The sequence below is a fragment of the Somniosus microcephalus genome, chromosome 7 (assembly GCF_052327205.1).
Source record: "Somniosus microcephalus isolate GS21.2 chromosome 7, FLI_Smic_1.0, whole genome shotgun sequence".
Taxonomy (NCBI): domain Eukaryota; kingdom Metazoa; phylum Chordata; class Chondrichthyes; order Squaliformes; family Somniosidae; genus Somniosus; species Somniosus microcephalus.
Window position 1 is genome coordinate 67,040,717 of NC_140993.1, and position 288,358 is coordinate 67,329,074.

Here is a 288,358-nt window from a genome sequence, read left to right on the forward strand (position 1 = left end):
CAGGTGTGTTCATGGCAGGTCCACGCCCCAGGGACAGAACCCACAGATTCTCTGATGAAGCATTACCGGCATTGGTTTTCGCTGTGGAGAGACAGAGCGCGGAGCTCTACCCGGTAAGTGGCAGGAGGCCCTCGCCACAAGTCTTCCGCACCATCTAGAGTGAGGTAGCGCAGCATATCTCGGGCAGCACTGTGGTCCCAAGGACCCACACAAAGTGCAGGAAGTAATTTAATGACCTCACTCAGGTGGTCAGGGTGAGTGAAAGCTTCAACAAATGCTACATACCACCATCTGTACTACAACCTTCACACACTGCCCAAAGCACCCACCACAATCTCTACCTAGCAACATCCACATCTCACACCTTGCACACAATGACAGCTATTAACTATGGCAGGCACATCACCCAAACACACTGCTCCACATTCACTCACACACTTTCTCTTGCAGGCCAAGGTGGCGTACAACAGGAGGGAGCAGGAGCGCACAGGTGGGGAACAAGCCAACACCCAACCACGGTCTGCGCTGGAGAATCGAGTGCTGCAAATCATTGGGCACCAGGTGGTGGGCGCCGTGGCCACTGGCAATATTGAGCCCCTTGGGGACAACAACTGTATGTTCATCCCTACTCCTTCTCACAACCCACTTCCTTCTCACCCCACAAGCATTTCGCACTTTCCAGCTAATCATGCTGTATGCATGCATTTCTCCCTCCCTTCCTGCCTCCCTCCCCTTCAACTTAACCTGACTCATGCCTTTATGCATTCAGATAATCAGCAAGCACATGAGCAGCCTGTCCTTGAGGACACGGTAGAGAGAGAGGTGGGAGAAGAGGAGGAAGAACACACCGTGTCACTGCATGTCTCACCCGCAGATACCAGCTCCAATACTGGCACTATGCATTTTTTAGAAACTTGTATAGTAGCGGGATCTGCACAGGGTGAGCCCCTGGGGATGAGTGGCCTGCAGCAAGGCCAGGGGGCAAGGGTAGCTCGGGGGCCAGCTCCCTAGAGTGCAAGTTTGTGCGCGAGTTCTATTGCACAGGACTCAGATGAGGACCTCGATGGGGAGTCCTTTAGAAGAAGGGTGATGGGCACACACACGGAGATGATAGGTGCAATGGCAAGGGTGCCCGAGAGCCTGTCGGCAATGGTAAGGAGCGTGGAGGAGTCCGCCTCCAAAATTGCATAAGGCTCTGTGCACACCAATGAGCCCATCATTTCCAGTCTGTAAAGAATGGTAGCCTCCCAGAGAGACCGTGGCGACCCAGACCTGATGCCGCGTGTGATGGGTGATCTGGCAGCTTCCATTGCAGCACAGGCGGAAGCGACGCAACGTCTTAGTGCTGTAATGTAGTCTATGCTTGGTGGCATCCAATCTCAGACTGCTCTCATGCAGTCACAGCTTGATGCCATGCAAGCTCTCAGTACTGCCATCGTGGGTGGGTCCACCACCGTTGACCGGGGCTTTCATGGTGTCGCAGCAGGCCAGCAATCTGTGCTCCAACAGATTGCTAGGGATTGCTGAGCTGCTGCCCTGGGGGAGTGGCAGTGGGTCGGGAGAGCAGGAACCTGCTGTTCTCTCTCAGGATGACAGCATTCTTGCTCCCACCACTGCCACTCCGCCATTGCCCTTGTCGCTGCCTGTCATCCAGCCAGCCCAGACCGCTGCCGCCCATGCTGAGATGGTGCAGTCTACAGCGTTGCACACTCACTGACGTCACGATCTACCTTGTGTTGACGTTCCCGGCGATACCTCTTACTGGCAATGCTACAGGGGGCCAGATTTGGCGTGTGGTGCTGGATTCGCCTCTCCCCGGCGATACTGATCGAGCACGCCATTGGCGCCATCTACTGACGCTAACAGGAGGCGATAAGGGGACAAATTTAGAACTGATGTCAAGAGGCTCTTCACGTATGGATGGGACTTCTGGATAGAAGGGTGAGCTAAGATGAGTGTAATGAAAGAAAGTCTTGCATTTATATAGCACCTTTCACAACCTCAAGATGTTTCAAAGCACATTACTACTAATTTAGTACTTTTGAAGTGTAGTCCCTGTTCTATGTAGGAAATGCAGCAACCAATTTGCGCACAGCAAGGTTCCACAAACAGCAATGCGATAATGACCAGGTAATCTGCTTAAGTGATGTTGGTTGAGGGATAAATATTGGCCAGGACTTTAGTGAGAACTTTCCTGCTCCTCTCGAATAATGCCATAGGATCTTTTACATCCATCTGAAAGGGCAGACTGGGACTCGGTTTAATGTCTCATCCGAAAGTCTCTTCCTTGTCTCAACATTTCTACAGACAGAATATGCTAAGGACCATCACATTCCATGAACATACAGTGAGCTACACAGAGGGTGAGCACTATGCAGCAACCTCATGCTTTTCCAGTGAATGAAAGACAGCCTGTTAATAGACCAAACCATGCCTCTCTCACTCTCTGTAAAGTGTTTTAGGATGTCCTGAGGTTGTGAAAGGCACTATAGAAATGCAATTTTTTCTTTCTGTCTTTCTCCTCCTCTTCACAACCAGGTACAGAATATCATTGATAAAGGTCTATAACCAAGGCTCCTACTTCATCCTCTTAATTCCATGGAGTAGTGCATGCCATGGAGGTGTGTGGGGATAACTGGATAGGGAGAACAACTGAAAACTGAAGCAAAATCTAAAACATCTAGAAACAAAGTATTCAGGAAAAGAAGTGGAATCATATCTGGGCAAGTGTTGGAAACAACTACTCAAAACACAAAAAACAACAAACATAATGTACTATACCCCCTCCAGAATTGTTTCTATGATGATTAGATCATCTCATGAATTTTGGAGCTAAACGAAGGAAAGAAGCTCATTAATTCATTTGCTGTGCGAGTGACTCATTTAGCTCCCCGTTTGCTAAATGTCTCTTACGAAATAAACAGCATCACTACTCTTGAGCTCCCACACCATCATGGGATTTATTTACTCAATACACCTCTAGTGACCTTGCGGTTGAAATCATATTGCATTATCAGTAATGAGTGTGTTAAAGTGCAATTATCACATTCCCCTCCCTTCACCAGTTTAACAAGAGATTTAAAATTAATTAGTTGAAGCGGCAGGCAGAGGGGAATTTTACACTAACGTGTTAACGTGTTCATTGTTAAAATTATGTAGTTTCATTTCAACCCGTTCACTTTTTAATTCATTCTCCAGGTTTGGAGGACAGCATCAAAGAAGAGTGAAGACATTACACAGATGCGTTTGACATAGTGCAAGAAAGAAGGTTAAGAATGGATTGAAAAGTGTAAGGATGGGTATAGATGGCAATGATCAAATCTGGTATTAAACATGTTGGTCTTGAGCTGCTGGGGACTACAGTCATGTCCTTGTCAAAATAAGTTCTGAGTGCATAAAGTGGGATGTGGGGTTGGATGGGCTCTTTGACGCCTTGTTTGATTTTCCCATGGGGAAAGGGGCAGGGAAAAACTATTGAAACATTCCTCAAGAGATTAAATGGGCAGAGTCCTTGATAGCGTGAAATACTTATGTGTAAAATAGTGCAGGCACCACACTTCAGAAAGGATGTCAAGGCCTTGGAGAGAGTGCAGAGGAGATCCACCAGAATATTAGGGATGACTGACTTCAGTTATGTGGGAAGTCTCTAAACTGTTTCTCTAAACTGCGATTGTTCTCCTTAGAACAGAAAAAGTTAAGGGGAGATTTAATAGAGGTGTTGAAAATGATGAGGAGTTTTGATAAATAGGGAGAAACAATTTCTACTGGCAGGAGGGTCAGTAACCAGAGGACTCTGATTCACAATAATTTGCAAAAGAATGGCAGAGGAGATAAGGAGTCATTTTTTTTACGCAGCGAGTTGTTATGATCTGGAATGCACTGCCTGAAAGGGGGGTGGAAACAGATCCAACAGTAACTTTCAAAAGGGAATTGAATATATACTTGATAAGGAAAAATCTGCAGGACTATGTGGAAAGAGCGGGGTGAGTGGGACTAATTGGATAGCTCTTTCAATGAGCTGGCACAGGTATGATGGGGCGAATGGCCTCCTCTGTGCTGTAAGATTATATGATTCTACATCTGTACCTGGGGTGTTTCGCCGATCTTCCGCCGAAGCTACGGTGGCCGATGAGGAGAACTCCTGAGGAAATTCTCAGTGTTGGAGACAAGTCTATGAACAATAATCTTGGACATCTTGACTGGGCTTTACTGTAACATTCTCCCCCACAGCGCCCCCCCCCCCCCCCGCCCACCCAATCGATTCAGGTGTCTGAACCTTTCAGGATGCCAATGGTCTGCTCTACCAAGACCCGAGTAACTGAAAGCTCCACGTTATGTCGCTCTTCTGATCTTGGCTTTGGGTTTCTCAATGGGGTAAGCAGCCATCCATCTGGTTGTACTGGCATTTCAAATGATGATGCAACTATGGATTGGTGTAAAGTAAATGAGTGGTGGCAACTACCAGGGTAGTGGTCATCATTCTGTACATACGGTCACAGTGCAACTGCACATTCATGGAATGGAGCCCCTTTCTGTTCAGGGAGGAAGCATGCATCATAGTGCCCTGCACTATCAGGAGACACAGTCGGACAGTCAAAGTGCTGGGAAGTCTCATGTTGCTGGTTGCTTTCCATGGGGAAATTGAGAGGTGTGGACAAACAAGGCATCTATGACTTACATTTTACAACTGTGCAGTTTGAGAGATTTGGCAGATATCTCCCACTGTTCCTCGGAAGGACCCAGCAGCATAAAAGTTCATGGCAGCGCTTTCCTTGAGAGCCACAGTGTACTAACCCCAGGATGTGCGGCAGCAAATCGCCAAGGCTTCTTCAGCAGCACCTCCCAAACCCGCAACCTCCACCACCTAGATGGTCTCGCTGTATGAGAACACCATCACCGTGTAGGGGTGGCAGGTTCCTGGCCCGAATGACATTAGCGAACCAGTCTGGTTCATAGGTGAGCCTTAATGGTGACTCTCAAGCGAGGAGGCAAACAGTAGTGTCCAATCCTATCCCACCCCCACAGACACACAGGCTTTCCAGCCAGAGTCACCAGATGACAATAAGGAGCGGGGACCATGGCTGGTTTCATTCTCCCCTCCCCCGGGGTGCAGAGGCTCAATTGCAGTGTCTCTCTTGCTTTCCCAACTGAGAGCAGCTAACTCAGCAGAGGCTGGGCAAATTGGTTTAATTAACTGAGAGTATCAGAGGTCTACAGCATTCCTTCTTCATGAGCTCATTTAATCACATAAGCTGCAGTGGAACAGCAGAACCTTTCTGAAAACCCTGTTGGCCATTTAAAAAAAAAGTGTTTTCAGAATTTTACACTGGTTTACTTTTTGGAGCAGTTCTTGTATATTGGGGAAGGGCGTGACAGTCATCCCTTGATCCTGTCCTGATTTGACATCTGTACAAACAGACTTGCCAGCAGGAGTTGCTGGATAGTGATCAGGAGTGCAAACTGTAGCTGGTTTTGTTCCCCTCTTTAACCCTGGGGCAGTGAAACCAATTGCAGCATCCCACTCGTTGCCAAGGCTGAGAGCAGCTAAATCAGACAGAAAGAATGACGACTTGCATTTATACAACACCTTTCCCGAGCTCAGGATGTCCCAAAGCACTTTACAGCCAATGAGGTACTTTTGAAGCGTAGTCACTGTTAAAATGTAGGAAACGCAACAGCCAATTTGTGCACAGACAGCAATGAAATAAAGGGCCTGATCATCTGTTTTAGGTGTTGGTTGAGGGATAAATGTTGGCTAGGACACCGGCAGAACTCCCCTGCTCTTCTTCAAAATAGTGTCATGGGATCTACTGCATCCACCTGAGAGGACAGACAGGGCCTTCATTTAACATCTCATCAGAAAGACACCTCTGACAGTGCAGCACTGATGTGTCAGCCTAGATTTTGTATTTAAGTCTCTGTAGTGGGACTTGAATCCACAACCTTCTGACTCAGAGGCAAGGTTGCTACCACTGAACCATGGCTAACAGCATAGGATTGGGGTCTGCTATTCCTGTCCTCTTCTTCTTAGGCAGTCCCTCGGAACCAAGGATGACTTGCTTCCACATTAAAAATGAGTTCTCAGGTGACTGATGAGTCCAATGCAGGACCTACAGCCTCTGTCACAGGTGGAGCAGACGGTGGTTGAAGGGGCGGGTGGGTGGGGTGCTTGGGTTGACGTGCGCTCCTTGCGCTGCCTGCGCTTGGCTTCCGCTTGCTCCCGACGAAGAGACTCGAGGTGTTTGGCGCCTTCCCGGACGCTTCTCCTCCACTTTGTGCGGTCTTGGGCCAGGGATTCCCAGGTGTCAGTGGGGATGTTACACTTTTTCAAGGAGGCTTTGAGGATTCCTGTTCTATATGGTACATCACCACACTTTAAGAGAGCACTTTTAGCCAGTGGGAGTGTCAGTAGGTTCATAGTCCCCTCAACATCCAGTTCCCAGAGCAATACTTCCAGTGTTTATATACTTCAGACCAGCAGTGCAAGACGAAGGCCCACCACCACCTTCTCAAGGGTAACTAGGGATGGATACTAAATGCCAGCCTTGCCAGCGAAGCCCACATCCTGAGAATGAATTATATAAAAAAAAGCAACAATAATAAACATAGAAGTTGGTTGTCAGTTTTCTTTTAATTTACACTCTGTCTGCAAACCAAACATTAATCAAAATGGAGCAGTTTTCAGTGTGTTAGCTGCAGTCCATATTATAATTCACCCTGCAGTCAGACAGGACAATCTGGAGCAAGTACAGAGATGGAAGTTCAGCCGATTTGTCGGGGAAAAAAACCTTACCTTTGTATAGTGCCTCATTACATCCAAATACTTCACATGCAAATGACTTACAATCAGTGTTGTTACATAGGCAAGTGCAGCAGCCATTTTGCACATGCAAAGATTCCACAAACAATCACAACAACTAGCACCTTTAAAGTAGCAAAATATCCCAAGTTGCTTCACTTAATTAGACAGAAAAATTGACACCGAGACAAAGAAGGAGACATTAGGGCTCGTGATCAAAAGCTTGGTCAAAGAGGTAGGTTTTAAGGACTATCTTAAAGGAGGAGAGAGGCGGAGAGGTTTAGGGAGAGCTTAGGTCCTAGATGGCTGAAGGCACGGCCACCAATGGTGGGGCGCAGGGAGTGGGAGACGCACAAGAGGCCAAAGTTGGAGGAATGCAGAGTTCTCGTAGGATTGTAGGGGTGAAGGAGGTTAAAGAGATACAAACAGCCGTGAGATGAATGACCAGTTCACCTATTTAATTTGGTGCCAGTTGAGGGAGGAATGTTGGCCAGGACACTGGGAGAACTCCCTCAAATAAGGGACTGAAATGAACATGATCTCCAGATCTCTCGCTGGGCCTCCAGCGGTAGACGAGGTGGAAACCCTGGAAAAATGCTGGAAGTGGCGATTTTCGCCATTTTTCTGGAAGGGGGATTCCAAATAAGTTATGGTGGGAGATTGGGACGCCTTCGTGGGAATTCTTCTAGCCCATGATTTTTAACGTCTACCCGAACCAGTGGAACAAGCGGACGATAACTGTTAAATATAGGAACTGTTAAATGTAAGCCACTTAGCCCCTCGAGCCTGTTCTGCCATTCAATGAGATCATGGCTGATCTGTGACCTAACTCCATATAGCCATCTTTGGCCCATATCCCTTTAGTTTACAAAAATCTATCAATCTCAGATTTAAAATTAACAATTGATCTAGCATCAATTGCCATTTGTGGAAGAGAGTTCCAAACTTCTACCACCCTTTGTGTGTAGAAGTGTTTCCTAATTTCACTCCTGAAAGGTCTGGCTCTAATTTTTAGACTAGACTAATTTTTAACGTATCATCTGAAGAACAGCCAATCTGACAGTGAAGTACTCCTTCAGTATTACCCTGTGGTGTTGACCTAGATCAGGTGCTCAACCCTTGGAGTGGAGCTTGAACCCACAAACCCCCTGATTTAGAGATGAGAGTGGTACCATCTGAGTCAAGCTACGCAAAGTTCTGATCGAATTACCATCTTTCAGCTAGCATTGACATTGCAAAGTACAGATGTATTCTATGTTTATTTTAATTAACTCGTTTATTATAAATCTTCCATTAAAATAATAGACAATTGCCCCTGAATGTGTAAAACTTTCGTATACCGATATTTAATCTGTGCTGAGTTAGGTGATCTAAACTACGGATGCTATAGGAGCTCTGCAATCTGACTCAGCCATTCTGAGCCAGCGAGTGGAAACATCCGCCAGCATTCCCACATCCTATTTGTAAACAGTGACACCTGTTGGAAAATAGGTGCTCGTGAATGTGACTGAAGGCATGATCAAGCTGATGGATTAAATAAACCCTGTAATATACACAGAGTCAGCTTTTCTTCATAATATACACAAGGTCTGCTATTCCCTGTAATATATACAGGGTCTGCTATTCTCTATAATATATACAGGGTCTGTTATTCTCTATAATATATACAGGGTCTGTTATTCCCTATAATTTACACAAGGTCTACTATTCTCTATAATATATACAGGGTCTGTTATTCTTCTATAATATATACAGGGTCTGTTGTTCTCTATAATATATACAGGGTCTGTTATTCTCTATATTATATACAGGGTCTGTTATTCTCTATAATATATACAGGGTCTGCTATTCTTCTATAATATATACAGGGTCTGTTGTTCTCTATAATATATACAGGGTCTGTTATTCTCTATAATATATACAGGGTCTGTTATTCTCTATAATATATACAGGGCCTGTTATTCTCTATAATATATACAGGGTCTGTTGTTCTCTATAATATATACAGGGTCTGTTATTCTCTATAATATATACAGGGTCTGTTATTCTCTATAATATATACAGGGCCTGTTATTCTCTATAATATATACAGGGTCTGTTGTTCTCTATAATATATACAGGGTCTGTTATTCTCTATAATATATACAGGGTCTGTTATTCTCTATAATATATACAGGGTCTGTTGTTCTCTATAATATATACAGGGTCTGCTAGTCCCTATAATATATACAGGTTCTGTTGATCTCTATAATATATACAGGGTCTGCTATTCCCTATAATATATACAGGGTCTGTTGATCTCTATAATATATACAGGGTCTGTTATTCTCTATAATATATACAGGGTCTGTTGTTCTCTATAATATATACAGGGTCTGCTAGTCCCTATAATATATACAGGTTCTGTTGATCTCTATAATATATACAGGGTCTGCTATTCCCTATAATATATACAGGGTCTGTTGATCTCTATAATATATACAGTGTCTGTTATTCTCTATAATATATATAGGGTCTGTTATTCTCTATAATATATACAGGGTCTGTTATTCTCTATAATATATACAGTGTCTGTTATTCTCTATAATATATATAGGGTCTATTATTCTCTATAATACATGACAGTTGTGACGTTACTGGCACAAACGGTGCAAATGAAACATTCATGCCTTTGAGTGAAAGCAGCCAGTAACTGAAACATAGGAACAGGAGTAGGCCATTCAGCCCCTCGAGCCTGTTCAGCCATTCAATTAGATCGCAGCTGATCTACACCTCAACTCCATTTACCTACCTTTGCTCCATATCTCCTGATACCCTTATTTAACAAAAAATTATCGACCTCAGTCTTGAAAGCTCCAATTGACCCAGCATCGACCGCCCTTTAAGGGAGAGAGTTCCAGAATTCCATTGACGTTTGTGTGAAAAAGTGCTTCCTGATTTCCCTCCTAAATGTCCGAGTTCTAATTTTAAGGTTATGCTCCTTTGTTCTGGATTTCCTCACCAGAGGAAATAGCTTCTCTGTATCTACCTTAAGACCTTCTGACTCAGAGGTGAAAGTGTTCCGAGTGAGCCAAGCTGACACTTATCTGGAAGGTGTTAATGTGCTGAAAAGCTTGTCAGCTCACAGCTGCTGCTGACTTTAACTGACTTCAGGCCACGGACTGACTCTGTTGAGTGCGGCGGGACCATAGAACAGGACTAATTGGGGAGAATGTTATCCTTGGAGCAGGATTATACATCGAGGGATGTTTTTCCTGGACGCTGCAATCGACATATTGAGTGTGAATGGGAAGTGATGTGCTTGATGGGAATGTTATGGTTAGGTCAGGTTGTACGTGGGGTTAAACGGACACTTGAAGTCATTCTCTGAGCGCATTGCAGGTGTCCTGCCTCTCAACTTATCAGCGTCACGGGTCAAGCAGCGAGCTCTCTTGCTTCCATCCAACCTTTTCTTTGTCAACCATGGCTCAGTCGTTAGTACTTTCACCTCTGAGTCGAAAGGTTCAGTTTCCACTTGAGCACACAATTTAGACTGACACTCCAGTACAAGTACCAAGCCCTGCCCTTTTGGGGTTGCGGTCTTTTGGATGAAGCATTAAACTGAGGTCCCATCTGCCCTCTCAGGCAGACGTATAAAACCTCGTGGCACTATTTCAAAGAAGGGCGGGGGTGTCCTGGCCAATATTTATCCCTCAACCAACATCACTAAAAACAGATTATCTGGTCATTGTCACATTACTGTTTCTGGGAGCTTGCGCTGGTGTGTTTCCTACATTACAATAATAACCTCACTTCAAAAGTACATCATTGTTGTAACGCGCTTTGGGACGTCCTGAGGTCAGGAAAGGTGCTATATAAATGCAAGCCTTTCTTCTTTCATCCGTTTAAAGTCAGAGCCTTCGTTGCCAGGATCCTCTAGAATGGGGTCTCTCCAGCGGAGTTCCTGTCAGGAGAGAGACTAAATCAAGATACCCTGTTAATAAGGGAGTCTATATGAAGACCCCTACGAAAAGAACAACTCTCAAATTAGGACCTTATTATAAGGAAAGTCTCTTGGATCGAGGTGGTCTCATCAAGGCCCTCTATTAAAAAAGGCATTTTCACCATCAGAGCTTTATCCATTGAGAGAGTCTCAGCATCACAATTCTTTCTAAAGAGAAATCAGGACTTTTCTTCCACAGATCCTGATGCAGAACTGAGCAAAACAGATGAGGAAAGCCCTGGGTTTGATCCCCAGTCTGTGCTAAGTTAGCTGAGGTCAGCCAGGGCACTGGTGGGGACACAACAACTGGCTTAGGGATTGGGAAATCAGCCAGGGTTTTATTCATGGCCACTATCCAATGACCCCCAAATGGGAAGCCAGGGTGAGAACAGGACTGATGCCTGCTTCAATGACCCTTGTAAACTCGTCTGATGACACTCACTGCCTCAACTCATGAATAAAAGAAGGCAACTCAGATTTGGTGCCCCTTGGTCATGCAACCCCATTACAACATGGGGCAGTGTTTAGGGTAGGGTGGGAGAGAATTCGAGGCAGGGGTTTATCCATTGAGAGAGTCTCAGCATCACAATTCCTTCTAAAGAGTAACAGTAGGCTTTTCTGAGCTTTCCAGCCTCACTAAACCAAATGCCAACAAGCTCAGATCTATTGCTCTATTGTCAATTTTCTTTCTCTCTGCCTGGATACAGTAAATGTTCCGATTGTCTCAGTGGATTCTGGGAATCCAACTTTGACCCTTCCAGGCGATCCAGGGTAGAGTGACTATTACAAACACGTGCTTTAAGTCTCACAAACCACCTGGGATGCTCGCTAACGGGTTCTGTCAACAGTTTTGCCCCAAGCGAGTGAGCAGCAACAGAATGGGCCCATTCTGCCTGACCGTCCAGTTCTTTGCACCTGTTCTCCCCGACCAGCTAATGGGTGCTTTTCTGTGTGACGCTGCTGCCACCTAGTGGCAGAGGTTGATGTTTCAGGAGACCTCAGCAAGAACATTCACTGCCAGGATCTGTACAGTGGGTAGCACAAGGTTAATATCCTCCTCTAGTCTGACCAGGCCGAGGTGGAATCAAGAGTATTGGACGTCGACTGGCTTTTGACATATTATGACTGACACCCCTGCCCTCTTTAATTTCATTCCTAGATACCTCTGCTTTATTACCATCTTTCCTGCTTGCCAAAGCCTTCTAGAAACCTTTCTATTTGAATTCAATACACCTTCCCATGTTTAAGAACTCTTTACAGAAAGGGAGATGGGAAATTTAATCAGGGCAAAGAGATAGGCCCCAGTTTTAACTGCAGGCCAGTTTCAAACTCACCTGCTGCTCTCGACATGAGGCCCAGGACTATTTTAACTCCCAGGCCTCATTTAAATCCTGCTGGTTGACCTCCCATCCACTTGTAAATTCCCTGCCAAGGCTTCTTCTCCTGAGCACCTCAATATATTTTAATGCTTGTAAACTTGTATTGCTACAGTTATGAAACTTCCCCCCCACCCTTCTGCCAGGTCAGACCACACCAAACAACTGCCTTGAATATGTGCAAGTCCTATTACTTATGCCTATCATGATGACTGCAGCATTCATTGGCCCGCTCTCTCCTGCCACCCTTTAGGGTCCTGGCCACTTCCCACATTTCTTCCTGCTTTGTTGCTGATGTGGCCCGACTTGACCCAGTACCTCCTGCCTCCACTGCCTATTCTTCACCGCCGTGGCTAAACCACAAGACCGCTGTCCGTTCCTAGCTCTGCTGCCACCAGACCCATCACCTCCCGCTGCCGAACCGTCAAACTTTTAGCGCCCCGTGGGACCACTCTGAGGCCTAACGCTGCCTGGCCTGCGGCATTCCACCCTTGCTGGCTAATCTTTGCTGCCAGAGATTCCCCGATCAGCAGCCGTACCTTCGGCGGAAACCCCGGACATGCTGTGTGAAAAGTGTTGGTGCTGAAGTTACGGTTGCTGATCATGAGAACCCCTCTCCTGAGGAAATTGCCAGCCAACATCTTTAGACACAACAAGGGATCATTTTATTATATTTGTAATTTGCACCAGATGGTAACTTTCCCCTTCTGAGACGCCCTACAACCTACCCACCCATTGGCAAACCTTTGTGGCTTCAACTGCATCCAGAGTTGGCTACAAGCTAAAATTTCCATCTGCAATATGCCCCAGGCAAACAACATCCACAACATGGGGTCAGCTACCAAATGTACACTGACGCCACCCTATCTCTCTCGACGACTCCACTGCCTCTGTGTTGTCAGACCTGACATCCAGTCTTAGCTGAGCTGCAAATTCCTCCAGTTAAACATTGGGAAGACTGAAGGCATCATCTTCAGCCCCCATCACGGGGGCACGGTGGCATAGTGGTTAGCACTGTTGCCTCACAGCGCCAGGGACCCGGGTTCAAATCTGGCCTCGGGCGACTGTCTGTGTGGAGTTTGCACATTCTCCCCGTGTTTGCGTGGGTTTTCTCCGGGTGCTCCGGTTTCCTCCCACAGTCCAAAGATGTGCGGGTTAGGTTGATTTGGCTATGATAAATTGACCCTTAGTGTGTTAGGGGATTAAATACGTGGGGTTACGGGGTTAGGGTGGGAAATGTGTCGGTGCAGGCTCGATGGGCCGAAATGGCCTCTATCTGCATTGTGGGGATTCTGTGATTCTGTGATCCTGTGATCACCAACTCTGTACTCTTTCCACTGATTCCATTCCACTGCCTAGCCACGGTCCCAGACCAAACCAGACTGTTCTGAACCTCAGTGTTCTGTTTCAACCTCAGCTGAGCTTCTGGCCTCCTAATGTCTCCGTCACAAAGACCGCCTACTTCTGCCCTCTCAGGTGGACGTAATAGATCCCATGACACTATTCGAAGAAGATCAGGGGAGTTCTCTCCGGTGTCCGAGCCAATATTTATCCCTCAACCAACATCACTAAAAAACAGATTATCCAGTCATTATCTCATTGCTGTTTGTGGGAGCTTGCTGTGTAAAAATTGGCTGCTGTGTTTCCCTACATCACAACAGTGACTGCACTTCAAAAGTACTTCATTGGCTGTAAAACACTTTGGGATGGCCTGATCTCATGAAAGGTTCTTTAAAAAGAAATTTAAGATTGGATTCGAATCCTTTATAGCTTCAAATTTAAAATGTTCATCCTTGTGTTTAATTCCGTCCAAGGCCTTGTGTTTGGTACTTTATAAAAATATGAGTGGGTGTGGAGAGTTGGCTGCAGGATTTGGGTAATATATTTTAATATTATGTAATTCTATGTAATATTCCTCTGTCCTGCCTGTCACTGAGTCCCAGCTGGGAGTTGTCCTCAGTGACCTTGATGTGACCCCAGAGTGCTGTGTCACATCAGATCTGAGGCGTGGTTTGGAAGCTGTCACCTGTCTTGCGTTTTATTTAATAGCAGGGAAAAAAAAGCAGCCACACCTTGTGGGTGAGTCAGAAGAATGATGTCATTTCCTCAAAAGTAGCCTGGGGAAGTGATATAATTCTAATCAGGGCAGTACTTGGGGCTTATAAATAAAAGCTGTACGCACGTGTGTGAGTGTGTGTGTGTGCATGAGTGTGAGTATGTTTGGGTGAGCGTGTGTGCGCATGCATGAATATATTTGTGCGCTTGTGAGTGGGCATATGTGTGCGTGAGTGTGTTTGCGCGTATGCATGCATGCATGTGTGCGTGTGAATGTGCGTATGCATGCGTGTGTGCGTGTCAGGGTACGTGAGTGCGTGTGTGCATATGCATGCATGTGAGTGCGTGTCAGTGTGTGTGTGTGAGTGCGTATGCATGCATGCGTGTGTGCGTGTCAGTATGCGTGAGTGTGCATGTGAGTGCGTGTCTGTGCGTGAGTGTGTTTGCGTATGCGTGTGTGCGTGTCAGTGTGCGTGTCAGTATGTGTGTCAGTATGCGTGTCAGTGTGTGTGTGTGTGTGTGCGTGTCAGTGTGCGTGTCAGTATGTGTGTCAGTGTGCGTGTCAGTGTGTGTGAGTGTGTGTGCGTATGCGTGTGTACGTGTCAGTGTGCGTGTCAGTGTGTGTGAGTGTGTGTGAGTGTGTGTGCGTGTCAGTGTGCATGAGTGTGTGAGTGTGTGTGTGTGTACACACTTCATTGACAAACCTAGCTGAAGATTCAAGAGCCACAAAGCTGGAATAGATGAGGAAGGAAGAGGTAACCAAAGAAGTGATGGTTAACAGGAATCAATGTATATTGGGGGAAAAATTCAGTTGGTTTGCACCTCCCATTGGTGCCTTAAGAGGGCGTTAATGGGGCGCAAAGCAACTAGCGCCCGGGTGAGGGGATATCTGCTCCTCTCACGAAATTGACCGGACATTTTGTAGCGGCGCTAAACAATACCGCCCGATCTCCTGCGCACGCAGATCTTGATGTCATTCGAGCGTGCAACGCCCTTGTGGCGCCCCGGAACGGAAATTGAGTGGCGCCCCCCTCCTTTCCGCTTGGCGCAACCAACGACAGGTAGACTGGAATGCTTCCCAGTTGCTGTGGGGCTGGGGGGCGCTAGTTAAAGGGGGCCTCTTCCTGGCTTTTTGTGTGGTAGACATTTTTGCACCGCTCGTTCTGAGAGAGAGAGAGAGAAATTTTGAGAGAGAGAAAGAGAGACTTCTGCATTGAGTCAATGCTATGTGAAGTAGTTTTGGCGTCTGACCATAACTTTGCAGGTACTTTGGTTTTTGACCTTCATTACTTTGATTGCCAAGAGACTCTGGGGGCTGTACTGAATGGGGGCGTCATCCTGTGCCAGCAGATTCGGAGGCCACAGAGACGCAGAGAGAGAGTGGCAATCATGGCCAGACGGAGGAGGGCCAACAGGCCTCTGTACAGGAGACCTTACCCTCACAGGGTATTTCGCCAACAATTCTCCTACATTAATATGTCTCAGGAGCAGTGTTTGCGAAGGCTGCGCTTCAACAAGGAGGTGGTCACTGAGCTCTGCCACCTGCTGCAGCCAGATCTGCAGCCTCAACTGAGGAGCAGGGCGTCTCTGTCGGTGGCAGTGAAGATAACAGTGGCTCTCAACTTTTATGCCACCGGCTCATTTCAATCAGCTACTGGGGACATCGCCAATATCTCCCAGTTCGGGGTCCATTGCTGCACCCGTCAGGTCACAAATGCCCTCTATAAAAGGAGACGAGAGTACATCTCTTTCCCCATGACCCCGGCCAAGCAGCACGAACGTGCTATGGACTTTGCGAGGATAGCGGCCTTCCCCCTGGTGCAGGGCACCATTGACTGCATGCATGTGGCTTTGCGTGCTCCGCATGAGAATGCAGAGGATTTCCGCAACCAAAAGGGGTTCCATTCCTTAAACGTGCAGTTGGTCTGTGACCACAGACAGCTGATACTCGCTGTCAATGCCTGCTATCCTGGCAGCAGCCACGATGCATACATCCTGCGCCAGACTACTGTGGCAGACCTTTTCCAGGCACCGCATCACCCAGGTGGTTGGCTTCTCGGGAACAAGGGATATCCACTGTGCACCCGTCTGATGACACTGCTCCGTAACCCCAACACCCCTGCTGAGCTGCGGTACAACGAGAGCCATCAAGCTACCAGGAAAATCGTTGAGCACACAATCGGCGTGCTCAAGCAATGGTTCCGCTGTCTGGACCATTCTGGAGGAGCCCTGCAGTACTCACCTGAGCAAGTCTCCCTCTTCATTGTTGTGTGCTGCTTGCTGCATAACCTGGCAATCCTCAGGACCCAGCCAATGCCACCAGGCCTTGGAGCACCACCAGAGGAGGAGGAGGAAGAGGAGGAGGAAAATGAGGAGCAGCACCAAGACGGGAGTGATGCGCTATCAATTACTCATAAAAGACTGAGAGTTAAGAGAGTAACTAAAGGCTTTTATTAACAAAAGAATGAAGGTCTGCCTCGAGTGGTCGACCGGTCCAGAATACAAAGGGGCTGGGGAGCAGTCACCTTTATACTAGGACTTGTGGGAGGAGTCAGCCGAGGCATGTCCAGGCATGTACACAGTGGAATACAAACAGTGGTTTACCACATTCACCCCTTGTTTAAAATTGAGTCCGGTGGGGTGAAGTGTATTAAAAGTTAGTGTATTGGAGTCTCTCCGGAGGTCTTGTCTGCCGCTGTGATCGGCGTGGCGACGGCAGGGGTAGTGGAGCTTCCGGCGTCGAGTCCCGCGTAGGCTGTGGCACAGGCGTGTCGTCCTCGTAGGTGTCGAGCGGGTCGCTGGGCCCAGGCCTGCCGTCTGCTGGGGCTGGATATCGGATCGTGGGGGGGCGGTGGTAGTGAGTAGTGGGTTACTGCGGCCCCCGAGGGTGCAAGGTCTCTTATGGAGACTGTGTCCTCCCGCCCGTCCGGGTATGCAATGTAAGCATACTGGGGGTTGGCGTGGAGGAGGTCGACCCTCTCGACCAGGGGGTCCGTTTTATGGGTCCTCACGTGCCTTCTCAGTAGGACCGGCCCTGGGGACGTCAGCCATGGCGGTAGCGATGTCCCCGATGTGGACTTCCTTGGGAAGACAAACATTTTCTCATGAGGGGTGGCATTAGTGGCAGTGCAGAGCAGTGACCGAATAGAGTGGAGCGCATCGGGGAGCACATCCTGCCAGCGGGAGGTTGGAAGGCCCCTAGACTTTAAGGCTAGCAGGGCGGCCTTCCAAACTGTCGCATTTTCTCTTTCCACCTGTCCGCTCCCCCGGGGGTTGTAACTGGTGGTCCTGCTTGTGGCAATACCCCTAGTTAGCAGGTACTGACGGAGTTCGTCGCTCATAAACGATGAGCCCCGGTCGCTATGGATATAGCTGGGGAAACCGAACAGGGTGAAGAGGTCGTTCAGACATTTAATGACCGTGGCACTGGTCATGTCCGGGCAGGGGATGGCGAACGGGAAATGGGAGTACTCATCAATAATATTGAGGAAGTACACATTGCGGTCGGAGGAGGGGAGAGGCCCTTTAAAATCAACGCTCAGGCGCTCAAAGGGGCGAGTGGCTTTTATCAGGTGGGCCCTGTCTGGTCTATAAAAGTGCGGTTTGCACTCAGCGCAGACTTGGCAGTTCCTGGTCATGGTCCTGACCTCCTCAATAGAGTAAGGCAGGTGACGCCAAAGGGAACCCTAAGGAAGTGATAGAGGCGGCCGTTTGCCTCAAAGGCAGTATACTGGCGGTCCTCAGGGCGGATAGGGAGCTGGTGGTACGCTGATTTCAGGTCAATGGTCGAGAAGACGCGGTACTGCGCGATCTGGTTGACCATATCAGCTATGCGGGGGAGTGGGTAGGCGTCCAGCAGGGTGTAGCGATTTATTGTCTGGCTGTAGTCGATGACCAGGCGCTGCTTCTCGCCGGTCTTAACGACCACAACCTGGGCTCGCCAGGGGCTGGTGCTGCCCTCAATAATCCCTTCCTTCAGGAGCCGCTCCACTTCGGTTTTAATGAAAACCCTGTCCCCGGCACTGTATCGCCTGCTCTTTGTGGCGATGGGCTTACAGTCGGGGGTGAGGTTAGCAAACAGTAGGGGGGGGGTGACTCTGAGTGTGGAGAGGTTGCACCTGGTGCACGGCGGGCAATTTGGGAGCTGCTGGCTGCGGACTGTGAGTGGGGGTAGGGGTCCACCGTACACCATCGTAACACTTTTAAGGTGGCACTGAAAATCTAACCCCAGCAGGACGGCAGCGCAGAGGTCGGGCAGGACCAGAAGTTTAAAATGATCGTACACGGTCCCGTCTACTACGAGTGTCACTACGCAGTAGCCGCCGATGTCCGCCGACTGGGACTCGGAGGCCATAGAAATCCGCTGGTGCGCAGGCAGGACTGGGAGAGAGCAACGCCGCACCGTGTCGGGGTGGATGAAGCTCTCCGTGCTCCCAGAGTCAAAAAGGCAGATTGTATCGTGGCTATTTACCTTAATGTCCATTGTGGAGCTGGCCAGCTGGTGCGGTCTCGCTTGGTCCAGTGTAACGGATGCCAGCGTAGGGGTCGGTGTGTCGCTGCGGGTATCAGATGAGGCGGTGTTGGGGGCCTGCTGCGTTCCGGCTGTCATCCAAGATGGCGGCATCCATGATCCCCATGTGGCTGGAGGCGTCCAAAATGGCTGCTGTACCGGTGGTTCGCACATGGCCGGGGAGGCCCAAGATGGCGGCCCGCATGGCCCACACACGGCGCTGCTGGGGTTCGGGGTGGCTTTGGCCCTGCAGACGTTAGCGTAGTGTCCCTTCTTCCCGCAGCCCGAGCAGATCGCGTTTTTCGCTGGGCAGCGCGCTCTGGGGTGTTTTGCCTGGCCACAGAAGTAGCATTTCTGGCCTTGGGGCACTGCTGTCTGGCCTTGGGACACTGCTGCGGTAGTTGGGCCGTTGCTGGGGTGTGGCTGGGGTGACACGGCGCTATGAGGCGGTCCTACCGTGTCCCAGGCTGTCATTCCCCGCGGCGTCCACGGTGCAGAGGAGTAGGCATCCATGCCCCGGTAGGCTGCATCCAGTGATAGTGCGAGTTCAGAGGCCTTGTTGAGGTCGAGGTCACTCTGCTCCAACAGTCGCTGTCGGGTGTAATTGGATCTGTGGCCCGCTACAAAAGCGTCCCGGGTAAGTTCCTCTGTGTACACGGCGGCCTTTACATCCTTACAACCACAGGCCCGGCCAAGCACAGACAGTGCCTGAAGGTATTCCACGGTCGATTCCCCAGGTTGTTGTTTACGACTCCCCAGAAGGTGCCTGGCGTACACTTCGTTCACTGGGCGCGTGTACTGGTCCTTGAGGAGCTTGATAGCGTCCGCGTACGAGGTCGCGTCTTGGATGACCGAGTACACTCGGTGGTTCACTTTGGAGGTCAGGACATCCAGTTTGTCCTCGTCCGATTTGATTGCTGCGGAGGCGGTCAGGAATTTTTCGAAACACTTAAGCCAGTGAGTAAACTTGGTGGATGAGTCCGCCTCCCGATGATCTAAGTCCAGGCATGCTGGTGTGAGGATCTTCTCCATTATAAAAATTTTGTTAATAAAATTGATGCGCTATCAATTACTCATAAAAGACTGAGAGTTAAGAGAGTAACTAAAGGCTTTTATTAACAAAAGAATGAAGGTCTGCCTCGAGTTGTCGACCGGTCCAGCATACAAAGGGGCTGGGGAGCAGTCACCTTTATACTAGGACTTGTGGGAGGAGTCAGCCGAGGCATGTCCAGGCATGTACACAGTGGAATACAAACAGTGGTTTACCACAGGGAGGGAGGCCCACAATGTAGAAACTGGAAGGGCCGTCCGTCAACGTCTGATATCAAGCCCCTTCTAGGCCCCTGCTGAGAAAATGGCTTCTGCCATTGAGAACAACATGAATGAAACCAACCCGCAACCCCTAAGCCGGCCAAGGCAGCAATGATTGCAAAGACGAAATGTACATTTTGAATACAAAACCCTATTTATTTTACAAACTCTGTGTGTGTCATTTCCTCATGACAAACTAATAGAAAGAAACACAAAAAAACAGTCATTAACATAACTGGTTCTCACAACCTGGAGATAATGTCCAAAACACTGAACAAAAGTTTGACCACGAACCTCGGCCTTTAATAAAAAAATGAACAACATTTTGTCACACCTCCTACTTTTTGCCCTTCGAGGGTGATCTCCTTCCCTTGCGCACTTCCCCCCTTCCCACCCTACTGCTCCTCCGTAATGGGACCCCAGTGGCTGCAGCAAGGCTGGTGAAAGGCTGCTGACGGGTTGCAGCTGAGGCCACCCTCCACCCGTCCATTGCTGCTGTCTCCTATTATGGGATAGCTTGGCCTGCAAGAAAAAGGACGGCGTCTGAGTAAATATACAGCCATGATCTTGCCTGATGTGCCTCCCATAGGTGAATAGCCCTTAATGTATGCAGCCGTGGTCTTGCCTGATGCGCCTCCCATAGGTGAATAGCCCTTACTGTATGCAAAGTGTGGAATGTGCGTGTGTGTTTCATGAAAGGGCCATAGGTGTTGGATGAGTGTTGGGCATTGGGGTTTTAAGACCCTCTGGCCATAGAGTGAGGTTGAGATGGAGGGATGGAGAGGTATTGAAAAAAAGCCACTCACCCTGATGACCCGAGTGACGTCGTTGAACTTTTTTCTACATTGTATATGAGTCCTGGGCACCATGCCCCTGGAGGAGACGCTCTGTGCCACCTCCCTCCACACTCTTCTGTAATTGCGCGGCAAAGGCCTCCTGCCACTCTCTGGGTACAGTATTGATCTTCTGCGCTCCACCGCGCCAACCAGAGCCTCCAAGGCCCGCTCGCTGAAGCGCTCTGAGTTAGCGCCTTGCTCCTCGGCCTTTGCGCCTTAAGAGAGGTGTGTAGTGCCTGATTTAGCACTCCAATCACCTCCATGGGCGCTAGAGGCCAAGCTTGCCGTCGGAGGCGATAATTAGCGCCAGGCGCTAAACTTTGCACACGGCCGATAATCGCGCCCCAAATGGGGCGATACTGAATTTTTCCCCCATTATGTCTGCAGACTAAGGAAGGTGAGGAGTGCCACTGCTTCAAAGTCCAGGGATTCTATATTTATCGAGGAGTTTCTGCATATGAATCCATAATGCAGTTCCACTTAATGTTAAAGGGCAGCTTCACACAAAGCCCTAAACAATATGTAACAGTATGGGGTAGACTTACCCTGGCCTCCAACACTGGAAACCTCCTCAGGGGTTTCTCCTGATCAGTCACCGCAGCTTCCGTGGAAGATCGGCGAAACACCCCAGGTACAGGCATAAACGAGATTTCCACCCTGTTAAAGGGTTATTCGCGTCATGAGCAAATCGGGAACATTCCTCCATGTTCACTATTTGTAGTGAAATGGTAACAGCCCTCTGGAAGGTTTCACTAACAGGAAAATTTCCTGCCGCGTTTGCGTCGTCACCATCCCATAGCAACCAGAGTAAATCTCCGTCCTTGAAATAATAATTGGGGGGGGGGGGAAGAAAGAAAGAAAAGAATCATCATAGAATCATAGAATGATCACAGCACAGAAGGAGGCCATTCGGCCCGTTGAGCCCGTGCCGGCTCTCTGCAAGAACACTACAGCTAGTCCCACTCCACCGCCATTTCCCCGTAGCCCTGCAATTTTTTTCCTTCAGGTACTTATCCAACTCACTTTTGAAAGCCGTGATTGAATTTGCCCCCACCACCCTTTCAAACAGTGCATTCCAGGTCTTAACCACTTGCTGCGTAAAAAAGTTTTTTCTTACATCGCCTTTGGTTGTTTTGCCAATCACCTTAAATCTGTGTCCTCTGGTTCTTGACCCTTCTGCCAATGGGAACAGTTTCTCTCTATCTACTCTGTCCAGACCCCTCATGATTTTGAACACCTCTATCAAATCTCCTCTCAACCTTCTCTGCTCTAAGGAGAACAACCCCAGCTTCTCCAGTCTATCAACATAAGTGAAGTCCCTCATCCCTGGAATCATTCTCGTAAAGAAGAAAAACTTGTGTTTATATTGCACGACCACCGAACGTCCCAAAGCGCTTTACAGCCAATTGTTTTGAAGTGTAGTCACTGCTGTAATGTAATGGGGGAGGAACGGCGTGGTCCTACTGGATAACCCTCCAGTTACCTCGCAACACCCTCAACATTGTCCTCCCATTGTCTCTTAAATGAGAGGTTAAAACGTATCCCAAATGTTAGCTGTCAGACTGCTGTGTGTTTTGATGGAGATGGAACTAAAGCAGCAGCTCATTCGGAAGATGCTGGCATGTTACAAAGAACTACATAGAATTTACAGCATAGAAACAGGCCATTGGCCCAACAAGTCTATGCTGGTGTTTATGCTCCACAACAACCTCCTCCCAACCTACTTCATCTAACCCTATTAACATATCCTTCTACTCCTGTCTCCCTCATGTACTTATCTAGCTACCCCTTAAAAACATCTATGCTGTTCGCCTCGGCTATTCCATTGTAGTATTGTAATCCCATATCATGGTGCGATACGATTACTCATCTCTCCACCCACTGCTGAATATTTGATGTGTTCTGGAGAGAAGTAAGAACGGCAAGTATTAGAACTCCCTGGGTCCTAGAAAGCCTCAAACAAATCAAACATAGTTTGTACGGAGTGCTGAGATGGATCTTGGGGAAGGAGAAAAGTTTGGCAGTCAGCCCAATGCTGCTACTATGCACCTCTGCAAAAGGCTTGCTGCCTGTCTTGTAGACTGAGGATGGTGCACAGCACACAGTGACTTTTTAAATACATTTTTGGGATGTGGGCATCGCTGGCAAGGGCGGCATTTATTGCCCATCCCTAGTTGCCCTGAGAAGGTGGTGGTGGGCCTTCTTCTTGAATGAGAGGGCAGTTAAAAGTCAACGGCCGCGATTTTCCGAGTGGAGGCCGGTTGGAGGTGGCTTTGACGTTCGGCGGGTTCCGGTCCCGCTGCTGGCTTCAGCCGCCCTGGAATTAACATTTTTGCTTAAGTGGGCTGATTAAGCCCATCGTGCGCGCTACCCAGCCCAATCAGTGGATTCAGGTCTGCTGCTCGTCTCTGCTGACGTCTCTCAGCCAGCTGTATTTAAGGGGCCCATGCATCCTTGTTTTTGATCCATTCTATTCTGCTGCTTCTCGGTGTGACACTTTTGAAAATGACTACTGCAAGACCCAAGGGATTTCCCAGATTTGATGAAGTTTCCCTCCATGATCTTGTGGAGGGGGTGAGAGGGCGCCAAGAGGTACTGCTCCCCTCAAACGGACGGAGGAAGCCTCCTCAGCAAACCAAAGCAGCCTGGCTGCAAATTGCTGAGGAGGTTAGCGCCAGGTCTTTGTGTGGTCGCACCTGGGTTCAGTGCAGGAAAAGGTTCAACGACGTGCTATGCACAGCAAAAGTGAGTATAACATCACACTTACCTTCAATCTGCTCCCCATCTCCTCTCATCACCAGCACTCTGCATTGTCAACCTACTCCTGCACATCCCACTTTACCCTTACATCTCTTGCACTCTTAACCATCCCTCTCGCTATGTACAGAATCACTTCACTATTTGACTATGCTGCCCTCACACACACTCTCACTGTTATACAATGACAACGACTAACAACGCACAGGGAGGGCCCTTGGTATTGGCACCTCACTTCATCTTTGTCTCCCTCTAAGCATCTATGCTAGGGATTCTCTGCACTCACTCCAACATTCTCACTCAAACTCCACTTGTGTCCCTCATTGCAGGAAAAGAGAGCCCACAATAAGAGGGAGAGGGGGAGGACAGGAGGAGGGCCACCTTCGATTGCCCACTTGGCCACCACTGAGGAGGCTCCTCTCGACATCGTCGGAGGTGCAGAGGAGCTGGAAGTGGGGGCTGGTCAGACGGGCACAGTAGAGCAAGCTGGTGACAGAATAGATTTGCAGCCCTCTCATTTAGATTGCATGAGTGACTGATACGGCATCTGATGTTCATACAGATTGAGATCTGATCATCTGCACAATTTGATGTGTTTGACAAATTTGCTAGAGTTCTTTGGGGATGTAACAAACAGGGTGGATAAAGGGGAACCAGTAGATGTAGTGTATTTGGATTTCCAGAAGGCATTCGATAAGGTGCCACATAAAAGGTTACTGCACAAGATAAGAGCTCATGGTGTTGGGGGAAATATATTGGCATGGATAGGGGATTGGCTAACTAACAGAAAACAGAGAGTCGGGATAAATGGGCCATTTTCCGGTTGGCAATCAGAAACTAGTGGGGTGCCACAGGGATCAGTGCTGGGGCCTCAACTATTTACAATCTATACTAATGACTTGGATGAAGGGACCGAGTGTACTGTAGCCAAATTTGCGGATAATACAAAGATAGGTGGGTTAGCAAGTTGTGAGGAGGACACAAAGGGCAGGATTTTCATTGGGCCGTGGAGGCGGGATTGGAGGCATGTGGGGGGTTAAAATTGCAAAAACTGGTGGGTAGGCCCAACCCTGCCTCCATCCCGCCTCCAAGCAATTTTCATTAATTCATGTCTAATGGTCCCGCCTCCAAGAGGTGGGATAGGCCGTTAAGGCCCATATAACTAGGGCTGCAGAGAGGGCTTTAAACTAACTAGTAGCGGGGGGGAGGTTCCTAGAGAGCAAATAATAAAAATGACAACAGAGAAGGTCATAGACTTAGGTAGCAGTGGGGAAATTAAAAACCAGAGCATGTCAGGAAGGGGCAGAAGGTATGGAGTAAAAGGTAAAGTAATAAAAAGGGCAAAAGCAGGAACTAAGTGTCACAAAACATATTTGAAAGTTCTCTATCTGAATGCACGTAGCATTCATAACAAAATAGACGAGTTAATGGCATAAATAACGACATATGGGTATGATCTTGTGGCCATTATAGAAACATGGCTGCAGGGTGACAATGCCTGGGAATTAAACATACCAGGTTATTTAACGATCAGGAAGGACAGGCAGGAAGGAAGGAGAGGTGGGGTGGCTATGTTAATAAAGGAAGGAATCACTGTAATACAGAGAAATGACATTGGGTCAAAAGATCAGGATAATGAAACAGTTTGGGTGGAGGTAAGGAATAAGAAGGGGAAAAAAACACTAGTGGGCATAGTCTATAGGCCTCCGAACAGTTGCAACTCTGTTGGACGGAGTATCAATCAGGAAATAGTTGAGGCTTGTAATAAGGGAACATCTATAATTATGGGGGATTTTAACTATCATATTAATTGGACAAATCAAATTGGACAGGGCTGCCTTGAGGATGAGTTCATTGAGTGTATTAGGGATGGGTTTCTTGAGCAGTATGTAACTGAACCGACCAGGGGGCAAGCAACCTTGGATCTGGTCCTGTGTAACGAGACAGGATTAATTAAAAATGTCCTAGTAAAGGATCCCCTTGGAATGAGTGACCATAACATGGTTGAATTCCATATTCAATTAGAGGGTGAGAAGGTTGGATCTCAAACAAGCGTGCTAAGCTTGAATAAAGGAGACTATGAAGGTATGAGAGCGGAATTGAGTAGAGTGGATTGGGAAAATAGATTAAAGGGTAAGACGATACATGATCAGTGGTGTACATTTAAGGAGTTATTTTCCAACTTCCAAAAAATATATATTCCACTGAGAAGAAAAGGGTGTAAAAGAAAAGACAGCCATCCGTGGCTAAGTAAAGAAATCAAGGATAGTATTCGACTAAAAACAAGGGCATATAAGGTAGCCAAATCTAGTGGGAGGATAGAGGATTGGGAAAACTTTAAAAGACAGCAAAAAATAACAAAAAAATTGATTAAGAAAGGGAAGATAGATTATGAAAGTAAATTAGCAAAAAATATAAAAACAGATAGTAAGAGTTTTTATAGTTATAGAAAAAGGGTGGCTAAAGTAAATGTTGGTCCCTTAGAGGATGAGACCGGGAAATTAATGGTGGGAAATATGGAGATGGCAAAAACACTGAATGAATATTTTGTATCAGTCTTTACAGTAGAGGACACTAAGAATATCCCAACACTGGACAAACAGGGGGCTATAGGGGGGGAGGAGCTAAACATGATCAAAATCACTAAGGAAGTGGTACTCGGTAAAATAATGGGACTCAAGGCGGATAAATCACCTGGACCTGATGGCTTACATCCTAGGGTCTTGAGGGAAGTGGCGGTAGGGATTGTGGATGCATTGGTAATAATTTTCCAAAACTCCCTGGACTCAGCAAAGGTCCCGGCAGACTGGAAAACTGCTAATGTAACACCCTTATTTAAAAAGGGCAGTAGACAGAAGGCTGGAAACTATAGACCGGTTAGCCTAACATCTGTGGTAGGTAAAATTTTGGAGTCCATTATTAAGGAGACAGTAACAGGACATTTGGAGAAACATAATTTAATAGGACAAAGTCAGCATGGTTTTATGAAGGGGAAGTCATGTTTGACAAATTTGCTGGAGTTGAGGAAGTAACATATAGGGTGGATAAAGGGGAACCAGTGGACGTAGTGTATTTAGACTTCCAAAAGGCATTTGACAAGGTGCCACACAAGATTATTGCTCAAGATAAAAAATCACGGGATTGGGGGTGATATTCTGGCATGGATAGAGGATTGGCTATCTAACAGAAGGCAGAGAGTTGGGATAAATGGTTCATTCTCAGACTGGCAATCAGTAACTAGTGGTGTTCCGCAGGGGTCAGTGCTGGGTCCCCAACTCTGTACAATCTATATTAACGATTTGGAGGAGGGGACCGAGTGTAACATATCAAAGTTTGCAGATGATACTAAGATGGGAGGGAAAGTAGTGAGTTAGGAGGACATAAAAAACCTGCAAGGGGACATAGACAGGCTAAGTAAGTGGGCAGAGATTTGGCAGATGGAATACAATACTGGAAAGTGTGAGGTTATGCACTTTGGCAGGAAAAATCGTAGAGCAAGTTATTATCTTAATGGCAAGAAACTGGAAAGTACTGAAGTACAAAGGGATCTGGGGGTCCTGGTGCACGAAACTCAAAAGGTTAGTATGCAGGTGCAGCAAGTGATTAAGAAGGCCAATGGAATGTTGGCTTTCATTTCTAGGGGGATAGAATATAAAAATAGGGAGGTATTGCTTCAGTTGTACAAGGTATTGGTGAGACCGCACCTGGAATACTGCATACAGTTTTGGTGTCCATACTTAAGAAAGGACATATTTGCTCTCGAGTCAGTACAAAGAAGGTTCACTCGGTTAATCCCGGGGATGAGGGGATGGACATATGAAGAGAGGTTGAGTAGATTGGGACTCTACTCATTGGAGTTCAGAAGAATGAGAGGCGATCTTATTGAAACATATAAGATTGTGAAGGGGTTGGATCGGGTGGATGCGGGGAAGATGTTCCCGATGATGGGTGAAACTAGAACTAGGGGGCATAGTCTTAGAATAAGGGGCTGCTCTTTCAAAACTGAGATGAGGAGGAACTACTTCACTCAGAGGGTGGTAGGTCCATGGAATATGCTGCCCCAAAAAGCTGTAGAAGCTACATCATTACATAAATTTAAAACAGAAATAGACAGTTTCCTAGAAGTGAAGGGAATTAAGGGATACGGGGAGCGGGCAGGAATTTGGACATGAGTCTAGGTTCGGATCGGTCATGGCCCTGTGGGTAGCGGAGCAGGCCCAGGGGCCGTGTAGCCTGATCCTGCTCCTATTTCGTGTGTCTAATTCTGTTAGATTCAGGAGATGGTTCTGTGATAGTAGATTGGCGGTTAGGATCAGATCAGCCATGATCTTATTGAATGGCGGAGCAGGCTCGAGGGGCCGATTGGCCTGCTCCTGTTCCTATTTCTTATGTTCTTATGTTAACAAGCACTAAATTGCCTCTATAATGCCATTTTGAAAGGCCTTTGCGATTTTAACCCTTTTCCCACGTGAAACACGCCTGTTCTGAAACACGACGGTGAAACCTGGCGGGAGCACAATTGGATTGCTGACTATCAGCTGCAGCTCAACCATTAAAGAGGAGATTTGATCAGCCATCATTTGCAGGTGGCAGGACTTTGTTGTCTCAGGTCTGGGGGAACTTTTAGAAGGCATAACCACAGCTGTGGAAGTTTGGAGCCTGATAAACATCCCCAATGTGACCTCCTGGGAAACACCTCTCGCCACCTTCACTGAGCGCTTCCTCAACTAAGGCATATACCAGAAGCATGGGAGTCATTTATTTCCTTCCCTTCTGGACATTAGATGAGGACGAAGACCAGCCGCGGCACCAGCAGAACCAGGAACAGCAGCAGCACCAACGGCAGCAGCAACAACAGGAGCGCGAAGCTGCTGCTCGCCCACCTGAAGCTGCACAGGCCAGAAGGGGCCAGCGCATGGAAGCCTGTCGGCGCAGGAGATACCCCCCAAACATGGTCTACAGACATAGGGTCAGCTACCTCAACATGTCTGAGCAGCAGTGCCAAAGGTGGCTCCGACTTTCGGGAGAGATAGTGGGTGACATCTGCGCAATGCTGCAACAAGACCTGCAGGCCAGAGGACCAGGTGGACAACCCTTACCAGTGGCCGTCAAAGTCACCACCGCACTCAACTTTTTTGCCTCAGGCTCATTCCAGGGATCAGCAGCAGACATCAGCGGCATCTCCTAGGCAGCTGCACACTCTTGCATCACACAGGTAACCGATGCCCTCTTTGCCCTCGCGCACAATCACATCCATTTCACAAAGGATCAAGCAAGTGTCACGGCGTGTGCGGTTGGATTAGCTAATCTGGCAGGCTTTCCAAGGGTGCAGGGCGTCGTTAACTGCACACATGTGGCCCTTAAGGCATCCCATCGCAATCCAGGTATTTTTGTCAACTGCAAGGGCTTCCACTCCCTTAACGTTCAGCTGGTGTGTGATCACAAGAAGGAAATTATGCATGTTTGTGCCAAGTACCCTGGCAGTTGCCATGACCCCTTCATACTGCACCAGTCTAGTGTGCCTCCGCTATTCAGTCCACCAGACCAACTTAACGGATGGCTACTTGGAGACAAGGGCTATCCCCTGAAGACGTGACTAATGACGCCATTGAGGAGCCCATCCAACAATGCTGAGGAGAGCTACAACTCCAGCCACATGTCCATAAGAGCCATAATCAAGCAAACCATCGGTTTGCTGAAGATGCGCTTCAGATGCCTGGATAGATCAGGTGGAGCCCTGCAGTACTCAGCAGCCAGGGTCTCCAGAATTGTCGTGGTTTGCTGTGCACTTCACAATATGGCACAGCGTCGTGGCTTGCAGATTCCTGAGGACCAAGTGGCTCATCACATATCCTCCTCAGATGAGGAGGAGGGGAGCGAAAATGAACATCTTGCAGAGGCCCATCAACCAATGGCAGCAGTACGCGAGAACATTGCAAGGAACACACTCATCTTGGCCAGATTTGCTTAGCCTAGCCAATCAAGCACTTTTGCCTCACAGCATCTTACCTGACCATCGACAATGGCCAAGGACCAGCGGATTCCTAACAATTTGACCACCATACTGACAATTGCAATTAATCCTAAGCCCTCAATGTGAAAGTCCCAATCGCGAAATGATACACGCCACAACTACAGCAGTAGCCATCAGATTTTTTATTTACATTATTCATTTGATGGCTTTTTCACAGAAAACATCAAATTTCACCCAAATGACCACACTTGTGACTATTTGTGCAGTATCTTTCTCTTACACGTGCTCCTACGTGGTGCTTCCCCTGTGGCTTCAGTAGATGTGGAGGCCCCTTGCTCACTTTCCTGCTGCTCCTGTCTTGCCACCTTTGGCGGGCATCCTCTGGGGTTGTGAACCTGTGAGGGCTTGGCAACAGTCTGCTGCTCCTGTGGCTGTGCAGGGGTTGAGACGCCGATCTCAGTTGGGTCTGGACTCTGGTGGGGCTCTGACCGAGGGCTCTGCAGTGGCATGGAAGTGTGAGCGCTTGGAGAGGAGCCCCCACTTCCTTGATGGCTGCCACCAACTTCCCTCTCATGGGTCAGGTCCCCCTCAGCGCTTGCAAGTGGCTTGCGAACACCTTGCTGCACATCAGGGGGGCCATGAGGACCCGTATCTGCACTGGCAGTCCTACTCAGAAGGACTCCCATGAAGGTCTGGTTTCTCTGTTCAATAGATGACCATCGCTCCTCCAGAGATGTCATTCTATTCTGAACACTCACCATGTTTTCTGCACTCTGGCGACTTATCACCTCTATGGAGGTTGCCATCCTTTCCATGGTGATGCGTTCATGTGCCAATGACTCCACAAAGGCTCTGCTCATGTTCGCTATGGACTCCTCCATTCGCTCCACACTCGCAGCAACCCTGGAGACAAAACCTGCCAGAGACTCCTGCATCTGTTCCTGGAGTTCCAGCACCGCTGATCTTATGGATGGACCCAGAGGCAGAGGGTCAACATGCAGCTGAGCCGAGCTGGCAGAGTCCTGTGCCCTCCGACTAGGACTCTCCACTGCTATCCCTGTCTCCACAATCTACTGATACTCACTATGTCCCGAAGGTCCCACTGAGGTGTGAGTGTCTGCGCTGGTGCTGGGTGCGCTGAATTCTGCTGACGCTGCACCCTCAGAGGTTGCAGCTTTCTCTGAGGAGTCTTGAGGCTCAGGCTGTTCCTCCTGGCTAGTGGGGATGGGTGCTTGCGATGGTCCTGTGGGGGAGTAAAGAAAGAGTCAGAGATGTGATGCCAAGGTTACATGCACATTGCATATTGCAGATGATCATAAGTCCATCGGTTAGAGCTTCAGAATCATTATCAGTGACTCATGCAATGTCAATGAGAGAGATGGAAAACTATTCTGTTACCAGCTTGCTGTGATGCACCTGTCTGTCCGTCCCCCACTTGCGCATCTTCCTCCACTCCTATGATCTCCAGGACCGCCTCCTCCCAGGGGGTGAGGTGGGCTACTGAGGGTGGCCCTTCTCCTGTCCTCAGTCTTTCTCGCTTTTTGTGAGCTCTCTTTTCCTGCAATGAGGGAGACAAGTGGAGGTTGAGTGAGAATGAAGGAGTGAGTGTAGAGATTCCATAGCATAGATACTTAGAAGGAGACAAAGATGGAGTGAGGTGGCAAGACCAAGGGCCCTCCCTGTGTGTTGTCAGTTATTTTCATAGCATCACAGTGAATAGGGAGTGTGAGGGCAGCATAGTCGAATAGTTAGGTGAATGTGACCATAGAGAGAGAGGGAATGGGTAAGTGTGCATGGATATCAGTGTCAAGTGGGATGTGGAGGAAGAGATTGCTAAAGCTGAGTGCTGGTGAGGAAAGGCAATGGGGATCAGATTGAGGTTGATGGGAAATTCACACTCACTTTTCCAGTGCGCAGAAGGTCATGAAATCTCTTCCTGCACTGAAGCCAGGTTCTGTGGGTTACTGATAATGAGTTGATCTCCTCTGCCACCTGGATCCACATAGCCTTGGTCTGCTGGGGAGGCTTCTTCCTCCCTGAAGAAGGGAAGAGCACCTCTTTGAGCTCTTGCTCCCTCAACTAAAGCCTGCAAGGCAACGTCATCAAACCTGGGAGCAGACCTAGGTCTCTGGCTGGTCATTTTGCCTCCAGGTCCCTGTAGCATGAAAGGCCAAAAGGTTGTCAGTCTGCAGAAGAAGCAAGGCTTGATGCAGACCTTAAATGCAGCAGCAATGATGATGTCATCAGAGGCAACTTTCAGACTGGAAAAGCTCTTTGGCCATGGGTTCCCACACATTGGAACTCAATTGGCCAATTAAGTTAAATTCGCATCCATCTCCCACATCGATTTAGATTCGGGTGGATAACATGAAATGCAGATTATACAACCCCAGCCCACCCCTAATTAAAATCCAGCCCAACGAGTCTGCATAGGGATATAGATAGGTTAAGTGAGTGGGAAAAAATTTGGCAGATGGAGTATAATGTGGGAAAATGTGAGGTTATCCACTTTGGAAGGAAGAATGAAAAAGCAAATTATTATTTAAACGGAGTGAGACTACAAAATGCTGCGGTACAAAGGGATCTGGGGGTCCTAGTACATGAAACACAAAAAGTTAGCATGCAGGTACAGCAAGTAATTAGGAAGGCTAATGGAATGTTGGCCTTTATTGCAAGGGGTATGGAGTATAAAAGTAGGGAAGTTTTGATGCAACTTTGCAGGGCGTTGGTGAGACCGCACTTGGAGTACTGCATACAGTTTTGGTCTCCATATTTATGGAAGGATATACTTGCATGGGAGGCAATGCAGAGCAGGTTCACTAAGTTGATTCCTGGGATGAAGGGGTTGACGTATGACGAAAGGTTGAGCAGGTTGGGCCTATACTCATTGGAGTTTAGAAGAATGAGAGGTGATCTTATTGAAACATATAAGATTCTGAGGTATTTGACAGCGTGGATGCTGAGAGGATGTTTCCCCTAGTGGGGGTATCTAGAACTAGGGGGCATAGTTTCAGAATAAGGGATCGCCCATTTAAGACGGAGATGAGGAGGAATTTCTTTTCTCAGACGGTCTTGAATCTTTGGAATTTTCAACCCCAGAGAGCTGTGGAGGCGGAGTCATTGAATATATTCAAGGTGGAGATTGACAGACATTTGAACTATAAGGGAGTTAATGGGTATGGGGAGAGAGCGGGAAAGTGGTGTTGAGGCCAAGATTGGATCAACCATGATCTTATTGAATGGCGGAGCAGGTTCGAGGGGCCGATTGGCCTACTCCTGCTCCTGTTTCTTATGTTCTTATGTGCCTGCTACGTTAATATCACGTGTCTAACTCATGCCTTTACTCCCCCCACAGGACCATCGAGAGCCCCCCTCCCCACTGTCCAGGAGGAAGAGCCGGAAGACTCCTCAGAGGAAGCTGCAACCTCTGAGGGCGCAGTGTCAGCAGAATTGAGTGCACCCAGCACCAGCGCAGAGACACACACCTCGGTGGGTCATTCGCGAGATAGAGTAGTGTTGTCACCTGGTATCACAGCTCACAAGTGATCATCAGCAGATGGTGGAGACAGGGACAGCAGTGGAGAGTCCTTGTCGGAGGCTGCAGGGCGCTCCCAGCTCTGCTCAGCTGCATGTGGACGCTGTGCCTCTGGGGCCATCCAGAAAGAGAGCGGTGCTGGAACTCCAGGAACAAGTGCAAGAGTCTCTGACAGGTTTTGCATCCACGGTAACTGCAAGTGTGCAGAGAATGGAGGAGTCCATCTCAAACATAAGCAATGCCATGGTGGAGGCAATGGTGCATGAACGTGCCACTATGAAGAGGGTGGCAACCTTCTTGGAGGACATAACTCGCCAGACTCAACAGAGCATGGTGACTCTTCTAAATAGATAGTCTGCTATGGAGGATAGATGGGCAGCTATTGAGGAGAGACACCAGAGGTACATGGACGTCCCCATTATGAGGACTATCAGTACAGAGATGGGTCCTCATGGCCCCACTGATGTGCAGCAAAGTGCTCTTCAGCTACTTGCTAGCAGTGAAGTGCGGGCGACCCATGAGAGGAATGTTGGTGGTCGACAACAAGGAAGTGTGGACTCCTCTCCAAGTGCTCACCCTCCCATGCCACTGCGGAACCCTCGGTCAGAGCCCCAGATTCCTCATCCAACTGAGATGGCCGTCTCAGCCCCTGCACAGCCGCAGGAGGAGCAGACTGTTGCCGAGCTCTCCCAGGCTCCCAAACCCAGAGGACACCCACCAAAGGTGTCGAAGCAGGAGCAGCATGAAAGTGAGCAAGGTGCCTCCACATCTGTTGAAGCCACAGGGGGAAGCACCACGTAGAAGCACATGTAAGAGAAACTTAACACACAAATAGTCACAAGGGTAGTCACTTGGGTGTTTTGATGTAATACATATTTAAGATTATGATCGGCATTTCAATTGTAATAAAGAAATGCGATGGCAAACATTCAAAACATTCTGTGTGCCCAGAAATGGAAGTGTCACAGTCAGGTGTCAGGGCGCCTTTCATCTATAATGATGGTGGTGAGAGTGATAGGAACCCACAGTTTATTGTACAGATTGTGTATGGTGTGTTAAGAAGGTAGCAGCCATATGTATTTGCTTCATAAACTTAAGCGAATCTAGCATGGATTAGTGCATCCCTTGCATCACAGCCAGCAATGTGCTCGCGTGCTGGTGGAACTGGCACATCCGCCTCCGCAAGGTGTTCCTACTCCTCCTCTTTCTCCTCCTCTGAGGAGGAGGAGGCTGTACTCAGGCAATGGTAAGCCACACTGCTGTGCGATATTGTGCAGTGCACAGCAGACCACGATGATTCTGGAGACCCTGGCTGGTGCATACTGTAGGGCTCCACCTGATCTGTCGAGGCATCTGAATCGCATTGTGAGCAAGCCGATGGTTTGCTCGATGATGGCTCTGGTGGAAATGTGGCTCGCATTGTAGCGCTCCTCAGTTTCATTTGATGGCCTCCTCAATGGCGTCATTAGCCACGTCTTCAGGGGATAGCCTTGTCTCCAAGTAGCCATCCGGAAAGTTGGGTTGGCGGATTGAAGAGCTGAGGCACAGTAGACTACCGCAGGATGAACGAGTCATGGCAACTGCCAGGGAACTTGGCGCAAACATGCATAATGTTCTTCCTGTGGTTACACACCAGCTGGACATTAAGGGAGTGGAAGCCCTTGAAGTTCACAAATACAGCTGGGTTGTGATGGGGTGCCCTGATGGCCACATGTGTGCAGACTATGACACCCTGCACTTGGCAAGCTTGCCATATTTGCAAAGCCAACCACACACGCGGTTACACTTGCTTCATCTGTGGAGAAGTGGATGTAATTGTGCACCTTTGCAAAGAGGGCATCGGTAACCTGTGTGATGCAAGTGCGTGCGGCCGACTGGGAGATGCCGCTGATGTCTGCTGATGATCCCTGGAAGGACCCTGAAGCCAAAAAGTTGAGTGCGGTGGTGACTTTGACAGCCACTGGTAAGGAGTGTCCACCCGCTCCTCTGGGCTCCAGGTCTTGGTGCAGCATTGTGCAAATGTCAGCGACTACCTCTCGCGAAAGTCTCAGCCTCCTTTGGCACTGCTGCTCAGTCATGTTGAGGAATAGATGTTATAAGCGCTCAGGCAATGTGGGGAGAGGTTTTTCCAAGGAGGATCTCAGCTTAACCACTTACAAGCTCAATAGACCTGCAAAAAGTGTTCCAACACCTCAAAACATGAAGTTCTGCCATCTGAAACTCAGCCATGTTACAGGCCCGCTTTTATGCTGCGGGTGCAGCTGTCAAGAATTCACGTAGTTCCTGAACCCACCACATTCAGTTGGCGTGTTTTGCGAATGGCATGGAACATGTTGAAAATGTCTTAAAATGGGAAGAGCCTGCTAAAATCGGATTATGTAGGCAGTTAACAAGCTGTTAACTGCCTTAAGTGCCTCTCCCACCGCTTGGTGGCGGGTCTGAGAGGGTCTCCCAGACCCGACATTTGGCAAAGTTGCGTGGAGGCGGGTTGACAGCGGGTTCCGAACCCACCGTCAATCAAAATGAATTTAACCTCTGACCTACCTCCAAACCCGCCCTCTGAGCGCCGGCAAAATTGCGGCCAACGACTTTGGTGTGGGTCTGGAGTCACATATTGGTCAGACCGAGTAAGGACAGCAGGTTTTCTTCCCTAAAGTGAACAAGCTGGGTGTTTACGCCAATCCGACAGCTACACGGTCACTTTTACTGCTACCAGCTTTTTATTTCCAGATTTTTTAATTCAAATTCTTAAACTACGATGGCGTGATTTAAATTTGCAGTTTCCTGGATTATTAGTCCAGTAACATAACCATTACACTACTGTACCCTTCAGACTTCAGATGTAAAATGGCCAATTCATTGTATGTGAACCTGTTTGAGATGTTTTTGAGAGATGGGATTAAGCAATGCATAAATGCAAAAACTTTGTTGTGTCTTTCAGTGTTGAAGGGCTTGCACTATGCAGTCCCCTTCTTTCTGAGCCCTCCCCTCCCCTGGTTTTATCCAGAACTTTGGCTGGTTTGCCAGTGTTTTAAATAAAGTTGTGTAAGATTTTTCTTTTACAAAGTATTTTACCAGGTAAGAGGGGTTAATTGTCTGAAGCTTGGTTTGTGACTTCTATGCCAAGTTCTCCCAGACTCCTAGCCAAAAGCAATAGGATCAAGCGTATCAAATCACTCGTTCTGTTTGACAGCACACTTTTGAAGTCTCAAAAAATGCACTTCCTTTGTTCAGATCAGGCCACCTTACAACCCAATGTTAAGAAGTTCTGCCAAGACCCCAGCTACACGTGGTGCTTCCACATAACACTTGAGCCACCCCTGGGAGTTTGGTCGCCCTTCCTCGGGGCCATGGTGATGGGGCTGGTTCTTGGAAGGACAGTGTGCAGTGCGAGGAACAATAGTCAGCCTTCTGGCAATGCGTGTAGGATTATTGTACTGACCTCGTTTGAGTTGCTTCACTTCAACGGGACACATTGTCATGAGCATGCTGTGGAAACCCAAGGAGTGGAGGATGAGGTTGGTACAGTCGCAGTGCAGGTGGCTGGATTCCTTCCTCCCAGATTGTTTTTCCGTTTCAAAGTTTGCCTTTGCTCCAGTTTTGAAGCTGATTCTATTTCTTTGTTTCTTGCTGCTGCCCTCTTTCGTTCATTCAAAGATTCCTGAACTGAGGAACATTAGGCTATTCAGCCCATCATGGCTGATCTGCACCTCAACTTCATTTACGCGCCATTGCTCCATATCCTTTGATACACTTACCTAATAAAAATCTATCGACATTATTTTTTCTGTTTAGGTAAAGCTTCAGAAAGGAAGGATTTTCCTCAGAAGTTAAGCCAGATTTACAGGCATAGCCAAGGTGAGGTAGAATAGAAAATCCAGCCGGTGTCTTTCCTGATGGAAGCCTGGTCATTAGCTATTGATCTCCCACCGAATGTGGAAGCTAAAAAGGAGGTAAAAAGAGAGTCTGAGAGACAGGGGATTATTTACAGTTATACCACACCTGAGTGGCCTCCTGAGACTTGAGCACATCATCTAGGTTAAAACTTCAGTGCAGTGCTGAGGGGATGCTGCCCTGTCAAAGGCACTGTGTTTCAGATGAGTCGTTAAACCGAGGCCCTGTCTGCCCTCTCAGGTGAATGTAAAAGATCCCATGGCACTCTCTGAAGAAGAGCAGGGGAGTTATCTCCAATGTCCTGGCCAATATTTATCCCTCAACCAACATCACTAAAATAAATTATCTGGTCATTATCTTAGTGCAGTTTGTGGGACTTTTTGTGTGTAAATTGGCTGCCGTGTGTCCTACATTACAACAGTGATCAATCTTCTAAAAATACTTTATTGACTGTGAAGCGCTTTGGGATGTCCTGGGAAAGCTGCTATATAAATGCAAGTCTTTTCTTTCTTTCACTTCCTACCAGCTTCAGCACTGAGTCAATGTTACTCTTGAAGCTGCATATGGAACTGTCTGGGACAGTCACAGTGGTACATTATGTACATCACCTTGAGCCCCTCCAAAGTGATTTCTGCTGCAATTGACAATGTTAATGTTTAATCTACTATGAATCATCAGGACAGTGAGGCTATATCCTCAAGACATCCAAAAACGCTTTATACACATTGGCCCGGATATTCCGATCCCTACGGATGGGTACGTGCTGTGTACCCACCCGTAGGGATATCGGAAATGCCGGTTTCAGGCATGCCAAGCGCATGCGCTGAAAACCGGCATTTCCGATCTGTCAAGAATGCTCTTGACAGATTGGACGCCTGCCCTGGAGAAGGACCTCTGCAGGCGGATAGTTCCGCTTTCTGGAGACCCTCCGCCCGTAGAAAACCCTTACAATTCTTACGCCTGGTAAAAGCAGGCGTAAGGCCCGCTTTTACCAGGATGAGGTGAAAAAAGTTTTTTTTTAAATTTCTGTCATTTATCATTTAAAAATACTTAAAAAAGGTAAGTTTATTTTTAGCCCCGTAAAAAACTTTAATTATTTTTTTCAAAAAATTAAATTTTTGTTTAAAATATTTAATTTATTGTAATTTCAACTAACTTTAAAAAAGTGATGGTTTTAAAAATTTATTTAAAGTTTTACAGGAAACTCTTTGGTATCTGGCACCGACGGTGTGTTGCCAGTTGATCAAAAATTGCGGATGACGGAGAGGGTTATCTACTGAGGCTATTTTTAACAAAGAAAAATTTTAAAAATCAAGAAATGTGCAGTATACAGTAATTGGGTACTCAGCTACAGAATGTTGTGTTAAATGGATGGTGGAAGATGCTTGATTAAGTACAGTACTGCCAGTTGAGGGTAATGCAATGCAATGACTCCCAGCAGCGTGGGACACACACTGTATCCCTGTAAAATGGCGGATCAGAAGAGACTACCGGCAGCGCGGGAGAGTCAAACCCCTGTTACAGGGGTATTGAGGCGTTCCGACTTCCGACAGCGCCAAGAAGCCGAGTAGTGGCAGTTTGGAGAACTACCCCCACTGACTAACTCGGCCACTGCGGGAGACTCGGACTTGGCAACATTGCCAGTTATTGGGGTGTTGTTTTCAGAGTGAGAAATTTGCCGGTTAATAGAGAATTCCAGATATTTAGGTGCCATTTAAATGAGAGTTTCCTGTACTATGTTTTTTCATCGTTCTCCATTCATATATTTGACAGGTCTATCTGTCAAGAGTATGAAGGGAGATTCTCTTCTTTGATTGGCTCCCCATGGCCCACGTGATCCCAGGGACGCTTGCGAACCGCATGCGCCTCTGGGATACGTGGGCCCTGTGCACTTGGAGTTGGAGAGGCCCAGCATCGGAACTATACTCACCTCGGGAGCCCTCAGGTAAGTGCGTAGATTTTTTGCAGATCGGAGGCCTCCGCACGCGGGAAGCCTCCGATCAGAAAATATGGCCCAATGAGTTATTTGCCTTGGACTAGATGCTGTTGTTATATCACCAAACACATCAGCCAATTTGCTGACATTGAGGTCCCACAAATAGCAAATGAGATAAATAGCCAGTTAATCTGTTTTGGGCGTGGTTGGTTGAGGGATGAATGTTGGCCGGGACACCAGACATCGAGGAATTCCCCTGCTCTTCTTCCACTCGTACCATGGGGTCAGGTGGTTTAACTGGTCACCCAAAGCCAGCATCCCCTTGGTGCTGGCATTGGAGCATCAGACCTCACTGTCCTGGAGAATTCCACATTTCCACTAACTTTGTGTGAAAAAATAGCCTGGCCTAACTCTAATCTTAAGATTATGTCCCCATATTCTGGATTCTCTGCTCCTTCCTCCCCTAACCTTTCGATGCTCCCCATCCTTTAACCCAAACTCCTACTTTACAGCCTCTTTCCTACTTGCCACCACCATTCTCCCCTTGGGCCTATGTTTTGATAGGAGGACCTGCTAACATTTTATAGGCCATGAAATAGGCCATTCAGCCCCTCGAGCCTGCTCTGACATTTAAATTAGATCATGGCTGATCTCTACCTCAACTCCATTTACCCGCCTTTGCTCCATATCCCTGGATACCCTTAACCAAAAAAAATCTATCGATCTTGAAAATTTCAATTATCCCAGCATCCACAGCCTATTGGTGGAGAAAGTTCCAGGTTTCCAAAGAAAGATTTAGGAAAGTGAATGTTTTTCAATCACCAGCACAATATGATCAGGTTAACTGGATATTCCAAGGGATTGTGCTGTGTATAAAATAGGTGTCATGTTTTACCTATGTACCAACAACCTCTGTACTTAGAATCATAGGGGGAATAGTTCAGTTGGTTAGCACCTCCCATTAGCGCCAGCAGCTGGCACTAACGGGGCACTGATGAAGTAGCGCTGGTGCAAGGTTAATCCAGCGATACACAGCAAATCCGGACCCAGTGTTGCGCCGCTGGTACAAGTTACCGGTGAGGACTTCAACGTCAGGCAGATCGTGATGTCAGTGAGCGTGCAACGCTCAATGGGCACCCGAACTTCAAAATTCATTTTTGCCACCTACCTTAGTGCCTCAACCAGACAGCGACAGAGAGAGCTGGCATGAAGTAGGTGGAAGCCGGCTTCAGGGATGTTGTTTAAAGGGATCATGAGTAATGAGTCGCAGCTGTCAAGTTAGTGGCGTTTCAGTGCTTTCTTGTCAGTTGACATTGTGCAACAGTTTCATTCAGGAATTTAAAGGTTATTTTGTATCAGGAGTGTTGTGGTAACTAAAAAGTAGTAACATTTATTCTTAAAAAAATATCAGTGTGCTACACTTGGCTTACATTAATGGGGGCTGTACTGGCAGTTGACCTGGCCCTCCAGGATCTGCGGTGGAGGGAGCAGAGGCAGACTGGAACTGGAACATGTGCCCAGAAGGAGGAGGAGGGCCATCAAGGCTCTTAACAGGAGGCCTTACCCTCCAAGGGTATTACAAGAGCACTTCTCCTACCTCTAATTAAGTGAGGAGCAGTGTATTAGGAGGCTCCGCTTCACCAAGGAGGTGGTCACAAAACTCTGCCACCTCCTGTGAACAGACCTCCAGCCTCAGATCAGGGTGACCACGGCTCTCTCAGTGGCAGTCAAGGTCATCGTCACCCTCAAATTCTTCACCAACAGATCCTTCGAATCTGCAACAGGAGATATAGCTAACATCTCACAGTTCGCCATCCATCACTGCATCCGGGAGGTCACAGAGGCTCTCTACAGTAGAAGGGACTACATTTCCTTCCCCATCACCAGAGAGAAGCAGGACAAGCGTGCATGTGGCTTTGCCAGGATAGCGGGATTCCCCATGGTGCAGGGCGCCATTGATTGCACCCACATGGCTTTGCGGCCACCGCATAACAATCCTGACATCTTCCGTAACCACAAAGGCTACCACTCACTTAATGAGCTGTTGGTGTGCAACCACAGACTGAAGGGATTTTTTACTAGTCCTAGCCCCTTTAGGGCTACCCCAGATCAGGCGTATTTCTCAGACGTTCACTTTCAACTAAAATTTGAGGTAGCCGAATCCTAAAGACGCTTATTTGGGTCTAAAGGTCCGGGCTATCTCTCCCTAAAGGAAAGGAACAATCCGAGAATGTTACCATCCTCCAGATAGCGCTTTTAATAAGTTTAGCTAAATTGTAACATCCCGGATATTATGAGGGTCCAGAAAACTCCCCCAGAAATGTAACTCTTCACCAAAGAGTGTACAGAGATTGAGTTTGCAAGTTTTTGATACAGAAGGCTTATGTGAGACAATTCTAAAAATATATAAAGATTTATTAAAAGAACCGACATGCAATTTACAGTTGGTGAAACAGTCAATCGCAACATTAACAGTTCTAAAAAGAGAAAAAATACAATCTTTTTAACAGAGAATCTTACTTTTAAATCTTAACTTTGCCACAGTATTACAGTTCTTAAAGTTCTCTTTACAGGATATCCATCAATATCAAATACCTTTGATCCCCGAGGTACAAAGAGTCAAAGACTACAGAGCCGCCTCTGAAGCCAAGAATCGCTTTGCCCAATTAAAGCGAGTCTGATATCCCATTTGAGAGTTCAATATTTATACCCTTTTCCAGTGGTATTTCCTTTAAGGTTTTCTGCTGATGCAAGTTAATTATCATTATTCATCTTTCTGCTGACCTCTGCAATTCTTACTGCTAAATCAGCCAGAATCTTGTCTCATCTCCAGGTGTTCTGGGTTGACCATATAAAAACGGTGTGAACGGCAGATTTTCCTTATTTTATGTCATCTTTACGAGGGCAGATGTTCCTTATCTTATGTGCCATCTTTACAAAGTTTAAATTAGAACACCTTATCCAGGGTGAACCATTGTTTTTGTTCCCAAAGGTCAGCCTGTCAGAGCCATGCACCTTCTGTTTCAATAAGGTTATTTATTCAGTGTCAACAACTGTCTTATCTCAATAGCCAGAATTCTTTCACAGCTAGTTCATCGTTAGGTTTCTAAATTTCCAAACCCAGTTTGTCCTGTTTTAATAAGGCCAGAATTCTTTCATAAGATAGTGTATTTTTCTGAATAGGTTTTATAGCTTATTCCTTCACAAGACAGCTAATCCTCAATGTCAATGCCCACTATCCTGGCAGCAGCCATGATGCCTTCATCCTGTGCCAGACATAAGAATATAAGAACATAAGAAATAGAAGCAGGAGTAGGCCATTTGGCTCCTTGAGCCTGCTCCACCATTCAATAAGATCATGGCTGATCTGATCTTGGCCTCAACTCCACTTTTCCACCCGCTCCCCATAACCCTAGACTCCCCTATAGCTCAAATATCTGTCTATCTCCGCCTTGAATATATTCAGTGACTCCGCCTCCACAGCTCTCTGGGGTAGAGAATTCCAAAGATTCACGACCCTCAGAGAAGAAATTCCTCCTCATCTCCGTTTTAAATGGGCGACCCCTTATTCTGAAACTATGCCCCCTAGTTTTAGATTTCCCATGAGGGGAAACATCCTCGCTGCATCTACCTTGTCAAGCCCCCTCAGAATCTTATATGTTTCAGTAAGATCACCTCTCATTCTTCTAAACTCCAATGTGTATAGGCCCAACCTACTCAAGCTTTCTTCATAAGACAACCCCTTCAACTCAGGAATCAACCTCTGAACTGCCTCCAATGGAAGTATATCCCTCCTTAAATAAGGAGACCAAAACTGCACGCAGTACTCCAGATGTGGTCTCACCAGCACCCTGTACAGTTGTAGCAAAAGTTCCCTACTTTTATACTCCATCCCCCTTGCAATAAACACCAACATTCCATTTGCCTTCCTAATTACTTGCTGTACCTATATGCTAACTTTTTGTGTTTCATGTACGAGGACCCCCAGATCCCTCTGTACTGCAGCATTTTGTAGTCTCTCTCCATTTAAATAATAATTTGATGTTTTATTCTTCCTACCAAAGTGGATAACCTCACATTTTCCCACATTGTACTCCATCTGCCAAATTTTTGCCCGCTCACTTAACCTATCTATATCCCTTTGCAGATTCTTTGTGTCCTCCTCACAACTTGCTTTCCCACCTATCTTTGTATCGTCCGCAAATTTGGCTACAGTACACTCGGCTCCTTCATCCAAGTCATTAATATAGATTGTAAATAATTGAGGCCCCAGCACTTATCCTTGTGGCACCCCATTAGTTACAGTTTGCCAACCTGAAAATGACCCATTAATCCTGACTCTCTGTTTTCAGTTAGTTAGCCAATCCTCTATCCATGCTAATATATTACCTCCAACGCTGTGAGCAGTAACCTTTTGTGTGGCACCTTATCGAATTCCTTCTGGAAATCCAAATACACATCTACTGTTTTCCCTTTATCCACCCTGCTTGTTACATTCTCAAAGAACTCTAGAAAATTTGTCAAACACGATTTCCCTTTCATAAAACCATGTTGACTTTGCTTGATTGTATTATGATTTTCTAAATGTCCTGCTATTACTTCCTTAACAATGGATCCCAGCATTTTCCCAATGACTGATGTTAGGCTAACTGGTCTATAGTTTCCTGCTTTCTGCCTCTCTCCTTTCTTGAATAGGGGCGTTACATTTGCGGTTACATTTCTAGAGATGTCGGGGAACATGGGGTCTAATTAAAAGGAGGAACTGAAAGAAATCAGTATTTGTAGGGAAATGGTGTTAAGGAAATTGATGGGATTGAAGGCCGATAAATCCCCAGGGCCTGATAATCTACATCCTAGGGTACTTAAGGAAGTGGCCCTAGAAATAGTAGATGCATTGCTGGTCATCTTCCAAAATTCGATAGACTCTGGAACAGTATCCATGGATTGGAGGGTAGCTAATGTTACCCCACTATACAAAAAAGGTGGTAGAGAGAAAACGGGGAATTACAGACTGGTAAGCCTGACATTGATAGTGGGGAAAATGCTAGCGTCCATTATAAAAGATGTAATAACAGAGCACTTGGAAAACAGTGACCGGATCGGACAAAGTCAACATGGATTTACAAAGGGTAAATCATGCTTGACTAATCTACTGGAATTTTTTGAGGATGTAACTGGTAAAATAGATAAGGGAGAACCAGTGGATGTGGTGTATTTGGACTTTCAAAAGACGTTCGATAAGGTCCCGCATAAGAGATTAGCATGTAAAGTTAAGGCACATGGGATTGGGGGCAAGGTATTGACTTGGATAGAGAACTGGTTGGCAGACAGAAAGCAAAGAGTTGGAATAAACGGGTCTTTTTCCGAGTGGCAGGCAGTGACTAGCGGGGTACCGCAGGGATCGGTTCTTGGACCCCAGCTATTCACAATATATATTAATGATCTAGATGAGGGAACTAGATGTAATATCTCCAAGTTTGCAGATGGCACAAAGCTGGGTGGGCGTGTGTGCTGTGAGGAGGATGCCGAGAAACTCCAGTATGATTTGGACAGGTTGGGTGATTGGGCAGAAGCATGGCAGATGCAATATAACGTGGATAAATGCGAGGTTATCCACTTTGGTGGCAAAAACAGGAAGGCAGATTATTATCTGAATGGCAATAGATTGGGAGAAGGGGAAGTGCAATGAGACCTGGGTGTCCTTGTGCACCAGTCACTGAAGGTAAGCATGCAGGCGGTTAAGAAGGCAAATGGTATGTTGGCCTTCGTAGCGAGAGGGTTTGAGTACAGGAACAAGGATGTCTTGCTGCAGTTGTACAGGGCCTTGGTGAGACCACATCTTGAGTATTGTGTGCAGTTTTGGTCGCCTTACCTGAGGAAGGATGTTCTTGCCGTGGAGGGAGTGCAGCGAAGATTCACCAGGCTGATACCTGGGAGGGCAGCAATGACGTATGAGGAGAGATTGGGTCGATTGGGCTTATACTCGCTGGAGTTTAGAAGAATGAGAGGGGATCTCATTGAAACTTATAAAATTCTAAAAGGACTAGACAGACTAGATGCGGGAAGGATGTTCCCGATGGTCGGGGAGTCCAGAACCAGGGGTCACAGTCTAAGGATAAGGGGTAAGCCATTTAGGACAGAGATGAGGAGGAATTTCTTCACGCAGAGAGTGGTGAACCTGTTGAATTCTCTACCACAGAAGGCCGTAGAGGCCAATTCATTAAATATATTCAAGAAGGTGTTAGATATATTTCTTAAGGCTAAAGGGATCAAGGGATATGGAGAGAAGGCAGGACCAGGGTACTGAATTTGGATGATCAGCCATGATCTCATTGAATGGCGGAGCAGGCTCGAGGGGCCGAATGGCCTACTCCTGCTCCTATCTTCTATGTTTCTATGTTTTCCAATCCGCAGGGACCTCTCCAGAATCCAGGGAATTTTGGTAGATTACAACCAATGCATCTACTATTTCTTCCAGCCACCACGTCAAGCTCGCAGCTGTCTGCTCAGAGATGAGGGCTATCTGCTCTCCACCTGGCTCATGACTCCCCTCTGCAACCCCAACACTCCTGCCCAGCACTCATATAATGAGAGCAATGCTGTGAACAGGAACATCATCGAGCAGACCATCGGAGTGCTCAAGCAACAGTTCCGCTGCCTTGACCGATCGGGAGGAGCCCTCCAGTACTTAGCTGAGTGGCTGTCCCATTTCGTGGTGATCTGATGCGTGTTCCACAACTTGGCCATCATGAGGGCCCAGCCCTTGCCACCAGGGATTGTAGGACCACCTTAGGAGGAGGAAGAGGGAGAGGAGGAGGATAAGGGCCGAGGAGGAGGCAGCCACTCAATCGGCCTTCCAGAAGGATGGTCCGTGACCACCTCATCAGATTGCGGTTCCAATAAATTAAACCCCAGATCCTCGTTGCTCACCACATCCCCATCATTCCATCTCTGTCACTGGCCATATCACAGCACAAAGCTGAAATGAGAGACACCACAAAAGAATCCAAACTGAATTAATAAATTTATCAATAATCAATGAACATATATTTACAACAACAATATGAACTATTCAACCTTGTGTAATCCCTTAGTGCCTTTCGTTACTGTGCCTTTGCCTACTCTAGTGCTCCTATGAAGAGTTGGCCCATGGCTGTAGCAGGGCTGGTGGAAGGCTGCTGAGTGTCCGTGTGGGTGACTTCAGATGGACTTGCAGGATGCCCTTGACCACCTCTGGGCCCGAAAGGCCCAGCTGTAGACTGCACCACCTCAGCATGGGTGACAGTGGCCTGGGCTGGCTGGATGACAGGCAGCGACAAGGGCAATGGCAGAGGTAGGAGCAGGAATGCTGTCATCCTGAGAGAGGCCAGCAGGTTCCTGCTCCACTGACCCACTGCCACTCCCCCAGGGCAGCACCTCAACATCCCTAGCAATCTGTTGGAGCACAGATTGCTGGCCTCCTGCGACACCGTGAAAGCCCCAGTCGATGGTGGTAGACCCAGCCACAATGGCAGCAGTCAGAACTTGTGTGGCATCAAGCTGAGACTGCATGAGAGCAGTCTGAGATTGAATGCCACCAAGCATAGACTCCATTACAGCACTAAGACATTGCATCGCTTCCATCTGTGCTGCAGTGGAAGCTGCCAGATCATCCATCACACGTGGCATCAAGTCTGGGTCACCACAGTCTCTCTGGAAGTCTACCATCCTTTGCAGACTGGAAATGATGGGCTCCATGGTGTGCGCAGAGCCTTGTGCAATGTTGAAGGTGGACTCCTCCACGCTCCTTTTCATTGTTGAAAGGCTCTCGGGCACCCTTGCCATTGCACCTATCATCTCCATGTGCATGGCCATCACCCTTCTAAACACCTCCCCATCGAGGTCCTCATCTGAGTCCTGTGCAGCAGAGCTTGCACGTGAACACGCCCTCCGGGGAGCTGGCCCCCGAGCTACCCTTGCCCCCTTACCTAGCTGGAGCCCACTCGTCCCTGGTGCCTCACCCTGAGCAGATCCCGCTACTATACTAACCTCTAAAGAATGCATAGTGCCAGTATCTGAGCTGGTGCCTGTGGGTGAGAGATGTGTGTTCTTCCTCCTCCTCTTCTCCCGCCTCGCTCTCTACGGTGCCCTCAGGGACAGGCTGCTCAGGTGCTTGCTCATTATCTGAAAGCATAAAGGCACAAGAGTCGGGTTAAGGTGAGGGGAGGGGGGTAGGAAGTGCGAAATGCATGCATAGAGCATGATTAGCTGGAAAATGCGAAACGCTTGTGGGGTGAGGGGGAAGTGGGACGTGAGAAGGAGTAGGGATGAACATACCGTTGTTGTCCCCAAGGGGGGTCAACGTCGCCAGTGGCCACGGCGCCCACCACCTGGCACCCAATAATCTGCAGCACTCTTTCCTCCAGAGGTTAGTATAGTAGCGGGATCTGCTCAGGGTGAGGCACCGGGGACAAGTGGGCTCCAGCAAGGTCAGGGGGCAAGGGTAGCTTGGGGGCCAACTCCCCAGAGGGCGTGTTCACGTGCAAGATCTGTTGCACAGGACTCAGATGAGGACCTCGATGGGGAGGTGTTTAGAAGGGTGATGGCCATGCACATGGAGATGATAGGTGCAATGGCAAGGGTGCCCGAGAGCCTTTCAACAATGAAAAGGAGCGTGGAGGAATCCGCCTTCAACATTGCACAAGGCTCTGCACACACCATGGAGACCAGTGGTTGGTAGTTGGATTGTCCCCTGCCTGTGCGCTCCTGCTCCCTCCTTTTGTGAGCCACCTTGGACTGCAAGAGAAAGGAAAGTGTGTGAGTGATGTGGAGCAATATGTTTGGGTGGTGTGCCTGCTATAGTTGAATAGCTGTCATTGTGTACAAGGTGTGAGATGTGGGTGTGAGTGTTGGTAGGTAGAGATTGTTGGTGGGTGAGTGCTGGAGGTGTGGTGCTTTGGGCAGTGTGTGAAGGTAGGCTCAGATGGTGGTATGTAGCATTTGTTGAAGCATTGACTCACCCTGACCACTCGAGTGAGGTCATTAAATTTCTTCCTGTACCGTGTGTGGGTCGTGGGGGCCACAGTGTTGCCCAAGAGGTGCTGGGCTACCTCCCTTCACATGGTGCGGAAGACTTGCGGCGAGGGCCTCCTGCCACTTGTCAGGTAGAGCACCGCCCTCCGTCACTCCACAGCGAACACCAACACCTCCAATGCTTGGTCACAGAATCTGCGGGCTCTCTCCCTGGGCCGTGGATCTGCCATCAGTACAGCTGCTTGAGTCGTCCGGCTCCTTCTATGTGACCTGCTGCAGCTTGTTCAGCTAGCAATGCTGGGAATGAGGTTCTGCAGCATCAATGAACCACCCCTTTAAGAACTGAGAAAAGCCTGTGGCAATGAAGACTAGCGATTAGACTGCACCTGATATTGGTTCACCCGTTGAGTGTAACGTCAATGAGCTTGGGCTTTAAGGCTTGAATTAGCACCCCAATCATTTCTTTGAGCAGTGAGATTTAATTTTGCATCCAGTCTAAAGCATTAGCACCAGGCGCTAATTCTCCAGCTTTTCTAATTTTACTGCCGATTCCTGGGCTATAATGAATTTCTAGCCCTATATAGAATCTTACAGCACAGAAGCAGGCCATTCGCCCCATCATGGCTGTGCCAGCTCTTTGAAAGAGCTATCCAATTAGTCCCATTCCCCCACTGCTTCCCCATAGCCCTGTAAATTTTTCCTTTTCAAGTATATATACAATTCCCTTTAGAAATTTACTATTGAATCTGCTTCCATCACCCTTTCAGGCAGTGCATTCCAGATCATAACAAAGTAATTCATTGTATGTGAAGCACTTTCAGATGTTCCTAAGGTACGAAATACAACTTCTTTCTATTTACAGTTTAAGGTAAATTGGTACAACCGGGGGTCACCGGTAGAGGGCATCTGAACCGCAAGATTTATGTTAAATCACACAAGTGTTTGGTCATTTATCTTCTGTATTTCATGCATTCACTTAGGTTTAAAGTTTTACATTCTATTGTTGTTTTAATTAAAACATTTCTACTCCTGCCATCCGCCCCCCCCCCCCCCCCACCACTATCAAAAGATGATTTCTTGGATCTGACTCACGCAGAAATTATGCCAAAATCTACGCCAGTTTTTACACCGATCTTGCCGACAAGAACTTACACCCAAATTTTGGGGGGAATTGCATCTGCAAATGCCGGAAAGTAAGCACTGATGTAGAACAAGTGGGAATCAGCGTGAAAAAAATTAGAGCCTGAGGCAAGCTCTGCTCAATTGGTAGCACTCTCACTGCTGAGTCAGAAAGTTGTGGGTGTCACGTCCCACTCCAGAGACTTTGAGCAAATAATCCAGGCTGACACTTCAGTGCAGTACTAAGGGAGTGTGGGAAGGTGCTGTCTTTCAGATGAGACATTAAACCAGGCCTTTCAGGTGGATGTAAAATATCCCACAGTACTATGTAAAGAAGAACAGGGGAGTTCTCCCCAGTGTTCCAGCCAATATTTGTCCCTCTACCAACACCTGGACCAAATGATCTGGTCATTTATTTCATTGCTGTTTGTAGGAGTTTGGTGTGTGCACATTGGCTGCTGTGATTCCTACATTACAACAGTGACTATATTTTCAAATGTATTGGCTGTAAAGCGCTTTGTGACGCCCTGAAGACTTGACTTTTTTTTATGCAATGAGTGGTCAGGATTTAGAATGCACCTCCTGATAGGGTGGTGGATACAGATCTAATAGTAGCCTTCAAAATGGAATTGGATAAATACTTGAAGGAGAAAAAATTGCAGCTGTGGGGATATAGGGAAAGAGCGGGGGAGTGGAACTAACTGGATTACTCTTCAAAGGAGCAGACTCAATGGACCGAGTGGCCTCCTTCTGTGCTGTATTATTCTATGATTCTATGAAAGGTGCTATATGACTGCAAGGTATTTCCTTGTTTAACATCTTCCTTCGTTAAGTCCCTCTTTATCTTAATAATGTTATGAAAATTAAGTGTGAAGGCATCAAACCATCACTTATGCACATTAAGTAAAGTATGTTAAAAAAGTGGGCATTTTTCTACAATAAAGATGCTATATAAATGCAAATTGTTGTTGCTATATTTGAGTGTACAGCATAATTCTCAGATTTTTAAAAATTGTAATGAGGAACTGAAGGTCCCTCCGACTGACAGCAAGCCCAAGATTGTGAACTAATTTGTTTTAATGTTTGTTGGGAACTAATAGGTGCTGACATGAATCAGTCATTCATGAAAGAAAGACTTATGAAATAATACTGAGCGGCCTACAGGTGGCGCTGTCCAGGGAGAGTATAAATACTCGGGCACAGGCCCAGCTTGCGCAGGACATTCTTAACAGGAACTAGTGAAGGACACAACTAGACCTCCATGTTGTAAAACAGTTGATTAAAGCTTTGTTTAACGCTTAGACCAAGTGCCTAGTAGTTTTCTTACATCAGGTGCTTCCTGCTAAACTTTGCACAAGGGAGCACCAGATGCCATTAATGGGCTGCCAGAAATCACTTCAGCCTCTGTCCTATTGGGTGCGTTAGAAGAGATGATGCCTTAATTCCTGGATTATGGATTTCAATGGCAAGTGGTCAAATTTGCAGATGATACCGAATGAGGAGTGGTGGTGAATTTGGTAGAACCAGCTCAGAAATTACAGAATGAGGTTAGTAAGTGGACACAACAGTGGGAGATGAAATTCAATGCAGGCAGGTGTAAAGGAAGGAAAAAGAGACAATGCACGTGCTCTATGGGGGTGAAATCCGACGTCGGCGGCAGTGCAAAATGGGCAATAGCAAATCGGCAGCCCGTTTTACACCCCACCCAATTTTCTTTTCGATTCCCTATGAACAGTGTTGAACTAGCCAAGAGTGAAGCTGAAAGAGACCTAGGAATCTTAGTAAACTCCACCCCGAATGATCCAACCAACGTAGAGCAGCAATCAACAAAGCCAACAGGATGTTGAACTATATAGTGCAATAGTACAGGTCAGAAGTGGTAATGATCAAGCTGTACAGGGCTCTGGTCAGACCACACCTTGGTCACTGAGCCCAGTTCTGGTCACTGAGAAATTAGATATTCAAGCACCAGAGGAAGTGCAGAGAGAAGCCACAGGCTGATCCTTAGGGCTGGATTTTTGTCAATGGGGGCACGTTGGGGGTGGGACTGCTGGTTGTTGGGTTTCAGTCCCACCCCCAATGACGTCTGGCCAACCCACGCTATTTTCCCTTGATTGACCTTGTTAAGCCGGGCTTACCGGCCAATTAAGGGAAAGCCGGTGACATAGGACATCAGTGAATGACATTTCGTCTGTCGAAAATTTTTTGACAGATGAATTGTCAGCGTTTGACAGCTTTGAGAAGCTGTCAAACACTGACAATCCCTGTTCTAAGGTGAGTCCTTGCACAGAAGGCTCACAAAAACCTCTTTCCTCAGCAGAAATCAGATGGCTGCTGTATCTGAGAATGCAGCAACCATTCTGTCATCTCTGCCGTTGAGATGAGGCACCTCCGGATCCCCAAGGGTTGAAGCCTGCAGAAAGAAACAAAGGTAAGGAAACTTTTTCCAACACTTTACACTCACCTCTCATACTTACCTCTCCACACTTGCACCCATCACTCCCCTCTACAGCGGACTTTTTGATCCCTCTCACCCCCGCAGACCCACCGCTCGCCTCGCTGATCCTGGTGAGGTTCGCAGCCGTCGGGAAGCCCGCACTTGCAAGGGTAAAATTAGGATAAGTCTCAAAACTGCCTGTTAACTACAGTTAATTGGCTTTAATCCCCTTCCCGCCTCGAGGAGATCGGTCCTTGTGCGAATCGGGGACCTGCCTCCCGGGAAGATGGCACGGAGGCGAGTTGGGAGCGGGGTCGGTAGCCGCTCCCAGTTTCTGCCATTTTCCCAGCAGTCCCGCCTCCATACCCGCCTCCCCAGGGCTGGGAGAATTCCCCCCATTGTGTCAGGAGTTTGAGTTATGAAGAAAGACTCGTGAGACTTGGGCTTTTAAACGTGAAAAGGTAGCGTCTGAGAGGTGATCTTATCGAGGTTTATGAGATTGTTAATGGTAGAGAGAAAGTTAACCTGGAAAATTACTTTAAATTAAACTGCGGGAATAGAGCAAAGGGATGCAGATTCAAACTAGTAATAAGTAATTTTAGCACAAATGTCAGGAAATTCTTCACACACAGAGAGGGATCAACGTGTGGAATGAACTTCCAGATAGAGCAATGGAGGCACTTAAACAATTGGCTGCTAAAATGAGGGGATCTCTTTGGATGGATGAATTAAGGTGGGTCAAATTGCTTTCCTCATTTGTACCTGTCTTATGATCTTGTGAACCCTTTAACAATTATAAAGAGCAAAACAAAAGGCCACAGAAACCAAACTGAAGGGCCCTCTGCAAGAGTTTCTCACCTTGTCCATGTGGGGGCGTTGCGGTTCCACTGAATCAGTTCAGCCCAGCGCAGGTGGTTCAGGAGTGGCTGAGAAGGTTCTGTGGGAGCAGAGAGAGAAAATGGAGGGAGAGTTCATTCCAAGCTTATTCTGGGAGGAGGGAGGGGACATGTTTCCATTTAAATAAAGGGTTGCTTTTTATGTTTTGAGTGTGACACTGATTGAGTAAAGAATTCAAATGTTATGACTCCACCTCACAATTAGATATGAGGCTGTAAATAATGGTGTAAGTGTACGACTGTCTAACGTGCCTGTGTCGGGCTCCTCGCTCTGTTATTTTAAACCATTTATTTCAAATACAAATTTGAAACTTTATTAAATGTCTGCGTGATAACATCACAAACAGTAAATTCAGACATAGAATTCTCCAGGAAGTTACTAAACCCATTGGACACCAATCAAAACTAGGGATAAAATTTCCAATCATTATTATTCATGAGAAAACTAGTCTCCCTTGTACAGGTTTAATATTTCTTCCTCCCAATCTCGAAGCCAACTCCAGCTGTATAACTCAACTCACACCCCCATTTCTGTAACGTTCTCCAACCCTACACCCCAGGCTATTCCCCTCCCCATCCTCTCTGTAACATCCTCCAGCACTACCCCCAGCTCACCCTCATCCTCTCCCCACCTCTGTGACATTCTCCAGCGCTACACCCAAGGTTATAACCCTCCCCACCCTCTCTGTAATATTCTCCAACCCTACCCCCTAACTCATCCTCTCCCCCTCCCTCCACCTGCAACCCCCCCCCCACCACATCTCCCACGGACGTGACATTCTCCATCCCTACACCCCGCTCATCCTCTACCCCCACCATCCCAACCATAACATCCACCATCCCTACACCCTGCTCATCCTCTCCCCCGCCTTTCGCATAACATTCTCCACCCGGCTCATCCCCTCCCCACCTCTGTGACATCCTCCAGCCCAGACCCTGGCTTTCATCCTCGGATCTCTTTGACGTTCAGCCATCACAACCTTTGACTTTCTCTGCCTACAAAATTAATGAATAATTTAATATTATTTTCATATTATTCAACAACAACTTGTATTTATTTAGCGCCTTTAACGTAGTAAAATGTCCCAAGGCGCTTCACAGGAGTATTACAAGACAAAAAATATGACACCGAGCCACATAAGGAGAAATTAGGGCAGATGACCAAAAACTTGGTCAAAGAGTTAGGTTTTAAGGAGCGTATTAAAGGAGGAAAGAGAGGTAACGAGGCGGAGGGGGTTAGGCAGGGAATTCCAGAGCTTAGGGCCTAGGCAACAGAAGGCACGGCAACCAATGATTGAGCGATTATAATCAGGGATGCTCAAGAGGGCAGAATTAGAGGAGCACAGATATCTCACGGGGTTGTGGGGCTGAAGGAGATTACAGAGATAGGAAGGGGCGAGGCCATGGAGGTATTTGAAAACAAGGATGAGCATCTTGAAATCAAGGCGTTGCTTAACTGGGAGCCAATGTAGGTCAGCGAGCACAGGGGTGATGGGTGAACGGGACTTAGTGCGAGTTAGGACATGGGCAGCTGAGTTTTGGATGACCTCAAGTTTACATAAGATAGAATGTGGGAGGCCAACCAGGAGTGTGTTGGAATAGTCAAGTCTAGAGGTAACAAAGGCATGGATGAGGGTTTCAGCAGTGGATGAGCTGAGGCAGGGGCAGAAACGGGCGATGTTACAGAGGTGGAAATAGGCAGTCTTAATTATGCTGCGGATATGTGGTCGGAAGCTTATTTCAGGGTCAAATATGACACCAAGGTTGCGAACAGTGTGGTTCAGCCTCAGACAGATGTTGGGGAGAGGGATGGAGTCAGTGGCTAGGGAACGGAGTTTGTGGCAGGACCAAAACAATGGCTTCGGTTTTCCCAATATTTAATTGGAGAAAATTTCTGCTCATCCAGAACTGGATGTCGGACAAGCAGTCTGACAATTTAGAGACAGTGGAGGGATCAAGAGAAGAAGTAGTGAGGTAGAGCTGGGTGTCGTCAGATTACATGTGGAAACTGACGCTGTGTTTTCAGATGATGTCACCAAGGGGCAACATGTAGATAGTCATTTACATAATATTTATATCAGGTTTGAAATTATGTTCTGAATCTTTTGAAAATGTTGATAGATTTCATCGTCCACTCTGTAACTACCCAGAAAAAAATTAATCTGTATGATTTTGAGCATTGCTTTAAATCTCTGAATTTATAATTTGGCAATAAGACAACAAATCCTAAATACATACAAAAAAAATTATAAATCCAAATATAGAATCAGAAGCCTAGAAATTCGATGGCTCCACACCTGTTTTCAGGTACAAAATGGATGCCTGTGCATCCAATATGGTAGGTGGGTGGGTGTGAAGGCTCATTACGTGCTGGAAGTGCGCTACCCACCATATTGGATCAGACTGCTCCATAATTGTCCAGGGCAAATGCCAGAACTATTCAAAACACTGAATAAAATGTTCAAATTACGCTTATTCTAGGACCCTTTTCAGTAATTGTTCTGCCCCAGCGCCTGCCTCGCCACATGATAAACTCGCCCAGAATCCCATGCACAAACAGGCAGGAAGGACCCTTTGCCAATGCTATTTAAAGGGCTCACCTACTTCTTACAGGTTAGTTTCCGGTTTATTATTTGAGGCTGCTGGTTAACTGGGCGTTTTTTGATCTGATTTCTAACTGAAAACTTAATTCTGACTGCTAAGAAGAAGATTTTGCTGGTGCTGTACTGTTGTTGGCTGCCTTCTTAACAGTTGTACTGCAGTCATGCATGGTCTGGTAGGGCTAGAGGATGAGGGGGAGCAGCAGGGAAGACAGGAGAGGGCAGGAGCAGCTCGCAGAAGAGGGAGGAGGTGGAGGGCACTGCGCAGGATGCCATACCCAAATCAGGACTTCAGAAAGCACTTCTCCTTCATTAAGTTTTCGGTGGATCAATGTCTGAGCTGCCTATGCTTCACCAAGGAGGCTGAGCTATGTCACCTGCTGCAGCTACGACTCGAGCCTCGAACCAAGGTATGGACAGCACTGCCTGTGGCTGTCAAAGGCATCGTGGCCCTTAACTTTTAGGCCACAGGCTCCTTTCAGGCTGCAGCAGGTGACATTAATAATATTACATAGAATTACATAGAATATAAAAGCACAGAAACAGGCCATTCAGCCCAACCAGTCCATGCCAGCGTTTATGCTCCACCTGAGTCTCCTCCCATTCTTCCTCATCTAACTCTATCAGCATAATCCTCTATTCCCTTCTCCCTCATATGCTTGTCTAGCCTCCCCTTAAATGCAGCTGCAGGCTGCATCATCTCAGTGTGGGCTGCAGCATTCTGGCCCAGCTGGCTGTGTGGCACCTGCAAGAGCACTGGCAAAGTGGGTGGCGTGGGAGCAGGCATGCTGTTATCCTGAGGGACTCTCCTAGGTCTGCGACTCAGCAATCCTCTGGCTCTGCACGAGAACAAAATGCAGAAGTGATGATTTCCTCTGGAAGCCCCTGTCAACACTGGCCCCCAGAGCCAAGGTGGCAGTTGTCTGAGCTTGCATGACAGCAGTGTGAGCTGCCAAGAAAGCTGTCAGAGCTGTCAACAGAGGATCCATCATGGTGGGCACCATTGTCATGTTCATGGAGCTGACCGTGTTAGACAGAATGGTCTCCATGCTCTGCGTGAAGCCCTCAAGTCGGAAGTGGACTCCTCCATGCTCTGCGACATTGTACACAAGCCCCCAGTGCACCTAGCATTTTCTGGTGTATGACCATCAGCCTTCATCGGTAGCCTGTGCCCTCGACATCAACATCTGAGTCCTTGCAGAGCTAGTATGCAATCTCAGCCTCCGGTGAGCTGGCACCAATAGCATCCTATCACCCTGCCCTAGCACCTGCACAATTCTACCCGCTGAATCACCATATGAAGACCCATCCTCTAGCCTCTAGTCTAAAGTACATGTGATGCCAATCCCTGAGCTGGTGCTTGCTAGGATCAGATTGAGTGACGCTGCATCTTCAGGAAGGCTGGCCTCCTCTTCCTGAAGTGGCACAGGGCCTCGATATTTTTAGCATCTGAAAACAAAGAGATGGACAAGGGTTAGCTTTTAATGCGAAGGAAGCGAAGGGAGAAGTGGCTGGTGAAAGCAGCTACAGGTTGTCATGTTGAGTGTGTAGGGTGAGATAGAAGTAAGAAGAAAAAAGAAGATATGGTGTGAAGAGACCATGCGTGATGTATCCTCCAGTGTTGTCACTTGCCATGGCCATGACTATCCCGCTACCCATGATGTTCAATATATTTTCTTCCACAGGGGAGAAGTGTGCAGGCAGTCTCAGCCTCCTCAGGTGGCAGCTGCCTGTCTCAAGTTGTGCGTGACCCTCTCCTGCAAGAAAGAATGTAAGTGCGTTGGTGACAGTCGTGAAGTGTTTAGAGAATGTGCATGCCATGGTAGAATAGTTACTATGCAGTGTGTAACATGTGAGAGAATGTTGTGAGGCTGGAGGTGGTGGAGGTGTGAGCAGAGAGTAAGAGAGCAAGATTCTTACCTTGGCAACTCTGGTGAGGTCATTGAACTCTTTCTGGCATTGTAACCATGTCCTGGGAGCTAAGCTTCGGGCACTGAACTCCTCCGCAACGTCTTCCCACTGGTGGCAAATGTGTTGCCTGGAGGGGTCCCTGGGAGGGAACAGGATCTCCCTCCTCCTGTCCACCTCCTATACCAGGGTCTTGAATGTGACATTGGAGAACCTTGTTGCCCTACCTTGACCTCTACATCCATCTTCTTAAATCTGGGCCGATTCCCTGCTGTCCTGCAGTCAAAATGCACCTCCCATTTAAGAGGTGCTGCCTGCCTTTAAGTGGCACCAGAGATCCCCAATTTCCCACTCCTCACCACCTCCCCTCACCCCGCCCCAAAGAGGGGTGCAGCCAATGAATAGCACTGGCTGCAAACGTAAATCATTTTATTGAGGTCCCAGCACAAATTTAACATGATGCCTGGGATCATGTGAACAGGCGCGTGCAGTGTGTGACCCGCCCTTGCACGCCTATTTTTAAGCGCAATCAAATTTCTAGGCCATATATATTTGCCTGGGACTTGCAGCAAACCAGGCAACAAGGCTAATGTCAACGTGTGAACTATCAGCCTGTCCTTTATGTAAGTACATGCGGGAGACTCTGGCAGCACCTTAGGTGACTGGTCTTGTTCTCAGGATGTGAACAACGCTAGCATAGTTGCCGTGGTGATTGGCCTTCTTGATCAATTGGTTTTTGTTTGTAAGTGACCCGTTCAGTCGATTAAGAATCAACTCCATAGTGCGGACCCGTGATCTGACCCAAACTGCTGAAGGACAATCCAGCAGGTCTCATAGGAATCATTATACCGAATAGCCCATCTAGTTCGCCTTCTACCATCCTGGTAGTCGCATGATGTAACGATAATGGAGTTGTTGATTGATCATAGCAATCAATCTCCAGCAATTAGTTTACAACTGACCCAGACATGATGTGAAGAAAAACCCCAGCGGTGCAGAGCTTTAGGAACCATAGGTCCAAAGTCACCTGTGCTCCCAAGCACGCTACACTTACCACATGTCATGTCGCAAATTACTCATATGCTCTATCCCAAAATGTTATTTTCTGAAATAAATCTATCTGATTTGAATGTGAATGAATCAACACTAACTGCTTCCTCCTCATGGTCAGATTTTTTTTCTCTGCTGCCAATTTACCAATTTTATTGAACTCACTTTCACAACCAGCCATGGTGGTGGGAGTTGAACTCCTTACCCCTAGGCTCCGACTGTGCCTTGTTTTACAGACCATGATTAAGATGACAAAGAACAGAAGACACAGGCTGGATTTTATTATGGAGTTGATAATCCTGTTTGTAATCTCCAGTTTTCTGATGACAATCTCGGTTGTTTAGGGGCCACGTAACATGATGTCATGTCAAGGGTGTGGTTCAGGCAGAAAATGAGAGAGAAAGAAAATAGGGAGAAGAGGTAATATTATTCTAGAGACCTGAGTCCATATCCAGGCCGACATTTCAGTGCAGTACACACACCATCCTAACTTGAAAGTATATCGCCGATCCTTCATCATCGCTGGGTCAAAATCCTGAAACTCCCTCCCTAACAGTACTGTGGGAGTACCTTCACCACACGGACTGCAGCGGTTCAAGAAGGCGGATCACCACCACCTTCTCAAGGGCAACTAGGGATGGGCAAGAAATGCTGGTGTTGCCAATGACGCCCACATCCCAGAAACGAATAAAAAAAAGTACCGAGGGAGTGCTGCAGTGTCGGAGTTCCCATCTTTTGGATGTGATGTGAAACTGAGGCCCCGACTACCCTCTCGGGTGGATGTAAAAGATCCCATGATACTATTCAGAGAGGAGCAGGGGAGTTCTCCCTGCTGTCATGGCCAACACGTATCCCTCCATTACACCACTAAACAAAAAGGTTATTTGTGATTTATCTCGTTGCTGTTTGTGGGATCTTGCTGTGCACAAATTGGCAGCCTTGTTTCCTACATTACAACAGTGACTACATTACAAAAGTACTTCATTGGCTGTGAAGCACTTTGGGATGTTCTGAGGACGTGAAAGGTGCTATATAAATGCAAGTTCTTTCATTCATTAAAATGTACTGGGATTGAAGGGTTTTGTTTAAACGGTGAAAGGCTTTTAGCATTAAGCAGCTAATAGTAGAGTGAGATTTTGCAATGCTGTAGAAATGCTCAGAGTTTTAGCTGTGAGCTGAGCTTGACTTCCTCAAAAAAAATTCATTTTTGAATGTGTTTTTCTGAAAGATCACGAATGAGAATAAAAACTGAATTTGAATTCTCAAACTGCCATGGTAGATTTTGAACTCATGTTCCATCGATTATTAATTCAGGCCTCTGAATTACCAATCGAGTACTATAACTGCTACACTACTGTATCCTGTATGGTAATTAGACCATCAGATAATCGGAATTGAAAAAATTTGAATCATGGAATCACTGAATCTTATAGCACATAAGGAGGCCATTCGGGCCATTATGCCTGTGCCGGCTCTTTGAAAGAGCGATCCAATTAGTCCCACTCACCCGCTCTTTCCCCATAGCCCTGCACATTTCTTATTTTCAAGTATATACCCAGTTCCCTTTTGAAAGTTACTATTCAATCTGCTCCCACCACCCTTTCATTCAGTGCATTCCAGATGATAACAACTCGCTGCGTAAAATAATTTCTCCTGATCCCCCCCCTGGTTCTTTTGCTAATTATCTTAAAATGAAGAGAAGTCGATTAAGGGATAAATACCCTCAATGTTTCTCTTAATTGTCCTTTGCAACTCCGGAGAAGAGCTGCAGGACCCTTAGAGAAAAATGTAAAGGCTTTTTATGCTGCTCTTCTGCTGAACTTACAATGGATGAGCAGGAGACTCGCTGAGAAAATTCACCCTCTCATATTTGGTAATTAAATATTTTATATTGGCCCAGAAATTCGGGTCTCCATGGGTGAGTATGCACGGGGTACTCACCCGTAGGCCCAATGGAAGTGCTGGTTTCCTGCATGCACTGTGCATGCGCGGGAAACCGGCACTTCTGTTCCCCTGAAAGCAGGGGTTCAGAGGTTGAACGCGTGCGCGGGAGAGGCTGCGCGTGCGCATCGAACTTCGTTTTTTTTTATAGGTTTTCCCGGGAGGGTAAGCCTGCAGAAGTTAGAAATGTAAAAAGCAGGCGTAAGGCCTGTTTTTTACAAGGTAAGTGGTGAATTAATTAAAATTAAAACATTTTTTCCACAGGTTTATTATTTTAAAATACTTTAAAGCAAGGTAAGTTTATTTTTAGCCCTGTTAGAAAAAAACATTATTTTTTCAAAAGTTTAAATTATTGTTTAAAATAATTATTTCATGTAATTTATAGTTTATTTAAAATATGTGATTAAAAAAAAAATTATTTGAAGATTTAGTGTTGTTTTGGGGCCATAGTATTTATAAGTCTTGACAGCACTTCCTGTCAGACTTATGAATGGAGCATTCCCTGCTCCGATTGGCTCCCCATGGCCCACGTGATCCCAGGGGACGCATCGAACTAACTGCGCCCCTGGGATACGCAAGCACTGCATGCCGGCAGCTGGACCAGGCCCCGGATCGGAATTCCACGGGGGCCCACAGCTCAACGGCCGGCGCGCAAGGTAAGTGCAGATCGGGGAAGCCCCAGACCCGAATTTCTGGGCCATTAACTTTAAGAATTCCTACATCCACATTTATTAAGGAAACTGCCTATATAAACTTATCACACTGTATTTGCACCCTCCCGCTAGCAGAAGCACTGCATTGCCATCATTAACAAGTGGGTGTAATTACAGCATGAGAGGCTTCATAGGCAGTTCCCATTATTAATGTGGACAAAGGTATTTATAATAGAAATATAAAATTGATGATAGAACATACGACTTTAAAATGGGAACCAAATTACATCTGCAAACCTTGGTCTGATCATCCCTCCACTCTGACCACACTTTACCTGAAGACTACACTTTGTTCTGACTCCCTGGGGGAAATTTTCAGGGGGTCAGCAGGCGTGTTTGGTGGCGGGTCAGCTGGGAATTTTTTTTTTGACAGCGGGTAGGGAACCCGCTGTCAACCCGCCTCCACACTAGTCTCCCAGATATTGGGTCTGTCATTGCTGAACAGGCCCGACACTAAGTGACGGGGGAGCCAATTTAGGTCATTAGAGAGATTGTTGAGAGGCAATTAACTAGTATTTTATGCTTACCTTTAGATTTTTAGAGTTCGCCAACCACTTCCCCGCTGCTCGGGGATCACGTCAGGTAAGGAGGTTGTGTGTTGTGTCAGCAGGTGATGATTTCTTTACTTGACAGCTGCAAAAGATCTATTAAAGCTCCCATTTCATAGGTGTTCACTTTGCAAGATTAGAAGCTATTGCTTACTGCATTTGGAAGACAGATTGAGCTTTATGCAGCTTGCAAGTGTTTGGAGCAAACTCTCTATCCAGTGTCACCTCATTGGAACAACCTCTCTCACCATTGACAGATCACCTCTGTCATCTCAAGTTCACCTGCCATCTCATCCATCAGCATCAGTGACCTTGAAACTATCTCATCTTGGTCCTCAGAATCCCACCACGATCAGCCCCAACACCAGCAGCACCAGGCACACCAGCAGCACCAACAACAACTCCAAGCTTCTCTGCAATCACCTGATGCTGCACAGGACACAGGGCATCAGCACCCGACCACGTTGCTGCCCGGGACGCCAGGGATGGTCTCCCCATGGCCACATTTACTTCACTTGATGCTGTACACCCTGGCTGTCACATGATGCGACAGGTTGGCACCACCCCACACCAACACCATAAAGCATCCCTACAATGCTCAAGCCATTCCTTTCACACTCATCGCCATTGCAGGGGGTACTGTTATGTCTCACCATTCACTGCAACTCACTAAGCCACTTCCGAAGATGCAGACAAATCTGTCCAAGAACGCAAAGTGTTGAAAATAAAGATTTCAATGTTTGACAGTACATTACCAGAAACTTCACATGAACATTGGCTAAAACACCCAAGTGCCTACCCTTGTATGTTGTTAGTTGATATGATTGGACTAGGATGAGGGTGAGTGTGAGGGGTGGCTAGTGAGATGGGGAAGTAGATAGAGAGATATGGGTGGAGGTGCACGATAAGTTGGATTACGAAAGGGAAATCGTGTTTGACAAACCTACTGGAGTTTTTTGAGGATGTAACTGGTAGAATAGATGTGATGTATTTGGATTTTCAGAAGGCCTTTGATAAAGTCCCACATAAGAGGTTAGTGTGCAAAATTAAAGCACATGGGATTGGGGGTAATATACTGGCATGGATTGAAAATTGGTTAACAGACAGGAAACAGAGAGTAGGAATAAATGGGTCTTTTTCGGGGTGGCAGGCAGTGGCTAGTGGGGTATCACAGGGATCAGTGCTTGGGCCCCAGCTATTCACAATATATATCAATGATTTGGATGAGGGAACCAAATGTAATTATTTTCAAGTTTGCTGATGGCACAAAACTAGGAGGGATTGTGAGGAGGATGCAAAGAGGCTTTCAAGGCGATTTAGACAAGTTGAGTGAGTGGGCAAATACATGGCAGATGCAGTATAACATGGATAAATGTGAAGTTATCCACTTCGGTAGGAAAAACAGAAAGGCAGAGTATTATTTAAATGGTGATAGATTGGGAAATGTTGATGTACAAAGGGACCTGGGTGTCCTTGCACACCAGTCACTGAAAGCAAACATGCAGGTGCAGCAAGCAGTTAGGAAGGCAAATGGTATATTGGCCTTCATTGCAAGAGGATTTGAGTACAGGAGCAAGGATGTCTTACTATAGTTATACAGGGCCTTGGTGAGACCACACCTGGACTACTGTGTGCAGTTTTAGTCTCCTTACCTAAGAAAGGATATACTTGCCATAGAGGGAGTGCAGCGAAGGTTCACCAGATTGATTGGCACCTGGGATGGTAGGACTGTCGTATGAGGAGAGATTGGGTCGACTAGGCCTGTATTCACTAGAGTTTAGAAGAATGAGAGGGGATCTCATTGAAACATATAAAATTCTGACAGGGCTAGACAGACTGGATACAGGGAGGATGTTTCCCTGGCTGGGGGGTCTAGAACGAGGGGTCACAGTCTCAGGATACAGGGTAGGACATTTAGGACTGAGATGAGAAATTTCTTCACTCAGAGGGTGCTGAACCTGTGGAATTCTCTACCACTGAAGGCTGTGGAGGCCAAGTCACTGAATATATTTAAGAAGGAGATAGATAGATTTCTAGACACAAAAGGCATCAAGGGGTATGGGGAGAGAGCGAGAATATGGTATTGAGATAGAGAATCAGCCATGATCATATTGAATGGCGAAGCAGGCTCGAATGGCCGAATGGCCTACTCCTGCTCCTATTTTTCTATGTTTCTATGTATGACTAAGGATGTGCATAAGTAGGGTAGGGAAGGCAGAGTGATGGGGATGTGATGGGTGGCACAGCAGAATGAGGTTGAGTGTGGCTTTGCAGTAACGGTTCATGATCTACTGAGATAATTGAAAGGTTTGCGTCACTGCAGCCTGGTCCTCCTGAAGATATCTCTGCTTGTGTCCTCCTGTGCAATGTGCAACCATGCTGCGTTGATCTCCTGGGGAGGTCTCTTCCGCCCACAGGAAGTGAATAGAACCTCCCTGCATGCTGTAACTCCCTCCATAAGCATATGGGGGGTGGTCATGGGAGAGCCTGGATGCAGCCGTGCACTGTGTGCGGTGATTGTCAGTGCTTGCAGCACCTTAATGCTGTAGAACACTGACAGCAGAACTGTCAAAATCAATTTGTGCATGGTCCCTTTAAGGAAACCGGCTGATGACGTGTCATCAAGTGATGTCATCAGACCCACTTACTTCAATTGACCGGAAAACGCACTGGGCGGACTTAACAAGCCCAGTCAGCGTAAAATTATTTTCACAGTGGGATGGAGCCAACAGGAGGGTCATATCCCGCTACCAACCCCGGCCGCCCCGGACCCGCCTCCCGAGGCGAAATCACGGCCTGTGTGTGCAATGCCACAGGAGGTCGACTAATATATAATAGATATACTTAGGTGCAATTATATATTTTACTAGGACTTTAAAAAGGATATTAATTTTTTCTGCATTTTACAATTTTAAAATAGTTATTTCTAAAACCAGTTTCCAACGGCTGCTACCCAGACTCACACTCACACACACACACACATACACACTCACTCAGACTCACTCGCACACACACTCACACTCACTCAGAATCACTCACACACACTCTCACTCACACACACACTCACTCACACACACTCTCACACACACACTCACTCACACAAAAACTCACATGCACACTCGCTCACACACTCACTCTCACGCACACCCACACACACACTCTCACACACACACTCACACACACACTCACACACACTCACACTCACTCACACACACACTCTCACACATTCTCACTCACACAAACTCTCACACACACACACTCTCTCACTCACACACACACTCTCACACTCTCACACACACTCTCACTCACACACACACTCTCACACTCTCACACACTCTCACTCACACACACTCACACTCACTCACACACACACATCACTCACTCAAACACTCACTCACACACACTCTCACACACACACTCACTCACACACAAACTCACATGCACACTCGCTCACACACTCACTCTCACACACACCCACACACACACTCTCACACACACACACTCACACACACTCTCACACACACTCACACTCACTCACACACACACTCTCACACATTCTCACTCACACACACACACACACTCTCTCACTCACACACACACTCTCACACTCTCACACACTCTCTCACTCACACACACACTCTCACACTCTCACACACTCTCACTCACACACACTCACACTCACTCACACACACACTCTCACACATTCTCACTCACACAAACTCTCACACACACACACTCTCTCACTCACACACACACTCTCACACTCTCACACACACTCTCACTCACACACACACTCTCACACTCTCACACACTCTCACTCACACACACTCACACTCACTCACACACACACATCACTCACTCAAACACTCACTCACACACACTCTCACACACACACTCACTCACACACAAACTCACATGCACACTCGCTCACACACTCACTCTCACACACACCCACACACACACTCTCACACACACACACTCACACACACACTCACACACACTCACACTCACTCACACACACACTCTCACACATTCTCACTCACACACACTCTCACACACACACACACTCTCTCACTCACACACACACTCTCACACTCTCACACACTCTCTCACTCACACACACACTCTCACACTCTCACACACTCTCACTCACACTCACTCACACACACACATCACTCACTCAAACACTCACTCACACAAACACTCACACACATCACTCACTCAAACACTCTCACACACACCCACACACACTCTCACACACACACTCACACACACTCTCACACACACCCACACACACACTCTCACACACACACTCACACACACACTCACACACACTCACACTCACTCACACACACACTCTCACTCACACACTCACACACACACTCACACACACTCACACTCACTCACACACACACTCTCACTCACACACTCTCACACATTCTCACTCACACACACTCTCACACTCACACACACTCACACTCACTCACACACACTCTCACTCACACACACTCTCACACATTCTCACTCACACACACTCTCACACTCACACACACTCTCTCACTCACACACACACTCTCACACACACACTCACACTCACGCACACACACTCTCACACACTCTCACTCACACTCACTCACACACACACATCACTCACTCAAACACTCACTCACACACATCACTCACTCAAACACTCTCACCCACTCACTCACACACACACTCACACTCACGCACACTCACACACACCCACTCACGCACACACACTCACACACTCTCACACTCACACTTACACGCTCCCACACACACTCACACTCACACACACTCACACCCCATCTCTCTGTTCACTCCCCAAAGCCCTCCAGTTTTACTCTAATACAGTTCAAGCTGGTGGTAGCCCAGGACAGGCTGTGATGTGTTTTATGATACTTCTTTCCAGCTAGTCGTCTGGTGACGAGTTTTCTCCTGATTGACAGTTGCTGACTGTACAATCACCCTGCTCCCTGTGGCAATGGATCCTGATTGGACACCCTTCGTCAACTCTCCTTTTTTTGGGTTAATATTTTTCTCTGGTATAATTTAGTCCCTATTGTTGGATCCTGTGCTTTGCGAATCCCTGGCTATTATAGATTTTTTAAAATTTTTGAATGGGATTTGCTGAACGATCACGAAAAGGGAATAGAGAAAAACATTAGCTCTGTTCCAAAGGGTTTTTATTTAAAGAGGAAGATTTACAACGCTGACTAGTTATGGAAATGCGGCTGTTTGGATATTACCTGGTTCTACTGAACGTGAAGCAAGTCATGGCAAGTTACCCAGTTTGGTGGTAAGTTGAGAAAAGTTTCTCAACGTTTTCTTGAAACTTTTTTTTACTTTGGGGTGTATCACTAAATGTTGCGTTGTAGATTTTCTGCTGGGTAAAACTAATGTAAAAATATAGAGAGAGCTTGTACTTTAACCCTCAGCATCCTCCAGTTGTTTAGGTTACAGGATACAGTATCAGGTGTTTGAACTGCATGCCTCACTTTTTATCGGGAAGTCGGAGAGGGGAGAGCGGAGGTGGTAGAGGCTGACACCCGGTGTTTTGCAGTAACTTCTTCTTGCGTGTGTATGTATTTGTATTTGTTTGTGTTTGTGTGCGTGTATGCGTGTGTGATTTTGTGTGCATGTGTGTGAATGTATGTGTCTGTGTGAATATGTCTGTCTGTGTGTGTGTTTGTTTGTATGTAGGTACGTGTGTCTGAATCTGTGTGTGTGTGTTTGTATGTATGTATGTGTGTCTGTGTGTGTATGTGTGTGTGCGTGTGTATGTATGTCTCTGTGTGTCTGTGTGTCTGTCTCTGTGTGTCTGTGTCTGTGTGTGTGTCTGTGTGTATGTGTGTGTCTGTGCGTGGGTATGTATGTCTCTGTGTGTCTGTGTGTGTCTGTCTCTGTGTGTCTGTGTGTGTGTGTGTGTCTGTGTGTATGTGTGTGTCTGTGCGTGTGTATGTATGTCTCTGTGTGTCTGTGTGTGTCTGTCTCTGTGTGTCTGTGTCTGTGTGTCTGTGTGTATGTGTGTGTCTGTGCGTGGGTATGTATGTCTCTGTGTGTCTGTGTGTCTGTCTCTGTGTGTGTGTGTCTGTGTGTGTGTCTGCGTACGTGTGTGTGTCTGTGTACGTGTCTGTGTGTGTGTCTCTGTGTATGTCTCTGTGTGTGTGTGTGTATGTGTGTGCGTCTGTCTGTGTGTGCCTCTGTGTGTGTGTGTGTCTCTCTGTGTCTCTGTGTGTATGTATGTGTGTCTATGCTGGTTTGTCAGGTGTTAGAACTATTTGCTTGGAGCAAAATAAGCAGGTAAGTTGAGATTTGACGCCCAGGCGAGCTGAGAGCAAAAAAAGGAAGAGAACTACGAGAGCAGTAAATCTTGTATTTCCAATATCTCGGGCTGTATTGTGACGCCAGTTTCACTTTCTCCAGATATCATAGCTTGATAAATATCATTGATAGATTACAATTTGCTGGAAAGGCAGTAGGGAGAGATGCTGGGATCGATCTGTACCGAAAGGTCACTCCAGAACAAAGATAAAACATTGCGCCTGTTACAGCCTGCTGTAAAGAGGGGATTTCGGAGATGAGAATGTGCTGAACTGAGCTTGAAAACTGTTTAAAGAGGGTCGCGAGAGTGAGCAGGTGTTTGAGACGGGCTTAGAGCCAAAGGCGGCTCAGTGTGTGTGTCTCTCCCTCTCACATTATCACGCTCTGTCTCTATATAGGCACTCTCTCTCTTCATAGTTACAGATTTAACGCCCTATTCTCTATTTATCTATTTCAGTATATCTGCATTTATAGCTTTCTCTATATATTTCTCTCAATGCATGTACATTTCCTTGTTTATTTATTTCGGTTTCCCTACTACATTTAATTATTCTTTTACACTATAGAGCCTTTCTCTCTCGATCTATGCAACTATATCTCTGTATATATCTATATATGTGTGTGTGTTCCGTCCGTTTCTCCGAAATATAGAATGAAAGGGGAATAGAGCATAGAGCAAATCTTTAGATAATAGAGGGATAAAGTGTGAGAGGTGAACAGAGATATTTAGCCATGGGATTATTAATCTCTATCCTCCTCACTTTCTCTATATCCTTTCCTCCCTCTGCTGTCTGGATCTTTATTCCACTCCCCCCGTTTCCCTATTTTTCTCTGTCTATTCTTTCATTACTTCTCCCTCTCGCTCTATCGCTGACTATTTATTTATTTATATGTCTGTCTCTCCTTTCAATATCGATTCCTCGCTCTATCTGTATTTTCGCGTTATCTGTTTTCCCGGATGCTTACCATCTACCGTCCGCCCTGTCTATTTAAATTGTCAGCTTTACACTTCGTTTCTATAATCGCGCGTTCATACAGAGGCAGTATAATGGACAGTGCGAGTGTGAAGGGGAGCTGACCTTCAGCACAGTCAGAAATGAGCCGGTCCCCCTGCGAGCGGGGGAGAGAAAGAAAGACAGTGAGAGAATGAGAGAGAGAGAGAGATACACGCACAAAGATATGGAGAGCCACAGAGAGGGAGAGATTTAAAAATGATACCAAGAGAGCGAGAGAGAGACGGAGAGGGAGAGATACACGTAGGGATGGAGAGACAGAGAGAGGGAGAGATGTACAGAGAGATACCGAGACACACGGAGAGAGACAGAGAGGAAGAGATGTGTGTATCCCCCCCACACACACATGCCAACACATCTACCGAAATCGAGACACAGTCACACATAGAGATTCACATAAAGATACATAAGATACATCTACCTATACCCGAACACACACAGAGTCAAATCTAACACATCTGCTTAAACCCAGATACAACTATGCAGACACGGACAATTTACTTATACCCAGGCTTACACAGCCACACACATGCATGCATATAGACATGCATGTATCTGGACTCAGACAGACGTACACACACGTACAGGCATACACAAACACACAGAAAAATATGTATGATGCGTCAGTTGTACAGAGCCTTGGCCAGACCCCATCTGGAGCACTGCTTTCGTTTTTGGGCACCTGACCTCAGGAACGATATATTGGCCTTGGAGGGGGTGCAGTGCAGATTCACCAGAATTACAGGGATTAAAGGGTTAAATTGTATAAACTCATCTTGTATTCTCTTGAATTTATAAGGTTGAGGGGTGATTTGATTGAGGTGTTTAAAATGATACAAGGATTCAGTAGGGTAGAAATGGTGGTGGAATCAAGAACAGGAGGGCACAATATTAAAATTAGAGGTGCAAAATCAGGAAGCATTTTTTCACACAAAGGGTAGTGGAAATCTGGAACACGCTGCCCCTGAAAGGCTGTTGATGCTGGGTCAGTTAGAGCTTTCAAGACTGAGATCGATTGATTTTTGTTAAATAAGGGGTATTAAGGGATATGGAACAAAGGTGGGTCAATGGAGTTGAAGTACAGATCAGCCATGGTCTGATGGAATGGTGAACCAGGCATGAGAGACTGAATGGCCTACTCCTGTTCCTATGTAATAGAGAGCAATGGAGTATATAGGCATGAGAGACTGAATGGCCTACTCCTGTTCCTATGTAACAGAGAGCATTCGTGTATATTTTAGCTAATCTCCCACAGTGTTGCTCACTGTAACTGAGAGGGTGCGCTGCTTTATGAAAACAGGAACACTGTCAAGTGAAACGCAGTAAGCCTGCAATTCTGTGGGCTACCACTCGTCTCCCAACATAGCTTTACCATATATCTGACGGACAGCGCAAAGAAATGTCTGTGCTCAGCTGCTGACACTATTGCTAGGGGGTTTACAGGGCGCCCAGTAAGTAATCATGGGGTTCACCATTTAGGAGCTCAGTTAGCAAGCTGCGGATATTCTGGCTTCGGTATTCTGTGTTTCTGGAAATATTCTCTTTAATTCTCTTTAAAACTTAAGAAGGAGACTTGAACCATGCCAGGGGAGTGTGATGGAGGGAAGATGGGCAGATATGTTGTAATAGTACTGGTTGGCTTCCTATGGCATTGCTCCTGGAGAGTTGGGGGAAAGTTGTTTAATACAGAGAGGGGGTTATCCGGTCTGATGGAGAATGTATTATTGTTAATTAGTTTCGTTCGAATGTTGACTAAAAACAAAGAAAGAAATATAAAATACAGCAAATGGTGATGAGAAATTTAAATTAAATAAAGGTCATTGAAAAAATCGATGAAATTGTACATTAGAAAGTTTTTGCATAATTATAGAGATTGGGAAATATGGAATGAGATGTAAAACAAAGTAAGGTGAAATCTTTCTGATTGTACATCACAATATGCTTACACATATATACTAGCAGATCTTCAGTGCTCATGCTGAGTCAGAGGATGCACTGTTTTACAATAGGCTGCTGTGTTGTGTCACGTATGATGTGATCTCAGAACCATTGATTCACAGCAACTGACTAAGTCAAATTACATTTTTATTAGCTGGTATCTGGGATTCTGTCTGGTATTTCAGGAATGAAATTCCATGACTCAGGCCACTACTCTGTGAAAACCATAAATGAGTGGCCTTTATTTTTTCACATACAGTAATTTACTTATATGTGTTTAATGCTCATCCCAGTTTTAAAAACAAGGACATGTAACAAGATTATATGCAAGGTGTACCCAGTCGGAGACCCATACCAGATAGCAGCACAGCGGCAGGAGGAGTTAGCAGCACAGGGGGGGAGGAGTTAGCAGCACAGGGGGGAGGAGTTAGCAGCATGGGGGGGAGGAGTTAGCAGCACAGGGGGAGGAGTTAGCAGCACAGGGGGAGGAGTTAGCAGCATAGGGGGGAGGGGTTAGCTGCACAGGGGGAGGAGTTAGCAGCACAGGGGGAGGAGTTAGCAGCACAGGGGGGAGGGGTTAGCAGCACAGGGGGAGGGGTTAGCAGCACAGGGGGGAGGAGTTAGCAGCACAGGGGGAGGGGTTAGCAGCATGGGGAGGAGTTAGCAGCGCAGGGGGGAGGGGTTAGCAGCACAGGGGGAGGAGTTAGCTGCACAGGGGGAGGAGTTAGCAGCACAGGGGGGAGGGGTCAGCAGCACATGGGGAGGAGTTAGCAGCACAGGGGGGAGGAGTTAGCAGCACAGGGGGAGGGGTTAGCAGCACAGGGGGAGGAGTTAGCAGCACAGGGGGAGGGGTTAGCAGCACAGGGGGAGGGGTTAGCAGCACAGGGGGAGGGGTTAGCAGCACAGGGGGAGGGGTTAGCAGCACAGGGGGAGGGGTTAGCAGCACAGGGGGGAGGAGTTAGCAGCACAGGGGGAGGAGTTAGCAGCACAGGGGGGAGGGGTTAGCAACACAGGGGAAGGGGTTAGCAGCACAGGGGGAGGAGTTAGCAGCACAGGGGGAGGGGTTAGCAGCACAGGGGGAGGAGTTAGCAGCACATGGGGAGGGGTTAGCAGCACGGGGGAGGAGTTAGCAGCACGGGGGAGGAGTTAGCAGCATGGGGGGAGGAGTTAGCAGCACGGGGGAGGAGTTAGCAGCACAGGGGGAGGAGTTAGCAGCACAGGGGGAGGAGTTAGCAGCATGGGGGAGGGGTTAGCAGCACAGGGGGAGGGGTTAGCAGCACAGGGGGGAGGGGTTAGCAGCACAGGGGGGAGGAGTTAGCAGCACAGGGGGAGGGGTTAGCAGCACAGGGGGAGGAGTTAGCAGCACAGGCTGGGGCTCCTGGAGTTTGGGTATAACTGGGGGGGTCCTCTGGTTTAGTATAACTGGGGGGGTCCTGGAGTCTGGTATAGCTGCGGTGGGGGTCCTCTGGTTTGGTATAACTGGGGTGGGGGTCCTCTGGTTTGGCATAACTGGGGTGGGGGTCCTCTGGTTTGGTATAACTGGGGGGATCCTGGAGTCTGGTATAGCTGCGGTGGGTGTCCTCTGGTTTGGTATAACTGGAGTGGGGTCCTCTGGTTTGGTATAGCTGGAGTGGGGTCCTCTGGTTTGGTATAACTGCGGTGGGGGTCCTCTGGTTTGGTATAACTGGGGGTTCCTCTGGTTTGGTATAACTGGGGGGGTCCTCTGGTTTGGTATAACTGTGGTGGGGGTCCTCTGGTTTGGTATAACTGCGGTGGGGGTCCTCTGGTTTGGTATAACTGTGGTGGGGGTCCTCTGGTTTGGTATAACTGGGGGGGTCCTCTGGTTTGTTAATACTGGGGTGGGGGTCCTCTGGTTTGGTATAACTGGGGGAGTCCTGGAGTCTGGTATTACTGGGGGGGTCCTCCGGTTTGGTATAACTGGGGTGGGGGTCCTCTGGTTTGGTATAACTGGGGGGGTCCTCTGGTTTAGTATAACTGGGGTGGGGGTCCTCTGGTTTGGTATAACTGGGGGGTCCTCTGGTTTGGTATAACTGGGGTGGAGGTCCTCTGGTTTGATATAACTGGAGTGGTGGTCCTCTGGTTTGGTATAACTGGGGGGGTCCTCTGGTTTGGTATAACTGGAGTGGGCGTCCTCTAGTTTGGTATAACTGGAGTGGGGGGTCCTCTGGTTTGGTATAACTGGAGTGGGGGTCCTCTGGTTTGGTATAACTGGAGTGGGGGTCCTCTGGTTTGGTATAACTGGAGTCGGGGTCCTCTGGTTTGGTATAACTGGGTTGGGGGTCCTCTGGTTTGGTATAACTGGGTTGGGGGTCCTCTGGTTTGGTATAACTGGAGTGGGGGTCCTCTGGTTTGGTATAACTGGAGTGGGGGTCCACTGGTTTATCAGGAGGGGGAGTGATGCAGCACCTTTACATGACTGTGCAGGTACAACCTAGGGTTTGGCAGAATCAAGATTAGGAATTTGGGTTTGTCTGACTAGTGGATTCTTGGCCTTTGTCAACAGTTGGGAGCAGCAGGGTGTTGGCCTGACAGCATGGCTTTGCAAGATTCAAAGAGACCTCTGCGGACATTGACTTGAAATGTTTTGGTTCCTGGAAAATAAGTAATTATTGTTTTCCTGCAAAAAATAAATGTCCTGGCTGCATAAATAAATATACAGATTGCAATTTGTTTCTGTCTCTTTGAAACAGTAAATAAACACAGGACTGCTAGAATCATCAAGTCATAGAATTTCACAGCACAACAGGTCCATTTGGCCCATTGTGTCCGTGCCGGCTCTCTGAAAGAGCTGCCCATTTAGTCCCATTGCTCTGCTCATTACTCATACCCTTTAAAAATGTATTTTACAATTATTTATCCACTTCTCTTTTAAAAGCGACTCGTCAATCGCCTGTGACTTTGCACATGGTTGGACGCTCTCTCTTAGCGTCTTTTGCTGTTTCCCTTTTTCTCTCCTCTTCTGCTCCTGTCTCACTCTTCTGCTCCTCTCCCCATAACTCTTCTGTTTGCTTCTTGCTGTCTTTTTCACCTTTTCTTTCCTTTCCGGTAGGAGGTGGTGGGTGTGGTGTGGGAGGGCAAGGAGCCACCAATGGCTGCTGGTGCTGTATTTGTTGCAGAGGTTGTAAGAAAAATGTGGCCCTCAGCAACTCCCTTCCAATCCACTCCCCCAATCACTCGTGTGTCTCCACACCTCTCGTTTCCATTGCACTCTGTACCTCTTCACCTTCCCACTACCAATTTCCCAACCTACTACTCCCTTCACTCCCATTACTACCCCTACTTCTTCCCCTTTGAACTACCCGCTCAACCTCTTGTATGCTCCCCTACCTCTTACACCATTGTTACCCTTAACCCTCCTTCCTCACCTCGCAATGACACTCATTTCCCCCCCCGAGGCCACTAACCCTCAATCAGTTTCTGCCATTCATCCTCCTACCCTCCTGTTTCCTTCAAAAAGACTTTGCTTTCAAAATTCAACTTACATTTTTTTAAAAAGAAACCAATTTAGAAGGAAGTCACACAACACCAGGTTATAGTCCAACAGCTTTATTTGAAATCACAAGTTTTCGGAGCGCTGCTCCTTCATCAGGTGAAGTGAAGAGAAGCATACAGGCACAGCATATATAGTCAGAGAAAACTGCCAGATGTTTACAGGTAATCTTTCTAACTGCCCTTTATCACACCTCGGCAGAGAGATAATCACAGCAATCAAAGGTGTGAATGGTGTCCAAACAGGTCAGTCATGAAAACATTACATCAAAGAACAATGAGGTGGGGTCACAAGGGATCAAATGTTGCAGATGCTGGGGTCTGTATGAAAAACAGAAAAAACCCAAAAAACTTTGCTGGAATTCACAGCAGGTCCGTCCGTATCTGTGCAGAGAGAACAAGCCAACGATGACTCGAGTCTGGATGACACTACATCAGGTGGGGTTACATGTAGCGTGACATGAACCCAAGATCCCGTATGAGGCCATCCTCATGAGTGCGGAACCTGGCTATCAGTTTCTGCTCGACAATTTTGCGTTGTCGTGTGTCTCGAAGGCCGCCTTGGAGAATGCTTACCCGAAGATCGGAGGCTGAATGTCCTTGACTGCTGAAGTGTTCCCTGACTGGGAGGGAACACTCCTGCCTGGCGATTGTTGTGCGGTGTCCGTTCATCCATTGTCACAGTGTCTGCATGGTCTCGCCGATGTACCATGTTCCGGGGCATCCTTTCCTGCAACGTATGAGGTAGACAACGTTGGCCGAGTCACATGAGTATGTACCATGTACCTGGTGGGTGGTGTCCTCACGTGTGATGATGGTATCTGTGTTGATGATCTGGCATGTCTTGCAAAGGGTTGTGTGGTGGCGTGGTCGCTGTTCTCCTGAAAGCTGGGTAATTTGCTGCGAACAATGGTCTGTTTGAGGTTAGGCGGCTGTTTGAAGGCGAGTAGTGGAGGCGTGGGGATGGCCTTAGCAAGGTGTTCGTCGTCATCGATGACATGTTGAAGGCTGCGGAGAACATGGCGTAGTTTCTCCGCTCTGCGGAAGTACTGGACGACGAAGGGTACTCTGTTGGTTGTGTCCCATGTTTGTCTTCTGAGGAGGTGTATGCGATTTTTCGCTGTGGCCCGTCGGAACTGTCGATCAATGAGTTGAGCGTCATATCCCATTCTTACGAGGGCATCTTTCAGCATCTGTAGGTGTCCATCGCGTTCCTCCTTGTCTGAGCAGATCCTGTGTATTCGCAGGGCTTGCCCATAGGGGATGGCTTCTTTAACGTGGTTAGGGTGGAAGCTGGAGAAGTGGAGCATTGTGAGGTTGTCCGTGGGCTTGCGGTAGAGTGAAGTGCTGAGGTGTCCGTCTTTGATGGAGATTCGTGTGTCCAAGAATGAAACCGATTCTGAGGAGTAGTCCATGGTGAGTTTGATGGTGGGATGGAACTTGTTGATGTCATCGTGTAGTCTTTTCAGTGATTCTTCTATAGGAAAAAAATGTCGTCGATGTATCTGGTGTATAGCATTGGTTGGAGGTCCTGTGCAGCGAAGAAGTCTTGCTCGAACTTGTGCATGAAGATGTTGGTGTATTGGGGTGCGAATTTGGTCCCCATGGCTGTTCCGTGTGTTTGGGTAAAGAGTTGGTTGTCGAAGGTGAAGACATTGTGGTCAAGGATGAAGCGGATGAGTTGTAGGATGGCTTCTGGAGATTGGCTGTTGTTGGTGTTGAGTACTGAGGCTGTCGCAGCGATGCTGTCATCATGGGGGATACTGGTGTAGAGTGCTGAGACGTCCATTGTGGCGAGGAATGTTCCTGGTCAACTGGTCCGTGGGTGCTGAGTTTCTGTAAGAAGTCTGTAGTGTCGCAACAGAAGCTGGGGGTTCCCTGTACAATGGGTTTCAGGATGCCCTCAATGTATCCAGAGAGGTTCTCACACAGGGTTCCGTTGCCTGATACGATAGGACGTCTGGGCGTGTTGGCTTTGTGTATCTTTGGGAGGCAGTAGAAGTCTCCCATGCGGGGAGTACGTGGGATGAGAGCATGTAGGATGCTCTGAAGGTCTGTATCGAAGGTCTTGGTAAGTCTGTTGAGTTGGCGGGTGTGTTCTTTGGTCGGATCTGCAGGTAACTGTCTGTAGTGTTCCTGGTTGTCCAGTTGTCGGTATGCTTCTTTGCAACAGTCCATTCTCTTCTGTATGATGATGGCTCCTCCTTTGTCTGCTGGTTTGATGACGATGTTGCGGTTGGTCTTGAGAGCGTGGATGGCATTGCGTTGTGCTCGGGTGACATTCTGGACTGTCTTGTGAGTGTGGCTGATGAATTTGGCGTTGATGCATCTCCTGACAGCTTGAGCATACATGTCAAGCTTAGGGCAGTGGCCCTCCGGAGGGGTCCAATTTGACTCTTTCTTCTTCGGTTGCTGCACCGCGGATCCCTCTGTCTGCTGTTCCGGATCATTGATTGTCTCATGGGTTCACTGCTGACATCTTGGGATTTGTGGAAGAATTCTCGGAGCCTCATTCTCCTGATGAATTCCTCTGTGTCTGCTGCGAGGCTGATGGGGTCCATTTTGGTGGTGGGGCAGAAATTGAGCCCTCGGCTGAGAACTTCGATTTCGTCTGGTTGAAGGGTATGGTTGGACAAGTTGACGATGGACTTCCCTGTGGTTCCAACCGTGGTACCGGGGGAGGCTTGGTTGCTGCTGGTGGTGATGCCGAGTTTCTCAAGCTTCCTGTTCTTGGTGTGCATGTAGGCAGTGTAGTTCTGTTGCCTCGTCTGCTTGGCGGTGTCTCCTACCTGGTCTGCTGTGTCCGGAGCACAAGCTGAGAACATGGACTCTATCTTGGTTTCGAGGTTGCGGCGTCTGCTGTAGAGCTGGTGTACGAGATGGTTGAGGAGTGTGCAAGAGGTATGACGGCAAAGTCTCTCAGCATAGTCTGTGTTGTAGGTCGACTTGAGTGGGTTCATGATCTGTAGTCCTTTCGGGATCTTGTCTGCTTTCTTGCATCTCTGTAGAAACTTGATGTCTGTGTCTATATGCGCGATCTTCTTGGAGATCCTCTCCACTTTGAGCCAGCAGTTTGTGGTGTCGATAGTAGCCATGATGTGGAGTTGCTGGTGTTGGACTGGGGTGGACAAATGTAGGAAGTCACACAACACCAGGTTATAGTCCAACAGCTTTATTTGAAATCACAAGCTTTCGGAGCGCTGCTCCTTCGTCAGGTGAAGTGAAGAGAAGCATACAGGCACAGCATATATAGTCAGAGAAAACTGCCAGATGATTACAGGTAATCTTTCTAACTGCCCTTTATCACACCTCGGCAGAGAGATAATCACAGCAATCAAAGGTGTGAATGGTGCCCAAACAGGTCAGTCAGGAAAACATTACATCAAAGAACAATGAGGTGGGTTCACAAGGGATCAAATGTTGCAGATGCTGGGGTCTGTATGAAAAACAGAAAAAAAACAAAAAACTTTGCTGGAAATCACAGCAGGTCTGTCCATATCTGTGCAGAGAGAACAAGCCAACGACGACTCGAGTCTGGATGACTCTACGTCAGGTGGGGTTACATGTAGCGTGACATGAACCCAAGATCCCGGTTGAGGCCGTCCTCATGAGTGCGGAACCTGGCTATCAGTTTCTGCTCGACGATTTTGCGTTGTCGTGTGTCTCGAAGGCCGCCTTGGAGGATGCTTACCCGAAGATCGGAGGCTGAATGTCCTTGACTGCTGAAGTGTTCCCTGGCTGGGAGGGAACACTCCTGCCTGGTGATTGTTGCGCGGTGTCCGTTCATCCGTTGTTGCAGTGTCTGCAAGGTCTCACCAATGTACCATGCTCCGGGGCATCCTTTCCTGCAATGTGTGAGGTAGACAACGTTGGCCGAGTCACATGAGTATGTACCATGTACCTGGTGGGTGGTGTCCTCATGTGTGATGATGGTATCTGTGTTGATGATCTGGCATGTCTTGCAGAGGTTGCTGTGGCAGGGTTGTGTGGTGGCGTGGTCGCTGTTCTCCTGAAAGCTCGGTAATTTGCTGCGGATGATGGTCTGTTTGAGGTTAGGCGGCTGTTTGAAGGCGAGTAGTGGAGGCGTGGGGATGGCCTTAGCGAGGTGTTCGTCGTCATTGATGACATGTTGAAGGCTGCGGAGAACATGGCGTAGTTTCTCCGCTCCGGGAAAGTACTGGACGACGAAAGGTACTCTGTTGATTGTGTCCCGTGTTTGTCTTCTGAGGTGGTCTATGCGATTAGAAGGGTATGGGAGTGTCGTGGTCATGTTACTGGATGTAATCCAGAGAACATGAGTTCAAATCCCACCATGGCAGTTTGAGAATTTGAATTCAAGCAATCGGGAATTAAAAAGCTGATATCAGTAAAAACGACCATGAAGTTGTCTGATTGTCATACAAACCCAAATGTTTCACTGATGTCCTTTAGGGAAGGAAACCTGCTGTCCTTACATGGTCTGGGCCTATATTTGACTCCAGTCTCACATCAACGTGATCGATTCTTACCTGCCCTCTGAAATGGCCTCGCAAGCACGCACCAGTTCAAGAAGGAGGCCCATCACCATCTTCTCAAGGCGACTAGGGACGGGTAATAAATGCCAGCCTTGCCAGCGACGCCCACATCCTGAGAATGATTTTTTTTTTTAATTAGAAAAAAGCTGTCTGACTTTCTCTCAATTTGTGTCCTTCTCTGCCTCTCCCTCTGTCAGACGGCAGTGAGCAGGAGCAGTCCTGCTCCTCCTGGCTCCACAGAAAGGATTTCTTTAAAAATAAAAGTTCCTTTTGATGGAGGTTTCTGCTTAGGCTGCAGAGATCGTTGAAGAATCCTGAGCGGTGCAGGCCCGGCGGTTGTTCCCCTCATCGGAATCCAATTTATCAAAGGGGGCCTAAAAAAGGTGTTCGGCCCTTCAGTGACATTCATAAGGGGCCTAACGCCTGTTTTAGGATATTGCCAGGGATGCCTGAAAAATGGTCCGATCTAATATCAGGTTTATTTTGTTTGTCCTTGAGGCATCCTAGGGTATTAAAAGAAATAAAGGAAGAAATTGCAGATGTCACTCCGTTACTTAAGAAGGCTGAGCAGAACTGCCAGCACAAATACTTAAAGCATATCCAGCATACGTGGACTGCACTCAATTTCTCCCAGAAGAAACAAACGTCAATGAAATGCAAAGCAACCTATAGCCGCAGGCTCCTTGACCACAAGAAAGCTTCTGACCAAAATTATTAATGAAATACAATTTTAATTCTAATATTATAAATATGTGATTTTTCTTATATTTACTGTGTTAGTAAGCTTATTTTCAAGGTTAGAAATTATTACTGCAAAACAAAAGATGGTAGATGAAACTATTTTGATTGTTTTGACGTGACTGGTTGAGCTCCTGTTTCTTGTTTCTATTGGTAGGCTTTCGAATTATTCCCAGTAACCGAATTCTGATTTGTTGGAGCCAAAAGGAATTAAAGAAAAGTCATGGAATTTACATCAATTAGCCTAATTTCTTTATCATTAGCTAATCCAAGTGTGACGGATAATTGTGACTGGAAAGAGTGACAGTCACATGACAGGAAGTGTGCACAGATGTACTGTTTTATAATGTAGGTAGATACACAGAGAGATACACGCAGACAGTCACATAGACATAGAAACAGATACAGACTGACAATCAGACACTATTGCAAAAAACAGCACATATATCGACAGAATATCGACCATGGTTTTTTTGCACTGGAATAATGTGTACACATTCAGTCGATTATAAGACAACTGTGCATTCCACAGTGTACACTCAGAGTCATGTGTGGCTGACAGGAGAGTTGGGCTTAAGATGAACTGTCACAAACTACTGGCATCAGGTACAAGAAAAACATTTTTTTTAAAGGAAAATATGTGATTATGATGCCCAACTTGTCTGTTTAATACTGACGTCTAAATATTTTGCTTCTGCAATTCTGACAAAAGTATGGCTGTTTATATAAGGACTTCAAGTTTATTACACAAACAATTGAGACACCAGGGTCAATGATATGAGATGAAGCTCCGGGCATGAAAACATGTCTGTTATCAGCAAGGATCGGAGAATCAGGCACACTGGTGAGTGTGTCACATTTTACCCTGTTCCCAATTCCACGGTCATTCATTCTAATCAGGAGTGCTGTGAATCAGGCCTGCCAACCTCTGTGGCCATAGAAACATAGAAACATAGAAGATAGGAGCAGGAGTAGGCCATTCGGCCCCTCGAGCCTGCTCCACCATTCAATGCGATCATGGCTGATCATCCAAATTCAGTACCCTGTCCCTGCCTTCTCCCCATATCCCTTGATCCCTTTAGCCTTAAGAAATATATCTAACTCCTTCTTGAATATATTTAATGAATTGGCCTCTACTGCCTTCTGTGGTAGAGAATTCCACAGGTTCACCACTCCCTGGGTGAAGAAATTCCTTCTCATCTCTGTCCTAAATGGCTTACCCCTTATCCTTAGACTGCGACCACTGGTTCTGGACTCCCCGACCATCGGGAACATCCTTCCTACATCTAGTCTGTCTAGTCCTGTTAGAATGTTATAAGTTTCAATGAGATCCCCTCTCATTCTTCTAAACTCCAGCGAGTACAAGCCCAATTGACCCAATCTCTCCTCATACGTCATTCCTGCCATCCCAGGTATCAGCCTGGTGAATCTTCGCTGCACTCCCTCCATGGCAAGAACATCCTTCCTCAGATAAGGCGACCAAAACTGCACACAATATTCAAGATGTGGTCTCACCAAGGCACTGTACAACTGCAGCAAGACATCCTTGTTCCTGTACTCAAACCCTCTCGCGACGAAGGCCAACATACCATTTGCCTTCTTAACTGCCTGCTGCACCTGCATGCTTACCTTCAGCGACTGGTGCACAAGGACGCCCAGGTCTCGTTGCACTTCCCCTTCTCCCAATCTATTTCCATTCAGATAATAATCTGCCTTCTTGTTTTTGACACCAAAGTGGATAACCTTGCATTTATCCACGTTATATTGCATCTGCCATGCTTCTGCCCAATCACCCAACCTGTCCAAATCATACTGGAGTTTCTCGGCATCCTCCTCACAGCACACACGCCCACCCAGCTTTGTGTCATCTGCAAACTTGGAGATATTACATCTAGTTCCCTCGTCCAGATCATTAATATATATTGTGAATAGCTGGGGTCCAAGGACCGATCCCTGCGGTATCCCACTAGTCACTGCCTGCCACTCGGAAAAAGAGCCGTTTATTCCAATTCTTTGCTTTCTGTTTGCCAACCAGTTCTCTATCCAAGTCAATACCAAAATGGCAGTGCCAGTGAGCGAGGCTCCATGTTGGCTTCTCAACAAGCACTAATGAACTTGTCAGAAGTCCACGGCTAGGCCTTGGGTACACCTGATTCGTGGTGCCCCTGAATAAAATTAATAAGCACAGAATTGGGAGCACCATTAAATGATTCAGGGAGCCACAGCCAGAAAATTAATGAAACAAACATTTTTCTTTATTTAATGGTATCAGGACTTGCATTGATATTTCTGAATGTCTAATTGGTTAATTTCCTTCCCTCATCCCTGACAATGTCAACTCTTGGCTGGAATACGATTCTACAAGCACCGAGACGCCCTCTGCCAACTCCCCCAAGTGCTATATTGGAGCAGTGAGAGTTGACAGACTGTTTGATTGTGGTGGGTCTCACAACCGAGCTGGTTCCTGTGCCCAAGTCCACACACAAAACGAGCTTGTCTTATCCATGGAACCCAACTCCTGCTCTCTTGACGCTATTCACACTAAACTGCTGACCAACCAACTTTCCTTCCTGGCCCCCAAGCTAGCTGATATTGCAAATGGTTCCCTCTCCTCTGGTTAAGTCCAGCTCCCTTTCAAATCTGCCATCATCACTGTGCTCCTCAAACCCTTAATTCTTAACTCCTCCATCCTTACAAACTACCGCCCCTTCTCCAATCACCCTTTCCTCTCTTAGTCCTCGAACGAGTTGTCACCTCCCAAATATGTGCCCGACTTTCCCGCAACGCCATGCTTAAACCTCACCAAACAGGTTTTCACCCCTGCCACAGCACTGAAATGACCCGAATCAAATTCACAAATGACATCCTACGCGACCGTGGTTGTAAAGTGCCTTGGGATGTCCTGCGGTCATGAAAGGTGCTATATAAATGCAAGTCTTTCTTTTGATACACTATTCCTCCTTTTCTTTCCCCATCTGTCTGCAGCCTTAGGCATAGTTGACCACACCATCTTCCTCCAATGCCTCTCCTCCGTTATCCATCTGAGTGGGACTGCCATCGCCTGCTTCCATTCTTATTGATCCAGGCAAAGCCAGAGAATTTCTTGTAATGGCTTCTGGCTTCCTGCTCCATTACCTCTGGAGACACACATAGATCTATCCTTGGCCCCTCATATTTCTCATCTACATGCTGCCCCTCATTGACAACATCTGAAAACACAATGCCAGGTTCCATATGTACACTCAATGCTACCACACCTCCACCTCTCTCAACCCCTCCCAATATCTGTGTTGTCGGGCTGCTTATCTGACATCCAGTACTGGATGAACAGATATTTCCTTCAATTAAGCATTGGGTAGAGCAAAGCCATTGTCTTCAGCCCCTGCCACAAACTTCGTTCCATAGCCACTAATTCCATTCCCCTCCCTGGCGGCTGTCTCAGGCTGAACCAGACTGTTTGCAGCCTTGGCATCCCATTTGACCCGGAACTGAGGCTCTGACCCAATATCCTCTCCATCACCAAGACCGCCTACTTCCATCTCCGTAATATCGCCCACCTCCACCCCTGCCTCAGCCCATCAGCTGCTGAATCCCTCTTCCATGCTTTAGTCACCTCTAGACTCAACTATTCCAATGCTCTCCTGGCCGATCTCCCATCTTCCATCCTCCATAATCTTGAGCTCATCCAAAACGCTGCTGTCCGTATCCTAACTCGCACCAAGTCTTGTTCACCTTTGCTTACTGACCAATGTTGGCTCCTGGTTCACCAATGCCTCAATTTAAAATTCTAATCCTTGTGTTCAAATCCCTCCCTAGCTCTGTAACTTCCTTGAGCCGTACAACTTTCCGAAAGCTCTGCATTTCTCCAATTTGGCCTCTTGTGCATCTCCGACTTCCTTCGCCCCAACATTGGCAGCTGTGCATTCAGCTGTTTGGGCCACAAGCTCTGGAATTCCCTCTCTGAACTTCTCTGCCTCTCCACCTCTCTCTTTTCCTTTAAGACACTCCTTAAAACCCAGCTTTTTAACCAAACTTTTGGTCACCTGTCCTAATGCCTCCTTTTTTGAGCTCAGTGTCAATTTTTGTCTGATGACACTCCTGTGAAGCATGTTGGGAAGTTTTCCAATGATAAAAGTGCTTTATAAATGAAAGTTGTTGTTTTGCATTGAAGTATCAGCCCAGATTATCTGCTCAAGTCTCTGGAGTGGGGCTTGAACCCACATCCTTCTAACTCAGAGATGACATTAATGAGCCAAGACTGATTCCTAGGCATTTTTTCACTGTATTGAAACTAATCAGAAAGGTCTACCTTCATTAGACAAAGTGCAATGTAATAGAATATTACTTATGTCGTGGTCTGGTAATGTACCTGATGTACCTAATTGTCTTAGAAACAGTCTTGTATCCCCTCTTCCACTTTTAGCATCTTGGAGACAGGGGTTTGTTTTTAGATTGAGAAAGCTTGCTGCATGATACCATCAAAGTAGAAGAGAAGGTGGGAGAAATCAGCACACAAATAGTTAGGGAACTGACTCCCTCTGAGGCAATGCTGCAAACAAAGGCCAGTTCCTTCTTTGCTGTAAAAGAAGACAAGTCGATTATACACACAGCAAGAATCGATTGCCTTTTTTAATTACGGAGATACCAAGGTGAATGGTCAAGGCCCACAGTGCAGTACAATACCGAAGTTGAGAGGAGTGGGAGAAAAGGAAAAATAAGTTGTTAGGTAGATTCGTGCTTGGGTTTTAAAGTCTCGAGATTGTAGGAGAAAGGATGACTGAGGGAGATAAGCAGTTCTACGGTGTTGAGGTCCTGAGAAAGAATGAGTTGGAGTCGGGTCTTGTACCTTGAAAGTGGGCTGTTTGACACCTTAATGTTTGTTTGCAACTCCTTTGTCACCATTTTGCTAAAGTGAACATATTAAGGTGAGTTTGACTGATTATAGTCATACTGCAGTGAATGCACAGCCAAAATGGTGTAAGACTAAATAAAGAACATTCATTTATATAGCACCTTTCATTACATCAGGATGTCCCAAAGTATTTTATAACCAATGAAGTACTCGTGAAGTGTAGTCACTGTTGTAATGTAGGAAATGGAGCAACCACGTTGCACACAGCAAGGTCCCACAAACAGCAATAGGATAATAACCAGATAATCTGTTTTTAGTGATGTTGTTTGAGGGATAGATATTCATCAGGGAGAACTCCCTTCCTCTTCTTAGAATAGTGCCATGGGATATTTTACATTCACCTGAGAGAGCAGACATGGCCTCGGTTTAACATCTCATCTGAAAGACGGCACCTCCAACAATGCAGCACTCCCTCAGTGCTGCACTGGAGTGTCAGCCTAGATTTGGCCTCAAGTCTCTGGAGTAGGACTTAAACTAATAACCTTCTGACTTAGAGGCAAGAATGCTACCAGTTAGCCACAGCTAACATGACTAACTCCTACTAAACCAATCACCCAGAGATAGATTACCACAGATTATTTCTTAAATCTGTGGGGTGAAATTGGTATTTGGCAAAAACACAAAATGGGAGATAACAAATCGGCAGCCTGTTTTACACCATGCCCAATTTTCTTTCTCCATCAAAGTCAATGGGTGTGGTAAAAAGTGGGCTGCCAATTTGCTATCGTCCATTGCGCATTTTCGCCAAAGGCCAATTTCACACCCTGTTTGTTGTGCACCTTGTAGTTTTCAGTTTATGGGATGTCTATGCTGGGGAATTGAACACTTTCCATGTCAAGCATCCAGTATCAGCACCAAGCACTCCCAGGTCAGGTAATAGCATAATCTGTTTTATCAAGCTCTCCCAGTTCAGGTATAGTAGCATCAGGTGCAGAGTACACTAACCAACAGCATACTTCAGTGCAAACCTCAGAAGCAGTGTGGCACTTCCATCTCCCATCCTAGCCATCCTGTGCTCTCTCTGAGTAAGATTGTCAATTGCCAATTTTGTCAATGAGGAACTGGGTCAACACTACTTCACATAGGATCTTCACAGCAAGCAGAGACTTTCATCCATTACTCTGAGTTGGATGTGAACCCAGGCCTCCGATGTGAAAAGTCAGTATTTAACCTACTGTACTGTCCAGTCTGCCCATCCGCTGCAGTTCTAGCCATTTTATTCTATATATAAACCATCTGAACCCCTCGATTAGATTCCAGCCTGTAACTCACTCCCAGGTATGCATTATTCTATATATAAACCACCTGAACCCCTCGATTAGATTCCAGCCTGTAACTCACTCCCAGGTATGCATTATTCTATATATAAACCACCTGAACCCCTCAATTAGATTCCAGCCTGTAACTCACTCCCAGGTATGCATTATATTCTATATATAAACCACCTGAACCCCTCAATTAGATTCCAGCCTGTAACTCACTCCCAGGTATTCATTATTCTATATATAAACCATCTGAGCGTTTTGATTGGATTTCAGCCTGCAATGCCTGCTTATCCATTGTTCTGAGAGTCTTTAGTAACAGTTAATTACTGGTACTGTGTTACAGTGCTGCTGTAACCTGTACTTGCCCAGTTGAGTCACTGCATTGAGTTTACATTCCTGCAAATCAGGTGTGTGAGTGTTAAAGAGAATTAAGCAGTTATCTGATCAGACATCCAGCCTAAATAAACAAAGTACAGTCAAGGCTCAGGTGCTGTCGCTCAGTTTGAAAGGAGCATCTAAGAAAATGCTGTGCGCTTCTGCTCATTGGGGTTCAATTGCACATGTGTACAATATATCTGCATTATAGATATCCCCTTAATCATCATTGATGATCCCCATGCACAACAACAATATCAGACCTGCACCACTCCTGTCATACAGGGGAACAGGTCTGCACCCAGTCAGACAGAGGGAGAGATGCACAGGGCGTACGCAATACCTCAGGCAGAGACAATCCATTAAGAGACACTAAGCAGACGTGCAGCAGCATCTACTTCCGCCTTATGGATCAAAAAAAAAGGACTAATTACTAGAAAGAATTGTAACCAAGTAGTATTAGCATTTATAGACAATTGAGATGATCTTTTTTTCCCCCATTTGGACACAACAAACACATATCATTCTTTAACCTATCATAGTAAAAGATCAAACTTAACATGAAATCCTTACATATTTCGACCTGGAATATCCAAGGTCTACGCTCTTCGGTGCTCGACGTGAAGAGTAGGACCCCAGAGTTCATAGATGAAACTAAAGATCTGGATATTATCATTTTACAGGAAACTTGGTATAGAGGAGAAGGACACACTGGCCGTCCCCAAGGGTACACAGAGCTGGTGGTCCCCTCCAATAAATTGCCAGGAGTAACCCAAGGCAGAGACTCCAGAGGCATACTGATTTGGTTTAAAACAGAGCTTAAGAATTGCATCAAATTTATAAAAAAAGGGCGAAAACCACATGTGGCTCAAAATTGAGAGGGGGATTATCTCTAACACCCAAGATGTTTTCATTTGCGCACTCTATATCCCCCCAATGGAATCCCCGTACTTTAAAGAAGACACTTTCTCCAACATTGAGAGGGAGATTATCCAATTCCAGGTCCAGGGGAATGTGTTGATCTGTGGTGACCTCAATTCAAGAACTGGCGAAGAACCAGACTTCACCAATAATCAGGGAAACAATTACATATTCGGGAATAACCACTTCGATATCTCTTCCCTTCCATACAGGCATAACTGCGACAAACAGACAAATACCAACGGAAAACAGCTCCTGCAGCTCTGTCGAAGCCTGGGTCTGTACATTGTCAATGGTAGGTTCATGGGAGACCTCCTAGGAAGATCAACCTATTGCTCACCTCTTGGCTGTAGCACCATAGACTATATGATTACGGATTTGGACCCATCCTCTTTCAGAGCATTCACAGTCAAACCACAAACAACACTGTCAGACCACAGTCAAATTACTATGTATCTTAAAAAGACAGAAACAACCAACACAGAAACACAACCCAGTAAGCTGTACAACACCAAAAAATCGTACAGATGGGCCAAAAACAGCACGGAAAAATACCAGAAAGCAATTAGCAATGAATCAACTCAAGCTCTATTGGACACCTTTCTGGATAACATATACACTCACAATAAAGAAGGCGTAAACCAGGCAGTGAATAACCTAAACAATATTTTTGATAATTTGGCAACAAGGTCAAACTTGAAAGCTCGCAAGAACAAACCCAAAACAAAAAACTATGAAAAATGGTTTGACCCAGATTGCCATAACATGAGGAAGAAACTTAGAAAAATATCAAACCAAAAACACAGACAGCCAGAAAATGAGGAATTACGTCTTACTTATTGTCAGACACTAACACAATACAGAAACACACTCAGAACCAAAAAAGAGCAGTATATTAAGAATACATTCAGCTCCATTGAGGAATCCATTGATTCCAATTGTTTCTGGGACAACTGGAATACATTACACAAAAAACATGATGAATTGGCCATTCAAAATGGAGACACATGGGAAAACCACTTTGAAAAATTATACCAGAAAAACACACTAAGACCAGAGCAACACCAAATATGCAAAAAACTGGAAAAGCTCGAAATGGCCATAAAAGATAACCAAAACCCGCTAGACTCCATAATAACAGAAAAAGAACTAGTTGAAAAACTCAAGGACCTGCGACCAGGAAAAGCTTGCGGTACAGACGGCATACTAAGCGAGATGATTAAACACACAGACGATAAAATGAAACTGGCTATCCTAAAACTCTTCAACTTGGTTCTGAGTGTCGGTTACTTCCTGATATCTGGAACAAAGGACTCATAACGCCCATATACAAAAGTGGGGACAAAGTCGACCCAAATAACTATCGAGGCATCTGTGTAAACAGTAACCTGGGGAAGATATTCTGTAGTATCATAAACAAAAGACTTATAAACTTCCTTGAGGAGCACAATGCCTTGAGTAAAAGCCAAATTGGATTCCTGCCAAACTATAGAACATCAGATCATATCTTCACCCTACAGACCCTAATTGACAAACACGTTCATCAAAACAAAAGCAAAATCTACGCATGCTTTATAGATTTCCAGAAGGCTTTCGATTCCATCTGGCACGACGGTTTATTCCTGAAACTTATCGAAAGTGGGGTAGGGGGAAAAACATATGATGTAATTAAATGAATGTATACAAACAACAAATGTGCAGTTAAAATTGGAGACAAACAAACAAAATACTTCCCACAGGGGCGGGGGGTGACGCAGGGCTCGCCCATCTCACTGACACTCTTTAATATTTACATAAATGAATTGGCAAAACTACTTGAACAATCTACAGCACCTGGCCTCACCCTATATGAATCCAAGGTTAAATTCCTCCTCTATGCAGATGACCTGGTTCTGCTGTCACCAACTAAGGAGGGTCTACAGCAGAACCTGGATCTGCTGGAGTCGTTCTGCCAGACCTGGGCCCTGACAATAAATCCCCAAAAAACCAAAGTCCTTGTGTTCCAGCAAAGATCCAGACATCAGGGACCCAAAATAAATTTCACACTAGGAACAACCAAAATTGAACAAACCACTAACTACACATACTTGGGCTTAAAAATCAGTTCTACGAGAAATTTTCATCTGGCTGTGAATGAACTGAAAGAGAAAGCAAGAAGGGCTTTCTATGACATTAAAAAATCAATCCAAATAGAAATCCCAATTAGCATTTGGCTCAAAATTTTCAAATCAGTATTTGAACCAATTGCACTCTATGACAGTGAGGTGTGGGGACCGCTAACACAACAAGAATTTGCAAAATGGGACAAACACCCAAATGAGATCCTACATGCAGAATTCTGTAAAAGTATCCTCCGGACTCAAAGGAAAACTGTAAACAATGCATGCAGGGCAGAACTAGGCCAATATCCATTAATAATCACTATCCAAAAAAGAGCCACCAAATTTTGGAAACACCTAGAAATGAGCAACCCCCAATGCTATCATTACGAAGCCCTGAAATGCCAAGAGAGGACCATAAAGAAGAATACCCTCAGTCAACTAGTCCTGGGACTCAGTGAAGTAACTACTAACACTACTAACAATAATCAGCCCCAGGACAGTGACAGCGTAACACAAAGAATTCGACCCAACACAATCGTCGCTAAGCAAAAGGAAAAACATCTGTCATATTGGGCAGAAACAACAAAAACCCAAAGCAAACTCAATTGCTACTTGGCCCTAAACAGACAATACAACATGGCTGATTACCTGACCAGGGTAAAGGATAGCAAACTGAGAAAAACCTTGACAATATACAGACTTAGTGAACATAGCCTGGTGATCGAAAAAGGTAGACACAGGCAGACCCGGCTACCAAGAGAGGACAGGATATGCTCTCACTGCAGTCAGGGAGTGGTGGAGACAGAGATGCACTTCCTCACAGCTTGTAGAAAATATCAGGGCATAAGGGAGAATTTCTACCCAAAATTCACAAAAATATGCCCAGAATTCAGAAATTTGAATGACGACCAAAAACTCGCATACCTACTAGGGGAAGAGAGAAATTGTGTAACCTTAGCGGCACACTATGTTACAGCTTGCCATAAACAGAGGGACAACCACTAAATATAAGAAAAGAGTATATACAAAATATATGAATGTTTATTTATACACTCAGGGATATATCTGTTTATACACTGTATGGATAGATCTGTATTTTTGTGTACAACCATGAATGTTTTTCGATGCTTTGGCAACATAAGATGTACCTTGTCATGCCAATAAAGCGATTTGAATTGAATTGAATTGAAATTGATAGAGGGATTTGAAGGTGAGCCCAAGGATTTTAAATTTGATTTGTTGGGGGACAGGGAGCCTGTAGTCCAAACAAGACCCTAATGTCCTCCCTATCACCGCATCTAACAGGTTTTTTTTTAATGATCCCAAAGATTTTGTCTCCACTACCATAACGCATGTTGACTACTCTTTGAGATAGAGCTTCCTGACACCAGTCCTACATCAGCCCTAAATTTGGCTTGAACCTGTGTCTCCTTACCCTCCTGTCATAGCCTAATTTGAAGTAGTGTTTCAGAACTTTCATACTGTTTACTTGTTTTTTAATTGATGTGGCTGTCACTGGCAAGGTTGGCAATTATTGCCCATCCCTAGCTGCCCTTGAGAAGGTGATGATGGGCCTTCTTGAATTGTAACAGTTTGATACAACTGAGGTGCCTGCTAGGCCACTTCAGAGTCAATCACGTTGGTGTGGGACTGGAGCCACTGGGTAAGGACGGCAGGTTTCCTTCCCTAAAGGACATTAGTGAACCAGTCGAGTTTTTACAACAACTTAACAGCTTCATGGTTGCACAGTCCTCCCTATCATTGCATCCAGTATTTATTTTAAATGATCCCAAAGATTTTGTCTCCACTACCATAACGCATGTTGACTATTCTTAGAGATAGAACTTCCTGACAGCATTGCTACATCAGCCCTAAATTTGGCTTGAACCTGTGTTTCCTTGCCCTCCTCTCATGGCCTAATTTGAAGTAGCAACCTGGTCTGAGCACTGTACGGTTTAAGCATGCCTTACTCCGAGACAGTGGTGATGAATTGTAGCACCTTAATGTTCACTCAGTTTGAGTTCAGTGCCTCTGAACTGATCTGAGTCACATCAGGGTGTTAGAGGTGGTAATCAGAGGTTGCAGTGTTGTCCCAGCAACAGGTAAGAAGCATTGAAGGGAGAGCCCTGGAAACCCTAGCAGCTGACTGCCCACCATTATGGCTGCATCTGGCCAATGGAGTGAAAAAAATTAGATAAAATATAAAGAAATAAGGGGCAAAATTGGGTCATGCCACCTTTGGGGTGCTAACTTTGCCGGGGCGCTACTTTTAGCACCCCCATGCCCGAAATTCACTGGTAGTGGCCCAAGAGGGAGGTGGGGCGCTACTGGAAGCACCCTGCCTCCCTCTTGGGGTGCGGCAAGTGAATATCGCGGTACTATGTGCCGCGGTACTGCAGGCCTTCCTCCCCTTATTGAAGGGGAGGGGCCCAGCACAATGCAACCTGGGGCCCAGCTGGGCCACCAGGGATCAGAGCGCCGGCAAAAGAGCCGACACTCAAGAGGAGTGCTGGGCTCACGGAGCGCAGCCGGCACTCTGCGGGGGGGCTTCATAGGAGGCTGGAGACGTTAACGGGGGCAGGTGCTGGCAGGCGGCCAGCAACAATGGCCCCCGGCACCTTCCCTTTAATTTGCACCGCCCCGGCCACAGGTAGGCCTCCCTGACTCTGTCGGACATAGTGTCCGGCGGTAAGTCAGGGGGCGCTGCTGAAGATCGAGGCCGGGCCGCAAGCGGGGTGCTGTGCATGGCGATGGCGTCATCGCCGGAGGCGCAGCGCTGCGGGGCGCTAATGGTTACCGCCACCGTTAACCTCCTGCTGAATTACACGGGAGGCATTAGCGGCGCCGCACCCAGGCGTTAGTTGCTTGTGTACCCGAGCTGTGTACACACCCATAGGGACATCGGAAATGCCGGTTTCAGGCATGCACTGCGCATGCACTGGAACCCAGCATTTCCGATCTGTCAAGAATGGTCTTGAAAGATCCTCCAGCTGCCCTGGAGCAGGGCCTCTGCGGGCGGATAGTTCTGCTTTTTGGAGACCCTCCGCCCACAGAAAACACTTACAATTCTGCTTGGCCTGCTTTTACCAGGATAAAAGTTGAAAAAAAGTAAAAGAAAAAAAAACTTCACTGATTTATCATTTAAAAATACAGGTAGACTATCCTTTATCCGAACTTCCGAAAACAGAAAACCTCTAAAAACCGAAAGTTTTTTCGTTCAGCGTAAGTCGTGCGCACGACATGACCAGAGTGGCGCACGGCTTACGCTGAGCAGGGCAGAGGGTCACAGAGTTCCCTCCTGGGTAGGAGATTGCAGGCCGAGCCGGGCAGTGTGAAGGAGGTACCGGGAGAGTGAACCCGACAATACAGCGGCCCGTCCGATATCTGCAGCGGCCCATCCGATATTCTTTTCTCCCCCCCGCACCCGACCCCCGACCCGTCCGATATTCTTTTCTCCCCCCTGACCCGACCCGACCCCCGACCCGAACCGCGGCCCATCCGATATTCTTTTCTTCCCCCCCCGACCCCCCGCCGACCCCCACCCCCGACCCCCCGCCGACCCCCCGCTGACCCCGACCCCCCGCCGACCCCCCCGCCGACCCCGACCCCCCGCCGACCCCCCGCCGACCCCGACCCCCCGCCGACCCCCCCGCCGACCCCGACCCCCGACAAATTTCCCAATACCTTCTGAAATCCGAAAAATTCCGAAAACCGAAACTCAGCTGGTCCCAAGGTTTTCGGATAAAGGATAATCTACCTGTACTTTTAAAAAAGGTAAGCTTATTTTTAGCCCCGTAAAATACTTTATTTTTTCAAAAAATTACATTTTTGTTTAAAATACTTAATTTATTGTAATTTCAAGTCATTTTAAAAATGTGATTTAAAAAAAAATTTATTTAAAGTTTTACTATGTTTTTTCATTGATTTCTATTCATACATTTGACAGGTCTTCCTGTCAAATGTATGAAGGGAGATTCCCTTCTGTGATTGGCTCCCCATGGCCCACATGATCCCAGGGACATAGAAACATAGAAACATAGAAGATAGGAGCAGGAGTAGGCCATTCGGCCCTTCGAGCCTGCTCCGCCATTCAATGAGATCATGGCTGATAATCCAAATTCAGTACCCTGTCCATGCCTTCTCCCCATATCCCTTGATCCCTTTAGCCTTAAGAAGTATATCCAACTCTTTCTTGAATATATTTAATGAACTGGCCTCCACCGCCCTCTGTGGCAGAGAATTCCACAGGTTCACCACTCTCTGGGTGAAGAAATTCCTCCTCATTTCAGTCCTAAATGGCTTACCCCTTATCCTTAGACACTGCGAACTACCTGCGCCTCTGGGATACGTGGGCCCTGTGCACTTGGAGTTTGGTGAGGCCCAGGAGCGGAAGCGTGTGCATCCCGGGAGCCCTCAGGTAAGGGCGCAGATTTTTCCAGATTGCAGGCCTCCGCCCGCGGGAGGCCTGCGATCGGAATATACGGGCCAATGTACTTGCTGAGACTGAACAAAGTGAATTTCCACTTCCTAGCTTAAGATATGAAAATGTGAAGGATAGATTAAGCCTAGAATGCAATGATAATTGGGAATGTCTATTAGATGGAAATGAAATGTAAAAGAAAGAACTCCGAACATCCCAAAGCGCTTCACAGCCAATTACAGGAAACTTTCGATTAACCGGCCACTAAATAACCGGAAATGTCGGTTAACCGGCAAAATTCAGGAGTCGGTTCAGATAACTTTTTAACTTTTTTTTACTCATTTCTGGCTGTGCAAGCATCTAACTGAAGCTGTTGCTAAGCTACAGAGACGCTTGCAAGCTGTGCTGATTGTTTTGAAGCTGTTGCTAAGCAACAGGGTTTGTTGCTAGATACGGAGCTCAGAAGCTCCATATGTTTTAACTATAGCGCTCGATTCTCCGGCATTGTTGATAGACCGGCACCAGCTCGGTCCCTTCCGTGCCGGATACCAGAAAGTTTCCTGTAAGTATTTTTGAAGTGTAGTCACTGCTGTAATGGAGAGAAATGTGGCAGCCAACTTGTGCACAGCAGGGTCCCACAAACAGCAACAAGATAAGTGGCCAGATCATCTGTTTTTTTGTGTTGTTAATTGAGGGATAAATACTGGACCGGACACGAAGTCCATACTCTTTTTTAAATCATGCCATGGGATCTTTTATGTTTACCGGAGAGGGCTGACGGGGCCCTTCTCGGACTTACTGCCTAACTTTGTCGGAAGTGAAGTGGAAACCCTGTTTACACATAGAAATGGGGCTTCCACCACACTCAACAAAGTTTTAGCAGGGCAGTGGCAGAAGATCCGATGAAATTCAGGGCCATAGTTTATAATGCTGATGATGAAATTCTACTAATAGGGATTGAACATAATTGTTCTCCCGATCTCCCACTGTAACTACACTGGAAGATTGGGAGAAACCCTGCAGACATGGCAGAAATGACCATTTACAGCATGACTCCAAGGTTTCTGCTGAACTCTTGGAAGATTGGGAGAATCCCCACGGAAATTCTAATGGGCATGCAACGATGTCGAGGAAGGTCTTTAATGAGGATTGAACATGGTGTGTAATGATAACAGGGAATGTCTATTAATGGGGATTGAACATGGTGTGTAATGATAATAGGGAATGTCTATTAATGGGGATTGAACATGGTGTGTAATGATAATAGGGAATGTCTATTAATGGGAATTTGGGAATCAAACATGGTGTGTAATGAAATTGTGGGATGACTATTAATGGGGATTGAACATGGTCTGTAATGATAATGGGGAACATCTGTTAATGGGGATTAAACATGATGTGTAACGAAAATAGGGAATGTCTATTAATTGATATTGAATATAGTGTGTAATGATAATAGGAAAAGTCTATTAATTGTCTTGGAGGCAGGTTTTAACCAAGAATCTCCCAACTCAGAGACAGGAGTGCTACCACATAAACATAATGGGATACAATTTCAACCCGCCAGGTAAATTCTGTTGATCATGTTCAACCCTTACAACAGTGAAATGGTTAATAATGTAGGTGGGGCAAAGAAACACAAAACAAAAGGGGATTCTTCAATCCATAATACCATGGAACACAGTGCACGGTAATCCCTGGGATTATTTTTTGTGCACTATAAATGATCTTCTCAGTCTTTGGGGATTAATGCTGCAAGACGTTGGACTCCTGCCAAACCATAGTGAGGCCTGTTTGACTGCAAAAAGCTTAAACACCCCTGCAAAATGAGAAAAAGTGTCCTTCAATCAAATTACTTCAAAATTATTTGAGGCTCCATTGTTCAGCTGATTACAACAGTCAGTAGCTGAGTCATACTAACCAAGAAGGTCCCAAATTCAACCCCAGGTCTACAGTGAGTTTGTTGAACCTAGTTTCAATTGAGCCCAGCAGCTATGAACAAAAATGTGGGGAAAAACACACTAGCGTTCCCACTGCTGATTGGGAGCAACAAAAACTTGCATTTATATAGCGCCTTTAACATAGTAAAGCTTCCCACAGTGCTTCACAGGAGCCTAATCAGACCAAAATTGGCACTGAGCCAAAGAAGGTGACATCAGGACAGGTCAAAGAGGTAGGTTTTAAGAAGCATTTTAAAGGAGGAGAGAGGGGTGGAGAAGTTTAGGGAGGGATTTGCAGAGTTCAGGGCCTAGACAGCTGAAGGCTTGGCCACTAATGGTGAGGCGAAGAAAGTTGGGGATAAACACCTGTGTTGCGAGGTCCCTGGTACTGGGCACTCAACAGGGAATGTCAACAGACCCTCCCCCTCAGGTTGTGAATACTGGAAGATGAAAATATAGACAGAAACATTCACTGGGAGTCAGAGTTTTAATCTGCAAGGGCAAGGTTTTGCAGGATATAGAAGGTTAGAATGCAGGAGAGCAGTTAGGAGCTATTTTGTTTAAGTAAGATGTGAAGAAGCATGGCGTATCCATTGCTTTGTATTATTATGCAAAGACAAGTTGTACTGATTCAATTAAGTGAGTCCAATCTAAACTGTTGCTTTATATGCCCATTTACTGTCAAATAAAGCAGATTAATGATTTGTATCTGGCCTCATCTTACCAAGTGTTATCTTGGTCTGCCTTCAAAAAGACTAGAGAGGAGTACATGGGAGCAGGTGCAAAAGTAATGAATATCCAGATCAGATCACGTTAGTAGAAATTCACCATCGGTTTATGCTACTGTATAGTTAGATATTGAGCAGTACAGGCACACCCCCAAAACTAAGGCACTCAGACCACTTATGGGAGAGACTAATACTGCTAGCACCTTTGAAGGGGTGCACAGAAGATTTACCAGAATGATACCACGGATGAAAAACTTCAGTTATGTGGAGGTGTTTAAAATTATGAAGGGTTTTGAGTAAATAAGGAGAAACTGTTTCCAATGGCAGGTGGGTTGGTAACCAGAGGACACATATTTAAGATAATTGACAATGACAGAAGGGAGATGAGACTTTATTTTACGCAGCAAGTTGTTATGATCTGGAATGTACAGTCTGAAAGGAGATGGAAGCAGATTTAATAGTAACTTTCAAATGGGAGTTGGATATATACTTGAAAAGGAAAAATTTGCAGGGCTATGGGGAAAGAGTGGGGAAATGGGATAAATTGGATAGCTCTTTCTAAGAGATGAGCCAAATGGCCTCCTTTTGTGTTATACGATTCTTTGATTCTAATGTGATGTACTGAGAGACTATCTAAGGCAAGACCAAAACTTGTAAAATATTTTATTGTTGTATTTTATTTTTAATGTCTTCTTCTTCTTCTTCTTTCCCTTTGGGGAACAGTGTGAAGTAGTGGAAGGATTTGCAGGCTGATTAACAGTCTGACTGGCCGCATTAACACTCCTTCCAAGACCATAACCATGGCCGATAGAGTGGTTAGTCCTATACGGCAGGAAGGTTTTATGGGCTCTCACAACCCATATAATGAGTGCCACCCACACCCACTGGATGGGAGTATCCCACTGGATGTCAACCCAGAATTCAAAGCCGGAGCTCTGACTCCATACACCGGGACTGTCTGGAGTGGGGTTTGAAGCCAGCACGGATTTGTTAAAGGCAAATCGCGTTGAACTAACTTGATTGAGTTTTTTGATGAGGTAACAGAGAAGGTTGATGGGGGCAATGTGGTTGATGTGGTGTATGTGGACTTCCAAAAGGCGTTTGATAAAATGCCACCTAATAGGCTTACCAGAAAAGTTGAAGCCCATGGAATAAAAGGGACAGTGGCAGCATGGATACGAAATTGGCTAAGTGACAGAAAACGGTGGTGAACGGTTGTTTTTCAGACTGGAGGTAGGTATACAGTGGTGTTCCCCAGGGTTTGGTACTAGGACCACTGCTTTTCTTGGTATATATTAATGACTTGGACAGGGCACAATTTCAAAATTTGCAGATGACACTAAACCTGGAGGTATAGACTTCAAGAGGACATAGAGAGGCTGGTGAAATGGGCGGACACGCGGCAGATGAAATTTAACGCAGAAAAGTGCAAAGTGATACATTTTGGTAGGAAGAACGAGGAGAGGCAATATAAACTAAAGGGTACAATCATAAAGGGGGGTGCATGAACAGAGAGACCTGAGGGTATGTGAGCACAAATCGTTGATGGTGGCAGGGCAGGTTGAAAAAGCGGTTAAAAAAGCATACGGGATACTGGGCATAGAGTACAAAAGCAAGGAAGTTATGATGAACCTTTATAAAACACTGGTTCGGCCTTAACTGGAGTATTCTGTCCATTTCTGGGCACCGCACTTTAGGAAGGATGTGAAGGCCTTAGAGAGGGTGCAAAAAAGATTTACAATAATGGTTCCAGGGATGAGGGACTTCAGTTACATGGATAGACTGGAGAAGCTAGGGTCGTTCTCCTTAGAGCAAAGAAGGTTGAGAGGAGATTTGATAGAGGTGTTCAAAATCATGAGGAGTCTAGACAGAGTAGATAGAGAGAAACTGTTCCCATTGGCGGAAGGATCGAGAACCAGAGGACACAGATCGGCAAAAGAGCCAAAGTGACATGAGGAAAAACCTTTTTACACAGCGAGTGGTTAGGATCTGGAATGCACTGCCTGAAAGGCTGGTGGAGGCAAACTCAATCGTGGCTTTCAAAAGGGAATTGAATAAGTACCTGAGGGGAAAATTTTTTGCAGGGCTATGGGGAATGTGCAGGGGAGTGGGACTAGCTGAAGTGCTCTTGCAGAGAGCCGGCATGGGCTCGACAGGCCAAATTGCCTTCTTCTGTGCTGTAACCATTCTATGATTCTATGATTGTACCTTCTGGCCCAGAGGCAGGAATGCTACCACTGTGCCAAAGACTCATTCCTATTTTTAATGCGTTGATAGTATATTTTATTATTATTATGTTGCTAGCATATTCTATGGGCATGGCAACCTAATGGTTATGGTATGGACTAGCAACTAGATCTAGAGTTTGAATCCCACCATAGTAACTTGTGAAGTTGAATTCCGGGTGAGGTCTACCATACAAAATGAATCATCAATCATGAGCAGCAATATGGCTACAAATGAAAGATCAGAATAACAATATAACAGTGAGGCAGGTTAAGGTGTGGCCCATGTGACAATTTATTTGTTTCTTTATCGGGGAACGAACTACCAGGAAAGGTTAGCACAGAAAAAGTAAACATTTATACATTTGAAATTAAAAATTATATTAATTTTAAATCATGAGTAGGCTTTGAAGTTGTTAGCGTAAGCAAATATGCTGAGACAAGTTTGCGAGGATGTAGGAGTGCCACAGCGCCATCAATGGACAAAGGATGCATTGCTGGCATTACCTGTAACCAATGCTACCATTTCAAACCAATATATTGAAGCATTACTCAACCAATGACGTGGTCACAATCATGACGAATCCAAGGATTTTTATATATTACAGATGCATCAGTTGTCTGCTTAATTAATAGTATGCTATTGGTACATTTTAATATTGCTGTGTAGCTGGTGTAATTTAGGATTCACCTGTTGATGGTCTATTTAATATTCATGTATTGCCGCTATATTTTCTCGATGTGGTGCTAGTATATTTTAATGTTGGTGCTTTCTTGTTATATTTTAATATTTGTATGCTGCTAGTATATTTTTATTGTTGGTGTGTGGATAATATATTTAAATATTTTTATGCTGCTATTGTATTTTAATATCGGGATCTTGCTGTTATATGTAAGTATTGGTGTATTGCTGACATATTTTGGTGTGGGCATGTTGCAGGTATATTTTAATATTAGGTGTGTTCCTAGTAAATTGTAGCTCACCAGTCTGATGTAAATGAGGCCTGGGCCTCAAAATCAAGGCTGCCTCGTCACTGCTGGGACATGGTTGTCGGCTACCAAAAACTTAAAAGCGACCCCAAGGAATCTAGAAGTGGATTCAGGTGTGATGGGGTTAGAAGTCAGAGGATATAGAGTCATAACGGCACAGAAGGAGGCGATTCGGCCCATCGAGTTCATGCCGGCTCTCTGCAGAGCAATCCAGTCAGTCCCATTCCCCTGCTCTATCCTCGTGGCCCTGCAAGTTAATTTCCCTCAAGTGCCTATTCAGTCTCCCCTTGAAAACATTGAGTGTCTCCGCTTCCACCACTTCCGTCGGCAGCGAATTCCAGTTCATCACCACTCGCTGCATAAAAAAGTTTTTCCTCACGTGCCCCCTGTATCTCTTGCCCAAAACCTTAAATCTGTGGCCCCTAGTCCTTGTACCATCAACTAGTGGGAACAGCCTTTCCCCGTCTAGCCTATCCAAACCCATCATAATCTTGTACACCTCTATCAAATCACCCCTCAACCTCCTTTGCTCTAATGAAAACAAATCCAGCGTCTCCAACCTGTCCTTGTAGCTAAGATCCCCCATCCCTGGAACCATTCTGGTAAATCTCCTCTGCACCCTCTCAAGGGCCTTCAAATCCTTCCTAAAGTGTGGTGACCAGAACTGGACGCGATACTCCAGTTGTGGCCTAACCAGCGCTTTATAAAGGTTCAGCATAACTTCTCTACTTTTGTACTCAATACCTCTATTTATGAAGCCCAAGATCCCATATACTTTGCTAACCACTCTTTCAATATGTCCCGCCACCTTCAGGGACCTACGCACATTAACTCCCAGGTCCCTCTGTCTCTGCACACTTTTTAAAACTGTGCCATTAAGTGTATACTGCCTCTCCCTGTTCCTTCTGCCAAAATGCATCACCTCATTAAATTCCATCTGCCACTTGTCTGCCCATTCTGCTAGCCTTTCTGTGCCCTGTTGCAGTCGATTGGTATCATCCTCACTGTTTGCCACACCCCCAAGTTTGGTGTCATCAGCAAATTTAGAAATTTTACTCTGTATTCCAATATCCAGGTCATTTATACACTGTATATCAAAAAAAGCAGTGACCCCAGCACTGACCCTTGGGGAACACCACTTGGGGACCAGGGTTTGCAGACAGCAGTCAGTTGCCATGTTAAACTCATACATCCTGTACTTATTGTTATATTTCCATCATAAATTCCTATGTAAATCTGTTACCCTTCCTCCACCATCAGTGGTGTAAAACATTGACCAGAAGAATGCACAGATATATTTTATTACTGATGTGTTTTTGGTATATTTCATTATTGTTGTGCAGCTGGTATATTTTAGAATTCATGTGTTATAAGTTTCAGGTCTACTTTAAATTTATTTTTTGGGTACCATGGTAATGATCACTGCCATAAGCGGTCTGCGTATCTTATGTTCAGGAGTGTGCTCGTACTGCTCAATATTTAATTATACAGTAGTGTAACCCAGAGGTGTAACAATAGGAACCCCCCCCATGTGATTTGACCTGGATGTCATGCCTTTCACATGTGTCCCCTCCATGTGCTTCTCCAACCTTTCCGCAGGTAGAAAGAAACACTTAGTAAGGCAAGGCCAAGTAGGAATTGTTAAGCTGCTTTATTTCACAGCAAGGAAACATACAGAGTAACAGATATAATCAAATCTCACCATGAGTCAAGTAGCTACAGAAATCGCCTTGAGAAGGAGGAAAATCATAAAGAAATACACCACACCATTCCTATTAGTGAGCTCGTGTAGCTTTTCCGGTTTGCACTTCTGATTCTGAGAAGCTCTGGGCTTGAGATGAATGACTTTCTACTCACTGGGACACGCTTCCTCCCACGCTTAGTTGGCTGACTGAAAGCCTATGTGTCTCTTTGTTCCTTTTCTTTGTATACCCAGTCTTTTGAGGGCTGTCCCTCTGACTCCTTTCCCAATCAGTAATTCACCCATAGACTTGTCAAAAAAATCTATCTCCTCCCCCTTGAACTGATGGTTTAAAGAAAACATCTCCTGCTATCTCAAAATGTGTGAGGAAAATACTGGCTTAATGGACTTGTGATACAATAATTAGCACCCATGGTATCATGTTGTAATAGACTGTAAGCAGTATCATTGTACAAACGGGCTTATCTGGTTTTAGTGCGCATCTTCAATGCCTGAAACCTGCTGTTTTTTTAAAACCTATGTGAATTCACTTAAGTCACAACAGTTAAACATAGCTCCCAAATCCTTTCTGTGAAGATAAAAAGCATCAGCAATTCCAAAACCTCACATAATGGGGATAATTTTGACCTTCATCCTTGGGTGGTAAACTAGCAGAGCAGATCACCTATTCATTATAGGCCTCATTTGATTTGTGTATTAATATTTGTGGGTTTGTTGGCATATTTTTGGGAAGTCAGTTGTGTATGAAAGGTCAGCACAGTTTAGCCTTAGAGGGAGTTTAGCCTTGAGGTGCAGTTGGACAACAGTTTTTTTCTATAATTAATTTTAGTGTGAAGTGAGTAAGCAGGGTTTGATTCTGGTGAGAGTTTGGTGCTGCTGGAAATTCAGGCGAAAACTATTTACATTTTTATGTTAGAAACAGTGGAATGATGTGTGTGAAGTACGAGACGTGAGCCATCATGGATCCTCAGTGTTATCAAAGGGCAGCATATTTGCACTAAGTACACCTATGTTGACACTTCAGTGCAGTACTGTGAGAATGCTGCACTGCCAGAGATGTCGTCTTTCGGATGTGATGCAAACCGAGGCCCCGTCTGCCCTCTGAGATGGATGTAAAAGATCTCATGGTATTCGAAGAAGAGAAGGGAACTTCTCCTGGTGTCCTGGCCAATATTCATCTCTCAGTCAACATCACTAAAAACAGATTATCTAGTCATGGAACGGGCTCAAGGGGTTGAATGGCTTCCTTCTGTTGATATGTTCCTATTGCTCCTATACAGTAGAGGGATTAATATAATAGTTGTACCAGAGACGTGGCGTGAATTTGTACAGGACTAGGAACTTATTATTTCTAGTTATAATATTTTTAGGAGATAGGGAGAGGGAGAATAGGGTGGCAGAGTAGGTAAAGGATTCTATCGGGGCACCAGAATGTAAGGATGCCCTTGGGAGTCATGTTAGGATGGAATCCATGTGGTTAAAGTTAAGAAATACAAATGTAAATCCTTGTTGTACGTTACAGGCCACCAAACAGTGGAGTTGAGATAGAAGAAGACATCTTCAGGCAGTTCAGAGAGATATGCAAGGACAACAGGGCAATAATATTGGGTGATTTTAACTATCCCAAGATGGACTGGAATAAAGGTAAATCATGGGATCAGTCTGAGTGATGTTCTTATAATGCACCCAGCACTGCTTTGTGGATCACTGTGTATGAGAAGCAATACTTGATTTAGTTCTGTGAACTTAAGTGGGGCAAATAACTGATGTCAGGGTAGGCGCACAATTGGAAAACTGTGACCACACATAGTTAGGTTCAATTTAAGAACAGAAAAGGGTAATGAAGAGTCTGGAAAAAGGCAAAGTTCAGTGAGAATAGAAGGGTTCTGGCCCAAATTAACTAGGTAGAAAAGTTAACAAAGAGTTTGACAGAACAGCAATGGGAAATCTTCAAATATGAGATGGCTCAAATACAAAATAAATATTTGTATAAAAAGAAAAGTGAGTCTGCAGGTAAATAGAAAAGTTAAAACTAAACTCAAAATTAGAAGAAAGGCATATGATAAAATAAAATGGCAACAATACTAAAGATAATTATGAGGAATATAGAAAGTGTAAAAGAGAGGTCAAAAGGGAGATTAGAAGGACTACAAGGGAATATGAAAGAAGGCTAGTAGATAATATAAAAAGGAATAGTAAGGGCTTTTATAAGAATATATAATGTGAAAGAATAGTTAGAGAGGATAGGGCCACTCAGGGATATAGGAGGCAGTCTAATTGTGGAGGATTTAGGTATGGCAAAGATACTAAATAAACATTTTCCATGATGGTGGAAGTGCAACTGTCGGTGTACTAGTGGAGGAGACTGAGTAAATATTAAAGATAATTGTAGAAAGTGTAGTGTCCGAGTATAAATAATACACGGACTGCAGGAGAACAATAATAACAGGTATTTACTGAACAGAGGGTACTCTTTTATTTGGACCCAAAAAAAACCAATTCGACTGTAAATAAACAAAAGTTCAACTAAAGCTTAACAAATCAAATTAAAATTTGGTTTTCCGTGTTGATGATGCACTCCAGTCCCCGCGGCGCCCACCGGTCGCGGAAATACTCAAGCGCACCGGCGGACACCGCGTGCTCCATCTCCAGGGCCACCCGGGCGCGAACATGGCCGCGGAAGAGATGCAGGCAATCCGGCTGGACGACCCCCTCGACCGCCCGCTGCCTGGACCAATTGATGGCTCTTTTAGCCAGGCCCAGGAGCAGGCCCACAAGGAGGTCCTCCAACCTGTCCGCTCCCCTCCGCACCGGGTGACCGTAGATCAAGAGCGTGGGACTGAAGTGCAACCAAAAATCGAGGAGCAGCCCCTTCAAGTAGTGAAAGAGGGGCTGCAACCTCTCACAATCCATATAAACGTGAAACACGGACTCCTCCAGGCCGCAAAAGATGCAGGCGGCCTGGGAGTCCGTGAACCTACTTAAAACCTTATTGCACGGGACCGCTCCATGCAACACCCTCCAGGCCAAGTCCCCGATGGAACAAGGGAGGACTCCTGCATAGAGAGCCCTCCATTGGGGACCTCCGCTACCGCCGGTCGGCAAAACGCCACGCCAAGGCGTGTCCGGACGGTAGACGAAGATGGCAAAGTGGAGAGTGTGCAGGAGCAGCCCGTACAGGAAACCCCTCTGCGCGGAATGAAAAGGCACGGAGGGTATTTCCTCGAGACGGCTCAAGTTGTGAGGCGCCGGTTCCCGAGGGGAGTTTCGGGTCCGGGCGCCGATGAGGAATTCCGTCCGAACGGGGGTAAGCTCGGACGGGATCGCCCCACGTGCTTGAGCCGCCTCGATACACCTAGTGGAGTCGGGGCCCAGTGCCGCTTTTACCGATTCGATGGTTTCGACCGCGAGCTGGACGTTGGCCCAGGACAGGCGCCGCGCCAGCTCCTCCGGCGCCATCCAGCCCGCTCCTCCGCCATCGAGCAGGTCCCCGACTCTGGTCACCTTGCCAGCCACAGCCCTACCCTCCGCCAGCCGCCCGAACCCGTGTTCGTGGAGGTGCGGATTCCTGAGCAGCGGCTCCCGAAGGAGAGCCGCCGCTCCTGACGGGGGAGAGCTCCGCCTGGAAGCGACGTAGTTCCAAACCCATAGTAGTTCCTGGTAGAAGACAGGCAGCTCCCGCAGGCCGGCACGCCTGCTGCCCACTTTCGCAAACAGGAGCTGCGTGTTGTAATTGAGGCCATGCAGCTGGCGGAAGAAAAACGTCGCCAGCGCACACCATCTCGGAGGATTCTCGACGTACAGGTATCTCTGCAGCGTCTGAAGACGGAAAGTCGCAGCCTGGGTGCGAAGGCACACCAGCGCCTGACCGCCCTCCCTAAGCGGGAGACACAGAACCGCGGCAGAGACCCAGTGCTTCCTTTTGTCCCAGAAGAAGTCGATGAGCTTCTTCTGAATCTTGGCGACAAATGCAGGGGGAGGGATCAAAGTGACCAACCGGTACCACAACATGGCGGCCACCAGCTGGTTTATGACCAGCGCTCGACCCCTGTAGGACAACACTCGGAGCAGTCCTGTCCAGCGTCCTAGGCCAGCGGTGACTTTGGCCTCCAGCTCTTGCCAGTTCGCCGGCCAAGCGTCCTCGGCAGGGCTAAGGTAGACTCCCAAATAGAGGAGGTGCGTGGTGCTCCAGACGAAAGGCCTGAACTCCTCCGGCAGGGAGTCCACCCGCCACTGACCCACCAGGAGTCCGGAACATTTCTCCCAGTTGATCTTGGCGGAGGATGCGTCCGAGTAAATCTGCTGGCATTCCCGCATCCTCCGCAAGTCAGCGGGATCCGTGACCGTGAGGAGCATGTCATCGGCGTAAGCCGAGAGGACCACCTCCACGCCCGGCCCTTGCAGAGCCAGTCCCGTCAACCTCTTCCGCAAGAGGCGCAGGAAAGGCTCCACGCAAATGGCATATAACTGACCGGACATGGGGCATCCCTGACGCACCCCCCTCCCGAAGCGAAGGGGCGCCGTCAAGGACCCGTTAACTTTAATCAGACACTCCGCGGCGGCGTACAGAAGTCGGATCCGGGCGACGAAATGCGTCCCAAACCCGAATGCGCGCAGAGTCCCGAAGAGATACTCGTGATCCACCCTGTCGAACGCCTTCTCCTGATCCAGGGAAAGGAAGGCGACCGACAGACCAGCCCTCTGGGAGTGGTGGACCAGGTCCCGGACCAGATGGATGTTATCGTGGATGGTCCGGCTCGGGACCGTGTAGGACTGGTCGGGGTGGATCATGTGGGCCAGCACGGTGCCAAGGCGAGCAGACATGGCCCTGGCAAAGATTTTATAGTCCGTGCTGAGGAGGGAGACCGGGCGCCAGTTCTTAAGGAGGCGGAGATCGCCCTTCTTAGGCAGCAGGACAATGACCGCCCTGCGCCAAGAGAGGGGCATCTCCCCGGTCGCCAAACTTTCCCCCAGGACCCGCGCGTAGTCGCCCCCCAAGACGTCCCAGAACGCCCTGTGGAACTCCACGGTCAGCCCGTCCAGCCCCGGGGACTTTCCCCTAGAGAGCTGGCGGAGGGCGCCGGTCAGCTCCGCCAGACTTAGCGGAGCGTCCAATTTTTCGGCGCCCTCCGGGCCAACCTTCGTCAGGTCCTCCCACAAAACTCTGCGCGCATCCTCGCTGGACGGATCCGGAGAGAACAGAGCCCCGTAATAGGCACGGGTCTCCGCGCTGATTCCCTCCGGATCCGAGACCAGAGATCCGTTGTCGGCCAGCAGCCCCAAGAGCTGCTTACGGACCCCCCGTCTTTTTTCCAGCGAGTAGAAGAAGGGGGAGCCGCGGTCCAGGTCCCGCAGGAGCTGGATCCGCGACCTCACGTACGCGCCTCGGGACCCGACGAGCTGCAGGTCCTTCAGCGCGCCCTTCTTCTCTTCGTACACCTTCCGCAGGGCCGGGTCCTCGACGACCGGACCGAGACGGGACTCCAGGTCGAGCACCTCCTTCTCCAACCGCCCGACCCGGGCCTCCCGCCTCTTGGTCGACCCCTTCGCGTACTCCTGACAGAAGAGACGGATGTGAGCCTTGCCCACATCCCACCATAGCCTCAAGGAGGGGAAGCCCCCCTGCTTCCTTCTCCAGTCGGCCCAGAATCGACGAAACGAATCCCGGAACCGTGCGTCCTCCAGCAGCAGGTTGTTAAAATGCCAGTACACGGACCCCCCCCGCGCGCGCAGCGGAGCGAGCTCCGCCCACACCAGGTGGTGGTCCGTGCACGGCACCGGCCGCATGGAAGCTGCCGGAACGCAGGAGACGAACGCCCGGGAAATGTAGAGGCGGTCGATTCTGGACCTTCCTCCCCCAGACCTCACGCTAGTGAAGGCGCTGGAGTCGGGGTGGAGATTTCGCCAGACGTCCACCAATTCGAAGGACCCAACCAGGTCCCTCAACTTCTCCATCGCCGCCGGGCTTCGCGGGGGACCCGAACGGTCCCTCGCCTCGAGGGTGCAGTTAAAATCCCCCCCGAGGATGACGCACTCGCCCACGTCGATGGAGCCCAAGAGAGCGGACACTTCTTCGAAGAAGCGCACTTGCTGCGCACTGGTCTGAGGGGTGTACACGTTCACTAGATGGAGCGGCACGCCCCCCAGGCGAACAGTGACACGGAGCAAGCGGCCCGGCACGTGCTCCTTGACCCCCAAGATCTCCGGCTGAAAATGCGGGGCCAGCAAGATAGCCACCCCGCTGGAATTGTTGGAGAGGTGACTCATGCTGACCCCTCCTTGCCACTCCAGGAGCCACGTGGCTTCGTCTCCCGGAACGGTGTGGGTTTCTTGCAGGAAGCACACCGCATACTTCCCGTCCCGAAGGACCGAGAAGTTATTGAATCTGCGGCGCGCCTCCCTGCTGCCGTTGATGTTGAGGCTGGCTATGGTTATCTTCATGTCAGAAGCATAGTGCAACCTCTACCTACACCTAACGGGGCGAGGAAGCGCAGCCGCTGGTCCGCCGCCACTTCCTCAGCAGCCCAGTGAGAAACGTTGTGAGCCGACGCAGCTCGAGCGGGTTCACACCCTCGTCCGCGCCCAAGATCTTAACGGCGGCGCGGACGGAATCGATGAGCAGCGCCAGCTCCGACCACCTGTCGAGGGCCAGCCGGACCTTATTGCGCTGACCCAGGCACGTGGCCATAAAATCCCGGAGTTCCCTTACGGAAATGAGGGGAGACTCGGCAAGGGGCACGAGGTCATCCATCGCCACGTCAGCGCTGGAGTCCGAATCGTCCTCCGTGCCCATCACCGAGTCCCCATCCTCCTCCAGGGGGTCGTCACCAGCGGCCGACCCGTCCGCCGCGCAGTGCGAAGCGAACGACTCGGCCGCGCCAGCCAGCCCCGCCTCCGCCCGGATCCCACCCCCAGGATCGGCGGCAGAGGATTTCTCCCTGGGCTCCTCTAGGGGTGCCGGGCCAGAAGACGGCGGCGGTTCAGAGCTCCCCTCCGCCTCAGACGCCGGAACGACCGGAGAAACCGGGGAGAGAACAATTTCCAGCTCCTCCAGTACGTCCGGCACCAGAGACGCAGCCAGGGGGCCATCCTCCTCCCCGCCACCAACCTCCGACCCAGCGGACGGGGGGTTTTGAATTAAAAGCTGTACCAGGACGAGCATCCCCTGGGAGACGTCCGGGTCGCATTGGGCGAGCTCATTATCCTCGAGCTCGCCCGACCCAGCCCCCAGGCTGCCCGACCCGGCAAGGGGTAACGACACCGATAAAAGGTCAACTTCAATTACTGCCGCGGGTTGTTCCGCAACCCCCCCCACGGGCAGGGTCTCATCCCCATCCCCGGGAGGCACGTGCTGGACAGACACATCTGCCTCAGCCTCCCGAGGGACAGGCGACCCCTGCCGATCGCTGGTGATGACGACAGCACTGGGGGGGCGGGGGGGCGCAGTACCCGCGGCGGGCGACGACTCCCCCTGCTCGGAGGGACCTTCCTCCTCCCGGTCCTCCTCCTCATCCAGGGGGTCGCGCCTTCTTTTTAGCACGGAGGGAGCGAGGGAGACCTCCATGTCTGCAAAGGCCTCCTCCTCGACTCCCTCCGGCGGAGCAGGTTTGTCGGGTTCCTCGGGCCCGAGCCCGGCAGCAGGTATTGGCATTACCGCTGCGGCAGTTGCGGCCACAGGCTCGGGCACGGGGCCCCTCCCGCTCACATCTGCCCTGATCAACTCCGCGAGGAGCGCGGGTGTAAGGGGCTCAAGGGGCAAGGGCTCACCATCCATGGGGGGGCCTGCCCCAAGGTGCTTCTTTTTTCCCCGCGCCTTCTTTCCGGCCGGACACGCTCCCTCCCCCCCGCCGGAGGCCTTGGTGGCATCAGCCCCCGACGTCAACCGCGCATCAGACGTACTTGACGCGCGGGCAGATCCGGGGGGAAGGGCGGCGGCGGCGGCGCCAGCCTCGGCCGCACGAGATGATCCGGCGGCCTTGGAGGCAGGGCAGTTCCTCCTGATGTGCCCCACCTCCCTGCAGGCATGGCACCTCACACCGTCCGACGTCCAAAAGGCGCGGTAGGCGGTCCCCTCGTGGAGGACGACGAATGCCCCTTCAGTGTCCTCCTCCCGCGCCAGCTGGATAAACAGCTGGCGCCGGAAGGAGAAGACGTGGCGAAGGCGGGCCTCCCGGAAGCCGAGCGGGATGGGCGTGATCCCCGACCTCACCTCCCCAAGTTGTCGCAAATGGGGAAGGAGGAGCTCACCAGGAACATAGGGCGGGACGTTGGAAATAATGATCCTCTGCGCGGTGGCCTCGAGAGGATCCACCGGCAGGAAGGTCCCGCCCACGGTGAGCCCCTTGGCGACAGCCAGGGACACCGCCCGCTCCGACCCCAGGAAGAACACAGCCTTCCCATACATTTTCGAGGCCGCGACGATGGCTGAGGGGCCGACAACCCCAGCCATGGCCTTGACGCAGGCCTCGATGGTCATAGTGGGGTGAGTGTAGCTCTTCACCCCAAGCTTTTTCGTTATTAATCGAAAAGGTGACGGGGCAGCAGGAACAGCGGGAGCAGCTGTGGCTGTGGCTATCACTCTCGCATAGGTCCCGGCTGGCCCCGCCACCGGCAAAGATGCAGTCGCCATTCTGGGGTGCTTTTTTTAAGGGCTACACTCACCCCAAGCCACAGGCCTGAAGGTGTTAATGGCCTCGGTGTATATATATATATTTTTTTTTTGTCCTCTATTGAGCAGAGGGAGCTGATTAAAATGAGGACACACCTCTCTCCTTATTGATTTAAATTGGGAGGGGAGCCCTCGCCCCTCTGCTCAATTGGCAATTAATAAAATAGATGAAACTAAGGTGCCTTAGAAAGACAGGCAGAGAGAGACAAAGAGAGAGAGAGAGGTGGGGGGGGTGGGAAGGAGGGAGGCCGCAAAGGGCAGTGTTGCCACTCAGGATGGTGGGTGGGTGTAGGCAGGGTTGCACTCTCCGATGGAAAAAGTCTTTGGTGATGGTGGTCTTCTGGCAGGGGGAGAAGACGTCTTCACCTGGAAAAGCTGGAGAAGCCCAGGCTTAGTCCTGCAACAGGTCTTAACGATGTAATTAAATTAAATTAAGGACTTCACCTTGGGCAGCTCCAAGCTCTCCCAGGGCAGGCAATAGAAGGGATGCTAATTAGTGGTGTGTGTGGCCTAGCTTTTAACAAGAGCACACACACACACACACACACTACACCCCTTGATGATCCGGCCTTGCTTCTTCTTTTCTCCCCCCACCTAAAATACAAAGTCTTGGGAGAGTGCCCCAAATAACACCCACCTGTAGATGTTCCGGATGAAGTTTTCTTCCCTCCTTTCAAGCAGTTGGTTTCTCTCCCCTCTCTCCCTCTCCTGAAGTGGAGGCCAAATTGGGGAGGCAGTGATAGAAAGGCCTCTCCCCTGGTTGATGTTGATGTAGGCCTCCTTTCTCCTTCTCCTCCTCTGTCCTCTCTCTCCAGGCACCTCAGTTGATGTAATGATGGTGGAGTTGGTGGTGGTGGTCCAACGTTCTCCTCCTCTTCCTGGTCAGGGGACCACCACTTTAATCCACTCTCCAAAGTCTGGCTGCTCCCTCTGCTCGTGCTTGCAGCTGAACAGAGGGTAACTTAAGACTGAAATACAGAAGCCTGCTATGGCTTTATATACAGGGGTGGTCACTGCCGGTACTGCAGTATAGAATCAGTTCTTCTCTTAAAGGTACATACACAACAATTCCTCCCCTTTTAGATAAACAGTACATAACATTCATTTAACAACTAAATAATAACTAATTACAATTACAATTTTCTCCGTACTATATACATCAACTGAAATAATCATTTATAAGTTCAGTCTTTGAGGAGGCTTCCTGATCCTGACTGGCTAGCGCCTTTCTCGAGTATCCTGTTCTTGCGGCGGAGTTGATTCTGGCTCATTGTCATTGGTTGGTTCGTCAGCTTCCAATATCATTGCTTCTGAGGTAGACGCAATCTGTACTTCAGGTTGATTACCAGGTGCACCTGCTCGTGGTATGGGTTTGGCTTGTTCCTGTGACTCTAGAATCTGGTCAGCATGGCGTCTCACGATGCTCTCTCCAACGTCTACTGTGTACATTAGTGGTCCCTGCTGTGTGCATATCGTTCCTGGCTGCCATTTTTCTGTTCGGTAGTCGCGGGCCAAGACTGGTTGCCCTATCTTGAAGCTCCTGGTTGGCTTCTCATTTATGTGCTGGAATTGCTTATCCTCAACATCTCGTCTTATGTTTGGTTTGAGCAAATCCAGGCGACATCTTAGCCTTCGGTTGAAGAACATTATGGCTGGAGCTTGGTTGGTGACTGCATGGGCAGCACGGTGGCATAGTGGTTAGCACTGTTGCCTCACAGCGCCAGGGACCCGGGTTCAAATCCGGCCTCGGGTGACTGTCTGTGTGGAGTTTGCACATTCTCCCCGTGTTTGCGTGGGTTTCCTCCGGGTGCTCCGGTTTCCTCCCACAGTCCAAAGATGTGCAGGTTAGGTTGATTGGCCATGATAAAAAAATTGGCCCTTAGTGTTAGGGGGGATTAAATACGTGGGGTTACGGGGATAGGGCTTGGGTGGGATGGCTGTCGGTGTAGGGACCGGGAGCTAGGGTTTAGATGATCAGCCATGATCTCGTTGAATGGCAGAGCAGGCTCGAAGGGCCGAATGGCCTACTCCTGCTCCTATCTTCTATGTTTCTATGTGTCGCATTCCGGTAAGCAAACAAGAAATTATCCACCTTGTGTTGTAGTGGTATGTCGTTATTATGCATTGCCTTTATTGCCTTTTTAAAGGTCTGAACAAACCTCTCAGCCAATCCATTTGTGGCTGGATGATATGGGGCAGATGTGTAATGCTTCACCCCATTATTCCTCAGAAACCTCCAGAAATCCTCTGACACAAACTGTGGCCCATTGTCAGAGCAAATCTGTTCTGGCAAGCCATTCCTGGCGAAGATGGTCCGTAGGACTGCAATAGTTTTCTCCGTGGTAGTGGAGGACATTTTGATGACCTCTGGCCATTTTGAATGGGCGTCCATAGCGATTAGGAACATTGAGTCCATAAATGGACCAGCAAAATCAATGTGTACCCGTTGCCATGGAGATGAGTGCCACTCCCATGGATGTAGCGGGGCCTGTGGTGGAGTGTTTTGGACCTTCTGGCATCCTGTGCATCTCTTGGTCATATCCTCGATTTCTTTATCGATTCCCGGCCACCACACAAACGCCCTGGCTAGGCTCTTCATTTTTACCCCTCCCAGATGACCCTCATGAAGCTCATTGAGCACTCTATCTCTCAACTTGGGAAGAATTACCACTCGGGATCCACACACCAAGGTCCCCTGGCACACTGACAGCTGTTCTCTCCTTGGCGAGAATGCTGGCAACAGTGAATCGCCATGTGCTGGCCATCCCTTCACCGTCAAATCATAGTCCCGAGAGAGTGTCGGGTCATTTCGGGTTTCCTTCTCTATATTTGAGTTTGTAACAGGTAGACATTCGACTATGGTCACATGGAATATCTCAAAAAGGTCCACTGCAGGTGCTTCCTCTACCATAGGCAACGGAATGCGCGACAGCCCATCAGCGTTTCCATGCTATTTCGTACCCTTGTACTCTATGTCGTACTGATGTGCCCCTAGAAAAAGTGACCATCTTTGCAGCCGTTGCGCCGTCATCACTGGAACGCCCTTCTTTGGGTTAAAAATGGAGAACAGGGGCTGATGATCAGTCAGTAGGGTGAATTTCTGCCTGTGCAGATAGTGATTGAACTTCTTCACCCCCCACACCAGGCTGAGGGCCTCCCTGTCAATCTGGGCGTAGTTACGCTCGGCTGAGGTTAACGAGCGCGATGCAAAGGCTATTGGCCTCTCTGAACCGTCAAGGAATTTGTGTGACAGCACCGCTCCGATGCCATAGGGAGACGCATTACATGCTAACCGAATCAGTAGTGTTGGGTTGTAGTGGGCCAATACTTCTTTTGAAGTGATTAGGCATTTACATTTCTGAATGGCACGCTTACACTCATCACTCCATTTCCATGTTACTCCAGTTTGCAGTAGGGCGTTCAGTGGGTGCAGAATTGTAGATAAATTCGGCAAGAACTTATGGTATTAGTTCACCAACCCGAGGAACGACCTCAGTTGCGACACATTTTCCGGTGCTGGAGCCTTGACTACAGCCTCAATCTTTTCCGGCGACTTATGCAACCCTTCCTCATCAATCATGTGGCCACAATACGAGATTTGTCTCCTGAAGAACTCGCATTTGGGGCGGTTGGCTCGTAGCCCATATTCTTGTAATCTCGTGAGCACCTGCTCCAGGTTGGCAAGGTGTTCACTGTCATTTTCGCCCGTAACCAGGATGTCATCCCAATAACACTGTGTCCCCGGGATCCCTTGCAGGACTTGTTCCATCGCCCTCTGCCAAATAGCCGGGGCTGACGCTACCCCGAATACCAGTCAATTGTACTGGTAAAGGCCTTTGTGAGTGTTTATCGTGAGGTATTTCCTGGATGCTTCTTCCACCTCCATTTGTAGATACGCTTGGGCCAGATCAATCTTTGTAAAGCGTTTCCCTCCAGATAGTGAGGCGAAAATATCTTCTATCCGTGGAAGTGGATATTGTACTGTGTGCAGGACTGGGTTCACAGTTACCTTGAAGTCCCCACAGATGCGAACCTTCTTCGGTTCCCCAGGCATGCTGCTCAATGATTTCTTCATTACAGGAACGATGGGTGTGGCCCACTCGCTCCAGTCCACCTTGGACAGCACACCCGAACGCTCCAAACTCTCCAGCTCTGCTTCAACGGCTGGGCGGATCGCGTAAGGTACCGGTCTGGCCTTAAAAAATTTTGGGTTTGCGTTATCTTCGATTTTTATCATTGCCGTTACTCCTTTTAGAGTCCCAAGTCCTTGTTGGAACACCTCTTTCGCGTCAGTTAGAATCTTTGACAGTCGTCCAGGTGTGACGTTATCATCCTTTTTATCTGTCACAGTTAGTGATGTAAGAAAAAGGAGACTTACCATCAAGTAACTTTAAAGTAAGCTTTAAGTAACTTATAAACACACTATATACAAGAGAGGTCTTTACCATGCCTCTGGTAGAAGCCTCTTACAATACTGAACAGACCAGTATTTATACCAGTCCAACAGGAAGTGACATATGACAGGAAGTGAGGTATGTACACAGTTCATAGTTCACAGTTCACAGTTCACAGGAAGTGATGACATAACTTCCCGGAAGTTATTATTTTTATCACATTCTTCCCTCCTGCAGGATTAGGAGGCTGTGGTCTACCTTTTGGTCCGCAGCCGCCGAACAAGGAAGAGTCGCACCCGTTTGGATTCCCGTCGTAGAGGGTCGCTGGTCCGCTTACATGCGGTTGGCCATTGGTCAGAGTCTGTGTGGCCTGGATTGCCCTGTGAAGGGTCGGGGAGATCATGGCTTCGAGTACGAGCCCCAATAGGTTCAAAGTCGGACTGCCTCTGTTCAGAGGGAGGTGCAGAGCTGGTCTGTGGCGGATCAGTACTTTCATGCGCGGTACTGGGAGGGTCGCAACCTTGAGCACGGGGTTCTACCGGCACCAAGCTAGTTGGTGTCCGATCAGGATCCTGGAGAGGGGTACCCGATAGGTCCCAAGAGTTTCCTGGTGAAATGCCATCACCCGATGTCCCACTAGGTCCTGGTGGGCAGGGAGCCAGATCCCGTAATGATACAGTAGATTCTCGGCCGTCGGAATATCGTATGTTTGCATAGGTGGGGTTGGCATCGGTTAGTTCGACCTCGTCTACAAGAGGGTCATTTTTAGACGTCCGAACGTATCTTCGGAGTAATACAGGTCCAGGAGTAGTTAGCCATGACGGGAGTGATGTCCCATGAGATGAGCGATGCTGGAATCCAAAGAACCGCTCATGAGGTGTAGTATTTGTGGCTGTAGAAAGCAGGGACCGTATAGAGTGCAATGCATCCGGAAGCACTGTTTCCCATTGCTGGTCTGGTAGGCCCCGAGATCTTAAAGCGAGACGTACAGAATTCCAGATGATACCGTTATACCTCTCTACCTGCCCATTTCCGATGGGATGGTATGGTGTTGTTTTGCTTGTAGCAATTCCCCGTTCTGAAAGGTAGTCCTTGAGTTCCCTTGACATAAAGGATGGACCCCGATCTGAGTGAATATAAGCCGGCATGCCACAGAGAGAAAATACCTGCTCAAGGCAGCAGATTACTGTGGACGCCAGCATATTGGAGCAGGGGAAGGCAAACGGAAAACGTGAATATTCGTCGATCATGGTGAGCAAATATGTGTTCCGAGTTGAAGAGGGCACTGGGCCCTTAAAATCGATGCTAAGTCGTTGCATCGGTTGGGTTGCATGTATGAGTATACCAGCTGAGGGGCGGAAGAACTGAGGTTTTAATTCCGCACAAAGCCGGCATTCTGAGCATATTTTCTTTACATCTCCAGTGGAAAAAGGGAGATTCCGTGATCGTACGAAATGTAGCATGCGCGTAACGCCAGGATGACACAAACCATTGTGGACATCCATGAGAGTGGAGGATGACATAGTGGAGCAGAATGCCTGTGTGAGGGTGTCCGGGGCCACATTCTCCTTGCCAGGCCGATAGAGAATGGTATAACCAAAAGAGGCCAGTTCCATCCTCCAAAGTTGTATTTTATTATTCTTAATTTTGGTTCGTTTGCGATTATCGAGCATGAAGGCGACTGATCGTTGGTCCGTGATCAATGTAAAGTGCTGGCGAGCTAGAAAATGGTTCCACTTCCGTACTGCCTCTATGATGGCTGTGGCTTCTTTCTCAACCGGAGGATAATGTAGCTCGGCACCTTGTAAGGTCCTGGACATAAATGCTACAGGACGACCTTCCTGATTCAGAGTAGCCGAGATCGCCACCTCCGAGGCATCACATTCAACCACGAAAGGGAGATTCTCATCAATGGAGTGAAGAGCCGCTTTCTCCAACTGTTTTTTGAGAAGGTTAAAGGCTGCAACAGCCGCTGTTCCCAGTGGAAATGATCTAGCATGCAGCAAGGGTTGGATTTTGTCCGAAAAATGAGGAATCCATTTAGCGTAGTATGCAAACAGACCGAGAGCCCGACGTAAAGAAGCCGGATTCTTAGGTGACGGGAGCTCTTGGAGCGGGCGAAGTCTTTCTGGGTCTGGCTTAATGATACCATTGCCTACGCAGTAGCCAAGGATGTTGATGGTCGGTTGCGACTCAACAGATTTGGATTCATTCAGGGTCAAATTACGGCGATGGAGGGCATCCCGAAATTTTTGGAGGTTGGAGTCGTGTTCCTGTTGATCGTGACCTGCAATGGTAATGTTATCAAGATAGGGAAAAGTGTCCCTTAGGTTTTCCTGCTTAACCAGGCCATCCATTGCCCATTGAAAGACGGCCACTCCATTAGTAACACCGAATGGGAGGCGACGAAATTGGTACAGCCGTCCATTAGCCTCAAAGGCTGTGTACTGCTTATCTGAGACCTTCAAGGGTAACTGATGATAGGCACTTTTTAAGTCGTAAGTGGAGAACATTGTGTATTCGGCCAGTTTATTAACCATATCATCAATGCGTGGCAATGGGTAGGCGTCCAAGTCGGTATATTGATTGATGGTTTGCGAATAATCGATGCATAGTCGCTGTTTGTGAGATTTTAGAGGGTTCTTGACAATGACGACTTGAGCCCGCCAGGGCGACGAACATGGTTCAATGATATCCTCTGCTAGAAGTCGAGAGATTTCAGCCGCAATAAAAGATTGGTCTTCCTGATTAAAGCGCCGCGATTTCGTTATTATCGGTTGGCATTGAGGCGGAATACTGGCAAATAATGAGGGTTCATCAAGTGAAGCTGCTGATAATGCACAAAATGGTAATTTAGACGGTATATTAGAAATAGTAAGTCCGGGTTTGGATCCACCAAACTCAATGGTGAGTTTCTTATGCTGTTTTTGGAAGTCCAGCCCTAAGAGGAGATCACTACATAAGTCCTTGAGCACCGAAAGTCGGGTGGAGGGATACGTACGACCATGAAGTGTCATATCAACAACACAAAAGCCGGAGATTCTGGTATTAAGTGATGACTGGGCCATCGCAATTGCCTGGTCCGATGGGAAGACATGTAGTTTCAATTTCGCAACAATCTGTTCCTTAATGAAACTATCAGTACTTCCTGAGTCAATTAAGGCATCTAAGGTATGCCCTTTAATTGAAATTTTTGTGGCTGCATGAGACAGGTTCTGTGGGCAAGCAGCTGTAATTGGTGTCGTTGCACAGAGAGTGGCTAAAACTCTTGGTGTGCTTCTTCGGGAGAGAGCTCGAGAGGAAGCTTGATAGGTCCTAGCTGGAGCATCTTGATAGGCCCTAATTGGGGCAGTTCGGTAGGCCTTAGCTGGATTGGCCCTCGTAGAGGCCCTTGAAAGGCAAACTTTAGCAAAGTGTCCTTTTTTCCCGCAATAACTGCAGATTGCATTGCGAGCAGGGCAGGTTTTCCTAGGGTGAAAAGCATCTCCACAAAAGAAGCATTCCTTCCTAGATTGCCAAGAGGCTGCTAAAGTGGGGTCGTCCTCCTCTTCATCAGAATTATCAGAATTAGATTCCCCCATGATAGGGTTCACCTGAGACCGCTTGAATTGTCTGGTTGCAGCTACAGCAGCAGATCGAGATCTGGGCAGCTGATAGAGGTCTGCATTTCTCTTTGCCAAATCCAGTGAACAAGCTAGGTCAAAAGCTTTTTGTAGCTCAAGTGTTTTACTTTCTAGTAGATGCTGGCGTATAAATGGAGAGGCAATCCCGCAGATGAAAGCATCACGAATCATTTCTTGGCGGTACAGCTCAGCTGAGGCTGCCTGAAAGTTACAATCTACGCTGAGCCTGCGAAGTTCTTGCAGGAATTCGTCAATTGATTCCCCTGGCCCTTGTTGGGTTGTGGCCAGTAGATGTCTAGCATAGACCTCATTTGGGGTCTTCGCATACAGTTTCTTAAGTGCCCGAATCACCTCTTCGTAATTATCCCAGTCATCAACATATTCGAACACTTTTGGGGTCACATAATTGACAAGTATCTTCAATTTAGCAGGAGCATCCGCTTTACATTCATCCAGAAAATTCTCAAAAGTACGATACCAATGCTTCCATACCCTGCCAGCTGCTGGTGTATTCGGGTCCAAGTCCAGACGAATAGGTCTAAGGATTTTCTCCATGATGGGTGGTTCCCTGGATCCTTAACTTCCGAGTTTGTCTGAAGGTCTAGTATTTGTCAGTGTAAATACTAAGTTACTTAAATTGATGTAAGAAAAAGGAGACTTACCATCAAGTAACTTTAAAGTAAGCTTTAAGTAACTTATAAACACACTATATACAAGAGAGGTCTTTACCATGCCTCTGGTAGAAGCCTCTTACAATACTGAACAGACCAGTATTTATACCAGTCCAACAGGAAGTGACATATGACAGGAAGTGATGTATGTACACAGTTCATAGTTCACAGTTCACAGTTCACAGGAAGTGATGACATAGCTTCCCGGAAGTTATTATTTTTATCACAGTTAGCACCTGAATGGAATGCTAATCCAATTGTATTTTTTGGATCCATTCACGTCCCAATAATGGTGGTCCTCCATCTGGTAGTATATATAGATACAGTTTCTGTGTTTCCTTGCCGTTGTATTCAACTGGCACCCTTATTTTTCATCTGGGTTGGACTTTTTGCCCCGTGTATGTCTTCAATACAATGGACGTGTCCTTCAAGGTTATGTGTGGGAATAGCCGCTCATAGTCTCGTCGATTCATGACAGTTAGGGCTGATCCTGTGTCCAATTCCATCTTTACTGGGGACCCTGCTATCATGAGGGTGACCCAAATGGTTCGGTGATCCACCTTTGCGATCATGTTGTTTAACTTTAGACAACTTAGTCTCCTGCTCCTGGAGTCCTTATCACTCTCCTGATCTTCGGAACTACTGCCTGTCAATTTCTTTACTTTCTTGTACTTTTCCTTAGTAGTTCTTGTAGTGTTGGTTTTCTTTCCCGACCTGCAGACTCTTGCTATGTGTCCCATTTTCCCACATTGCCTGCATACTTTGTCCTTAAACCAGCAGTCCTTCTGATCATGGGTTGTTCTGCCACAGCGATAGCACTTTTCTGCTCCATACGCCATTTCGTTAGCGCTGTATTCTTGTGGTTTCTGTTGTATTTCCGCAGCTCCCCGTGCTGCTGCTCCGTAGGATACTGCCATGCTGAAAGCCTGTTCTAGCATCAGGTCCTTTCCCGAAAGTAGTTGTTTCTGGGTTCCTTCACTCTGGAGCCCGCAGACAAACTTATCCCGTAAGGTGTCTGCCAGTCCTGCTCCGAACTGGCAGTGCTTCGATAACTTGCGTAGTTCCGTAAGATAGTCAGCATTGCTCTCATCTTTGTGCTCGTTTCTTTTATGGAACTTGAATCTTTCTGCTATCAGCAGTGGTGTAGGGTTTAGGTGTTCCTGTAAGATATTAACAATCTCTTCAAAACTTTTCTCCATTGGTTTAGCTGGGGTAATTAAATTCCGCAATAGGCCGTACGTTCTCGCGCCCATCAAATTTAATAATACCGACGCCTTCTTTCCATCGGCCACCTCATTTGCCTTGCAGTACACTTCAATTCTTTCCACATACGTGGTCCAATCTTCTACCTTGATGTAAGAAAAAGGAGTCTTACCATCAAGTAACTTTAAAGTAAGCTTTACGTAACTTATAAACACACTATATACAAGAGAGGTCTTTACCATGCCTCTGGTAGAAGCCTCTTACAATACTGAACAGTCCAGTATTTATACCAGTCCAACAGGAAGTGACCTATGACAGGAAGTGAGGTATGTACACAGTTCATAGTTCATAGTTCACAGTTCACAGGAAGTGATGACATAACTTCCCGGAAGTTATTATTATTATCACATTCTTCCCTCCTGCAGGATTAGGAGGCTGTGGTCTACCTTTTGTTCCGCAGCCGCCGAACGAGGAAGAGTTGCACCCGTTTGGATTCCCATCGTAGAGGGTCGCTGGTCCGCTTACATGCGGTTGGCCATTGGTCAGAGTCTGTTTGGCCTGGATTGCCCTGTGAAGGGTCGGGGAGATCATGGCTTCGTGTACGAGCCCCAATAGGTTCAAAGTCGGACTGCCTCTGTTCAGAGGGAGGTGCAGAGCTGGTCTGTGGCAGATCAGTACTTTCATGCGCGGTACTGGGAGGGTCGCAACTTTGAGTACGGGGTTCTACCGGCACCAAGCTAGTTGGTGTCCGATCAGGATCCTGGAGAGGGGTACCCGATAGGTCCCAAGAGTTTCCTGGTGAAATGCCATCACCCGATGTCCCACTAGGTCCTGGTGGGCAGGGAGCCAGATCCTGTAATGATACGGTAGATTCTCGGCCGTCGGAATATCGTATGTTTGCATAGGTGGGGTTGGCATCGGTTAGTTCGACCTCGTCTACGAGAGGGTCATTTTTAGACGTCCGAACGTATCTTCGGAGTAATACAGGTCCAGGAGTAGTTAGCCATGACGGGAGTGATGTCCCATGAGATGAGCGACGCTGGAATCCAAAGAACCGCTCATGAGGTGTAGTATTTGTGGCTGTAGAAAGCAGGGACCGTATAGAGTGCAATGCATCCGGAAGCACTGTTTCCCATTGCTGGTCTGGTAGGCCCCGAGATCTTAAAGCGAGACGTACGGAATTCCAGATGATACCGTTATACCTCTCTACCTGCCCATTTCCGATGGGATGGTATGGTGTTGTTTTGCTTGTAGCAATTCCCCGTTCTGAAAGGTAGTCCTTGAGTTCCCTTGACATAAAGGATGGACCCCGATCTGAGTGAATATAAGCCGGCATGCCACAGAGAGAAAATACCTGCTCAAGGCAGCAGATTACTGTGGGCGCCAGCATATTGGAGCAGGGGAAGGCAAACGGAAAACGTGAATATTCGTCGATCATGGTGAGCAAATATGTGTTCCGAGTTGAAGAGGGCACTGGGCCCTTAAAATCGATGCTAAGTCGTTGCATCGGTTGGGTTGCATGTATGAGGATACCATCTGAGGGGCGGAAGAACTGAGGTTTTAATTCCGCACAAAGCCGGCATTCTGAGCATATTTTCTTTACATCTCCAGTGGAAAAAGGGAGATTCCGTGATCGTACGAAATGTAGCATGCGCGTAACGCCAGGATGACACAATCCATTGTGGACATCCATGAGAGTAGAGGATGACATAGTGGAGCAGAATGCCCGTGTGAGGGTGTTCGGGGCCACATTCTCCTTGCCAGGCCGATAGAGAATGGTATAACCAAAAGAGGCCAGTTCCATCCATGCAAACAGACCGAGAGCCCGACGTAAAGAAGCCGGATTCTTAGGTGACGGGAGCTCTTGGAGCGGGCGAAGTCTTTCTGGGTCTGGCTTAATGATACCATTGCCTACGCAGTAGCCAAGGATGTTGATGGTCGGTTGCGACTCAACAGATTTGGATTCATTCAGGGTCAAATTACGGCGATGGAGGGCATCCCGAAATTTTTGGAGGTTGGCGTCGTGTTCCTGTTGATCGTGACCTGCAATGGTAATGTTATCAAGATAGGGAAAAGTGTCCCTTAGGTTTTCCTGCTTAACCAGGCCATCCATTGCCCGTTGGAAGACAGCCACTCCATTAGTAACCCCGAATGGGAGGTGACGAAATTGGTACAGCCGTCCATTAGCCTCAAAGGCCGAGTACTGCTTATCTGAGACCTTCAAGGGTACCTGATGATAGGCACTTTTTAAATCGTAAGTTGAGAACACTTTGTATTCGGCCAGTTTATTAACCATATCATCAATGCGTGGCAATGGGTAGGCGTCCAAGTCGGTATATTGATTGATGGTTTGCGAATAATCAATGCATAGTTGCTGTTTGTGAGGTTTTAGAGGGTTCTTGACAATGACGACTTGAGCCCGCCAGGGCGACGAACATGGTTTGATGATATCCTCTGCTAGAAGTCGAGAGATTTCAGCCGCAATAAAAGATTGGTCTTCCTGATTAAAGCGCCGCGATTTCGTTATTATTGGTTTGCATCGAGGCGGAATACTGGCAAATAATGAGGGTTCATCAAGTGAGGCTGCTGACAATGCACAAAACGGTAATTTAGACGGTATATTAGAAATAGTAAGTCCGGGTTTGGATCCACCGAGCTCAATGGTGAGTTTCTTATGCTGTTTTTGGAAGTCCAGCCCTAAGAGGAGATCACTACATAAGTCCTTGAGCACCGAAAGTCAGGTGGAGGGATACATACGACCATGAAGTGTCATATCAACAACACAAAAGCCAGAGATTCTGGTATTAAGTGATGACTGAGCCATCGCAATTGCCTGGTCCGATGGGAAGACATGTAGTTTCAATTTCGCAACAATCTGTTCCTTAATGAAACTATCAGTACTTCCTGAGTCAATTAAGGCATCTAAGGTATGCCCTTTAATTGAAACTTTTGTGGCTGCATGAGACAGGTTCTGTGGGCAAGCAGCTGTAATTGGTGTCGTTGCACAGAGAGTGGCTAAAACTCTCAGTGTGCTTCTTCGGGAGAGAGCTCGAGAGGTCCTAGCTGGAGCATGTTGATAGGCCCTAATTGGGGCAGTTCGGTAGGCCTTAGCTGGATTGGCTCTCGTAGAGGCCCTTGATAGGCAAACTTTAGCAAAGTGTCCTTTTTTTTTGCAATAACTGCAGATTGCATTGCGAGCAGGGCAGGTTTTCCTAGGGTGAAAAGCATCTCCACAAAAGAAGCATTCCTTCCTAGATTGCCAAGAGGCTGCTAAAGTGGGGTCATCCTCCTCTTCATCAGAATTATCAGAATTAGATTCCCCCATGATAGGGTTCACCTGAGACCGCTTGAATTGTCTGGTTGCAGTTACAGCAGCAGATCGAGATCTGGGCAGCTGATAGAGGTCTGCATTTCTCTTTGCCAAATCCAGAGAACAAGCTAGGTCAAAAGCTTTTTGTAGCTCAAGTGTTTTACTTTCTAGTAGACGCTGGCGTTTAAATGGAGAGGCAATCCCGCAGATGAAAGCATCACGAATCATTTCTTCGTGGTACAGCTCAGCTGAGGCTGCCTGAAAGTTACAATCTATGCTGAGCCTGCAAAGTTCTTGCAGGAATTCGTTAATTGATTCCCCTGGCCCTTGTTGGGCTGTGGCCAGTAGATGTCTAGCATAGACCTCATTTGGGGTCTTGGCATACAGTTTCTTAAGTGCCCGAATCACCTCATCGTAATTATCCCATTCATCAACATATTCGAACACTTTTGGGGTCACATAGTTGATAAGTATCCTCAATCTAGTAGGAGCATCCGCTTTACATTCATCCAGAAAATTCTCAAAAGTACGGTACCAATGCTTCCATACCCTGCCAGCTGCTGGTGTATTCGGGTCCAAGTCCAGACGAATAGGTCTAAGGATTCTCTCCATGATGGGTGGTTCCCTGGATCCTTAACTCCGAGTTTGTCCGAAGGTCTAGTATTTGTGAGTGTAAATACTAAGTTACTTAAATTGATGTAAGAAAAAGGAGTCTTACCATCAAGTAACTTTAAAGTAAGCTTTAAGTAACTTATAAACACACTATATACAAGAGAGGTCTTTACCATGCCTCTGGTAGAAGCCTCTTACAATACTGAATAGTCCAGTATTTATACCAGTCCAACAGGAAGTGACCTATGACAGGAAGTGAGGTATGTACACTGTTCATAGTTCATAGTTCACAGTTCACAGGAAGTGATGACATAACTTCCCGGAAGTTATTATTATTATCACATACCTCGTTGTCGAAAGCAGTGATACTGCCACTTTTCGGCATCTTTGGTGATTTAAAATGGCGCCTCCCGCGCTTTTCCTTCTTCACCAATGGATTAAAATGGTGCCTCCCGCGCTTTTCCTTCTTCCCCAATGGAATAAAATGGCACCTCCAGCGCTTTTCCTTCTTCCCCTTGCTGCCACGCTGCTCCTAGCGTTCTGCAGGGTAAAGGCGGCGACCCGCGGCTTCGGCGCGTCTCACGTTTCCTTCCCCTTGTTTTATTTTCGCTACGCTGCCCTGTTCTTGAGCACCGACCGCGCCCTGTGCGCTCCACCCTCTCTCTCTCTCTTTTCCTCCCGACGACGCTGCACGGCCCCTTTGCAGAGCCGCTCGATCGAGCTCGAGCCCACCGCAGTCCGGAAGGGTCAGCGCACTACCTGCCACCAGCACGATTTGCTGGAACACCTTGACTGGGGAGCCAAGCCCAGCTCTCCACAGCCTCTCCTGCAACTCTCCGAACTCCGATGGATCCTTGGGCGGTTGCCTGCGGTCGACGCCTGTTGTTCTGACTTCGACATCCAAAAGCTTCTTCTCAGGGAAAGATCCCCGTGAGGTGATGCAGTACTGCAGGTGAGTTCGAACCTGTTCGTCGCCAATGTAGTGTCCGAGTATAAATAATACACGGACTGCAGGAGAACAATAATAACAGGTATTTTCTGAACAGAGGGTAACAAGACTGAAATACAGAAGCCTGCTATGGCTTTATATACAGGGGTGGTCACTGCCGGTACTGCAGTATAGAATCAGTTCTTCTCTTAAAGGTACATACACAACAGAAAGGGAATTGGTTCTGTAAAAATTAGCAGAACTCACGGTGGATAAGTCACTGGGCACTGATGACATGGACCCTGTTGAAACGGTCACAGGCTTTGCCACAAGCTTTCAATGTTCTTTAAATCTGCATATTATGTAATTGAGACTGGAGAGCAGCTTATGTAACACTTTTGTTCAAGAGGGGAGCGAGGGATAAACCAGGTAAATATAGTTAGTCTAACTTGTGAGCAAACTCTTAGAATCCATAATTCATGATAAAATAAATGAGCATTTTGAAATGTATGGTCAATCAAGTATAGGAAGCAGGGAATTGTTAAAGGCAAGTCATGATTGACAAACTTAAAACTTTTTTGAAGAAGTTACTACTTAGATATTTAAAGGGAATTCAGCAGATATGCTGTATACAGACTTTCAGAAAACTTTCAATAAGGTGTCTCACCAGAAGCTAGTTAGAAAAATTAAATTGTCTGGTGATATACCTGGGCTGACCACTGCTGACTCCGCCCACGGCTCCACCTACCTGCCCAGGTATAAAGGTGGTCGACTGGCTGGTATTCCTCCTTGTTGGATCCGATCACCCACGAGGGTGGGCTCTGTTATTTAGCCAATAAAAACCTATAGTTACTTTCTTAACTCGTCGCTTTTCATTGGATAAATTGATAGGTATATCAATTTTATTGGCTAAATTTTAAAATGTCGTTACTTGAGCAGCCAAACGAGCAGCCAGACGAGCAGCCAAACGACCAGCCAGACGCCCAGCTACAACAGCCACAGCAGCCAGCTTGGCTGTGAGCCCTCCGATCACCGTACCTGGATATAAACCCACAGGCAGCAAACTCAGCCCTCGACTTAGAACACTGGCTGAGCTGTTTCGAGTCCTACCTGGGAGAATCTGGCGTGCCTCAGAAATCCAAGCTAAGAGTTCTGACCGCCCAAGTGAGCCCTAAAGTATTCGCACTCATCCGGGACCTTAAAACATACGAGGACGCCATCAACCGGCTGAAACGACAGTACCAGAGCCCGGTAAATTCCATGTATGCCAGACACCTCCTAAGATCCCGCCCGCAACAACCAGGAGTGTCTGTAGATGAATTTTTACAGGCGCTACAAGCACTCGGCAGGGACTGTAACTTTAAAGCGGTAATGGCGGCAGAAAATACTGAAGACAATGTCCGCGATGCCTTCGTGAAAGGCCTGCGGTCCGACTACTCACGGCAAAGACTGCTTGAAGCAAAGGACCTCGACCTGGACAAAGCTGCAGCCCTCGCTCGCTCCCTAGAAGTGGCCCATCGGGACCTCGAGGCATATTCCAGGTACTGTAATTTGCGACCCTGGGACTCGGGACCGACCCCGACCGCAATGCCCCCCGCAGCACCCCCCCTGGGACCTACCTCAGCGTCGGCGTCCCAGACCCGATCGGGACCGCCACCCTCGGTACCGGCTGCGACATCAGACCCCCGCGATCGGGCCGCCGGCTGCTTCTTCTGCGGCCAGGCGAAACACCCGAGGGCGCGCTGCCCAGCCAGAAACGCGACCTGCTCGAGCTGCCTGAAGAAAGGCCACTTTGCAAAGGCCTGCAGAGGGAGATCAACAGAGGCCAGCAGTGCCTCATGCGAGCTGTGGGGGCGGCCATCTTCCATCAAGGCCACAGAGGCCAGCATCCCCACATGTGAGCCATGGGGGTGGCCATCTTTGATCCAGGCAACCGACACCAGCAGTGCCTCATGTGAGTTGTGGGGGCAGCCATCTTCTCCGCCATTTTGTCCAACCTCGTGGGCGCCGCCATTTTACCCACCACGCTCGACCGCCACCGTGCCTCCAGACCCGACCACCGCCTCACCCGCAGACGACAGCAACTCGCTCAGCTATACACTAGCCTCCGTCACACTGGACCAAGCCCGCCCGCACCACCTGTCCAAGTCCATGATGGACATCAAAGTAAACGGCCACGCCACGACCTGCCTGTTCGACAGCGGAAGCACGGAGAGTTTCATCCACCCAGACGCGGTGAGCCACTACTCCCTCACGGTCCGGCCAACGCGCAACCGGATCTCGATGGCATCGAGGTCCCACGCCACAGACATCAGCGGCTACTGTGTTGTGACCCTGTCGGTTAAGGGCACGGAGTATAAAAATTTTAAACTCCTCGTCCTGCCCCAGCTATACGCTGCTGTCCTACTAGGTCTAGACTTCCAATCCCACCTCCAAAGCGTCACGCTAGCATACGGCGGACCCCTCCCCCCACTCACAGTCGACAACCAACAGATTTTAAACCGCCCACCGCGTAACACCTGCGGCCTATCCACCCTCAAGGTCCTGCCACCTTCCCTGTTCGCCAACCTCACCCCTGACTGCAAACCCGTTGCTACCAAGAGCAGGCGGTACAGCGCCGGGGACAGAGCTTTCATTAGCTCCGAGGTGCAGCGTCTCCTGAAGGAGGGCATCATCGAGGGGAGCACCAGCCCCTGGCGTGCCCAGGTCGTGGTTAAGACCGGCAATAAAAACCGCCTGGTCATCGACTACAGCCAGACCATAAACAGGTACACCCAGCTGGACGCATACCCCCTTCCCCGCATATCTGATATGGTCAATCAGATCGCACAATACCGAGTATTCTCAACCATCGACCTTAAGTCGGCCTACCACCAACTCCCTATCCGCCCTGAGGACCGCCAGTATACCGCCTTCGAGGCGAATGGCCGCCTCTACCACTTCCTTAGGGTCCCCTTCGGCGTCACCAACGGGGTTTCGGTCTTCCAAAGGGAGATGGACCGGATGGTTGACTAGAACGGGCTGCACGCCACGTTCCCCTACCTAGATAACGTCACCATCTGCGGCCGCGACCGGCAGGACCATGACGTTAATCTGGAGAGATTCCTCCGTACGGCCCAACGGCTGAACCTCACCTACAATAAGGAGAAATGTGTGTTTAACACCTCGCGCCTTGCCATCCTCGGCTGTGTAGTAGAGAACGGAGTCATCGGCCCCGACCCCGAAAGAATGCGCCCCCTCATGGAGCTACCCCTCCCCCACTGTCCAAAGGCACTAAAGAGAACCCTGGGGCTCTTCGCCTACTATGCCCAATGGGTGCCCAATTATGCGGACAAAGCCAGACCCCTCATGAAGTCCACATCCTTCCCCCTTACGGAGGAAGCGTGCGCAGCCTTCTCCCTCATTAAGGGAGACATTGCCAAGGCCACAATGCACGCAGTGGATGAGTCCATCCCCTTCCAAGTGGAGAGCGATGCATCCGACTTCGCCCTAGCTGCTACCCTTAACCAGGAGGGGAGACCGGTGGCCTTCTTCTCAAGGACCCTACAGGGCCCTGAGATCCGACACTCGTCGGTCGAGAAGGAGGCCCAGGCGATTGTGGAGGCGGTACGACGCTGGAGGCATTACCTGGCAGGCAAACGATTTACCCTCCTCACCGACCAGTGTTCGGTCGCTTTTATGTTTAATAACAAGCTGAGGGGCAAAATCAAGAATGACAAGATCTTGAGGTGGAGAATCGAGCTCTCCACCTATGATTATGATATCTTGTACCGGCCAGGTAAGCTGAACGAACCCCCTGATGCTCTTTCACGAATTACATGCGCCAGCGCGCAAATTGATAGACTTCAGACCCTCCACAACGACCTCTGCCACCCCGGAGTCACCAGACTTTACCACTTCATTAAGGCCCGCAACCTGCCCTACTCCATCGAGGAGGTCAGGACCATGACCAGGAACTGCCAGACCTGTGCCGAGTGCAAACCGCACTTCTTTAGGCCGGACAGGGCAAGCCTGATCAAGGCCACCCGCCCCTTCGAGCGCCTGAGCATCGACTTTAAGGGGCCCCTCCCGTCCTCTGACCGCAATGTGTACTTCCTCAACATTGTTGATGAGTACTCCCGTTTCCCCTTTGCCTTCCCCTGCCCAGACATGACCAGTACCACGGTCATTAAATGCCTGAACGACCTCTTCGCCTTGTTCGGGTTCCCAAACTATATACATAGTGACCGGGGCTCCTCCTTCATGAGCGAGGAACTCCGTCAGTTCCTACTAGCGAGAGGTATTGCTGCAAGCAGGACCACCAGCTACAACCCCCGAGGGAACGGGCAGGTGGAAAGAGAGAACGCGACGGTATGGAAGGCCGTCCTCTTAGCCTTAAAGTCTAAGGGCCTCCCAACTTCCCGCTGGCAGGAAGTCCTCCCGGCAGCGCTGCATTCCATCCGGTCACTACTGTGCACGGCCATTAACACCACCCCCCATGAACGAATGTTTGTTTTCCCCAGGAAGTCGACTACAGGAACCACGCTACCTTGATATACCTATCAATTTATCCAATGAAAAGCGACGAGTTAAGAAAGTAACTATAGGTTTTTATTGGCTAAATAACAGAGCCCACCCTCGTGGGTGATCGGATCCAACAAGGAGGAATACCAGCCAGTCGACCACCTTTATACCTGGGCAGGTAGGTGGAGCCGTGGGCGGCGTCAGCAGTGGTCAGCCCAGGTATAACAGCGTGACAAGAGGCGACCTCGTATAGTGATACAACAGTGTGAACAGTGATAACCATAGAGTAACGATATAACAGTGATAACTATAGTGTAACGATAGTGAACGATAAAAGTGGTTTACCACATTTGGTATAAGAGGAAATGTAGCAGAATGGATAGAAAGTTGGTTGACAAACAGAAAATGAAGAGTTTGAGTAAATGAGTGTTGCCCAGATTGGAGAGGGGTTGGAAGTGGTGTACCCCAGGGTTCAGTGCTGGGTCCATCTTTTGTTCTCAGTATACATAGATGATTTGGACTTAGAGATGGGGAGCACAATCTCGAAACTTGAGATACTGGGACTATTTCCACTGGAGCAGAGAAAATTAATAGGTGATTTAATAAAGGTTTTTAAAATTATGGAAGGTTCTGATGGAGTGAATAGAGCAAGACTATTTGCTCTAATTATGGGATTCAGTGATGAGGTGTCATCAATTTAAAATTGTCACTAAGAAAGGGAGGAAGTGAGGAGAAATGTCTTTAGGGTTGTTGGAGCAAGTAATACATTGCCACATAGAATAGTTGAGGCAGAGACCATTGTATGTTTTATTGGGGAAAATTGGATAAGCAGAGGAGGATATAGGGCTATGGGGAGAACAGAGAACAGTGATATTAGTTTTGGATTGCACTAGCAAAACGCTGACATAAACTTGATGGGGAGAATGGGCTCCGACTGTGCTGTAAATTTCCATGTTACATAGAAACATAGAAGATAGGAGCAGGAGTAGGCCATTCGGCCCCTCGAGCCTGCTCTGCCATTTAATGAGATCATGGCTGATCATCCAAATTCAGTACCCTGTCCCTGCTTTCTCCCCATAGCCCTTGATCCCTTTAGCCTTAAGAAATATATCTAACTCCTTCTTGAATATATGTAATGAATTGGCCTCAACTGCCTTCTGTGGTAGAGAATTCCACAGGTTCACCACTCTCTTCGTGAAGAAATTCCTCCTCATCTCTGTCCTAAATGGCTTACCTCTTCTCCTTAGACTGTGACCCCTGGTTCTGGACTCCCGTGCCATCGGGAACATCCTTCCTGCAAATAGTCTGTCTAGTCCTGTTAGAATTTTATAAGTTTCAATGAGATCCCTTCTCATTCTTCTAAACTCCAGTGAGTATAAGCCCAATCGTCCCAATCTCTCCTCATACGTCATTCCTGCCATCCCAGATATCAGTCTGGTGAATCTTCGCTGCACTCCCTCCATGGCAAGAACATCTTTTCTCGGATAAGGTGACCAAAACTGCACACAATACACAAGGTGTGGTCTCACCAAGGCCCTGTACAACTGCAGCAAGACATCCTTGCTCCTGTATTCGAATCATCTCGCTATGAAGGCCAACATACCATTTGCCTTCTTAACCGCCTGCTGCACCTGCATGCTTACCTTCAGCGACTGGTGTACAAGGACACCCAGGTCTCGTTGCACTTCCCCTTCTCCCAATCTATTGCCGTTCAGATAATAATCTACCTTCCTGTTTTTGCCACCAAAGTGGATAACCTCGCATTTATTCACATTGTACTGCATCTGCCATGCATCTGCCCAATCACCCAACCTGTCCAAATCATACTGGAGTTTCTCTGCATCCTCCTCACAGCACACACGCCCACCCAGCTTTGTGTCATCTGCAAACTTGGAGATATTACACCTAGTTCCCTCGTCTAGATCATTAATATATATTGTGAATAGTTGGGGTCCTAGCACCGATCCCTGCGGTACCCCACTAGTCACTGCCTGCCACTCGGAAAAAGACCCATTTATTCCAACTCTTTGCTTCCTGTCTGCCAACCAGTTCTCTATCCAAGTCAGTACCTTACCCCCAATCCCATGTGCTTTAACTTTGCACGCTAATCTCTTATGCGGGACCTTATCGAAAGCCTTCTGAAAGTCCAAATACACCACATTCCACTGGTTCTCCATTATCTATTCTACCAGTTACATCCTCAAAAAATTCCAGTAGATTAGTCAAGCACGATTTACCTTTTGTAAATCCATGTTGACCATGTCCGATCCTGTCACTGTTTTCCAAGTGCTCTGCTATTACATCTTTTATAATGGATTCTAGCATTTTCCCCACTACCGATGTCAAACTTACCGGTCTATAATTCCCTGTTTTCTCTCTACCACCTTTTTTAAATAGTGGGGTTACATTAGCTACCCTCCAATCCATGGGAACTGTGCCAGAGTCTATAGAATTTTGGAAGATGACCAACAATGCATCTACTATTTCTAGGGCCACTTCCTTAAGTACCCTAGGATGTAGATTATCAGGCCTAGGGGATTTATTGACCTTCAATCCCATCAATTTCCCTAACACCATCTCCCTACAAAGACTGATTTCATTCAGTTCCTCCCTCTCATTAGACCCTATGTTCCCCGACATCTCTGGGAGGTTATTTGTGTCCTCCTTTGTGTAGACAGAACCAAAGTATATATTTAATTGGTCAGCCATTTCTTTGTTCCCCATTATAAATTCCCCTGATTCTGACTGCAAAGGCACCTACGCTTGACTTTACCAATCTTTTTCTCTTCACATATCTATAGAAACTTTTACAGTCAGTTTTTATGTTTCCCGCAAGCTTACTCTCATACTCTATTTTCCCCCTCTTAATTAATCCTTTTGTCCTCCTTTGCTGAATCCTAAACTGCTCCCAATCCTCAGGTTTGCTGCTTTTTCTAGCCAAATTATATGTCCTCCCCTTGGATCTTATGCTATTCCTAATTTCCCTTGTTAGCCACGGTTGTGCCACATATTTTGTTTTATTTTTATGCCAGACAGGGATGAACAAATTCTGTAGTTCATCCATGCAATCTTTAAATGTTTGCCATTGCCTATCCACCTTCAACCCTTTAAGTAACATGCCCCAATCCATCCTTGCCAACTCGTGCCTCATACCATCGTAGTTTCCTTTATTTAAATTCAGGACCCTAGTTTCTGAGTCAACTACTTCACTCTCCATCTTAATGAAGAATTCTATCTTATTATGTTTCTATGATGCAATGTAGGGGAGTTATCCTTGGTGTCCTGCCTCAATTAACATAACAAAAGCAGATTATCTGTCATTATCACATTGCTGTCTGTGGGAGCATGCTGTGTGCAAATTGGCTGTCGTGTTTCCCACATTACAACAGTAATTACACTCCAAAAGTACTTCATTGGCTGTAAAGCGCTTTGAGACGTCCGGTGGTTGTGAAAGGTGCTATATAAATGCAGGTCTTTTTTTTGGTATATTTTAATATTGGTGTTCCTGTGAGTAAAATAAAAAATATTGTAAAATAAAAACTGCAAATGCTGGAAATATGAAATAAAAACAGCAGCTAGGAATAGAAAAGGCAGCTTCAAGTGATGATTGTTCTTTTTTCTGTATTTGCAGCACTAATACTAATATCTTTCAGTTTCTCATTCTCACTAGACCCTTGGCTGTCCGCTATTTTCAGAAAGTTTTTTGTATCTTCTTCCGTGAAGACAGACAAAGGGTTGGATTTTCATTCAGGTGCGGGTTGGTGTCGTGTAATCCGCATTTCGTGTTATCCACACGAATCTAATTCGATGTGGGAGATTGATGCTATTTTAACTAAATTGCCCAATTGAGTTCCAGTGTGTGGGAACCCATGGCAAATGAGTTTCTCCAGTCTGAAAGTCGCCTCCGATGACGTCATCATTGCTGCTACATTTAAGGTCTGCAAGAAGCCTTGCTTCTTCTGCAGACTGCCAACCTTTTCGCATTTGCTGATACACTGAGCTGGAAGCAGAATGGCCAGAGAAAGACCGAGGTCTGCACCCCGATTCGACGACGTTGCCCTGCCGGTTTTAGTGGAGGGAGCAAGAGCTCACAAGGAGGTGCTCTTCCCTTCATCAGGGAGGAAGAAGCCTCCCCAGCAGACAAAGGCTGCGTGGCTGCAAGTGGCTGAGGAGGTCAACTCCTTATCGGCTACCCGCAGAACCTGGATAAAGTGCAGGAAGATATTTCATGACCTTCAGCGCACTGGAAAAGTGAGTATGAATTTCCCATCACTCTCAATCTGATCCCCATTGCCTTTCCTCACCAGCACTCAGCTTTAGCAATCTCTTCCTCCACATCCCACTTGACACTGACATCCATGCACACTTACCCATTCCCTCTCTCTCTATGGCCACATTCACCTAACTATTCGACTATGCAGCCCTCACACTCCCTATCACTCTGATGCTATGAAAACAACTGACAACACACAGGGAGGGCCCTTGGTCTTGCCACCTCACTCCATCTTTGTCTCCTTCTAAGCATCTATGCTATGGATTCTCTACGCTCACTCCTTCATTCTCACTCAACCGCCGCTTGTCTCCCTCATTGCAGGAAAAGAGAGCTCACAATAAAAGGGAATGAGAGAGGACAGGAGGAGGGCCACCAGCAGTAGCCCACCTCACCCCCTGGGAGGAGGCGGTCCTGGAGATCATAGGAGTGGAGGACGACGCGCATGTGGGGGACGGACAGACAGATCCATCACACCAAGCTGGTGACAGAATAGTTTTCCATCTCTCTCATTGACATTGCATGAGTCGCTGATAATGTTTCGGAAACTCTAACAGATGGACTAATGATCATCTGCAATATGCAATGCGCATGTAACCTTGGCATCACATCTCTGACTCTTTCCTTTACTCCCCCACAGGACCATCGCAAGCACCCATCCTAACTAGCCAGGATGAACAGGCTGAGCCTCCAGACTCCTCAGAGGAAGCTGCAACCTCTGAGGGCGCAGCATCAGCAGAATTCAGCGCACCCAGCACCAGCGCAGACACTCACACCTGGGTGGGACTTTCGGGACATAGAGTAGTGTTGTCACCTGGTATATCACAGCTCACAAGTGAGCATCAGCAGATTGTGGAGACAGGGACAGCAGTAGAGAGTCCTAGTTGGAGGGCGCAGGACTCTGCCAGCTCGGCTCAGCTGCATGTCGACCCTCTGCGTCTGGGTCCATCCACAGTATCAGCGGTGACGGCACCCAGGAAAAGATGCAGGAGTCTCTGGCAGGTTTTGTCTCCAGGGTCGCTGCGAGTGTGGAGCGAATGGAGGAGTCCATAGCGAATATGAGCAGAGCTTTTGTGGAGTCATTGGTGCACGAACGCATCACCGCGGAAAGGATGGCAACCTCCGTGGAAAGGATGGCTACAGTAGATGAGAGAATGGCTGTGGCCATGGAGGAGCTAAGACGCCAGTGTGTTGAAAACATGGTGAGTGTTCAGAATCGACTGACATCTCTGGAGGAACGATGGTCAGCTATTGAACAGAGCAACCAGACCTTCATGGCAGTCCCTCTGAATAGGACTGCCACTGCAGATACGGGTCCCCATAGCCCCCCTGATGTGCAGCAAGGTGCTCTCAAGCTGCTTGCAAGCACTGAGGGGGACCTGACCCATGAGAGGGAAGTTGGTGGCAGACATCAAGGAAGTGGTGGCTCCTCTCCAAGCGCTCACACTTCCATGCCACTGCAGAGCCCTCAGTCAGAGCCCCACCAGAGTCCACACCCAACTGAGATCGGCATCTCAACCCCTGCACAGCCGCAGGAGCAGCAGACTGTTGACGCGCCCTCTCAGGTTCGCCACCCCAGAGGATGCCCACCAAAGGTGTCGAGACAGGAGCAGCAAGAAACTGAGCAAGGGGCCTACACATCTGCTGAAGCCACAGGGGAAGCACCACTTAGGAACACGTGTAAGAGAAAGATACTGCACAAATAGTCACAAGGGTAGCCACTTGGGTGAAATTTTATGTTTTATGTGTAAAAGCCATCATATGAATCATGTACATAAAAAATCTGATGGCTACCGCTGTAGTTGTGGCGTGTGTCATTTCCCGAATGGGACTTCCACATTGAGGGCTTAGGATTACTTGCAATTGTCAGTATGGTGGTCAAATTGCTAGGAATCAGCTGGTTCGTGGCCATTGTCGATGCTCAGATAAGAAGATGCGAGGCAAAAGTGCTTGAGTGGCTAGGCTAAGCAAATCTGGCCAAGATGAGTGCGTTCCTAGCATCCCAGGCAGCTATGTTCTCACGTACTGCTCCCGCTTGTTGATGGGCCTCTGCAGGATGTTCGTTTTCGCTCTCCTCCTCCTCACCTGAGGAGGATATGTGAGGAGCCACTTGGTCCTCAGGAATCAGCAAGCCACGATGCTGTGCCATGTTGTGAAGTGCACAGCAAACCCCGACAATTCTGGAGACCCTTGCTGCTGACTACTGCAGGGCTCCACCTGATCTCTCCAGGCATCTGAAGCGCATCTTCAGCAAACCAATGGTTTGCTCGATTATGGCTCTGGTGGACATGTGGCTGGAGTTGTAGCTCTCCTCAGCTTCGTTGGATAATCTCCTCAATGGCGTCATTAGCCATGTCCTCAGGGGATAGCACTTGTCTCCAAGTAGCCATCCGTTAAGTTGGTCTGGTGGACTGAATAGTGGAGGCACACTAGACTGGCGCAGTATGAAGGAGTCATGGCAACTTCCAGGGTACTTGGCACAAACATGCAAATTTCCTTCTTGTGGTCACACACCAGCTGAACGTTAAGGGAGTGGAAGCCTTTGCGATTGACAAAAATACCTGGATTGCGATGGGGTGCATTAAGGGCCACATGTGTGCAGTCAACGATGCCCTGCACCCTTGGAAAGCCTGCCAGATGAGCTAATCCAACCGCATGCACCGTGACACTTGCTCGATCCTTGGTGAAATGGATGTGATTGTGCGCGAGGGCAAAGAGGGCATTGGTTACCTGCGTAATGCAAGTGTGTGCGGCCGCCTAGGAGATGCCGCTGATGTCTGCTGCTGATCCCTGGAATGAGCCTGAGGCAATAAAGTTGAGTGGGGTGGTGACTTTGACGGCCACTGGTAAGGGTTGTCCACCTGGTCCTCTACCCTGCAGGTCTTGTTGCAGCATTGCGCAGATGTCACCCACTACCTATCGCGAAAGTAGGAGCCGCTTTTGGCACTGCTGCTCAGACATGTTGAGATAGCTGACCCTGTGTCTGTAGACCCTGTTTGGCGGGTATCTTCTGTGCCGACGGGCTTCCATGCGCTGGCCCCTTCTGGCCTGTGTATTATGTCCGTGAATGATTGAGACACGGACAGCAGGAGTTGAACAAAACAAGTCTTTACTGGTGGAAGTCAATAGTGAAACTGAAAACAACAGAGGCTCATTAGTGCCTTTTATACAGGGGTGGTCACTGCCGGTACTGCAGTCTGAGACCAGTTATTCTCTTAAAGGTACATACACAACAATTCCTCCCCTTTTAGATAAACAGTACATAACATTCATTTAACAACTAAATGATAACTAATTACAATCACAATTACGGTTGCTAGATACATTGGTTAAGTTTAAGCAATTATAAGTTCAGTCTTTGAGGAGGCTTCCTGATTCTGTCTGGATAGCGCCTCTTTGGGGTATCAGGTTCTTCTGGCAATGTTGAGTCGGGATCAATGTCGTTGTTTGGTTTATCTGCTTCCAATATCACCGGTTCTGCGGTAGCTGCAATTGGTACATCGATTTCATTGCCAGGTGTATCAGATCGTGGTGTGGAGTTGACGTTTTCCAGTGACTCTAGAATCTGGTCAGCATGGCGTCTTACAATGCTCTCTCCAACGTCTATGGTATACATGAGAGGTCCTTGCCGTGTACAAATCGTTCCTGGCTGCCATTTCTCAGTGCGGTAGTCCCGGGCCAAAACTGGTTGACCTATCTTAAAACTCCTGGTCGGCCTTTCATTCATATTCTGAAACTGCCTGTTCTCCACATCTCTTCGGACGTTTGGCTTAACCAAATCCAAGCGGCATCGTAGTCTTCGATTGAAGAACATCATGGCTGGAGTTTGGTTGGTAACCACATGTGTCGCATTCCGGTAGGCAAACAAGAAGTTGTCCACCTTGTGTTGTAGGGGTATATCTTCATTACACATTGCCTTGATAGCCTTCTTGAATGTTTGGACAAACCTCTCGGCCAATCCATTAGTGGCTGGATGATATGGGGCAGATGTGTAATGCTTAACACCATTGTTCTTTAAGAACCTCCGGAACTCTTCAGACACAAACTGTGGTCCATTGTCAGAGCAAATCTGTTCGGGCAGCCCATTCCTGGCGAACATGGTTCGTAAGACTGTGATAGTTTTTTCCGTGGTGGTTGAGGACATTTTTATTACCTCTAGCCACTTTGAATGTGCATCCACCGCAATTAAAAACATCGAGTCCATAAAGGGACCAGCAAAATCAATGTGCACCCTTTGCCATGGAGGTGAGGGCCACTCCCATGGATGCAGAGGAGCTTGTGGTGGGGCGTTTTGGACCTTCTGGCATCCTGCACAACTCTTGGTCATCTCTTCGATTTCTCTATCAATTCCCGACCACCACGCAAACGCTCTGGCTAAGTTCTTCATTTTTACCCCACCCAGATGACCCTCATGAAGCTCATTGAGCACTCTATCCGTCAACTTAGGTGGAATTACTACTCTGGATCCACACATCAAGGTTCCTCTGCACACTGACAGCTGTTCTCTTCTCGGCGAGAATGCTGGCAGCAGTGGTTCGCCATGTGCTGGCCATCCCTTCACCGTTAAATCATAGACCCGTGATAGTGTCGGGTCATTCCGTGTTTCCTTTTCTATGTTTGCATTCGTCACAGGGAGACATTCGACTATGGTCAAGTGGAATAACTCCATTGGATCCACTGCAAGGTCTTCTTCTTCCACCGTCGGCAACGGTAGGCGTGACAATCCATCAGCATTCCCATGCTGTTTAGTTCCTTTGTACTCGATGTCATATTGGTGTGCCCCTAGGAAAAGGGACCACCTCTGCAGCCGTTGTGCTGTCATTATCGGTACGCCCTTCTGAGGGTTGAAAATGGAGACAAGAGGTTGATGATCGGTTAGTAGAGTAAATTTTTGACCGTGCAGGTAGTGATTGAACTTCTTCACCCCCCACACTAGGCTGAGGGCCTCTCTTTCAATCTGGGCGTAGTTATGCTCGGCAGAAGTTAACGAGCGTGACGCAAAAGCTATCGGCCTCTCTAAACCATCAAGGAATTTATGTGACAGTACCGCCCCAATGCCGTAGGGAGACGCATCACACGCCAGTCTGATCGTCAGTGCTGGGTTGTAGTGAGCCAATACTTCCCTTGAAGTGATTAAGTCCTTACTCTTCTGAAAGGCCCGCTTACAATCATCGCTCCATTTCCATGCTACCCCCGTTCGTAGCAGGGCGTTCAGTGGGTGCAGAATTGTCAACAAATTCAGCAAAAACTTATGGTAGTAATTCACCAATCTGAGGAATGACCTCAGTTGCGACACATTTTCAGGTGCTGGGGCCTTAACAACCACTTCAATTTTGTCAGGGGACTTATGTAACCCCTCTTCATCAATCATGTGGCCACAATACGATATCTGTTTCTTAAAAAACTCGCACTTGGGGCGGTTGGCTCGTAGCCCATGTTCCCGTAGTCTAGTGAGCACCTGTTCTAGGTTGTTAAGGTGTTCACTGTCATCTTCACCTGTCACAAGGATGTCGTCCAAGTAACACTGAGTCCCCAGAATCCCTTGCAGGACTTGTTCCATTGCTCTTTGCCATATCGCCGGAGCCGATGCTACTCTGAATACCAATCGATGATACTGGTAAAGACCTTTGTGAGTGTTTATCGTGAGATACTTCCTAGAGGACTCTTCAACCTCCATCTGCAAATATGCTTGTGCTAGGTCAATTTTTGTAAAACGCTTCCCTCCAGACAGTGAGGCGAAGATGTCTTCTATCCTTGGAAGAGGATATTGTACTGTGTGAAGGACTGGGTTCACCGTCACCTTGAAATCCCCACAGATGCGAATCTTCCTTGGCTCCCCGGATTTATTGCTTAACGTTTTCTTCATGACAGGAACGATGGGTGTCGCCCACTCGCTCCAGTCGACCTTAGACAACACGCCTGCCTTCTCCAGATTCTCCAGCTCTGCCTCGACGGCTGGGCGAATTGCATATGGTACCGGTCTTGCTTTGAAAAACTTGGGAACTGCATTCTCTTCTATTTTTATCGAGGCGGTTACGCCTTTAAGCGTGCCCAGTTCTTGTTGAAATACCTCTTTGGCGTTAGCTAAGATTGTTGACAATCGTCCAGGAGTGACGTCTTCATCCTTTTTACCGTCCACCGTCATTGCATGAATGGAGTGCCAATCTAAGTTTATCTTCCTGATCCATTCACGTCCCAATAACGGTGGTCCACCATTTGGCAGTATGTAGAGATACAATTTCCGTATTTTCTTGCCGTTGTATTCGACAGGCACCCTTCTTTTTCCTCTGGGGTATACTTTTTGCCCCGTATACATCGTCAAGACGATGGATGTCTCTCTCAAGGGTATGTGTGAGAATAGCCGCTCGTAGTCTCGTCGATTCATGATGGTTAGCGCTGATCCTGTATCCAATTCCATTTTAACTTGGGACCCTGCTATCGTGAGGGTGACCCAAATGGTTCGGTGATCCTCTTTTGCGATTACATTGTGAAGTTTGAGACAGCTTAGTCTCCTGTTCCCGGATTCACTATCGCTCATCTGGTCTTCGGAACTACTGTCCGTCATCTTTTGTACTTTCTTGTACGGTCCCTTAGTAGCCTTTTTGTTGTCGCTGGTCTTCTTCCCAGACCTGCAAACTCGTGCAATGTGTCCCATTTTTCCGCATTGCCTGCATATTTTGTCTTTGGACCAGCAGTCCTTCTGGTCATGGTTAGTTTTGCCGCAGCGATAACATTTTGCAAATCCCCGTGTCATTTCGTGGGTGCCGTATTCCTGTGGCTTTTGTTGAATTTCTGCAGCTCCCCTGGCTGCTGCTTCATACGATACTGCCACGCTGAAAGCCTTATCTGGCGTCAGCTCTTTCTCTGATAGTAACTTCTTCTGTGTTCCTTCACTCAGGAGTCCACAGACAAATTTGTCCCGTAGGGTATCTGCCAGTCCTGCTCCGAACTGGCAGTGCTTTGATAGCTTGCGTAGTTCCGTAAGGTACTCAGCATTGCTCTCATCTTTATGCTGAGTTCTCCTGTGGAATTTAAATCTTTCTGCTATCAACAGCGGTGCAGGGTTTAGGTGTTCCTGTAGGACAGCAACAATTTCGTTAAAACTCTTCGCCTTCGGTTTGGCTGGAGTAATCAGGTCCCGCAATAGGCCGTACGTTCTAGCGCCCATTAAGTTTAGCAATATCGATGCCTTTTTCTCCTCAGCTATTTCGTTTGCCTCGAAATATACCTCGACTCTTTCCACATACGTGGTCCAGTCCTTTATTGTATTATCAAAAGCAGTGATACAGCCAGTCTTCGGCATCTTGCAAATCTAAAATGGCGCCTCCCGCGCTTTGCCTTCTTCCCCGATTTAACAAAATGGCGCCTCCCGCGCTTTGCCTTCTTCCCCGCTGTTGCTAGCGCTGCTTTCCGCGGTTCCCGTTGCAACCTGCAGCTCCTCGCGGTTTCTTGCGCGTTTAATATTTATTTTTTTAAATTATTTTCCCATCGTGGAACAACCCTGTGGGACTCTTGCCTCCCTCTTCTTGGTTCTATACGCAGCCCGGCTTCGTAGCACCGGCCGCGCCCTGTGTGCTCCACCCTCTCTCTCTCTTCCCGACAACGCTGCTCGGCCCCGTTGCAAGCCATCCGCTCGAGTTCGAGACCGCCGCAGCCCAGGAAGGATCAGTGTACTACCTGCCACCAGCCCGATTAGCTGAAGCACCGTCGACAGGAACCAGGCCCCGCTTCCGACAGCTTCTCCAGCAATCTTCAACTCCGCTAACACAGGGGCGGATGCCCACGGTCGACGCCCGTTTCTACTGCCTCTTACTTTCTTTTCTTTCTGGCCTCGACCTCTGCTCACTTCGCTGTAGGAATGGATCCCAGGAGGTGGTGCAGACTGTAGGTAGGTTCGTATCTGCTCGTCGCCAATATTATGTCCGTGAATGATTGAGACACGGACAGCAGGAGTTGAACAAAACAAGTCTTTACTGGTGGAAGTCAATAGTGAAACTGAAAACAACAGAGGCTCACTAGCGCCTTTTATACAGGGGTGGTCACTGCCGGTACTGCAGTCTGAGACCAGTTATTCTCTTAAAGGTACATACACAACACTGTGCATCTTCAGGTGGGTGAGCAGCAGCTTGGCACACCTGTTGTTGCTGCTGCTGTTGGGGCTGCTGTTGTTGTTGCTGCTGCTGTTGGGGCTGCTCTTGTCCGGCCTCATCTAATATCCAGAAGGGAAGGAAATAAATGGCTCCCATGCTTCTGGTAGATGCCTCAGTTGAGGAAGCGCTCAGTGAAGGTGGCAAGAGGGGTTTCCCAGGAGGTCACACTGGAGATGGGTGTCAGGCTCCAAACATCCACAGCTGTGTTTATGCAATCTAAAAGTTCCCGCAGACCTGAGACTACAAAGTCCTGCCACCTGCAAATGATGGCTGATCAAATCTCCTCTTTAATGGCTGAGCTGCAGCTGATAGTCAGCAATCCAATTGTGCTCCTGCCAGGTTTCATCGTCATGTTTCAGAACAGGCATGTTTCACATGGGAAAAGGGTTAAAATCGCAATGGCCATTCAAAATGGAATTATAGAGGCAATTTAGTGCTTGTTAAGGGCCTTAATGGCCTATCCCGCCTCTTGGAGGCGGGACAGAGACGGGACCATCAGACACAAATTTTTGAAAATTGCGTGGAGGCAGGATGGAGGCGGGGTCAGGCCAGCCCACCAGTTTTTGCAATTTTAACCACCCGCACGCCTCCAATCCCGCCTCCACAGCCCAATGAAATTCCTGCCCAAAGTATTTGTTTAATTTCTCTGCCATTTCCTTATTGCCCATTATAATTTCTCCTGTCTCAGCCTGTAAGGGACCCATATTTTCTTTCGCTAATCTTTTCCTTTTTACATATCTATAGAAGCTTTTACATTCTGTTTTCATGTCTCTCGCTAGTTTTCTCTCATATTCTATTTTCCCTTTCTTTCTCAATTTCCTGGATCTCCTTTGCTGAATTCAAAAACCCTCCCAATCCTTAGGCTTACTACTCTTTTTGGCAGCATTTTAAGCCTCTTCCTTTGATCTAATACTATCTTTAACTTCTCTTCTTAGCCACGGTTGGACCACTTTTCCTGTAGGGTTTTTGTGCCTTAAAGGAATGTATATTTATTGTAAATTATGTATTACTTCTTTAAATGCTAGCCATTGTTTAGCCACTGTCATGCCTTTTAATGTAGTTTCCCAATCTACCTTAGCCAACTCACCGCTCATACCTACGTAGTTTGCCTTGTTTAGGTTTAAGACCCTAGTTTCGGATTTAACTAAGTCACTTTCAAACTCAATATAAAATTCTATCATATTATGGTCACTCTTCCCTAAAGGCCCCTTTACTACAAGGTTATTAATTAACCCTTTCTTGTTGTACAATACTAGATCTAAAATAGCCTGTTCACTAGTTGGTTCCTCTACATACTGATCTAGAAAACTATCTTGCATACATTCCATGAATTTGTCATCCACACTATTACTGCAAATTTGGTTTGCCCAGTCTATATGTAGATTAAAGACCCCATGATTACCGTATTACCCTTGTTACAGTGCCTCTAATTTCCTGATTTATACCCTACCCTACCTTACAACTACTGTTGAAGGGCCTGTAAACAACTCCCACCAATGTTTTCTGCCCCTTGCTGCTTCTTAGCTCCACCCAAACTGATTCTACTTCTTGATTTTCAGAGCTAAGATCCTTTCTCTCTACTGTCTTTATAAGAACATAAGAAATAGGAGCAGGAGTAGGCCATTTGGCCCTTCGAGCCTGCTCCGCCATTCAATGAGATCATGGCTGATCTTCTGCCTCAATTCCATTCACCGGCCTTATTGCCATATCCCTTGATGCCCTTACTAGACTGAGCCTCCACAGTCCTCTGGGGTAGAGAATTCCAAAGATTCACCACCCTCTGTGTGAAGAAGTTTCTTCTCATCTCAGTCCTGAATGGCCTACCCTTTATCCTGAGGCTGTGGCCCCTGGTTTTAGACTCCCCAGCCAAGGGAAACATTCTCCCAGCATCCATCCTATTAAGCCCTGTAATAATTTTGTATGCTTCAATGAGATCCCCTCTCATTCTTCTGAATTCAAGAGAATACAGGCCTAGTTTACTCAATCTCTTCTCATATGACAGTCCCGCCATCCCAGGAATCAATCTCGTGAACCTTCGTTGCACTCCCTCTATGGTAAGTATATCCTTCCTTAGGTAAGGAAACCAAAATTCTACACAGTATTCCAGGTGTGGTCTCACCAAGGCCCTATATAATTGGAGTAAGACTTCTTTACTCCTATACTCAAATCCTCTTGTAATGAAGGCCAGCCTTCCTAATGGCTTGCTACACCTGCACATTCACTTTCAGTGACTCATGTACAAGGACACCCAGGTCCCTTTGAGCATCTGCATTCCCCAATCTTTCACCATTTAGGAAATACTCTGCCTTTCTGTTTTTTCTACCAAAATGGATAACTTCACATTTATCCACATTATAATCCATCTGCCATGTTCTCGCCCATTCACTGAGCCTGTTGAGACCCCCTTGAAGCCTCTTCACATCCTCTTCGCTACTGACACTGGCACCTAGCTTTGTGTCATCAGCAAATTTGGAAATGTTACATTTAGTCCCCTCATCCAAATCATTGATATAGATTGTGAATAGCTGGGGCCCAAGCACTGATCCTTGCGGTAACCTGCTAGTCACAGCCTGCCATCCTGAAAAAGACCCGTTTATCCCTACTCTTTATTTTCTGTCTGTTAACCAATTCTCAATCCATGCTATTATATTACCCCCAATTCCATGTGCCCTAATTTTGTTCACCAACCTCTTGTGTGGGACCTTATCGAAGGCCTTCTGAAAATCCAGATACACCACATCTTCCAGTTCCCCTTTGTCTACTCCACTAGTTACATCCTCAAGGAACTCCAATAGGTTTGTCAAACAGGACTTCCCTTTCATAAATCCATGTTGATTCTGCCCAGTCTTACTATTAGTTTCTAAGTGCCCAGTTATTGCATCCTTTATAATAGATTCCAGCATTTTCCCAACTACTGATGTGAGGCTAACAGGTCTGTAGTTCCCCGTTTTCTCCCTCACTCCTTTCTTAAATAGCGGGGTTACATTTGCTATCCTCCAATCTACAGGAACCATTCCAGAATCTATAGAATTTTGGAAGATGACAACCAATGCGTCCACTATCCCAATGGCCACCTCTTTCAAAACCCTAGGATGTAGGTCATCCACTCCTTGAGATTTATCGACTTTATCCCATCCTTTATTATCAGGGCTACCCCTCCTCCTTTTCCATTTTGCCTATCCCTTCTAAAAGTTATGTATCCTGGAATATTTAGTTCCCAACTGTGGCCACTTTGCAACCACATCTCCGTTATGGCTATTAGATCAAACCTGTTAATTTCTATCTGCGCTATTAATTCATCTATTTTGTTGTGAATGCTTCGCGCATTCAAATATAGTACCTTTAACTTTGACTTATTTGTCTTTTTCCCTGATGTCACCTTAGTCACTGATGCCTTATTACTTTTGTTACTCTCTCTGTCCCTTCCTGATGCACTCAGCTTATTTTTACCCAAAACTCTACTCTGCTCTAGAGCCTTGACATTTCTCACGCTGCTTTTAAATTTACTCTTTCCTAAATCCCCCTGCATCCCGCCCCCCCCCCCCGCTTCATTAGTTTAAAACCCTGTCTACTGCCCTAGTTATTCGGTTCGCCAGGACACTGGTCCCAGCCCAGTTTAAGTGGCGCCCGTCCCAACGGAACAGCTCCCTCTTTCCCCAGTAATGGTACCAGTGCCCCATGAACTGAAACCCCTTCCTCCCACACCACTCTTTGAGCCATGCATTTAAACTTCTAATCTGTTTGTCCCTAGGCCAATTTGCACGTGGCTCAGGTAACAATCCAGAGATTATTACCTTTGAGGTTCTGCTTTTTAATTTGGATCCTAGCTCCTCAAACTCCCTCAGCAGAACCTCATTCCTAGTTCTACCTATGTCATTGGTTCCTACATAGACCACGACAACTAGATCCTTCCCTCCCACTCCAAGTTCTTCTCCAGCCGCGAGGAGATGTCTTTAATATTGGTGTATTTTGTGGCAAATTTTAATATGGATATGTTCCTGGATTATTCTAATGTTGATGTGTTGCTGGTGTCTTATAGTATCAGTGTATTGCTGATGGATTTTATTATTGGTATGTTGCTAATGGATTTTATTATTGGTATGTTGCTAATGTATTTTAATATCTGGGTGATACTCTATATTTTCATATCAGTGTGCTGCTGATCTGTTTTAAAATCGGTGTTTGTTATATTTTAATATTTGTATATTGAAGAGTTTACTGGTATATCTTGATAGTGATACTTAGCTGGTATTTTCATAGTGTGTTGGTATCTTTTAGTATGGGATGGTGTTTGTACATTTATATTGGTGAGTCTGCTGGTATGCTTTAAGATTGGTGTGTTTGGCATGTTTTAATATTCATATCACCAGGATATTTTAATGGTGTTTGACTGGTATATTTTCATGTTGTGTAGTTAATATATTTTGATTTTGGTGTGTTGGAATATTTTAATATTGGAGTATTGCCAGTATATTTTACTATTGATGAGAAGCTGATATATAGTGATGGTATGTTGGTATATTTTGATATTGGTGCATTGCTGCTATATTTTAATTTTAATGTGTAGCTGCTATATTTTAATGGTGATAAGTTGCTGGTATATTTTAACGTTGATGAGTTTTTCTATCAGTGTGTTACACATATATGTTAGTATATTAGTTTTTTGCTGGTGTGCTTAACATCTGTATGTTGCTGGCACATTTTACTATCGATATGTCGCTGGTATATGCCAGTATTGATATGCTCCTGCAATATGCCAGTATTGATCTATTGCTGGTATATTTTATTATTGGTGTGTTGCAGGTAAATTTTAGTATTAATATGTTCCTGGTATATGTTAGTATTGATAAGTTCCTGCAATATGCCAGTATTGATCTGTTGCTGGTATATGTTAGTATTGATATGTTGTTGGTATATGCCAGCATTGATATGTTGCAGGTATGTTTTACTTTTGCTAAAACTAAATTGTTGTTCACCATTTATATAAATGATTTGGACTCTGGAATCGGAGGTACAATTTCAAAATTTGCGGATGAAACCAGATTGGGGGATGTAGTTAATACAGAGGAGGACTGCGGCTTAATACAGGAAGATATTAATAAACTTGCAGAATGGACATGTAATTGGCAAATTAACTTCAATATAGATAAGTGTGAGGTAGTACATTTTGGTAGGAAGGATAAGGATGCCACATACTCCTTGGAAAATAAGTGACTAAATGGGGTAGAGGAACAGAGGGACCTGGGGTACAGATACAGAAATTACTAAAAGTAGCGACACAAGCTAATAAGGCCATAAAAAAAGCAAAGCACTGAGGTTCATTTCTGGAGGGATAGAATTGAAAAGCAGATAAGTTATGTTAAACTTGTATAGAACCTTGGTTAGATCACACTTGGAGTACTGTGAACAGTTCTGGTCTCCATATTATAAAAATGATATAGAGGCACTAGAGAAGGTGCAAAATTGATTTATTAGAATGATACCAGAACTGAGAGGTTATAGCTATCAAAAATATTGTACAGGCTGGGGCTCTTTTCTCTAGAAAAGAGAAGACTGAGGGGGTAACCTGATTATGAAAGGGTTTGATAGGGTAGCCGAGACCAGAACTAGGGGCCATAAATATAAAATAGCCGCTAATAAATCCAAGAGGGAATTCAGGAGAAACTTATTTACCCAGAGAGTGGTTAGAATGTGGAACTCACTTCCATAGTGAGTAGTTGAGGCGAATACCATAGATGCATTTAAGGGGAAGCTAGATAAGTACATGAGGGAGAAAGGAATAGAAGGATATGTTGATGGGGTTAGATGAAGTAGGGTGGGAGGAGGCTCGTGTGGAACATGGACCTGTTGGGCTGAAAGGCCTGTTTCTGTGCTGTAAATACTGTGTAATATTATGTATATTTCAGTATTGATATATTTCCAGTAAATGTTTGTATTGATATGTTGCTGGTATACTTTAGTATTGATATGATTCTAGTATATTTTAGTATTGATATGATTCCGGTATATATTATTATTGATATATTACTGGTATATTTCAGTATTGGAGTGTTACAGGTATATGTTAGTATTGGTGTGTTGCTGGTATATTTAGTATTGAGATGCAGCTGGTATATTTTAGTATTGGTGTCACTCGTATATTTAGTATTGGTATGTTGCAGATATATTTTAGTGTTGATACGTTTTGCTGATATATTTTAGTATTGATATGTTGCCGGTATGTTTTAGTATTGATATGTTGATGGTAAATTTTGTATTGATATGTTGCTGGTCTATGTTAGTATTGGCATGTTGATGGTAAATGTTGTACTGGTAACTTGATGGTATATGCCAGTATTGATATGTTGCTGGTATGTTTTAGCAATGGTTTGTCTGCTTGCATCTTTATCATTAATTTTTTGCTGATATATCTTAATGATGGTGTGTTGCAGATATATTTTAATATTGGTACATTGTTGGTGTTTTTCAATGTTGGTTGTTACAGGTGTCGCAAGGGAGAAAAGGTTCTTTGGCCTCCAATCTGCTCAGTCCTTTGAGGATATTCTGTGTCATGTTTCTGCATCCATTTCCCTTCCTTCCTATCCTCTCTACCTCATTTAGACACAGGATTTAGACAAGTGTGGTTAAAAGCAAGTTTTATTCACTACCAACATGTTTTCCTTGAGTGGGTATAAATGTTGAAAGGGAATTGGATATATGCTTGAAAAGGAAAAAAAAATGCAGGCCTATGGGGAAAGAGCAGGTGAGTGGGACTAATTGGAGAGCTCTTTTAAAGAGGCGGCACAGGCATGATGGGCCAAATGGCCTCCTTCTGTGCTGTATGATTCATTAGAAATGGAACATTTTCTTGGCAGCGCATTAACTAATCTACCTTACAATTCCTTCCATGATTCCTGCATGCATAGAGGTACAGAGTACAAAGTTCTGAACAAAATTAGTACAAGTTCTAACACCTTTGAGAGAGAGAAATAAATTCAGGCCTCACCTATAATTATCAAATAAACAAACTATTTGATCAGGTAAGAGAAGATAATGAGGATTGAAACCCCAAACTTAAGGATGTTTTAGCCTGGTTTGCATAGTTTTCACCTATATTCCCTCTAATTTTTATTTTAGGTGCACAGTCCCTTTAAATTTGCTGTGCGACCATGCGTGGTATCTTTTCCAGTGTTACAGCTGGTGACCGGCCTGCGCGGGACCTCCCGATCGCTGCACGGCTGTGTGGCCATGCAGCTAAAGGGAAACATTGGTTTCCACCCGACTAAATATCTTTGCAAGCATCTGAGCCTTGGCTCAGTGATAGCACTCTCATCTCTAAGTCATAAGAATGTAAGTTCGAGTCCCACTCCAGAGACTTGACCCCAAAATCGATGCTGACACTTCAATGCCATACTGAGGGAGTGCTGTACTGTCAGAGGTGCTGTTTTTCGGATGAGACATTAAACCAAGGCCCCGTCTGCTCTTTCAAGTGGACGTAAATGATCCCATGGCACTATTTTGATGAAGAGTGGGAGTGTCCTGACCAATATTTATCCCTCAACCAACATCACTAAACAGATTATCTGGTCATTACCTCATTGCTGTTTGTGGGACCTTGCTGTGAGCACACTGACTGCTACATTTCCCTACATTACAACAGTGACTACACTTAAAAAAATAGTACTTCATTAGCTGGGAAGTCCTGAAGTCATGAAAGGTGCTATATAAATGCAAGTTATTTCTTTACTTATCGACGTAGAGTTCCTGCTTATATATCATGCCTAAATCCAGTCCTCCCCTCCTTATATGAATGATGGTACAATCCTTCCTTCATTTCCCTCTTTTAAAATAAAGGTTTCTACGCTATTTTTGTTTTTGCATTCTCGCTCAGAGACACAAAAATAAAATAAAATCACTTGTCCCCAACCTTGCAGAGCACATTACAAAATAACCAAGGAATGCAAAACTTCAAATGCAGACTTTCCTTTGTCACATTGGTATATTTCAATACTGATGTATTCCTGATATATTTTTATATTGGTGTCATTGGAAGATTTTAATATTAGTGTGTTGCTTTTAAAGCTTTCTTTTGATTTGTTGCTGGTACATTATTATATTGGTCTGTCGATGGTTTATTGTGTTATTAACTGGTAGATTTCCCAAAGTATTGCTTGCAGCTAATCCAGAAGCTGGATTGTTCTTTCTGATGCTTTGCACAGTTGCGTGACAGGTTAAACACAACTTATCCGTGGCTTAAATAAACTAAATTTATTCCAGTGATATGTCACACACTTGACAAAATATTAAACATGTTACAACTGCTAAAAGATACAAGCCTCACAGATATATTTATCACATAATTTACAGATCACTTTACAAAACTTTATTCTTCCTTCTCCAAAACATCTTTGTCTCAGTTTTGTTTATTATACTAACATTTTTGCTTTACCTACAACAATTGGTTTATAGGATTTTCTAAAGATGCAACTGCTTTATTTTATTTTATTTGTCCTTTCTCCCTCTCTAAAATCATTTTTTCTCAATTATGTACATGGTGATAAAGGGTATATTTTTGCTGTCCCTTACTTCCCAAATTGTATTTGGCAGTTCTTGCTAAAACTATCCTTGGTGTACTATTCCAACAGGGAGGATATTTGACTCTGCAATGACCAGATTCTTGAACTTGTGATAAAGACTTGGACGATTGACTCAGCCAGTGTTGAAACTCAGCATCAAAGAACCCCATAAACACCCTTTTCAACCCAATCAGTCCTTTTCAACAGCACAAAAAAAACCTCATGCCAAGCAACACTTGAGTTAAGAATTGTTATTTAAACTGTATAAAACAATTAAAAATATGACATCTTTCCACCATTTCCACCCACCCTTTCACATCTTACCATTATTTGTGAATTTTGTCTCACTTGACACCATTTCTCTGGTATACTCTGGATATTGTAGTTCCACATGAGCAGGGTGAAAACAACTCCCATGATGCATCTCTCTCTCACATACAGAAGTTGTCCACAGAAGCTTGAAATCCCCAGCACCCAAGGCTCAGGTGAAATTTCCAACTCTGGGACTGAAGCAGAACTCAAGCCCTAGGCCAGAGAAAAAGGGGCAGGCCTCTGCGGAGGAACCATCTAACAGGGATTTCTAACATTAAGTGATTAATTTTATTGGTAAGTTTAATTATTTTAGTGTGAATTATTCAACCTTATTTTAAAGTAATTCTTACATTGCAAATGTTAATTTATGCAGCTAAATATTCGGCTGGGCCAGCAATCCGAAATAGCAGTGGAACCATTCTGAGAAAACAAATTGAATAATATGATTAAGTGATTTCTAATGCTTAACTGTTTTTATGTGTAGTCTTGGTATGGGACTTTTACAGCAATGGATCATTCTGGTAAAAATCTTCATTTTATCTAATCCAAAAAGTGTGTCCCTTCAGCCTTATTTCAGTGTGCCAATCCATACATTTAATGTTACATACTTAATTCAGACTTTTCTTTAAGCATGTGTTTCTAGTGTATTTCAATGTCGGTGAGTTGCTGGTACATTTTAATCTAGGTGTGTCTCTGGTACCTTTCAATATTGGTGTCTATTTTAAGCTTGGAGCATTGATGGTATCTTTTGAAACTGGTGTGTTGTTGGTACATTTTACTATTGGAGCATTGCTGGTATAATTTGGCTTTGGCGTGTTGCTATAGTTCAATGTTCATGTACAACTGGTATATTTGACTATTGGTATCTTTTATGTTGGTTTCTTCTCCATACACTTTAGCATTGGTCCATTATTGGTATATTTTAATGTTGACAATTTTCTGGTATATGTTAGCATTATGTGTAGCTGGTAGAGAAGATTATAGCACAGAAGGAAGCCATTCAGCCCATTGTATCTGTGGTTCTTTGTGGAAACAAGCTGCCCTGCTCTCATCATTCATCTTTATCTTCTATATATCCAGTTTTCCCATAAAAGATAATGATCTCTGCCTCAACTACTCCCTGCAGCAAATTCCATTCACCAACAGCCTTCCGTATAAAGACATTTCTCCTAATCCCTTTTCTCACTCTCTCAGTTACAATGTTAAGTTGATGATCTCTCATGACTGACACACAACCATAGCAAATAGTCTTTCCCTGTTCACCTAATCAGAAACCTTTATCATTTTAAACTCCCATATTAAGATTCCTCTTAGATTCTCTGCTCCAGTGGAAATAGTCCCAGTATCTCCACTCTTCCCACATAATCAAAGTTTCCTATCCTGGTATCACACCAGACTCCTCCATCTTCATCCCCAAGTAAGTCCTGTCCTACCAGCAGAATAGATGGAGGAGACGCAGTAGTACACAGTCAGGAGGGAGTGGCTCTGGAAATCCTCAACATTAAATCCAGCTCCCATGAAGCCTCATAACTTCAAGTCAAACATGGCAAAGGAAACTGCTGGTCACCACCTAGCCCAAACTAATGAATCAGTAATCCTCCATGCTGAGCATCACTTGCAGAAGGCACTGAGGGAAGCAAGGGTACAGATTGTACTCTGGGTGGGGGAACTTAAATATTGGCTCGATAGTACCACCACTGACCAAGCTGACTGAGTCCTGAAAGACTTAGCAACCAGACTGGGCCTACATCACATGCTCAGAGAACCAATATAAGAGAGTAACTTACTTGACCAAATCCTTACTAACGTCGCCATCACATCTGTCCAAAATAACATTGGTAAGAGTGACCACCACACAATAGTGTGAAGGCAAAGTCTCACCTCCACAGTAAAGACATCCTCTATCATGTAATGTAGTACCTCCACCGTGCTAAGTGGGACAGACTAAGAACAAACCTGCCAGCACAGAACAAGGAATCATGACGCACTGTAGGCTATCAGTAGCCTGGCACCTCCCTCACTCCTCCATTGCCATCATGGCCGGAGACCAATCCTGATTGTAGAATGGTGTGCCAGGAAGAACAGGAACTTTCGAATGAGGTACCAATCTAGTGAAGCTCCAACACAGGGCTACCTACATCATCAATGTCAAATGCAGCATGTAATAAACAGAGCTAAGTAGTCCCACAACCAACAGATCAGAGTAAAGCTCTGCAGCCCAACCACATCCAGTAAAAAAAGACTTGCATTTATATAGCGCCTTTCACGACCACTGGATGTCCCAAAGCGCTTTACAGCTAATGAAGTACTTTTGAAATGTAGTCACTGTTGTAATGTAGGAAACGCAGCAGCCAATTTGCTCCTACAAACAGCAATGCGGTAATGACCAGATAATCTGTTTTTAGTGATGTTGAGTTGAGGGATAAATATTGGCCAGGACACCGGGGATAACTCCCCTGCTCTTCTTCGAAATAGTGTCATGGGATCTTTTACATCCACAGAGGGCAGATGGGGCCTCGGTTTAACGTCTCATTCGAAAGACGGCACCTCCAACAGTGCAGCACTCCCTCAGTACAATAGTGCGGTAATTGGCCAAATTATCCTGTTTTTTTGTGGATAGGACATAACCTGGGCATTTTCTACATTGTCAGGTATATTCCAGTGCCACAGTTGTATTGGAAGAGTCAGTCAACAATTATGGGCGACAATCAGGCTCCATGAACATCCTCATCCTCAATCAGTATCCAATTGGTACTTTTAGCTAAAGATGCTTGCAAACATTTAGGCCTAGAAATTCAGTGGGCTGTGCCACCCGTTAGCGCCTTAAGAGGGTGCTAAGTGGGTCAGAAGCCACTGGCCACGCCTCCCGCTAAATTTAGCGGGACGCTAATGGCGGCGCTAGCCGTTAGCGCTGCGCCGCTACCGATGACGTCATCGGTGTGCGCAGCACCCCGCTAATGCCCCGACCATGATATTTAGATGCTTTAACGCCGGACGCTATGTGCAACCGGTTCAGGGGGGCCTACCTGTGGCGGTAGAGGCGCTAATTAAAGGAGAGGTGTGGGGCGGCCATTTTTTTTGCTGGCCGCCTGCCAGCACCTCTCCATGCTGCCATCCCTGGCCTCCTGAGCCCCCACCCCGCGGAGTGCCAACTGCGTTCCAAGAGCCCGGCACTTCTCCTCGGTGCCGAGCTCTTTTGCCGGCTCTCGCGATCCTCGATCGCGCTGCACAAGTCCCCTCCCCTTTAAGAAGGGGAGGAAGGCCTGCAGTACCGCAGCGCGCTGTGCCACAGCGTGTGGCGCTGCGGCACGTTGCGCAGCGATATTCAGCTGCAGCGCCCCAAGAGGGATGTGGGACGCCTCCAGTAGCGCCGCACTTCCCTCTGGGGCGCGCAAACTGAATTTCCGGCGGGCGACCGTGACTGCTTCCGGGGCGCTACTTTTAGTGCCCTGGTGAGGCTGGCGCCCCAAACGGGGCTATAGTGAATTTCTCGGCCTTAGCCTTGTCTTTTGCACTCGCAACTGGACTCCACCATAACACCCAACACATGAGTGTAAGAGATGAGACTAATGTATTTACAAGCACCTTAGTGAAAAGTGCCAAGTTGATGATCCTACTTGACCTCCTCCCGAGGCCCCCTCAATTATGGATGACAGTGGTTAGTTAAATTGGTTCACTCCACATGATAGGAAACACCTGATTACACTGGATATAGTAAAGGCTATGGGTCCTGGCAACATCTAGGCTACAGTGCTGAAGACCTGCACACCAGAACTAGTTATGCATTAAGCCAAGCTCTTCCAGTGCAACTGTGGCACTGGAATGTACCTGACAATGTAGAAAATGCCCAGGTTATGTCCTATCCACACAAAAACAGGATCATTTGGCCAATTACCACTCTATCAGGCTTCTTCCAATAATCAACAGTGATGGATGGAGTCAACAGTGCCATCAAGTAGCAAATTTAACTTATCTGTTGATAAAGGGAGAAACTAAAGACCATCAGCTTCATATCAATCGTGGATAAATGTCTAGAATCCATAATATGGGATAAGATTAATACTCACTTAGGAAGATATGAGTCTATTAAGACAGTCAGCATAGACTTTTAAAAGGCAAGTCATGCATGATAAATTTAATAGAGTTCTTTGATGAAATAACAAAGGTATTAATAAAGGAAATTCAGTAGATGTTGTCTCTTTAGATTAAAAGGCCTTTGATAAGATGTGACATGAGAGGCTTCTTGATCAAGTTAAGGCACATAATATTAAAGGGAATAGGAAGCTAATAAGAAACAGAATAGAGAGTAGTGGCTAATGGATCTTTTTTCAACCTTTACACAGCCAGTTATGATCTGAATGACCTGAAAGGGTGGTGGAAACTGATTCAATAATAAATTTCAAAAAGGAATTGGATAAATACTTGAAAGGGAAAAAAATGTAGGCCTATGGGGAAAGGGCAGGAAAATGGGACTAATTGAATAGCTCTTTCAAAGAGCCGCCACAGGCACAGTGGGCTGAATGGCCTCCTTCTGTGCTGCATCATTCTATGAACTGGAGGAATGTAAACAAAGCTGCCCCAGGGGCCATTGTTGGGACAATTATTCCTTTTAATACATATAAATAATCTGGTCTAGTATATAGGGGATGATATCAATATTTGAAAATGTCACAAAATTACAGAGAATGATTAACCATGAAGAGGACCGTAAGCAATTTCAAGACAACACAAGTTAATAGATTGGGTAGATAGATGCCTTATGAAATTTAATGCAGGAAAATGCAAGATGGTAAAGTTTGGGAGGAAGAATAAGGAGAGACTTGGGTGTTCAGAAATGCCAATCTTTAAAAATGGGAGGATAAGTTGACAAATTTATAAATAAAGTTGTATGGGAATATACATTTTATAAATAGGGTGCTGAGTACAAAAGAAACACAGAGATGTTAGTAAGGGAGTGTTTGGTGACAGTGACCATAATTCGGTGAGATTTAAGGTAGTCATGGAAAAGGACAAAGATGGACCGGAAATAAAGGTTCTAAATTGGGGAAGGCCGATTTTAATATGATAAGGCAGGATCTGGCCAAAGTGGACTGGGATCAACATCAAAGCAGTGGGAGTCTTTCAGAAAGGAAATAGAGAGAGTACAACACCAACATGTTCCCGTAAAGGTCCAGGGTGGGACCAACAAGCCCAGGGAACCCTGGATGTCAAGGGATATACAAGAATGGATTAGGGAAAAAAAGGGAGGCTTTTGGCAGATACAAAGGACTAAAAACAGTGGAAACCCTAGAGGAGTATAAAAAGTGCAGGGGGTACTTAAAAAATAAATTAGGAGAGCGAAGCGGGGGCATGAAAAAACACTGGCGGACAAAATAAAGGAAAATCCCAAGGTGTTTTATAAGTATATTAAGGGCAAGAGGATAACCAGGGAAAGAGTAGGGCCCATTAGGGACCAAAGTAACGATCTGTGTGTAGAGCCGGAAGATGTGGGTGAGGTTTTAAATGAATATTTTGCATCTGTGTTCACTATGGAGAAGGACGATGTAGGCATAGAAATCAGGCAGGGGGATTGTGATATACAGTACTTGAACAAATTAGTATTGAGAGGGAGGAGGTACTAGCGGTTTTAGCGGGCTTAAAAGTGGATAAATCCCCAGGCCCAGACGAGATGTATCCCAGGCTGCTGTGTGAGGCAAGGGAGGAGACTGCAGGGGCTCTGACACAAATGATCAGAACCTCTCTGGCCACAGGGGAGGTGCCAGAGGACTGGAGAACAGCTAACGTAGTACCATTATTCAAGAAGGATAGTAGGGATAAACCAGAGAATTACAGGCCTAACATCCGTGGTAGGGAAATTATTGGAAACATTTCTGAGGGACAGAATTAGTCTCCACTTGGAGAGGCAAGGATTAATCAAGGATAGTCAGCATGGCTTTGTCAGGGGAGATCATGTCTAACCAATTTGATTGAATTTTTCGAGGGGGTGACTAAGTGTGTAGATGAGGGTAGTGCAGTTACATACGAACATACGAATTAGAAGCAGGAGTAGGCCACTCGGCCCTTCAAGCCTGCGCTGCCATTCAATAAGATCATGGCTGATCTGATTACTCCACTTTCCCGCCTACCCCCGATAACTTTTCACCCCCTTGCTTACCAAGAATCTATCTACCTCTGCCTTAAAGATATTCAAAGATTCTGCTTCCACCGCCCTCTGAGGAAGAGCGTTCCAAAGACTCACGACCATCTGTGAGAAAAAATTTCTCCTCATCTCTGTCTTAAATGGGCGAGCCCTTATTTTTAAACAGTGACCCCTAGTTCTAGATTCTCCCACAAGAGGAAACATCTTCTCCACATCCATCCTATCCAGACCCCTCAGGATCTTATATGTTTCAATCAAGTCACCTCTTATTCTTCTAAACTCCAGCGGATACAAGCCTAGCCTGTCCAACCTTTCCTCATAAAACAACAAGTTGATGTAGTCTACATAGACTTCAGTAAGGCTTTTGACAAAGTCCCACATGGGAGACTGGTCAAGAAGGTAAGAGCCCATGGGATCCAGGGCAATTTGGCACATTGAATCCAAAATTGGCTTAGTGGCAGGAGGCAGAGGGTGATGGTCGAAGGTTGTTTTTGTGACTGGAAGCCTGTGTCCAGTGGTGTACCGCAGGGATCGTTGCTGGGTCCCTTGCTGTTTGTAGTGTACATTAATGATTGAGATATGAATGTAGGAGGTATGATCAGTAAGTTTGCAGATGACAAAGGAAAAAGAGTGGGAGAGCTATAGTAATAGGGGATTCTATTGTAAGGGGAGTAGATAGGCGTTTCTGCGGCCGCAAACAAGACTCCAGGATGGTGTGTTGCCTCCCTGGTGCAAGGGTCAAGGATTTCTCAGAGCGGCTGCAGAACATCTTGAAAGGGGAGGGTGAACAGCCAGTTGTTGTGGTGCATATAAGCACCAACGATATAGGTAAAAAGCGGGATGAGGTCCTAAAAGTGGAATATAGGGAGTTAGGAGGTAAATTTAAAAAAAGGACCTCAAAGGTAGTAATCTCAGGATTACTACCAGTGCCACGTGCTAGTCAGAGTAGAAATAGAAGGATATTTCAGGTGAATACGTGGCTAGAGGAATGGTGCAAGGGGGAGGGATTCAAGTTCCTGGGACATTGGAACCGGTTCTGGGGGAGGTGGGACCAGTTCAAACTGGACGGTCTGCACCTGGGCAGGGCTGGAACCAATGTCCTAGGGGGAGTGTTTGCTAGTGCTCTGGGGGAGGGTTTAAACTAAAATGGCAGGGGGTTGGGAACCTGAGCAGGGAGACAGAGGAAAGGGAAACAAGGATAAAAGCAAAAGATAGGAAGGAGAAAAACAAAAGTGGCAGTCAGAGAAATCAACGGTTTAAATCAAACGTGGCAACAGTAAATAATAATTCTAATACGTCTAAGAGCATTAAAAAAACAAGCCTGAAGGCTTTGTGTCTTAATGCGAGGAGCATTCATAATAAGGTGGATGAATTGGCTGCGTAAATGGAGGTAAACGAATATGATTTGGTTGGGATTACGGAAATGTGGCTCAAGAATGGCCAAGGCTGGGAACTCAACATCCAGGGGTATTCGATATTCAGGAAAGATAGGCAAAAAGGAAAGGGAGGTGGGTTAGCATTACTGGTTAAAGAAGGGATTAACACAATTGTAATGAAGGATATTAGCTCTGATGATGTGGAATCTGTATGGGTAGAATTGAGAAATACTAAGGGGAAGAAAACGCTAGTGGGAGTGGTATATAGACCTCCAAACAGTAAGGCGAAGGTTGGGGATGGCATTAAAAGGGAAATTAAAGAAGCGTGCATTAAGGGCACAGCAGTCATCATGGGTGACTTTAATCTATATATAGATTGGGCTAACCAAATTAGTAACAATACTGTGGAGGAGGAATTCCTGGAGTGTTTATGGGATGGTTTCCTGGACCAATATGTCGAGGAACCAACCAGAGATCAGGCCATCTTAGACTGGGTATTTTGTAACGAGAAAGGATTAATTAGCAATCTTGTTGTACGAGGCCCCTTGGGTCGGAGCGATCATAATATGATCGAATTCGTCATTAAGATGGAGAATGAAGTAGTTGACTCAGAGACTAGGGTCCTCAATTTAAATAAAGGAAACTATGATGGTCTGAGGAGCGAGTTGGGTAGGATTGATTGGGGAATGTCACTCAAAGGGTTGACGGTGGATAGGCAATGGCAAACATTCAAAGACCGAATGGATGAACTACAGAATTTGTTCATCCCAGTTTGGCATAAAAATAAAACAATAAAGGTGACTCAACCATGGCTAACAAGGGAAATTAGGGATAGCATAAGATCCAAGGAGAGGACATATAAATTGGCCAGAAAAAGCAATAATCCTGAGGATTGGGAGCAGTTTAGGATTCAACAAAGGAGGACAAAGGGATTAATTAAGAAAGGGAAAATAGAATATGAGAGTAAGCTTGCAGAGAACATAAAAACTGACTGTAAAAGCTTTTATAGATATGTGAAGAGAAAAAGATTGGTGAAGTCAAGCATAGGTCCCTTGCAGTCAGAATCAGGGGAACTTATAATGGGGAACAAAGAAATGGCAGACCAACTAAATACATATTTTGGTTCTGTCTTCACAAAGGAGGACACAAATAACCTCCCAGAGATGCCGGGGAACATAGGGTCTGATGACAGGGTGGAACTGAAAGAAATCAGTATTTGTAGGGAAATAGTGTTAGGAAAATTGATGGGACTGAAGGCCGATAAATCCCCAGGGCCTGATAATCTACATCCTAGGGTATTAAGGAAGTGGCCCTAGAAATAGTAGATGCATTGCTGATCATCGTCCAGAACTCGATAGACTCTGGAACAGTACCCATGGATTGGAGGGTAGCTAATGTTACCCCACTATTCAAAAAAGGTGGTAGAGAAAAAGCGGGGAATTATACACCGGTAAGCCTGACATTGGTAGTGGGGAAAATGCTAGAGTCCATTATAAAAGATGTAATAGCAGAGCACTTGGAAAGCAGTGACAGGATCGGACAAAGTCAACATGGATTTACAAAAGGTAAATCATGCTTGACTAATCTACTGGAATTTTTTGAGGATGTAATTGGTAAAATAGGTAAGGGAGAACCAGTGGATGTGGTGTATTTGGACTTTCGGAAGGCTTTCGATAAGGTCCCGCATAAGAGATTAGCATGCAAAATTAAGGCACATGGGATTGGGGGCAAGGTATTGACTTGGATAGAGAACTGGTTGGCGGACAGAAAGCAGAGAGTTGGAATAAACGGGTCGTTTTCCGAGTGGCAGGCAGTGACTAGTGGGGTACCGCAAGGATCGGTCCTAGGACCCCAGCTGTTCACAATATCTATTAATGATCTGGACGAGGGAATTGGATGTAATATCTCCAAATTTGCAGACGACACAAAGCTGGGTGGGAGGGTATGCTGTGAGGAGGATGTCGTGAAACTCCAGTACGATTTGGACAGGTTGGGTGATTGGGCAGAAACATGGCAAATGCACTATAATGTGGATAAATGTGAGGTTATCCACTTTGGTGGCAAAAACAGGAAGGCAGATTATTTTTTGAATGGCAATAGATTGGGAGAAGGGGAAGTGCAGAGACCTGGGTGTTCTTGTGCACCAGTCACTGAAGCTAAGCATGCAGGTGCAGCAGGCGGTTAAGAAGGCAAATGGTATGTTGGCCTTCGTAGCAAGAGGGTTCAAGTATAGGAACAAGGATGTCTTGCTGCAGTTGTACAGGGCCTTGGTGAGACCGCACCTTGAGTATTGTGTGCAGTTTTGGTCGCCTTATCTGAGGAAGGACGTTCTTGCCATGGAAGGAGTGCAGCGAAGATTCACCAGACTGATACCTGGGATGGCAGGAATGACTTATGAGGAGAGATTGTGTCAATTGGGCTTATACTCACTGGCGTTTAGAAGATTGAGAGGGGATCTCATCGAAACCTATAAAATTCTGTCAGGCCTGGACAGACTAGATGCAGGAAGGATGTTTCTGATGGCCGGGGAGTCCAGAACCAGGGGTCATAGTCTAAGGATAAGGGGTAAGCCACTTAGGACTGAAATGAGGAGGAATTTCTTCACCCAGAGAGTGGTGAACCTGTGGAATTCTCTGCCACAGAGGGCGGTGGAGGCCAGTTCATTAAATATATTCAAGAAAGTGTTGGATATATTTCTTAAGGCTAAAGGGATCAAGGGATATGGGGAGAAGGCAGGGACAGGGTACTGAATTTGGATGATCAACCATGATCTCATTGAATGGCGGAGCAGGCTCGAGGGGCCGAATGGCCTACTCCTGCTCCTATCTTCTATGTTTCTATGACACGAAAATTGGTGGTGTGGTAAATAGCGAGGAGGGAAGCCTCAGTCTGCAGGACATATAGACGGGTTGGTCAGATGGGCAGAACAGTGGCAAATGGAATTTAACCCTGAAAAGTGTGAGAAACATAGAAACATAGAAACATAGAAGCAGGAGTAGGCCATTCGACCCCTCGAGCCTGTTCTGCTATTTAATGAGATCATGGCTGATCATTCAAATTCAGTACCCTGTCCCTGCGTTCTCCCCGTATCCCTTGATCCCTTTAGCCTGAAGAAATATATCTAACTCCTTCTTGAATATATTTAATGAATTGGCCTCAACTGCCTTGTGTGGTAGAGAATGCCACAGGTTCACCACTTTCTGGGTGAAGAAATTCATCCTCATCTCAGCCCTAAATGGCTTACCCCTTATCCTTAGACTGTGACCCCTGGTTCTGGACTCCCCGCCATCGGGAACATCCTTCCTGCATCTAGTTTGTCTAGTCCTGTTAGAATTTAATAAGTTTCAATGAGATCCCCTCTCATTCTTCTAAACTCGAGCGAATATAAGCCTAATTGACCCAATCTCTCCTCATATGTCATTCCTGCCATCCCAGGTATCAGTAAGGTGAATCTTCGCTGCACTCTCTCCATGGCAAGAACATCCTTCCTCAGATAAGGTGACCAAAACTGCACACAATACTCAAGGTGTGGTCTCACCAAGGCCCCATACAACTGCAGCAAGACATCCTTGTTCCTGTACTCAAACCCTCTCGCTATGAAGGCTAACATACCATTTGCCTTCTTAACCACCTGCTGCACCTGCATGCTTACCTTCAGCAACTGGTGCACAAGGACACCCAGGTCTCATTGCACTACCCCTTCTCCCGATCTATTGCCATTCAGATAATAATCTGCCTTCCTGTTTTTGCCACCAAAGTGGATAACCTCACATTTATCCACGTTATATTGCATCTGCCATGCTTCTGCCCAATCACCCAACCTGTCCAAAACATACTGGAGTTTCTCGGCATCCTCCTCACAGCACACACGCCCACCCAGCTTTGTGTCGTCTGCAAACTTGGAGATATTACATCTAGTTCCTTCGTCTAGATCATTAATATATATTGTGAATAGCTGGGGTCCAAGGACCGATCCCTGCGATACCCCACTAGTCACTGCCTGCCACTCGGGAAAAGAGCCGTTTATTCCAACACTTTGCTATCTGTCTGCCAGCCAGTTCTCTATCCAAGTCAATACCTTGCCCCCAATCCCATGTGCCTTAACTTTACACGCTAACCTCTTATGCGGGACCTTATCAAAAGCCGTCTGAAAGTCCAAATACACCACATCCACTGGTTCTCCCTCATCTATTTTACCAGTTACATCCTCAAAATATTCCAGTAGATTAGTCAAGCACGATTTACCTTTTGTAAATCCATGTTGACTTTGTCTGATCCTGTCACTGTTTTCCAAGTGCTCTGCTATTACATCTTTTATAATGGACTCTAGCATTTTCCCCACTACCGATGTTAGGCTTACCGGTCTGTAATTCCCCATTTTCTCTCTACCACCTTTTTTGAATAGTGGGGTAACATTAGCTACCCTCCAATCCATGGGTACTGTTGCAGATTCCATCGAATGTTGGAAGATGATCAGCAATGCCTCTACTATTTCTGGGGCCACTTCCTTAAGTACCCTAGGATGTAGATTATCAAGCCCTGGGGATTTATCGGCCTTCAATCCCGTCAATTTCCCTAACACCATTTCCCTACAAATACTGATTTCTTTCAGTTCCTCCCTTTCATCAGACCCTATGTTCCCCGACATCTCTGGGAGGTTATTTGTGTCCTCCTTTGTGAAGACAGAACCAAAATAATGTATTTTGCCCCCAATTTTGCCCAGGTACCTTACCCCCAATCCCGTGTGCTTTAACTTTGCACGCTAATCTCTTATGCGGGACCTTATCAAAAGCCTTCTGAAAGTCCAAATACACCACATCCACTGGTTCTCCCTGATGCATTTTGGGAGGACTAACAAGGCAAGGGAATACACAATGAATGGTAAGACCCTAGGAAGGACAGAGGATCAGAGGGACCTTGGTGTGCATGTACATAGATCCTTGAAGGCAGCAGGACAGGTAGATAAGTTGGTTAAGAAGGTATATGGGATACTTGCCTTCATTAGCCGAGGCATAGAATATAAGAGCAGGGAGGTTATAATGGAGCTGTATAAAATGCTAGTTAGGCCACAGCTGGAATACTGTGTGCAGTTCTGGTCGCCACACTATAGGAAGGATGTGATTGCATTGGAGAGGGTGCAGAGGAGATTCACCAGGATGTTACCTGGGCTGGAGCGTTTCAGCTATGAAGAGAGACTGGACAGGCTGGAGTTGTTTTCCTTAGAGCAGAGAAGGCCGAGGGGGGACCTGATTGAGGTGTACAAAATTATGAGGGGCATAGATAGGGTAGATAGAAAGGAACTTTTCCCCTTAGTAGAGGGGTCAATAACCAGGGGGCATAGTTTCAAGGTAAGGGACAGGAGCTTTAGAGGGGATTTGAGGAAAAACTTTTCCACCCAGAGGGTGGTTGGAATCTGGAACTCACTGCCTGAAAGGGTGATAGAGGCAGGAACCCTCACAACATTCAAGAAGCATTTAGATGAACACTTGAAACGCCATAGCATACCAGGCTACGGACCAAGTGCTGGAAAATGGGATTAGAATGCTTGATGGCTGGCGCAGACATGATGGGCCGAAGGGCCTCTTTCTGTGTTGTATAACTCTATGACTCTATGTTAAATCTGTAGAGGTCATGGGTTAGGCTGCAGTTAGTGTTGTGTCCAGTTTTGGGTATGTTACTTTAGAAAGGATGGCAAGGCTATGGAAATGGTGCAGATGAAATGTATTGACATAGTGATATGTTGCTGGTATTGATGTGGTGTTGGTATATTTTGAATATTTGTATGTTGCTGGTATATTTTAGCATTGATAAATTACTGGTATACTTTAGTATTGATATGTTGCTGCTATAATTTAATGCTACTGTGTTGCTGGCATGTTTATATATTGGTATGTTGCTGCTATATTTTAGTATATTTTAATACGGATGTATTGTCAGTATATATTGTGAGGTTGGTTAAGTGGTTGCACTCTCACCTCTGAAGGAGAGGTTATGGCTCAAATTGAGCATGTAATCTAAACTAACTCTTCAATGCAATACTGGCTCAACATTGCACTGTTGGAGGTGCTGTTTTTCAGTTGGGTGTTAAACCAAAATTTGTCTGCTTTTCTTTTATTTGTTCTTGGGATGTGGGCAAAGCCAGAAAGGCCACGTTTGTTGTCCATCCCGAGCTGCCCTGAGAAGGTGATAGTAGGCCTTCTCCTTGAACCATAGTCCTTTCAGTGATGTTGGGTAGGGAAATCCAGTAACCAAAAATGCTAATGGAACACTGGCCTTTATCGCAAGGGAATTGGAATGCAAAAGGGAGGAAGTGATGCTTCAGTTGTACAGAGTACTGCATTCAATTTGGGGCACCGAACCTTAGCATGGTTATATTGGCCTTGGAAGGGGTACAGCGTAGATTCACCAGAATGATACCCGGGCTTAAAGGGTTAAATTATGAGGGCAGATTGCATAAACGTGGCTTGTATTTGCATATTGTATCAGACCTACGAGGTTCTAACTATCAAGAAAGACCGAACAGGCTGTTCTCTAGAAAAGGAAAGGCTGAAGGGTGACCTAAAAGAGGTCTTTAAAATTATGAAGGGGTTTGATAGGCTAGGCATAGAGAAGATGTTTCCACTTGTAGTTGAGTCCAAAACTAGGGGTCATAAATATAAAAGAGTCACTAATAAATCCAATAAAGAATTCAGGATAAACTCCTTTACCCAGAGAGTGGTTAAAACATGGAGCTTGCTACCACATGGAGTAGTTGAGGCGAATAGCATAGATTAATTTAAGGGGAAGCTAGATAAATACATGAGGATAGAAGGATACGCTGATAGGGTTAGATGGAGTAGGGTGGGAGGAAGCTCTTGTGGAACTTAAACACCAGCATAGACGAGTTGGGCCGAAGTGCCAGTTTCTATAATGTATATTCTATGTAATTCTATATGTAATATGTATTCACTTGAGTATATAAGATTAAGGGATGATTTGATCGAGGTGTTTAAAATGTTAAAAGGAATTTGATAGAATAGATACAGAGAAACTATTTCCTCTGGTGCGGGGCTCGAGAATAAAAGGGCATCATCTTAAAATTAGAGCTAGGCCATTTAGGAGTGAAATCAGGAAGCACTTTTTCACAAGAGTAGTGAAAATCTGGCACTCTCTCCCTCAAAAGACTCATTGAGAGCCATTTTCAACTTGGCAATAACCTGGCAAACAGATCGCCTGCCCTTTATAGAATCCACCCAATTTTCATGCCATTGAAGTTGAAAATTAACCCCATTATGTCAGGATGGTCCTATTCATTTTGGTGCAAGAGGCAAGTTCTAGGGCCCCACCTTGGAGGGGGCTACTCTGAGAAAGTGTGGTATATTTATAATTTTTTTTTACATTCAATCTTATCTCTTGCTAAAGTGTTAATCAGTTTGCATTTCAGAAGATTGCAGAATCGCACATGGAGTCATTTGTGAAATTCTACTATTCAGTTCATAAAATAAAAGGTTTTCATTTTGCCTCTAGGCCATGCTATCATATGATTTAGATTTTGTACAATAAAGATAAACTCCTGATTCTAAGGGCTGGTGGATCCACTTCTGAGAGAAGCCAGTGATGCTGAACCCCAGAATATCTAGAGCAGTGTTGATCAAACCAAACCGTTGGAGGTGTGGCTACGGTGATGCCCTTTTAGCCGCATGCAATAATTTTAACCAAAAACCATCTTGCATACACACAAAGTACAGGTATTTCACACGCGTATATTAAAAAAAGAAAGACTTGCATTTATATAGCACCTTTTCAGGTCCTCAACGTGCTTTACAGACAATGAAGTACTTTTGAAGTATAGCCACTGTTGTAATGTAGGAAATGTGGCAGCCAGCCAATTTTGCGCACAGGATGATCCCTGAGATAATGACCAGACAATCTGTTTTTTTAGTGATGTTGATTGAGGGATAAATATTGGCAAGGACACCGGGGATAGCTACCCTGCTCTTCAAAGTAGTGCCATGGGACCTTTAACGTCCACCTGAGAGGGCAGACCAGGCCTCTGTTGAACCTCTCATCTGAAAGATGGCACCTCCGTCAGTGCAGCACTCTCTCAGTCCTGCACTGAAGTGTCGGCCTGGATTTTTGTCGTCAAAGCCTTCTGACTTAGAAGCGAAAGTACTACCACTGAACCACATTTACTTAACAAACATCTACCACCATTCAGTAACCAAGAAAGTAAAGCACTCACAATGATCAAGAAACATTCGTACACTCTGCTTTTACTCTTAGCATTTTACCAACAAACGCACAAATAGGTTAAAGCTGACATGCATACACAGTGTGAATGTGAGTATTGATCACGTGCCGAAAAACGGTGCCTATTGCTCAATTAGCCACATCTGGATCCCAGTTATCCACATGTGGCTGATGGCTAATGTATTGGACAACACAGATCTACAGCAGACCCAAAATTTGTAACTGTGGTATATTTTATTGTTTATTTGTGGTTGATATATTTTAATATTGATGATGTGTTATTGTGTGTTAATACTGGTACATTGGTGGTGTATGTAATTGTTGGTATGTTCTTAGTGTATTTTAATATTGGTCTCTTGCTGTTGTTTTAGTATTGATATATTTCCGGTACACTTTATTGTTGGTATGTGGTTTGTATATTTTAATATCAGTCTTTGCTACTAGATTTTAATATTGGTGTTACTGGCATATTTAATGTTCATGTGTTGACATATTTTATTATTGCAATGGTATATTTTTAATAATGGTCTATCGCTGGCCTATTTTAATAAAATATTGTCAGTGTAATTTAATCCTGATATGCTGCTTTTTGCACCAAGAAAATGGTGTCTGGTGAATTTTTTACTTCTATTTTGTATTGCAAGAATTGCGGGGAGCGGGGGGGGTCACTTTGGGTGGGTGGTGGTATAAAACAGGTGATATCGAATTGGTCGCCCATTATACATCCCGCCCGATATTACCTTCTGTTGACTTCGATGGAAAGGAAAATTGGGGGTGGTTTATAATGGGCGGCTAACTCGATATCACCCGTTTTACACCATCGCCCAAAGTTAAAATTACCCCTGGATGGGAGGAGCTAAAATGCCAGGTCTTACTTGGTATTTTTCAAAGGACAAGTCATTAGCTTGTAGACCAGATGGGTTGGTTGCTATGGTGAAAATGTTGGGAAAAGCAGAATAACTATAATAAAGTGGCAATTGATTTAATTCACCACTGATTTAACCATTCACAGCGAGCCAGTCAAAAACTGGCTATACATTTCATATTGGGCCAAGGGAGGCCGGGGAGGAGAGGAGGGGTTAATTAATAATCTTGTTGTGCGGGGTCCTTTAGGGAAGAGTGACCATAACATGATAGGATTCTTCATTAAGATGGAAAATGAAGTCGTCCAATCCAAAACTAGGGTCCTAAATCTAAACAAAGGAAACTACAAAGGTATTAGGAGGAAGTTGGCTATGATAGATAGGGGAGCTTCATTAAAAGGCATGACAGTGGATAGGCAATGGCTAACATTTAAGGAATGAATGCATGAATTGCAACAGTTATACATTCCTTTCTGGCGCAAAAACACAAAAAGAAAAGTGGCCCAACCGTGGCTAACAAAAGAAATTAAGGATAGTATTAGATCCAAAGAGGAGTTATATAAAGTTGCCAGAAAAAGTAGCAAGCCTGAGGATTGGGAGCAGTTTAGAATTCAGCAAAAAAGAACCAAGAGATTGATTAAGAGGGGAAAAATAGAGTATGAGAGTAAACTTGCAAGGAACATAAAAGCTTCTACAAGTATGTAAAAAGAAAAAGATTAGTGAAGGCAAATGTAGGTCCCTTACAGTCAGAAACGGGAGAATTTATAATGGGGAACAAGGAAATGGCCCAGCAATTAAACAAATACTTTGATTCTGTATTCACAGTAGAGGACACAAATAACTTCCCAGAAATGCTAAGGAACCAAGGGTCTAGTGAGAAGGAGGGATTATTAGTAAAAAAATAATGCTGGAGAAATTAATGGGACTGAAAGCAGATAAATCCCCAGGGCCTGATAATCTGCATCCCAGAGTACTAAAAGAGGTAGCCATGGAAATAGTGGATGCATTGGTTGTCATCTTCCAAAATTCTATAGATTATGGAACAGTTCCTGCAGATTGGAGGGTGGCAAATGTAACCCCACTAATTAAAAAAGGAGGGAGAGAGAAAACAGGGAACTACAGACCGGTTAGCCTAGCATTAGTAGCAGGGAAAATGCTAGAGTCTATTATAAAGGATGTGATAACAGGACACTTAGAAAATATCAACGGGATTAGACAAATTCAACATGGATTTAGGAAAGGGAAATCGTGTTTGACAAACCTACTGGAGTTTTTTGAGGATGTTACTGGTAGAATAGATAAGGGAGAACCAGTGGATGTGGTGTACTTGTATTTTCAGAAGGCCTTTGATAAAGTCCCATATAAGAGGTTAGTGTGCAAAATTAAAGCACATGGGATTGGGGGTAATATACTGGAATGGATTGAAAATTGGTTAACAGACAGGAAACAGAGAGTAGGAATAAATGGGTCTTTTTCGGGGTGGCAGGCGGTGACTAGTGGGGTACCGCAGGGATCAGTGCTTGGGCCCCAGCTATTCACAATATATATCAATGATTTGGATGAGGGAACCAAATGTAATATTTCCAAGTTTGCTGACGACACGAAACTAAGAGGGATTGTGAGTTGTGAGGAGGATGCAAAGAGGCTTCAAGGTGATTTAGACAAGTTGAGTGAGTGGGCAAATACATGGCAGATCCAGTATAACGTGAATAAATGTGAAGTTATCCACTTCGGTAGGAAAAACAGAGGCAGAGTATTAGTTAAATGGTGATAGATTGGGAAATGTTGATGTACAAAGGGACCTGGGTGTCCTTGTACACCAGTCACTGAAAGCAAACATGCAGGTGCAGCAAACAGTTAGGAAGGCAAATGGTATGTTGTCCTTCATTGCAAGATGATTTGAGTACAGGAGCAAGGATATCTTACTACAGTTATACAGGGCCTTGGTGAGACCACACCTGGAGTACTGTGTGCAGTTTTGGTCTCCTTACCTAAGAAAGAATATACTTGCCATAGAGGGAGTGCAGCAAAGGTTCACCAGACTGATTCCTGGGATGGCAGGACTGTCGTATGAGGAGAGATTGGGTCGGCTAGGCCTGTATTCACTAGAGTTTAGAAGAATGAGAGGGGATCTCATTGAAACATATAAAATTCTGACAGGGCTAGACAGACTGGATGCAGGGAGGATGTTTCCCCTGGTTGGGGGTTCTAGAACGAGGGGTCACAGTCTCAGGATACGGGTAGGACATTTAGGACTGAGATGAGGAGAAATCTCTTCACTCAGAGTGTGGTGAACCTGTGGAATTCTCTACCACAGAAGGCTCTGGAGGCCAAGTCACTGAATATATTTAAGGAGGAGATAGATAGATTTCTAGACACAAAAGGCATCAAGGGGTATGGGGAGAGAGCGGGAATATGGTATTGAGATAGAGGATCGGCCATGATCATATTGGATGGTGGAGCAGGCTCGAAGGGCCGAATGGCCGACTCCTGCTCCTATTTTTCTATGTTTCTAGGAGGGTCAAGGGCGAGGTGGCCCGGAAGGAAACCATAGAGGTGAAGCAGGTGCGCAGAGAGTGATGGGGATGCAGTGAAATTAAAAAATAGAACAAAGCAAGATAAAGAGTGATATAAGAGGTGGTGAGGGAAAGAGTGAGTATAAGTGATAAGGAGACTGATAAAGTCAGTGAAAATGAGTGATCCATAAATAGTGACAAAAATGATAGATGAGAATTACAGAGACAGACTGAGGGGGATGAGAGATACAGGGCTGGATTTTACCAACCTCGGCAGGTCCATGGTGGGTGACGTCCATGGCGGGTCCCAGCCTCGCTGCCGGCTCCAGCCGGCTGTACAAAAGGATTTTCCCCTTTTTGGGCTTGTTAAGCCTGCCCAGCTTGTTTGCCAGCCAATTGAAGGAAGCGGGTCTGATGACGTCATTCGATCACGTGTCATCAGCCGGTTTCCTTAAAGGGACCATGCACAAATTAATTTTGACATTTCTACAGCATTGAGGTGCTGCAAACACTGACAATCACTGCACAAAGATGCAGGGCTGCACCCAGGCTCTCCCATGATTCCCTCCATATATTTATGCAGGGAGTCACAGCACACAGGGAGGTTCTCTTCCTTTCCAATGGGCGGAAGAGACCTCCCCAGGAGATCAACGCAGCCTGGTTGCACATTGCACAGGAGGGCACAAGCGGGGATGTCTTCAGGAGGACCAGGCTGCAGTGGCGTAAAGCTTTAAATGATCTCAGTAGATCACGAAACGTTACTGCAAAGCCGCACTCAACCTCATCCTGCTGTGCCACTCATCACATTCCCATCACTCTGCCTTCCCTATCCTACTCCTGCACATCCTTACTCACACCAACTTAACTTGCACCTCTATCCATCCCTCTCTATCTATATTACCACTTGACCAGCTCCTAGCCACCCCTCACACTCACTCTCATCCTACTGCAAGCATACCAACTAACAACATACAAGGGTAGGCAGTTGTGTGCTTTAGCCAATGTTCATGTGAAGATTCTGTTAATGTTCTGTCAAACATTGAAATCTTTATTTTGAACACTTTGCATTCTTGGACAGATTTGTGTGCACCTTTTGGAAGTGGCCTAGTGAGTTGCAGTGAATGGTGAGATATAACAGCACCTCCCACAATGCTGATGAATGTGAAATGAATGGCTTGTGCATTGTTGATGCTTTATGGTGTTCGTGTGGGGTGGTGCCAACCTGGCGCATCATGTGGCAGCCAAGGTGTACACCATCAAGTGAAGTAAATCTGGCCATGGTGAGGCCATCCCTGGCCTCCCGGGCAGCAATGTGGTCGGGTGCTGATGTCCTGTGTCCTGTACAGCATCAGTTGATTGTGGAGAAGGTTGTTGCTGCTGCTAGTGTTGTAAGATTTGGATCACAGGTCACACACAGATTACCCAAAGGGTCCTGCAGGGAGGAGGACAGTAGCATTATGTTTGCGTGTGTGTGTGCTTGGCCGTTGTAGCGGAGCCTGGTCTCCAATCATCTTGGATCCCCTTGCATTTGGACCAAGACCTTGCTCTGTCATGCCCGTGTGGTAGCTGGTGTGCAACGGCCACCCCACGTTAAAAGAATTCACGCACAGGCATCTTCCACCCTTTCAAATGAAATTCGGTACCTGGAACATCAGGACCATCATGGACAACCCCAACAGTGACAGACCGGAACGCCGTATGATGTAAGAAAAAGGAGACTTACCATCAAGTAACTTTAAAGTAAGCTTTAAGTAACTTATAAACACACTATATACAAGAGAGGTCTTTACCATGCCTCTGGTAGAAGCCTCTTACAATACTGAACAGACCAGTATTTATACCAGTCCAACAGGAAGTGACATATGACAGGAAGTGAGGTATGTACACAGTTCATAGTTCACAGTTCATAGTTCACAGGAAGTGATGACATAACTTCCCGGAAGTTAGCATTTTTATCACATTCTTCCCTCCTGCAGGATTAGAAGGCTGTGGTCTACCTTTTGGTCCGCAGCCGCCGAACAAGGAAGAGTCGCACCCGTTTGGAATCCCGTCGTAGAGGGTCGCTGGTCCGCTTACATGCGGTTGGCCATTGGTCAGAGTCTGTGTGGCCTGGATTGCCCTGTGAAGGGTCGGGGAGCTCATGGCTTCGAGTACGAGCCCCAATAGGTTCAAAGTCGGACTGCCTCTGTTCAGAGGGAGGTGCAGAGCTGGTCTGTGGCGGATCAGTACTTTCATGCGCGGTACTGGGAGGGTCGCAACCTTGAGCACGGGGTTCTACCGGCACCAAGCTAGTTGGTGTCCGATCAGGATCCTGGAGAGGGGTACCCAATAGGTCCCAAGAGTTTCCTGGTGAAATGCCATCACCCGATGTCCCACTAGGTCCTGGTGGGCAGGGAGCCAGATCCCGTAATGATACGGTAGATTCTCGGCCGTCGGAATATCGTATGTTTGCATAGGTGGGGTTGGCATCGGTTAGTTCAACCTCGTCTACGAGAGGGTCATTTTTAGACGTCCGAACGTATCTTCGGAGTAATACAGGTCCAGGAGTAGTTAGCCATGACGGGAGTGATGTCCCATGAGATGAGCGACGCTGGAATCCAAAGAACCGCTCATGAGGTGTAGTATTTGTGGCTGTAGAAAGCAGGGACCGTATAGAGTGCAATGCATCCGGAAGCACTGTTTCCCATTGCTGGTCTGGTAGGCCCCGAGATCTTAAAGCGAGACGTACGGAATTCCAGATGATACCGTTATACCTCTCTACCTGCCCATTTCCGATGGGATGGTATGGTGTTGTTTTGCTTGTAGCAATTCCCCGTTCTGAGAGGTAGTCCTTGAGTTCCCTTGACATAAAGGATGGACCCCGATCTGAGTGAATATAAGCCGGCATGCCACAGAGAGAAAATACCTGCTCAAGGCAGCAGATTACTGTGGACGCCAGCATATTGGAGCAGGGGAAGGCAAACGGAAAACGTGAATATTCGTCGATCATGGTGAGCAAATATGTGTTCCGAGTTGAAGAGGGCACTGGGCCCTTAAAATCGATGCTAAGTCGTTGCATCGGTTGGGTTGCATGTATGAGTATACCAGCTGAGGGGCGGAAGAACTGAGGTTTTAATTCCGCACAAAGCCGGCATTCTGAGCATATTTTCTTTACATCTCCAGTGGAAAAAGGGAGATTCCGTGATTGTACGAAATGTAGCATGCGCGTAACGCCAGGATGACACAAACCATTGTGGACATCCATGAGAGTGGAGGATGACATAGTGGAGCAGAATGCCCGTGTGAGGGTGTCCGGGGCCACATTCTCCTTGCCAGGCCGATAGAGAATGGTATAACCAAAAGAGGCCAGTTCCATCCTCCAAAGTTGTATTTTATTATTCTTAATTTTGGTTCGTTTTCGATTATCGAGCATGAAGGCGACTGATCGTTGGTCCGTGATCAATGTAAAGTGCTGGCGAGCTAGAAAATGGTTCCACTTCCGTACTGCCTCTATGATGGCTGTGGCTTCTTTCTCAACCGGAGGATAATGTAGCTCGGCACCTTGTAAGGTCCTGGACATAAATGCTACAGGACGACCTTCCTGATTCAGAGTAGCCGAGATCGCCACCTCCGAGGCATCACATTCAACCACGAAAGGGAGATTCTCATCGATGGAGTGAAGAGCCGCTTTCTCCAACTGTTTTTTGAGAAGGTTAAAGGCTGCAACAGCCGCTGTTCCCAGTGGAAATGATCTAGCATGCAGCAAGGGTTGGATTTTGTCCGAAAAATGAGGAATCCATTTAGCGTAGTATGCAAACAGACCGAGAGCCCGACGTAAAGAAGCCGGATTCTTAGGTGACGGGAGCTCTTGGAGCGGGCGAAGTCTTTCTGGGTCTGGCTTAATGATACCATTGCCTACGCAGTAGCCAAGGATGTTGATGGTCGGTTGCGACTCAACAGATTTGGATTCATTCAGGGTCAAATTACGGCGATGGAGGGCATCCCGAAATTTTTGGAGGTTGGAGTCGTGTTCCTGTTGATCGTGACCTGCAATGGTAATGTTATCAAGATAGGGAAAAGTGTCCCTTAGGTTTTCCTGCTTAACCAGGCCATCCATTGCCCGTTGAAAGGCAGCCACTCCATTAGTAACCCCGAATGGGAGGCGACGAAATTGGTACAGCCGTCCATTAGCCTCAAAGGCTGTGTACTGCTTATCTGAGACCTTCAAGGGTAACTGATGATAGGCACTTTTTAAATCGTAAGTTGAGAACACTTTGTATTCGGCCAGTTTATTAACCATATCATCAATGCGTGGCAATGGGTAGGCGTCCAAGTCGGTATATTGATTGATGGTTTGCGAATAATCGATGCATAGTCGCTGTTTGTGAGGTTTTAGAGGGTTCTTGACAATGACGACTTGAGCCTGCCAGGGCGACGAACATGGTTCAATGATATCCTCTGCGAGAAGTCGAGAGATTTCAGCCGCAATAAAAGATTGGTTTTCCTGATTAAAGCGCCGCGATTTCGTTATTATCGGTTGGCATTGAGGCGGAATACTGGCAAATAATGAGGGTTCATCAAGTGAAGCTGCTGATAATGCACAAAAAGGTAATTTAGATGGTATATTAGAAATAGTAAGTCCGGGTTTGGATCCACCAAACTCAATGGTGAGTTTCTTATGCTGTTTTTGGAAGTCCAGCCCTAAGAGGAGATCACTACATAAGTCTTTGAGCACCGAAAGTCGGGTGGAGGGATACATACGACCATGAAGTGTCATATCAACAACACAAAAGCCGGAGATTCTGGTATTAAGTGATGACTGGGCCATCGCAATTGCCTGGTCCGATGGGAAGACATGTAGTTTCAATTTCGCAACAATCTGTTCCTTAATGAAACTATCAGTACTTCCTGAGTCAATTAAGGCATCTAAGGTATGCCCTTTAATTGAAATTTTTGTGGCTGCCTGAGACAGGTTCTGTGGGCAAGCAGCTGTAATTGGTGTCGTTGCACAGAGAGTGGCTAAAACTCTCGGTGTGCTTCTTCGGGAGAGAGCTCGAGAGGAAGCTTGATAGGTCCTAGCTGGAGCATCTTGATAGGCCCTAATTGGGGCAGTTCGGTAGGTCTTAGCTGGATTGGCCCTCGTAGAGGCCCTTGATAGGCAAACTTTAGCAAAGTGTCCTTTTTTCCCGCAATAACTGCAGATTGCATTGCGAGCAGGGCAGGTTTTCCTAGGGTGAAAAGCATCTCCACAAAAGAAGCATTCCTTCCTAGATTGCCAAGAGGCTGCTAAAGTGGGGTCGTCCTCCTCTTCTTCATCAGAATTATCAGAATTAGATTCCCCCATGATAGGGTTCACCTGAGACCGCTTGAATTGTCTGGTTGCAGCTACAGCAGCAGATCGAGATCTGGGCAGCTGATAGAGGTCTGCATTTCTCTTTGCCAAATCCAGTGAACAAGCTAGGTCAAAAGCTTTTTGTAGCTCAAGTGTTTTACTTTCTAGTAGACGCTGGCGTATAAATGGAGAGGCAATCCCGCAGATGAAAGCATCACGAATCATTTCTTGGCGGTACAGCTCAGCTGAGGCTGCCTGAAAGTTACAATCTACGCTGAGCCTGCGAAGTTCTTGCAGGAATTCGTCAATTGATTCCCCTGGCCCTTGTCGGGCTGTGGCCAGTAGATGTCTAGCATAGACCTCATTTGGGGTCTTCGCATACAGTTTCTTAAGTGCCCGAATCACCTCTTCGTAATTATCCCAGTCATCAACATATTCGAACACTTTTGGGGTCACATAATTGACAAGTATCTTCAATTTAGCAGGAGCATCCACTTTACATTCATCCAGAAAATTCTCAAAAGTACGATACCAATGCTTCCATACCCTGCCAGCTGCTGGTGTATTCGGGTCCAAGTCCAGACGAATAGGTCTAAGGATTTTCTCCATGATGGGTGGTTCCCTGGATCCTTAACTTCCGAGTTTGTCTGAAGGTCTAGTATTTGTCAGTGTAAATACTAAGTTACTTAAATTGATGTAAGAAAAAGGAGACTTACCATCAAGTAACTTTAAAGTAAGCTTTAAGTAACTTATAAACACACTATATACAAGAGAGGTCTTTACCATGCCTCTGGTAGAAGCCTCTTACAATACTGAACAGACCAGTATTTATACCAGTCCAACAGGAAGTGACATATGACAGGAAGTGAGGTATGTACACAGTTCATAGTTCACAGTTCATAGTTCACAGGAAGTGATGACATAACTTCCCGGAAGTTAGCATTTTTATCACACCGTACTGCTATCATTGCCCGGGAGCTCAAACGTTTCAACATTGACATCGCCGCCCTAAGTGAGACCCGGCGGGCAGGGGAAGGCCAGCTCAAGGAGCAAGGTGGTGGCTACACCTTCTTCTCGAAAGGCAAACCTGAAGAAGAACGCCGCCTCCATGGGGTAGGCTTTGCCATAAAAAATGAACTAGTTGGGCATCTCAGAGACTCTCCTAGCGGTATAAACGAGCGCCTCATGACTCTTCAGCTCACCCTAGCCTGGAACCAGTGCGCTATGGTCATCAGTGCGTACGCCCCAACACTGGAAGCCACAGACGAGACCAAAGAGGAATTCTACTCCAGCCTCGAACAATCCTTGTCCCGAGTCCCATCGGGCGACAAGCTGATCCTCCTTAGTGACTTTAACGCCATAGTTGGAAAGGACACAGACCTCTGGGGAGGTGTGATTGGCAGATAGGGGGTAGGGAAAGTCAACTCCAACAGTACCCTCTGATGTAAGAAAACTACCAGGTACTTGGTCTAAGCGTTAAACAAAGCTTTAATCAACTGTTTTACAACATGGAGGTCTAGTTGTGCCCTTCACTAGTTCCTGTTAAGAATGTCCTGCGCAAGCTGGGCCCGTGCCCGAGTATTTATACTCTCCCTGGACAGCGCCACCCGCAGGCCGCTCAGTTGATTCATGTCACCCTCCTCCTGTCAATGCTTAGAACATGGCCTTGTCATAACCAACACCTTGTTCCGTCAGAGAGACAAGTACAAGGCTTCATGGCAGCACCCTCGCTCCAAGCACTGGCATCTGCTGGACTACGTCATTGTCCGAGTGAGGGACCATAAGGACGTCTGCATCACCCGCGCCATGACAGGAGCTGATGACTGCTGGACAGACCACTGCCTAATCCGCTCTGTCATCTCCATCAATGTAGCCCCAAAACAGCGGCAGCAACAGAAACAATGCCGCAGGAAAATTAACGCTGGAGCACTCAAAGACCCCGCTAAGAAAGCCCTATTCAGCCTGCGCCTCCATAAACAACCTGACGACTCCTAGTGATGCAGAGACACAGAGTGCCCACAGCACCTGGTCTGCACTGAAGGCCTCCATAATCAGCACCTATGATGAGATGCTTGGTCACTCGACCAGGAAACACCAAGACTGGTTCGACGAGCATGACCAGGAGATTCAGGAGCTAATAAGCCGCAAGTGCAAGGCATTCCTGATCTGGAAACAGCAACAGAACTCGAGAGCAAGAAAGCAGCTCTACAGGCGCCTGAAGGCCGAGGTCCAACAAAAAACTCGTGACCAAAAGAACAGATGGTGGGTGGAGAAAGCGCAGGAAAGCCAGCAGCTAGCCGACAACCACGACGTGCATGGATTCTTTAGTGCTGTCAAGACCATCTACGGCCCAAGCACCCAAGGCCCTTCCCCACTGCGGGCCAAGAATGGAGAGGTACTCATCAAGGACAGAGAGGCAGTCAGTGCCTGTTGGAAGGAGCACTTTGAAGATCTCCTTAACCGCAACTCTATCTTCGACGCGAGTGTCCTCAGCTCCATCCCGCAGCATGCTACCCGCCACCATCTCAGCACAACCTCAGCCCGGCATGAGGTTGAAAAGGCCATCCAACAATTGAAGAACAACAAGGCCTCAGGAACAGATGGAATCCCCGCCGAGGCACTAAAGCATGGCGGAGAAGCACTACTGGCGCGAATTCATGAACTCCTTTCTCTTATCTGGAAGGAGGAGAGCATGCAAGGGGATCTCGGAGATGCCGTAATTGTGACCATCTTCAAGAAAGGTGACAAGTCCGATTGCGGTAATTACAGAGGAGTTTCCCTGCTGTCTGCCACAGGGGAAGTCATCACAAGAATCCTCCTCAATCGCCTTCTCCCAGTGGCCAAAGAGCTCCTCCCAGAGTCGCAATGCAGATTCCGCCCACTAAGGGGCACAATGGACATGATCTTCACCGCACGTCAATTACAAGAGAAATGCAGGGAACAGCACCAACCGCTGTACATGGCCTTCTTTGATCTCACAAAGGCCTTTGACACTGTCAACCATGAGGGATTATGGAGTGTCCGCCTCAAATTCGGCTACCCTCAAAAGTTTGTCACCATCCTCTGCCTGCTTCATGACGACATGCAAGCCGTGATCCTGACCAACGGTTCCACCACAGATCCAATTCACGTACGAACCGGGGTCAAGCAAGGCTGTATCATCACACCAACGCTCTTCTCAATCTTCCTTGCTGCAATGCTCCATCTCACCCTCCGTAAGCTCCCCACTGGAGTGGAGCTAATTTACAGAACAAACGGGAAACTGTTCCATCTCCATTGCCTCCAGTCCAGATCCAAGGTCGTCCCATCCTCTATCGTCGAATTACAGTATGCAGACGACGCTTGTGTCTGCGCTCACTCGGAGGTCGAACTCCAAACCATCGTCAACACCTTCACCGAACCGTATGAGAGCATAGGCCTTACACTAAACATCCGTAAGACAAAGGTCTTCTACCAACCTGCCCCCGCCACACAGTACTGCCCCCTGATTATCAAAATCCATGACAAGGCCTTGGACAACGTGGACCACTTTCCATACCTCGGGAGCCTACTGTCAACAAGGGCAGACGTCAATGATGAAGTCCAACACCGCCTTCAGTGTGCCCGTGCAGCCTTCGGTCACCTGAGGAAGAGTGTTTGAAGACCAGGACCTCAAACCCGGCACTAAGCTCGTGGTCTACAGAGCAGCAGTGATACCCGCCCTGCTGTATGCCTCAGAGACATGGACCATGTACAGCAGGCACCTCAAAGCACTGGAGAGGTAACCCCGCAAAATCCTGCAAATCCATTGGCAGGATAGGCGCACCAACGTCAGTGTTCTGGCTCAGGCCAACATCCCCAGCATCGAAGCTTTGATCACGCTCGATCAGCTCCGATGGACAGGTCACATTGTCCACATGCCCGATACGAGACTCCCAAAACAAGCGCTCTACTCGGAGCTCCAGCACGGCAAGAGAGCCCCAGGTGGGCAGAGGAAACGCTTCAAGGACACCCTCATAGCCTCCTTGAAAAAGTGTAACATCCCCACCGACACCTGGGAATCCCTGGCCCAAGACCACACAAAGTGGAGGAGAAGCATCCGGGAAGGCGCTGAACACCTCAAGTCTCTTTGCCGGGAGCAAGTGGAAGCCAAGCGCAGGCAGCGCAAGGAGTGCACGTCAACCCAAGCACCCCAGCCACCTCGGGGAAACCTTCTCCCCTAACTGCCCGATTTCCTCTCTCGGTCGTCTATATTTATAGTTATTTCGGTGGGCTGGTGATTACCTGGTGTCAATCATTTGTTCCCCATCCTATTGTCCAATTACAAGGGAGAGGCTACCTATGACAGCCCCCTCCCAGCCTCGAGAGGTCATTTTCTTCCTTCTCTCTGTTCTAAAGGCCTTGTTGCCCTTTGTAGACAGCTTGTTCATCCTACAGCTCCTTGCTGCACCCTGTATCAGGCCTAGCTATGCCCACTCCAAGGCCTGTTTTTGTGTTCTGACCTTGTAATTTAATTCTCTGTACAGCTGTTTTTCTGACATGACTGGAATCTTTCTGTGTCATCAACTTAGGCAAACCGCTGATCTAGGAAACCCATAACAGACTATTATTTCTTTCAATCCACGATTTCTTACATCTGCCTGGTGCTGGAGCTGATCGTGTTGGGATTCTTAGGACCAAGGTGAGACAGTATAAACCGTACCTATTCTGGTGTAATAGATGGCAGGTGAACTTGAGATGACAGAAGCAATCTGTCAATGGTGAGAGAGGTTGTTCCAATGAGGTGACACTGGATACTGAGTTTGCTCCAAACATTTGCAACCTGCATAAAGCTCAATCTGTCTTCCAGATGCATTAAGTAACAGATTCTGAGCTTGGAAAGTAAACAGCTGTGAGATGGAAGCTTTTATAGCACATTTGCAGCTATCAAGTAAGGAAATGATTCCATGGGCATTCAACTCCCGACCTCCTTACCTGACGAGATCCCCGAGCAGCGTAGACCCTGTGGGCGACCTGGTAAACTCTGAAGATGAGCTGAAAATAGTTCTTAATCCTCTGTTAACAAGGTCATAATGACTTGAATTGCCTCCCCTGCCGCTGCGTGTCGGGTCTGCTCAGCGATGACGGACCCAACTTTTGGGAAAGGTGCATTGCGGCGGGTTGACAGCGGGATCCTGACCCGCTGTAAAAAAAAACATATTTTCCCACCTGACCCGCCACCGATCGTGCCCGCTGAACCCCTGCAAAATTTCCCCAGAGAAACTGAATATCCTCTAACTAGGAAAAGGATGGACATTCCCTAATTGCTTATTCTTCTCCTCTACTAATCCTGAAACCACCAGTAATATTTTTCTCAGTCTGAATATTGGCCAATCCACAGATCATTAAATGATGGTGTGCTATTATCCTAGCCACAAATAAGTACTGAGAACCCGGTGCTGCAGGTGAGCGTGTGTAATGTGGGCTGGAAGTGTGTAACCTGACCCTTTGTGGAAACCTTCGCCTACACAAGAACTTAGATCAAAGGAATCAGCAATATGATATGCAACAGGAAAAAGGAGCGAGATTGTCTGTCCGTGCAGATGTGTGAAGTCTCATGGATTTTTGATTTTTAAGAGTTTTTTAATAAAAAATTGGGTGAAACTGAGGGTATAGGGCATTTTACTATGTTTGGCATTGAGGGCTCCCAGGACAGTTACAGGTCAGGATAGATACAGAGCAAAACCTACTCTACACTGCCAGCAAAAACGGAGTGGGGCGAGTGCCAAACACACTCTATGGCCTATGTTTGAGACCCAGGATATTTTAACTCCCGAGCCTCAAAGAATGGATAGCACTGGGAAGATTACGGGCAGATGGAGAATGGATGGCAGTATGAGGTGGAAGGTCAGGAACTAGAAGAAAGACTTGTATTTATATAGTGCCTTTCACAACCTCAGGGCGTCACAAAGCTCTTTACATCTAATGAGGTACTTTTGAGATGTAGTCACTGTTGTAATGTAGGAAACACGGCAGCCATATTTGCGCACAGCAAGCTCTCTCAAACATCAATGTGATGACCAGATAATCTGCTGTTTTTGTGATGTTGATTGAGGAATAAATATTGGCCAGGACACTGATGAGCACTCCCCTGCTCGTCTTCAAAATAGTGCCATGGGATCTTTTATATCCAACTGAGAGAGTAGATGGCGCCTTGGTTTAACATCTTATCTGAAAGACGGCACCTCTGACAGTGCAGCGCTCCCTCAGTACTGCACTGGAGTGTCAGCCTGGATTTTTGTGCTCAAGTCTCTGGAGTGGGACCTGAACACACAACCTTCTGACTCAGAGGCAAGAATGTTACCAACTGAGCCATGACTGACACTTAGAGAGACAAGGGCAGGGGTAGGAGGAGGAGAAGGCTTGGGTGTATTGGTGAGGGAGGAAGGAGTGCCAGTCTTCTCAAGATGAGGGCAACACTGGCAAGGCCATATTTATTACTCATCCTCCAGTTGCCCTGCGATGCTGGTGGTGGGTCACTTCAGGCATTAAGGGCTGGATTTTGCCAGCCCTGGGGAGGCGGGTTTGGAGGCGAGACTGCTGGGAAAATGGCAGAATCTGGGGGCGGGTATCCATCCCACCCCCAACCTGCCTCCGTGCCATCTTCCCAGGAGGCGGGTAGCCGACCCTCGCCGGGTCCCATCTCCTGGAGGCGGGACGGGGATTACAGCCACTTAACTGCCTGTTAACAGGCAGTTAAGAGGATTATCCCCTTTTTTTCAGTAGAGGCGCGGGCTTTCCGACGTCGGGAAACCCCGCCAGGGTCACCGAGGCAAGCAGTGGGTCTGCGGGGGTCGGAGGGGTGCAAAAGTGCGCTGTGAAGGTAAGTGATGGTTGCAAGTGTGGAGAGGTAAGTATGTGAGGTGAGTGGAAAGTGTTAGAAAATGTTTACTTACCAATCCAATTCCAATTCCAATTCAAATGCTTTATTGGCATGAAAGTTTACAGAGAACCATATTGCCAAAGCTTACATATCAAGAAAGGTACAGTTTTCCAACATTCTGTAGGTGTCAGTCGATTTTACATTTGTTGGGTGCATACAATATTACTTTTAAACAATATTAATTTTAAACAGTCTTTGTATCTCATTGGGTACGTTCAATATTAATTTTAAACAGTCTTAATTTTTTTAAACAGTCCTCAGGTTGTGACATGTTGTTACATATTTGGCCCCAAGGTATGGTCTGTCTCCTTCTCCCAGGACTAATCTTAATTTTGACAGGTCATCCAATTCCTTGAAATCTGAGGTTGTTTGGCTTAGCTTGTTGAATAATATGTTTCTTGATGTGTTGAATTTTTCGCATTTTAGGAGGAAATGCATTTCTGTTTCAACCTCGCCGGCCAGACATTGATCGCATATTCTATTCTCTCTAGGCTGCCAGGATTTCTTGTATCTGCCTTTTTCAATTTCCAGTTGGTGGTCGCTTAGTCTGTACTTGGTGAGGGTCTGTCTCTGTTTTGTGTCTCTGATGGTTGAGAGATAGTCTGCCAGTTTATATTCTCTTTTTAGGGCCCGGTAACATTCTAATCTGCTTTGGCTTTCGGTTATTTTGTTCCAATGTTCCAGGTAGGTTTCTTTGCATTGTTTGATGATTTGGTTCACTCGGATTGGTGTTTGGACGGCTGTGTTGGTCTGGGGCTGGTCAGGGTCCGGCTGGGTACTTAGTTTCAGTAGCAGCTGACTCAGGGGACTCTTTTCTGGGTTTAGCTCTTGGGTCTGAAAGGCTTTGAAATGAAGGGTGCCTGGGGAGCTAGATTTGAGGTGATTTAGGAAGTTTAGTGCTCGTTTTTGGATGTTTATTATCAGTGGGTATCTGCCTAGTTCGGCTCTGCATGCATTTGTTGGCGTTTTCCTTTGGATGCGAAGGATGCTTCGGCAGAATTCTGCATGTAGGGCTTCTATTGTGTGTTTTTCCCATTTAGTGTAGCTTTGGTGATTTAGTGGGCCCCATACTTCACTACCGTAAAGTGCAATGGGCAGGATTATGCTGTCAAATATTTTGAGCCAGATTTTGATTGGGATTTGGATGTTGTAGAATTTTCTTTTTATTGCATATAGGGCTCTTCGGGCCTTTTCTTTTAATGCATTCACTGCTATGCTGAAGCTCCCTGATGCTGTAATAGTTAGACCAAGGTAGGTGTAGCTCATAGTGTGTCCTATAGTGGTATCACTGAGAGTAAACTGGTATTTGTTTTCCTGACATCTGGGCCTTTTTTGAAAAATCATGATGTTGGTTTTCTTTAGATTTACTGTTAGAGCCCAGTTTTGGCAGTATTTGTCGAGTAGGTCTAGTCGTTGCTGTAATCCCTGTTCTGTGGGAGACAGCAGAACCAGGTCGTCTGCATAGAACAGGGATTTCACTTCTCCATCAAGAGACAGAGACCTGGTGACTCGCTTTTCTCCAGCATGTCTGCTAATTCATTTATGTATATGTTGAACAGGGTCGGGCTCAAATTGCAGCCCTGCCGGACGCCTCTTCTCTGGGTGAAGAAATCGGTGCGTTTGTCTCCAATTTTGACCCCGCATTTATTTTTCAGATACATTGATTTAATAAGGTCATAGATTTTGCCCCCTATTCCACACTGAAGAAGTTTATAATAGAGCCCTTCGTGCCATATAGAGTCAAAGGCTTTCTTGAAGTCGATGAAACAAGCGAAAATTTTCCCATTTTTTGTTTGGTGTATATGTTTTTCAATGAGAGTGTGAAGGGTATAGATATGGTCGGTGGTGCGGTGTTTTGGAAGAAAGCATATTTGGTTTTTTCTGAGGATATTATGTTTGTTAAGAAAATCAAGTATTCTACTATTTAGAATACTGCAGAATAATTTCCCTAAACAACTGTTGACACAGATGCCGCGGTAATTATTTGGGTCTGATTTGTTTCCACTTTTATATATGGGAGAGATTAGTCCTTGGCACCAGATGTCGGGAAAACAGCCTGAACGTAATATGATGTTGAATAACTTGAGTACCGCATCCTGCATCTCCATATTGCTGAACTTGAGCATTTCATTTTTGATGTTGTCTGGGCCACAGGCTTTCTTTAGGTGGAGAGATTTTGTTTTTGTGGCCAGTTCTTTCCATGTGATTGGGGAGTCTAGAGGGTTTTGGTTGTCTTTAATTGTTGCTTCTAATGTGTGGAGTTTTTCTGTGACCTGATGTTGACTTGGGTTTGTTTCGTTTATTGGGATGTCTTTGTAGAGGTTTTCAAAATGTGTTCTCCAGATGTCGCCATCTTGGATTGGTAATGCTTGCAATTGTGTTGTACTCAGGTTATTCCACATTTCCCAGAATTGTTTTGGATTGGTGGAGTTTTCAATTTCTTCGAGTATTTTGTGGGTATAGTTTTGTGTTTTTTTCTTAATTGTGTGTTTATATCTTTTGAGGGTTTCATTGTATCTAGTACGTAGGTCCGGATTGTTTGGTTGGCGATGCTTTTGGTTTGATATTTTTCTCAGGTCTTTTCTGGCATTTTTGCATTCGTGGTCAAACCATTTCTCATTTTTATTTTGTCTTTTGTGACGCTTCCTCTTCTGTTTCACAAGGTCGGCTTTTACAGCTGCCTCATGGAAGATCATATTTATATCCCCTATGGCCTTGTTTACACCATCTCTGGTGATCTCGTATGGGTTTTCTTTAAATTTTGAAAGTTTACTTCTGAGATCAGGTGAATTTAGTGCTGTGATGAATTTTTCTCCACTGTCTGGGGCCCATCTGTATGTCTGGTTTATTTTATGGAGCTTACTGGGTTCCTTTTTTGTGTCTGTAGTTTGGGCAGAAAGTTTAAGGTACATATTTATTTGGTTATGGTCTGAGAGGGGGGATTGCTGCCTGACAGTGAATGAGTTGATATCGCAGGGGTCCAGGTCAGTGATTGTATAGTCCACCACACTAGACCCAAGAGTTGAGGAATATGTGGGTCTCCCTAAGGAGTCCCCTCTGAACCTACCGTTAACTATGTACAGGCCTAAGGCTCGGCAGAGTTGCACTACCTCCCTACCGCTTTTATTTATTTCACGATCAAGGTTGTTCCGATTTGCGATGGCTGGTGTGACATCTAAAGGGGTCTGGCCAAACACATGTTTGTTTCCCTGTGGGTCTATGAAGTCAGGTTCACAACCGGTCCTTGCATTTAGGTCCCCACATAGTATCACCTTTCCTTGGGCCTGGAAATGGCTGATTTCCATGTGGAGAGTATCAAATAACTCCTCTTCGAAATATGGCGATTCTATTGGGGGTATGTAGATCGCACATAAGTAAACATCTTTTTTTGCTATTCCTATATTTTTATCTAGTTTTAGCCAAACGTGTGATTTTCCCTGTTTTACCGGTGAGATGTGTTTGTCCAGTTCTCCCTTATACCACACCAATATTCCCCCGGAGGTTCTGCCCTTGCGTGTCTTAGTGTTCTTTACTGAGGGCACAATGATTTCATGGTACATTGGAGGACAGTGGGTCGGCACGTCCTTTTGGCACCATGTTTCTGTTAACACAATTATATCAATGTCTTTTATAGCTTTTAGGAATTCAGGGTCTGTACTCTTCATCCCAAAAGTTGAGGAGCGGAGACCCTGGATATTCCAGCAGCTTATGTGGAAAGAACGCATTTATATAGTTAAAAAAAAACGAAATAAAATGGACCTATTTTGTGGGATGAGTGTGGAAACACTATTTCCTATAATGCTTAGTGACGATTTAGTATAAATTTCATGAGGCATGCACATATATCTATCTAATAGTAGTACTAGTAATGATAAATTAACAATAATGATAATGATAAATTAATAACATTGATAATTTAGTGCATTCCTCTTTGGCTTTCTATCAGGGTGCTCATCATCGTCATGATCTTTTCCAGTTCTTGGTCTAAAGTCTGTGGTCTAGAGGGGGGTCTGGCGTCAGGTACAAAAGCACGGTTCTGTTGTTGGTTTTGTATAGGGGGGTGGGGTGCATTGGTGGTCCTGTTTGGGTTAGGGCTCCCAATGGTAGAGGGGGTGGGACGGCTGCGTCTTTTGGCAGTGTTTATGAGGTTTTTTGCGAAGACCCACATCCGCTGTTTGAGTAGATGTATTTCGTCATAGAGGTCCCTTGTGTTGATGTTTGGATGATGGGCCAGGTAGACGTTGGGGAAGACAGAACATCTCTTGTCGATTTCCCTGTTGGCGTTGTGGATTATATGGGCTGGGGTGTCCTTTCTGGGCAGTAGTGTGGAGATCACGATCTGTGTCTCGGGGAATTCCCTGCTGGCCTTTTCCGCCATCTTGCTCATTGCCCTAGCAGTGTCTCCCCGTAGTGTGCGTAGGTCGTTCGTGCCTGTGTGGATCACAATCCATTTGGGGCTACCAAGGGATTCTTTGTTCAGGATCTTCATTGCTTGGTCTGTGTTGCTGCACCATTTTTTCAGGACTTGATGGCCTGGGAACAGCCTCTGGGGGTCCAGAAACTTTCCGTTGGAGTCGGTCAGCAGGACTGCCTGAGGGGCTGGTTTTTCAGACTGGGTAACAGTAGTCTTGGCAAGACTCGACTGATGGCTGGTTGTTGGCTGGGTTTCTGGGATATGTTGTGTGGCAGGAGCAGGGTTTGAGGCTTTCGGTGTGTCCTCGTTTGGGGGGGTATCTGATGGTTTTTGTGTTCCTGTGTGTGAGGACTGGGTAGCCGTAGTCTTGGCATGGCTCGACTGAGGGCTGGTTGTTGGCTGGGTTTCTGGGATAGACTGTGTGGCAAGAGCGGGGTTTGGGGCTTTTGATGTGTTCTCGTGTGGGGTTGCATCCGACGGGTTCTGTGTCCTTGTGTGTGTTGTTTTTGTGTCATCAGGTTTTTGGACCTTAGGAGTTTTGTGTTGCCTGCTGAGCCTTTCTACGGCCTCCATAGTTTTGTTTAGCTGAGTATGGAGTTCTTTGATCTCATTTCTTTGTTCCTCTACGGTCTTTCTCAGCTTGTGGATGGTGGACTCGTTTTCCGTTTTCAGCTGTTTGAGTTCCTCCTTCAAATTCTTGGCCTGTGTTTCTCTGTATTCGTTGAAATTTGTTTCTTCCTGCAGGCTTCAACCGTTGGGGATGCGGAGACTCTCGCATCTCACTGGCAGAGATAACAGATGGCTGCTGCATTCTCCGATGTAACAACCATCTGCTTTCTGCTCACATAAGAAGTTTGGTGAGTCTTGAATACAAGGACTCATCAAACTACAGAGAATGTCAGTGTTTGACAGCTTCACAGAGCTGTCAAACGATGACAATACATCTGTCAAAAATTTTTGACAGATGAAACATCATACGCTGACATTTTCTGTAACCAGCTTCCCCTTAATTGGCCTGCTAAACCCGCTGGGCGGGCTTAACAAGGTCAATCAAGGGAAATTAGCGTGGGTTGGCCAGACGTCGATGGTGGCGGGACTGAAACCCGACAAGCAGCAGTCCCGCCCCCAACACACCCCCATTGACAAAATCACCCCCTTGAAGTCAGCTGGCTTTGCATTTTCTCTGGTGCCAGTCTAGAAGTTACCAGATTTTTTTGAAATTAAATTTCACAACTTCCCATGGTGGAATTTGAACTCATGACCTCTGCTAGTCCAATGACGTAACTGCTGGGTTATCACACCTATTGCATCTGTGAAAGAAGGAAAGAACTTTGTTTTATAAGTGTTTTTGTGTTTATATAGCGTCTTTCGCATCCTCAGGATGTCCCAAAGTGCTTCATGGCCAATGAATTAACTTTTGAAGTGTAGTTATTGTTGTAATGTAGGGAAACGCGACAGTCAATTTGCACACAGCAAGGTCCATGCTGCTACCACTGAGCCAAGCCTAAAGAGCTGGATGGGATCCATTGTCTGTGAACTGGAGTGGTTGGATGTTGGAGAGTGACTGTTGAGGTAACTTTTGAATAAGTGATGGTCTGGTTGGTCCTTTGAAAATTCCAATGTCACTTTCTTTTTCCTTTTTTTTAAGATTAAAGATCTATTAATTGTGACTTAAAATGAATCAAAAGGCATCATCACAGTGTCAGCCTCTCTCTTCTAAGTAATAAGTTTGTAGGTTTGCATCCCACTCAAGACTTAAGCCCATAATCCGTCTGCCCTCTCATGTGGACGTAACAGATCCCACAGCACTATTTACAGAAGAGCAGAGGAGTTCTCCCTGGTGTCCAGGCCAATATTTATCCATCATCTAATATCACTAAAACAGTTATCTGGTCATTATCATCTTGCTGGCTGTGGCACCTCGCTGTGTGCAAATTAGCTGCTGTGTTTCCTATATTACACCAGTGACTACACTTCAAAAGTACTTTATTGGCTGTAAAAGGCTTAGGGGCATCCTGAGTTCATGAAAGACGTTGTATAAATGCAAGTTCTTTTTCTTTCTTTATTTTTCTTTTCTTCTGCAAATTCTAAATTTCCCAAGAAACATATCCCTGAAATGCATCACCAATTTTGTCCCTTCAACATTTAGATTTCCTCTTTCAGTCTCTCATGTTCCTTCAATTCAAGTCCAGGAATGTTGTGCATATCTGTCCTGGCCATTCTCGAGTTGCCAGCTTATTTGAAGCTGCCGGTCAGCTTTTGCTAGTGTTCTAGGTTGGCATGTAACGGTATTGAATAACAGGTAACTGGAATGCTAAATCGAGGATAACAGAGAGCTTTCTGTGCATTATTTACTGCAAAATGTGGAGTGTGTTACAGGGTTGGTCAGCTCGCAGCCTATAGATTAATACTTTACTTTCAATAATATTTACATAAAGATTAATTTCTCACCATTTGTACAAGATAGATGTGTCATTGTTCAGAAAAAGAATAAGAGCTGCATTTAGCACCACCCCTATCTCTCAAACATCTGAAAGGACTTCACCTACAATGAATTATGTTGAAATGCATTCACTGTGTTGCAGGCAACATGGCGGTCATTTTTTGCACAGCAAGATTCCAAAAAAGTAAGTGCAATGCATGCCCAGTTCAAATGTTTTTTTTTGATGGTGTAGGCTAAGGAAGGAGTGTTGGCCAGGGCACTGCCCTTCAGCTAGTGCTATTGGCAGTGAGAAAGAGGAGAAATGTCTTCACTCAGAGTGTGGTGAATCTTTGGAATTCTCTACCCCAAAGGGCTGTGGAGGCTCAGTCGTTGAATATATTCAAGACAGAGATTGATAGATTTTTGAATATTAAGGGAATCAAGGGCTATGAGAATAGTGCAGGAAAGTGGAGATGAGGTAGAAGATCAACCATGATTTTACTGAATGGCTGAGCAGGCTTGAGGGGCCGAAATGCCTAATCCTGCTCCTATTTCTTATGTTCTTATTAAGAGAGGGGACACTGGATGGCAGTGGGAAGAGGAGGAGAGAATGAATGCCATTAGATTATTTTTAGAAACATAGAAACATAGAAACATAGAAGATAGGAGCAGGAGTAGGCCATTCGGCCCCTCGAGCCTGCTCCGCCATTCAATGAGATCATGGCTGATCATCCAAATTCAGTACCCTGTCCCTGCCTTCTCCCCATGTCTCTTGATCCCTTTAGCCTTAAGAAATATATCTAACTCCTTCTTGAATATATTTAATGAATTGGCCTCAACTGCCTTCTGTGGTAGAGAATTCCACAGGTTCACCACTTTCTGGGTGAAGAAATTCCTCCTCATCTCAGTCCTAAATGGCTTACCCCTTATCTTTAGACTGTGGCCCCTGGTTCTGGACGCCCCGCCATCGGGAACATCCTTTCTGCATCTAGTCCTGTTAGAATTTTATAAGTTTCAATGAGATCCCCTCTTATTCTTCTAAACTCCAGTGAGTATGAGCCCAATCGACCCAATCTCTCCTCATTCGTCATTCCTGCCATCCCAGGTATCAGTCTGGTGAATCTTCGCTGCACTCCCTCCATGGCAAGAACATCCTTCCTCAGATAAGGTGACCAAAACTGCACACAATACTCAAGATGTGGTCTCACCAAGGCCCTGTACAACTGCAGCAAGACATCCTTGTTCCTGTATTCGAACCCTCTCGCTATGAAGGCCAACATACCATTTGCCTTCTTAACTGCTTGCTGCACCTGCATGCTTACCTTCAACGACTGGTGCACAAGCACACCCAGGTCTCATTTCACTTCCCCTTCTCCCAATCTATTGCCATTCAGATAATAATCTGCCTTCTGTTTTTGCCACCAAAGTGGATAACCTCGCATTTATTCACATTATACTGCATCTGCCATGCATCTGCCCAATCACCCAACCTGTCCAAATCATCCTGGAGTTTCTCAGCATCCTCCTCACAGCACACACGCCCACCCAGCTTTGTGTCATCTGCAAACTTGGAGATATTACATCTAGTTCCCTCGTCTAGATCATTAATATATATATTGTGAATAGCTGGGGTCCTAGGACCGATCCCTGCGGTACCCCACTAGTCACTGCCCGCCACTCGGAAAAAGACCCGTTTATTCCAACTCTTTGCTTCCTGTCTGCCAACCAGTTCTCTATCCAAGTCAGTACCTTACCCCCAATCCCATATGCTTTAACTTTACACGCTAATCTCTTATGCGGGACCTTATCGAAAGCCTTCTGAAAGTCCAAATACACCACATCCACTGGTTCTCCCTTGTCTATTCTACCAGTTACATCCTCAAAAAATTCCAGTAGATTAGTCAAGCATGATTTACCTTTTGTAAATCCATGTTGACATTGTCCGATCCTGTCACTGTTTTCCAAGTGCTCTGCTATTACATCTTTTACAATGGACTTCACTCTCCATCTTAATGAAGACATCTACCAAAACATACAGATGGGCCTTTACATCTATCACCTGCCTTTAATGGCCTCAAAATGGGTTCAGTACCCTTACCGCTCCAGTAACACAGACAAAAAGGTCGGCGACATTTTGAGAGGGGCCTATCATTAGGTGCTTGAAGCACCCACCTGTCTTGAGCGGTAGGCTCCTTTTAATAAGTAAATCATGGTCCTAGAACCCAGATTGCCACTGTGTCAGAACTGGACAGAGTGTGCACTGAGCATGCTCGACCAGTTACATGGGCGATGGAGCTGAAAAGGCCTGACAAAGGTAAATTTGGGATTATTTTTGTGGGGGCCACAATAATAATCTGGGCCGCCACCTCCGTGATCATATCCCCCCACCCACAGTTACCTTTTGCCTGTTTAGCGCCCCGCAGATCGCCGGCTTGATGTTAATGAGGCCGATGTGTCAAAGTTGTGGTGACATCTTTGTCACAGGTACGGACAATCAGCCGGCCCGCTGTTAGTCAGTTACTCAAAGCTCAAAATCAACCCAATGGTGCCTTGGTTTTAATGTCTCATCCAAAAGGATGTCGTTCCATGGTGCTCCACTGGGAGGATCAGTCTTGTCCCAAAGTAAGGCATGAACCCAGAACCTTCTGACTCAGAGCTGACAATCCTCAAAGTATAAGGACAGCGGTTCAAGAAGGCGGCTCACCACCACCTTCTCAAGGGCAATTAGGGATGGGCAATAAATGCTGGCCTTGCCAGCGACGCCCACATCCCATGAACGAATTTTTTTTTAAATTCCATTTAATTGTCAACCCAGATGTGATGAGTTCAAGTCCCGCCATGGTAAATTGTGAAATTGAATTCAATGAATCTTCTTTTGGTTCTTTTATTCTTTTGTCCGATCGCAGCCCTGCCTCCGATCTAGTTCCTTTTCTCTCCAGTTTTGAAGAAGGGTCAAACCCGAAACGTCAACTCAAATTTCTCTCCACGGATGTTGCCTGACCTGCTGAGTTTTTCCAGCATTTTCTGTTGTTATTTCAATGAATCTGGTCATTTGTGGGCTGGTATCAGAAAACAAACTGACCCGAAAAGCTGATGCATTGTCATAAACATCCCTGGTTCACTTATGACCTTCAGGGAAGGGAATCTACCACTGATCTGATCTATGTGACTGTAGTCCCGCACTATGTGATTGACTTTTGAAACCCTCAGGGCAACTAGGGATGGGCAATAAATGTTGCTTTGCCAGTGTCGCCCACATCCCAAAAATAAGAAAATAACCGAGGTTATTCAACTGAGGAGAGGCATCATAGCAAACCTAAACCCCTCAATATCTGCACACATAAATATTTCCCAGCCGGGGACACTGGATTGCTTGCTTCTTTTTCCTACACCAGCTAGCATAAAGGTACTGAGGCCAGTTAAAAAACCTGGGACTGAGAGGCCTGTTTGACTGAGTACCACCAACAGGCAGACCATACTTCAACTTTAGAAGATGAGGAATTAAGTGGAGAAGGTTGAGGGAGGGGGGAAAAAAAAGAGTTAAACGGTTGTTCATTGTAGAACATTTTTGTTGAGTTTTTAAGCTCTTGGAGTCGGTCCCAAATACATTGAATTAGATCTGAACAAAGGATCTGAGCAGAGAATGAGATACTCACATGGTAACAATGGGAAGTATTCAGTTCAGGTGGCTAGGCAAAGATGATACAGCTGTCAGTGTCACAGGTAAAGAATAGAGGTAAGTACAGTATTGCTAAAGAATCCTACTTAAGCATCAAAGAGCATGGGTGTGTAAGGCAAGATGTCAAGTGCAATGTGATTTGGAGAGCTGGAGAAAATGATGGGAGAGTTTGTACAGAATGAGGGCTTGTTCTGTTTTACACACCCACGTGCACAATGTGTAAACATTTGGGTGGGGGGATATCATGGACAAATCATGGACAGGAGGGAGATGGGATTTATAACTCATGCCTAAAAAAAAATGGCAGAACTAGTAAATTTCCCATGATCATTTGGTGAATATAAATTTTGTTTTATATACAAGATGGCGATGGGTTTGAGAGAGAAAAACCTTGCTTCACAGTGCCACCTAGTGGCCAGATCCTGCAACTACATTGTGACAATTGACATAGCAAAATTGAATAGAAAATGTTGACATATCAGTTTCCAATGGTAAAAGTTGACATAAATCTGTGACCAAAAATTGGGACAATAGGTAGTAAAGTTCATGGAGGAAGTACACACTGTATATTAAATCCTCCCTGACAAGTTGCACTATTGGCAGACAAAAAAAATCATGAGATCTTGTTCCCACATACCCTGTAAAGAGAGGAGATCAAGGGCTGGGGCGGAACGTCCACCTGTTGCACCAACCCCGCCATAACATCGCTCTCGTTACTCTTGCTATCCGAAAGCCATATAATCTCCTGGGAGAAGCGAAAAACCAGATTTTTTTTTGTTGAAAAAGGAAAATGAGTGGGGAAAAATCCTGTCCAACCCACTTAGTTGATCAAAACTAGTCCAGGAGGCCGCTCTGGCCACGATGGTTTTCTGTGTAGTTGTTTAGGACCCAACTGCTGTCTTGGAGTTAGTGGAGGTGAGGGGCTATTTGGGAGGGAAGGGGTGGAATTTCACTGTTCCCCTTGTTGTTTCTGCTCCATGACAGATTGGAGAGGTAGCCGTGGCTCAGTTGGTAGCACTCTTGCTTCTGAGTCAGAAGGTTGTGGGTTCAAGGCACACTCCAGAGAGTGGAGCACAAAATCTAGGCTGACTCTCCAGTACAGTGCTGCAATGTCGGAGGTGCCATCTTTTGGATGAGACATTAAACATGGTGTCCAGGCCAATGTTGATTCCTCACTCAACATCACTTTAAAAAAGATTATCTGGTCATTATCACATTGCTGTTGGTGGGAGCTTGCTGTGTGCAGATTGGCTGCTGCGTTTCCTGCATTACAACAGTGACTGCACTTTAAAATTAGTCATTGGCCTTAAAGGGCAGCACGGTGGCATAGTGGTTAGCACTGTTGCCTCACAGCGCCAGGGACCCGGGTTCAAATCCGGCCTCGGGTGACTTGTCTGTGTGGAGTTTGCACATTCTCCCCGTGTTTGCGTGGGTTTTCTCTGGGTGCTCTGGTTTCCTCCCACAGTCCAAAGATGTGTGGGTTAGGTTGATTGGCCATGATAAAAATTGACCCTTAGTGTTAGGGGGGATTAAATACGTGGGGTTACGGGGATAGGGCTTGGGTGGGATGCCTGTCGGTGTAGGGACCGGGTGCTAGGGTTTGGATGATCAGCCATGATCTCGTTGAATGGCGGAGCAGGCTCGAAGGGCCGAATGGCCTATTCCTGCTCCTAACTTCTATGTTTCTAAAGTGCTTTGGGAGGTCCTGAGGTTGTGAAAGATGCTATATAAATGCAAGTTCTTTCTTTTACTTTGGAATATCTGTACCACAGTTGGTGATGCTGATTTTCTGGGTAAATGTTGACCCGTGCTCATACAGTTTAATGTTTCTCATCGTAGTTTTAAGCTTTAAAAAAAATCATTAATTTAAACAAAAGAAATCCTGAAAAAGTTCTCTGCTCCCGTCCCACAACCTCTGATTAATAAGGCTCTTCTTTCCTTTCACTGCAGGTCTTTGGCAGTTGGTCATCAGTACTCGACATTGGCGACTCAGCCCATACTGTGCGGGAGTATCCCCGGCCTTGTCCCAAAGCAGCTGCGGTTTTGTCGGAATTACATGGAGATTATGCCGAGTGTGGCAGAAGGAGTGAAAATCGGGATCCAGGAATGCCAGCATCAGTTTCGAGGAAGGAGATGGAACTGCACAACTGTTGAGGATAATTTGGCCATCTTTGGACCCGTGTTGGATAAAGGTAATTAAATTATATCATCATCCCAGGAGAGGATATCTCCACTCTATTACAATGAGGCACGGTAAGCCAGTGTTACTGACTAATCTTGCTGTCGAGTGCCATAAGGAGTCATTCTCTGACCCTGCACTCCTGTTGGGAGCTTCACCTACTGGGAGAGCAGATCGGAAATTTAAGGGCACTCTGCAAGTGACTTTCCAAAATATGGCTCTAGAGAGGTGTGACTCTCCCTCGGGAGTGAAAAATTGGAAAATTATCCCTGTAGTCCCAAGCAGTATCTTGTCTCTGGGCCTCCTCAACAATGATTCCTCACACTACATCACGATAGTTGGGACTTGGGTCTACAGTTACTCTGATTAGCGGGATGTGAAAAGAGGTGTTCCCGAGGGATCTGTTCTGGGGCCTCAACTTTTCACCATACTTATTAATGACTTGGATGAAGGACCAGAGAGTTGTATATCCAAGGTGTGGAGATGCCGGAGTTGGACTGGGGTGGACAAATGTAAGAAGTCACACAACACCAGGTTATAGTCCAACAGCTTTATTTGAAATCACAAGCTTTCGGAGCGCTGCTCCTTCTTCAGGTGAAGTGGAGAAATGCATAAAGACACAGCTTATATAGTCAGATGCCATCCTACAGCTCATCCGCTTCATCCTTGACCACAATGTCTTCACCTTCACCTTCGACAACCAGTTCTTTACCCAAACACACGGAACAGCCATGGGGGCCAAATTCGCACCCCAATACGCAAACATCTTCATGCACAAGTTCGAGCAAGACTTCTTCGCTGCACAGGATCTCCAACCAACGCTATACACCAGATACATCGACGACATTTTCTTCCTATGGACCCACGGCAAAGAATCACTGAAAAGACTACACGATAACATCAACAAGTTCCATCCCACCATCAAACTCACCATGGACTACTCCTCAGAATCAGTCTCATTCCTGGACACACGAATCTCCATCAAAGACGGACACCTCAGCACTTCACTCTACCGCAAGCCCACGGACAACCTCACGATGCTTCACTTCTCCAGCTTCCACCCTAACCACGTTAAAGAAGCCATCCCCTATGGACAAGCCCTGCGAATACACAGGATCTGCTCAGACGAGGAGGAACGCGATGGACACCTACAGACACTGAAAGACGCCCTTGTAAGAATGGGATATGACGCTCGACTCGTCGATCGACAGTTCCGACTGGCCACAGCGAAAAATCGCATAGACCTCCTCAGAAGACAAACACGGGACACAACCAACAGAGTACCCTTCGTCGTCCAGTACTTCCCCGGAACGGAGAAACTACGCCATGTTCTTCGCAGCCTTCAACATGTCATCGATGACGACGAACACCTCGCTAAGGCCATCCCCACGCCTCCACTACTCGTTTTCAAACAGCCGCCTAACCTCAAACAGACCATCGTTCGCAGCAAATTGCCCAGCTTTCAGGAGAACAGCGACCACGACACCACACAACCCTGCCACAGCAACCTCTGCAAGACATGCCAGATCATTAACACAGATACCATCATCACACGTGAGGACACCACCCACCAGGTACATGGTACATACTCATGTGACTCGGCCAACGTTGTCTACCTCATACGTTGCAGGAAAGGATGCCCCGGAGCATGGTACATCGGCGAGACCATGCAGACATTGCGACAACGGATGAACGGACACCGCACAACAATCACCAGGCAGGAGTGTTCCCTCCCAGTCGGGGAACACTTCAGCAGTCAAGGACATTCAGCCTCCGATCTTCGGGTAAGCATTCTCCAAGGCGGCCTTCGAGACACACGACAACGCAAAATCGTCGAGCAGAAACTGATAGCCAAGTTCCGCACTCATGAGGACGGCCTCAACCGAGATCTTGGGTTCATGTCACGCTACATGTAACCCCACCTGATGCAGGGTCATCCAGACTCGAGTCGACATTGGCTTGTTCTCTCTACACAGATGCGGCCGGACCTGCTGTGATTTCCAGCCAAAAAAAATGTTTTTTGTCTTTTTTTGTTTTTCATACAGACCCCAGCATCTGCAATATTTGACCCCTTGTGACCCCACCTCATTGTTCTTTGATGTAATGTTTCCCTGACTGACCTGTTTGGACACCATTCACACCTTTGACTGCTGTGATTATCTCTCTGCCGAGGTGCGATAAATGGCAGTTGGAAAGGTTACCTGTAAACATCTGACATGATTCTCTGACTATATAAGCTGTGTCTTTATGCATTTCTCCACTTCACCTGAAGAAGGAGCAGCGCTCCGAAAGCTTGTGATTTCAAATAAAGCTGTTGGACTATAACCTGGTGTTGTGTGACTTCTTACATTTGTATATCCAAGATTGCAGATGACGCACATTTAGGAGGAACAATAAGTAGTGCAAATGGGAGCAGGAAATTGCAAAGAGACATAGACAGATTAAGTGAGTTGGAAAAACTACAGCAAATGGTGTTCAATGTGGGCAAGTATGAGGTCATCCACTTTGGACCCAAGAAAGATAAATCGGAATATTTTCTAATTGGTGAGAAACTAGGAACTGTAGAAGAGATTTGCAAGTCCAAGTGCAGAAATCATTTAAAACTACAGAAGATTAATGGAATGTTGGGCTTTATCTCAAGGGGTTGCAATACAAAGGGGAGGACGTTATGCTTCAGTTGGTCAGACCCCACCTGGAGAACTGCGTTCAGTTTTGGGAACAACTCTCAGGAAGGATATATTGGCCTTGGAGGGGATGCAGCGCAGATTCCCAGAACGATACGAGGGCTTAGGGGGGTTCAATTATGAGGACAGGTCGCATAAACATTCCCTTGCTGGAGAGCAAACAAAAAGGAGACCCAACAGCACTCAACTTCTGCTTCACTAAGATTCCATAGATGGGCAAGCCTTGAATTGAGACACGTGAAGCAGAAAACATAGGCACGATAGTGCATGTTGGAAGTAGAAATAAGAGGCACGTGCATTCTGTTGATGTTCATTGGGGAAGTTGAAAGAGCTACAGGAGTTAGTTAACTTGTCGCTCACCCTGTCCCAATAGTGTGAGGCAATAATGAACAAAGCAAATAGGATTCTGAGTTATATTGCCAGATCAATTAAGTTCAAACCCCACTGAGGTCATACTGAAGTTGTACAATATGCTATTCAATGCGTACATGTTACAGGTTACAGTGCACGGCAGAAGGATGAAGTAGTGCATAAATAAGAGCAATGAGGCCAATCCCAGTTAATAAGTTAGGACTCTACAGTCCTGAAGAGACTTGTCCGAGGAGACCTTGAATAGGATTGAGAAAGTAACTCTGGAACAGTGTTTTCAGATATGCCAGGGGGAGCAGGACAAGAGGAACAGGGTCAGGGTTGGGAAGGGCAAATTTAAGACCGACATTAGCAAGTATTTCAATAGCAAAATACTGCGGATGCTGGAAATCTGAAATAGCAACAGAAAACGCTGGAAACACTCAGCAGGTCAGGCAGCATCCAGGAGAGAGAAACAGAGTTAACGTATCGGGTCGAGGACCCTTCGTCAGAACTGGAAAAGGTTAGAGAAGACAGATTTTTAAGCAAGTGCAGGGACAGGGAGGGGAGGAAAGAACAAAGGGAGGGACTGTGATAGGCTGGAAGGCAGGAGAGATTAAAAGACAAAAGGGATGATGGTGCAAGGCAAAAAGAGAAGGTAATGGGACAAGTTAAGAAACAAAAGATGACTAGATGAGGTATGAATGGCGATGGGTGGTTGAGACCAGTGTCCTGGCCTCAGTTATGAACAGATGTTGTAATGGGAATATGGTAGGGTTGGTATTGTGCAAGTATGGAATCAAATGGGTTGAACGACCGTCTTTATCCCAATCGATCTGTTGAGAGCCACAGGAGATGAGGATGTGGGCAGCAAGTGGCCCTTGAGCTGTTTTATGAGTACAAACTAGGACCAAAGGAATACAAGGGCTGATTTTGGTTGGATCTGGGAGTGCACTCATGCACGGTGAGCATGGAGATAGAATTTACACCATCTCACCCAATTCACTGCACACTGAGGTATGAAAGTGCTGTCTTTTGAGAAGCCTCATTAAGAGCTTTGTTAAATCTTATAATTTCATGTAACTGTGTGATAATTGCCCCACACACATAATTTTCCAATTCCTTACAAGCACTGCTTGTGTGTATAAAATGGGGTCCTTATGTGTCAACTTCCTAAAGGTGTGTGTTTTTTGGGATGGAGGTTGCTTATTGGGTTCTTTCGCCAACGTTTATAGTGCTACATGAGCTCCTTTTCCTGCTCGGGGCTCATTTATTTGCATTGCAAAACTTTATTTCCCACTGCTTTTCCAAAGAACATTCACTTGCAGCAAATAGTTCAGAGTGGGAATTTAAAAAAAAAAAAAAAAATTATTTATTCTCCTGATGATGTGGGTGTCGCTGGCAATCCCTCATTGCCCTGAGAAGATGGTGGTAGGTCTTTTTGAACAGCTGGTAGCAGTTTAATACAACGGAGTGGCTTGCTAGACCACTTCAAAGGGCAGTTAAGAGTCAACCACATTGGTGTGGGCCTGGAGTCACATATAGGCCAGACCGGATACGGACGACCAGTTAAAGGGCATTGGTGAACCAGCTGAATTTATACGACAATTCAACAGTTTCATGGTCATTCTTTTTAGATTCCTTTGAGGTTTCTGCTGGCGCTGGATTTGAATGAGGAAGAGAATCACCAGGGTGACATAATGGCTGGAATTTTCTCAAGGGAAGCGGGTTGGGGCGGGGGGCCTCCGCGACGGGTGGGAAACTCGGGAGGCCGGGTTTCCCGTAGGCCCTGTCGACTTTAATGACGGGGCCTGATTTGATGCAAGGCCTCGGATTCCTGCCCACAGCCAGCCAGCTTGAGAGGCTGGCTGGCTGCGGGCAGGTAGGCTTCAGAAGCGAGGGGCCAGTCCGAGGGAGGGATCACTGGAGGGGGGAAAGCAATTGGCCGGGATCGGGGGGGTGAGGGGGTGGGAGGGGTGGGGGTGGGGAGGATCGGCAGGGGTTATGGAACGCGGGGGGGGTGGTGGCTGCAGTCAGCCAGGGGTGGGTGGGAGGGTTCGGCTGGGGATCGCGTGGGGGGAGGGGGGGGTCTGCCGGGAATCGTCTGGTGGTGGGGGGAGGGGGGGTGGGTGCCAGGGATCGGGGGTTGGGTCGGCCGGGGATTGGCGGGGGGGGGGGGGGAAGAGAGAGGATCGTGGCCAGCCTCATCATCATCGTTTGGGGGGGGGGGGAAGCCTGGGGAGGTGAATGGAGGCCTTGTGAGGGGGTCTCCGATCGCGGGGAGTGGGTTAGGCAGGGACCCTGGATCCAGGAGGTAGGTATAAAGCCGCTTGCCTCCTGGATGCAGCTGACCCCGCCCCTGTTTAACTGCTGGGTTTCACGAATTGTGTGAAACCCGTTCACAGTCAGTTAAACACAAAATGGAGGGGGAAAAGGTTTCCAGCCTCATTACAATATTTAAGTTAAGGTAATGCCCCCTGGGAGCGGCTTGGTTGCCCGCCCCGCCTCCGTTAAAACCAAACATGGGTGGATTGGAGGCGGGATCAGGATGGGAATCCCATTTTTAACAATTTAACTGCCCCCACGCTCCAAATCCACCTGTTTTTTATGGGGAATATTCCGGCCAAACTCACTATAAAATAGAAAACGCTGGAAAAACTCAGCAGGCCAGGGCAGCATCCGTGGAGAGAGAAACAGAGTTAACGTTTCAGGTTGATGACTCTGTTTCTCTCTCCACGGATGCTGCCCTGGCCTGCTGAGTTTTTCCAGCGTTTTCTGTTGTTCTTTCGGATTTCCAGCATCCGCAGTATTTTGCTATCGCTATAAAATAGCAGCTGTTGTTGTGTCACATGGTGTGACAGTACTCCTCACAGTGCCACCTGTAGGAGTAATAGGTACTGCAGGCACCTGCCATGAGTTATCAGTGATACCTGGGCAACACATATTGAATTTAATATGTAATAAATGTTTTTTTCTCTCCTACTCTATCCAACCCTTGGTGTTGTCTTTAATTATATGTCATGGCTTTAAATTTTTTTTAAAAGCTTTTTGTGTGTCTTTTTTGCAGCGACAAGGGAATCCGCTTTTGTTCATGCCATCGCCTCGGCAGGGGTCGCCTTCGCCATCACCCGCTCGTGTGCCGAGGGCACCGCAAACATCTGCGGCTGTGACACCCGGCACAAGGGCCAGCCGGGGGACGGCTGGAAGTGGGGAGGCTGCAGCGAAGATGTCGAGTTTGGGAGCATGGTGTCCCGAGAGTTTGCGGACGCCCGAGAGAACAGACCGGACGCGCGCTCCGCCATGAACCGGCACAACAACGAGGCCGGCCGTATGGTGAGTGTTCATTAAGATGGGAGTGGGGAAATGCAGCAAGCTCAGGATAAACGCGCACAACCTGTCACGTGATTGGGAAGATAAAGATGCATGAAATCGGGAAAACACAGCAATCCCACTCCTTCGAAGAAAGTTAGCTTGCATTTCTATAGCAAATGCATCCTGTGGTATGCACTGAGCTATACAGACCAGCAAGACCTGAGCTTGTTTCCCTGATCTATGGTGAATTAGCTGGTCTCAGGGAGGGCACTTTATGGGGCCTTGCGGGTGACACTGGATGGCCACATTTATTGCCCATCCCTGGTTGCCTTGAGGGCATTAAGAGTCAAGAATGTAGTGTGGGGCTGGAATCCTAGATCCAGACCAGGTAGGAGAGGCAGGTTTCCTTCCCTGAAGGACATTAGTGAACCAGTTGAGTTTTTATGGTGTTTTTACCTGGTGCCAGCCCACAAATCACCAAATTTAATGAATTCAATTTCCCAACTTGCCATGGCGGGATTTGAACTCATGACCTTGACTACTATACATGATACTGAGTGATATCTTTGGATGAGGTACTGGCGGGCTGACGGGACCTGTGGGACTCTACTACCACATGATTGCATTCAGCAGAGGAGGAGAAAACACTGGGGGAATTATTCCTCCCCCGGAACTTTCCTTCCTCTTTTTAAAGGAACATTCACTGGGGGCACTATCAGAACTGGAAATGTATCATGTGCTCAGTTGGGTCTTCATTTTCTAGGCTGATGGGAATCATGTGAAGCATTGTGATTGGATGCGTGGGATGGCCCGAATAGTAAGCAATTGAGGTGTCACTGTTCCGTTTCCCTTTTCAGGCCATTTTGGACCACATGCACCTGAAGTGCAAGTGCCATGGACTATCGGGGAGCTGTGAGGTGAAGACTTGCTGGTGGGCACAGCCTGACTTCCGTGTGATTGGAGATTACTTGAAAGACAAGTACGACAGCGCTTCCGAGATGACCGTGGAGAAACATCGAGAGTCCAGAGGTTGGGTGGAGACCCTTAGTCCCAAATATGCCTTATTCAAAGCTCCAACGGAGAGAGATTTGGTCTACTATGATTCCTCGCCGAATTTCTGCAACCCCAACCCTGAGACTGGCTCATTCGGCACACGGGACCGAACGTGCAACATCACGTCGCATGGAATCGATGGATGTGAGTTACTATGCTGCGGCCGTGGACATGACACAAGGACTGAGAAACGGAGGGAGAAGTGTCACTGCATCTTCCACTGGTGCTGTCATGTGAGCTGCCAAGAGTGCACGCGCATCTACAACGTTCATACTTGTAAATAGAGGGAGGAAGAGGCTTTCCCAGAAATTGGTGATGGTCCTGAACTGAAATATCTTACTACATGTAGAAGATCAAGATCTTATGCCAAGGCTCATCTTTGAGTCCATGGATTAATCTTACCCTGGTGACAATGCATTTTTAAATACTCATAGGAAAGAAACAGCATTGGCCAAATCTTCATACAATTTAACTTGGGACCTGCTCGCAAAGAAGGACAAAAACAGGAGCATAATCCTTATAGCATTGAAAAACTTTCAAGGGATGGGTTTCCAACACACAAATAAGCTGTGTCTGCGAAAGAACAAAGTGGATCTTAAGCTCCGCTATCGAACATTTAAATCAAAGAAATGCAACAAACCTTTGCGCGAGATCTGAAGAGGAATCCCAGAAGAGGGAGACAGGTCTTTGTAATGAACATTCTGAAGGTGAAAACATAGAACACGATGACAAGCCTCAATGGTCAGATGCAGTAGTGTAATTATTGTAGAGCTATTAAGGTCTTTTGAGTAAATTCTAACATAGTAGGTTATCTAAGAACTTCTGTTTGCTACCAGTGACCAGTCAGACTATTTTACGAGCTAGTAATCTATTTCCTCATGATTCCTCATGCGGTTGATTACTTTGGGATGGCTATATTTTTCAAGAGCAACTTCTCCACTATGGAACTGAGCGAAAAGATCCACTTAGGTTGCCTATTATCTCAAATATTTATTCAGTCAAATAATTTGATTGGTTATAGGTGGTCGTCATTTATTGAGTCTGGGCAGTTAGTTTCCAGTGAGAACACCTTTGAAGAGGTCCAACCACCTGGTAATACAAGAGCTTTCATTTCAATTTTGGGATAGAACAAGCCCCTCCCATTTTATGACATTCAAACCACTCCTCTATGGCAGCAATATTTTCAGGTCTTGGAAATTGCTGCAGTGTTACCATAGTAGCACAAGTGTCCAAAATGGAGACCAAAGTTGATGCTTAACTCCATTTAGAAAGCAGCCAAAGTGGGCAGCCAGTCAATATAATAAAAATGCAGATTGGACTGATGTTCTATCATTAGATGTACATTTACTCGCATCACATCGTATCATATCTACAAAGAATGGTGAACACCAGCAAGGCTACAGCACCATTATTTTACTGTATTTCACTGCTTTGTCTCCATGAAGCTAATGTTAGACTTTGGAATATTCTAGGTGGATTCCTGTTCTCACAAGCCTAGATCTGACTGGTAGGGCATAGAAAAAAGACTGACCCTCTCTCCCCATTATAAATATCCACAGCATTAGCCCCGCAGAAGTCCATGGACCATTATTTTTCCTCCCAGGAGGCTGCAGGGTTAAGATGTTTAAGGTAGTGGATAGGCTGCCAATCAAGTGAACTGTTTTGTTCTAGATGGTGTTGAGCTTCTTGAGTGTTGTTACAGCTGCACCCATCCACGCAAGTAGAGAGTATTCTTTCACACTCTTGACTTGTGCCTTGTAGGTGGTGGAGAGGCTTTGGGGAGTTAGCAGTTGAGCCATTCATCGCAGAATACAGGAGCAAGGATGTCTTGCTGCAGTTGTACAGGGCCTTGGTGAGACCACACCTTGAGTATTGTGTGCAGTTTTGGTCACCTTATCTGAGGAAGGATGTTCTTGCCATGGAGAGAGTGCAGCGAAGATTCACCAGACTGATACCTGGGATGGCAGGAATGACGTGTGAGGAGAGATTGGGTCAATTAGGCTTATATTCGCTAGAGTTTAGAAGAATGAGAGGGGATCTCATTGAAACTTATAAAATTCTAACAGGACTAGACAGACTAGATGCAGGAAGGATGTTCCCGATGGCGGGGGAGTCCAGAACCAGGGGTCACAGTCTAAGGATAAGGGGTAAGCCATTTAGGACTGAGATGAGGAGGAATTTCTTCACCCAGAGAGTGGTGAACCTGTGGAATTCTCTACCACAGAAAGCAGTTGAGGCCAATTCATTAAATATATTCAAGAAGGTGTTAGATATATTTCTTAAGGCTAAAGGGATCAAGGGATATGGGGAGAAAGCAGGGACAGGGTACTGAATTTGGATGATCAGCCATGATCTCATTAAATGGCGGAACAGGCTGGAGGGGCCGAATGGCCTACTCCTGCCCCTCTCTTCTATGTTTCTAATACCCAGCCTCTGACCTGCTCCTGCTTTGGTCAGGAGCTATCTGACTCTAAAGTATTACTTTCCATGCCAAAATTCGATAGGTTTGCACAGGCCATTTCATTGAAGACTCAGCATTATGGCTTGTGTCTACGTCAACTAACGCTTTGATTCATAAGCATACACTTTGACGCAATCAATGACAATGGTTTTAACTGTGGCGACTGCCCAATCATAGTGAGGCCTCGAGTATTTGGCCATCGGTGTGGCAACCAATGTTGAATCAAGTTATCTCCCATCCAATGAATGGTTGACCTTTTACCCGGGTAACATAGAGAACATAGGAATTGCTAGACATATAAAGACCAAGGTCCATCTAGTTCTTCTACCATCCTGGTAGTCTCACGATAAATCAATAATGGAGTTGTTGGTTAATCATAGGAATCAGTCTCTATCAATTAGTCTATAACTGACCCAGACATGAGGCGACGAAAACCCCAGTGGTGGAAAGGTTTGGGAACCATAGATCCAAGGTCACCCGTCCCTCCCAAGCATGCTACACTTACCATATTTATTTTTAATATTCATTCTCGGGATAGGACCATTTCTGGCAAGGCCAGCATTCTTTGCTAATTGCCCCGAGAAGGGGTGGTGGGTGAGTTTGCTAGACCACTTCAAAGGGCAATTAAGAGACAGTCATATTGGAATGGGACTGGATCACATATAGGTCAGACTGGGTAAGGATGGCTGATTTCCTTCCCATAAAGATATTAGTGAATCAGTTAGATTTTTACAACCATCTGACAGCTTCATAGTCATTTTTTTATTTCCAGAATTCAAATTCTCAAACTGCCTTGGTGGGATTTGAGCTCACATTCTACGAGATTATTAGTCTAGGCCTCTGGATTACTAGTCCTGTAGCATTAACTGAAGAAAAACCAAGGTGTTCAAGTCAGATTGTTGCAGTACAGTACTGCCTTTTCTTCGTACGATATCACCAGCATGGTTAACAAATGTTGGCTCAGATTTCCCTCTTGAACAACTAGTCAGGGAGCATCGTAAAGCAGACATGAAAATCGGGCAGGGAAGTCACACACCTAAAGCACTGCTCGCCTGATTGTGCATCCATTTACAGATTGTGTTCCAGGCATGATCCTCCCACCCAATTTTCTTCTATGTGCTCCACCTGTGTGATGTCTAGTGGCTGAGTACTAGAGAGGTAAACATGCTGCTATCTCCCAGCATCTTTATAAAGCTTTAAAGCATAAGAATTTACCTGACGAGGAAAAGGCCCTGAAGCTTAGCAAGCTTACCTTTCCTATTAATCAATCCAGCTAACCCCCTTCTCACTATATCCATCAATCCCTTCTCTTCTGAAACATGAGAACATAAGAAATAGGAGCAGGAATAGGCCATGCGCCCACTTGAGCCTGCTCCGCCATTCAGTAAGATCATGGCTGATTTTCTACCTCAACACTTGCCCGCCTTATCCCCATATCCCTTGAAATGCATCTAATTGCCTCTTGAACCCACTTCAATGACTTTTATTTCCAAAATAAAGACATCTAGGGGCACAACATTATTACTGATAACTCAGTATACAGTATTACTCCTTTAAAACCCAATACTGAAATTTGGACATGGGGGCCTAAATGGAAATCCAAGACCTAACTCTGCTTTTGGGCCTGAATCGTCGAATCATTGGATTATACTGCACAGAAGGAGCCCATTGGCCAATTGTACCTGTGATGGGTCTCTGAAAGAGTTGTCTATTTTGTCCCATTATCCTGTTCTTTCCCCATACCAATTTAATTTTTAATTTTTCAAAATATCTATCCACTTTCCTTTGTTTCACTTTGTCCAGAACAGTAGAATCAGAGGACACAGCCTGTGCTTGAAGCAGTATAAATTCAAAACTAATCTGAGGAAATAATATTTCAGTGAGTGAGTAGTCAATCTATGGAACAGGCTCGCGAGGGAGATGGTGGAAGCAGTTAGTATTGATTAATTCAATTGCAGATCACATAAATTTCTTTCAGAAAATAATATATTGTGATACAGTATATAAATAATTTGAGACATGACATGTGGTAAGTGTAGTGTGCTTCGAAGGAACAAGTGACTTGTTAATCCTGGGTCTGTTCTAGACTGATTGATTGCTATGATTTGTATAAACTCCATTCCCATTGTATTATGCAACTACCAGGATGGAAATGGTGAACCAGATGGACCTTTTGTCTTTTTCCATCTAGCAATTCCTATGTTCTTATGATTCTGCTTTCCTCACTGTTCCTGGTTGGGTACTCTACGTCCTAACAACCCTCTGTGTAGTAAAAAAGAATTCAATCTCCTAAGCGCTCCCATCATTCTTTTGTTGATGATTGGAAATTTATGCCCTCTAGTTACCGACTCACTGCCCGGTTGAAATGTTTTTCCTGATTTACTGCATTAAAAAGTCCCTCGTTATTTTGAACCACTGCCCTCTTTGTTCTACTGAAAGAAGCCTCCAGCTTCTCTGGTGTCTCCTCACTTTGATAACTGGGACTTTCTGTTGGATTAACTAGCGAAATGACATTCACTCAATACGATCAATTGCCTCGCCCCTCCATCTCTGTGTAACCTGCTCCAGCCCTACAACCCTCCAAGAACTCTGTGTTCTTCCAAATTTGACCTCTTGTCCAACCCCCACTTCCTTCATCCCCACATTGACGGCCGTGCCTTCAGACGTCTGGGCCCTAAGCTTTGAAATTCCCTCACTAAACCTCTCCACCTCTCTCTCTCTCTCCTCCTTCAAACCCTACCTCTTTGACCAAGCTTTTAATTACCTGTTCTAAGGTCTCCTCCTTTGGCTCAGTGTCAATTTTTGTCTGATAATGCTCGTGTGAAGCGCCTTGGGACATTTTCCTATATTAATGTGCTATATAAATGCAAGTTGTTGTTGAATGGCTACTTGGGTGAGATATTGGAGTGCAGCCAGCAACTATGTAGCCATAGCCCAATAAGAGTCAGCATCTTCAGCAAAGTACGGGGAGAAAATGGGAGGTTTATTGGAGCAGCCTGTCGGTCAGACTTTTAATTCCCAATTTTTGTACAAAATACTTTTGAATTTTATATTCCTTTAAAAAAAAATCAATTTTTTTAATAATTTATTTCAGAAAGAAATGTATATATTAGTAATTAAGGATATATATTTTGTTGGGTCGTTTTTTTTGCTTTGTGACTGTAGAGGTGACCTCAGACAACTGTTAATACTTTCCACTGACGACTTCTACACGTCATCAGTGACAGGCAGTGTTACAGTGTTCAATGTTAACACATCAATAAATAAATAAATAAAAACATTTCTTTGTCAACTGGCAGTGCTGGTTCATTCTTGTCTTATTCTTGAGTTTGAATCTGATCTGTGTGTATATGTCTCTTTGTGCATTGGTATGAGTGTGGGTGCGCAGTGGGTGAATCCAGTCTCGCCTCTGAGTCAGAAGGTTGTGGGTTCATAGAAACATAGTAGATAGGAGCAGGAGTAGGCCATTCGGCCCCTCGAGAACATTGCCGGAGAGCAGGAAACTCCCAGGTTCGATTCCTATCTCTGCTGAGTTACCTGATCTCAATCAAGACAGTAGAAAGGACGCTACAGTTGCCTCGCTGCCCTTGAGCTGGAGAGGAGGAAAAGAATCAGCATGGATCCTGCTCCTGATCGCTATCTAGTGACCTCTGCATGAACGTTCCGGGGCAGGAGCTGGATTTCTCAGCTAACAATAGGAAGGAACATAGGAACAGGAGTAGGCCATTCAGCCCTTTGAGGTTGTTCTGCCATTCAATGAGATCATGGATGATCTGTATATTAACTCCACCTACCCACCTTAGTTCCATATCCCTTAATACCCTTGCCTAATAAAAACAGATCAATCTCAGTTTTGAAATTTTCAATTGAAAATTTCAATCGACAGCTTTTTGGGGGAGAGAGTTTCAGATTTCCACTATCCATTGCGTAAAGAAGTGCTTCCTGCCATCACCCCTGAATGACCTAGTTCTAATTTTAAGGCTATGCCCCCTTGTTCTTGACTCCCTCACAAGAGGAAATAGTTTCTCTCTACCTACCCTATCAAATCCTTTTAATCATCTTAAACACCTCAATTAGATCACCCCTTAATCTTCTAAACTCAAGGGAATACATGTCTAGTCTATGCAACCTGTCCTCATAATTGAACCCTTTTAGCCCCGGTATCATTCATAATCAACGAGTAGAACATCTAGCCTTGAGTTTGGCTGCGATTGTTCCACAGTCAAATTGTTTGCCTACTCTCACTGTGTAGGTTCAGTGTGGTCCGTTGCAAGGTAATGGGGGTGCAGCTGGTTGCCATGGAAACACACCTTAGCATGAGTCGGTGCTTTCAGGGGAGAGGGAGAAAATTGAATGGATAGAAATTTTGCTTATATCGGACAATAAAGTAAATCTTAATTAGAAACTGAAATCTCTTTGCTCATTTTAAAACCTGATGCAGACATTCATCAATTTTCTTGAGCCAATCTGCTAAAGTTACTAAACTTTTCCAATATACACACAGCAAAGTCCCACAAACATCAATGAAATAAATCTGTTTTAGACGTTGGTTGAGGGGTAAATGTTGGCCAGGACACCGGGAGAGCTCCCTTGCTCTGTTACGAATAGCACCATGAGATCCTATACGTCCAACTGAAAGGGTAGACGGGGCCTCGGTTTAACATCTTATCTGATAGACGGCAGTGCAGCTCTCCCTTAGTACTGCACTGAGGTGTCAGCCTAGCTTATGTGTTCATGTCTCTAGAATGGGTCTTGAACCCACGACCTTCTGACTCAGACAATGCCACTAAGCCAGAAACACTTGCCAGTGGTCCCTTGCTGGACAATTTCTATGGGGGAAAAATTTGTTAGCGACTATTTTGGGTCACTAACATCACCTGAGCATTAAATTTAGCGTCTGGCGAAAAATAGTGTCGCCGATTGCTAACTTCAGTTTTAGCGCCCCAAGAGAAAGGTGGAGTGCTAATTCAAGCACTCCACTTCCTTCTTAGAGCGCTAACCCTGAATATTGGGGTGGTGCGTTCTGCAGCGCTACACACTGGGCCATGTAGTGCTGCCACATGGAAGGGCTCTTCTCCTCATGAGGGAGGGCCCAAGCCCACAACTCTGTGGGGCCCTACTTGGACCACCAAGAGGAGTGCCGGGCTGCCAGATCGTGGCACGGATCCCGCGTTCAAGGACGCAATGGGCTACGACAAGCAAGTCAGCTAATTTTCTTTCCCCACCCATTAGTTACCTCCCCTTTAGTTAGCACCCCGCGAGCCTCCTGCTGCTCTATTCCCGCCCCCTGAATTGGTCACTGTTATTGGGGCGCGGGAAAATTTTGCAGGCGGGGTGAAAACGATGTGCTGCGCACGGTGATGACGTCATCGCTGCTTGTGCAGCAGAGCGGGGCGCTACCCATTACCGCTGCCGCTAAACTCCCACTGAATTTAGCGGGAGTCGTTAGCAGCGCCATGCCCAGATGAAAAGTCATTTGCGCCCCGTTAGCATCCCCGGAGGTGCGAACGAGAGGCACAAATGCACCAAATTTCTAGCCCTATATTCTTTATTCACCGCCTTGTTTCACACATGTATACTGTCCACTTGGGCACCCGTTGAGTGTCTGTGGAGCCATATCTGAGCGTGAGGCAGCACCTTCAGGAGAGAAAACGAACAAGGGGAGAAAATAAAGTGCTATCATCCTTCAAAACAAGGAATGAATCTAGCAGAAGTGGTAAAAAGACCATCATGTTTATTGCTAATGACTACAGATCAAGCGCATACTTATCCTTATGACACTATAATTTCTTCACACCCCATCTGTCTGTTTTTGTTTCTTTGTGTTTCGAACCAGGTTGTTTGGATAGGATGAAAGGGTGGCTACTTCGATGCTCTCTCTGATCTGTCTTTTCTCCCTGTATTGTTTTAGTCATTGGCAAGGCAGTGTTAGAACAACGCCTCAAGCTATGAAAGCTGCATTTCCCTCAACCTAATTAGTAGGCTCAACCGAGGTACCTCATAAAATGATACTTTTCTCAAAGGATAAACATTTTTACAAGTCACTCAAGTCATCAAAGGAAGGTAATGCTGGTGGGTGGGAATGGCACAGCCTCATTCAACCTTTGGTGTGACTCCTATTTGAGGCCTGGGAAAATAGGCCTTGGTATTTTTTCATTCATTCTCAGGATATAGGCATCGCTGGCTCGGCCAGCATTTATTTCCCATCCCTAGTTGCCTTTGAGTAAGTGGGGGAGAGCTTTCTTCTTCAACTGCTGCAGTCCATGTAATATATGTGAATGTTACCTCAGCAATCACTTGAACATGTTATCTGAAGGACAGTGACCTCCAACAGTGCAGCACTCCCTCGGTACTGCATGAAGTGTCAGCCTAGCAGATTATGCGCTCAAGTCTCTAGAATGAGGCTTCAACTCAGGACAGAGGTGAGAGTTCTACCACGCATCCTAGGCCAGTGTTGCCCAATAAAAATCACTGACTAGCCACAGGTGTGGCTACAGTGACACATGCACTCATTTTGGTAGAAAACACCTTACATACCCTCATATAATACAGATAAATGTACTTCACATGTGTATATTTACTTAATAAACATCTACCATCCTTCAGTAACCAAGGAAGTAAAGCACTCACAATGATCAGAAAACACTCACACTCTGCTTTTTGTCTTACCATTTTACCAATGGATGCACAAAAAGGTTAAAGTTCACATCCAAACACCGTGAGATCGCATGCCCTATGATGGTGTCTATTACTCATTTTTATTTACTAATCAGAAGTGCAATTGGCCACATCTGGATTCCAAATTAGCCACATGTGGCTAGTGGCTAATGTATTAGACAACACTCATCACTGTTAGTACTAACCATTGATATTATTCATCACTGATAGTACTAACCATTGATACTATTCATCACTGATAGTACTAACCATTGATACTATTCATCACTGATAGTACTAACCATTGATACTATTCATCACTGTTAGTACTAACCATTGATACTATTCATCACTGATAGTACTAACCATTGCTAGCAATCACAGACAGTATTTAGCATTGATGACTGTTAGTTCTTACTATTGATAGCATTCATCACTGAAATTAAGAAAGACTTGCCTTTATATAGCAGCTTTCACAATCACTGGACATTCCAAAGTGCTTTACAGCCAATGAAGTATGTAGGAAACGCAGCAGCCAATTTGCACATAGCAAGCTCCCACAAACAGCACTGTGAAAATGACCAGATAATCTGTTTTAGATGTTGATTGAGGGATAAATATTGGCTACGACACTGGGGATAACTCCTCTGCTTTTCTTAGAAATAGTGCCATTGGATCTTTTACGTCCACCTGAGAGAGCAGACGGGGCCTCGATTTAACATCTCATTTGAAAGACGGCACCTCTGACAGTGCAGCACTCCCGCAGTACTGTACTGGAGTATCAGCCTATTTTTGTGCTCAAGTCTCTGGAGTGGGACTGTGAACCCACAACCTTTTGACTCAGAGGCAAGAGCACCACCAACTGAGCCACAGCTGACACACTGATACCACTAACCACTGACAGCATTTTTAACTGGTAATACTAACCAATGATAGTATTCATCATTGATAGCACTGTTCATTGGTAGTGCTTACCATTAATAACATTCAAGATTGCTAGTACTCACTACAGTGTTATCTTTCCCTTTAAATTAACATGATTATTTACTGAGAAAGCTATTTTATAAATGGCAGAATCACGTTGTAGTATCAGTGTATCACTGACTTAAAACTAACCTCTTTGACCAAGCTTTTGGTCACCCTGTCCTAATATCTCTTCATGTGGCTTAGTCTCAAATGTTGTTTGATAATGCTCCTGTGAAGCACCGTGGGACCTTTTTCCACATTAAAGGCGCTATATTAATGCAAAATGTTGTTGACTGTGTCAGTGCACTGTGCTATGTTTGCTGGCCATTCATCTCGTACCCAGATGAAGCTTGTTATGTAACAGTGCTTGTTGAAGAGAAATGAAAGGGTCTGTGGAACAGTGGCAACATCTCTGGAAAAGGAATGAAATTAGTTCCGCCTTCATGTTAATTCAAGTTATTTCTGACACCTTGTTATCAGCAGATGAAAGAATAGTGAGCAAAGTACCCCCAGCAACTGCCCTGTAATATAAGTTATCTGTGACTCTCATCAAAAGCATTTCTCCCTCCAATTTTGAGACACTGAGTCACAATTACAGAGCATCTCTCACTCTCACACAACTTGTCAAACACTGTAGCATGCCTAATAACTTCGAAGAAGGCTCAAATTTACTGTAGTTGTCAAAGACCCAGCCTCCCTTTCTTTTTTCCCCTCTCTTATGTATTGACTTGTAACTAAATGCATCTATTTGTCACTGGCCTTAGCCAGTGATTACATGGAGCGGCCTAGTAATTAGTCACAGCTGGACAGACCACCTTCATTCTTTGAAGTAAATTTGAGGTCTTTTCATCTTGCCTCATTTCGAAAGTCCGAGGTGGAATATGAAGGACCATTAGGGAATTCATGTGTAAATAGGCTAGGTAAGCTTCAGGCCAGTGTGATGGACTGACAATTGCTCTATGCAATGATCTCAGTGTTATAACACTTAATGGAAAGGCCTTTCCTCCCACACACTAAGTGCAAGCAAACTCACGCAAGTACACTGGCACAATTATAAATCAAGTTCGTGAATGGTTGCTTTTTTTCTTCTCCTGGCCGGCCTCCCATCCTCCACCCTCCATAAATTTGAGCTCATCCAGAACTGTGGCATAGTGCACGGTGGCATAGTGGTTAGCACTGTTGCCTCACAGCGCCAGGGACCCGGGTTCGAATCCGGCCTCGGGTGACTGTCTGTGTGGAGTTTGCACATTCTCCCCGTGTTTGCGTGGGTTTTCTCCGGGTGCTCCGGTTTCCTCCCACAGTCCAAAGATGTGCGGGTTAGGTTGATTGGCTATGATAAATTGACCCTTAGTGTTAGGGGGATTAAATACGTGGGGTTACGGGGATCGGGTGGGATATGTGTCAGTGCAGGCTCGATGGGCCGAAATGGCCTCTATCTGCACTGTGGGGTTTCTGTGATTCTGTGAACTCTGCTGCCAAGTCCCATTCACCCATCTTGCTGACCTACATTGGCTCCCAGTCCATCAACACTTCCAATTTAAAATTCTCATCCTTGTGTTCAAATCCATCCATGGCCTCGCCCCCCTCCCTATCAGTGTGCCCTCTAATTTTGTTTTGGCCCACGTGGCCCCTTTAACGCGCGGCGTGGGCCATTCAAAGTTTCACGCATGCACGGTTTCTCTATTTAAAAGCTGGCACATGGGCTGTGCGGGACCTACAGAGAGCTGCACAGCCACGCGGCTGAGCAGCTTAAAAGGAACATTGCTCCCTAGCTCTGCAGACTCCTCCAGCCCTACAACCCTCCGAGAACTCTGTGTTCCTCCAATTCTGGCCTCTTATGCAGCCTCCAATTCCTTTGCCCCAACAATGACGGCCCTTCCTTCAGCCATCTAGGCACTATACTCTGGAATTACCTCCCTAAACCTCTCCACCTCGCGACCTCTCTCTCCTCCTTTAAGGCCCTCCTTAAAACCTACCTCTTTAACCAAGCTTTTGATCGCCTATCCTACTGTCTGTCTTTGGCTCAGTGTCAATTTTTGTCTGACTACCTTCCTGTGAAACGCCTTGGGACATTTTCCTACGTTAAAGGTGCTATATAAATGCAAGTTATTGTTTCAGAACCTCAGGACATCCCAAAGTGCTTTACTGCCAATTAAAAACTTTTGAAGTAGTCACTATTGTACTGAAGGAAATGTGACAATTTACACACAGCAAAGCTTCACAAACAGCAATGAGATAATAACCAGATCATCTGTTCTATGTGTTTTTTTAAAGGATAAATGTTGGCCAGGTCACCAGGAGAACTCCGCTGCCCTTTTTCAAATAATGCCGTGGGATCATTTACATCCACCTGAGAAGGCACAGCTTTAGGTTTTGTTTGTCACAGATAAAGGGGGAGGGGGAGAAATTCGGTATCGCCCCGTTTGGGGAGCAATTATCGGCCGGGCGCAAAGTTTAGCGCCTGGCGCTAATTATCGTCTCCGACTGCTAACTTGGCTTCTATCGCCCTTGGAGGTGATTGGAGCGCTAAATCAGGCGCTACACACCTCTCTTAAGGCGCTAACGCCGAGGAGCGAGGCACTACCTCAGAGCGCTGGCGAAGCTCATGTGATGTCAGTCAACAATGGAACACAGACACACTGGCGCCGGCCAGTTCTTAAAGGGAAGGGTCGATCTTGCTCGCCATCCACACCCTGCTCATTGCAGCCTTGAATCTCTGCCTGGAGAGACCTGTACATCAAATCTGCTGGAAAGAACAATGGAGAGGCCCAGGGAAAGAGCTCAGAGTGCAGCCCTCATAGTCTCTTCTAAATCGATGCAAGGAAGGCCAAATCAAAATGAACCTGCAAAGTGCTGCTCAGTACCCAAAACTCCATCACACAGTGTTGAATCTCTCTAGAAGTCTCTCTCTCTCTCAGAATGCGTGGTGCAAAAATGTTGCCGACAAAATAAGGCAGGAAGCGGCCGCCTTTAAATAGCGCCCTCCCAGTCCCTTCCAGACTGCAAAATAGTCCCCTCAAGCTGTTGTTGCTAGCGGCAGGCGGTAAGGCAGGGGGCGCCACTCAATATCTGGTCCGGGGCGCTACCAGGGCATTGCACGCTCGATTGACATCACGATCTGTGGGCACAGGAGATCGTGTCAGTAGTGTTTAGCGCCGCCGCAAAATGTCTGGTCAATTTCACGAGCGGCGCAAACATTGCCATGCCTGGACGCTAGTTGCTTTGCACCCCATTAGCGCCCTCTTAGGGCGTTAATGGGAGGTGCAAAGCAACCAAATTTCCCCCCCAAAGAGTCCAAATTATGAATCACTATACCACGTAACAAAACCAATTTTATCTTATTCTTTAACCATCAAGTAGTGGCTCTGGTCATAGGCCTATGTTCAGGCTGTTTTTGAGTTGTTGGTTATTATTTCATTTATCTGCTTTTTTGAAGCTTTTCATCAACTGTTTTGAGTTTTTTGTTGTTGTTCTGGATGTAGGATTAGCATCTTCAGGAAAGGAGAAACGATATTTTAAAAAAAACTAAAATAAATCGCATCTTATGGCCCTTCATCTCTTATCCTTTCAAGCTTGCTAGGCCTTGTTGTTCTTAAAGTTAAGCTCTCTCTCCCTTCCCAAACAGATATCATCGCCTACAGTGTAAAATAGGGGGGACGAGGAGGAGCAGGGAGAGGGGTTAACAAGCCCCTGTGAATGGGAATTTGAAACTGGACTGTGGAATGGGTTAATTGAGAAGGAAAATGAAGGGTTATCATCCAGCTGGCTCCTAACAAGTATCATTAGCAGAACATAAAGCTACTTTGGTAGATACAGTAATTACTACACAAAAGGGAGGCTTTGCATTCCTGGTGCCTTTCTCACACAATGCTTGCAAGCTGAGATTCCACCTCCTTTCAGCCCCAGGAGGCCTTTTACTGCCCTGTTTCCGTCAGAGGTGCAGTTAAAGTTGTAATACTTTGAATTGTTCTTAAGGGGAGAATTGAGCTGTAATTAGTTCCAAACCCAGATGAATATTTTACCATGATGATGTTGAAGGCATTGAGAAGTGTTACCAAATCACTGAAACCACCAGGTCACCAGCAACTTTCTAAAGAAATACCGAAAGATTCTTTCTTGTCTCCCCTCCCAATCTCTCTTGGTTGGTGTGCTGCACTTTGGCCCTTGGCCCTGTCCTTGCATTCTGAACCTCAACCACTTCCCAGCCATATAAGCCTTGGCACTGCCTTGCATTATGGGCCTTGCCCCCTTCACTACACTTAATGCCCCAGCATGATCCTTCCTTGCACTTTAGGCCTTGGCCCTTCCTGCATTATAGATTTTGGGGGAAAAATTCGGTATCAACCATTTTGGGACGCTAACTTTAGCAGCCAGTGGTAATTAGCGCCGGTGACCGCGAAATTGAGTTTTAGTGCCCAAAAAGGGAAGTGGAGCGCTAAATCAAGTGCTCCAATTCCTTCTTAGGTTGCTAATGTCGGAGAGCGGGGCGGAGACTTCAGCAGCACTACACACTGAGCCGTGCAGCGCTGCCACGTTCAAAGACTTCTTCCCTCTCTTAAAGGGAAGGGCCATCGCTGCAGGCTCTGCAATTTAAAAAGTACCTACCTGGACCACCAAGGCAGCCGCGATCTCGCGCGATCATCCCAGCACTCAAGCAGAGTGCTGGGCAGTTTGATCGCGGGCAGGAACCCGCGAAAAAAACTAGAACAGGAAAGGTACGTTTTTTTTCACTTACCTCGCCCACCTCGCCTTTGATCCGAAGCGGCCGGCCGCCCGATGCACGCCTCCTGCAGTTATCGGTGTTTTCAACCGGCGCTGCTGCAGAGGGTGGAAGTCAGTTTCGGGTCCAGGGCGCTACCAGGGCGATGTGCACGGCGATGACATCATGATCTTCGGGCAAAGGAGATCGGGGCGCAATGCCGTAGTGCCACCGCAAAACTCCCACCAAATATGGCGGGAGTCGATGTCAACGCCAAAGCCATTTGCGCCCCGTTAGCGCCCCCAGGAGGCGCAAAGGCACCCAATTTCACCCCCTTTGGTATTGCCTGAACTAGAGGCCTTGCCCCTTACCTGCACTTTGGGCCTTGTTCCAGCCCTGTGCTATAGGTCTCATCCCTCCCCTGTGCTATAGGTCTCAGCCCTCCCCTGCGCTATCAGTCTCAGCCCTTCATCCATGTTTATCAATTTTTTTTAAATGTAACCTCTAAAATGTTTCCCTCTAAATTGCTTTTGCTAAAGATGCTGACTCATGCTTGAGTGCAGTTCCATGGATGCTAGCCATCCACTGCTTCCTTTGGTCAAATGGCCATTCCTTGTGTGTGAGCCTAGGCATTGATTCTTGACAGACTGTTCGACAATGAAGGCATCACAACAGAGCCTGATCCACAACAGGTCCTCACCTAACAACCACACAACTGTACAGGAGGGGTCAGTGATCAGGAGCGGGAACCGACTACCATATGCTGAGATCAACTTTAGTACCTTTACCTTCGCCCCAACCGAGATCAGCCATCTCAGAACAGGCCAGGGTTCAAAAATGGTCTATGTGGGTCTGGGGTAGGTAGGAACTGCAAAAAGCCAGCACTAGGCTCAGAGACCCAGTACACCTTTCATGTTGAAATTTGGTGATTGATGGCTGGCTTAAGACAGTAAGCAAGTGCCCCCTTTTAACGGGGCACAACCAATAAACCGCAAATGAAACCAAATTTAAATGTAACTTAACAAATCAAATCAAAATTTTGTTTCTGGGGGTGATGAAGTGCTCCAGTCCCTCCAGTGCTCACCTGTCATGGAAGGCCTCAAGCGAACCGGCAGACAACCTGTGCTCCATCTCCAGGGACACACGGGCGCGAACAAAACCACAGAAGAGAGGCAGGCAGTCAGGCCGAACGACCCCCTCGACCACCCGCTGCCTGGACCCGTTAATGGCCACCTTGGCCAGGCCCAGGAGCAGTCCAACAGGGAGGTCCTCCAACTTTCCCGCTCCCCTCCGCACCGGGTGACCAAAGCTCAGGAGCGAGGGACTGCACTGCAGCCAAAAATTGAGGAGCAGTCCCTTCAAATATTGGAAGAGGGGCTGCAACCTCTCACACTCATTGTATACATGGAAAACGGACTCCTCCAGGCTGCAGAAATTGCAGGCAGCCTGGCAGTCCATGAAGCTACTTAAAAATTTGTTGCACGGGATTGCTCCGTGCAGCACCCCCCACGCCAAGTCCCCAATAGAAAAGGGGAGGGCTCCCGTGTAGAGAGCCCTCCACTGGGGACCCCCGCCTCCTTACAGCTGAACAAATATAAGTCAAGGAAAGGCCAATCAGACCAGCTGTCTCGCAGATAATTTGCATAACAATCCTTTACCTAATGGGCACGGTGAAACTTACACTCCATTGTCCCGTCAAACTGTTTGTTCTGCATTGTACCCTCTTTAAAGTTTCAATATCCTTATGGAACCACCTACTCTAATTAATAACCTTAGCCTCATCTATTCTATTCAGTAGCCCCCATCGAATCTAATTAGAAACCCTCAGCATCACCTACTCCAAATAGTAGCCCCAACTCCGCTATTCTAGTTAGGCAACCTCTGATCCTCATCTCATTAGGTCAGAGACCCCCAGTCTGTACATAATCTGAATAGCAACCAAAAGATCTTTAAAATAATAAAGGGGTTTGATAAGGTGGATACTGAGAAACCATTCCCTCTGATGGGGGGAATCCAGAACAAGAGGGCATAATCTCGAAATTAGAGCCTGGCCATTCAGGGGTGAAGTTAGGAAGCAGTTCTTCACACAAAGGGTAGTGGAAATCTGGTACTCGCTCTCCAAAAGGCTGTGGATGTTGGGAGAATTGTACTTTTCAAGACAGAGAGCAATAGATTTTTGTTGGTTAAGGGTGTCAGGGGACATGGAGCAACGGCGGGTAAATGGAGTTGAGGTACAGATCAGCCTTGATCTAATTGAATGGGGGAACAGGCTCGAGGGGCTGAATGGCCTCCTCCTGTTCCTAATTTCCTAAATAATCGCCCACTTCCCTCCCTCCTGCAATAGATAGCACACTCAGCCTGAACCTGCTCAATAGCAGGCGAATTGACTCCATTCAGAAAACCTGCCGCCAACCTATTCTAATTATCCAAAGCTTTAAATGACAGCAGATTGATGTGTATCTCGCTCAGCCATTTCATGCGTCTAGGTCATCAGGCTATTTGACTGTGGGAGGGAAGGGCTCAGTGAGTAAATGCACTGCCTCATGTGGTGCCAAGCCATATAGAGCAGCAAAGGCCCATGCTCAATCTCTGATTAGTGCTCAGTCAGCTGATCTCAGGCACAGCATCAGTTGGGACGATACAATTTCATTACCCCTGAACGTGGGAAGGGGGGGAGAAAGCAGCCCTTAGCTGAAAAATGTGTATCTGTGTCTGCCTGTATGTCTGTTTGTGTGTGTGTCTGCGTCTTTGCATGTGTGTCTACGTATGTCTGTGTGTGTGCATGTGTGTATGTCTGTGTGTGTATGTGTGTCTTTGTGTGTCTGTGTGTGTGTCTATGTATGTCTGTGTGTGTGTATGTGCATGTGTGTATGTCTGTGTGTGTATGCCTGTGTGTGTGTATGCCTGTGTATGTGTGTGTCTATGTGTGCGCACGCATGTGTGTATGGTTGTAAGTAAGAAGAGAATCTGGCTGGGACTTTACGCCACCCATGCTTCAATCGCCTGCTGGCACTCGCTGTCAGAGCTCATACTTGAAGAATGTCCACTTGGCCAACAGAAGCAAGTGGAACCATACCCTAAAGTGGGTCCGCGGCTTTATGAGAGGTGAGGGAAAGATGAAGAAACAAACAGGCTTGTTGGGAACTGGCAGCTCACAGAGCTGGTTCTGCTCGGCATCACTGGCAATCGGCCTGATCTGTGTTTTGCCCCGAGGTAGACAGGTGTGATGCAGGAGGATTCCTCTGAAGGCTTTACTGTCAAAACAGCTGTACTAGCAAGTTTCTTTCAAAGGAAAAAATAATTTGAAAAGTGCATGCAGCAGCTAAACGCTGATAAGTCACTCCCGTCTGGTACTGTATGGCCTGTGTGTGTCTCAGTGTCAGCTCCTGTACATGTACAGTACACAGTGGGTAAAAGAGAATGTTTCACTCCCATCTAGGACTGTATTGCCCCTGTATATGTACAGCACACAGCGGGTAAAAGGGAACGATTCACTCTCGTCTGATACTGTATGGCCTGCGAGTGTCTCAGTGTCAGCTCCTGTACATGTACAGTACACACTAGGTAAAAGAAAACGATTCACTCCCGTCTGGTTCTCTATGGTTCGCGTGTGTCTCAGCGTCAGGTCCTGTATATGAACACTACACAGTGGGTAAAAGGGAATGATTCACTCCCATCTGGTACTGTGCAGCTTGTGTGTCTCAGTGATAGCTCCTGTACATGTACAGTACACAGTGGGTAAAAGGTAGCGATTCACTCCCACCTGGTGCTTTGTGGCTTGTGTGAGTCTATAATTTTCCCTCAATGCGTCTCCCTCTCCCGCATCCTCTCCCTCCCTCTCCTGTTCCCTCTCCCTCTCTTTCACTTTCGATATCCGTCTCCCTTCCTCTCCCTCTCTCCTGCCTGCTTGATTGATACATTTCTGAGGAGATATTTCTTTTTCAGTTTTGAGTCCTCACTTGCTGAAGGTGCTGGGAGAATGGTGCCTGTGGTATCCTATACTGGATTTGTGTCTGTGTGTCTATTTCATAATGGTTTTGGGGTAGTTGTGTGTCTATTTTGTGGCAATTTGAGGATCTTTATATGTCATAGTGGTTTGGGAATTTCTGTGTGTTTTTATTGCTTTGCAGCAGAAGGATCCATGGATATGTCCCTGAGTTGCACAGAGAGAGCATGTACTGTTGTCCTCATTATAGGTATCAGCCTTGGCTCAGTGGGAGCACTCTCACCACTGAGTCAGCAGGTTGTGGGTTCAAGCTCCACTCCAGAGACTTGAGTACATAATCTAGGCTGACGCTCCAGTACAGTACTGAGTGCTGCACTTTGGAGGTGCCGTCATTCAGATGAGACGTTAAATCGAGGCCCCGTTTGCCCTCTCAGATGGAAGTAAAAGATGCTACGGCACTATTCGAAGAAGAGCAGGGGAGTTCCTCCTGGCGCTCTGGCCAATATTATCCCTCAACCAGCACCTAAAACAGATTATTTGGTCATTATCTCATTGCTGTTTGTGGGAGCTTGCTGTGTGCAAATTGGCTGCCATGTTTCCTACATTACAACAGTAACTACACTCCAAAAGTACTTCATTGGCTGTAAAGCGCTTTGAGACGTACGGTGGTCATGAAAGGCGTGATATAAATGCAAGTCTTTCTTTCTTTCTACTCATTTTAACAGATGGCAAATTGTAGCCAACATGTCCGTGACCACCCAATAACAACGGTCAGCAATCAGGCTCCCTACCGTTAGGGTACACGTGTAAGACCTCCTCACGGATTGTTACCATCCACCTGAGTTTGGTTCCCAGTTTAATGTCTTAAACCAAGGATAATAATCTCCAAGACATGTCCTGTTCCGTTGGGTGCTAAATTAACACCTTGCTTTGTCACTGCAATTGGGCGTTAACAGTGGCAGAGCAGTGGTGGCAGAGCAATGGATTAGCACAATTGTTTGACACTTGCGTGATCTGACCTTTCAGATCCCAAAATTGTCTCCTACCACAACAATACTTGTTGGCGACAGGCCGTCTGAAGGAACCTTGAGGGTATCTGGCATTTCTGAAAGTACCTTCAGTACTTTCTGGTGCTCCGAGTCAGCTCCTTTGATGTGGTTGACTCTAAACCACGTGCTACACTAACGTCAGTGACTGGGTGCAACATGAGTGTATTAGGTTTGATGAAAGACAAAGAGACCTGATGAATACTGTAGTTCAGTGAAGCTGTAATTCTTTACCGGATTGCCAGAAAATACACAACGACGAACCATAAAATCGGGACTATCGGTCGCAAAGGTGTATTAGTCACACATTTGAATCAATAATTCAGAGCATCTGAGTTCAAATCCCATCGTGGCAGTTTGAAAATTTGACTTCAGATTTTAAAAGTCTGAAAATGAAATAAATGTGACCATGAAGCTGTCGGATTGTCGTAAAAACCTTTCACTGAGGACACCTGACTTTCTTACCCAGTCTGGCCTATATGTGTTTCCAGTCCCACATCAACGTGGTTGACTCTTAAATGCCCCCTGATGTTGGCCTAGCAAGCCACTCAGTTGTAAGAAGGAGGCCCACCGCCATCTTCTGAGGGCAACTAGGGATGGGCAATAAATGCCAGCCTTTCCAGTGAGGCCCTCATCCCAAGAATGAATTAAAAAAATTGGGTTCCATATTAAGCCCCTCACGACAGGTGGGAGATGGGCGGTGGGAGGGTTCAGAGAATCATAGAATCATAGAACGGTTATAGCACAGAAGAAGGCCATTCGGCTCATCGAGCCCATGCCAACTCTCAGCTAGTCCCACTCCCCCGCCCTTTCTCAATAGCCCTGCAAAAAATGTTTCCTTCAGATACTTATCCAACTCCCTTTTGAAAGATAAGATTGAGTCTGCCTCCATCACCCTTTCAGGAAGTGCATTCCAGATCTTAAACACTTGCTGTGTAAAAAAGTTTTTTCTTACGAGTGAAACGTGCAAATGCTTCAACAGTAATTTGCATTTTCATCTCCCCTATCACTATCGTCGCTCTCCTAGGCAATTGGCACATCACCCCTGCCTCTCTGCGGGAGAGCAACTTGGAGCAGATCAGTGATGTCTTGTAAGCCCATGGATAATCTATCTGTCAAAGGGATGATGGTGGAAGGCAAAAAGGGGTGTTTGTTTTATTCGTTCATGGGATGTGGGTGTCACTGGCAAGGCCAGCATTTTATTGGCCATCCCTAGTTGCCCTTGAGAAGGTGGTGGTGAGCAGCCTTCTTGAACCGCTGCAGTCCGTGTGGTGAAATTACTCCCACAGTGCTGTTAGGGAGGTAGTTCCAGGATTTTGACCCAGTGACGATGAAGGAACGGTGATATACTTCCAAGTCAGGATGATGTGTGACTTGGAGGGGAACTTGGAGGTGGTGGTGTTCCCATGCGCCTGCTGCCCTTGTCCTTCTAGATGGTAGAGGTCGCGGGTTTGGGAGGTGCTACCGAAGAAGCTTTGGTGAGTTGCTGCAGTGTATCTTGTAATTGGTACACACTGCAGCCACGGTGCTCCGGTGGTGGAGGGAGTGAATGTTTAAGGTGGTAGATGGGATGTCAATCAAACGAGCTGCTTTGTCTAGGAAGGTATCGAGCTTCTTGAGTGTTGTTGGAGCTGCACTCATCCAGGCAAGTGGAGAGTATTCCATCACACTCCTTACTTGTGCCTTGTAGATGGTGGAAAGGCTTTGGGGAGTCAGGAGGTGAGACACTCGCCGCAGAATACCTAGCCTCTGACCTGCTCTTGTTGCCACAGTATTTATGTGGCTGGTCCAGTTAAGTTTCTGGTCAATGGTAACCCCCAGGATATTGATGGTAATGCCGTTGAATGTCAAGGGGTGGTGGTTAGACGCTCGCTTGTTGGAGATAGTCATTGCCTGGGACTTGTGAGGCGTGAATGTTACCAGCCACTTATCAGCTCAAGTCTGAATGTTGTCCAGGTCTTGTTGCATGCGGGCATGGACTGCTTCATTATCTGAGGAGTTGCGAATGGAACTGAACATGGTGCAGTCATCAGCAAACATCCCCACTTCTGACCTTATGATGGAGGGAAGGTCATTGATGAAGCAGCTGAAGATGGTTGGGCCTAAGACACTGCCCTGAGGAACAGCTGCAGCAATGTCCTGGGGCTGTGATGATTGACTTCCAACCACCACAACCATCTTCCTTTGTGCTAGGTATGACTCCAGCCAGTGGAGAGATTTCCCTTTGATTCACATTGACTTCAGTTTTATTAGGGCTGCTTGATGTCACACTTGGTCAAATGCTGCCTTGATGTCAAGGGCAGTCACTCTCACATCAACTCTGGAATTCAGCTCTTTTGTCCATGTTTGGACCAAGGCTGTAATGAGGTTGGCAGCCGAGTGGTCTTGGCAGATCCCAAACTGGGCATCAGTGAGCAGGTTATTGGTGAGTAAGTGCTGGTTGATAGCACTGTCGATGACACCTTCCATCATATTGCTGATGATTGAGAGCAGACTGACGGGATGGTAGTTGGCCAGATCGGATTTGTCCTGCTTTTTGTGGAAAGGGCATACCTGGGCAGTTTTCCATGTTGTTGGATAGATGCCAGTGTTATGGTTGTACTGGAACAGCTTGGCTAGAGGCACGGCTAGTTCTGGAGCACAAGTCTTCAGCACGACAGCTGGGATGTTGTCGGGGCCCACAGTTTTGCTGTATCCAGTGCGCTCAGCCATTTCTTGATATCACGTGGAGTGAATCGAATTGGCTGAAGACTGGCTTCTGTAGTGGTGGGGACCTGAGGAGGCCGAGATGGATCATCCACTCAGCACTTCTGGATGAAGATGGTTGCAAACGCTTCAGCCTTGTCTTTTGCACTCACGTGCTGGGCTCCACCATTATTAAGGATGGGGATATTCATGGAGCCTCCTCCTCCCGTTAGTAGTTTAATGGTCCACCACCATTCATGACTGGATATGGCAGGACTGCAGAGCTTTGATCTGATCCATTGATTGTGTGATCACTCAGCTCTTTCTATAGCATGCTGCTTCCGCTTTTTAGCATGCATGTAGTCCTGTGTTTAAATTTCCCCAGACTAGCACCGCATTTTTAGGTATGCCTGGTGCTGCTCCTGGCATGCTCATCTACACTCCTTATTGAACCAGGGTTGGTCCCCTGGCTTGATGGTAATGGTAGAGTGAGGGATATGCCGGGCTATGAGGTTACAGATTGTGGTGAAATACAATTCTGCTGCTGCCCCACAGCGCCTCATGTTTGCCCAGTTTTGAACAGCTAGGTCTGTTCTGAATCTATCCCATTTAGCACGGTGGTAGTGCCACACAACACGATGGAGGGTGTCCTCAGTGTGAAGACGAGATTTCATCTCCACAAGGACTGTGCAGTGGTCACTGCTACCAATGCTGTCATGGACAGATGCATCTGCGACAGGTAGATTGGTGAGGAAGAGGTCAAGTAGGTTGTTCCCTCATGTTGGTTCTCTCACCACCTGTCGCACCAGACTGGCAGCTATGTCCTCCAGGACTCGGCCAGTAGTGGTGCTACTGAGCCACTCTTGGTGATGGACATTGAAGTCGCCCACCCAGAGTACATTCTGTGCCCTTGCTACTCTCAGTGCTTCTTCCAAATGGTATTCAACATGGAGGAGTACTGATTCATCAGCTGAGGGAAGGTGGTAGGTGGTAATCAGCAGGAGGTTTACTTGTCCATGCTTGACATGAGACTTCATGGGGTCCGGAGTCAATGTTGAGGACTCCCAGGGCTACTTCTTCCCAACTGTATACCACTGTGCCACCACCCCTGACAGGACAGACCCAGGGATGGTGATGGAGGAGTTTGGGACATTGGCTGAAAGATATGATTCTGTGAATATGAGTATGTCAGGCTGTTGCTTGACTAGTCTGTGGGACAGCTCTCCCAATTTTGGTACAAGTCCCCAGATGTTGGTGAGGATGACTTTGCGGGGTCGACTGGGCTGGGTGTGCCGTTGTCGTGTCCGTAGCCGGTGCCGAGTTTGATGCCGGGCGGTCCGTCCGTTTTATTCTTATTGCTTTTCGTAGCTTTTTTTACAACTGGGCTTGCTAGGCCATTTCAGAGGGCAGTTAAGAGTCAACCACATTGCTGTGGGTCTGGAGTCACATATAGGCCAGACCAGGTAAGGACGGCAGATTTCCTTCCCTAAAGGACATTAGTGAACCAGATGGGTTTTTATAACAATCCGATAGTTACCATATTCCAGATTTATTTTATTAACTGAATTTAAATTCCCCAGCTGCCGTGGTGGGATTTGCACTCACATCTCTGGATCATTAGTCTAGGCCTCTGGATTACTAGTCCAGTAACATAACCACTATGCTACTGTTCCCATCATGGTAATGGGTCAATAAAGAAAACAAAGATGGGTCCAGAGGAGCTGTAAATGGCAATATTTAGCAGACTCATTACCAGCACCTGCTCTCCGAAAAAATGGGAGCAGTGGTTATGACCTGAGGTTGTTGAACTCATTGTTGAGGCCGAAAGGTTGTAAAGTGCCTAATCGAAAGATGAGGTGCTGTTCCTCGAGCTTGCATTGAGCTTCATTGGAACAGTGTTTTCAGCCTCCTACACTGTTCCACTGTTTCTTTATTGTCCCATTATCACCCCCTTCTGCATTGCACCATCATTCCTTTTGTCATTTAATCAGGCCTGCCCTCCACCCTATCACAGACCTTCCTCTTGTTCTTTCCTCCCCCCACCACAGCCTTTTTCCTTGGCTCTATACTTGCTTATAAACTGTTAAATCTTTAACTTCTTCCAGTTCTGATGAAAGGTCATCTGTTTCTCTCTTCACAGATGCTGCCTGACCTGCTGAGTGTTTCCAACAGTTTCAGTTTTCATTCACCATTGCATCCGTGAAGTGGGCATTTAAATAGTCAGGATGAAATTGCATCATGGGAGTCCTCATCATGTCCACTCACACACAGTGGAGACGCGAAACCCAGAAGTAAACTGAAAATGAGACATCCCCGTTGAAATCAGCCATTTGCATGCACTCATGATCTTGTGTGTTTGTCGCCCACTATTCCCCCGCCCCCCACTCCTGCAAATCCGCCCCCGCCACCCCCACTCAGGTCCCGTCTCTACGTTACTATTGAGTCCATTGGAGACACCAGTGGCAGCGGAGCATGAAACAGCACCGACCTGATTGGAGACACCAGCGGCGGTGGAGTATGAAACAGCGCTGACCTGATTGGAGACACCAGTGGTGGCGGAGCAGGAAACAGCGCCGACCTGATTGGAGACACCAGCGGCGGCGGAGCATGGAACAGCGCCGACCTGATTGGAGACACCAGCGGCGGCGGAGCATGGAACAGCGCCTACCTGATTGGAGACACCAATGGCGGCGGAGCATGGAACAGCGCCGACCTGATTGGAGACACCAGCGGCGGCGGAGCAGGAAACAGCGCCGACCTGATTGGAGACACCAGCGGCGGCGGAGCATGAAACTTTTCTTCTTAGGCAGTCCCTCAGAACCGAGGAAGACTTGCTTCCACATTAAAAATGAGTTCTCAGGTGACTGACGAGTCCAATGCGGAACCTACAGACCCTGTCACAGGTGGGGCAGACAGTGGTTGAAGGGGCGGGTGGGTGGGGTGCTTGAGTTGATGTGTGCTCCTTGCACTGCCTGCGCTTGGCTTCCGCTTGCTCCCAGCGAAGAGACTCGAGGTGTCGGCGCCTTCCCGGATGCTTCTCCTCCACTTTGTGCGGTCTTGGGCCAGGGATTCCCAGGTGTCGGTGGGGATGTTGCACTTTTTCAAGGAGGCTTTGAGGGTGTCCTTGAAGCATTTCCTCTGCCCACCTGGGGCTCTCTTGCCGTGCCAGAGCTCTGAGTAGAGCGATTGTTTTGGGAGTCTCGTATCGGGCATACGGACAATGTGACCCGTCCATCGGAGCTGATTGAGCGTGGTCAGAGCTTCAATGCTGGGGATGTTGGCCTGAGCAAGAACACTGATGTTGGTGCGCCTATCCTGCCAATGGATTTGCAGGATCTTGCAGAAGCAGCGTTGGTGGTACCTCTCCAGTGCTTTGAGGTGCCTGCTGTACATGGTCCATGTCTCTGAGGCATACAGCAGGGCGGGTATCACTGCTGCCCTGTAGACCATGAGCTTAGTGCTGGGTTTGAGGTCCTGGTCTTCAAACACTCTCTTCCTCAGGCGACCGAAGGCTGCACTGGCACACTGAAGGCGGTGTTGGACTTCGTTGTCGACGTCTGCCCTTGTTGACAGTAGGCTCCCGAGGTATGGAAAGTGGTCCACGTTGTCCAAGGCCTTGTCGTGGATTTTGATAATCGGGGAGCAGTACTGTGTGGCGGGAGCAGGTTGGTAGAGGACCTTTGTCTTATGGATGTTTAGTGTAAGGCCCATGCTCTCGTATGCTTCGGTGAAGGTGTTTACGATGGTTTGGAGTTCGACCTCCAAGTGAGCGCAGACGCAAGCATCGTCTGCATACTGTAATTCGATGACAGAGGATGGGACGACCTTGGATCTGGGCTGGAGGCGACGGAGGTTGAACAGTTTCCCGTTTGTTCTGTAAATTAGCTCCACTCCAGTGGGGAGCTTACGGAGGGTGAGATGGAGCATTGCAGCAAGGAAGATTGAGAAGAGCATTGGTGCGGTGACACAGCCTTGCTTGACCCCGGTTCGTACGTGAATTGGGTCTGTGGTGCAACCATTGGTCAGGATCACCGCCGACCTGATTGGAGACACCAGCGGCGGCGGAACCGTCAATGATTTCCCCCCAAAATTTGAGAGTGACATCACAGGACAGCAGGTAGGTGATTGGTTGGTGTGTATTAAGGTTTTTTTTTCTCTCTAACCTAGGACAGTGGTTTAAACTAGGACCAGGAAACTATAACGTACTGTATTAAATTTATACCTTAACTAGTTAAACTATTTAATATAACTATAATTAATCATTGAATAAAGGCTTTAACTAATTAAATAAATAAAATAAGGCTAGTCTAAGATATGGCAGGGCAGGTTGTGTGTCTGGACTGCAGTATGTGGGAGTTTGTGGACGGCGAGACTGTCCCGAGCAAACATGTCTGCAGGAGATGACTCCGTCTCGAATCTCACCGGCTCAGAGTCATTGAGCTGGAGTGCGAGTTGGAGACACTCCGACACTTAAGGGAGAGGGAGGAATTTCTGGACAGTTTTATCCAGAATATAGTCACACCCCAGAGGAAAGCACAGGTTCAGGAATGGGAGGGTGTGACTGTTAGGGAGTCGGGTAGTGGAGATTTACGAGAGGTTAAGAAGGAGGTCCCGCAGACACTGGTCCTGTCCAACAGGTACGATGTACTCACTACCTGTGAGGACAAAGAGAAAGACTGCAGAGAGGGCAGCCACATAGCAGACCAAGACACCATGGCTCAGAAGGCTGTCCAAGGGGGAAGAGCAGAATAGAAAAGTGGTAGTAATAGGGGACTCTATAATTAGGGGGATCGATAGCATCCTCTGCAACCAAGAACAAGAATCCCGCAGGGTGTGTGCCTACCTGGTGCCAGGGTAAGTGATATCTCACGGCAGCTGGAGAGGAACTTGGAAAGGGAGGGAGTAAATCCAGTTGTCGTGGTCCATGTTGGAACAAACAACATACGTAGGACCACGAGGGTAATAATGTCTGGATTATTGCCTGAGCCACGTGCAAATTGGCATAGAGGCAGACAGATCAGGAGAATTAACACATGGCTAAAGGGCTGGTGTGGGAAAGAGGAGTTCCTTTTCATGGGACACTGGCAACAGTTCTGGGACAGGAGGGGTCTGTCCCGATGGGACGGGCTCCTTCCAGACCTTCAATTATGTCTTCCATCGCTGTATGAAAGATTTCAGATGTAGATATTATCCTGAAAGGCATTCTGAGGAAACAATACCTGCCAAATGGTGTGTTGAAGGTACAGTATTTGGTGCTCTCTTCATCCAGTTTTAGTTGCCAAAATCCTTGTGAGGCATCGAGCTTTGTAAAGTATCTGGCACCTGACATTTCACTGGTGATTTCTTCTCGCTTGGGAATCTGGTAGTGTTCACGCTTTATGTTTGCATTTAAGTCCTTTGGATCCATGCATATTCTTAGATCATTGTTCTTTTTCTTTACACATACCATGGTTAACCCAGTCTGTTGGCTCTTCGACTTTCCTGATGACTCCTAGTGTGGTCATTCTGTCCAGTTCATTCTTGAGCCGGTCACGCAGGGGTGCTGGAACTCTTCGTGGAGCATGTACCACTGGCTGAGCATACTGCTTTAGCTGGATCTTGTAAGTGAATGGTAGAACTCCAAATCCTTTGAACACATCCTGGAAATTATTCACTACAGAATCCACCGAGTCATCTGGTCTGCTTATGGCACAGTTTATACGGTAGACTCTTTTGACCAGTTCTAAGTCCTCACAAGCTTTGTCACCCAGTAGTGAATCAAGCCTTTCAGCCACAACTGAAAACATGAGATGATGCACTTTGTCTTTGACTGTCACTTTAAGTCTGCATACACCTAAGCTATCTATTTTCTGTCCATTATAGTCCTTCAGTAGTACTGACTTTTTCTGTATTTTGGGCTTTTCTTTCATATTGTTGATGTCACTCATACTGATTAAGTTTGCTTTTGCCCCAGTGTCTAGTTTCAAAGTAACTAATGCTCCATTTACCTGCAGTGGGATCATCCATTTGTCCTCTTTTACTGCATTAACTTTATGTTCAGCATTGTCCATTTCTGAGGGCTGCACATTTTCTGTATCCTTTTTGATATTGTCACATGACACCATTCCTACAAAAAATGTCTCACTTAAATCAGTGTCCTCAATTACATTAACTCGTTGCCCTTTCTTAGTTTGTACTTTTGAAAAGCATTGTTTGGCAAAGTGATTCTTTCCATTACACTTTGTGCACATTTTTCCAAATGCTGGGCATTGTCTTAACTGGTGTTTTTAACCACAGTGTTTACAATTAAAAATGTCATCCTCCGATTGCTTTTCATTTCTGTTCTGCCCACATTTCTTCCCCTTGTAGGACACAGCACCGACAGCAGCATTATCACTCATTACAATCGCATCATTATTGATTTCACTGAAAGTCTTAGCGTGCTTTCGAGCTAGCTCGCTGGCTTGGCATATTTTCACCGCATTTTTTAGTTCGGTTTCTCTCAACAGACGTTCCCTGACTGTTTTATCATGAATACCAAACACAATCTGGTCATGAATCATGGGTGCTTTGAGCTCAGAGAAATTACATGTCTGTGCTTTCAGTTTCAGATCAGTTATAAACCTATCAAAAGTCTCATTTTGTTGCTGTGTCCGAGAACGGAAGATATATCTTTCATACGTCTCATTCTTTTTGGGAGAACAATGTGCATCAAATTTCTGTAGCACATCGTCTAATTTGTCTCTGTTCTCCGCTGGATTAAATACAAATGTATTAAATACCTCTATCGCCTGTGGGCCTGCAACCGTAAGCAGCAACACTATCTTCCTTGCGTCTGGCTTCGTACCGAATCCGATGGCTGCAATGTAGAGTTCGAATTGCTGTTTAAAAGTCTGCCAATTGTAGTCGATTTTTTCTGTGAGTTTCAAACGCTCTGGTCTCTTCAAATTCTCCATGTCGCTTTTCACAATTTTCAGCAGATCTTCACCACCCTGGTACCATGTTATGTTCATTAATAAATAGACATTCTTATTATGAACACAGCTAGCTTTTGCTAGCTACTTTTATTGAGCACATGTGGACTTGTACAGCACCTTGTAGAGGCTTCCAACTTGACTGCTGCCTTGTGGGTAGCCTAGCCTCATGGGTAATGTAGTCTTAATATAATATATAGTTGGGTAGTGTAGTCTTATACATGCAGCTATATACAGCTCTACAGCTCCACCTAGTGTCCACTATAGAATGACATGCTATTGATCACTACACCAATGACATAGATAGGACAAGGAAAGAGGTTCTGCTGAGGGAGTATGAGCAGCTAGGGGCCAAATTAAAAAGCAGAACCACAAGGGTAATAATCTCTGGATTACTACCTGAGCCACGAGCAAATTTGACTAGGGTAAATAAAATCAGAGAGTTAAATGCGTGGCTCAAAGACTGGTGTGGGAGAAATGGGTTTTGCTTCTTGGGACACTGGCACCAGTACTGGGACGGGAGAGAGCTGTTCCGTTGGGACAGACTTCACTTGGCCAGTGCTGGGACTAGAATCCTGGCGAATTGAATAACTAGGGATGTAGAGAGGGCTTTAAACTAATTAGTGGGGGGGAGGTTTCAAGAGAGCGAAAAATAAAAATGTCAGCGGAAAAGGCAATAGAGCAAGGTAGCAGTGGAGGAATTAAAAACCAGAGCATGTCAGGAAGGGACAGAATGTATAAAGTTAAAGGTAGAGTAGTAAAAGGGGTAAAAGCAGGAATAAATTGTCACAAAACATATTTAACAGTTCTTTATCTGAATGCACGCAGCATTCGTAACAAAATAGACGAGTTGACGGTACAAATAACTACAAATGAGTATGATCTGGTGGCCATTACAGAAACATGGCTGCAAGGTGACCATGACTGGGAACTAAACATCCAGGGCTATTTGACAATTAGGAAGGACAGACAGGAAGGAAAGGGAGGTGGGGTGGCTATGTTAATAAAGGATGGAATCACTGCAATAGTGAGAAATGATATTGGGTCAAAGGATCAGGATAGTGAAACAGTTTGGGTGGAGATAAGGAATAATAAGGGGAAAAAGTCACTACTGGGCGTAGTCTATAGGCCTCCTAACAGTTGCATCTCTGTTGGTCGGAGTATAAATCAGGAAATAGTTGGGGCTTGTTGTTGTGTATGTACCTTTAAGAGAGAACTGATTTTATACTGTAGTACCGGCAGTGACCACACCTGTATATAAAGCCATAGCAGGCTTCTGTACTTTCAGTTTCAGCATACCCTCCGTTCAGTAAACACCTGTTATTATTGTTCTCCTGCAGTCCATGTGTTATTGATACACGGACACTACACTGGCGACGAGCAGGTTCGAACTCACCTGCAGTACTGCATCACCTCACGGGGATCATTCCCTGGGAAAGAAGCTTCTTGGAGGTCGAAGTCAGAGCAACGGGCGTCGACCACGGGCAACCGCCCAGTGATCCATCGGAGTTCGGAGAATCGCAGGGGAGGCTGTGGAGAGCAGGGCTTGGCTCCCCAGTCAAGGTGTTCCAGCAAATCGTGCTGGTAGCAGGTAGTGCGCTAACCCTTCCGGACTGCGGCGGGCTCGAGCTCGATCGAGCGGCTCTGCAAAGGGGCCGTGCAGCGTCGTCGGGAGGAAAAGAGAGTGAGAGAGGGTGGAGCACACAGGGCGCGGTCGGTGCTCAAGAACCGGGCAGCGTAGAGAAAATAAAACGAGGGGAAGGAAAAGAGAGATGCGTCGAAGCCGCGGGGTGCCGCCATTACCCTATAGAATGCTAGGAGCAGCGTTGACAGCAAGGGGAAGAAGGAAAAGCGCGGGAGACGCCATTTTATTCCATTGGGGAAGAAGGAAAAGCGCGGGAGGCGCCATTTTAATCCATTGGGGAAGAAGGAAAAGCGCGGGAGGCGCCATTTTAAACCACCCAAGATGCCGAAGAGTGGCAGTATCACTGCTTTCGACAACGAAATAGAAGACTGGACCACGTATGTGGAAAGAATTGAAGTGTACTGCAAGGCAAATGAGGTGGCCGATGGAAAGAAGGCGTCGGTATTATTAAATTTGATGGGCGCGAGAACGTACGGCCTATTGCGGAATTTAATTACCCCATCTAAACCAATGGAGAAAAGTTTTGAAGAGATTGTTAATATCTTACAGGAACACCTAAACCCTACACCGCTGCTGATAGCAGAAAGACTTAAGTTCCATAAAAGAAACCAGCACAAAGATGAGAGCAATGCTGACTATCTTACAGAACTACGCAAGTTATCGAAGCACTGCCAGTTCCACCTTAAGGGACACCTTAAGGGATAAGTTGTCTGCGGGCTCCAGTGTGAAGGAACCCAGAAACGACTACTTTCGGAAAAGGACCTGACGCTAGAACAGGCTTTCAGCGTGGCAGTTTCCTACGAAGCAACAGCACGGGGAGCTGCGGAAATACGACAGAAACCACAAGAATACAGCGCTAACGAAATGTCACATGGAGCAGAAAAGTGCTATCGCTGCGGCAGAACAACCCATGATCAGAAGGACTGCTGGTTTAAGGATGAAGTATGCAGGCAATGTGGGAAAGTGGGACACATAGCAAAAGTCTGCAGGTCGGGAAAGAAAACCAACACTAAAAGAACTACTAAGGAAAAGTACAAGAAAGTAAAAAAAATGACAGACAGTAGTTCAAAAGATCAGGAGAGTGATAAGGACTCTGGGAGCAGGAGACTAAGTTGTCTAAAGTTACACAACGTGATCGCAAAGGAGGATCACCGAACCATTTGGGTCACCCTCATGATAGCAGGGTCCCAAGTAAAGATGGAATCGGACACAGGATCAGCACTAACTATCATGAATAGACGAGACTATGAGCGGCTACTCTCACACATACCCTTGAAGGACACGTCCATTGTATTGAAGACATACACGGGGCAAAAGGTCGACCACAGAGGAAAAATAAGGGTGCCAGTTAAATACAACGGCAAGGAAACACAGAAACTGTATCTATATATACTACAAGATGGAGGACCACCATTATTGGGACGTGAATGGATCCAAAAATACAATTGGATTGGCATTCCATTCAGGTGCTAACTGTGACTGACAAAAAGGATGACGACGTCACACCTGGACGACTGTCAAAAATTCTAACTGACGCGAAAGAGGTGTTCCAACAAGGACTTGGGACTCTAAAAGGAGTAACGGCAACGATAAAAATCGAAGATAACGCAAACCCAAAATTTTTTAAGGCCAGACCGGTACCGTACGCGATCCGCCCAGCTGTTGATGCAGAGCTGGAGAGTCTGGAGCATTCGGGTGTGCTGTCCAAGGTGGACTGGAGCGAGTGGGCCACACCCATCGTTCCTGTAATGAAGAAATCATTGAGCAGCACGCCTGGGGAGCTGAAGAAGGTTCGCATCTGTGGGGACTTCAAGGTAACTGTGAACCTAGTCCTGCACACAGTACAATATCCACTTCCACGGATAGAAGATATTTTCGCCTCACTATCTGGAGGGAAATGCTTTACGAAGATTGATCTGGCCCAAGCGTATCTACAAATGGAGGTGGAAGAAGCATCTAGAAAATACCTCACGATAAACACTCACAAAGGTCTTTACCAGTACAACCGACTGGTATTCGGGGTAGCATCAGCCCCGGCTATTTGGCAGAGGGCGATGGAACAAGTCCTGCAAGGGATCCCGGGGACCCAGTGTTATTTGGACGACATCCTGGTTACAGGCGAAAATGACAGTGAACACCTTGCCAACCTGGAGCAGGTGCTCACTAGATTACAAGAATATGGGCTACGAGCTAACCGCCCCAAATGCAAGTTTTTCAGGAGACAAATCTCGTATTGTGGCCACATGATTGATGAGGAAGGGTTGCATAAGTCCCCAGACAAGATTGAGGCAGTAGTCAAGGTTCCAGCACCGGAAAATGTGTCGCAACTGAGGTCGTTCCTCGGGTTGGTGAACTACTACCATAAGTTCTTGATGAATTTATCTACAATTCTGCACCCACTGAACACCCTGCTGCAAACTGGAGTAACATGGAAATGGAGTGATGAGTGTAAGCGTGCCTTTCAGAAATGTAAATGCCTAATCACTTCAAAAGAAGTATTGGCCCACTACATTCCAACACTACTGATTCGGTTGGCATGTGATGCGTCTCCCTACGGCATTGGAGCGGTGCTGTCACACAAATTCCTTGATGGTTCAGAGAGGCCAATAGCCTTTGCGTCGCGCTCGTTAACCTCAGCCGAGCGTAACTATGCCCAGATTGACAGGGAGGCCCTCAGCCTGGTGTGGGGGGTGAAGAAGTTCAATCACTATCTGCACGGGCAGAAATTCACCCTACTGACTGATCAACAGCCTCTGGTCTCCATTTTTAACCCAAAGAAGGGCGTTCCGGTGATGACGGCGCAACGGCTGCAAAGATGGTCACTTTTTCTAGGGGCACATCAATACGACATAGAGTACAAGGGTACGAAACAGCATGAAAATGCTGATTGGCTGTTGCACCTACCGTTGCCTACGGTGGAGGAAGTACCTGCAGTGGACCCTGTTGAGATATTCCATTCGACCATAGTCGAATGTCTACCTGTTACAAACTCAGGTATAGAGAAGGAAACCCAAAATGACCCGACACTCTCTCGGGTCTATGGTTTGACGGTGAAGGGATGGCCAGCACATGGCGACTCACTGTTGCCAGCATTCTCGCCAAGGAGAGAACAGCTGTCAGTGTGCCGGGGGACCTTGATGTGTGGATCCCGAGTGGTAATTCCACCCAAGTTAAGAGATAGAGTGCTCAATGAGCTTCATGAGGGTCATCTGGGAGGGGTAAAAATGAAGAGCCTAGCCAGGGCATTTGTGTGGTAGCCGGGAATCGATAAAGAAATCGAGGATATGACCAAGAGATGCACAGGATGCCAGAAGGTCCAAAACGCTCCACCACAGGCCCCGCTACAGCCATGGGAGTGGCCCTCATCTCCATGGCAACGGGTACACATTGATTTTGCTGGTCCATTTATGGACTCAATGTTTTTAATCGCCGTGGATGCCCATTCGAAATGGCCAGAGGTCATCAAAATGTCCTCCACCACCACGGAGAAAACTATTGCAGTCCTACGGACCATCTTCGCCAGGAATGGCTTGCCAGAACAGATTTGCTCCGACAATGGACCACAGTTTGTGTCCGAGGATTTCTGGAGGTTTCTGAGGAATAATGGGGTAAAACATTACACATCTGCCCCATATCATCCAGCCACAAATGGATTGGCTGAGAGGTTTGTTCAGACATTTAAAAAGGCAATAAAGGCGATGTATAATGACGACATACCACTACAACACAAGGTGGATAATTTCTTGTTTGCTTACCGGAATGCGACACATGTAGTCACCAACCAAGCTCCAGCCATAATGTTCTTCAACCGAAGGCTAAGATGTCGCCTGGATTTGCTCAAACCAAACATAAGACGAGATGTTGAGGATAAGCAATTCCAGCACATCAATGAGAAGCCAACCAGGAGCTTCAAGATAGGGCAACCAGTCTTGGCCCGCGACTACCGAACAGAAAAATGGCAGCCAGGAATGATATGCACACAGCAGGGACCACTAATGTACACAGTGGACGTTGGAGAGAGCATCGTGAGACGCCATGCTGACCAGATTCTAGAGTCACAGGAACAAGCCAAACCCATACCACGAGCATGTGCACCTGGTAATGAACCCGAAGTACAGATTGCGTCTACCTCAGAATCAGTGGTATTGGAAGCTAACGAACCAACCAATGACAATGAGCCAGAATCGACTCCGCCGCAAGAACAGGATACTCGAGAAAGACGCTATCCAGTCAGGATCAGGAAGCCTCCTCAAAGACTGAATTTATAAATGATTATTTCAGTTGATGTATATCGTACAGAGAAAATTGTAATTGTAATTAGTTATTATTTAATTGTTAAATGAATGTTATGTACTGTTTATCTAAAAGGGGAGGAATTGTTGTGTATGTACCTTTAAGAGAGAACTGATTTTATACTGTAGTACCGGCAGTGACCACACCTGTATATAAAGCCATAGCAGGCTTCTGTACTTTCGGTTTCAGCATACCCTCCATTCAGTAAACACCTGTTATTATTGTTCTCCTGCAGTCTGTGTGTTATTGATACGCGGACACTACACTTGAAATAAGGGAACAGTGATAATCATGGGGGATTTTAACTTTCATATTGACTAGACAAATCAAATTGGGCAGGGCAGCCTTCAGGAAGAGTTCATAGAGTGCATTAGGGACGGGTTCCTTGAGCAGTATGTAACTGAACCAACCAGGGGGCAGACAATCTTAGATCTGGTCCTGTGTAATGAGACAGGATTAATAAAAAATGTCCTTGTAAAGGATCCCCTCGGAATGAGTGACCATAACATGGTTGAATTCCAAATTCGGTTGGAGGGTGAGAGAGTTGGATCTCAAACCAGCGTACTAAGCTTAAATAAAGGAGACTATGAAGGTATGAGAGCAGAGTTGACTAAAGTGGACTGGGAAAATAGATTAAAGTGTAAGGCGGTACATGAGCAGTGGTGTACATTCAAGGAGATATTTCACAACTTTCAAGAAAAATATATTCCAGTGAGGAAAAAGGGGCGTAAAAGAAAAGACAGCCATCCGTGGCTAAGTAAGGTAATAAAGGATAGTATCCGACTGAAAACAAGGGCATATAAAATAGCCAAATCTAGTGGGAGGATAGAAGATTGGGAAGCATTTAAAAGCCAGCAAAGAATAACTAAAAGATTAATTAAGGAAGGGAAGATAGATTATGAAAGTAAACTAGCAAAAAATATAGAAACAGATAGCAAGAGATTCTACAGTTATATAAAAAGAAAAAGGGTGGCTAAAGTGAATGTTGGTCCCTTAGGGGACGAGACCGGGAAATTAGTGGTGGGGAACATGGAGATGGCAAAAGTGCTGAACAAATATTTTGTATCAGTCTTTACAGTAGAGGACACTAAAAATATCCCAACACTGGACAAACAGGGGGCTATGGGGGGGAGGAGCTAAACATGATTAAAATCACTAAGGAGGTGGTACTCGGTAAGATAATGGGACTAAAGGCGGATAAATCCCCTGAACCTGATGGCTTAAATCCTAGGGTCTTGAGAGAAGTAACGATAGGGATTGTGGATGCATTGGTGGTAATTTTCCAAAACTCCCTGGATTCAGGAAAGGTCCCAGCAGATTGGAAAACTGCTAATGTAACGCCCTTATTTAAAAAGGGAGGCAGACAAAAGGCTGGAAACTATAGACCAGTTAGCCTAACATCTGTGGTTGGTAAAATGTTGGAGTCCATTATTAAGGAAGCAGTAACAGGACATTTGGATAAACATAACTTAATCGGACAGAGTCAGCATGGTTTTATGAAGGGGAAGTCATGTTTGACAAATTTGCTCAAATTCTTTGAGGATGTAACATACAGGGTGGATAAAGGGGAACCAGTGGATGTAGTGTATTTGGATTTCCAAAAGGCATTTGACAAGGTGCCACACAAAAGATTACTGCACAAGATAAAAAATCACGGGATTGGGGGCAATATACTGGCATGGGTGGAAGATTGGCTATCTAACAGAAAACAGAGAGTTGGGATAAATGGTTCATTCTCAGGTTGGCAATCAGTGACTAGTGGTGTTCCGCAGGGGTTAGTGCTGGGACCCCAACTCTTTAACATCTATATTAACGATTTGGAGGAAGGGACCAAGTGCAACGTATCCAAGTTTGCCGACGATACAAAGATGGGAGGGAAAGCAGTGAGTGAGGAGGACATAAAAAACCTGCAAAAGGACATAGACAGGCTAAGTGAGTGGGCAAAAATTTGGCAGATGGACTATAATGTTGGAAAGTGTGAGGTTCTGCACTTTGGCAGAAAAAATCAAAGAGCAAGTTATTATCTAAATGGAGAGAAACTGCAAAGTGCTAGAGTACAAAGGGATCTGGGGGTCCTGGTGCATGAAACACAGAAGGATAGTATGCAGGTACAGCAGGTGATCAGGAAGGCCAATGGAATCTTGGCTTTTATTGCAAGGGGGATGGAGTATAAAAGCAGGGAAGTCTTGCTGCAGTTATACAGGGTACTGGTGAGGCCACACCTGGAATACTGCATACAGTTTTGGTTTCCATATTTAAGAAACGATATACTTGCTCTCGAGGCAGTTCAGAGAAGGTTCACTCGGTTGATTCCGGAGATGAGGGGGTTGACTTATGAGGAAAGGTTGAGTAGGTTGGGCCTCTACTCATTGGAATTCAGAAGAATGAGAGGCGATCTTATTGAAACATATAAGATTGTGAGGGGGCTTGGTCGGGTGGATGCGGTGAGGATGTTTCCACTGATGGGTGAGAGTAGAACTCGGGGGCATAATCTTAGAATAAGGGGCTGCCCTTTCAAAACTGAGTTGAGGAGAAACTTCTTCACTCAGAGGGTAGTAAATCTATGGAATTTGCTACCTCAGAGAGCTGTGGAAGCTGCGACATTAAATAAATTTAAAACGGAGATAGACAGTTTCCTAGCTGATAGGGGAATAAGGGGTTACGGGGAGAGGGCAGGGAAGTGGACGTGAGTCTAAGTTCGGATCAGCCATGATCCTATTGAATGGCGGAGCAGGCCCGAGGGGCCGTATGGCCTACTCCTGCTCCTACTTCTTATGTTCTTATGTTCTTATGTGCTGCTCAGTACCCAAAACTCCTTCACACAGCGTTGAATCTCTCCAGAAGTCACTCTCTCTCTCTCTCTCAGAATGCGTGGTGCAAAAATATCACCAACAAAAAAAGGCAGGAAGTGGTCGCCTTTAAATAGCGCTCCCCTAGTCCCTTTCTGACAGCATAACGCTCCCCTCAACCTGTCGTCGCTAGCGGCAGGTGGTAAGGCAGGGGGCGCCACTCAATTTCCGGTCCGGGGCGCTAACGGGGCGTTGCGCACTCAACTGACGTCACGATCTGCCGGCGCAGGAGATCGTGGCGGTATTGTTTAGCGCTGCCACAAAATGTCCGGTCAATTTCGCGAGAGGTGCAGATATCGCCGTACCCGGGCGCTAGTTGCTTTGCGCCCCACTTAGCGCCCTGTTAAGGCGCTAACGGGTGGCGCTACCAACTGAATTTTTCCCCCCAGCAGTCTAAAAAGATGGTTAAACATAAAGTGAGAGGAAATCCTATTAAAAATGAGTTAAACTGTCTGTACAGCAATGCACAGTGTCCGTAATAAAACAGGGGAGATGGAGGCAATCATGCGTTGGGAGGAACCAGATATAGTAGGGATTACTAAGATATAGCTACAGAAAAATTAGGACTAGGAATTTAACACTGCCGGGTATAATATATTTAGAAAAGATAGAGATGGGAAAAGGGGGAGGTGGAGTAACTGTACTTATTAAGGATAACATAATATATTTAGAAAAGATAGAGATGGGAAAAGGGGGAGGTGGAGTAACTGTACTTATTAGTAGAAAAAATGGACGTAGATATCAGCAAGACAAAAATAGAATCCATATGGATGAAGATAATAAAGGATCAATCACACTAATAGGTGTAGTCTACAGATCACCTAATAGTGGAAGGGAGGTGGAGGAAGAAATATGCAGACAAATTAGAGAAATGAGTAAAAAACATAGAATAATAATCATGGGGGATTTCAACTACACTGATATTAATTGGACAGAAGAGGTAGGTAAAGGGGATAAGGGAATGGAGTTCCTACAATGTCTACAGGACTCCTTTCTAACCCAATATGTAAAAAGCCCAACAAGGGAGGAGTCACTATTGGATCTAGTTATGGGGAATGAGCCAGAGCAGATAAGAGAAGTAAATTTAGGGGAGCATATAGGCAATAGTGACTCTAATATAATATGCTTTAAGATGATAATAGAGAAGGGCATAAGTATGACAAAAACCAGGTTAATAGATTGGAGAAAAGCTGATTTTGAGGGGCTGAGAATAGAACTTGGGAAGATAAAATGAGAAACAGTATTGGCAAACAACGATGTAGAACAGCAATGGGAAACATTTAAAACAGTGTTCAACAGAGTACAGGAAAAATATATTCCGCTAAAAGGAAAGAACAAACTAAACACTAATGAGACTCCATAGATGAATAAAGACATGAGCGAACAATTGAGGGTAAGGAAAGGGGCATACATGAATACATAGACAGCAGGGAGTGCATGATAAGAAAGAATACAAAGGGATTAAGAGAGAAGTCAAAAAAACAATTAGGAAGGCAAAGAGGAACTATGAAATTAAATTATCAAGGAACATAAAACAAAATAGTAAAATATTTTACAGGCACATCAATAAAAAAGGAAGGTTGGGATGGGAATAAGGCCATTAAAACTTTAAAAAGTGGATATATTAAATAAACTAATCAAACTCAGGGGATAAAACCCCTAGTCCAGATGGATTGCATCCACACATTTTAAAAGAATCTAGGGAAGGAATAGCAGAGGCATTACTACACATATTTAATAATTTGTTAGAAAAACATAGAAACATAGAAACATAGAAGAAGGAGCAGGAGTAGGCCATTCGGCCCTTCGAGCCTGCTCCGCCATTCAATGAGATCATGGCTGATCATTCAAATTCCGTACCCTGTCCTTGCCTTCTCCCCATATCCCTTGATCCCTTTAGCCTCAAGAAATATATCCAACTCTTTCTTGAATATATTTAATGAACTGGCCTCCACCGCCCTCTGTGGCAGAGAGTTCCACAGGTTCACCACTCTCTGGGTGAAGAAATTCCTCCTCATTTCAGTCCTAAATGTCTTACCCCTTATCCTTAGACTATGACCCCTGGTTCTGGACTCCCTGACCATCGGGAACATCCTTCCAGCATCTAGTCTGTCCAGGCCTGACAGAATTTTATAGGTTTCGATGAGATCCCCTCTCAATCTTCTAAACTCCAGTGAGTATAAGCCCAATCGACACAATCTCTCCTCATACGTCATTCCTGCCATCCCAGGTATCAGCCTGGTGAATCTTCGCTGCACTCCTTCCATGGCAAGAATGTCCTTCCTCAGATAAGGGGAGCAAAACTGCACACAATACTCAAGGTGCGGTCTCACCAAGGCCCTGTACAACTGTAGCAAGACATCCTTGTTCCTGTACTCGAACCCTCTTGCTACGAAGGCCAACATACCATTTGCCTTCTTAACCGCCTGCTGCACCTGCATGCTTACCTTCAGCGACTGGTGCACAAGAACACCCAGGTCTCTTTGCACTTCCCCTTCTCCCAATCTATTGCTATTCAAATAATAATGTGCCTTCCTGTTTTTGCCACCAAAGTGGATAACCTCACATTTATCCACATTATAGTGCATTTGCCATGTTTCTGCCCAATCACCTAACCTGTCCAAATCATACTGGAGTTTCATGACATCCTCCTTGCAGCATACCCTCCCACCCAGCTTTGTGTCATCTGCAAATTTGGAGATATTACATCCAATTCTCTCGTCCAGATCATTAATATATATTGTGAACAGCTGGGATCCTAGGACCGATCCTAACACCATTTCCCTACAAATACTGATTTCTTTCAGTTCCACCCTTTCAACAGACCCTATGTTCCCCGGTATTTCTGGGAGGTTATTTGTGTCCTCCTTTGTGAAGACAGAACCAAAATATGTATTTAGTTGGTCTGCCATTTCTTTGTTCCCCATTATAAATTCCCCCGATTCTGACTGCAAGGGACCTACGCTTGACTTCACATATCTTTTTCTCTTCACATATCTATAAAAGCTTTTACAGTCAGTTTTTATGTTCCCTGCAAGCTTACTCTCATATTCTATTTTCCCTTTCTTAATTAATCCCTTTGTCCTCCTTTGTTGAATCCTGAACTGCTCCCAATCCTCAGGATTACTGTTTGGAGGTCTATATACCACTCCCACTAACGTTTTTTGTATTTGTACTCCGAGATCCCTTTATGTGTAGTGCCAGAGGACTGGCTGATAGATAACGTAATACCGATATTTAAGAAGAGGGATAGAACATGTCCAGGGAATTATAGACCAGTCAGCATAACATCGGTGGTAGGAAAAACAATGGAATCCCTACTAAAGGAGAAAATAGAAGAACATCTAGAAACAAAAAGTATAATAATGAATAGTCACCATGGATTTCAAAAGGGAAAATCTTGCTTGACCAACCTTACTGAATTTTTTAAAGAAGTAACAGAGAGAGTAGACAATGGTAATGGAGTAGATGTAATTTATCTAGATTTTCAAAAGACCTTCGATAAGGTACCCCATAATAGACTGATGAACAAGGCCAGAGAATGCGGAGTCAGGGGACAAGTAGCTGAATGGATTGCTAGCTGACTTCAAGACAGAAAGCAGAGAGTGGGAGTAAAGGGTAGCTATTCACAGTGGCAGAAGGTAGGTAGTGGTGTTCCACAAGGATCATTGCTGGGACCATGGCTGTTCACAATTTATATTAACGATTTAGACTTTGTAATCAAAAACACAATTTCTAAACTCTTTCCAGTTCTGACGAAAGGTCATCGACCTGAAACGTTAACTCTGTTTCTCACTTCACAGATGCTGCCTGACCTGCTGAGTATCTCCAGCATTTTCTGTTTTTAAATGTGAAGTATTACAGTTTGGTAGGAAGAATAGGGAGGTCACTTATTACTTGGAGGGTGCGAGTCTAGGTGGGGTAGAGGAATAAAGGGATCTCGGAGTACAAATACACAAATCACTAAACGTTGTGTCACAGGTTAGCAAGGCCATAAAAAAACAAACCAAGCACTAGAGTTTATTTTTAGTGGGATAAAATTGAAAAGTAGGGAAGTTATGCTAAACCTGTATTGAACCTTGGTTAGACCACACTGAGTACTGCGTACAGTTCTGGTTGACGTATTATGAAAAGGATATAGAGGCACTGGAGAGGGTGCAGAGAAGATTTACAAGGATGATACCAGAAATGCGAGTGTATACCTATCAGGAAAGGATGAACAGGCTGGTTCTCTTTTCTCTTGAAAAAAGAAGGCATGGGGTGAGCTAATAGAGGTCTTTAAAATTATGAAAGGTTTTGATAGAGTGGATACAGAGAGAATGTTTCCACTTGTGGGGAAGAGTATAACTAGAGGCCATCAATATAAGATAGGCACCAAGAAATCCAATAAGGAATTCAGAAGAAACTTCTTTACCCAAAGAGTGCTGCGAATTTGGAACTCGCTACCACAGGGAGTGGTTGAAGCAAATAGTATAGATGCATTTAAGGGGAGGCTGGGCAAGCATATGAGGGAGAAAGGATTAGAGAGTTACACTGATAGATTTAGATGAGGAAAGATGGGAGGAGGCTCGAGTGGAGCATAAATGCCGGCATGGACTGGTTGGGCCGAATGGCCTGTTTCTGTGCTGTATATCCTATGTAATCCTATGTAATCCATTGTCTTGCATTCAGGAGGTGATTTTCCTCCTCACCGCCTGGGCAGTGACCTGGCGTAACAGACTGCTCACCGTTGTAGAACCCATTCAATTTCCATTTGAATGGGACAATAATCAGGTAATCCACTCAGCCAGATTCCCTTGCAGGCAGTGACGGTGAAGGTTTAGCAAATATATATTCACTTCCATTTTTAAAGTTATTATTGAATCTGTTTCCCGCACCCTTTCAGGTAATGTTTTCCAAATCATAGCAACTTGTGTAAAGAAATTCTCCTCATCTGCCCTCTGGTACTTTTGCCAATTATCTGTGTCCTCTGGTTACCAACCCACCCACCAGTGGAAACAGTTTCTCCTTGTTTACACGATCCAACCCCCCATACTCTGCATTCGGCCATGTTATAGCTGGCGTGGGCAAGCTATTGGGCGTCGGAAGTCTTTCATTTCACAATATAGGGAACGATAGCATAGTGGTTATGTTATTGGACAAATAATCCAGAAGCCTGGATAATTGGGAGATGTGAGTTCAAATCCCACCACAACAGCTGTGGTACTTAAAATTAGTTCATTAAATAAATCTTGACCAGTAATGACCATGGATTGGATTGTCGTAAAAACCCACCTTTTGGTTTCACTAACGTCATGTAGGGTAGGAAATCTGCTGTCTTTACCTGGTCTGGCCTATATGTGACAGCAATGTGGCTCACTCTTAATTGCCCTCTAAAATGGCCTAGCAAGCCACTGAGTTGTACACAACCGCTACGAAAAACAATAAAAAGAATAAAACCGGACAGACCTCAGCACCGGCTTTGGATACGGCAATGGCACACCCAGCCCAGTCGACCCTGCAAAGTCCTCCACACCAACATCTGAGGACTTGTGCCAAAATTGGGAGAGCTGTCCCACAGACTAGTCAAGCAACAGCCTGACATAGTCATACTCACAGAATCATACCTTTCAGCCAATGTCCCAAACTCCTCCAGCACCATCCCTGGGTATGTCCTGTCCCACCGGCAGGACTGACCCACCAGAGGTGGCAGCACAGTGGTATACAGTAGGAAAGGAGTGGCCCTGGGAGTCCTCAACATTGACTCCGGATCCCATGAAGTCTCATGGGTTCAGGTCAAGCATGGGCAAGGAAACCTCCTACTGATTACCACCTACCGCCCTCCCTCAGCTGATGAACCAGTACTCCGCCATGTTGAACACCACTTGGAAGAAGCACTGAGGGAAGCAAGGGCACAGAATGTACTCTAGGTGGGGGAGTTCAATGTCCATCACCAAGAGTGGCTCGGTAGCACCACTACTGACCGTGCTGGCCGAGTCCTGAAGGACACAGCTGCCAGACTGGGCCTGTGGAAGGTGGTGAGAGAACCAACACAAGGGAAAAACCTACTTGACCTCATCCTCACCAATCTACCTGTCACAGATGCATCTGTCTCTGACAGCATTGGTAGCAGTGACCACCGCACAATCATTGTGGAGACAAAATCCCGCCTTCAGACTGAGGACACCCTCCATCGTGTTGTGTGGCACTACCACCGTGCAAAATGGGATAGATTCAGAACAGATCTAGATGCTGTGGGCCATCAGCAGCAGCAGAATTGTATTCCACCACAATCTGTGACCTCATGGCCCGGCATATCCCTCACTCTACCATTACCATCAAGCCAGGGGACCAACCCTGGTTCAATGAGGAGTGCAGAAGAGCATGCCAGGAGCAGCACCAGGTGAACCTACAAATGAGGTGCCAACCTGGGGAAGCTGCAACACAGGACTACATGCCTGCTAAACAGCGGAAGCAGCATGCTATAGACAGAGCTAAGCGAGCCCACAATCAACAGATCAGATCAAAGCTCTGCAGTCCTGCCACATCCAGTCATGAATGGTGGTGAACAATTAAACAACTAACGGGAGAAGGAGGCTCCATGAATATCCCCATGGTGGAGCCCAGCACGTGAGTGCGAAAGACAAGGCTGAAACGTATGCAACCATCTTCAGCCAGAAGTGCTGAATGGATGATCCATATCGGCCTCCTCCTGAGGTCCTCACCATCACAGAAGCCAGTCTTCAGCCAACTTGATTCACTCCACATCAAGAAACGGCTGAGCGCACTTGGTACAACAAAGGCTATGGGCCCTGACAACATCCCAGCTGTGATGCTGAAGGCTTTTGCTCCAGAACTAGCCTTGCATCTAGCCAAGCTACAACACTAGCATCTACCTGACATAACTGCCCAGGTATGTCCTGTCCACAAAAAGCAGGACAAATCCGATCTGGCCAATTACCGCCCCATCAGCCTACTCTCAATCATCAGTAAAATGATGGAAGGTGTCATTGACAGTGCTATCAAGTGACACTTACTCACCAATAACCTGCTCACCGATGCCCTGTTTGGGTTCCGCCAGGACCACTTGGCTCCAGACCTCATTACAGCCTTGGTCCAAACATGGACAAAAGAGATGAATTCCAGAGGGGAGGTGAAAGTGACTGCCCTTGACATCAAGGGAGCATTTGACCGAGTGTGGCATCAAGGAGCCCTAGTAAAACTGAAGTCAATGGGAATTGGGGGAAAAGTCTCCACTGGCTGCAGTCATAGCGAGCACAAAGGAAGATGGTTGTAGTTGTTGGAGGTCAATCATCTCAGCCTCAGGACGTTGCTGCAGGAGTTCCTCAGGGCAGTGTCCTAGGCCCAACCATCTTCAGCTGCTTCATCAATGACCTTCCCTCCATCATAAGGTCAGAAGTGGGGATGTTCGCTGATGATTGCAGTGTTCAGTTCCATTCGCAATTCCTCAGATAATGAAGCAGTCCATGCCCGCATGCAGCAAGACCTGGATGACATTCAGGCTTGGGCTGATAACTGGCAGGTAACATTCATTCCACAAAAGTGCCAGGCAATGACTATCTCCAACAAGTGAGAGTCTAACCACCACCCCTTGACATTCAACGGCATTACCATCACCGAGTTCCTCACCATCAACATCCTTGGGGTCACCATTGACCAGAAACTTAACTGGACCAGCCACATAAATACTGTGGCTACAAAAACAGGTCAGAGGCTGGGTATTCTGCGGCGAGTGTCTCACCTCCTGACTCCCCAAAGCCTTTCCACCATCTACAAGGCACAAGTCAGGAGTGTGATGGAATACTCTCCACTTGCCTGGATGAGTGCAGCTCCAACAACACTCAAGAAGCTCAACACCATCCAGGACAAAGCAGCCCGCTTGATTGGCTCCCCATCCACCACCTTAAACATTCACTCCCTCCACCACCAGGGTACCGTGGCTGCAGTGTGTACCATCTACAAGATGCACTGCAGCAACTTGCCAAGGCTTCTTTGGCAGCAATTCCCAAGCCCGCGACCTCAACCACCTAGAAGGACAAGGGCAGCAGGCGCATGGGAACACCTGCAAGTTCCCCTCCAAGTTACACACCATCCTGACATGGAAATATATCACTGTTCCTTCATTGTCACTGGGTCAAAATCCTGGAACTCCCTCCCTAACAGCACTGTGGGAGTACCTTCACTACAAGGACTGCAGCAGTTTAAGAAGGCGGCTCACCACCACCTTCTCGAGGGCAATTAGGGGTGGTCAATAAACGCTGGCCTTGCCAGCGACGCCCACATCCCAGGAACGAGTAAAAATACCGCCATCCCAAAAACAAAGGAAAATTACAACACACCCTCAGCGATGTGCGTTGTGCATTGGTTTCCTACTCTCAGTGTCAGCCACTCCGCAAAGAATGCCTGACCTTTCCAGCGTACAAAGGTTTTTGATTTATTGTCTTCCATTGCACATTTTATTAACAGCACATTTTTAACGATTATCCTGTCAACAGGGATTCCTGACAGAGGAATCTCGACCATCTCTCTGTCGAGCGTCGTTATATTTAGCAGCGTTGAAGGCAGGGAGCCCGTTCGGACCTGATCCATCCATCAACAGTCCAGTTTCTCTGGATTAAGCTTTAAGGTGATAAGAAAGACTATACAATTAAACTAGGTATTTGACATTTTTCTGAAGTGATGCAAGATTGCAAGCTTCCATCACAAGGATATTAAATGCAAATTAGATACGTAATGTGCATTGCAACGCCTTGTGAGATGTACTAAAATCTGCATTGATGCAGTTGTCGATTAGATATTTTGGGGGGATGGTGAGAGGCGTCATTTGAAGGTTCTAGGCTTTGTGTGTCCTTTTAAGAGATGAGAGCTTTGCGTACACCAGCCTCATGATCATAAGTGGATAATTGGACTGTTTGAAATGCTACGCAGATCAGCCGATTGTCACTGAGGCACTCAGCCCTTGGGGGATAACAAAACTTAACTAAACAGATCAAAGCCTATTTGATCAGTCATAGCTTTGGCTGCAGCTCCTACTTGAGAGCCTTAACCCCACACCTACCAAGTATACACACACACATGTTTGCATGCACTCACCTACGCACACCTGCGTGCACACACCTACGTACAGGTGCATGCAAGTAAATACATTCAGGTGCCCTCACACATATATATGCATGTACATGCACCTGGCACGCACACAGTCAAATATACACTCGCGCATGCACTGTAAGACGTGCACGCACATGCAGCCATGCGTGCATGCACCTGCATGGATACAAGTGTGCGCACACATGCCTTCACTACATTACAATAGTGACTACACTTCAAAAGTACCTCATTGGTTGTAGTTTGGGATGTCCTGTGAAAAGCGCTATATAAATGTGAGTCCTTTCTTTCTTTCAAGCAGGTTTATATTAATCACCTTGTATGGATCTCCACAGAGAGAGAATGTGGCAGTAAATGCTAAAGGAAATCCCAAATCAAACCTTGACCATAAAGATAACCTAAACCTTCACCCTCAATCTAATTCTTATACAGTAAACTCTTTCTTATCCGGTACCTATGGGACCAGGGTGGTGCCAGTTGATGAACAATTCTGGATAACAGAGAGGTATACCTACCAAGGCAATTTTTAACACAAACAAAAATAAAAAATCAAGAAATGTACTGTATAATTGGGTACTCACCTACAAAATGTTCCGTTAAATGTATGGTAGAAGATGCCGGTTATTAAAGTATTCTGAATGATTAAAGTGCCATTTAAACAAGAGTTTACTGTACTTAGGGGCCAAAATGGAAAAGAATATTGTGCGTGGTGTAAAACTACTGATTTTCTCTGAGCCCGTTTCGCACTACTGGTGAAGACCAATTTCACTCCCTAAATCTAGCCGTTTTCTTTACCTTAGCCCTAACCCCAACTCCAAATCTGGCTCAGACCCTAAATCTACGCCTAGCCCTAAACTTTATCCTAAGCTTAACCCAAATCTTAAACTTAAGTCTTTCTTACTGATTGTTCTGGCTCCCTCAATGGATCAGCAAGTTTATTCATTGAGTAGCTGAGCCGTAAAGGACCCTCCCCGTGTTTGATCCCTTATGTTTGCCGAGTTACTTGATCTGAACCGGGATGGTGATAGGTGTGCTCACTAGACGTTCGAGAGGGAAATATCAGTCAAAGTTTCAGCTTCTATTACCATCCAGTGAGCTCTGCCGAAAGCCTATCTTTGTGCATACTGGGTGAGTTATGATGCTCTCCATGGTTGAACAGACTGTCAATCCTATTGTCTTAGCATACAGTTTCAGAGCAGCCCACAATACTGTACATGCGTAGCCATCTTGTGGCCTTTCTGAGTTAGAATGTCAGTTTATAGCCAATTAGTATCAAAGTGCAGATACTTTTGTGTTCTGGGCCCAGTCTATTTAGACCCCGCGGTCCATTAGTGCTTTTTTCGAGTATTTACGTGGCGAATCGTCACGGGCCAAGGAGGGCAGCAGATTCTGGGTGTTAAGGTGGACCGGGGAGATTTTGTGAATATGGGCGGCCAGCACAGGTCTGCCAAGTGTGGAAGCCACCATCAAAGCTGGTAACGAAATGGAGTCAGTGTCGTGAGGTTAAAGTTAGTCACCCATAATCATCATCTGATGCATACGAAGCTTTATTATAACAGACACATGTAATTATAATAAACAATACAGCAATGAAAAAGAACAAACAAACTGTTGTGTCTGTGTGTTGATAGAGACACTGAAGACAGGAGTTGGTTTGATAGGTGTTTACTAAACAAAGTCTGGAGGGGAACTAACGGATACAACACAATACTCAGGCTTATATAGCCGAGTGGCCATTACCGGCATTACAGTACACATGGGGCTCTTAAAGGCACATACACTACAATTCCTCCCCTTTTAGATAACCAGTACATAATATTTTAAGTAATTATTAATTACATGTTACAAGAAAAATAATCTATACATTGCTGCAGTTAATTAATTATAAGTCAGTCTCTCTGGAGGCTTCCTGACTCGGTCCGGATAACGCCTCGGTGGTGTAGTAGTTTCTGGTGGTGTAGTAGGTTCTTTTGGCAAGGCTGATTCGGCTTGAATGCCAGTGTCGGGTTCATCGGGTTCCAGTATCACTGGATCAGAGGTAGATATGGGTATCTCTACTTCATCGTTAGGCGTATAGAGTTGTGGTGTAGGTTGTCCCTTTTCGGATGACTCTATGATTTGGTCAGCATGGCGCCTTATTATGCTTTCTCCGATGTCCACTGTAGGATTCGCAAAAATCCATGAAATACAGTATACGGGTAGGGCCCCTTAAGTGGCCACATTGTGAGAACACAGAATGGAGTTGGCAGTTCTCATGGCCCAGTTCAAAAGGACACACACACAGTACCTAACAGCAGTCTGAGTCATCATCGATTAGAAGAATCCAGAACCTTACTGTTTTTGATATTGTAATGTGGTTACAGCAGTAAACAAAACTATTAGCACCTGGAGGTGCGCTAATCGCTGGCAGAGCGGTAACCGATCTCAGAAACCGCTGAGCATACACAAACGGAGGGACACTAAACGGATTCCCATTATGGCAAAGCGGTAACCGATCTCAGAAACTGCTGAGCACACACAAACGAAGGGACACTAATCGGATTCCCATTAGTTCGATTTGCGAGCAGTTAAATTTAATGTGCTTGCTTTTGTTAAAGCAACCTTAACAAAGGAAAACGGTTGATTTGGCGCCAAGATTAGGGCCAGAAAAGAGTATAACCGTTCAGGTAAATCGTCAGCAAGTCAGTCTAAGATTCGACCAGAGTAAGGAAGACTCCTCCGGAGACGGTTCACACCGTGAAGTCCAAGTCCAGTTACCATCAGGAGTTCGAGGACCGTGCGGAACAGAAAACGGCTCGAGGATTTCGGAGGACTTCCAAAGTTTGTACAGGAGAGCGAGTCCAGGAGCCGGTCCCATAAGGAAGGTCAGAGGTCCCGGACGACACCAAGTAACAGGGTCCAGGAGCCGGTCCCATAAGGAAGATCGGAAATTCCAGACGTAACAAGAAGTACCAAGGTCCAGAAGGGTTTTGAAATTCTGGTGAGCATAAAGGTCCAACTCTACCTAACTGACATAATTGAGGTATATTCAGTAACGGGAGGGTTTGTAACATTAAGGGTATTTGTAAGTCAGGAGTGTGATTTATCCCTCGATATGTCCGTGTGCTTCCCTCACCCCCGCTTTTAGCTTATCGCTATTTTAGAACTGTTTATATGCTTTAAAGTTATTTTTCTCAGTGTATAATTTAGTCCTCTGTGAGAAACGTTATTTTTCGTCTGCATTTATTCTTGCCATTTTTCTCTGTGTACATTCTCTTTCAAAAATAAAGATCGTTTTGATTTAAAACTCAATCTGTCTCATCTGACCATTTGTCTTCCAAGTCACGAGTTGGGCCAACACACAAAGGTTGTCTGGCAATAAGCCCAGTGTCTAGAACCGTGAGGGGGGAGTGCTTCGAAACCGCTCACGAGTAGTGCGAAAATCAAAACCGATTTAGCACACCATAAGCTTGTTAAAACAACCCCTTACACATGGTATACATCAGCAGTCCTAGTCATGTGCAGATAGTTCCAGGCTGCCATTTCTCGGTACGGTAGTCCCGGGCCAAAACTTGTTGACCTATCTGGAAGGTTCTAGTTGGCCTTTCATTCATGCCTTGAAATTGCCGGTTCTCCACGTCCCTTCTGATGTTGGGCTTGATCAAATCCAGCCGGCATCTTAGGCTTCTATTGAAGAACATCATGGCGGGAGTTTGGTTTGTAACCATATGTGTTGCATTCCTGTATGCGAACAAGAAGTTATCCACCTTGTGCTGAAGTTTTATGTCTTCATTACCCATGGCCTTTATGGCCTTCTTGAAGGTCTGGACAAACCTTTCAGCCAATCCATTGGTGGCGGGATGGTATGGGGCCGACGTGTAGTGCTTAACCCCATTGTTTTTTAAGAACTTCCTGAATTCTTCGGACACAAATTGCGGTCCATTATCAGAACAGATCTGTTCCGGCAGCCCATTCCTGGCAAATATGGTCCTTAATACTGTGATGGTTTTTTCCGTGGTAGTGGAGGACATCTTTATTACCTCCGGCCACTTGGAGTGTGCATCAACCGCGATTAAGAACATTGAGTCCATAAATGGACCAGCAAAGTCGATGTGTACCCTTTGCCAGGGAGATGAGGCCACTCCCATGGATGTAGAGGGGCTTGGGGTGGAGCGTTTTGGACCTTCTGGCATCCTAGGCAGCTCTTGGTCATTTCTTCGATGTCTCCATCGATACCTGGCCACCATACAAACGCTCTGGCTAGGTTCTTCATTTTCACTCCACCCAGATGCCCCTCGTGAAGCTCCTTTAGCACTTTATCCTGGAGTTTGGGTGGAATCACCACTCTGGATCCACACATCAAGGTTCCTCGGCACACTGACAGCTGTTCTCTTCTTTGCGAGAATGCTGGCAACAGTGATTCGCCATGTGCTGGCCATCCCTTCACCGTTAAGTCGTAGACTCGTGAGAGAGTCGGGTCATTTCTCGTTTCCTTTTCAATGGCAGAATTTGTTACTGGTAGACATTCCACTATGGTTGAGTGGAACATCTCCACTGGGTCTACTGTAGGTGCCTCTTCTACCGTTGGCAACGGTAGGCGCGATAAACCGTCAGCATTCCCATGCTGTTTTGATCCTTTGTATTCTATGTTGTATTGGTGTGCCCCTTGAAAAAGGGACCACCTCTGTAGCCTTTGCGCTGTCATAATGGGGACACCCTTTTTAGGGTTGAATATGGAGATGAGGGGTTGATGGTCAGTCAACAAGGTAAATTTTTGTCCGTGTAGGTAATGGTTGAATTTCTTCACTCCCCATACCAGGCTGAGTGCTTCCCTGTCGATTTGGGCATAGTTACGCTCAGCTGAGTTCAATGAGCGTGACGCAAAAGCTATCGGCCGTTCCGAGCCATCAGGGAATTTATGCGATAATACTGCTCCTATACCGTAAGGGGATGCATCGCACGCCAGTCTGATTGGCAGTGATGGGTTGTAATGAGCCAAAACTTCTTTGGACGTGATTAAGTCTTTGCATTTATGGAAGGCACGTTTACAGTCTTCGCCCCATTTCCAAATTACTCCTGTTTGTAGCAGTTCATTAAGAGGGTGTAGAAGAGTTGATAAGTTCGGTAAAAATTTATGATAGTAATTTATTAATCCCAGGAACGATCTTAATTGTGAAACATTTTCAGGTGCTGGGGCTTTTATGACCGCTTCAATTTTTTCAGGTGACTTATGCAACCCTTCCTTATTAATTATGTGGCCACAATATGATATTTGATTTTGGAAAAATTCGCACTTGGGGCGATTTGCTTGTAGGCCCCGTTCTCTCGCCTAGTGAGCACCTGCTCCAAATTGGCAAGGTGCTCGTTGTCGTTTTCTCCTGTTACAAGGATGTCGTCTAAGTAGCATTGAATCCCCGAAATCCCTTGGAGGACTTGCTCCATAGCTCTTTGCCAGATAGCTGGAGCGGATGCTACTCCGAAAACCAGTCGATTGTACTGGTACAGACCTTTGTGTGTATTTATCGTGAGATATTTTTTAGAGGCCTCTTCAACCTCCATCTGTAGATATGCCTGTGCCAAGTCAATTTTGGTGAAACGTTTCCCTCCGGATAGTGAGGCGAAAATATCTTCTATCCTCGGAAGAGGATACTGTACCATGTGAAGGACCGGGTTTACAGTCACCTTGAAGTCTCCATAGATGCGAATTTTTCTCTGTTCTTCAGATTTATCATTCTTCAATGCTTTCTTCATGACTGGGACGATGGGTGTTGCCCACTCGTTCCAATCTATTTTAGATAATACGCCTGCCTTTTCCAAATTCTCCAGCTCTGCCTCGACTGCTGGACGAATTGCGTATGGCACTGGTCTTGCCTTAAAAAACTTGGGAATTGCTGCATCTTCCACTTTTATTGAGGCGGTGATGCCTTTCAAGGTTCCTAGTTTCTCTTGAAACACTTCCTTGCCGTTGGCGAAGATGTCTTTTAATCGTTCAGGTATGATGTCATCATCATTTTTTTCCTTACTGGTCACTGTCAGTGCCTGAATGGAGTGCCAGTCTAAACGTATTTTCCTGATCCATTCACGTCCCAACAGCGGTGGACCACCATCTTGTAGAACGTATAAATACAACTTCTGTATTTCCTTGCCGTTGTATACAACAGGCATCCTTATTTTTCCTTTGGGGTATACTTTCTGCCCCGTATATGTTTTCAAGATAATGGATGTGTCTTTTAAAGGTATATGCGGAAATAGCCGCTCGTAATCCCGTCGATTTATGACGGTCAGAGCTGATCCTGTATCTAGCTCCATTTTAACTGGGGACCCTGCTATTGTGAGGGTAACCCAAATGGTCTGGTAATCTTCTTTGGCAATTACATTATGTAATTTGAGAGAGCTTAGTCTCTTGTTCCCAGAGTCGCTATCGCTCTTCTGGTCTTCGGAGCTACTGTCCGTCATCATTTGTAACTTTCTGTGCTTTTCCTTATTGATTTTTTTCCTGTTAGTGGATTTTTTGTTTCCAGATCGGCATACATGTGTAATGTGTCCCATCTTTCCGCATTGCCTGCATGCTTTGTCCTTGAACCAGCAGTCCCTCTGGTCATGGGTGGATCTGCCGCAGCGATAACATCTCTCGAAACACCGTGTCATTTCATGGGTGCCGAAGTCTTGTGGCTTTTGCTGTATCTCTGCAGCTCCTCTTGCACTGAAAGCCTTGTCCAGTGTTAAATCTTTCTCAGAAAGTAGCCTTTTTTGTGTTCCTACACTTCGGAGACCGCAGACGAATTTGTCTCGTAGAGAATCTGCCAGTCCTGCCTCGAATTGGCAGTGTAGGGTATCAACAATCTCCTTAAAATTCTTGTCCATCGGTTCGGCTGGAGTGATTAAGTTTCGTAACAGCTTGTATGTCTTTGCGCCCATTAGATTTAGAAGTACTGAAGCTTTTTTTTCATCTTCTATTCCATTTGCGGTGCAATATACCTCCACTCTTTCCACATATGTGGTCCAACCCTCTATCTCGTTATCAAAAGCATCAATATTGCCAGAATTAGGCATCTTAGAAAAGATATGGCGCTTCCCGCGCTTTTCTTTCTTTTCTGCAGAAAAGATATGGCGCTTCCCGCGCTTTCCCGCGGCTGCTGCCGATGACAACGCTGTTTCCGTTCTTTTTTATTTATTTATTTATTTACAGTTGGAGACTCGTTCCCGCCGGACTCTCTCTCTAGGTCTGAACGCCGACCTGCTTGCAGCGCCACCCGAGTGCTCCCTCCCCGTCTGTTACTGCTTGCCTCCGCTTTCGCTGCTTGGCCCAACTGTAGAGCCAGCTGCTGGAGCCCCAGCCTGATGCCCAGGAAGGATTACCGCAGTACCTGCCACCAGCTTGGCCAGCTGGTGAAACAGCAGCTTCTTTCACTTCTTGATTCTTCTGGACGCCAGAGGAATCGATGTCCTTGAGGTCCTGCCGAATTGTAGGTAAGTCCGTTTCCACTTCGTCGCCACTGTTGTGTCTGTGTGTTGATAGAGACACTGAAGACAAGAGTTGGTTTGATAGGTGCTAACTAAACAAAGTCTGGAGGGGAACTAACGGATACAACACAATACTCAGGCTTATATAGCCGAGTGGCCATTACCGGCATTACAGTACACATGGGGCTCTTAAAGGCACATACACTACACAAACTAACCAGGTATGACAACAAAAACAATTTACACTCACGCCCCGGTGTGGAGTCTGGCCTGGTTCCATACCCACAATTTGGGACTCTGGTGCTTACATCTTGGACAGACTTTGGATAGCGCAGTCTCTTCAACCGTTACAAGAGTTGCTTCTCCTCTATGTCCTTGTAGACATCATCAACTTTGGAGAATCTTCTCTAGGCCTCTGGTCCCTTGGAATAACAACGGCTTCCTATCCAGGTAACCCGAGTTGATCTTATTCTTCTTCTTAGGCAGTCCCTCGGAACCGAGGATGACTTGCTTCCACATTAAAAATGAGCTCGCAGGTGACTGATTAGTCCAATGCGGGACCTACAGTCTCTGTCACAGGTGGGGCAGATGGTGGTTGAAGGGGCAGGTGGGTGGGGTGCTTGGGTTGACGTGCGCTCCTTGCGCTGCCTATGCATGGCTTCCGCTTGCTCCCGGCGAAGAGACTCGAGGTGGTCGGCGCCTTCCCGGATGCTTTTCCTCCACTTTGTGCGGTCTTGGGCCAGATGTCGGTGGGGATGTTACACTTTTTCAAGATGCTTTGAGGGTGTCCTTGAAGCGTTTCCTCTGCCCACCTGGTGCTCTCTTGCCGTGCCGGAGCTCCGAGTAGAGCGCTTGTTTTGGGAGTCTCGTATCGGGCATGCGGACAATGTGACCCGTCCATCGGAGCTGATTGAGCGTGGTCAGAGCTTCGATGCTGGGGCTGTTGGCCTGAGCAAGAACACTGATGTTGGTGCACCTATCCTGCCAATGGATTTGCAGGATCTTGCAGAGGCAGCGTTGGTGGTACCTCTCCAGTGCTTTGAGGCGCTTGCTGTACATGGTCCATGTCTCTGAGGCATACAGCAGGGCAGGTATCACTGCTGCCCTGTAAACCATGTAGACCCGAGTTGATAAACCTCTGCTGGTAGTGTTCGAATCGTCAATGCCGTCGCCTAGTCATGGTCTTGATTGGCAGAGTCTTGTTCTGTCAGCCCTGTAGGAGCGAGCCTGACATGAGGTTTTATTCTGAGGCCTCTTCTCAGTTTGAGCGCCAGAGAGTATCAAAAGCATGATGTTTTTTAGGTTTTCAGTCCCCTCCTACGGGAAGGAATGATCGCCGCTGATCATCTTTGAGTTACACTGCTAATCAGTTTGGCTGCACTGAACTGTCGCTGGCAGGACTGCGTAAGGTAAGACTCACTGTGGCATAGAACTCAAAAGATTGCCACAACTACAATGTACAACGGCTCCCCGACATTAGGAAGAAAAACTTACAGGCTTGAGGATTCTCGAAAGCCCTGCGGTAACTTCTTAAGCAGTTGAGGTGGTTTGGTTACCCTACCTATTTGTGGCATTACTCGGCCAGTCGTTTAGCCAGCTGCCCAGCGGGACTGCGTGGAGGTACGACTCACTGTGACTTAGAACCCCAAAGATGGCCACAGCTACTTTGTAACCCTAGACTCCCCGAAGAGAGTCACAGGGGTTGATTTTCCTGGCGCCGTCAGGCGGGGTTTCAGGCATGTGGGGGGGGGGAAATCGCAAAAATAGGAGGTCACGACCCCCCCCGCCTGATTCCCTGCCCCGTTCGACTTTCAACCCGGCGTTTCAATGCAACCCGAATCAGTCCCTCCCGCAGCAGGCGGGACTGGTCGTCGGGATCCTAATCACCAATAATTGGCATCTATAATGCCATTTTAAAGGGCCCTTGCAATTTTCAGCCTTTCCCCACGTAAAACACGCCTGGTGGGAACACCGCTGATGAAACCTGGTGTGAACAAAATAACAACAGAAAATGCTGGAAAAACTCAGCAAGTCAGGCAACATCCGTGGAGAGAAATTTGAGTTGACGTTTCGGGTTTGACCCTTCTTCAAAACTGGAGAGAAAAGGAACTAGATCGAAGATCAACGTCAACTCAAATTTCTCTCCACGGATGTTGCCTGACTTGCTGAGTTTTTCCAGCATTTTCTGTTGTTATTTCGGATTTCCAACATCTGCAGTATTTTGCTATCGTACTGGTGTGAACAATGTCGGCTTGCTTACTTTCAGCTGCAGGTCAATCAGGAAAGAAGAGATTTAATCAGACAGCATTTGTAAGTTGCAGGACCTTGCTGTTTCAGGCTTGGGGCAACTTGTTCCAGGCTTAGGCACAGCTGTGGAAGGTTGGAGCCTCACACACTTCTCCAATGTGAGCTCCTGGGAAGCACCTCTTGGCACCCTCACTCAGCGCTTCCTCAACGGAGGCATCTACCAGAAGTATGGGAGGCCTTTTTTCCCTTCCCTTCATGCCATTAGAGGATCTCCAGCAGCAGAGGCGCCAGCAGCAGAACCAGGAACAGCAGCATCAGCAGCAGGAGCGCCAGGCTGCTGCTCACTCACCTGAAGCTGCACAGGGCCGAAGGGGCCAGCGCTTGGATGTGGCTTGAGAGCACCTTGCTGCGCATCAGGGGGCCATGGGGGCCCGTATCTGCACTGGCAGTCCTACTCAGAAGGACTTCCATGAAGGTCTGGTTTCTCTGTTCAATAGATGCCCATCGCTCCTCAAGAGATGTCATTCTATTATGAGCACTCACCATGTTTTCCATACACTGGCGACTTATCTCCTCCATGGCGGGTGCCAACCTTTCCATGGTGATGCGTTCATATGCCATTAACTACGCAAAGGCTCAGCTCATCTTCGCTATGGACTCCTCCATTCGCTCCACACTCGCAGCGACCCTGGAGACAAAACCTGCCAGAGCATCCTGCATCTGTGCATGGAGATCCATCACCTCTTCTCTTGCGGATGGACCCAGAGGCAGAGGGTCGACATGCAGCTGAGTCCTGCGCCCTCTGACGAGGACACTCCACTGCTGTCCCTGTCTCCACAATCTGCTGATGCTCACTTGTGGGACTAGGGACAGGGTCACTGGCCAAGGCTTGGAAGCTAAGCAGAGCCAGGCCTGGTTAGTACCTGGAGGGGTGACCATCAGGGAAGACCAGGTGCAGAAGGTCATGGAAGGAGCCCCGAGGAGGGGCGGTTGGTGAGAAGGTCACGGAAGGAGGAGCGGCTGGTGAGCAGGCCCAGGCGTTGGGCTGAAGATTGTCGGACAGGAGGAATGGTGGAAATGGAATGGCGGCGCGCACCGACGCAGCGGCTTTGCTTCTCCCAGTCATGGGAGCTTGCAAGATCACATTTTGTTGTTCATGTACTTGTGCAATGACAATAAAGTTGAATTATTATTAATTATTAAACATCAGGTGACAACACTACTCTATGTCCCGAAGGTCCCCCCGAGGTGTGAGTGTCTGCGCTGGTGCTAGGTGCGCTTACTTCTGCTGACGCTGCGCCCTCAGAGGTTGGAGCTTCCTCTGAGGAGTCTGGCTGCACAGCCTCTTCCTCCTCCACAGTGGGGACAGGGGCTCTGGATGGTACTGTGGGGGAGTAAAGGAAGGAGTTAGAGATGTAATGCCAAGGTTCTTCTGGTGACTCCCAGCGAGTTGACATCTGCTGACACCTGCATCCATGCAGACTTGGTCTCAGTGGGAGGACCTCCCTGTAGGCCCTAACCCCATCCAATGATGCCTGCAGTGAAGCCTCGTCAAATTTGGAGGCAGCTCGGGGTCTGGCACTGGCCACAGCTGCTGCAGGCTCCTCTGCCATCCTGTATGGATCGTTTGGAAGCCTTCAGAGGATACAGTGCTTGCTGTGGACCTTGAAAGCACCACGAATGATGACATCATACTGTGGGGCTTTCTGACTGGAAATAGTCAATTCGCAAGGGTTCCCACACGCTGGAAATGAATAGGCCAATTGAGGGAAAATTGCATCGATGTGGCAGGCCCATTTAGATTCGTGTGGGAATCCCAACAATCGGGGAACCCGGCAATTCCCCGCACCTGCGGGAAAATCAACCCCATAGTTACTCCTGCCATGTGTAGCCATCTTGTGGCCTTTCTGAGTTAGAATGTCAGTTTATAGCCAATTACTGTAGTATCAAAGTGCAGACACTTTTGTGTTCTGGGCCCAGTCTACTGGTAACTGAGTTAAGGTTACTCCAAACTTGATGTACAGAGGATCCTTGCAGTCAGTAGTCTAGATCTGAATCCAACTCCCAGAATTGTTTTAATTTCCTGCAGCACCCATTCCTTAGAAGACCAATTATTCATCCAAAAGGCTGTGAATGCTAGGACAATTGAAACTTTCAAAACTGAGGCCGATAGAGTTTTGTTAGTTAAGGGTATCAAGGGATATGGTGCACAGGCAGGAAAATGGAGTTGAGGTGTAGATCAGCCATGATTGAATTGAATGGCGGGGCAGGCTCGAGGGGCTGAGTGGCCCACTCATGTTCCTATGTTCATATCCAGCCCTGGAACGGATAATGAACTGATAGATCAATATGTTCTGCTTTTTCTATTATTATATACACCAGCCCTGGTGCAGGGAAAGTCGCTATGGTTCTGAACAAACACCACAACAGTAAGCTAGTACAAAAAGAAACAGGCCTGTTTGCCTGTTGGTGATGCTCATGGCAGGCTGGACATTGCGTCACTGAGTCTGGCTGCGATCCACCCTCACAATGTGAGGATGCAGTGTTCAGTGTCCCAAAACCAGCCTCAACAACTCACATCAACCAAAATGGTCCAACAAACATTCCCAGGTCAAGCACAGCACAGGTTAGATGGGGGAGAAGGATCAAGAAGGATCGAAAACTTAACTTTCATTCCAGATCTCTGGAAATTCAGATAGACAGTTTATCATCAGGACTTTCATGAGCTCTCTTCTATCAGAGACTCAACCGCAGTAACCAAACCTGCTGTCAGTTTCAGCTGTGGCTTAGTTGGTAGCACACTCACCTCTGAGTCAGAAGGTTGTGGGTTCAGAGTCCTATTTCAGGGACTTGAGCACATAAAGCTAGGTTGACACTCCAGGGCAGTGCTGAGAGAGTGCTGCACTGCTTGTGGTGCCGTCTTTCGGATGAGACGTTAAACCGAGGCCCTGTCTGCTCTCTCAGGTGGACGTAAAAGATCGCATGGCACTATTTCGAAGAAGAGCAGGGGAGTCTTGGCCAATATTTATTCCTCAACCAACATAGCAAAAACAGATTATCTGGTCATTATCACATTGCTGTTTGTGGGACCTTGTGTGCAAATTGGCTGCCGCGTTTCCCACATTACAACAGTGATTCCACTTCAAAAGTACTTAATTGGCTGTAAAGCACTTTGAGACGTCCGGTGGTTGTGAAAAGTGCTATATAAATGCAACTTTTTCTTTCTGATGTCAGCACATGGTCTATGAAGCGATCACAGGCCTTGTGTAGACAAAAAATAGAAGGTAGAAATTGACATGTGTTGCGTCCGGGCGTAAAAGGGACGAAAGCATACCAATTTAGAAGTGGGATGGCCTGCACCCAATCTGCAGAGGCGTTGGTCCCACTGTTAAATTTGTGGGGCCCATTTTTCAGGCAGCTGCCAAAACAGGCATTAGACTCCTTGATTATGTTAATGAGGGGCCCAACTCCTGAAAAATGAATTACCGATGAGCAAGCAGACGCCGGGCGTGCCTCACACAGGAGTCTTCAGCGGGCCCCGCGGCAGCCAACTAAAGGTGAGTGTTTTCATTTTTTCCTTTCTGAGAAGCCAGGAGGAGCAGGAGTGCTGCCCCGACTCCATAGTCGTAGCAATCCCGCCCCCACCCCCACCACCATTGCCCACTCCACCTCCCTCCTGAAATTTACCTGAAGGATGCTGCCCAGGAGGCAGGTGGCCCAAAATGGACTTTTCTCGTGGGACGACCAGCCTGTGGAGGCACCACTGGCATCAGCAGCTCGCCCCAAATATGTAGACCAATTCCTGACGATCCTCAGGCTTCTTGGTTCGGTCACACATTGCTCACACAGTGCCGAAAATGGGCCCAAACTAATTTCAACTCCCCAGTGTCTTGTAGGATGAAGATGATACTTTCACCCATTTGATCCCATCGTTCCACAATACCAACCTCTCTGTCTTTCTATTCCAACATTTCACTGTTTTTAAATCATTCCTCATTTCAAACACTCTTCCTTTGTCCAACGGTACACTTCCTCATATCTGTCCTAAACTTGCTCTTCACAAACCTGACCCTGCACCCGCCTGTCCTACCGCCCTGAGGTATCTGAAAATACTGTTCCGGGTTTTACTTTGTCACATTAAGTATCTTAAGCAGAAAAAAGCTTGATGGGCTGAATGGCCTTTTGTAATTCTTCTTGGGGAAAAAAATTAAGATAAATATATGTTTGCAAGCAGTGCACAATTGTACCCAGAGTCTGTGGGGAGTTGAGTTGAAGCTGAGCTCTATCTGAATATCTGCTCCCCTCCCTTCCTGCTTTGATGATGGTACATTCCAGATTAGGACAGACATCACTGAGCTAATAATGATTTCTAAACAGAGAACAGGCCCAATGCCACAGTGGAAAGTTCACTCAGTTGGTAAATGATTCTGTGAAAGACCATTTATCTATTAAGAACACAAGAACATAAGAAATAGGAGCAGGAGTAGACCAATCGGCCCCTTGAGCCTGCTCCGCCATTCAATAAGATCATGGCCGATCTGATCCTAACCGCCAATCTACTATCACAGAACCATCTCCTGAATCTAACAGAATTAGACACACGAAATAGGAGCAGGATCAGGCTACACGGCCCCTGGGCCCGCTCCGCTACCCACAGGGCCATGTCCGATCCGAACCTAGACTCATGTCCAAATTCCTGCCCGCTCCCCGTAACCCTTAATTCCCTTTACTTCTAGGAAACTGTCTATTTCTGTTTTAAATTTATGTAATGATGTAGCTTCTACAGCTTTTTGGGGCAGCATATTCCATGGACCTACCACCCTCTGAGTGAAGTAGTTCCTCCTCATCTCAGTTTTGAAAGAGCAGCCCCTTATTCTAAGACTATTCCCCCTAGTTCTAGTTTCACCCATCATCGGGAACACCCTCCCCGCATCCACCCGATCCAACCCCTTCACAATCTTATATGTTTCAATAAGATCGCCTCTCATTCTTCTGAACTCCAATGAGTAGAGTCCCAATCTACTCAACCTCTCCTCATATGTCCATTCCCTCATCCCCGGGATTAACCAAGTGAACCTTCTTTGTACTGACTCAAGAGCAAGTATGTCTTTTCTTAAGTATGGACACCAAAACTGTATGCAGTATTCCAGGTGCGGTCTCACCAATACCTTGTACAACTGAAGCAATACCTCCCTATTTTTATATTCTATCCCCCTAGCAATGAAAGCCAACATTCCATTGGCCTTCTTAATCACTGCTGCACCTGCATACTAACCTTTTGAGTTTCGTGCACCAGGACCCCCAGATCCCTTTGTACTTCAGTACTTTCAAGTTTCTTGCCATTAAGATAATAACTTGCTCTACGATTTTTCCTGCCAAAGTGCTTAACCTCACACTTTCCAGTATTGTATTCCATCTGCCAAACCTCTGCCCACTTACTTAGCCTGTCTATGTCCCCTTGCAGGTTTTTTATGTCCTCCTCACTCACTACTTTCCCTCCCATCTTAGTATCATCTGCAAACTTTGATATGTTACACTCGGTCCCCTCCTCCAAATCGTTAATATAGATTGTAAAGAGTTGGGAACCCAGCACTGACCCCTGCGGAACACCACTAGTTACTGATTGCCAGTCTGAGAATGAACCATTTATCCCAACTCTCTGCCTTCTGTTAGATAGCCAATCCTCTATCCATGCCAGAATATTACCCCCAATCCCGTGATTTTTTATCTTAAGCAATAAGCTTTTGTGTGGCACCTTGTCAAATGCCTTTTGGAAGCCTAAATACACTACGTCCACTGGTTCCCCTTTATCCACCCTATATGTTACTTCCTCAAAGAACTCCAGCAAATTTGTCAAACATGACTTCCCCTTCACAAAACCATGCTGACTTTGTCCTATTAAATTATGATTATCCAAATGTCCTGTTACTGTCTCCTTAATAATGGACTCCAAAATTTTACCTACCACAGATGTTAGGCTAACCGGTCTATAGTTTCCAGCCTTCTGTCCACTGCCCTTTTTAAATAAGGGTGTTACATTAGCAGTTTTCCAGTCTGCCGGGACCTTTGCTGAGTCCAGGGAGTTTTGGAAAATTATTACCAATGCATCCACAATCCCTACCGCCACTTCCCTCAAGACCCTAGGATGTAAGCCATCAGGTCCAGGTGATTTATCCGCCTTGAGTCCCATTATTTTACCGAGTACCACTTCCTTAGTGATTTTGATCGTGCTTAGCTCCTCCCCCCCTATAGCCCCCTGTTTGTCCAGTGTTGGGATATTCTTAGTGTCCTCTACTGTAAAGACTGATACAAAATATTCATTCAGTGCTTTTGCCATCTCCATATTTCCCACCATTAATTTCCCGGTCTCATCCTCTAAGGGACCAACATTTACTTTAGCCACCCTTTTTCTTTTTATATAACTATAAAAACTCTTACTATCTGTTTTTATATTTTTTGCTAATTTAATTTCATAATCTATCTTCCCTTTCTTAATCAATCTTTTTGTTATTTTTTGCTGTCTTTTAAAGTTTTCCCAATCCTCTATCCTCCCACTAGATTTGGCTACCTTATATGCCCTTGTTTTTAGTCGAATACTATCCTTAATTTCTTTACTTAGCCATGGATGGCTGTCTTTTCTTTTACACCCTTTTCTTCTCAGTGGAATATATATTTTTTGGAAGTTGTAAAATAACTCCTTAAATGTACACCACTGATCATGTATCGTCTTACCCTTTAATCTATTTTCCCAATCCACTCTACTCAATTCCACTCTCATACCTTCATAATCTCCTTTATTCAAGCTTAACACGCTTGTTTGAGATCCAACCTTCTCATCCTCTAATTGAATATGGAATTCAACCATGTTATGGTCACTCATTCCAAGGGGATCCTTTACTAGGACATTTTTAATTAATCCTGTCTCGTTACACAGGACCAGATCTAAGGTTGCTTGCCCCCTGGTCGGTTCAGTTACATACTGCTCAAGAAACCCATCCCTAATACACTCAGTGAACTCATCCTCAAGGCAGCCCTGCCCAATTTGATTTGTCCAATTAATATGATAGTTAAAATCCCCCATAATTATAGATGTTCCCTTATTACAAGCCTCAACTATTTCCTGATTGATACTCCGTCCAACAGAGTTGCAACTGTTCGGAGGCCTATAGACTATGCCCACTAGTGTTTTTTTCCCCTTATTATTCCTTACCTCCACCCAAACTGTTTCATTATCCTGATCTTTTGACCCAATATCATTTCTCTGTATTACAGTGATTCCTTCCTTTATTAGCCACCCCACCTCCCCTTCCTTCCTGCCTGTCATTCCTGACCGTTAAATAACCTGGTATGTTTAATTCCCAGGCATTGTCACCCTGCAGCCATGTTTCTGTAATGGCCACAAGATCATACCCATATGTAGTTATTTGTGCCATTAACTCGTCTATTTTGTTACGAATGCTACGTGCATTCAGATAGAGAACTTTCAAATATGTTTTGTGACACTTAGTTCCTGCTTTTGCCCTTGGGAATAAAAACCAGCAATTAGACCAGCAACTTCCAGAAATTCTTTGTAGTAGCCTTGTCCACCTGGTGATGTTCCAATGTATGGAAAGATCACTAACGTACTACTCTAAACTGACTCGCCAGGTCGAGAATACATCTGAGAATCAGGCTAAATATAGAAAGTTCAGGGGAGAAGTGAAAAAGAAAGTAAGAGGGGCAAAGGGAGGGTATGAGAATAGAATGGCAGCCAACATAAAAGGTAATCCAAAAGTCTTCTATAGGTATATACAGGTAAATAGTAAATGGGTAGTAAGAGGGGTGGTGGGGCCGATTAGGGACCAAAAAGGAGACCTATGCATGGAGGCAAAGGATATGGCTGAGGTACTAAATGAGTACTTTGCATCTGCCTTCACCAAGGAAGAAGATGCTGCCATAGACATAGGAGGTAGAGGAGACACTGGATGGGATAAGAATTGATAAAGACGAGGTACTAGAAAGACTGGCTGTACTTAAAGTAGATAAGTCACCAGGACCGGATGGGATGCATCCTAGGATGCTGAGGGAACTGAAGGAAGAAATGGCGGAGGTACTGGCCATAATTTTCCAATCCTCCTTAGAAATGGGGGTGGTGCCAGCAGACTGGAGAATTGTAAATGTTACACCCTTGTTCAAAAAAGGGTGCAAAAATAAACCCAGCAACTATAGGCCAGTCAGTTTAACCTCGGTAGTGGGGAAGCTTTTAGAAACAATAATCAGGGACAAAATTAACAGTCACTTGGACAAGTGTGGAATAATTAACGGCAGCCAGCATGGATTTGTTAAAGGCAAATCTTGTTTAACTAACTTGATCGAGTTTTTTGATGAGGTAACAGAGGGTTGATGAAGGCAATGCGGTTGACGTGGTGTACATGGATTTCCAAAAAGCGTTCGACAAAGTGCCACATAATAGGCTTGCCGGCAAAGTTGAAGCCCATGAAATAAAAGGGACAGTGGCAGCATGGATATGGAATTGGCTAAGTGACAGGAAACAGAGAGTAGTGGTGAACGGTTGTTTTTTGGACAGGAGGAAGGTATACAGTGGTGTTCCCCAGGGGTCGGTTCCAGGACCACTGCTTTTCTTGATATATATTAATGACTTGGACTTGGGTGCACAGGGGACAATTTCAAAATTTACAGATGACACAAAACTTGGCAATATAGTGAACAGTGAGGAGGATAGTAATAGACTTCAAGAGGACATAGACAGGTTGGTGGAATGGGTGGACACGTGGCAGATGAAATTTAATGCAGAAAAGTGTGAAGTGATACATTTTGGAAGAAAGAATGAGGAGAGGCAATATAAACTAAAGGGTACAATCCTAAAGTGGGTGCATGAACAGAGAGACCTGGGGGTATGTGCACAAATCGTTGAAGGTGGCAGGGCAGGTTGAGAAAGCAGTTAAAAAAGCTTACGGGATCCTGGGCTTCATGAATAGAGGCATAGGGCTTGAATTTATCAATGGGGACATGATCGAGGCGGGATTCCCACTTTTTGGGTTGTAGTCCCGCCTCCATCGACTTGTGGCCAACCCACGCTATTTTCCCTTGATTGACCTTGTTAAGCCCACCCAGTGGGCCCAACAGGCCAATTAAGGGACACCTGGTTACTGGTGACATCAGTGATTGACATTTCATCTGTCAAGAGCTTTTGACAGATGAAAAATCAGCATTTGACAGCTCTGTGAAGCTGTCAAACTCTGACAATCTGTCTTCTAACTTGAGTCCTACTCAGACTCAGTTCGAGAGCTCTCTGGACCAGAAAGCAGAGGCTGCAGCTTTTGACAGTTCAGCAGCCATTCTGCTTTCTGTGCCGGTGAACTGAGGGACTCCCGAGAACTGAAGGAAGGAAGCCTGCAGGAGAAAGTAAAGGTAAGTAAAACTTATTAAAACACTTTACACTTACCTCACACACTTACCTCTGCACACATGCACCCATCACTCACCTGCACAATAGACATCTCGACCCCTCCAACCCCTTCAGACCGACGGTCCACCTCACTAACTTGGCGTGGTTCAGAGCCGTCGGGAAGCCCACACTTCAGGGCTAAAAATAGGGATTAGGCAAAAAACTGCCTGTTAACTACCTGTTAACAGGCAGTTAATTGGCACTAACCCTCTTCCCGCCTCGGGGAGACAGCTCCCAGCGCAGGTCGGATACCCGCCTCCTGGGACATTGGCATGGAAGCGGGTTGGGGGCAGGATAGGTTCCTGCCCCCCGATTCTGCAATTTTCCCACCACTCCCGCTTCCAATCCCGCCTCCATGGGGCTTGGAAATTCGAGCCCGTAGAGTACGAAAGCATGGAAATTATGATGAACCTGTATAAAACACTGGTTTGGCCTCAACTGGAGTATTGTGTCCAATTCTGGGCACCACACTTCAGGAAGGATGTGAAGGCCTTGGAGAAGTTGCAGAAAAGATTTATGAGAATGATTCCAGGTATGAGGGACTTCAGTTACAACGATAGACTGGATAAGCTGTGGTTGTTCTCCTTAGAGAAGAGAAGGTTGAGAGGAGATTTGATAGAGGTGTTCAAAATCATGAGGGGCCTGGACAGAGTAGATAGAGAGAAACTGTTCCCATTGGCAGAAGGGTCAAGAACCAAAGGACACAGATTTAAGGTGATTGGCAAAAGAACCAAAGGCAACGTACAAAAAAACTTTTTTACTCAGTGGGTGGTTAAGATTTGGAATGCACTGCCTGAAAGGGTGGTGGAGACAGACTCAATCACGGCTTTCAAAAGAGAGTTGAATAAGTACCTGAAAGAAAAATATTTGCAGGGCTACGGGGAAAGTGCAGGGGAGTGGGACTTGTTGAGTCTGTGTTTTCTAAATGTAGTTATGCTGAATAACTGGACACAGACAACAGAATACTTAAACAGGTCTTTAGTAATTGAGGGTCAGGGCTGAACTGAAATACAAACTGCTCCACAGGGTTTATATACCGGTGTGGTCACCACCGGTACTACAATATACAGGAGCCATCAGAAAGTAGTTCATCACCTTAAGGTAGTCTCTTAAGGTGGTACAGGTTACATACACTACAATTCCTCCCCTTTTAGCTTAACAGTGTACACCCCAATTTAAACATAACATGGATAACATATATACAACTTTCATACAAAACTGTTCAAAGATTCAGTCTCTGAGGAGGCCTCCTGATCCGGGCCGGATAACGCCTTTCAGGGGTCTCTGGTTCTCGTTGCTGGGGTGACTCATCCATTTGATCTTTTATGGATTGAACATCATCATGTACGTTCGAGTCTGAGGTAGATGATACAGGCTCAATAACTTCTTCAACTGGTGTCTCTGCCGTAGACATGGGGCCGACCATTGTTCTCGATTCCACAAGTTGGTCAGCATGACGTCGTATTACGTTCTTACCAACGTCTACCGTGTACATCAAGGGTCCTTGTCGGGCACGAATTGTTCCGGATTGCCATTTATCATTCCTATAGTCCCTGGCCAACACTGGTTGTCCTATTTCGAAACTCCGAGTGCCCTTGTTATTTACGTGCTGGAATTGTTTGTTTTCGACTTCCCTATGCACATTGGGTTTTAACAAATCCAATTGGGACCGCAACCTCCTGTTATAGAACATTATGGCAGGGCTTTGATTTGTCACTGCATGCGTGGCGTTTTGATATGCCATCAGGAAATTGTCCACCTTGTGTTGTAGTGGAATATGGTCTTCGCTCATGGCCTTTATCGCCTTTTTGAACGTTTGTACAAATCTCTCGGCCAACCCATTTGTAGCCAGATGATATGGGGCAGATGTATAGTGTTTCACCGCATTCTTCTTCATGAATTTCTGGAATTCTTCTGACACGAACTGTGGTCCGTTGTCTGAACATATTTGTTCCGGCAGCCCATTCCTTGCAAATATGGTTCTTAGAACTGCGATCGTCTTTTCAGAGGTAGTGGCCGACATCTTAATCACTTCTGGCCATTTAGAATGTGCGTCTACCGCTATCAAAAACATGGAATCCATGAATGGACCTGCAAAGTCGATATGCACACATTGCCATGGGGTTGAAGGCCATTCCCACGGATGCAGCGGTGCAATTGGAGGTGCATTTTGAACTTTTTGGCACCCTGAGCAGCTTTTAGTGAGATCCTCTATTTGTTTGTCGATACCTGGCCACCTCACATAAGCCCTAGCAAGGCCTTTCATCTTGACTCCCCCCAGATGACCTTCATGCAGTTCCTTCAGAACTCTCTCCCTTAATTTAGGAGGAATAATCACCCTTGTTCCATACATCAATGTTCCTTGACAGACGGACAGCTGCTCTCGTCTGGCTGAGAATGCCGGTAACAGTTGTTCGCCATGTGTTGGCCATCCCTTCACTGTCAAATCGTAGACCCGAGACAGTGTCGGGTCGTTTCTGGTCTCTCTCTCAATACTCGCATTGGTGACTGGTAAGCATTCGATGATGGTCGAGTGAAATATCTCGACAGGGTCAACTGCCGGTGCCTCTTCCGCTGTAGGTAGTGGCAGGCATGACAGCCCATCAGCATTACCATGTTGCTTTGTACCTTTGAATTCGATATCATATTGATGTGCCCCTAGGAAAAGGGACCATCTCTGAAGCCTCTGCGCCGTCATAACCGGAACACCCTTCTTAGGGTTAAAGATGGAAACCAACGGCTGGTGATCTGTCAGCAGCGTAAACCTTTGGCCTTGCAGGTAATGGTTAAATTTCTTAACTCCCCACACGAGGCTGAGAGCCTCCCTATCTATCTGAGCATAGTTGCGCTCAGCGGAGGTCAATGATCTGGATGCGACGCGACTAGCCTGTCCAAGCCATTTGGCAACTTATGTGAGAGCACTGCCCCGATACCATATGGAGAAGCATCACAAGCTAAACGAATAGGCAGCGTTGGGTTAAAGTGAGCCAACACTTCCTTAGAGGTGATCAGTGCCTTGCTTTTTTGAAAAGCCCGCTTACAGTCCTCGCTCCACTTCCATGGTACTCCCATTTGCAAAAGAGTGTTCAGCGGGTGTAACACCGTGGATAAATTTGGAAGAAACTTGTGGTAATAGTTAATCAACCCAAGGAACGACCTCAACTGGGATACATTTTCCGGAGCGGGAGCTTTCACAACAGCTTCGATCTTGTCAGGTGACTTATGAAGCCCCTCCTGGTCAATGACGTGACCGCAGTACGAGATTCGCTTCTGAAAGAACTCACATTTCTGGCGATTAACTCTGAGTCCATATTCTTTCAATCTGGTGAGCACCTGCTCCAAATTCGCGAGATGTTCCTTATCATCATCTCCTGTAATCAGAATGTCATCCAGGTAGCATTGTGTGGCTGGAATTCCCTGTAATACCTGCTCCATGGCCCTTTGCCAAATCGCTGGAGCCGATGCCACTCCAAAAACCAGTCTATTATACCGATATAAGCCCTTATGTGTGTTGATCGTGAGATACTGGCGTGACGCTTCATCAACTTCCATCTGTAAGTACACCTGCGCCAGGTCTATCTTGGTGAAGTGTTTCCCGCCAGACAGCGAAGCGAAGATATCCTCAATCCGCGGAAGCGGATATTGCACCGTGTGAAGAACCGGATTAACAGTGATCTTGAAATCGCCACAGATGCGAACCTTCCCAGGTTCCCCCGGCTTGTTGCTCAATGAACGCTTCATGACAGGAACAATGGGCGTGGCCCATTCGCTCCAGTCCACCTTTGACAGTACTCCTGAACGTTCTAGCCCTTCCAGCTCTGCTTCCACAGCAGGTCGTATCGCATAAGGTACCGGTCTGGCTTTGAAAAATTTTGGGTTTGCATGTTCTTCAACCTTGATGTTTGCCGTAATTCCTTTCAGTGTTCCCAGTCCCTGTTGGAACACCTCCTTAGCATCGTCCAATATTTTGGACAGTCGTTTAGGTTTGACATCGTCCTCTTTACAGGAATCTACAGTTAATGTTTGTAAGGAATGCCAGTCCATATTTATTCTCCGGATCCATTCCCATCCCAGTAGTCATGTTACCCACATTATGTAATTTTAGACAACCCAGTTCCTTACTGCTGGAGTCTGAATCCGTCTTTTGTTCATCCGAACTGTTCTCTGTTACCTTGTGTACTTTCTTGTACTTCTCCTGTGGTGACTTTTGGTGCTGGTCTTCTTTCCTGACCGGCATACTTTCGCTATGTGACCAAGTCTGCCACATTTCCTGCATTCTTTATCTTTGAACCAGCACTGGTTCTGATCATGCGTTTTCCTTCCACAACAATAACACTTTGCTGCACCCAATGCCATTTCATTGGTGCTGAATTCCGATGGCCTTTGCTGCATTTCTGCAGTGCCTCGTGCTGCTGCAGTAGTGGTGGACCTCCCTCAGGTAACACATACAAGTCCATTCCCTGACTTTCTTTACCATTGTAGATCACCTTTACCTTTATCTTTCCGATGGGTTATACTCTTTGCCCCGTGTATGTTTTCAATACAATCTCTGTATCCCTCAGGGGAATGTGTGAGAATAACCTTTTGTACTCTTGCTTATTCATGACCGTCAATGCCGATCCAGTGTCCAATTCCACCTTCACTTGGACTCCTGCTATCCGAAGCATGACCCAGATAGTTTGGTGGTCTGCTGTGTTACCCACATTATGTAATTTTAGACAACCCAGTTCCTTACTGCTGGAGTCTGAATCCGTCTTTTGTTCATCCGAACTGTTCTCTGTTACCTTGTGTACTTTCTTGTACTTCTCCTGTGGTGACTTTTGGTGCTGGTCTTCTTTCCTGACCGGCATACTTTCGCTATGTGACCAAGTCTGCCACATTTCCTGCATTCTTTATCTTTGAACCAGCACTGGTTCTGATCATGCGTTTTCCTTCCACAACAATAACACTTTGCTGCACCCAATGCCATTTCATTGGTGCTGAATTCCGATGGCCTTTGCTGCATTTCTGCAGTGCCTCGTGCTGCTGCCTCGTGCCATGCTGCAATGCTGAAAGCTTTGTCCAGCGTAAGATCCTTTTCCTCTAGCAGTCGCTTCTGGGTTCCTTCCTTTAGTAGCCCACACACAAACATATCTCTCAGAGCGTCTGCTAGTCCTGTACCGAACTGATAGTACTTTGATAACTTGCGCAGTTCGATTAAGAATTCAGCGTTGCTTTCCTCTTTAAGCTGAATTCTTTTGTAAAATTTAAATCGTTCCGCTATCAGCAGCGGCGTGGGGTTTAAATGCTCTTGCAGGATAGTAACAATCTCAGCGAAACTCTTTCCTACCAGTTTATCTGGTGTTACGAGGTGCCTTAATAACCCATACGTCTTCGCACCCATCGAGTTTAATATGGTTAGTGCTTTCTTATCCGCCGGTACTTCATTCGCTGTACAGTAAACTTCAACGCGTTCCACATAAGTGGCCCAATCTTCTACATCGCTATCAAAAGCAGTGATGTTACCCGTTTTTGGCATCTTGTTGGGTTTCCTTTATTTTATTTATTTTTCCAAAATGGCGGCTTCCCACGCTTGGCGGCTTTTCCCGCGCTTATCTTCTTCCCCCGCCGACTAAAATGGCGATTACCGCGCTGTTGCCGTTCTCGCCTCCCAGCGGTCCTTATTTCCCCTGACGCTGCTGCTCTTGTTCCCCGCCGCTCCCGCGGTCCTCGTGGACATTAACGCTTTTCTGGCTGCTGCGGGTCTCTGCCCGATTGCAGTCCGGCCCTTTTCATTGGCTGCGGTCGTGTTCTCCGCCCTTCTCTTCGGTTTCCCTCCCCTTCTCCCACTGACAACTCGGCCGACTTTCTCTCCATGTCGCTAGATTGGGTTTACCCGCCGCTGTCGTAGAGGGGATGATCACTGCCTGTTGCTGATGGTGGACTTCATGGCCAGCAAATCCAAACCGGGTTCTCGATGCCTCCCGTGCGATGCGGTGCTCAGCAGGATGATGAGGGCGGATGCCCCTTTTCGACGCCCGTTCTGAGGACGAAGCTTTTTTGGATGCAAAACTGCCGCTAGGTACGATCAGACTCGTCGCCACTGTTGAGTCTGTGTTTTCTAAATGTAGTTATGCTGAATAACTGGACACAGACAACAGAATACTTAAACAGGTCTTTAGTAATTGAGGGTCAGGGCTGAACTGAAATACAAACTGCTCCACAGGGTTTATATACCGGTGTGGTCACCACCGGTACTACAATATACAGGAGCCATCAGAAAGTAGTTCATCACCTTAAGGTAGTCTCTTAAGGTGGTACAGGTTACATACACTACAGGACTAACTGAGGTGCTCTTGCAGAGAGCCAGCATGGACTTGACGGGTGGAATGGCCTTCTTCCATACTGTAACCATTCAATGAATCTATGATCTGATTTCACAATGTCTCCCTTGATGGATTTATCCCCTGCGGTCCTACACTTACACATTAGTGCATGTCCACACAAATCCCTGAAGGTAGCAGGACAGGAAGTTAAGGTGGTTAAGAAGGCATACAGGATACTTTCCTTTATTAGCCGAGGCATAGAATATAAGAGCAGGGAGGTTATGCTAGAACTTAATAAAACACTAGTTAGGCCACAGCTAGAGTGCTGCAAGCAGTTCTGGTCACCACATTACAGGAAAGATGTGATTGCACTAGAGAGGGTACAGAGGAGATTTACAAGGATGTTGCCAGGACTGGAGAATTTTAGTTATGAGGAACTATTGGATAGGCTGGGGTTGTTTTCTTTGGAACAGATAAGGCTGAGGGGAGACTTGACTGAGGTGTATAAAATTATGAGGGGCCTAGACAGAGTGGATAGGAAGGACCTATTTCCCTAAGCAGAGAGGTCAATAACTAGGGGGCATAGATTTAAAGTAATTTGTAGAAGGATTAGAAGGGAGTTGAGGAGAAATCTTTTCACCCAGAGGGTGGTGGGGACTGGAACTCACTGCCTGAAAGGATGGTAGAGGCAGAAACACTCATCACATTTAAAAAGTACTTCGCTGTGTATTTGAAGTGCCGTAACCTACATGGCTACGGACCAAGAGCTGGAAAGTGGGATTAAGCTGGATAGCTCTTTTTTGGCCGGCACAGACACGATGGGCCGAATGGCTTCCTTCTGTGCCATAAATTCCTATGATTCTATTATTCTACATATTGGCTGCTCCCAATATATGATCAGTACAGATTCTGGCCCAGTCCTACCGAATCTGGAGATAATTGGTTTGTGGTCCAGGTGCATTTTGGTGTATCTATTAATCCTTTTTTCTATCCAAAATATGGAACCCCTTAATTCCTTCGGTCTTTCCTCTCTCCTACAATCTACAGGCTGCTTGTTATTTCCCAAGGAGCTGTTATTTTTATTTTGCTGATAAGGATTCCAATTTGGACAACTTTTGACCCTTTCTACAATGTCCAGTTGGAATAAAATCTAGAGTCATCAAAAACCCAAGCTTAACCCTCACCTATTCATGTTTTGCCTCACCTTCTCACCACCTCTTTCCTTGATTTGTGGTGTTCTATGGTATGGGCCCGTACATCTAGGTTTCTCACTGAAAAAATCCCTTGACCTAATTGAACCTGTTTTGGTTTTCTGATATAGATCTAACGCTAATCTTTTGATTCTGGTCCAGCTCCACCCAACTGACTTCTCCTTGAATTTCAGATCTGGATTCGTCCCTGGCCCATAATTTAGTTCACATTCTTTTTTCTCTCTCAGCCACTGTCCTTTTCTGTAGCTATCTGGTAAATGTTGCTGATAAGGGACTATAATTTTTTTTGACAAACAGGTTCTACATTTCCACAGTGACAACAGTGTCACTTGCATTTCATTTCAGTAAGTGAGCTGGTGTCTATTTCCGAGTTTACTTTTGGCTGGAGCCTCTCCCAGTCTTGCATTCATTTGCCCAATTAACTCGGCACACAAGGTTGCTCTCCCTCTCTGCTTCTCTTGCTTCTTCCCTCAAAGCCTGCCAGATGGAAGCTGATAAAGGAAAATAACACTTAACTAACCTTTGCTAATTGTTTCAAGTGCTGAGAAGGGTAGCAATCTTATCTCGTGAGCTAACATTGCCAAACTGCCCTGGAAGCAGATTAGTATCAGGGTTTTAACTGAATGGGTCACCTGGAGTGGATCGTTCCAACGAACCTTACTTAACTCTGTTTTTTCCAACATTATGTGCGTTTCCTCCCTTTCCCCCCTTCCCCGCTCCAATTTTCTTCCCTCTTATTCTGAAGCTGCTGACTCAGAAAGAAAGGACTTGTATTTATATAGCACCTTTCACAACTTCAGGGCATCCCAAAGCACTTCACAGCCAATGATGTACTGTTGTAATGTAGGAAGCGTGGCAGCCAGTTTGCGCAGAGCAAGGTCCCACAAATAGCAATGAGATAAATGCCCAGATAATCTGTTTTTAGCGATGGTAGTCGAGGGACACTGGGAGAATTCCCCTGCGTTTTCTCATAGACCCATGGGATCTTGTACATAGTGTCGTGGTTATGTTACTGGACTAGTAATTCAGAGGATGTGAGTTCAAATACAACCATGACAGATTGATCATTTCAATTCAGTTTTTTAAAATCTAGAAATAAAAAGCTGATATCAGTAAAAGTGACCATGAAACTGCCGGTCACTTTTGTCATAAAAATCCAACTGGTTTATGAATGTACTTTAAGAAAGGAAACCTACTGTCCTTACCCAATCTGGCCTATATGTGACTCCAATCCACACTAATGTATTTGGCTCTTAACTGCCCTGTGAAATGGCCGAGCAAGCCATGCAGTTGTATCAAAACCACTACTATCCTGGAACTTCATACCTAGCAGCACTGTGGGAGCACCTTCACCATATGGATTGCAGCGGTTAGAAGGTCCACTACCATGTTCTCAAGGTAACTAGGGAGAATCCTACTTATAATCCTACTTAAACTAACAATATTATGAAGATACAAACTAGGAGCCTAAAAGGTTCACTGGGCCCAAAATGTCCATCACTCTTAAATAGATCAGACACACCCAGGTCAGGTAACAACAGAGGGCAGACTGGTCCGATCAGGAGATTTCCCGCGTGCCCCTGTAAATGGTTTCATAGCACTGTATTATTGTCCCCCTCCCTTTTTCCAAGAGAACCCCCCATTATACAATTACTTTTCTGCTGTTTGATTTTTTTTAACCCAAGGTAGGGGATGTCGATGCTGGCTTGTGGAATTTTTCTACCTTCTGCACCCAGTGTCAAACACTCCCGGGTGAGGTACAGCATGGGGTAGATACCGAGTACAGCTTCCTCTACAACGTCCCATCAAACACTCCCAGGCCAGATACATCACGGGTAAGATACAGAGTAAAGATCCAACTACAGTCCCATTAAACACTCCAAGGGCAGATACAGTACCGGTTACATATAGAGTAAAGCTCCCTCTACACTGTCCCATCAAACACTCCCAGGGCAGGTACAGCACAGGTTAGATACAGAGTAAATCTCCCTCTGCACTGTCCCAACAAACACTCCCAGGGCAGGTACAGCACGGGTTAGATAAAGAGTAAAGCTCCCTCTACACTGTCCCATCAAACACTCCCAGGGCAGGTACAGCACAGGTTAGATATAGAGTAAAGCTCCCTCTACACTGTCCCATCAAACACTCCCAGGGTAGGTACAGCACAGGTTAGATACAGAGTAAAGCTCCCTCTACACTGTCCAATCAAACACTCCCAGGGCAGGTACAACATGGGCTAGATACAGAGTAAAGCTCCCTCTACACTGCCCCATCAAACACTCCCAGGGTAGGTACAGCACAGGTTAGATACAGAGTAAAGCTCCCTCTACACTGCCCCATCAGACACTCGCAGTAAGACTTGCTTGCTGGCAGTGCATTTTGGAAACTTGCAGGCACGCTCCCTAAACACTCATGCAGTCCGGGAATGGCTTTTTCAAAACTGAGAATGGGCCACACAGCCCCTTAAAGGGGCTTTACACCCAAGAAAAATTAGGAGGAACATTAATCACAAGTAGGGCAGTAGGTTGTGAGACACTGGAGCAGAATTGAATGAGTTAACGTGTCCCAGTTGGCAGTCTCCCTGGCCAAGTTTCATCTGTTCAGGCAAACCTCTTGTGTTCAACTTTTTTGGCATCTTCTGCCAGTTTCACCCGAGCATTTTTTTTTCTGCTGTAAAATGATACTGAATCTTTCAAACCTCCTTTATCTGAATCTATTTCTCATTTACACTGGGATCACTCAATAGCTAGCGGCCCTGACAGCTAACCGCAAACAATCTTGTTACTTGATATTTTCATTGTGATGGATGACACGTCGAGTTCTCATTGAAGAGGTGGTGCGGGTTGTTCAGTATCAGCTGTTATGAGGCACAGAGTGCCAATGCATTCCTTTATTAAGAAGAGTTTGAACTGGTGTCAAATGCAGTTAGGAGTGCCAACTTGGCTGAGTTGGTAGCTCTCTGGTCTCTGAGTCAGGTGGTTGTGAGTTCAGCCCCCACTCCAAAGGGCTGATTTTTTGAATGAGAACTCAGTGCAATCGCAGGAATGATCCACACGACTTGGTATAGGGATAACAAAAAATATTCCGAATGTGCACAATCTAAGTTTGGAATGCCAAGCTAGTAAGGCTGCTCTGGTGGTTCAGGTAGATGTTTAAGATCTCTTGGCACTATTGGAAGAGCTGGGTGTCCTGGTCAACATTCCTCCCTCAACCAACACTACCAAAAAAAATAGACTATCATAACAGTCATTGGGGTAGAAATTGGATCTTGTCACGTCTGTTCTATGGGACCAACAATAAGGACCAATTCCGGGGACCAACATCCATTGTCGCAAGGAAGCCTGAAAGACATCTAACCCAATACTGGGTTGGACCATTTTTCAGGGATCCGGGATGGCGGTCTAAAGTACGCATTAAAGAAAGAAAGGCTTGCATTTATATAGCGCCTTTCACAACCTCAGGACGTCCCAAAGTGCTTTACAGCCAATGAAATACTTTTGAGGTGTAGTCACTGTTGTAATGTAGGGAATACGGCACTCAATTTGCATACAGCAAGCTCCCAACAAACAGCAATGTGAAAATGCCCAGATAATCTGTTTTGTTATGTTGAGGGATAAATATTAGCCAGGACACCGGAGATAGCTCCCCTGCTCTTCTTCAAAATAGTGCCATGGGACCTTTTACGTCCACCTGAGAGAGCAGACAGGGCCTAGGATTTACTTCTTATCCAAAAGATGGCACTTCCGACAGGGTAGCACTCCCTCAGTACTGCACTGGAGTGTCAGCCTAACTTTATGTGCTCAAGTCCCTGGAGTGGGACTTGAACCCCTAACTTCCATGACCTCAGAGGCAAGTGTGCTACCCACTGAGCCACAGCTGACGCGCCAACATGGACAAAAGCCAGTGCTGCCAGGAGAGAAGATCAGGAGGGAAAAACCACTGAAGGAAAAAATATTTTGCAGAAATATGAACATCTGCAATCTTCAAAGATGGATTAACATCAATAGAGATACAGTCAGTAACACAGGGTGCTGGGAGAAGGAGTTACTGAGTGGCGGTTTGAGGAAACTGGATTAACATCAGTAGAAATACAGTCAGTAAAACAGGCTGCTGGCTGGGAGGGGTTACTGAGTGACAGTATGAGGAAATTGGATTAACATCAGTAGAGATACAGTAGCAAAGTCTACTGGGGGAAGTGGTTACTGAGCCTGAGAGTGAGGGACCTGGGTTAAGCACTCAGTAAGAGACTGGCCTAGAAATTCAGTTGTTAGCGCCAGCTGCTAGCTCCTTAGGAGGAGGAGAAGTGGGGCGCTAAGCGGGCGCGGCGTGATCTGTGCCTCTCGCGAACTTCACTCAAGATTAAGCAGCGGTGCAAAACCGCAGCGCCCGCTCAGCTGCGCACGCAGATCCTGACATCATTTCATGGTACAACGCCCTTGGTGCGCCCCGAACTGGAACTTCAGTGGCACCGCCCTTCTGTGCGCCTGGCGCCCCCAGCGACTGGTAGAGGGGAACGGTTCCCAGTCGCTGCGGGGCGCGGGGGGCACTATTTAAAGGGGACTCCTCCTGCATTATAAGTGGCAGCCATTTTGTGGCAATCCTTCTGTGTGAGAGACGGATATTTGGAGAGAGACAAAGGGAGAGTGCTTTCTGCTTTGACTCAGCGCTCGCACAGGTACTTCTGGCTTCAGGCCAGAGCTTTGCACTTGGATTTAGCTTTCAGTGCCATAGCCTTGAGCCGCCACATATAATGGGGGCTGCAATGGGTGGAAACGTTAGCTTACTGCATTGCATTCAAAGGGCTCAGAGACGCCGTGAGAGAGTGCCAGTCATGGCCAGACGGAGAAGGGCCAACAGGCGTCGGCACAGGAGGTCTTACCCACCCAGGGTATACCGCCAGCAGTTCTCATATCTGAACATGTCTGAGGAGCAGTGTGTTCGGAGGCTGCGATTCAGAAAGGAGGTGGTCACTGAGTTCTGCCACCTGCTTCGCAGAGATCTGCAGCCACAGCTGAGGAGCAGGGCATCTCTGTCGGTGGCAGTGAAGGTGACGGTGGCTCTCAACTTCTATGCCACCGGCTCCTTCCAATCTGCTACTGGGGGCATTGCCAACATCTCCCAGTTCGCCGTACATTGCTGCATCCGCCAGGTGACCAATGCCCTTTTCAGAAGGAGACGTCAGTACATCTCCTTCCCCATGACCCTGGACAAGCTGCAAGAGCATGCAATGGGATTTGGAGGAATAGCAGGCTTCCCCATTGTCCAGGGCGCCATTGACTGCACACATGTGGCTTTGCGGGCACCTCTAGAGAATGCCAAGGATTAACGCAACTGGAAGGGCTACCATTTGCTCAACGTCCAGTTGGTGTGTGACCACAGGCAGCTCATACTAACTGTCAATGCCCGCTTTCCAGGCAGCAGCCACGATGCCTTCATCCTGCGCCAGACTTCTGTGGCAGACATTTTCAAAGCCCAGGCTCACCCACGAGGATGGCTTCTCGGGGACAAAGGCTATCCTTTGTGCACCTGGCTGATGACCCCGCTCCGTGCGCCCAGCACCCCTGTTGAAGAGCGATACAATGACAGCCATCAAGCTACCAGGAACATCATTGAGCACACAATCAGTGTGCTCAAGCAACGGTTCCACTGTCTGGACCGTTCTGGAGGAGCCCTACAGTACTCGCCTGAGCGAGTCTCCCATTTCGTTGTAGTGTGCTGCATGCTGCACAACCTGGCTATCCCCTAGACTCAGCCACTGCCAGCAGACATTGGAGGGCCACCAGAGGAGGAGGAGGAGGAGGAGGAGGAGGAACACCAAGATGGGAGGGAGGCACAAAGTGCAAGGGCCATCCGTCAGCGGCTTATTGCAACTCCGTTCTAGGCCCCCTCTCAGGGAATGGCTTGTGCCAATGAAAGAACATGAATGGAGCCACTCCGCAAGCCTTTAGCCAGTCAAGGCAACAAATAGTTCAAAGTGCAAACATGGACAATGTGATTAAAGAACATTTTTTACTGTGCAAACTCTGTGCCCTTCCCGCATGACAAACTAATTCAGATAAACCCCCCAAAAAACAGTCAGAGACATAACTGGCTCTCACAACCTTCAGAAAATGAAAAAAACAGTTAAACAAAAATGACCATGATCCTCGGCCTTCATATAAAAAACAAACACAACAGTCTCGGCCTTCATAAAAAACAAACACAACAGTCTCAGCCTTCATATATTAAAAAAACATTCTCGGCCTTCATATATAAACACAACATTTGGCCACACCTTCTACTTTTCCCCTGTGAGGGTGATCTGCCTCGCTTCCGCAAATGACCCCTTCCCGCCCTGCAGCTCCTCCTCAATGGGACCCCAGTGGCTGCAGCAAGGCTGCTGAGGGTCAGATGGTGAGACGGCAGATGCCCTTGGGGGACGGCCTGGACCAGCTCTGGGCCTAGAGGGCCCGGCTGCTGACTGCTCCAACTCTGCATGGGCGGCAGCAGTCTGTCCTATGGGTGGTGGCAGCTGCAGTGGAGGAGTGACAGTGTTGGCTGCAGGAAAGCTGCCAACCTGACAGAGCACAGGCACTCCCTGGTCAGCTGATACACTGGCACTCACACGGGCCAGCACTGCAGCATGCGCAGCAATCTGCTGAAGCACAGACTGCTGGGCTGCTGCGGCGTGGCGAGGGCCCCGACGATGCCTGGCCGATCCAGCGAGGGTGGCAGCAGTTAGTGCCCGTGTGGCCCTGATCTGTGTCTGCATCAGACCAGCCAGTGAATGCACGGCATGACTGAGCACTTGGCTGGAAGCCGCCTGTGATGAAGCGAAGTCCTGCTGACTCCTAGCCTGTGCTGCCGCGAAGTCCTGCAGACTCCTTGCCTGTGCTGCACTGAATTCTTGCAGACTCCTGGCCTGTGCTGCCCCAAATTCCTGAGCACTCCTTGCCAGTGACTCTATGGAGTCAGGCATCCTTGCCACTGCAGCCATGAGCTCAGTGTGCCTGCGCTCAGCCTGGGCGCCCATTTCACCAAGGAGCCGCACCTCCTCTGCGCTCACCGTAGCAGGACTGGAGGCCGCACTCCCCCTCCGGGGAGAAGGCCGCCGAGCTTCCCCACCCCTCCCACATTGCTGCAGCCTGCTGGGCCCCAGAGCTTCACCCTCATCAGACCCTTCCCCCCTGCTCCCCTCCAGGGAAGACGTGTCCCCATCATGGCCATGGGCTGCCTCGGCTGAGGGTGGCACTGATGGGCCGGCTTCCTCTTTCTCCTCCTCGAATTCAGAATCACTGACAGTGGCAGCTTGAGGGCCCGCCTCCTCACCTGGTGAATCAGCATCTGAAAGCAGGGAGGCACAAGAGTTGCTTTAGAGTGAGGACAGGGCGACAGCGAGGGAGGCATGAGTGCTGCTATGCACTGCATTGGTTCGATAGTGGCAAAGGATGCTGGTGTGAGGCACAAGTGGAAAGAGAGAGGTCAAAAAGGTGATGGCCTTACCATTGCTGTCCAGAACAGGGTTGGCATCTCCACTGGCGACGGGGCCAATCAGCCGGCCTGCCATAATGCGCTCCACACGCTGCTCCAGGTCGCTGAGCTCTTTGAGGTCAGGACAGCCTCCCCCGGTCCGTAGCTGCTGCCTGCAATTGTGGGCCAGCTTGCCCTGCAAGAGAAAGGATGGCCTCTAAGTACAGTGTCAAGCCCTGATCTTGCCTGCACTGCCTCCCATGGTGGAATAGCCCTGACAGTGTCAAGCCCTGATCTTGTCTGCACTGCCTCCCATGGTGGAATTGCCCTGACAGTGTCAAGCCCTGATCTTGCCTGCACTGCCTCCCATGGTGGAATAGCCCTGACAGTGTCAAGCCCTCATCTTGCCTGCACTGCCTCCCATGGTGGAATAGTCCTGACAGTGTGTAAAGTGCTGAATGTGCAAGTGGTTTTCATGAGAGTCCCATAGCTCTTGGATGAGGGCTGAGCATTGGGGCTTTCAGGTCCCTTTGGCCAGAAACTGAGGTGCACATGCAGGGATGAACAGGATAGTGGAAAGGGTACTCACCCTGACAACCCTGAACTTTTTCCTGTATTGAAGTGCAGTCCTGGCAACCATGCTGTTGGTGGTCACCCTGTTTGCCACCTCCCTCCAGGCTTTTCGGTATTCGCTGGGAAGTGGCCTCCTCCCACTGTCAGGGAAGGGGACAGGTCGGCTGTGCTCTACTGTGCCAACCAGTAGCCTCAGGGCACCCTCGCTGAAGCGCTCCGCTCGCTCCCTAGTCTTCTGCATGGTCCTGGGCGTAGAAATGATGATCCAGCAATGGTCAGGCCTTGCTTCAGGGCTGCAGTGTGCAGGGCGTGGCAGCCAAACAAGTCCACCCTCCCCCTTTAAGAGCTGGCCGGCACCAGCGTGTCTGCCTTCAATCAGCAACTCGCCGCACCTGCGCTGCGCCCGCCCTCGGTGTTAGCGCCTCGGCTCACCGGCTTAGCACCTTATGATAGTCATGCATCACCTGCTTTAGCGCAGCAGCAACCTCTTGGGGCGATGCAACTCAATTTCGGCGAAGGTGGCGCTAAGTTGCGCCGGGCGCTAAATTTAGCGAACGCCCGGCTGTAGCGCCCCAAACGTGGTGAAACTGAATTTCTAGGCCTGTATCTTTGATCATTCAGCTCTCTCACACTTGTTAATCAATTAAATATCAGTGTCAATAGAGCTTTACACCTAACCTGTGCTCATGGTGTTTTTTCCATTTGTTCTTGGAAAGTGGTCAACACAGGCAAGGCTACATTTATTTGCCATCCCAAGTTGTCCTGTTTGTAACTGGCCTAGGAATATTTGACATGGCAGTGTAGAAAGAGCTTTACTCTGTATCTAACCCATGCTGTACTTGACCTGGGAGTGTTTGATACTGACACTCAGTGAAGAAGGTAGAAAAATTCCACATACCAGCATCGACATTCCTTAACTTGGGTTAAACAAAATCCAACAATAGAAACATTATTATATAAAGTGCATAATTTCATATATTAATAGAATAATTAACAAATTTATAAAGCTAAAATACATTGAAAACCAGCAAAAATATTGCTGAAATAAAAGCAATTTGAAAACACAAAAATAATTGAAAAGGTTGTAGGAGTCTATGTACTCCTAGCAAAAAATACTGAACTCGGAGAGGTTCAACAGAAAAGGTTTAATTGTAGAGGCTACATGTTGAACATAAAATGGCGTAAGAGACTACACCAAGTCCGACTGCTTTTCATCAGTCCACAGCTTCGACTGCTCCTCCCCCGCTCTGGGCTTAACTATGTTGCAGATCGAGTTTCTTAAAGGTGTGATCATTCTTAAAGGCATGACGCCTGATTTATAGTCTACGGACAGAAAAGCGGATTGTGTCCTTTCTGTGATCGGTACGCCACACAGCTCCCCCCAGAATCCGCTAGTAGGGAGTGTACGAACCGGCGTGGTGGCTTGATGGCACGGCCGGAATGGCTCTTGGCGGTTGGTGTCGGGAGCGGGGCGGTCGGACGCGTTGGGCTCTTAGGCGGTCTGCCCCGCGGTGGGGGTTGACCCACTTGAACGGGTTCGTCAGGCTCTAGGTGCGCCAGCTTGAGCCGGTCGACCGACACTTTGTCAGTTCTGCTGCCCACTTCGAGGAGGAAGAACTTGTTCCCTGTCTGGGGTACCTTGTAAGGTCCGTCGTATGGGGGCCGTAAAGGTCCTCGGTGGGCGTCATGGCGCACAAAAACAAATTTGGCCATGTGCAGGCTAGGTGGTACGCAGGTTGATGGTTCGCCGTGCCGGCCGGTGGGTACCGGAGCGAACTGTTGTGCTCGGTTGGCGAAAGCGCGGCGTTGCTGGTCAGCAGACCAGGTGGTCGTGGCGGTGGGCAGGAACTCTCCGGGTACGCGCAGCGGCTGGCCGTACACGAGTTCTGCCGCCAAGGCTTGCAGGTCTTCCTTGACCGCGGAGCATAGGCCAAGTAGCACCCACGGGAGGCGGTCGATCCAAGCCTCGTCCTCAAGGCTGGCGCGGAGGGACGCCTTCATGGACCTGTGGAATCGCTCGCACTGTCCGTTGGCTTGGGGGTGGTAAGCCATGGTGCGGTGAACAGCCACCCCGAGGTTTCGGGCGATGGTGGCCCACAGATCAGAGGTGAACTGCGGGCCTCTATCCGACGTCATGTCGGAGGGGACGCCGAACCGAGCGACCCAGGTACCGATGAACGCCCTCGCGATGTCAGCGGTGGTGGTGGACGTCAGTGGAATGGCCTCGGGCCAGCGGGTGGTATGGTCCACGATTGTCAGGAGGTGCGTGTGACCTTGTGATGGCGGCAGGGGGCCGACGAGGTCGATGTGGACGTGGTCAAACCTTCTTTCTTGCACGGTGAACTCCTCGAGTGGGGCTTTGACGTGCTGGTGGATTTTGGCACGCTGGCAAGCTATGCAGGATCTGGACCAGATGCGCACATCTTTGTGCAGGCCACGCCAGACAAATCGGATGGCCACCAGTCTAATGGACGCACGGGTGCTGGGGTGCGAGAGGCCGTGGACGATGTCGAACACCCGTTTTCGCCAGGACGCCGGGATTACGGGGCGGGGTTGTGACAAGGAAGTGTCGCATTTGACTGTGACGGCGGACGGGCCGCAGGCGACGTCGGTCAGTCGCAGCCCTGGGAGGGTTGTGGGCGCAGTGAGCAGATCGGGGTCGGTGCATTGCTCCGCTGCCAGTTGAGCATAGTCCACCGCCAGGTGGGCGCCGTGGACGGCGGGGTGGGATAGGCAGTCGGCCACCACGTTGTCTCGACCGGAGACGTGCCAGATGTCTGTGGTGAATTCGGACACCGCGGCAAGCTGGCGTTGTTGCCTGGCTGACCACGGGTCCGCAGATTTCGCCATCGCGAATGTCAGGGGTTTGTGGTCGACAAACGTGATGAAGGGGCGGCCCTCCAGAAGAAATCTAAAATGACGGACTGCCAGGTACAGTGCAAGGAGCTCGCGGTCAAAGGCCCTGTATTTGGCCTCCGGGGGGGCGCAGTTGGCGGCTGAAAAAGGCCAGCGGTTGCCAGGCCCCGTTGACCCACTGTTCGTACATGGCGCCGACCGCATGGTCGGAGGCGTCCGTGGTGAGGGCCACCCTGGTGTTGGGCTGTGGGTGAGCGAGCATGGTGGCATCGGCGAGCACCTTTTTGGTCGAGTCGAAAGCGGTCAACATGTCCGCCGACCACTCGATTGCCATTCTGTCTTTCTTACCCCGGAGGGCTTCGTATAGGGGCCGCATGAGGGAGGCCGCTCCGGGAATGAAGCGGTTGTAAAAGTTGATCATCCCCAAGAACTCCTGGAGGCCTTTGATGGTGGTAGGCCGGGGGAACTGCTGGACAGCTTGCACCTTGGCGGGCAGGGGAATGGCTCCGTCCTGCGTGATGTGGTGGCCGAGGAATTCGATTCTGCTGAGGCCGAATTGGCACTTGGCTGGGCTGATGATGAGCCCGTGCTCATTGAGCCGCTGGAACAGGGTGCGGAGGTGCTCGATGTGTTCCTGCTTGGAGGAACTAGCTACCAGGATGTCATCCAGGTAGACAAAGAGGAACTTCAGGTCCCGGATGTGGTGTATGTGCCTTTAAGAGCAATTATGGTGTATGTGCCTTTAAGAGCCCCAGGTGTGCGTAATGCCGGTAATTGCCACTTGGGCTATATAAGCCTGTGTATTGTGTATATCCTTTAGAAACCCCCCCCCAGACTTGCTTAGTAAATACCTATGAACCAACTCCTGTCTTCAGTGTCTTTATCTACACACGGACACGACACCGGAGGACCGAGTCCATGAGCCGCTGGAAGGCCTGGGCCGCGTTTTTGAGGCTGAAGGGCATTCGGAGGAACTCAAATAGTCCAAAAGGGGTGATTATGGCCGTCTTGGGAACGTCCGTGGGGTGGACTGGCACCTGATGGTAACCGCGCACCAGGTCGACTTTGGAGAAGACTGAACGGCTGGCCAGTCTAGCCGAGAAGTCTTGAATGTGCGGTATGGGGTACCGATCCGGCGTGGTGGCATCGTTTAGGCGCCGGTAGTCCCCGCAGGGGCGCCATCCCCCGTCGGGTTTGGTGACGATGTGGAGTGGAGAGGCCCAGGGGCTGTTGGAGCGGCGGATGATGCCAAGCTGTTCCATTGTGGTGAACTCGGCCCGCGCGATCTCCAGCTTGGCCGGGTCCAGCCTGCGGGCGTGGGCATACACTGGTGGGCCAGTAGTGGGGATGAAGTGTTCTACCCCGTGCTTAGCAACTTTCGCGGAGAAGGTCGGGTTGGTGAGGGCTGGGAACTCAGCCAGGAGTGCTGAGTAGTCATCCGTTGAGCGGGCGCGGCACTGCCACGCCATTTCGGCGGGTTGGGGGGGCCATTGCGCCCAGGATAGGTGACACGGTGTTCATGTTCACGAGGCGGCGCGAGGCATGTCGACCAACAGGCCGTGGGCGCACAGGAAATCCGCACCGAGGAGCGGGGAGAGCACCTTGGCGGTGATAAACTCCCAGTGGTAGCGGCGGCCTGCGAGGTCGATGGTGACGGTGCGGGTGCCGTATTCCGGATGTCGGTGCCATTGGCAGCAGCCAGCGCAGGGCCGCGGCCGCCTCACTGGATCTCGAGGGTGGACGCGGGGATGATGCTGCGCTGCGCGCCTGTGTCGCATAGGAAACGGCGTCCGGAGGCGCTGTCCATAATGTACAGCAGCGCACCTGCTTGCCCCACGGCCATCGTGTAGGTCGGTGTGGGGGCAGTTGGAAACGTGCAGGGATGGCTGCAGTGGCGTGCCCGTGCGCCGAACCGGGTATGGAAGTAGCAATAGCCCTGGGTCAGAGGGCTTGGGGGATGTGGGGGCCTGGGGGGCCTCGTGGCCGAGCTGTGTGGCCACGCAATAGAGGGTGGAGCGCGCGCCGACGCTGCGGAGGCCAGGTCGGGGGTGACGGCGTGGTTGGAGCCG

General features: G+C 46.8%; 1 protein-coding gene across 1 annotated transcript; it reads left to right on the forward strand.

Annotated features, from left to right (window-relative positions):
- The first annotated feature begins 66,438 nt into the window (after nucleotides 1-66,438).
- wnt3a (wingless-type MMTV integration site family, member 3A) lies at nucleotides 66,439-201,736 on the forward strand. The gene is made up of 4 exons (XM_085992102.1): nucleotides 66,439-66,509; nucleotides 193,827-194,068; nucleotides 200,155-200,420; nucleotides 201,257-201,736. Exons 1-4 carry the CDS (start codon nucleotides 66,439-66,441, stop codon nucleotides 201,734-201,736), a joined length of 1,059 nt encoding a protein of 352 aa, XP_085848228.1.
- The last annotated feature ends 86,622 nt before the right edge of the window (nucleotides 201,737-288,358 follow it).

Bases quoted from the DNA above. Each gene is read 5' to 3' on its own strand.
- wnt3a (XM_085992102.1), top strand. From the start codon at position 66,439: ATGCGGCTGTTTGGATATTACCTGGTTCTACTGAACGTGAAGCAAGTC. The intron at 66,510-193,826 runs GTAAGTTGAGAA...CTTTCACTGCAG, and splicing joins GCAAGTTACCCAGTTTGGTG to GTCTTTGGCAGTTGGTCATC. The intron at 194,069-200,154 runs GTAATTAAATTA...TCTTTTTTGCAG, and splicing joins TGGACCCGTGTTGGATAAAG to CGACAAGGGAATCCGCTTTT.